The 257,981-nt window shown below is 44.1% G+C and overlaps 7 protein-coding genes across 13 annotated transcripts; 2 read left to right on the top strand and 5 right to left on the bottom strand.

Moving 5' to 3' along the window:
* Positions 1-13,423: 13,423 nt before the first annotated feature.
* On the bottom strand, positions 13,424-53,349 carry LOC142571673 (ubiquitin-conjugating enzyme E2 Q2). Its single transcript, XM_075680203.1, has 8 exons — positions 53,055-53,349; positions 51,809-51,913; positions 37,440-37,532; positions 35,963-36,078; positions 33,440-33,590; positions 32,726-33,109; positions 23,016-23,082; positions 13,424-14,704 (listed from the first exon to the last, which is right to left on the bottom strand). Exons 1-8 carry the CDS (start codon positions 53,214-53,216, stop codon positions 14,673-14,675), a joined length of 1,110 nt encoding a protein of 369 aa, XP_075536318.1. The 5' UTR covers positions 53,217-53,349; the 3' UTR covers positions 13,424-14,672.
* A 6,755-nt stretch (positions 53,350-60,104) lies between these two features.
* On the bottom strand, positions 60,105-71,040 carry Fem-1 (protein fem-1 homolog B). Its single transcript, XM_075680202.1, has 4 exons — positions 69,510-71,040; positions 66,782-66,902; positions 65,067-65,293; positions 60,105-61,813 (listed from the first exon to the last, which is right to left on the bottom strand). The coding sequence occupies exons 1-4, from the start codon at positions 70,571-70,573 to the stop codon at positions 61,324-61,326; spliced, it is 1,902 nt and encodes a 633-aa protein (XP_075536317.1). The 5' UTR covers positions 70,574-71,040; the 3' UTR covers positions 60,105-61,323.
* A 9,834-nt stretch (positions 71,041-80,874) lies between these two features.
* Snx1 (sorting nexin 1) lies at positions 80,875-124,598 on the bottom strand. The gene is made up of 9 exons (XM_075680201.1): positions 124,454-124,598; positions 123,772-123,793; positions 122,255-122,463; positions 115,942-116,191; positions 110,085-110,359; positions 99,597-99,690; positions 86,331-86,560; positions 82,948-83,220; positions 80,875-81,397 (listed from the first exon to the last, which is right to left on the bottom strand). Exons 1-9 carry the CDS (start codon positions 124,541-124,543, stop codon positions 81,347-81,349), a joined length of 1,494 nt encoding a protein of 497 aa, XP_075536316.1. The 5' UTR covers positions 124,544-124,598; the 3' UTR covers positions 80,875-81,346.
* Positions 124,599-126,034: 1,436 nt separating this feature from the next.
* IntS3 (integrator complex subunit 3) lies at positions 126,035-207,504 on the bottom strand. 2 transcript variants are annotated; one of them, XM_075680198.1, is made up of 29 exons: positions 207,357-207,504; positions 205,460-205,543; positions 205,276-205,359; positions 203,181-203,294; positions 201,536-201,620; positions 199,073-199,139; positions 197,317-197,458; positions 195,171-195,300; positions 194,559-194,704; positions 189,840-190,071; positions 189,118-189,197; positions 188,636-188,727; positions 188,450-188,544; positions 184,205-184,327; positions 174,722-174,857; positions 174,115-174,172; positions 170,852-170,955; positions 170,682-170,726; positions 170,373-170,592; positions 168,016-168,075; positions 167,449-167,517; positions 165,783-165,858; positions 155,652-155,765; positions 144,694-144,742; positions 142,962-143,126; positions 132,831-132,922; positions 131,464-131,536; positions 129,656-129,851; positions 126,035-126,581 (listed from the first exon to the last, which is right to left on the bottom strand). In XM_075680198.1, the coding sequence occupies exons 1-29, from the start codon at positions 207,360-207,362 to the stop codon at positions 126,507-126,509; spliced, it is 3,012 nt and encodes a 1,003-aa protein (XP_075536313.1). In that variant the 5' UTR covers positions 207,363-207,504; the 3' UTR covers positions 126,035-126,506. The 2 variants fall into 2 exon arrangements, with proteins under 2 accessions (XP_075536313.1, XP_075536312.1); XM_075680197.1 differs by lacking the exon at positions 207,357-207,504 and adding an exon at positions 206,341-206,515.
* Positions 206,878-237,222, top strand: LOC142571669 (uncharacterized). Its single transcript, XM_075680200.1, has 6 exons — positions 206,878-207,030; positions 216,568-216,925; positions 218,052-218,912; positions 222,555-222,705; positions 226,780-226,869; positions 235,543-237,222. Exons 2-6 carry the CDS (start codon positions 216,584-216,586, stop codon positions 235,740-235,742), a joined length of 1,644 nt encoding a protein of 547 aa, XP_075536315.1. The 5' UTR covers positions 206,878-207,030; positions 216,568-216,583; the 3' UTR covers positions 235,743-237,222.
* Positions 207,592-212,412, top strand: LOC142571668 (myotubularin-related protein 10-B). Its single transcript, XM_075680199.1, has one exon. It carries the CDS (start codon positions 207,881-207,883, stop codon positions 210,050-210,052), a length of 2,172 nt encoding a protein of 723 aa, XP_075536314.1. The 5' UTR covers positions 207,592-207,880; the 3' UTR covers positions 210,053-212,412.
* A 4,016-nt stretch (positions 237,223-241,238) lies between the features above and the next one.
* Positions 241,239-249,668, bottom strand: LOC142571666 (zinc transporter ZIP1-like). 6 transcript variants are annotated; one of them, XM_075680192.1, is made up of 4 exons: positions 249,171-249,668; positions 248,090-248,167; positions 244,902-245,103; positions 241,239-244,119 (listed from the first exon to the last, which is right to left on the bottom strand). In XM_075680192.1, exons 1-4 carry the CDS (start codon positions 249,197-249,199, stop codon positions 243,451-243,453), a joined length of 978 nt encoding a protein of 325 aa, XP_075536307.1. In that variant the 5' UTR covers positions 249,200-249,668; the 3' UTR covers positions 241,239-243,450. The 6 variants fall into 6 exon arrangements, with proteins under 6 accessions (XP_075536307.1, XP_075536311.1, XP_075536309.1 ...); XM_075680196.1 differs by having other exon boundaries at positions 248,060-248,167; positions 249,171-249,664; XM_075680194.1 differs by having other exon boundaries at positions 248,060-248,162; positions 249,171-249,664.
* Between the last annotated feature and the right edge of the window lie 8,313 nt (positions 249,669-257,981).

Raw genomic sequence — 257,981 nt, 5'->3', positions numbered from 1 at the left:
GAACGACTGAATCGGGATCCTCGGTCAAATTTAAAGTAGTAGTAGTAGTAGTAGTAGTGGTAGTAGTAGTAGTAGTAGTAGTAGTAGTAGTAGTAGTAGTAGTAGTAGTAGTAATTGAAGTAGTAATTGAAGTAGTAATGCAGCAAACAAAAAGGTAAAGTTGCAAAAAAAAGCAAAAGAACATGAATATACTTGAATACAAGAAGAGAATGATTGCTCAAATCAACATACCAACACAATAATGCAATGAAATAGAAGCATGAAATTATGCATTTAGTAGGAGGTCTTTTAGAGAGATGACGCAACCTTTACTTTAATGTCTTCATCACCGAGTTCGAGCGTTCTTTAATCATGTCAAAAGTCTTCACCATGCTGGTCCATGGTCTAATGTTTACGCATTCTGATTTTACTTGGCTCATGGATGCATAGTCCCACTGAGTATCAAGTACAACAGCTAATTAAAATTTCATTATTTGTTTCTCTTTATGTCTAAATTAAAACATACGATATTTTAAAACAATTCCTAGCAATTCTTTCCTTCAAAGGCCAGTCCCGCACGATTCGGATTGTTCAAGTGCAACATGCATACTAAAGTAGATAATTAAAGAGATTCACTAATTTACATTCTATTTATTCAAATAATTGGAGCTGAGCAGCACTACCTGCATAGCAGAAATCTTAAGATTATAGCACCATTTCCGAGATAAATATCCGTCCCCAAAGTCTAAAAATTCATTGAAACTACAGTTGAGATCGTACTGAGCTGCCTGAGGTTCGTTTTTGGGAAACTGTTTACTAGAACGCCAACGTATTTCGTAGCAAATGTATACTGTCCACATTCTCAGAAAGCTATGCTCATTGACCGATCGAAAACGCAAGAGAATTGCCCTCCGTAATGAACATGCTGCGCCTACTCTCCGTATCTCCGTGCTCCTGGAAATCAATGGCTCAGAAACTGCGACAGCGTTGTCGTCACAAAAAATAAAAAAAATAACAGAGAGAGAGAGAGAAGGAGGAAGGCAGAGAGATATAGGAGGCTTGGCGCTGCACAATACCTCAGGAAATTATTAGGATACCGATTATATTTTAAACTCGCACCCGCGAGGAACAAAAGGAACAAACAAAAAAAAACAAGAAGGACCTCACATCACAACGTTGAAGCGAAACGAGTTACATATATGTACTGATATCAGGCTGGCAAAACAACTGACTTAAGAAAAAACGAAAAGAAAGTGAGCACCAATGTGCCTAATCAAGAAAGTATCCATATCCGCTCCCTGCGTTCAACAAAGTATTGATGTCGTCTTAGAATATCATTGCTGATATCAGACGGATATCAGTGCATCTTTATATACTTACCGATTGCGTGAAATTAACAGTTGTCAGTTTGTGCTTCTTTCCTGTTTTTCAGTACTCTTCTGCGCAGACCTTCGACGCTCGAGATGACTAGGTGGGTGTCGACATGAGTAGAGGCATCTATACATATACATTTTTCTCTTATGAATAAAATTGTGTTGCGCTTGCTAGAAGCATCGCGATACAGTTTGTTTCGTTTATATATATATATATATATATATATATATATATATATATATATATATATATATATATATATATATATATATATATATATATATATATATATATATTCGCTTATTCTTTTCCTGTGAGAGTCATAGCCCTGCTGCGTTCTCGAGCTCGACCAAGTATACCCGGTTTTAAAATATCGCTCGAACACAAGCGTTCCCATTGACGGGTTTCTTTCGTTACGTCCGCATCTGCTGGTTTAGCCAATTCACTGGGAAAGTAGTAAACAGATCGAGAGTACACGCAGCAGCATGTGCCGAGCTGCTCGGTCCATCCTGCACACCGGCTGACACAGCGTCTTCGCACGAAGTTCCAGGGCGAGAAAAATGTGCAATCCGTGCATCGTGAACGAGGGCGATGCAACGCACCGTGAATGCGAGCAATGCAATGTACCGTGCCACGACACAACGGATGTCCGTCTCCCGTTTTTGCCCCGTTCGTGTACGCCGATTTACTTTTCAGAGTGAAACTCTTCCGTTGCCTCTTCTCGCCACTGCCGGTGCTGTCTCGCCGCGTAGACAACAGTTTGGGCCACTGGTCGGCTATGCGCCACTGGTCGTGTGCAACTGGGGACGTGCCCGTATTCTAGGTGAACCCCGCAGTATGGGTGCGCGCCACTGTACAGCGGGTATAGAAGCTTTAAATGCATTTACATATACGTGTCGCACTTCACTGTGCACACACCTCTCATCATCATTATGGACTCGGCAAGCATCACACATCGTCTTCGTGACGCAGACAGTTAACAGCCGCGAACGACGAGGCTGTGCACGTGCCATCAGCTATGCAGCATGTATATTGCTGCTACCTCTAACTCAAACAAGCTTCGCGCCATTCAGATTCCTATGCTGCGTCGGTTTTGCGTGCTTTTTTTTTTTTCATAGCCGTTTACCGATTGGCCTAACAGCAAACCATATGTGTGATTGGACTTATTACTTAAAAGCAAACAGCCCTTCGCCAGTGGTGCTCGGAGTTTCACCACCGAAACACAGGCGCCGCTGCAAAGGCCGCGTGCGCTCGCGCAAGTGAACGCGTTCGTTGCCGAACGAGCCCCGTGCGCTGTTTTTGGGGCGTTACCATCGGATGGATGGATGTTATGAGCGTCTCCTTTGGAACGGGGCGGTGGGTTGCGCCACCAAGCTCTTGCTATTATACTGCCTAATTTCCTACCTAGGTTAAACAATAAAAAAAAGAAAAAAACCCTATGAACTACCACACCCAAATTTTCTGATCCCCTATTGCGAACTGTGCTTTTGTACGTCTCTGTCTTTTGCCGTTTCCCTACTTTTCTTCCACTGATCTTCCAATCGCCTCTTACTAATGCCTATTGCGGACATATTTACTTTGCCACTGCTCCCGCTGAACCCAAGGGCTTCAAGGAGGCCATTGGAGCCTAAATCGACCGCTGGGTAGACGTCTTCATATTCTAATAAAACATGCTCCATAGTTTCCCTAGCTTTACCGCAGCAAGCACATGCTTCTTCTTCCTTCTTATATCTCGCTTTATAGGTACGTGTTCTGAGGCACAATATCTCTATCCCACAATATGTTGCGGTCTACGTTGTCGTAGGCTCCTGTAAGTCTAAAAAGGCCACATACAACGGTCTGTTTTCTACTTTTCATGTTTCAATACACTGAGTAAGAACAAACAAGTTATCATCCAAACGCATATCTATTCTGAAGCCATTCTGAAGCTCTCCCAAAATGCCATTATTCTCTGCCCATGCTTGAAGCTTTGATTGCTTGCATTGCTAGCCTGTATATTACCGTTGTAATGGTCAACGGTCTATACGAGTGAATTCTATGTTTCTCGCCCTTACCTTTATAAATTAAATTCATTCTACTTTGTCGCCAACTGTCTGGTATTCGTCTATCTTTTAAAGTTTTTTTCCGCTGCTTTCACCAGAGCTTCCTTACTTTTTGGTCCTAGTTCATTAATCAGCCTAACGGGAACCTCGTCTAGCCCTGTGGCTGTGCGCTTAGGAATTTTCTCTTCCGCTTTCTTCCAGTTGAAATTTGTCTGCACCAGCTCCTTCGCCATTTGGGTCTCTTTCATGCTCTTTTTTTCTTCAAATACAACCTCGTCATTGCCTTGGAAAGATTCGGCTGTTACTTTTCGGATGTAATTTATTGCCGCTTCTCCTTCCAGTCTGTTTTCATCTTCGTCCAGGATATGTTGTATTGTTGTTGACTTCCTGCCTAATAATGTTATGTGGTTAGAAAATAGTCTAGGTGCGGCCTTCTTTTTCTCACATATTTCTGACAACCAACGTTCACTTTCACCTTTTAATTTTGCTTGCACCAGTATTTGAACCATAGACCTTTTTCTCCCGGTATATTTCCCATTTACTGGTTCCTTCATCCGGCGGCAACTGCGCCTTCTTTGCCTGCCTGTGCTCTCGAGATGCTTTCTGTCGTTCGGCGATCGCTTCTCGTATCTCCCTGTTCCACCATGCAGCTTTTCGGTTTCTTTTTTTTCTTTCCACCGAACATGTTGTTTCTCTTTCCGTATTTCTGTCGTTATCACACTTATAAGCTCACCATATTCCCACTCTTGGCCATTTGCCAAGTTCTTCCTCGACTCTATAGTGACTATATTTGCTATTTGTTCAGCGTTCAAACTTGGACTGGTCATTTTGCGCTCCTTGCTCTCTTTCCCAACTACATATCCCATTTTCAAAATGATGTGTTTATGGTTACTCTCTATGCTGCTAAACCCTTCCTCATCGATGACCATTTCTCTCAACTTATCATGAATTCCTTCTGTCATCAGACAGTAATCAATGGTCGATTGCCGGTTTCCCACTTCCCACCTGATCTGCCCTTCACACTTATGCCCTGTATTCACGATAGTGAGGTTATGTTGCTCACAAACGTCTAGCATTGACGCTCCTTGACGCCGCACGCCACCTGCCAGGCGAGTCGCACACGTTCCGTATGTTCTGCGCGCTGCGCGTACATGTTTCGAATGGTCGCGACAGATGGTACGGCTGATATATCAAGTATGCCGGAAATGAAACGCCTTCATAGTTAATACAACTGGAAGACACATCTGCTGCATCAATAAACAGTATCCAACAATACCGACAGCGGAAAACAATTTTTTTTTTTTTTCGAGATTCATCGAGGTTATAGGGGGAAGTCCAGCTCCTTGAGCGACAGCGTGCTCAGGTACTTTACGTCCGCTGTGCAAGGGTTAAAAGTTATCGTATTTTTGCTTCTATTTCATGTTCGATCGTGCACAGTTTAGGACGTGAAATGAATGAAAACTATTCAGAAAAAAAAATCGAGTTTACCAATAGCGGCTACGTATTCGATTCGAGTACCGAGTCGAACAGGGGAGCATCCGATTCGTTGATTGAAAGTTTCGAGTATTCGCACACCTCTACAAAACTGCATCGCGTACAACATACATGTTTGTTTGCCTGCATCATTATTGGATAATAGCGAAAACAGCGTGTTCTAAGTGCAAGCAGAACACACGCAGGCAAATGTAGCATCTCTTTCTTTGTGTTAGCACCACCTTCTTGCCTGTGCCAATGACCTGCAACGTTACACGCTGAATGTGACAGGCACCGTGTACAATTTTTCTAGGGTTTACACGCTGTCCATGAAGACTGACAAAAAAAAAAAAGAATTATAAAAGCTCCCAGAAAGTTGCGACGGCATAATCGATGTCACTATCGCAAAAGAAGTAATGAATTATAGAAACGCTTATATGACTGGCGCCTATCAATGGACATTGCGTCGGGCAGCTCTTATCGTACAGTATTGCCATGATAATGGGACAACTTCTGCATTTGGTAGCTTTACGGCGGTTTTCGTAAGTGGTTTGCTGTACGCGTAGCCGGCAACAGCGCAGAGAAGCGGCTTTCTAGGCCGCGCACTCGGCCTTTCGCTTCCAGGCGCCAAGCTATACTCCGTTCCATACGTAGCAGTCAACGCTGTGGTGGTGGTGGTGGTGAAAAGCATTTATTGGGCTATATATACAGAGAGGTGCTCGGGGAGAGACCTCTAGTTGGTCGCGCGCCTTGCAATACTGGGCGGAGTCTCTCATTCCGGGACCCCTTGGTCTTGACCGCTACGCAGGTCAGCCGAACTAGGGTTTGTTGGGCCGATGGTTCCTGGCAGCGGAGTAGGGCCGCCTCCCAGTCCTCTCGGGCAGGGGAAGGGGTGATGGGGGGGGGGGGGGTGTTGGAGAGAAGGATTTTGCCTGCATGCCGAAACCATGTGGAAGGTGTCGGCCACCTCCCCACAGAAAGAGCGGCGGCCGAGCTACGCAAGAAGTTCGGTCAAGAAACGTTTTACTTCACGCGTTCCGCCCACGCTAGGCCGGGCGCCAACAGCGTTCGCTCCGCGAGCATCCACGGGAGGCTCCTCGCGACTGGTTGCAAATAAAAAAAAAAGCCCGAAAAGAAAAACAAAAACAAAATGATTTAGAACAACGCATTAGCGACCGTATACCACAGTGTGTTTGTTTCTAAGGATTCAAACTTGCTTCATTCAATAGTGAGCCTACATTTAAAAAAAAATACAGTTACGGTCAAAAAAACATCGAACTATATCCAAGTGCGAACAAAGCCACTGAAAGAAGTCTCTAGCCACAGCGTTGACTGCTTTGTGTGGAACGAAGTACCGACACTGCGCGATCGCACGCCGACAACATACGGTTTTCGAAGCTGCTTGTCGTAGATGGCGCCACGTGTCCGGTTCGAAAGAGCAGCGGACGATATCGAGACGCACCCGCTGTCGTGCAAGATCGTCTCGGGCCGTCTGAAGGTTTAGATGCTGTGGCGGAGCACTCGGGGAAAAGCAGCCCTCATTTTCTCTCGCCGCCCTCTCTCCCTATGGCATGTTTTTGAGCCCTTCAGTGATAGAACCAACATAAATGACTATGAAGGCATACCGCGCACGGCCCGCAAAACCACAGGTGGTGCGGTTTTAAAGCTAATAAAAAAAAACAGATATTAATAGGGGTATCAGGCCCAAGATGAAATTTATTCAAAATCCAATTATAAAAAATGAATGATAATGAAATGGATAGGGCCGAGTGGCAAGGAAGGAGGATGGCGGTCGCCTTTCACGTCGGGACTCCCGCCGGTGGAGACTAGTGCCCCTGGAGACAACACAAATGTGCCGAATTAGCCTATATATTTATAGACAGCCTCTAAATATGTGCCATAAGACACTAATAAGACGCTTGGATTCTTGCGTCGTCATCTCCGCCATGCCTCTCGACACGTACAATTACTAGCATATTACAAAACTATTGTCATATCAAAGTTAGAATATGCATCACCCATGTGGAAACCGCATCACGCCTACCTTACTAATGCACTTGAATCACTCCAAAACATAGCAGCCCAATTTATTCATATTCATACGACATCAGTGTATCATCCTTGAAAACGGAATCGGGTTTATTTCAACTTTCACTCCATCGCCATATTGTCAGTCTTTGCTTATTTCGCAAGTTTTTCTGCAGTTCACTATGGGCTGTGCACCCTACATTGTCCCGCCAGCCCGCACATCTCACTACACGCATCATTCATTTCAAGTTTCCCAGCCATGTACCCGCACTGTTACATTGCCGCCTCATTTTCTCCCCGTGTTGCAGCAGACTGGAATGACCTATCTAACGACATCGCTGTCATTACGTCCTCATCCACTTTCGCGGAAATTATCACAAATTACTTTTTATTGTATTGAACACTATAAGTCATCTCCATGTTTGTTCCCACCCCTCATGTAACACCCTTCGCGGGTCTCTGATGTAATAAAATGAAAAAAAAAAAATGAAATCATATGTTACAGTAAGTGCTACCAGAGCCACGTCATGCCTTCGGCTTGGCTAAGTTTCATTACAAGCATACAATATGACAACGTAAGCTTGGTAAGCTTAGTTGACGAAAATTGCTCAAGTAGGAAGGGGTTGATAAGACCCCTGCACTAAGGCATTCTGTATGTGGCTACTTCCTTCAGGATATTCGAATAGTGCACAACGGAGGCCATCACAGGAGATGTGTGTCATTTCTCCAGACCAAACATAAAATCAACCCGCAGTGTTTTGTTCTTGCATCTGCAAACGTAAGCTTCCTAAGCTTAATACATGACAATCCGCGCGCGAACTTGTTACATGGTTTTGTGTTCAGTTTCTGGTGTGGAGTCGAGACAACATTTAGGGTCTGGACTGTCCACTAAAGGAGACGGTAATAAAGGAGCTTAGGTCATGTTTTGCGTGAAGCCATTAGTTGTTACTATACCCATAGAATAAAGAAGCAACTTTGCTATACATATAGAGCACACGTACTACATCATCCTTCATATATATCTATGAAATGAAACACAACTGCACTGAATTTCGGTGTGGGCAAAGTGACTTGATTCGAGTTTTTGCCTGAAGCTTTACAGCGGTTAACACCAGCATTGCCGAATTGGCCATCCACCTTCCCGGTCTACATTTTATAGACTTGAGCTCCACACATGCATATATCATATATTAAAATTCGTTTTAGTGTTCCTCTAAACCGAACTCACCCCACACAAGAACACCAAACTTTCCACACAAGCAGTGGCGTAGCAACTAAGTATACTTCGGGAGGGGGATGGAGCTCCCGTCCCTCTCTCGATATATATATATATATATATATATATATATATATATATATATATCGGCTGATGACGCACATATCTCGCACTGACGCGTTTTTCAAACATTATCTTAATGCAGTTATAATCCGAAAAATATTTTATATATGTATGCATATTATTAAGTGAATGTTTCACTGGGTTATCTAGTTATTTTAAATGTATACAAAAGGAACGCACGAATGTGCGAAACGGGTAAATTTTTCTTGACGCTTCAGCTAGGGTCCGGCCTTCGTCAAAGCAATCTCTCTAGGCCCAAGCAGGCCTAGAGATAGATTGGGCCTAGATAGATAGAGCTTAGAGAGAAAGTCTGCTCGCAATGCCATCGTCGTTATCATCCCATCGTTCAGTCATTCCAGCTTCGTCATCTTACTCTCGTCATACCTCGTCACGAATTCTACGCCAACCCAGTTCTACGCCAATGCATTAAGACAGAGAGAGGCAGAGATAATTTAATTGAAAGAAGGCAGAGAGGTCGGCCTGAGCCAAGGTGCTCTATCCTGCTACTCCACCTTAGCATTAAGTATGTGCTCGTGATGCCTAGTGGTCGTTGCATTATATATTTACAGGGGTAGGCAGCGCAACCCAGACGTAGGAGGACAAAAGGAAGTGGACGATACGAGCGCAGACTATGAACTGGCTTATTTTTTCCAAACAAGTGATTAAATATACAGAGAATTGGATCATGTGAAGTGACGCGTACAAGCGGTGAAAGGGTGTCAGCCTATCTTGCCATGGCTGACACATGCGCCTGAGTTGACATGCATGAAGTAAGCTTCTAAGATCTCGCGATTGATTTGATTTCCATTTTTATACAATTTTCTTTTTTTTTAAACAAAGGTTTGCATGGGCAATTTCGACAATGCGCGGCCAGATTCGAGCCTTTTGAATTCCTGATAGCACCTTGGTGCTCCCCAAGGTGGACGAAGGCAGCGTCTCGTCTGCCCAAAGTACTTTTTGCCGCACAAAAGTGGATTAGTTAACGTACACCACACCCACCAACATGCCACGAGCTGCCCGTGTTTGATGCGGCAAATGGCCTTGGACGCTTGCTTAGGTCTATTGATGTGATTGCAAATCTTGTTTAAAAAGTTTTAAGCTGAAAAGACGACTTGAACAAGTCTCACGGTTGACTCTTTTAAACCGTGCCCCATCTGATGTACATGAGATATGACAGCAAGCTTTTTTATTGTTTCAATCTGTTTCTGGGATGACTCCCTACCCACTTTTTTTTTTCTTCACTAGCCCTTTAAAAATTGATACGCCAATGTATTTTGGAAAACCGGCCTTCTCTAGACGGTTAAGCTGTTGCGAAAAGCTGAAATGGACGAGATGGTGGCATGACTTTGTAAGTGCGGAACCTAAACATGTCATAGCAATTATTTTCCCTAGTTTTGAGTGTGTCGAAGCGTACTTTCAAGATTGGCTTGCTTGACCTGGGGTTATATTGCCAACAAATATGTTGTGCTGTTAATCTTAACTGTAAATTCAAAAATTGAATTTCGTTATTAGTTGGCAGCTCATGAGCAAATCCGAGACCCATTGCTTCTTTATCAAAGGCTGCAAGGTTAACGCCAATATCTCTGGAATTTGTTTGCGAGCAGATAACTATCAAGTAGTTATCAACAAACCTAAAGCACTTCATCACTGTTGCCACCAAAACACTCTCGAGCGCCCACTCAACAGTGACAAGAAAGAGCTCGCCAAGAATTGGTGCGACCCGAGAGCCCCCCCCAATGCAGACCCCCTGCTTCTGAATCACAACTTCATTATCCCAGATCACGAACGTGGAATATAAATAAAAATCCGGGAGTTCGAGAAATGACTGAACCGGGACGCCACTCTCATTCCTAAACTTTAATTCGTTATCTATAACGCAATCTTTGATTGTCTTCATCAGCTGATTGCTAGGAAGGGAATATTATAAATATGTGACATCAACAGTGAAGGCTGTGCTTGCTGGATACACCCCTTCTTGTAAACAACCTAACGTCTTGAGAGTTTATTTTTTACTTTGAATGCCTCTTCTACCCGGATACCTGTCAAGTTCTGAAGACAACCAGAGACTGCTTGTTGCCAAATGTTTCTCTCAGACACAATTGTGCGCAAAGGTTGCTCAGGTTTATGGGTTTTTATCATCTGGGTTGCACTGCCCACCTGTAGGAATATGTTCAGTCACCACTCACCCAGCTTGCTGTGTTAATTCGTTGCATTATAACCATTGCAGCTTCACAAGCCAATCCTCGTCACGCCATCGTCACACCATTGTGGTCATACTGCAATTATGCATTCGCTGCCAAACCATAGTTGTGAAGCCATCGAGGTAGTTCCATCGTCGTCACTACAGCTTCACCATTCCACTCTCGTTATTCCATCGGTGTTAAGCAGTCTTTAAGATACAGTCGTCACGCCACTGTCATCATACACTCGTCGTCACATCGTTGTTCTACCATCGTCATCGTCACACATTCATTGGCATACCATCGTGGCTATTAATCTTCGTCATCCAACCCTTGTCATGCAGTTATCACACCATCATTATTGTACCATCTCTGCCATGTGGTCGTCTTAAAATGTCATTTTACTATCGTCATACCCCCTTCGTCGTTCCGTTGACGTTATTCATTGATCATTCTGTTGTCATTCAATTGATCATGTCTTCATTATAATTGCTTCATCGTCATGCATGCGTTATCATATCAACATCATGCCGTTGTGCCACTGTCGTCACTCCAGCTCCGTCATACTGTCGCCATCAGGCCATGCGCAGTCGTCCCAGTCCTCCTGTCACCGTCGTTATACCAGAATTTCACATTCATCTTACTGTCATGTGTCACCTTCATTTCATCACCATCATACAGTCGCTGCCACGCCGTAGTGCTCACGGGCGACCTTTTCAAGCCAGTGCCATACAAAGTGAGCCGATACACGAGCCGGTGTATGTCACATACAGCCAAAGAAACGGCAATATCAGAATGCCTACTACAGATTGAAATTCAGCATTTGGTGTCACTACAATGCTTGAATGCTAATCACACTGCTGTCGACAGTCATCGCGTGATGGATTCTGCGATGTTTTCAGCGATGGAAGTGGCCAAGGAAGTTTTGGAGCAGCTCTGGGGGCAGCAAATTTGTCACTTTAGAGCAGGTTTGGAGCAGGAATTGTTTGTTTTGAAGTAGTAAATATACGTTTTGGAGCAGCTTAGCAATGGTAGTCAAATACTGGCATATAAAGAAAAGGTATTTCTTATTCCTCTTTGCAGAACACTATTAGATTACGGCAGATCAGTCGTGCGGTAGCACGCAAGGTGAGCAAAATTCATGACAAGGAAAAATTGTAGTCCACCCGATTATAGCATGAAGCTATGATAGAATACAGGTTTGTCAAAACCCAGCATCAAGTTACACACAGAATGTGCTGACTAAATGTGGGCAAGAAAAAAGAAAAACGGGGTTTTTCGTGAACAGCGCCCACTCTATGTTGGGCATTTAATGCGCTTTTCTCATTCTTTTTTTTTTTGTGCTAACGAATTCAGCTCTTCGAATTGGCGGTGTCTGTCTAAAGTTGTGAAGCAAGCAAACGAGGACGGCGCCTGGAGGTGAAGGAAATCACAGACCGGGAAAAGTATGAAAGAGCGCGACCGTGCTGAAGTCACTGGAGCATTAGAGCGCGCTACAGTGGCTGTATTTTAGGGAGCATATACAGTAACTCTAGAGGATGGATGGATGGATGCTACGAGTGTCCCCTTTGCAACGGGGCGGTAGGTTGTGCCACCAAGCTTTAATTATATCGCCTATGTCCTACCAATGTTAAAATACAAAAGAGCACGGATGGATGGATGGATGTTATGAGCGTCCCGTATGCAATGGAGTGGTGGGTTGCGCCACCAAGCTCTTGCTATTACGCTGCTTAATGTCCTACCTCAGTTAAAGGGAAAAAAAAAGGTAAAAGAAAAAAACCCCACTATGAATTCAAATAACCAAATTTTCTGAACCCCTATTGTGAACTTTTGTTTTCGTATGTCTCCACTTTTTATCGTTTCCCTACTTTTCTTCCACCAATCTTCTCATCACCTCTTACTAATGTCTATTGCAGACACGTTTACTTTCCCCCTGCTCTCGCCGAACCAAAGGGCTTCAAGCAGGCCAGTGGTGCCTAAATTGACAGCTGGGCAGATATCTTCACCTTCTAATAAAACATGTTCCATCGTTTCCCTAGCTTTACCGCAGCAAGCACATGCTTCTTCCTTCTTATATCTTGCTTTATATGCGCGTGTTCTAAGGCATCGATCTTCAGTTAAGATAGCAGAATACAGCAGAAGAAATGTGATGTGGCGTAATGGTTATTGCATATTTGCCAGTATTTCACATCGCTTGCCGAGAAGAAGCTCAAAGCTATTTTTGAAAACAATAAAGGGATAAAACTGTTCCCCGACTTTCCAGTCTACGTTATCGACCAATATTTTGAGTAAGCTCAATTATTCAGGCTTATTCACGGTTCAGGGCACAAAGTCGTTTGCTAAAACGTATACCGAAACTGCTACATGCTGAGCAGAATACGATCTTATTCAGTGCAACTTTCCTTCTCAACAGCCCCATGAAATGAGTGCCAGTTCAACTCGCCTTTAGCTGGTCTGTACACGCGCACACGCATAACACTTTATAGTACGTTCATAATGCTTTGTATAGCGCAAAACAGTTTTCGTTTTCATGTGGCCTAGTTACAATTGTGCCAACAAACACATCCACACTCCAAATATGCCGACAATGAAACGGATTGCTTGGGCACATCCTGCTAAATTTGGCAACTTAATTCGAAATCAGTGTTTTGGCGCAGCTCGATGGCATGGCGCAAGATGGCACAGCACTTCCATCCGTTTGATTCTATTAGACCGATTCAGGGTGCTATCACAAAACCAAACATTGCCTCGGTTTTTTTTTTAATTTATTTATTTACCAGTGTGCTGGTGACAGTATCAGCTTTCAAAAGCGGGGAGGCGGATGACCTATTTTGCCTCCCTAGTTCTGACAGTGGGCGGAGGGTAGGGATACCTATGCCTATCCACCCTTAATGCCATGAAAAACTGCAGACGACACATGCATGGTCAACTTCCGTTAATTCGACCCTCACGGGACTCACGGAATCGACCTAATTATAAGGCGGGTCAAATTAAACAAGATGCAGAAAAAAGGCCAAAACACACCAGATTTATTTGGCAGTACTTGCGCGATTCTAACACTCATTCAAAGCAAGTGCACGCCAACTTCGTGTGTGCCCAAAATAGAAAATGAATGTAGAAATGGCATTAAACCTTCTAAACTAAGTACATATTTAATGTGCACCTGATTTTTCTTTTTTGCAAGGAAAATGGGCAAGGGTCTAATATGCGTTGCACGATGGCTGCCGGTTTTAAGTGAGCTTCTCTGCACAGTTTTTAGTTTTTGAAGCCTGCTTCGACGCGATACATCTGTGCAATGCAATAAAGCCTATGAACATTGCAAAGACGGTTTTGGTTTCGTGTCCGAGTGCACCGCACAGGCAATTTTCGGCCCAATTTTTCCAAAAAAGTAAGGTACGCATTAGAATCGGCTAAATGTCCTAATCAGATATTGTGGGCTGCGGCAATTGCTTGAAAATGTTTGTAACCGCTGTTTTCGACTGGAAATGGCCATTGTTTAACATATTCACTGTCCTCAAGCTCCGCCATGACAGACACTGCCATTGAAGGGCTCGCTATTCGGGTCACCACACGGTTCAGGTGCGAGCATCCCAGCTGGTCAAGTTTGAATTACCTGGCAAGGGCCAATTTCAGGATCAAAATAATGAAAGTACGGGCCCATAGAATTGCACGGGCACTGGCCAATACCTTCAGTCTAGATCAAATTAACAAAAAAATCTAAAAGCCCAAGTCAAATTTACGGAAGTCTGCTATATAAGAAATTCCACACAACAATGCTGGAGTTTGGTTCTCCCTTCTCTTTTTCATTTTATTATCACACTAAAAAAAAAAAAAAACTGCAGAGGAAAACCAATGAATAAAGAACATTACATTCGGCAGGGGAAGAAGTCCATTGTGTGGTGTGGGGCGTGTGACAAAGCAGTCCCTGGGATGGGCACAGGAAGGGGAGTGATGCAACTGTGTGTGTGTGTCTCTCTCGTGTATGTGTGTGTGCAACAAACAGGAACTTTCATCAACTCTACACAAAACAATTTAAAACAAAAGGAGGGCTTGCGGCAGTCTTGGTCGCAATACGTGCTTCTGTCACGACTGTACGAAGCGGGCACTATCTTAACGACCCAGCAGTTGTGGACAGGCTCTTCTGTTCACCCTCTTTACACATCCAAATAATGAGACTGACAAGGGGGGGAAAAGAAAGGAACAGCGACCACGGAGACGCCATTACTTCTTTATGTACATCCGGCAGCTCCAATGCACTCATCCGTCTTCCTTCGGAGGAGTGAACCATCCTGAAAGCACAGACAGAAAGAACAGGGACCTTTGGCAAGAGTAGGATGTCATTTTGTAGTAGACAAATCGAACACTACAGGACAGTAACAATCACTGTTAACAAATCTGTCTGGGCAAGCAGCGCGAGGGTGATTCCAGAAGAGATCAAGCATGCATCACCACTTTATATTTTTTTTTGTCCGTTCTTTTTTTTTGTCAGGTAGGAATATTTAAACTACACGGAACCCAAAATTTTATTCCCAATAAGTGTTCCCAGCAAGCCAAAAAATATTTGAAGGTGGTGGCACAAGCATCCTCCTACTGCTTAACACAATATTTTCCAATTTCACAGCATAGTTAAATACAAACTAAAAACGGTGTGTCGAAAAACGTTTCTGCCATTTTAATACGCTTCACAGTAAATTGGTTTCATACAATTTTTTACTGTCCGCAGATGAAAGAAATTCCAAACATGGCCCAAATCAGAAAAATTTTGTAACTTTCATGTGTCTTGAGGCGTTCACCTGCAGCACCGCAGCCGACTTCTGCAGGAGTTCCACCCCCTGGGGCTCCCATGTTCACAACAGGAAGATATCCTCTTCCCCTAGCGTAATCAGCTACCAGCCTTCCTAAGTGTCGTCAAGTACCTCGACTTGTCAGGGCTCTCGGCGAGACTATAGAAAATTTCTACAAAGACGGATGGCCTAACGGCCATCCCACCACCTCCTATATGGTCCAGCCTCCAGCCTACTCCTCCGGTCGAACCCACGGCCCTCTGATGCTGCTGGGACGAATGCTGCCCTCCTGCCCTCTCTCTCTTTTAATCCCATCTCCCCCACCCTGCTGGCGCTGAGCCGTGCTCTCGCATGGGTTGTAGAAGATAGTGCTAGCCTTTCCTCCTTCCCCACAAGAACCACCTCTCTCTCTCTCTCTCTCTCTGTCTGTCTGTCTTGGGGCGTTTTCCATTTCACACAGAAACTTGAAAAAAAGTGTCACACATAGAATGTTCTCTTTGCAACATTTATGCAAAATATTGTCTTCCTACATGAAACACAAGAGAAGAAAAAAATAGTTAAATAAACAAGTTTTTATGTTACAGTAAAACCTCATTGAACCGTACCCACTTAAACAGTAGTTTCGTTTTAAAAGCAGTAAAGTCAAATCCCCGACTAGACAACCATTGAACATAATGCATTTTGTATCAGCATAAACCGTACCAACTTACTGCCTACGTTTCGGTTAACACACAGCGCCTCCACTTTTTGTCGCGCAATCACGGCGGTGCGTCATCCCATAGAGTTACTATACTGACTCTATGTGTTGTCCACATCGGGTGGCCCAGCCAAACAACAAGCCTCAGAGATCTGAACGGCCTCGAAGCATCCTGTTCTCTATGCGCGCTGTGCGTTTGCACATGTTTGCACGTCAAGCCACATCAACATTACCATCATTCCGGTGCCGTGCCAGAGAGCGTTGTGGCGTCGTGCAAGCTACGACTCGCATCTCACCAAAGCAAAAAAACATTGCGTGCTGAGCACAGAAGAGAAATTGGACATTGTTCGTGCTATCGAACATGGCACGAAGTCTGCGCTGGCACGCGATGTGACATTAAGCTCAGCGTTACTGCTGCTGCGACTGCAAAAAGATGTCTGCTATGAGGTTCGAGTGTTTGCCATCGTTGCCTCTGTTGCTGCCTTGTCGCCTAACCACAGTGATGAGGATGACATGGAAAGCGTCAGCATGGGCGTTTCAGGCCCGCCAGTAGCAGAAACTGCGCGTTACGTCAGCTTCATGAATGCAATCGTTGCGACGAGAACAGCACTCCACAACTTCTGTAGCACTACCACGCCCGTGCACAGATAATATGCAATGCCAATGAGGAACTTGCCATGCGAATGTTTGCCGAGAAGAGGGGTCTGGCTGAAAAGCTGGCTTGCAGCTTCAGCAAGTTTGAGGCCATTGTCGCTGCTAGGCCACCACAGCATCAAACAAAAATAACGCTTCGTCACGTGAAGTGAATAAATACTGCCATGTGTTTGTCCTTTCATCGCACTCTCTCAGAGTCCCGTTTTTGACAGGTCAGTGGGCGATATCATGCTGTTTTGGTTAAGCAGTACTACCGTTTAGTACTACTTTTTCCAAGCTCCAGCCAACTACGGTTTAATGACATTTTACTGTATTGTCAGATTTTTATTTGTGTCAAGCTATGCGGGAGTGACAGGCTGCCACCCTCTAAAAGGGCTAATGCATACAGAGTTTGCAGCCTAAAACCTCTATGGGCATCGCACTTACGCATCCATTATTCGCTTGTCAACTGCATGCAAGACACCACGAGTGCATGTTGTGGCTGACTGCCAAAACCCGCCTGGTGTACACAGTAAATCACCTGTAAGCGGCATCAAGGCAGGCTTATCTGTAAGCAATGATGCGCTTCCATAATCAGCAGGTGCACCATTATGGAGGTGCTACTTCACTGCCTGCTCCCCATCCCCCCTGTGCAATGGATACTGGAACTTTCTTCGGCACCACCACAAGCAACTCGCACTGCCTTTCTAAAAACTTATCCGAGTATTTCCCGAATCATTTATTTCGTTTCCCGTTATCAGATTTTCTGCGTCGCTCCAAAGGTAACATCATCCTGTCTTACCTCAACCTTCAGCTGTTCGAAAAAGTGCAGTGCGGCATGACTGAGCCAAAGGCTACCGAAGTTGCCTAATTTATAATGTTCTGTCGGCACCTTGCTGATGCGCTTTCTCATACTGCAGAGGTCACTGGTGGCGCAAGATGGACACTGTCCTTCAATAATGAGCATGGCCCACACGTCTTCACAGTAAAACCTTTAGATGGCTTTGTTCACAAAACATGAAACCGTGAGGCATTCTGGAGGCTCAGTTTACGACAGCAGCGCAGAGAAAGCAACAGAAAGAGTGCAGTGCTGTTTAGCATAACATTTCGACTTGGTCCAGCTGTTCACTACACGCAATGCACGCGGCTCATAGTTCAGTCCGAGTATTCTGTGCCGATTATTTATGCATTCACAAGAAGAAGATTGCTAAGAAAAAAAAAAAATTCATTGTGTAAGTGTTTTGGATGTTTCCTCGCAGAAGCTACTGCCAGAGGCTGAGGATGTTCATGACATCGACGAGGTCTGCCAGCCCTGCTTTACGCGCCTCAAGGAAATCCTGTCTTCATATATGTGACACCCGCGATGAAAAAGATAAGGCATTGCTTCAGGAAGAAGCGATTGACGACTTTAACAGGTGCATCCATCCTCCTCCTGATGTTTCACCACTGAAGCCACCATCTCCCATTCACAAACGCAGCAGACGGCCTTGCGGAAAGAAAAAAAAACGGGCCGAGACTGAAAGTGCCATAGTGACGAAGATACGTTCAACTTTAAGCACTGCATACGGAAGCATCAGTACAGCTGAACAGTCTGTGACAATGTCGTGCATGCAATGGCTGGTTAAATAGCTCAAATCAAGCATACAAGGCTTCAAGGTCTCATCAAGAGCTTCTCAATCTCTTAATCATCGTGCCACCAAAAGTTGAAAACAGATGTATTCAAGAGGCAATCCCAGCTGTTGTAACGTACATGCTCAGAAAGGCCCGAAATTGGCACGAGGAGCATGGAATGTGATCAGATTTTGATCCGTACAAGAGGTCAAGATTAAGCCCATCGGATGTACAAGCTGCACACAACTACGTCACCAAGGACGAACTTGGGTGCTCTCGGCAGAGCCCGAACAAGAAAGACATTGTGTCAGTCATGGCGAGAGAGAGTATGTCTCAAAGCAGTTTATGGCACATTTTATCCGCGAGAGGAGGAGGAGGAGGAAAGAAAGAGAGCAGGCAGGGATGTTAACCAGAAGTGCATCTGGTTGACTACCCTATTCTGGGGGCCAGGAAAGAGGGAATATAAAGATAAGATAGAGAGAAGGGGAGTACCAAGGATGCAGTGAGCTCACACACAAACACGCAGAGGACCTGAGCGAGTCAAAGGCGTTCACATAGGCCAGTCTATCGCGAGACATTCCAGATGTTCAAAGCAGCTCACCCGAAAGTGCCATCGCCCTGTCAAAGTTTTACAGCCTGCATCCAAAATGGGTGCTGCTAGCCCCACAAGAAGTTTGCATTTGCATTTATTGCGACGCTAATGCCAACCTTTGTGTCTGCACGCTTGGGAAAGTAACCGGCATGGAAATTGCGTTGGAAGGCATGAAAGCAATGTGCCTTTGCTGCCCCCAATCCCGCACTATAATTTAGGTGAATGCGGGTGCTGCCCATGGAGTGAAAGCCTCACTTTGGCCACTCTGGAAATGGTCGACGAGTACGAGGTCACATTTGCCGTTTGGGAAAGGAGTGACTTGATCAAGAAGACGTCACCTCCAACCCTTTTTGTTAAAAAGCTCAGCAAATGGGTGACAAATGGGTTCCTCACAAATACATACGCTGCACTCAAGCCATGGCTATTCATGAGGCAAAGAATTGCGAGCAGCGTGGAAGCACTGTTCTGCATTTTAATGTTGCGGAAAACTGGACTGTCCTCTCAAATGAAACACAATCATACCATCGGCACAAGAAACAAATCTCCACTTTCACCTGTGTCACCATGACAAGGAAAGCAGCACACAGCTTTGCTGTCATAAGCGACGACAAGCCTCACGACGCAGCACACACCTGCTATGCCCTGCATTCAGTCAGCACATCAAGAATGTGGCCCTGCTTCGTGCGCCTGCTGCAGCCATCGAGGAGCATCGTCAGAAGTCGATGAAGTGGAAGTCAGTGCCGTGTGTGCCGCAAATTCAGTCATGGCATGTGTGGATGTGTGCCCGCGATCAGTCAAGCGGACATGCGCTGTTTGTTGCGAGAACTGCCGCCAGCCAGCTAACAGTGATTTAACACTTAGATACTAACTGCAAAGGACGCGCAATAAATTTGTTTGAGCGCCACAAATAGTGTCGAGTTTGTTCTCTCTTGTGTCCCAGAAAACAAATAAGCAGAAAACATTCTCCGTTCTTGCCACAATAAGAAACTTAGGTAAACCTTCCTTCATTTGTGGCAACCGTTGCCTTTTCTTTTAGGAGATTAAATGTTAACAAACCGGAACGAGTCATCATGGCACTAAAGCCAGCATGCTCAACATGGGCCACATTGGCCTGTTATATTTTGTGAATAAAGCAAAATGAGAAAACATATTACCGCACACACGTTTTGCACGACATAAGCGGACTTCCGTCCAAGATTTTTTTTTTACTGGAACTGGAGTTTCTTATATTATATTTAAAATCAGTCTTTTTAAAAAAGCTTGTTTATTTAACTACATATTTCTTTTGTGTTTCATGTAAGCAGGTAATGCTTTGCATAAATGTTGCAAAGAGAACATTCTATGTTTGACACTTTTTCAAGTTTCTGTGTGAAATAGAAAATAGGAATAGAAATAGAAAATAGAAATCGAAAGTTGGGAAAATTTTTCTGATGTCGGCCATGACTGGAATTTGTTTACCATTTTCTTTTCGTTTGTGAACCGCATAAAGAAAACGGATGGAACTAATTAACTATGAAGTATTAAGTATGCAGAAAGCTTGTTCAACAAAATTCTTTAGTTTGCATTTATTTCAGTCGTGAAATCGGAAAATACGGTGGCAAGCAACAGGACGACGCTCGCGACGCCACCTTCAAGCGGTTTTTTTTTTTTTTTTGCTAATTGGCAACACTTTTCGGGAATAAAATTTACAGTTCCAAGCAGTTTGAATATTCCTACATTACATACAAAAGCCAGAAAAAACCAAGATATCCAGCGGACATATACATGCATGTTTAACCTCTTGCGGAACCATGCGCGAGTGAACTCTTTCGCAGGCCAGTGTGCTTACGCAAGTACAGCAAATAATTCATTTGCCTCTCACTTTAAAGTGTCTCAGAAACTCAAGATTATGCAACCTCCAGCACCAAAGCACAGGAGGACAGCGTACATAAAGCCAAAGCCTGGTCTTTGCACCCGCTGCATATTACCTTCAAAATAGGGCACATGAAATCAGCCGGGCTAGGAGAGCATCGAGTGTTTGACCATTTGCCATATTTTTTGATCACGTTTGACCATCTGATGACATTTGACTATGTGTGTCCACCAGCTTCCATCTATTGCCTCGGTACTCGTTTGTGGCGGCAGTGAAATTTAGTTATACAGTACTGAAGTGGTATATAAGCACACTTCATTATATTGGGGTTCAAAATACGTGGTGTTCTAAGAACAGGTTGAGAATTTCGCTATTTGAAGTTTGTTATATCAAGGTTTAGCTGTATAAGTGTTTTATCACGAACTGCAGTGGGATCGCAAGCACTATGATATGGATCTAACAGCAAGCTAGGCCTTCTAGGCCTACTAGGCCCCCAGTGACCGTCAACCAATTGGCAGCTGTCAGCAAAGGCGACGCTGCAGACAGAGTACCGTTGTGCAAAGTTTGGTGCAACATGCTTTTATTGACGTTGGTGGTATAAAAAGAAAGCATTACGCCAAGTATTCGAAGCGTGCATGCAGGCTCGCCGTTTGTAGCGGAAGCTTGCACGCTGCTTGTTCATCTGTTTCGAATGTGATCCGAGTTACTGTATGCAGCAAGCTGGACTCCCGACGCGTTGTATAATTGATCGCGAGCAAATGTGCACCATGCGTCTCCTGGCAGCTGACTGTTGTAATTATTAACTTACTTTGACAAAAAAGCTGTTAGCCTCTAGTTGGACAGGATTTCTTGCAGCAGCGTCCACACACACACACACACACACACAAACACACACACACACACGCACACAAAACCTTCAGCAACAGAAGCGAAAAGTGCACACATCCTTTGGTATCACACATACAACATACAGTACAGCATTCGTTTCTATAAAGAACAAGCATGAAACAAGCATCCAAACCACATTATTGATGATACGTTTATTGGTACGCATACGTTTCCGCATACTTTTCCGCTAAAGATTACTGTTTAGCAAAGCTGCCACAAAGATGGCACCTTGCAATGTGGGGAGTGACATCACTAAGCTTTCATATATTAAAGAATCATCATAGTAGCTGATTTCATTGTTGTTGCAGCACTGCTATGGGTAGGCAACGCAGAGCCAGGACTCCCGAGGAGCAGCGTGAATACAAGGAGCAGCAAAGGGAAAAGAAACGGTAATACAACCAGCTGCGGCATGCTGCTGCCAGTCATATTGCCATGGAATTCTAGTACAAGGGACGTCCACACATCCACATTCTCATGTGGCTGAATAATGTGCCAGAGGAAATGAACAATAAAGCATTGCATACCGCCCTCAAAAGTTGTGGTGGTTTTCAAACAGCTTCACTGGACATCCACTTTCACAGGGCCAGGATGGCAAGTCAATTTTTCATCTGGGGCTCATCGTAATTTAGAAGGCGTGCTCATATATTCAAGTAGATCTGCTATGGCAAAACTGCTCCAAAACAAAACAAAATGAATAGATCAGTGCAAGAAAAAGAAAAGGAGAGAGAAATAAATGGGTTCCTGCCATAGCTACAGCTAATGGACGCCCTTTCAAAGATTCCGGCACACCTGGCAGCCCAGCGCTGTTTTAAGCTAAGGCTGGAGTTTCAAGACCCAAAAAAGACTGGTGTCGTGCAGATTGCACCTTCGAACATCACATGTTCGGTATGAGTAAAGCAAATATTATCGCTGACAAGAACTGAGAAGTTCTCAGCCATGAAAACCAATTTTAGACAACTGTAGGCAGAGGGACCATTTCTAGCAGATGGCGTATGTCTGACATTGGGCAACTGTGTTCCAAGGGTTATGGAACTCGGAGGTATGTGCAACAGCCCTAATTTGACAAGTGACTTCTTACACAGCTGGATAAAAGAGCTAGTTAATTAAATATGTGGCAAACCTTGGGTCACTTGAAGGTACAAAAGCAAAATTTCACTTGGAATGTTTCTCTGCAGGTTCTAGTAACATTCGACACATGCTACACCTAAACATCTGCATTAGCTGCAGACAATGTTGGGACTTCCCTCTAACTTTAAGATGGTACAAAAACTGCTTCCCAAAGTCACGAAAGCTAAGTTCAACATGAACAAACTTCTGGAGATTAAACTGAAATTGAAGTAACACTGCCTCTCTGAAGATGGTGCACAACAAATATATTGCCATGTTTTCTTTCTTGCTTATATTCATTTGATCAATATGCAGTGTCCATCATACAAGTGACAACAAACATGACCAAGAAACTGGAAAAGTTGGTAAGCAGAGAAATACTGTGCAAAGAACACTTGAAAAGTCACTATGTCTCACGCACAGAAATCAGTCATACCATTTTTCTCGTGGATCTGAACCAGTGACTTAAAGGATGCCTGGGCCCGTGACAGGCTGTACTGTGCCTGCAAAGAAAAGGCAACATTGTAGGTCAGACCACAACCAGCTTAGCAGCACACTGGTTTAGGCTAAAACAAGTGAAATATTTCACGGCAAGGTATAAAACATATGAAGAACCTAGCCCAGAGTGCATATTTTAAGCAATTGGAGGTCCATCACATGTACACCACATATCAGTCTAAAGAAAGTTCAGCAAAACACATGGCAAAACATAAGGGGAAAAAAAAAAACTAGAACATAATGCGTTTCCATGTATACAAACTACATAAATGCTACTGATACTGCACTTCCACAATCCGCAATGCTTTGCTGCTTCAAAGCTGCTAAATTTTGCAATGCTAGAATTTTAAAACACTGAAATGCACCACCATCTAATGTTGACAACTACAACCAGAAGCAAGCTGACAAACAACTTGTCAGTGGTTCACATTGCAAAGCACTTTTCCTTATGATTATACAAGGATTAAAACATATAGAAGGTTCCAAGAGTGCTTTTTTTTTTTCACTGATAAGCCTTCATGAAAGGAACTGTGCCTTATTTCACATTATACAATGAGAAGAAATTGCTGAAATTTTCGGCTAATGCATTGTTGTCAAGCTATAGTGGTACTTTCAGAAACAAAACCAAATTCAATTATAAGTTAATCTGGATTACTTGTCAACATGGATACTGCATCCACTTGATATCCTTTTTCAACCCCTTTGGCCACAAGTGCAAAGTCTGTTTGGTTTGGTTTGACACTTTTTCACCATTTTATAAGTTAGCATAGGTAGCAATGACTATACTGTCTTAAGAAACAGACTTTTGCAGCTGCACCATGTCAATGCGGACGATGTGGCCTGTGTGTAATTCCATAAATATATGCTTGGGTGGTAGTTTAAATTCAGATAAGAATACAAAGTTATAGAAATGTTTAAATTTCCCAGTTTAAGCCAACTGTGGACCTTTTACTGCACACCACCAAGTTGAACACATTTTTCATGGTGAACTGCTTCACTGACGACGAAGGTACAGCCATGACTGCATAACAATGGACGTATTACAACACAATGACGACAAATAATGCATGACTACACACAAATGACTACGACAGAATAAAGACAACAGAATGGCAATCATGAATGACAACCACAATGAATGTATTACAATGACGCGATGATGACAGCCTGATGACAATGATGTGAGGGCGTTAGAATGATGACAATGGAATAGCGATCGTACAATTATCATGGTATGTCAGTATCACACTGGTATGACTCACAAAACAACAATAGACCGACCGCAACAGCATGCCCATGACTGTACGATGACAGCATGATGACAATAGGATGACTAAGCTGAAACAACCATGATGGCATCACAATGACGGCATGACAACAACGGGATGACAACACTGGAATGACTACAACAGTGACAATGATGGAATGACGATGATAGAATGACAATGAGCCAGCACACGTGTAGGGTTACAAAATATGGGAATGCTGCCTTGTGTATGAGCTATTCGGCAAGAGTGCAGCAGCTGTGGCGCGAAAATCGAAGGAAGAGGCAAAGAATGCTTCACTTTAAAAACAAAGCAACGACAAGGCAAACATATTCTGCAATACAGTTAACCACAAAGCAATTTACATTTGGTCAGTTCGCTCACTCGTCATCAGAGACGGAAACCACAGAGCGACTTGTCTGAACTGTTAAGGTTCTCACTCAACGATTACCCCTAGTTGCTTTTCACTTTTCTTGCATCTGGTTGCTCTGCGAATAGGGTCTGCCTGTTGACGCCCTGTCGCATCGCTTGAATATCAGCTGTATGTGGTTGCCACTTGAATAGGTGCCCTTTCGCTGTCAAGTGTCGAAAAGTTTTGAAATCAGGAGGGCCATTGCAAGTTTGCACCTCCTCACCTCCATTCATCGGCCTCACCTCCATTCACATTTACCAGCTGTTTGCTATTGAACGATCAGCACATTAGACCGACATTTTCAGGTTTCTTTTGTAAATCTACAGCGAACTCTTCTGACGAATTGCTTGAAGCTATGAGAAGAAACTGATGCCCATCTACGAATAGTGCCCCGAATGAGAGGCCGGTGCCCAGCATGTTAGAAAGATAGTGGCTGTGAACAACGTTGGGGTCATCTTGTGAACCTTATTTCGATGATAAGACAGTTCATCAGATTTTCCGGTGTTGTGCGGCCACTTATAAGAGATCTGCACTGATTTTGCACATAACCATAACTTTATTCTCTGACACCGGACGAAGCAGCACAGATAAGGTGTACTGGCCTAGGTGGTGTGGCAGTGACAAAAATTCGACGCTCGACAATGTGAGAAATGGGCCACAATCCGTTGTGTAAAGCTTGCCACCAATATGTTTGTACAAGTGGTTCATTGGCGATTGGTCCAAAAATATAGGACATGGTTTACACTGATGGCCGTCAGTCTAATCCACAAGTAAGCGGCGTTTGCGTTAGCATAATTTGTTCCAACTTATCAATCCAGCCTAAGCGATGTTTGTGTCCGTGGGAAACCAGCTGACAACCACACAAAGCGCATGTGCTGTGCGAGAGTGCGTGTGCATATCGCTTCTCTGATATGATGGGCCTGCCTTTGCCTCTCTGCTTCTCTGATATAATGGCCTGCCTTTGGCAACTAATTGTCCTGATCTTCACACATGCTTTTCAACTCTCCATGTGTGCTGCTTTTGTAGCTGTTTCCTCTGTCCACCGCATATATGGGAATCCTCCTTTTTCACAGCATGACGACACATGTGTCCTGCCCTAGTCGAGTAGCGGCAAAACGTTTTGGAAGGGACCCATGCACAGCCACATCTCAAGGAAAAACCCCAGGAAGAAAAAAAACACACACACACACACGAACGCACAGTGCTGCAAACACTAACGCCTTGCTGCAACTACACATGTGGCTCTACATCAGTGCGGTGCAAAAAGAGTGCATAGCATAAGAGTGCAACTCCACTTTAAAACAGCAAGCAGCCAGGACTTCATCCGAACTGCACCGCGAACCACGTAGTTGCTGCCTTTGATCGATGGCTAGTGAATTTATAGAAAAACCTCAGCGTTACACTTTGGTGACACTTCAAAAACACCATGTTGCTGACGAAGTCTTTTGTAGCATTGGCCCTCACTTGCTGGTGATGGCAGCGCATGCCTGACTTCATGTACTTGTTTAAGCTGTGGTAACACTGGGTCGATACGTGATCAACAAAATGCTGACGCCAACGATTGACCGACTATTCAGCACAGTGTGTTGCTGGGACCATTTTATCTAACACCAGGCCCACAACAACACAGCAGACGAACCCGAGTTGTTGTAATGCAACAGGCTTTCTTGATGACAGCACCGACAATATCAACATGCCAACCATCGCTCAACCGAGCCATACACGATCGGCCATTGAACCGACACTGCAATAGCCACAGTGCCTTCGCTTGTACATACTACCATTAATCGCGCTCAAAATGAGTCAACCCTTTAGCCGCCAACCCCGAGCTGTACTTGTCACACGAGTTTGTACCAATATCGCCAACGATGAGTCACACTTGTCCTGCCCGATTTTCCACTCCTTCCTCCGCCACAGACGTATAACTAGAATAGCAGCTTGGGCTTGTTGGTTTTCCATCCTGTGGTGTCATCTTGTCTCGTCTCTCGTCTACTTTTTGCGCTGTTAACAGCAGGAGACATATCACGATCGTCAATTGCTTTGCTTGCAATTTTCAACCCTAGATGGCAGCAGTTGTCTGAAAAAACGTATTTCGGGCCTTTTGCACGTGTTTTAAGCCTGGCAACAGTCATTTCATACTGGCGCTTTGCAAGAACAATGCCGTTGACAGAAATGCTCTAAGAAAAAGAGGTGCTCTTAGAGCAGTACAGAAAGCAGCGTTACTGACATGGAATTTGTGTCCGACGACGACTCGGACGTTGTCTTTACCCTGGATATTGCTTCAGATGACGATGACGGTGATGCACTGAGCAGTGCACGTGTGTGGCAGGGCGTGAAAACCGATAACCCCCCACCTGCGCCTCTGCGCTTTCCCTTCTCTTCAGTGCCCAGAATCTTGCAGCAACCCACTGATGAGAATGACATTCTTGGCTGGTTTCGTGTATTTTTTTACTGGGGCATCATTGTTGTAATTGTCACAGAAGCGAACCCTTATGCGGTAGCGTACTTAGCTGCTCAGTGTTCTACATGGAAACCGGTAGACCGCATGACCTTACGGTCTTCCTTGCATGGATAATATTGCAGGGTACTGTTGGCAAACCTCAAGTTGAGATGTACTGGCCAACAAAAGAAGTTTTGGAGACACCAGTACTCAGGAACAGTCGGGCTTTGTGCGACACCATGCTTCAAAATCTACCACGCAAAGAGCAACTATTCATCATGAAAGCTTTTGTTATGACGAAGCAAATATTTCATGTTTATGTCTAACAGGAAACAAGATACGGAGCATTTGGTACAGTGGCATAAACAAATGCCTCGCTCAGTAACTACCAACGATGTATGCGATGGGATCGCGCTTTCGTGAGAGAACGACGCAGCCTATAAATGAGTGCTTATGCCAAGCACAGTTCTTTCTAATACTTTATGGCATGCGCAAACTGCAAGTATGATAAAGTTAAAGAAAAGCGAGAATCAGCAATAATAGGCAGTAATATATGTACAGTAAAACCTCGTTAAACCGTACCCACTTAAACAGTAGTTTCGTGTTAAAAGTAGTAAAGCCAAATCCCTGACTCAGCAGCCATTGAACATAATATGTTTTGTATCCGCATAAACCGTACCAGCTTATTGCGTACGTATCGGTTAACACGTAGTGTTTCCCCTTTTCGTCGCGCAAACACGGCAGTGCGTCGTCTCCATCAGGCGGCCCAGTAGAACAAGCCTCAGAGATCAGAACAATGGCCTCCAAGCGACCTATGCGTTTCCGCGCAAAGCCACATCAGCATCATTTCAGTGCCATGCCAGAGAGCAAAGAGAGCGTTGTGGCGTCGTGCAAACAAGGACTCACATCATGCCAAAGCTCACATAAAAAAGATGCCGGGTGCTCAGCATAGATGAAAAATTAGACATCATTCGTGCTATCGAACGTGACAGGAAGAAGTCGGCGCTGACACGCGACAGGTATGTACTGTTAACCACGGTGTGTGGCATTTGGAATGTGAAGCAGTTCCTCGGCATTACTGCTGTGACCGTGAAGAGATGTCAGCTACGAGGTTCGCACCATCGTTGCCTTTGTTGTTGCAGAAGTGCCGCCTAGCGACAGTGATGAGGACAACACAGAAAGAGACAGCACGGGCGATTCAGGCCTGGCAGTGGCAGAAGCTGCGCGTTACGTCAGCCTCATGAATGCGGTCATCGCAACGAGAACAGCACCCCGCGACTTCTGCAGCGCTACTGCCCGTGTGCCCAGAGAACATGCAACGCCAACGAGGAATCTGCCATGCGAGTGTTTGCCAAGAAGCGGGGGCTGGCTGAAAAAACTGGCTCGCAGCTTCAGTAAGTTTGAGGCCACTGTTGTCGCTGCCAGGCCACGGCGGCATCACACGAAAATAACAGTTTCTCACGCAAAGTGAATAAATACTGTGTGTCTTTTCCCCCTTTCATCGCACTCTCTCAGAGTTCCGTTTCTGACAGGTAAGCGGGCGATCTCATGCTATTTTGGTTAAGCAGTACTACAGTTTCATCATCATCATCATCATCATCATCATCATCCTGGCTACGCCCACTGCAGGGCGAAGGCCTCTCCCATACTTCTCCAACTACTCCTATATGAATACAACTACTGTTTAGTACGTACTTTTTCCGAGCTCCAGCCAACTACGGTTTAACGAGGTTTCACTGTAACTGGATCACAGTTGCCGTTGTTTAAGTGGCTTGGCCGCTCATATTGACTTATCTCAATGAGGAACAACACGGTTCATATCCGCAGATATGCGTGTTTTTCTACGTTTTGACATTATATCGGCAATGTGCCGTTTGCATAATATTTGAAGCTAACAATGAATGATCTGTGGCTGTAGATGTCAATGTAAACAAATGCACCACTTTCGTAAATTCAATGCAGAATACTGTGCTCCAATACTTTTTGAATATGCGAAATTTCTAAGGAATGTGTAAAAGAAATGCAAAACGTTAGGTGCAAATGCAGAAATCGGCGACAACTATCTCCACAGCAGCCGCATTGGCAGACAGAAGCAACTCAGCATGCCTTTATCGGCTACTCTATTAGCACACCAGCACTTAGGCTTGCTCACCTACCGTATTTACTTGCATAATGATCGCACTCGCGTAATGATCGCACCCGAGTTTTGTCGTCAAAATTCGATTTTTTTTATTTCCCGTGTAATGATCGCACCCCGAACTTGCCGCAGCGATATGTTGTGTGCCAAGTCTAGCTAATACTGATCGTGCTTACCATCTGTCGAATGCTACGCATACGACTTACAAGCCAAGCGGTCTGCGCGCACCAAACATTGTTAAGTAGAAGCCTCATTTCATTACTTTCATCACTTTCCGCACTTCCATGACAAAAAGAGGTACAACCAAACTTGCCTTTATTGTGGGTAGGCTTTATAATGGTTGTAATCAACAAAAACAAAAAAAGGCACCTTTCGATTTTTTTCATCTGCACTTGTGGGCACACAACAAATCGCGCGCGGCAATGACAGTAGCCACATTTACATGGATACGTTAAAAGTGTACCCTAGTCATACGCCGACGCTTGTAACACAGCTAACATATTCACCCACCCTAGCGGAAACGCGCCGTATTAGGATAGTAGTGAAGACAGATGCCGCAGTTTCAGCAGCATGCCGGCCATGCGTTTCTGTCCCCTCAAAGTGGACATGGCTACATTATTGCCGCAAACTTGCCGATATTAACAATATTATTCATCACTGATACGGAAGAAACTGTTTCAATGCACGTAATGTACTCACGACAAGAAAAAAAAAACGTGTTCGGCTTGCTCTGCCAGCCGCCATCTTTGTTTTGGTGTCCCACACCCGCATCCCGCAACAAACGCAGGATGAACAAAAATTTTTTTTTTCGCGGAAAATTTATCCTGCATAATGATTGCACCCCTGAATTTGCATTAAATTTTCTGACAAAAAAAGTGCGATCATTATGCGAGTAAATACGGTAGTAGATGGTGAGTACTACATGGCTTCCAGGCACAACATGCTACCCCAGAGAAGTCATTAATAATTAATTGCGATCCATGAAATGCACAACCAAATCATACTCAACAAAATACAGTGAATCCTTCTTAGTATGTACCTGGCAGGAATGCAGCACAGCTACATACTAACCGCCATGTGCAAATTTCCGTCTCCTCGCATGTGATGCTGCTGTAAATGTTGGCCAACATAAACACTACTGAGCTTTTTTTTTTTTCTATCTTTCAAAGTGCTGAAAAAATTCCAGCGATACTGAAGCAGCATTTCAAAACTGACAGGGAACACAGCGGCAGTCATGATTGCTGTGCTGATGACTTATGCAGCATTCCAAGATGTGCAAAGGCACGTTTATTTGTACAGTGAACTGCTACTCAGCTAAACCATGCCACTTCGTTGAAACACGGTACCTGGTGCTGCATGGTGCTGATTGTCCTGTGTGATTTAAGTGCAGTGCATCACCAAGGTCTGCGACTGTGCCGGGAAACTTGATGTGGTGCGCTATTCTCAGGTGATCACTTTCAGTGACACTTTCACCTTCGCGAGATTTTGCGCAACTCAGCACCTGACTTTTCAACGGATATAGACAATAGCATTTCTGGAGCTGTGCCAAGCTTGCTACAGTCGACGACCGATAATTCAGACTCCACGGGGAACGTAAATAAGTTCGAACTATCGAGTGTCCAAAAAAACAAATGTACCCAAAAAAGATTATTTACGTTTTCAGGCCCCTGTGTAATAAGAAGTGGTCAATTCATTGCTGCACGCACTTCTAGTTACGTGCAACCAAGTTCACCTGTATTTCTGCCGGTTTTGTGTTCTCCGTGCATTGACACAAGAACTGCAAAAGCTTGAGTCAGATCCACATGTGAAGGCTCCGGAGCACACGGCACATCATCATCCAAGTTAGGGTAGCAGTTTGATGGTGGGAAAACTTGCTCAATTGTTTCATCATAGTTTAGCTCAGCACACGACGACACCAAACTGTCGATGTCCGCAGTCTTCAAATGTAATGGCGGCAGTAATCGGCACACCGCAGCCTAGCAGGTCATAAATGATGTCCGCATTTGAGCTCATTTGTGGTAGGTGGCAGTTCAGGCTCTTCAGTTGTGGAGCCGAGCTCAATCGGCCTTCGAGGGGTGCGCACCATTGGTGCCACTTGACATGGCCTGTCGATACGTTTACGAGAAAGGCTTCTTGGAGCCAGCAAAGCACTGCCTGGAACGCAAACTACAGAAACAAGCACAGAATAGTGGAATGCTGTCCAAAAGGCTACAATGACGAGAGCAGGACATGCACGGGGTTGTCGGAATACGATATGATGATCGTGATATTGATGCGACCTATAATTCAGGCAAAGCTTTCAAGATTGGCATTTGCAGTTAAATCTCTGAGGTGTAGTACTGCAGCCGATGCAAGCCTTCAGAGATTACCATATAAATATCAGAGGCCATACTTGATGTCTTGTATCTCTGATGCCATACTTCATGTCACATCGAGGTTGCGAGGAGATAATGGCAGCAGAGTGGGTGTATGCTACGGCCACGGACGGAGTCCAGATAATCGAATGTAGAGCAGGCGGCTGTCCAAAATATAGGTCATCCTTACACATTATGTCTATGGGGCTACTGGTGGTGCCGCAATGCTGTCTGAATTACCAAGCATGTCCGGATTATTGATGTCCGATTTATCGGTCGGCGACTGTACACACAGCAAAAAGGGAACTATCTCCGAAAGCGACCATACGCGTATGTGTTTGCTTCGTGGGAACATCTGTGCAGTTAGCTTTCTTCATGCCTGTGCCACTCCTGGCTGTGCACAAGTGCGGCCCAAGCAGCACGTATTTTGTCGAGCCAATGCATAGATGGCAGGCTGCTTTCGCTTCTGCAAGCGACCGGCATCACCCACTAGCTTGATTTTATTTCGGTTTCCCGTTGCCCTCTTAAAACATCACACAATACGAAAACAACAATATGCGATTCAGGCTACCGGAGCACCACCAGTTCAACGCATGTCAGTGTGTTGTGCCACAATTATCGGTGCGATGCTTCGCATTACGTAGATGTCAACGAAAGTTAAGTCCCCGATTTTTTTCCACTACTTCGGATCGTACATTTTCCCAGTTTTTTCTTTCTCACAGATTTTCCAAAACGTATGAATGAGGTTCTACTGCATACTGCAGTTTATACAACAAATGCATAAGTGTGCAATGCAGCCTTTTTGTAATGCTGCCATTAAGGCAGTCAGAAAATCACATATCTGTAACTATACATATTGGTATCCTGGCGATTTTTGTAAACCTTTGATATATAATGTCTTAGGCAAAGCCCACCACTCCACAGAGCCAGTTAAAGAGTGGCAGAGACTGCAGTGAAAGGGAACATGCTAGAGTGGAGTAGAATGAAGCTAACTGGAAGCAGCCTTAAGTTACAAGTTGCACAACAGCGTGTTAGCTCACCTTGTTGCCGCTGAACTGGATGCGGGCTTTGCCCTTGACCAGTGTGGCAGCTATCTGAAGGATGATTGCCTCGACTGTATAGGCACTGCTCCAGCCTTGCCGCGTCAGCAGCTCCATACAGATGGCACCACCGCCTAGCACGTATCCACCCGAGATCATGGGGTTGACAACACGGATGAAGGGTGGCTCAAAGGGGTAGTTCTCTTTGAAAAGAATGTTGAGCAAGATGTGGTCCTTGCCCTCCTTCTCCTTCAATAAGGTCAAGTCACTGTGCAGTGGCGAATCAGAGTCCACAATGCGAAGCATCACATTCCACTCATACAGGCTGTCATTCACCAGCTCCACACAGAAGACGCCTCGCCGGTAGCTTTCCGATCGGTACACCTGGGTCCCAAAACAGAGACTTCTTAGCAACCTTTCCATTGCCAGGTTTGCAAAAAGCACTGACATGAAGCGCAAAACACATTGTAAACCCGCAAAGAGCAAAATGAGCATGTCTATATGATGATCTTGAAAAGATTTCAAATTTTCTATTTGCTCGGACTGTTTCTTGGCCAGCCATATGTGGAGGCTGATATCCGCAGCTGGAGGAACATGTGCTATAGAACATGAGACCATGAATGTTTATGCCCATACCCTATTAACAACCCCAGACTCCCACAAATATTTGGTAGCACAAGGAGTAGTGGGCCAAAACCTGTCAGCAATGCTCACCTCTCGGAGCTCCTTCATGAGCCTGTCGGTGGCCTGCACCGAGCCTGAGACTGAACCGCGCAGGTAGTCCTGCCGTTGGTTCTGCCGCAGCCGCTCTAGCGTTGCATGGTTCTCCATACTCAGGTCATCCTCCTTGCTTTTCTCCGAGGACCTGAACCAGCAGCACATAATGCACACTTAGCCTGGCAAGCTACTGCGCACACGCATGCAAGCACAAGCTTTGCGACAACTTCAGACACAAGGCTTCAGTAGGAGCCAAACTAGTCTCCAGTCTTTGCTGATGTACTCGGTCACTTCCACAGAACCAACCATTCCATTCAAAGACATAAAAATCGATCCACAAAGCCATCTACATGAAGGTTTTGTATTGATCAATCCATTTGACAGATTCACCTCTTTCAGATTACAGGAGCTCCTTTAGAGGGCCATTTCCACCATGATTGATAAATTCGAAGCATGTGTTACTGTAAGCCTAACAACACTGATGCAGGGACTGTTAGGCAGTTACTTTGGAAGCAGCCACTGTTTAGAAGCATTTCTGAATCTATGTGTAGCCAGTCATTCCACTCTTCTATTGCCATTCACATCCATTTATACCAGTGGCAGCATCCAGACTTAAAATACAGATGTCCAAGAGATGATCTTAAATGAGCTGAAGTTCAATGTGCCAGCTGTATCGGGAATGTGTTTCAAATCTGGAGTTTGTTTTAGACAAAGAGCACAATCTTGGAACACCTTTGGTAGAATGCTAAAGGCGAACGATGGAGAACAGAGCATTCAGATGCAAGGAAGTCACGTCGTAAACAATAAACAGGATTGTCAATGCCACTGTAAAATAAGATATCAGCACCTATGATGTAGTGTGTTTCGCAAGTACAGTAGAACCTCCTTCATACGTGTTGGAGAAAAATGCGAGAGACAAATGTACTAACCGGGAAAACACACGATCCAAAGTAACTAAAGAAACTGACAGACTCAACTATATTGACATCTACATAAAGTGAAGCATTGCGCAAATCGTTGCGGCACGACACGCCAACGGGCGTCGAACTGGTGGTGCACCGGCAGCCCGAGACATGTTCTGTTGTTTTCCTACTGCGTGGTGTTTTAAGAGGGGGATGAGAAACCGAAACGACATCGAGCTGGTGAGCGACACCGTATGCCGCCAAAGCGAAACGCGATGCCCACATCGCGCTACCTGCAGCAGGGAATGGCGCCATGTTTGGATTATTGCCTACTAAAAGCGTGAAGTACGCTACCAATGGCACTACGCACCACGCACTGTAAAACATAGGTGAAGGCGCTTATTGCAGTAGGTTTGGTGGTGATAGCTGTGCATGTCGCGTGCAACGACCCGACCAGAAATTTGCTTGTAACGAAATAAGAAACTGTGCGTGCCGTCGTTTTCACATGAGACGAGCGGCTACGTACTGTTCTCAATCGTGCGTGCCTCGCATCTTTTGTTCATGTGGGACCTAGCGGCTGGAAAAAGAATACGAGCACAGTCTGCAGCACGGAACGGCGCCATGTTCCGATTATTGCCTCTTAAATGGGTGCACTACACTTATGAAGTCACCACACGCTGTGAAACATAGGCAAATGTGCTTATCGCAATAGGATTGGCGATAATAGCTGTGAATGCCGCGTGCGATGACTCCGGAGATTTACTGGTACTGAAATGAGAAACTGAGTACACGCCGGCACTTTCACACAAGATGGGTGGGTGAGTATTGTGGTGAAGCTGCCGCGGCAGGGACCTATATAGTGTTCTCGACTACACCCACCTCGCGCATTTTCTTGTTTACACAGGATCTAGCAGCCGGAAAACGTATCAAACGATCACAGTTTGGTGACGTACTGAACACTGGTGCCGAAAAATTATGTGTTCTTGGGGGACATATGAACTGGTAAAAAATGTGCGCAACTCTATTGGGTGATTTTTGCGTGTTCTCGATTGTGAACAATGGCACTCGGAAAATTGACATAACGGGAACATATCAATGCAGTTCTACTGTAGTTGGTAAATTTCAGTTTGCCGTTACAATTTACATGGCATATTAAAATAAAAGTAAACAGAGTTCGGAAATTTTGCAGGGCTTTCCTATAGAGCTCATCAGCACCAACTCATCACACTGCTTTGTCAGCATTTTCCATGAGAGTGTGGCAACATATGTGCAGGGCTCTGGCTCAAAGCAGGCAGGTGTGCCCAGTAGAATGTGATTTCCTTCTAAGTGTGACTTTTGGAGGTCACAACTGCTCGAGGTCACATTTGCTTTACTAAGAGACCCAAATTCTTCGCTGTGCAGAATATGAATTAAAGAAGAATTGTGAGGCCACAATTTCCACAGCAACCATGGCATCTCTTGGCCAAAAATGAGAAGTGCTGCAATGCTTCTATAATGGAAACATAGCTATCTAACTGATTCACTGTTTAATATCACCACAAACAGCTTGCACACACCTGCACGCATGTGCACAACAAAGGGAAGCAAATTGTTGAATACGGCCAAGAGGTGCACTGACCCCGTGTCATCGTCTATTTCCATTTGCATGTCGTCATCAACATCTGTCTCATCTTCCTCCTCTGAGTGCTGTTGAGGTGCCTGTAGCAGGTCGGGTAAGTTGCCAACGTCCGATTGCTGCGTGCAAAAAACAGAAGTGTGCCATGGATCACATCCCAAGTAGTGGATTTGGTTAAGCCGCCTGCAATTCCATAGCCATTCGTTACATGGCTACGTTTGTAGAGGGGGAAAAAAATTGCTTCACATGCACCCAGGCAGTAGTACAGCCCTAAATTACAATTTTCTACCCAGTGCGAAAAACACACGCTTCTTATGTCTACACGAATAGGCATATGCCCATGTCATCCGGTGTCAATACTCTTGACCAAACATGAGATAAAACTTTATCTTATGCAACAGTTGCAGAAAAAGTATGTATTAGTTTTCTAGTCTTTTGTATGTATATTTACCAGTGTACCTTGCTCCTCCTAGTTAGGCCACAAGGCCTGCAGTATGACGTGATTAATAAACGAAATAAAAACATTTCACAGAATGACTGCAAGCACTTGAGGTCACAACACTGGTGTGATAAGGAGTACTGGCACGGTTATTCAAAAGGTAATGTTTCGAGCTGCTGTTCGCTTCACCATTTTAACCGCTAGACGAACTCTGATCACATGAACTACAACACTAAGTGCGCAGGAAGACAGGGTGTACGAAGCCCCCCAGCGATCTCTGCTCGCCCTCCCATGGTCGCATCTTGCCTTGGCAACCACAGCGGATGACCTCCAATATATAGCATGTGGGTCACCATGTGCATATGTGCTCAGTCATGCGGGCATCCGTGTGCAACTATGGCTGGGTAGATCAAATGAGCTCCAATACAGGGCACACAGGAAGACTGTGCGCATGAAGTCACCTGCCTTCTTGATGTGTGGGCAACTCATTTCGTCCCACTTACAATTTACTCGGGACAGCATGGTGATTACAACAGCAAAAATGTACCTCAAGTGTTTGTATAATTCTCCTCGTAATAAAGCGTGCCTAGCTTTCATAACAGGCACACAAATCTATAGTGTTTCCTACAAAAATTACTATAGAAGGAGCTCTGGTGCTGCAATTATTTACCTACCATGGAAATGATGGGTAGCGTGGTACATGGATTTGTGTTGTCTTCAGACTAGTGGCCTCAGACGTTCTTGAGGCAGTATCGTGTTTAATTTCTTTAATTATCTAGAAGTGCTATTTTTCCTAACGTATAAAGGCAACAAGTTTCTGCACACATGTATAATCATTGTGAACTGTTGCATTTATAACAATATTTGTTATAAAGGAGCAACTTGCAACATCACAATACCATTTGAACCCAGATGGGCAAAGTATTGGCGAATCCAACATACCGTTGTGCCAGAGCTGCCGCTAGTAATTTTTGTAGGAAACTACGCTCACATCTAAATATGCAAGCAGGACTACTTGTAGAAGCACACTGGTTGCCTCACCTGGAAGTAATCTATTGTCTCCAACTCAGCTGGTTCAGGCAAGCTGTGGACTTTGCACAGTTCAGTGACTAAGATCTTCACCTGTTGAAGAAGCTGCAATCAAACAGGAGAAGAAAAAAAAAACAGCAATTAAGATCAAGCCTTTAGGAAGAAACTCCATTTCTTTCAGAAGAAAATGTCCCAAGAAGATATATAAGTGATGGACCATCCACTTGACTATTTAGCATAGCAACAAGCACTTCTGGTGCAGCTATACGCAAATATTGCCTCAGTTTTAACTGAAATAGCCAATACAGCGGAGCTGGCTCTATGACCATCACTGAGGCATTTAGCATAAAAATTACAAACCAGTTTCATAAATTTTCATGGAATTGCATTTTCAGCAAGTATATTGCAATATTAAACCCACTCCCACAGTTTTAACTTGCAAGATCCATTGCAGATTTGGTGCGTTTCAAGTGAGCAAAAAAAAATTTCTAAAAATTTGTATATGACATCTTTACCAACTGTGCTACCACTGTGGAACCAGACATTATTCGACGCTTCTCCATTTGACATCCTCATTGAGTGAGCTGTGCGCAATGCTGGTACGAGGAATACCGTAGTGCTGAACAAATGCCACAGACAACACCGCACAACAGCATCCACAGAACAAAAATGCAACAAGATAGTAAAACAGCGAATGGAAGATCAATGGTTTCAACTATAACCATGGCTATGGCTGCTCAGTTGATTTCCAGGACGATGACAATGATCATGATATAGCATGCTTTAGGTTCTGGTTTTAGTTTCACTAGCTAAGCACCATCCACGACTATCAACGAAACAAAGTTTTCGTTCTTATGACTTCAACGTAGGCTTGGCGCAGTTTTCTGCTAAAATGCTATCAATTTGCACAATTATTTAACAACTAACAATTCCATCACCCACCAAACTAGCAAATAACTAAATAACCAGCAATTATGGAATTTAATTTCAAGGTGTGTCAACAGAGTGTGAACAAGGGATACCTCAGACTACAGGTTTGAGACTACCAGTCTATGATCTGGACTTCCTCTCCCCTTTTCCCTTCCCCCAGTGCAGGGTAGCCAACTTGGCTCAATCCTGGTTAACCCCCCTGCCTTTCATTTATCCTTTTTTCTTCTCTCCCTCTCAGACTGTAGCTAATACCGTATGTTCGCGATTGTAAGCCCCCCCCCCCCCCCAATTCTAAGCACCCCCCTCTATTTTCGCGAAAAAATTGGGAAAAAAAGTTTGCATGCGAATCTAAGCACCCCCCTATTTGTTTGGAAGAGCGCACACCCAAGGCCGCCAAGCGCGCTTGCTCGCTCTGTCATCGAGCCGGAGCCGTCGGAGACCCGAGGTGGAACGGCGTCCGCGGCGCGATCTTGCCGCACAGCCGGACTGAAGAGCCGCGCGGACTCGTGAGCGGCAGTGATAGTGACTGAGCATCCGACACAAGCGATGGGTTCACCGTCTCCACCGATTTTTTTCTTTTGGATGTTTGCAAAATAAAATGTTATTTCTCACACCTATCTCGTCGTCATGACGCAGCGAAAAGAGGGAGGGGGGGGGTCATTCTAGATTTTTTAAAATCTAAGCACCCCCCCTCACTTTGCATCGCGATCATAAAAAAAAGGGGGTGCTCAGAATCGAGTAAATACGGTACTTTGACAAAGGGCCTTGTCTATGTCAAGGCAAGTCAAACAATCACTTCAGCCTGAGACTTGCTTTGTTCACCCAACTGATCATCCCTTCAACGTCTCTACATGCCTATGTGTCTTGTTTGGATTAATTTCAAGGTGTCACATGGAATGTCTCAGACACCTGATAAGGCCGCTGTGAAGCTTTTAATGTATAGTTGCAGCAAACAACTCCCTGTGACAATGAAGAGAATGCTATGGAGGCAAATGAGAATGTTGGACTGAAAAAGAGTGAGAATGCTGGACTCTTTTTGAGTCCAACATTCTCATTTGCTTAAGTTTAAGCTGGGGAAGAGAAAAACATTATATTTAACGCTTTACTTACCATAAGAAAATTGGTCATTTTTTGAAGGTTTTAGTAATGATTTCTTTTTATTAATATTATCATGGTTACAATGATATGCTATATATCAATCGAAAGCTAAATAATTGTACTTTTCAAAGATTTCAATTTAAGAACAGATGTTAGGACGAAGTATGTAATATTTGCCAAAAAATCTTTTTCTACACAGATAAGACATTTATATTGATAACATGAAGAATTTTGGTCCTTAATGAACTTCAAAAGAACTTTAGTTCTCAGACAATAAACTAGATGGCACAGCAAGTCCATAGGAACGCCGGTAGTTTTAAATTTTCACATGGCACATACGGGACATACAAGATTGCCAACACGGAAAGTCAGAATTTCCCTATCAGACACCTGAAATTTCCCTTGCTTTCCCAAATAATAATTTAATAATAGATATTCGTTGTTTTCTTCCCCCTCCCATTTGTACGATTAGAAATAACAAAACTTTTACGCTTAGTGTAAATTTCACAAATTTTAGTTCTGTGGGCCAAAACTGGCTAAAACAAATCTGGCGAGGTGAAGTGTTCCAAGAAGATCCAAACTATCCCAAGCAGAGTCAAGTGATTATTTTGCGTGCCTTTCGCATTGAGCTGTCAGTTAATTTTTCACTCACAGAAAAAGGTGAGTGCTCCAATGTTGCCAGATGATTGCACAATAAACTACCAATGGCTGAAGGGAATAGCCCAAACATAGCCAAAGCCGCTGATATTCTACGTTATCTCGGAGAAAAATATAAATCACCTGTAAAATTCGAGCTATATATAGAGTGCAAAACTTTCTTCAAACTAGAAAGATTCCCCTTATTCCCGCATAGACTTGAAAATTACCTTAATTCGGGAAATTTACCTTGAGCTGGCAGCCCCGGGGACATATATGACCCATGCTTCTAAGGGCGTGATAAGGAAAGGGTTAAAACAGCAAAATAAGACCAAATACAACACTCATTACTAGATTTGATCTACTTTTCTGCTTTTCTGTTCCACGTTTAAGCAAATGTGAAACCGTCACACGCTGGTTCAGTATCCATTCCAAAAAAGAAATCGCCAATCCACTCCTGTGAAGGTGGTTGGCCAGCGACGTTATAGATAAGTTGCACCTTGCATCAGGCAGCTTGTCAAGCACCAACCCCATGATCTGCACCCATTAAGCACATTGTTTTTCAAAGTGACATATGACACAAACACGTTTCAATTCAGTTTATAAAACCTTTATTTTATTCATTACTTGTAAATGACTGCTGTAACTGCTTTGTGGTCACTATGCATGTACAGTAGTTGGTTGTCTCAGATCACTGAAGTAATGAAGACCTAACTCTTCCACGAAGTGGGTGAACCATCGCTTTCCTTCCTATTTTGAGATGTCTAGGTTAAATTCTCCAACAACAACCACCGGCGAGGGTACATCAACATGGAAGTGCGCGCACCTCGTGATCAATCATGTGGTTTGATTACTTTTTTTAATTTGCACATTTCGTACCAAAATGAAAGCTGTGCTGTATGTGCGCTTCACGCCTCTGCCTTATGGTGGTATGAGCCAGTGTTCCTGGCCCTGCACTGCCGCCGGGATCAGACCACCTGGGTTTTCTGTCAACGTGACGGACACGAAAAAAATTTCAGGATTTTAGCCCTAGACAGCTTCGCTGTAAAGTAAGACCAGGGCTAGTGCAATGTAAAACTATTCCAATCTGTTTTTATTCGAAATCCGCCATTAGCCCTCCGGGATAGGTCAGAATGGTTCAAGTCCAGCCCAAATGGGCACAGCCCGAGCCATTCTGACCTGTCATGGAAGGCTAATGGCTGATTTGGAATAAAAAGAGATTGCACTCTTAAAACGGTTGCACCCTTTGGGGTGTATATTTATCCCACAACAATGTTCATTATCTGCCTTGCTTGCGTTTCCCTTGTTGAAAACTCGGCGCTCGCTACTTTCCTGTCGAGAATGCTGTGTCACGCTGATAACTCGCAAGCTGCTCGCGACTTGGAAGTACCGGGCTTGCAAGAAAATGTGGGCAAGACAGATGACAATTATCGCTGTGGGACAAGATAAGCCCCAAAGGTGTAAATTTTTTAAAGAGTGGAATAGTTTTACGTTATACCAGCCCAGTGTTCAACAATGCGTTCTACTTGGTGCTGCAGTACATGTCCAGAAGCTGTCCCTGTAGCCTGCCCTTCATTGCCACAGAAAGTTGCCCAAGAGTTTAGTATTTTCCATTTGCTGTGGGAATGATCAGATTGACTGCCCAGCTAGGGGTGAGAGAAAAGCTCTTTGGTTAGGAATGCTCCACAAGCTTACTTGGCAATAGTTTGCATGTGCTTTGGTTCTCGTGGTGCTTGAACATTGCACTGTTGTTGCACTTGTGATTGCTTTCTTGTATGTCCTAATAGACAAAATGTAAATTCGGTCTCGTATAAACTTACAATGGATTACCGCATCTGTTGACAACTTCTTGTGGGATTGTCAGTATCGCATTAGTAAATAATCAAGGCACTAGATACCTTTTTTATTGCAAGCAAATGAGAGCCGTTTGACCAAATGCAATATTTTAGCAACTGCATGCTAGTGTCTGTTCCTTAATATGCATGTTCCTAATTTCCACAAATATTTGCCCGATGCACCTTGAGGAGTGTTCATAAACAGAGAGCATTAATACTAAGCAGCCTGCATTGCAATGCATGTTCATCAAAGTAGCAAACTACTACATGGTCATTATGTGACCCACACTTATTTTTATGGGGTTGTGCCCGACGCCTTATTCTGCAGAGTTCCAAGCGAGTGCCTCTATTTCAGTGTTACCAAATTAAATTGGCACTTAAAGAATGACTAATTCACACACCCAAATCTAGGTCATCAAACTGTCTGAATATGTAGGTCTCTGTTGCTAGCCGAGCAATGCTTCCCTTTTAGCAATATTCTGAACATGCTGACTGCACTTGGATATTGAGAAATTAAAAAAGTAAAAAAAAAAATATAAGAACCATTGTACAATACCAACATATGTAACGTGGAAATCTGGAACCACATCGTCACAATTCTATATCTTGCAATCTTGTGTAATTGCACTAACACAAAACTAGGGCTATGTCATATCTTGGAGTGTTAGCAGAGTAATGAAAGTTGCCTCTAAGTAGGCCTCATCATTTGGCTACATGCAATATAAAATTCTGCACAGCAAAGTGTGTAGGAAACATTTCACAAACCATTCACGAATTATGGTAAAGGACTGAGAGCATTTTATGTACCGTTGAATCTTTATTAATAAAGTACATGAGGTTCCTAAGTATTGTCACTAACAATATTTATACATTTTTGCGCACTAGCTCTGACAAATGGCAGAGTAATCGGAGGAAATGACGTGATCTACTTTTTACAATGACAACTAGTTAACTATTTCTTTCATAAGGCTGAATGGAGGATTGTGCTGTATTATCTATCACTTTATTTGCTTACATATGTCATTGTTCATGCTACTGTTTGTGCGTACACAACTTGTAAAAAACAGCTGAATGAAAGAAAAGAAAGAAAACAGGAAATTAAAAATAAACAAAAAAGAAGCCTTCAATTTGCGCACTGCCATTAGAATTAAGTAGTGGTCCACGTCAAAGCATGGATGCTTTCATGGACTTTAGTTTCCATTTTAACTGCACATAAAGAAGTAATTTTTATCTTGTTTCTACTTCTTAGTCTATCTAAAAGCAAAACTAAGTTGTATAATTTAGCTCACTGCACCACCCAATCTCGTTTAAAAGTATCAATGCTTCGGTGGGTCGACAAAATATTGCAGTTGCATGTTTTATGTTGAAAAATTAATATATAAATAAAGAAAAAATATACAAGGAAGGATTAAAATTTCACTTGAGGTCGGTGAAAAGATTAACAGAAAATGTAAGTGCCATAATGTGCGACAGAATAAGTTGCACATGAAATGCAAGGCAAGAAAATAATGCAAAGATTTTTTTTTTATATATAGCAACAGATTTTCTTAGTTTTTGTAAGCAAATATTCCACATATCTGAACTGTACAGTACATTGGCTTTTACAACTGTTCATCACAATCACTCTAGACAAGCCACAGCTACAAACATTTCAGAACCTATGGCCACACATTCACCCTACTGAGGTGATAATTATGCAACATTCTTTTTCATTCATATGCACTTTCAAAATAAAAGTCAAAGTTTATATAGACCAATACATCCTAGGAGATTGCAAAATTGTGTGCATGTGGCTTCAAAAAATAAATTTTAGGTAGAACCAAAAATACACTACCAGACAGGTCAGTCAAAATTAACTGGTGACAATGAAAAAAAGCCTTGCATCTGCCCAAATACTGTCCAAGCAACACAGGAAACATGCATAGGTTGCTCGAAAAGAAAGCTTCAGAGGTAAAGGGCCCCAAGCCACCCTGAGCTCAAATATTAGTTACATAGTGGCCTAAGTGTATTTAGTCCACTATCGACTTATAGCCGCAAGAATATTTTGAACTAGTACAGTAACAGCAAAGTTACGGAGATTTAGTTACAGGGCAAAGTTACAGACTTTAGTAAACCAAGGGAACAGGCTGGCTTCAGGAAGGGATACTCTACAATGGATCACATCCATGTAATTAATCAGATTATCGAGAAATCCGCAAAGTACAATAAGCCTCTCTATATGGCTTTCCTTGATCATGAAAAGGCATTTTATTCAGTAGAGATACCAGCAGTGATAGAGGCATTACGTAATCAAGGAGTACAGAATGCTTATGTAAATACCCTGGAAAATATCTACAGATTCTACAGCCACCTTAATTTTACACAAGAAAAGTAGGAAGAGACCTATGAAGAAAGGGGTCAAACAAGGAGACACAATCTCTCTAATGCTATTCGCTGTGTTGGAAGAAGTATTCAAGCTATTAAACTGGGAAGGTTTAGGAGTAAGGATCGACCGCGAATACCTCAGCAACCTTCAGTTTGCCGATGACACTGTTATATTCAGCAACACTGCAGATAAGTTACAACAAATGATTGAGGACCTTAACAGAGAGTGTAAGAGTGGGGTTAATATGCAGAAGACAAAGATAATGATGAATAACCGGGCAAGGGAACAAGATTTCAAGATCGCCAGTCAGCCTCTGGAGTCTGTGAAGGAGTATGTTTACCTAGGTCAATTTATCACAGGGAACCCCGATCATGAGAAGGAAATTCATAGAAGAATAAAAATGCATTGGACCGCATACAGCAGACATCAGCTCCTTACTGGAAGCTTACCAATATCATTGAAAAGGAAGGTGTACAATCAGTGCATTTTACCAGTGCTGACATATGGGGCAGAGACTTGGAGACTGACAAAGAAGCTTGAGAACAAGTTAAGGACCGCGCAAAGAGCGATGGAATGAAGATTGCTCGGCATAATGTTAAGAGACAGAAAGCAGTTTGGATCAGAGATCAAACGGGTATAGACGATATTCTAGTTGACATCAAAGGAAAAAAATGGAGCTGGGCAGGTCATGTAATGAGCCGGTTAGATAACCGTTGGACCATTAGAAATACAAAATAGGTACCAAGAGAAGGGAAACGCAGTCGAGGATGGCAGAAGACTAGGTGTAATGATGAAATTGGGAAATTCAAAGAAAAAAAAAGAATAAAATTATGGGGTTTTAAGTGCCAAGACCACTTTCTGATTATAAGGCATGCTGTAGTGGAGAACTCCGGAAATTTCGACCACCTGGGGTTCTTTAACGTGCACCTAAATCGAAGCACACGGGTGTTTTCGCGTTTTCCCCCATCGAAATGCGGCTACCGTGGCCGGGATTTGATCCCGTGACCTCGTGCTTAGCAGTCCAATACCATAACCACTGAGCAACCTCGGCGGGTCCAATTAGGAAATTCGCAGGCGCTAGTTGGAATTGGTTGGCGCAGGACAGGGGTAATTGGATATCACTGGAAGAGGCCTTCGTCCTGCAGTGGACATAAAATGGGCTGATGATGATGATGACAGGGTTTGATGAACGGAAATGCAGTCACCGCAGTTTCTCTTGCGCTCTGCTACCCTACCCACACACGCTCTCTCTCCTCCTTGCTGCATAGTGTCACCAACTCTACACAGTGCAGCGAAAGCTAGAGGTCGAATCCATGCGCCACAAGAAAGGCTTCCTTAATCACCCTCCGCGTGAAGGTCACTTTATGGAAGCTCCATTACAGTTTCAATGGTGCATAATGGGCGAGTCCCTGTCTATTCTTGGATCACAGCTGGCTCTTGCCATGTTGGCGCAGTCATCCCTCAACAACCAACCAATCGACAACTTTTACCCCTGATGACATCACATGGAGCACTGTTGATATTATGACGCACGCAAGAGGCCCCAACTACACAATGCGCGCATTTGTTAAATTAAATTATGGGGCTTAACTTACCGAAACCACTTTCCGATTATGAGGCATGCCATAGTGGAGGACTCCGGAAATTTCGACCATCTGGGGTTCTTTAATGTGCACCTAAACCTAAGTACACAGGTTTTTTCGCATTTCATCCCCATTTCATCCTCAACAGCCCAACACGATAGCGACTGAGCAACCACAGCGGGTAAACGCGCGCATTTGTTTGAAATGAGTAAACAATGACCGGACATTGTTTAGAGGCCCTTTAAAGGTGTGCCAAGCAACCTGTGCACTATCCAAACCAGATCAGAGGACTATCAACGATGAAAGTATGCTGCTCATTTTGCTCATAACCCAGCCATGCCACAGTTCAGGTTGAAAAGTTAAACGCAGCAGTGCATTAACCACATGTCTGCAGGAACTACTCATACAATTTGGGACAGCACATCCTTGCTTGGCTGCGACTACAGCTACAAGAAAATGTGTAGTTATTTTCATCCACAAACATGCGCCTACCCCAAGTAATTGCATCTTCAACATTACCTGTCACATGCAATGCCACTAGTCAACTACAGTCGATGACAACCAAGAAATGCATAGCTAAAGATTACACTGTTGCCAAACTCGAAAGAGTGTGTGTGAAAAAATTAAACTTTTTCTATAAGGAAGGAGACGAACGAAGAAGTTTCATCTTCGCAGTGCTTCAAAACATAAATTATGTTCAAATTAACCTCTATCTTGTTCTTGTTGTGTATAGATGGGCCAGCCAACTATGTTAGCTCATTTCCGTAACACCGAGGCAGAGCAGAAATTCTTACGATATTCGCATCACCCAAGAACCATGTTACAAAGCACAGAAGCAGTGAGCAGCTGCAGTGTTTTAGCTGACAGAGCTTATGCTGCTGTTCTACAACAATGCTGAAAGATGCATCTTAGTCACAGAATCCCTGCATGACCTTGCAGCATTAAAAAAGTGCAAGATTGTGGTTGTTCATGCAAGCCACAATTTGTGAATTTTGACGTTTAATGATAGACAATAACAGTGATCCAACATACTTAAATATTACAAGTATTTATGTTAGTTAAAAAGAAAAAAGAAGAAGCATGTAAGAGTGGTTTTAGAAACTGCTCTCCCAGATGGTTTTTCTCTTATTTTTTTTTGCTTCCACTTCATATCTGACCATGCCTAACATGTCACTAAAGAAAAAAGAAAGACAATGCAAATGAACAAAACAGTGTTCATGTTCTAACATAATTTTGCATTATTACATGGTCTGATGATTTAATTTCATTATGATGTGGTGCCTAGTGGCACAAGAGCCAGAAATGGCAAAAGAGCACCAAGCAAGTTGTTATAAGCTCGGCCCACTGTATATTTACTTACTAATGGGGAATACGAGCATTATGTATGTGTAAGGATTACTTGCATAGATATAAATATGTGTATTCAAGCAAGCAGAGGATGTATATAATTTACCTTTGCATAGGGTAATGCTAGTTGTCCGTGTTAATCTCTCCCACCAATATTCCATTAACTTAATTTCAGATATCATCATCATCAGCCTGGTTACGCCCACTGCAGGGCAAAGGCCTCTCCCATACTTCAACTACCCCGGTCATGTACGAATTGTGGCCATGTTGTCCCTACAAACTTCTTAATCTCATCCGCCCACCTAACTTTCTGCCGCCCCCTGCCACGCTTCCCTTCCTTTGAAATCCAGTCTGTAACCCTTAATGACCATCGGTTATCTTTTCTCCTCATGTCCTGCCCATGCCCCCCATTTCTTTTTCTTGATTTCAACTAAGATGCCATTAACTCTCGTTTGTTCCCTCACCAAATCTGCTCTTTTCTTATCCCTTAATGTTACACCCATCATTCTTCTTTCCATAGCTCGTTGCATTGTCCTCAATTTAAGTAGTACCCGTTCCGTAAGCCTCCAGGTTTCTGCCCCGCACGTGAGTACTGGCAAGACAAAGCTGTTATACACTTTTCTTTTCAGGGATAATGGCAACCTGCTGCTCATGATCTCGGAATGCCTGCCAAACGCACCCAGCCCATTCTTATTTTTCTGATTATTTCAGTCTCATGATCCGGATCCACGGTCACTACCTGCCCTATGTATTGCCTTACCACTTCCAGTGGTAAGGGATTTTCACATAACACTAATGCAAAATTATGTGCAATTTCAGTTTTTACATTGTTTAAAAAATTTCCTGAAATGACAAGAACCCATACTTTATCTAGGAGAAAGTATGGCTATGTCGGCTAAGTAGCCACTGGTAATTCATGACTGAATGGTACTATATCATGCTAAAAAACGCGACAAATTCAGGGGCCTTCATTCAATCCTTTCACTGCTGCCAATGTGTGTCACTATTTACAACAATGCACTGAATGCATGCAGTGGAAGCTGGTATGGCACTCTTAAAGGGACCCTGAAACGCTTTTGACGATTTTCTACAAACGTACTGAGTCGTTAGAGTAGGTCCTTCTGATCATTAATTGACCCATCTAAGTGCTCTGCGTAAAGCGTGTAATTTATTATAAGGTTTTAAAAATGCACATCGCTGCTGATCGCAGCGCACTGCTCGGCGGAATTTTAAGCCGCCCCTTCCCATATGACCAAAATCGCCCATATGACGTCAGTGGGGCGAGCTATTCGATTGGCTGACCAGGGCGCGTGATCGATAATTTTTCCAACTTTATGGTAAACAAATGATCTTCGTAATAGTTGGAATGTTAGTTAATTTGTTTTTATGATAAGAAAGTAGCATAAAGAGAATGCACAAGAACAATTTTTCAGTACATTAAGCACTTCCGGCACACAGCAAGTGTCGTCTGCTTGTGTTACAATGTACTCCATTTTGACGAGAGCTCCGCGGTCACAGTTGGTCTCAGTCTTTTCGCGAGCACTATGATTCAACTTTGTTGCCTTGTGGACTGCAAACGTAGCGACTGGCAATATGTCAAGCTGCGACATCGTGTCCCTCTGCAAGGCAGCGTACGAGCGAACTTGCTGCTGCGCATCGGACTACCGCTATCCGATCGGCGCCAGGATTTACGCGTTTGTGGCCGTCACTTTACACCGGAAGATTACTAACGCAACAGCATTTCGCGAGTCCCGTATTAGAGCAAACGTAAGCGCAAGGGGACAGGGTCTGGCCGCTTGACTGTGCCGTAACGGGATGAGCCGAGATGAGCAGAAGGGCAAATGTGAATGGTCTGCACGGTGCAGCCACCTGGTGGCATAGAGCGCAACCATACACAGTAGCAGCAACGAAGCGTATTCTTCTTTGCTGCTGGTGCGTATTTTTCGCAGGAGTGTAATCATAGACACGTTGCTTTTATAAATGTTTAAAATGTTTTACACTTGGTTAGAGCAATATTAGCGCTTTGTTTGGCTGGTTAAGCGCTGCGCCAACAAGTGTCTGGACCGTGTAGACCGATCAGGCCGCTCACGTACGTCTACGCCAAAGTTCCTTCATCAGCTTGAGTTTATGCCTCCAGTGATTTGCCGAAATGACCAGCTTGCCTGTGGTTAATGGAATACCAGACACGTTCGGCGCTACGACAGAATGCTCGCAACGCACGCTGCTTCGATAGCTCTCGCTTGGGGTCGACAGCCAAGCGGCTAGCGGAGAGGTCTCGCACGGGCGGGGGCGGGCTCCAAAACAAACGGAAGTGGACGATGTGACGTCGCATCGTGACGCAGGACCAGTGAAGTTGGAGCGTAGCCCCGCTCGCTCGGCGAACGAGTTGAGGAGGAAAAGCGTGGATGGGGAGGAGGGTAACTTCTAACCGCTTGTAGCTCCATTAATACGTAACGCTTCACTCAAATTGTGGTGCGAATGTTCTACTTAAGCTGTACCCTACGCGTCTACAAAATTTGTCCGAACCGTTTCAGGGGCCCTTTAAGACTGAACTTCTGTCTATAATATTCATGGAAAGAAAAGGAGCAAAAAAGTAAACTACAGTCATAAACTCTCTGACCTATAGTAACCTTCATTCTATACCATTTCTGGCTCACAATAAGTGCCCTTATAAATAATATGCATGACAAACGCATGGTATTATTTCTGTCCTGAAAAATCAGGCGAAGCATAAGTTACTCATACTCCCATTCAATAAAGTATAGAAAGTGACATTTTGCAGCTTGGTGCAGATAATCACCACTGCACAAGATTGTTTTAAGAAGTCAAAGCACAGAGCACTGAAATTGCAGCACTACAAATGGTCTCGAAGCAACACACCACTCCATCTTTACTACACAAAATAGATATGTAAAAGCGTGTATGCAGGTTTTCCCACTGAACTAAATTTCCCTACCCAAGATAGCCACTTTCCTACTAGTAGCACTGCTAAAGCCGAGCCACGCATTTTGATAGCTTTGATGCTGCGGGGATTAGACAGTGGCCTGCATTTTGATACTTCAGTTACGATTCTAGCCCGAAGTCGGCCATCTTGGTTGCGTCATAGAAGGTGTGCGAAGAATTGCAAGTTTTGCATATCGTCTATTGAACCTCTATCATGAGAAGTAGGGTAACCACAACGATGGCAGAATACAAGTGGCACATACCCTTATTCTAGATTACTGTACGAACGGATGTCTTCCTCGCACGCTCAGGGATGCCTGTTTGTTGATAATAGTATTGACAGTAACAGTACAGGCCAACAACAGATAATAATGGGGTATGGTAGCACACTGCTTGAACTATGTGTGTTTGCCCTCTGCCAGTTCAATTTCGTGCACTGCACTTTCGCCACGTCTCTGTGCAATGCGAGGAAAACTTTATCCTCCCACAAAGGAATCGCTGCCAGCGCTCCTTATGGACAGGAACAAAAGCCAATTGAGTCCAGCACATTTTGCAGGGATTCTGTAAACCTAGCTATGCAGTGTTTTGCTTTCCAACAAATGTACACGGGCAGTATTACCCTGTGTGTATATAAAAAAATGTTTAAAAGTCACGAAAATTACTACTCTAGAAAAAATTTGTTGAGAATTCAAAGTTAAGTGAACAAGAATGAACAAGTGCACACACACAAGTATGGGTTCCACCTCTTAAACAAGTACTGGTGCGACTATTTTTGTGCGACAGTCTTGTCATAATATAAATCTAAGCCTTTCAAAATAAGTTGGCAATCACCCAGAGCACCCTAATTCACTGTAATACTTGTTCTAACAAACCAGTTTTGTTTGTATAACAAGGAGGTGGCTGTGTGATGACATCACAACACAGTGGTTCCCCCCATCACTGCAGCTACTGCGTAAGCACACCAGGAGAAATGCTCACTTTTTTTTTAATGAGCAGCACCATCCTAGCTAGCCTTATTGCTACACAAAGTCTTGCAAATATTATTTTGTGTCACAATAATGTAGATGATGCCAGATCTGGCAGTTCGACACAACTTCAGGATGAAACTAAAAATATATTAAAAATGTTGCATAATCTTCATACTTGCTATGTGCTTTTACGTGCAAGAATCATGAGGTATATTTTCTATATATTCAAAAATATGTGTTGGTGTGTGTTAAAAGAAATTGCCTTTTCATAAGAAGCTAGTTCTGCTTATGTTGATCTCCTCACGTCAACTAATTAATGTGTAATGTCGTACATGCTCAAAAGCTGGATGGTGTCAATGTTGTCAAACTAATTTGCCCTAGTTATCAGGTCAAGCTTTTAAAGCCGATTACATTTTCTCCATAACAAAAAATCATAAGAGAAGAAAACAATTGCTGCCAATAAGCTTGCCTGAAGTAACCAAATAAAACTAATATGTGCAAGACAGTCTAACGTGGTGCTTAGCTTCCCTGCAGCAAAGAGCCTCGTCAACTCTTTAGTGCAGAAATGCATGGGAAGTCCCTCAATTACAAGCAGAGATGGCAAACACACTGCATAAATTGGATCAAATCCAATAACACAATGCAGCCAGGACTGCTGATACACCGGAACACTCACGTGGTTGTCTCGGCCTGCGGTGTTTGTAAGAAGCTCAACAATGTTCGTAATGCTTGGGTCCTCGGTATCGGAGAACCAGACTGGTGGTGTTGAGGGGTACGTCTCCTGCAATGTTTATGTTGCACACTGGTCAATGAAGAGGCTTGCCGAAAAACATCGGTATATTTCTTTCTTTTTTTTCACAATTCCGGTCGCTTATGCAGTGTTCCCGCGTCACAAATGTAGGCGTGACTGTCGCTTTAAACTACCTGCACTACGCTACGCACACGCCGACAATCACAAATCACACATCGCTTTTTTTTTTTTTTTTTTTTGTACGCCGTTAGAACCACACACGTCTGACACGCTCATCATACGTAACACGCAGGAACACAAGTGCGACCGCTCGAACAAAGCTCCATGCTGTCCATCGGCGATAGGAGCAGGAAACAAAGAAAACCCAAGCGAGTCAACACTCGTACTGCGACGTTCCACGAAAGTCGTCGTTCGGGGCGACGCTCCTCGCACGGAAGCGTCCAGGCATCGGCTGACAGGATTTTTTTTTTTTTTTCTTGGTCACTGCGCGCTCCTTTTTTCAGATTTCCTTTTCCACCTTGAAGCACCAGTTTAAGGTGGAGAACGGCTGATTCAACGGGGCAACGCAGTGCTTGCTAGTCCAACGACATAGTTCCCCTAAATATGGGATACGCCCGCAAGTTCGCGTCTCCAGTGGGCTGCTATGTTGCGGGCGCCGTAGCCATGGTTCGCGTGAAGGCATAGGTTTCCCCGAACCGTGCTTAACGACTGCAGCCCTGGGTGAATTGGACGCTTCACCTAGGCCTGTGTTTGCACAAGCGTGTTCGCTTGCGTCAGAAGCTGCTGTACGAGGCATTAGCGAAGCAGGGCTGCGAGACCAAAAGCGAGAGAGCGTTGTGGCGCGCCAGCCCACGATGGCAACAATACACCGATTTTCAGCGCACTCTGTATATCGAACATATACTTCTGTCTCCACAAAATAGAAGCTGCTGATTATGCTTCGGCGTATACAATGACAATAACACCCTTCTTAAGAACGACGAAAGCGTCAAAGAGTGTGCACTGCTGGTGGTAGGATTTCGCTCGTAAACAATACTCTTGTTCAAGGTCTTGGCCTAGTTAGAAAAAAAAAGCCACTCAGCTGTTGGCGAAAGTGGCCGGTTACGTCACACAGAAACTTCTTAAATTACACGCAACAACCACGGAATACTCCGCTTTCAGTAGTACTCACTGTGATGTTGGCGTGTATTTCAATTTTCTTCCCATTGCGGCCGATAAATCTGCAAGTGAGTTCATCCACTGACGCAGCTACCACTTGGAATCGTTCGTGGTTCTTCGGGAACGATGCTTCCAATGCCCGGATATCTTGCTTGAGACTGTTTAGGCAGGCCATTTTATCACCTCAAGAACATGACAACGTCTGTAGCTTGATCGCGAATTTGAACACGGGAACTTTATGGGACTGACTTTTGACACATTCTACCCCTCACTGACACAATATGGCGGACACTAGTAAAAGAATATGCGCCTGCGCACAGCAGCGCACTGGCGCACTCTCAAACCCAGTTTCCTCACTGACCGTGCAAAGAACGGTGTGAAACGCGATAGAGAGCCGCGGAGATGAGAGCGTGGGGGCCTAAGTAAGCTTGGATTTTGTTTTGTAACTCCTGAGGCCCTTTGTTCCGGCATTCCATCAGTTGTGCGTGCACTTTCGATTTCGCTCTTTTCGTAGCACTCGCCCCGAGTTCTCATCACTGGTTTATGTGTTGTTGCTGCGTTCATTTGCGCCGAAGCAAAGCTGACAAATTGTAGTTTCAGTTGCGAAAACAAGGATGGTTTGTGAAAGGCGCTGGTTGGTGGGAGTACAATTATCAACTAGCGTTCTCAGTGTCATCGCTCACTAGTGCTGTCATCTTGAATGGCTAGCGAATGACAAGTTCTCTCAGCATATTTGGGACTGTTTTTTCGTGTGAAAGAAAGTATGAACATTCTAAGGTGATCTTGATTGCGATATCGATGCAAAGGGTGAGTTGTGGCGTGAATACCAGGCAAATGTAGTGTTTCGTAGCATAATCTCACTATATTTTCCCATAATGCAATACATGTGTGCAGCAAATCTGTCTTGCATGTACAGTATGCCGGAGGCAACTATGCAAAGTAGATGCTGACTAAACTATGAAAGTTATGACGGTTGATGTGGTTCGAAAGGTGCCATAATGCGAGCATAGTGCTAGTGTAAAAACAGCTGGCAAACTTCTTTATTTGCAACAAGGGCAGGAATGCCTGTGGTCAAATGCCAGCTTTGTCTTATGGCTTCAATTCTCCGCTAAAAGCGGATTAATAATCGTGCTTTAATGTATGAGGCGCCTCCACAGTTAAGTAGGCCAAGCAATTAAGGTAATTTTGTTAGCATAATGACAACTTGCAGTTGAATGACATGGTTGTGCTACATTTACATTCTGTCCCAATAATATCAAAAGAAAGTATTCTTTCTGTACAAATGTACCATTTACCTGAAATATTCGAGTGCACATAGCATGATTTAATTAGAACCTAAAGATGTAGTTATAACACGAAAGCACCTAGCAAGAACTGGTTTGTACAAGACCAAGCTTGGTCAAGCTCAAGGCCTTGATATATTGTATGGTGTCCCAAGATATCAGATGGCAGATATCTATACAATCGGCAGCACAGCATCAGCTTAAATATAAGGTGTCACACAAACATAATTTGCCAAATACAATAGATAAGCAAGCTGTTTACATGCACCTTTCTTTGAGACTGTCATAGCTGGTATGCAGTACATTTTCTTTTCAATAATTACATCATGTGAAGATGCACAGATTTTGACCTGCCATGGTGATGTAGTGCCTTAGACATTGCACTACTAAGCCCAAAGGCACGAGATGAAATCCCAGCCGCATTTCGATGAGAGTAAAATGCAAGAACGTCAGTGTACCATGCATTTCGGTGCACGTTAAAGAACCCCAGGTGGCCAAAATAAATCTGGAGTCCCTAACTGTGGTATGCCTCATAATCAACTCATGGTTTTAGCATGTAAAACCCCAGGCTTTAATTTTCTGTCATAAAGATTTTGTTTTACAAGCACTGACTGGGCAAATGTAATTGGCTAGCTTGTCACAGCATTTTTCATTTGTTCCTAGAAACTGTGATTAATACATTGCCTTAAGAACAAGCATCTGTTCTTAGCATTTCACATAATGGGGCAACTTGTAAATGGAGAATGCAGAAGCCTTTAACAACTCTGAATCTGACATGTGCTTCTTAAGTTACACTATTCTCTTAAGCCAAGAATGGCTTTGGCTTGTAACATGAGCAGTTATAATTGACAGCAGAATCTGAGCCAACCTATACTTGCACTCCTCGTGCGAAAACGTGCCTTTGTTTTCTTCTATCAAACAAGTGGAAATTAAATCTGACAAATTATTTACAATGTGTTTCATGCAAATTATACATGCACTTCTGTGCACATATCTGAATTTGTTGCATTAGAAACATTCAGCAGTGAACTCTGCTACTTTACACTGCCCTTCATCTAGACTACTTCTGTCCATAGATGTGCCTGGATATTAACTTCACCACTTTTTCTTATTAACTCTTGTTAAACACCAGTCAGGATTCATGAATGCAGAAGAACAAACACAGACAAGAGAACTGGACTGATACTGGCTAACGATTTGGACACGAGAACCATCTGGAAATAGTGCGCAACGGGACGGCACAGCAAAAAGGAAGACGAACACAGGCGCAAACTACCAACCGATTTTATTGAAGCCCAACCCACAGGTATATGTATCCACAAGCTGCGCAGACACACTGTTACAAAGAGAAATGGAATTCGTCAAACAGGAAGTGATTGAACCAGGTACGAAAGGAATTTCATTTCTGCATTGTACAGTGTAATCATAGTTTCGCTTACACAATCCTGACCTGCTTTTCTGATAAAAAAACTGCCTCTAATGTTTCATGAGTGGTTTTTTGCTTGCTCTTGCCTAGGATTTTCATGCTACGGAAACGTGGTTCACAAGTGAGACATCTTACTGCAATGTTCAGCAAGATGTGTATTCTCCTTATTAGCTATATTTCTTGTGTGCCAGAGTTGGTCATTGATGCATGGCCCTGTCTGGCCGATGTAGACTTTTCCACAAGATAGGGGGATCTCGTACACAACATTGTTGGCACACTCGACAAGACGCTTTCCATGATTCTTTTTACAGCCCACTTTTTTGTCTACATAAGTGATGTGACGGCTCAGCTGAGCAAGCTTCTTGGGGGCTGAAAAAACCATCGGTACGTCAAACCGAGCAGCCACTTTTTCCGACCTCCGAGTGCCCACCAGGGTCTCTGCAGCATTCTTGCAAGCACGCCGCTTCATTTTCTTGAGGAGCATTTCCGCTACCGATAGGACCCAGGGAAGCCAGCTGAAAAAAATCCTTCCCAATTGTAGATCAAAACTAGCTTGCACATTGTGAATACACGGCCTCCAGAGCACAGATTCCAAACAGAGTGTTGCAATGCCTCTCTTAATTATCTTGGAGTGAGCCGATTTGTATGGGAGGAGCTTTTTTTGTGCACGCAGGGAATACACCCAGCACACGTGGCTTTCACTGAACTTCAGGCGTAAATCTAAAAACTGCAGCCTTCCTTCTTCTGGACACTCATATGTAAAGGACAGGCCTTTGCCGAGAGTATTAAAATCGTCGAGAACATACTTTTGCGCATGCTCATATGAGATGGAGCGCTTCTTGTTAAGAAGAATTACGATATCGTCCATATAATGAAAAACTTTAAGGGCAGTGTCATTGTCAGTACGAATAAAACTATCGTGTAAAGAGCGATCAATGGAAGACAAAAACATGTGGCACAACATAGGTGCGATGCAGGAACCAGTGCGAATCCCATGACGAGATGTACCTGTAGAAAAGAAGCATTTGAATTGGTTCCTGCATTGCGCCTGTGGGTCGGGCTTCAGCAAAATAAGTTAGTTTGTGCCTGTGTTTGTCTTCTTTCCTGTTGTGCCATCCCATTGCATGCTATTTCAAGATGTTTCTCATGTCAAAATACCAACAAGCCCAAAATTCTACTCTTTAAGAAAAATAGGGACACCACTGCAGATTCATATTTTATTACTTGTTTCAAAACGTTCCACAGCCTACTAAAAGACTTCAAAACTAGCACACTGAGTGAAACCTCTCCAAGTTAATCTGCAAATAATCTTAATGTCCGGCATCTTTATGCATTTTCCGATAGTCTCAATGTGATGTGCAGTACATAATCAGAACAGTGTACACAGGTTTAAAAAAAAAAAAAAAAAAGGCCTCGTTTATAACTGATTCTTGTGACATTCTGCTCACACCACTAGACTAAAATTAAAAAAGCCATATTAAGCACACAATATCTGTGAAGTGTATAAAAAGTCTGTTTAGGCAACATTATTTTCTTGAATATATAATGTTTCTTCTTCAATATGTAACGTTTCTTCTTGAATGTTAAAAACTATAGCCCTCTCTATTTCTTACAAGTTTGGCAATTCCAGATTGTGCATTCCGTATGCATAGCACCCACCACTGCATCATCTAAAGAAGCCCTTCCACCAAGCAAGTTAAGGCCACCAGAGAGTAATATCCATGCTACACAAGTGAGGTTAATGGCTTAGAGTGTCTTAGGCTCCCAAATTCCTAATGGCAACATTTTCATGCCTTGCAAAATGTTCATGTTTAATATCACCATGCACCAACACAATTAGATGGCCAAGAAGCAACTCACATTCTCACCAGTGTTTTACAAACTCTGTTCATGAGCCTAAAATTCCATTATCATGCAAATGAAATGTTAGTTACTTTATGGAGAATTGTGCGTAGCAGGAGTTGCCATAAGCCCACCATTATTCAACACGCTAGCCACTTAATATTGAGTCCTAAGATCTGACAATATGGTGCCTGTCAGATTGGAGGCGTTTAAACTAGAAATTTGTTTTGACCCAACAAGATGTACGAGTAATTTGTTGCTTGATAAAATGCTATTTAGAAAGAAATTAAGTATACTGTCCTACACAAGCACAGCGTGCACCAGGTGGGCAAGTTTCATCCTACTTATATTACATATGGCATTAAGGTACATGCCACAAAGTGACATGGCACAAGATAAAGGCACAAAAAATTAGAGCAATAAAGTGATTAACGATGTGCACATGTGGAACAGGTATTGGACTGTTAAGTGCATGACCACATAACTTTGGCCAAGCATTCAGTGATGTCAATCTCCAGATTCATTTCTATATGGCTGGAAAGGTTATCTTTTCTTAGCCTTAACTGAAGAATTACACCACCTTAGATTCTGTATGAATAATGCATCAGAGGAATTTGTCATATCAGTCAGCCCATTCTAAATTGGTAAAAAGAAGAATTGCAAAAATGTGTTTCACTAATGTACTTAATAAATCATGCCATCATTGCATTGACGAAGGGTTCACACAACAAGTCATGCGCCTGTATGATGCAGGTTATCCCAGTCAAGTTCTGGTATCAATTGTAGAAGGAATACCAAGGCAAGCGCAGCAATTTGGGACCTCTGAACGTGCGGAAGGAAATAGTAAATTATGGGGTTTTACGTGCCAAAACCACTTTCTGATTATGAGGCACGCCGTAGTGGAGGACTCCGGAAATTTCGACCACCTGGGGTTCTTTAACATGCACCTAAATATAAGAACATGGGTGTTTTCGCATTTCGCCCCCGTCGAAATGCGGCTGCCGTGGGAAGGCAATAGTAACTGCAAAAATAAAAGACCAACAGTTGTACCCTATATCCACCGATTGTCGCAGAGCCTAAAGAAACTTGCCCACCGAGGTAACACTGATGTGGTTTTTTCTGCACCTAACAAACTAATCAGCTTGTGCAGGAAAACAAGACCAGAAAATAAAGTGCTCTTAGCTGCCAAGTTAAAGACAGGAAAAAGTTTACAGATGGTGAGACTTCGATTATATATTGTATACTCTTGTTGTGTGAAAAGTATTATGTTGGGCAGTCAGGCAGATGCATTAATGATAGGTTGTGTGAACACAAAAATAAGGTCAACAAAGTTGCATTGGATGGGTTTCTCTCCCTTCATTGTAAGCAGCATAAGTGCTTCCCTCTCCTCTAATCAACAACCATTACTAGTAGAAGTAAGTGCAAACTGACTGGACTTATAATAGAAGCTGAGCAGATTGCTGCCCTGGGGAAATCCTGTATCAGTAAACTGTCATTGGCTCTGTCTAAAAAAGAATTGAAATTTTTGCACATGGCTTAAGATATCACTTCTAAAGATCTTTCGCTTTGAATGTTCAACTGTTCACGTGGCTGTGACTCATCTTGGCCGAGTGTATAAGCACGACTTTGTTTTCAATAATAAACATTGTTGGAAGTAGTTAGCGCTGTGTGTGTCCCTGTGCATCTTCTTTTGTCCTGTCTTTTAATTGTGCTACCGTACACCTATTCAAGATCAGAGGCAAGACATTAACTAAAGTGCTGTGCGACATGGTGCAAGAACGACTGATATAATGTGAGTCAAAAGAAATATACATAGAGGAAGAATAAGAAACTTAGCTGATCCACGACTTCAAATAAAAAAAGAAATGTGCTTAGACAGCATGTGAGAGTTGGTATAATATGCATTATTTCACTGCAATTAATGTGCCAGCCTAACACAAACACACTTTGGCTCAATTAATGGGTTACAATGTACAGGAAGAACAATCTACTAGTTATAAGGCCGAGATATTGGTCACACTGCAAATTTGACTTCGGATATGAAAAGCCAAAATATAACAAACTACTGATATACCAACCTCTTCTTGTGGGAATTATTGCATTTGTTACAACTTGACTAGACTGTACTGCAAAAAGGAGGAGGAAGGATAAAAAATGCAACTACAGAAAGAAAAAGGAAGGCGAGAACAGTGATGAATATATTTACCGGGTGATGTTTTTCAATGGCCACTTTTGGGAATATATATAGGCAATTCAGTGTGTGTGTGTGTGTGTGCGTGTGTGCGCACGCGCTGGTTGGTTCAAGATAAGTAGTAATGGATGTGATGAACAAAATGGCACGCACCCCATCACCATTTATATTCCTGTTGTGTAACCCTGGAGTACACCTACAGGCTGTCCCATCACTGCCTTGAGGTGTCACGCCTGAAATTGTGTTGCACAAAAGCGAATGTGATGGAACGAGAGTTTGTCCCTCGCTCTTAAACCATAATTGCATAATCACATAAAGCAATGAGATTTCATTGTTTAATTACAGCATAAATATTTTGAAGTCAATGTTAACAGCTGCTAGGCATCCAATATTTAATTACTACACATTACACACTGCAACACAAGCTTGATGAAGCGACAACTTTTTGGGCATCACACCAGCGTAAATGTCGCAATGCATTCAAACCAAATGAACTTCACAATCGGGCTGAGAATCTGATTTGACAGAAACACAAACAGCATCCCAATGCCGTTACAGAAAAAAAATCACAGGGACCCAACAAAAATCCAGCACGTGCCAAAGGACCTCCAAAGAAAGAATGAAGGAAATACAAAGATAGACTACCATTTGATTGGCTGGCAACATGTGGCTTACATTCAGCAATAAAATAGAATAAATAAATAACATACTGAAAAAAATAATCTTTCTGCCTTGTTCAACAGTGAAGAAATAAATACTCTGCATCACTGGTTTAATATGTGAAATGGACAAAAATTACAACAGAAAGCAGCACATGTCAAATACAATAACGTTATACTATTATGCACAGAAAAGAGGCATCACCTTCCTGCCTCGTGCCCATGTCATTTAAGCCACTCAAGTTTCACTTCAAAGAGCGGGTGATACCCTTAACAATTGCAGGAAAATATAACATGTATATTATGAGAATAAACAAGAGCCTATGAAGGGCTGTCTTTTATGTAGGCATCACAGTGTTGTTACTTACATTGTAGTTCGGAGTACTAAAATACATTTGCAGCTCAAGAACATATCTAAAAGGCGATTTAGCTGACTTGAAACACACAAATGTGCTAGTGGCAGTATACCAGTCTGGATAAATATTTGATAAGCCAAGCTAGGTTTAACCAAGCTTCACGCCAGGTAACAGTCTAGCAATTTGATGTTGCATATTTGCACCACTAGCTACATCAGTAAAAGTTGTCACTTCATGTAGCTAGGCTTTTACTAACACAGCTACACCACACAGCTGCTTCTTCAACAAGCCCTGTTCAACACCAGGTATACATGAACAACCTGGACCACTTTGTCATGAAGTGAAATGACTGCCAATGAGAGGAGAGAACAGAATCAAAATTGATAAGTGGAGCAAAATTTAATATGAGGTAAGCAGCAGAAGTTCTGTTTTACGAACAACATGCTTGCCCAACTCAAAGTACAGTGTATAGTATATATTTTTTTTCCCCCAAAACTTTCAAACCATGTATCCACCATCTGGTGCTTAGTCAGCCCCAGGCCGTGGCAGGGGCCGTGTTCGACCACCGTGCATTTCCACAAACTGGACAAGAGACCGCGGGATCTCGCCTGCCCGATAACACAGTCCATACTTGGCCACAGCACGTGCGGCCAAGCAGCGTAGGGTCACTTGGGTCTGAGTGCGGAGGATCACCTCTGCAACACCTGTTGTAGCTGCTTCCGCTGCTGTCTCTCCACGCGCGTTAGTTGCATCGGCATGCACTCCTGCCTCGATGAGGGCCACAATGATGGAGTGCAGTGTAAGAAAGTCACTGATTGGCTTCTGGTACGTGACGATGGCATGTAAGGGCGTGTTGCGCCTGGCATCAACTGCATTCGGATCAGCGCCACAACGAAGCAACAGCCGAGTGGTGTCAGTGCACGGAAAGTGGCAGATGTTCTTAGTGTGGAAATCGTCCACGGGTGTGTCAGCGCTCACGCACAGGTGCAACAGCGTGCATCCATCTCTAGTTACCCTGTCAAAAGATGCAATGGCCAAATTTAGCACGTAGAAAACAAGTCAACTTACGTAATTTTGAAGATGCTATGGAGTATTGCACCAACTAATGGCCACTGCAGGCATAGTCGTCGCTTTTATCACGTGTAATGAACAAGTAGGTTTGCACAACCTTGAAGATATCACGGAGTTTCACGCAACCTAGCTCGTGGGAAATCTAACATCAAAATTGTTGAACCACTGTGGGAATGACTGCACATACTAGCTTTAGAACAACCTTCAGTTGACTTGCAATATGTACCATCAGTTCAATGCTCTAGGTCAGCAAAGTTGGCTTCCTTCTTATTAGTTCACTTGTAATTTTGTAGCTTGGCAGGTGCTTTGAACTTGTGCAGAACAGCATGATTGTTCCAACTTTACAAGCTATTTTACGTCAGGAAGATATAATAATCGAACATTTTGGCGGTACCGTCAGTGATTACCATCAGTACACAATTACAGGAAATGGGTTAATGAGCAAGAACATGCAACCTCGTAACTCCATGGTGCTTTAAAGTGTGTGCAGTAGTTCTGACAACTTCTGAAAAAAAAAAGCAAAGGACATTTATGTAGCTATGGACATGCCGAGCAGTAAGCCATTAATGGAGCCAGTTACAGTGCTTGCACTTCTCACCGTTCTCAAACAGATGGAGCAAGGTTGTCACAAACCACATCATAAGCTACATGCTATATATATGCTAGATAGTACACAGGACTTAACCAAAGGGCCTAACACTCCAATGCACATCATATGAAGCACTGCACAAATACCTTTGGAAAGTCCTCCGTTCCAGGGAGCACACATTCAAAGTAAACGAAGATCCCTGAACTATTCAGCTTATAAAATAATTTAGCTCAACTTAACCATAAGATATAGTATTCGAGAAGGTTAAGATTATAATTAAAAACTGCACGAAAACAAATTTGCTAGCCAGCATGTTTCACTGAAGTGCAAACATTTATTCTATTGGACCACACACACAAGAGAAGCATAACTACTATAACCATGATAACAGAGAGTTCTTAGGAACACTTCTGTCAGAAAAGTGGGCACTATGTTTAGTAATACACTTTCATTAAATGCTCAGTGCCAACTAAGAATGATAAGAAAGTCCATAAAAAAAGATTGAGTTGAAAAAGGAAAGATGCTAAATTTAGCAGATTGTTTGTCTCTAAATATACAAGAGGGTAGTCAACGCTACACTACTTAAAGGGACCCTGAAACAATTTAGAAAATTTTGTACAAATGTATCGAGTCATTAGGTTAGGTCTTTCTGATCAGTAAGTGACGAATTTAAGCGTTCCGTGCGCAGCTTGTAATCTATTATAAGGTGTTTAAAATGTGAATTGTTACCAATCGCAGCGGCGCCGCTCCCCTGAGTTTTCAGCCACCCCCCTGACAACTGCTGTAGTTAGCCCAATTAACGTCAGTTGGGTGAGCTATTATTGTCTATCCAGGTTGCGTCATCGATAATTTAATGGTGAACGCATGCTGTTTGTAATAGTTGGAATGTTGGTTAATCTGTTTCTATAAAAAGAAATTAACAGAAGGAGAATACACAATGACAATTTATCACTACAATTGAGCACTTCTGGCACACAGCAAGTGTCGTCTGCCTGTGTTACAATGTTTTCCGTGTTGATGTGAGCTGCGCAGTCTCGAGCTTTCTTTTCGTGGGCACTGTAGATTGCCCTTGTTACGTTGCGGGCTGCAATTCTAGCTATAAGCAACATGTCAAGCTGCACTATCGTGTCCCTCTGTAAGGCGACAGGCGAGCGAAGTGGGTGCAACGCATCGGGCTGTCGGTATTCTATTGGCACCAGCATCTATGTGTTTGCGACCATCACTTCACCCTGAGGTTTACTACCACAATATAAAGTTTTACCGTGCCTGGTATTCGAGTAAACGCAAGCGGACTGGACGTTTGACCGCATGAGCAAAGGTGCAAATGTGGACAGCCTGCACGTTGCCAGCCACCTGGTGGCACAGAGCTCAACCAGATGAACACATAGCTAGTGTGGCAGTAACCAAGTGTATTCTACTTTGCTACTGGCGTGATTTCTCGGCAGAAGTGTAATTAAAACATGTTGCTTTTTTAAACGTTTAAAATGTTTGCACTAGGTTACAGTCGTAGTATTGTTTCGCTGGTTAAGCTCTGTGGTACCAGGTGGCTGCAACGTGCAGGCCTCTCAGGCCTGCTCACATTTACACTAAAGCCCCTTTATCACAGCAGTAGTAGTAAGGAGGGGCATTAGTGTAGGTCTCCACCCATCCATCAAAACGTCCAGCTCACCTGCGGTTACCGGACATGCTCAGCGCTACGACAGAACACTCCCAATGCATACTGCTTGGGTAGCTCTCGCAAGGGGTTGACGGCCAGGAAGCTAGTGGAGAGGTTGGTGAGATTTCGCACGCTGGCTCCAAGACAACCAGAAGTAGACGACACGATGTCATGTTATAATGCAGATCCAATGAAGGCAGAGCTTAGCCCCGATCACTCGGCCATTTAGTTGAGGATTAAAAGCACAGCCAGGGAGGAGGGTAACTTGTAATCATCTATGGCTCTCTTAATAAGAAACGTTTCACCTAAATTTGGTGCTAATGTTTTACTGTAGCTGTACTGTTTTGCATCTGCAAAATTTGTCCAAACTGTCAAGGGGACCCTTCAAGCACTCTCGCAGGCAATCGCAGGTAAATAACAATACTGAGTGAAAAACATCGAATACCCAAATTATAATATTATGAAATCGGAAGGTGCAGTTGTGGATGTAGTTTTCATTATCATCTTTTGTTTGGTTCGTGTACATACAAGGGCGATGAGGTCCCACCAACACAGTCATCTCCTCTAAATTAATTCTGCATGTCTGTGACATCTCCAGCTCAAATGCAGTCAAACTGGGGAGTAGTCCTTCACTGATACACATGAAGCAATTCCTTTATTTCACATGACGCAACATGTAAAAGAACAACACCCTGTACTAATAGACTTTGCTAAAACTATGATATTTTCATGCTCATAGTGCTAACACACTCACTGGCCCCCAAGATGTGAAAATAATGCTAATAAGGGTGGCACATGGCCCTAAGTTCTTTTTTTTTTATCACATCCACTTCTGCAGTTTTATATCTATGGACTGTATGCCAAGAAAACAGTATCCACATATTTAACCGATTAAGAATATAACTCTTTAACCACAAGTACTTATTTCAAAATATTTTGAAAGGTCCTCACCGGCCCAACTGGACAAGGCGGTAGATGAGCCTCATCAGCTCGTGCTCCTGACTAGCCGACATGAAATGGAGCTTGCTCACCACTACCAACAGGTACAGGGAAGTCAGCATATTGGCATCATTGTCCTCATCTGAACCCGACTCCAGTTCATGAATGGCCGCCGACAAAATCTGGGCGACTGCTCCTGGTGGCACTTCGACTCCGACATGCAGCATCTGGCTGAAAACCTGGACAGGGATTGAACAAATGCTAGCAGGTATTCGAAAGATGGTCTACGACAGTCCATAATAGCTATGGCAGACAGTCCTATAAGTGTGAGCAAAGAGTTTAATGTGGGAGAATAGAAAAGAATACAGATTTAGGAACAAAAATATGTGCTAATGCAAAAATCTCATTTTTTTTCACAGCCAAAAGTACACAACGGTGTGCGCACCCCAGGCTAGCCAAAAAAAACTGAACTTATTCATAATTCTGACTCAGTACCTGAAATTTACGATTGCACTGGAAAGTTGCAATGCTAAATTCAGACATTCCTCAATTTCAAGTTACACTCATAGATGGAGATTAAAATTGGCTTTATATCAAAATCCCTGGTTTGTATAGTTTGGTTCGAGGGAGTAGTACGTCTGTAGTCATTTTATTTTAAACTCCCACAGCCCTTTTCATTAAATTCCCCTCAGATGTTTACAATATGTGTAGCTCACTAAAAATTATTCTGCATTCTCTGTAGTGTCCAAGAACCTAATGCTTCTGATAGCTCAGTTTGCACTCAGGACCACACAAATGCCAAATGTCAGGTAGTGTGCCTATAACTGGATTGGTCACAACAACTGTATATTTTGCCAGAATAAATCAGAATTGCGTTTCACCTGCCATAGTGCTGGGCAAGTAAGTCAATTTTCACCAGTAACAGAGCGGCGGCCGCACCGCCTATCATTCTATGAGTGAAGAATGCTGCGTTTAATACCACTATTAATTTTATTAAGAAATGCTACATTATTCATCCATCACTGCCACAGGTGACACATAATTAGGACTTATTTTGGATAGGACGGGCAAGCACTACTGCATCCAAGCATGTAGATGTTTGCGGATATTCTCAACTTTCAAATAACATCTGATAGTGTATGTGTTTCGGACTTCAAATTAAATATAGCCCCTCACCGTAAATAAGAATATTTATCAAATATTTTTGAAGTATTTGAAAACATCAATTGTGTGCAATCAAACATAAAACTGGAGCCAAAGTAGGATAAATTTCATCACCATGGGCATAATATAGGCATAAAACATGAGAATTCATGTTATTCACACTCTCCAAAGTTTCCTGTGTATGTGAACAAACAGGTTATTTGTTTCTAATCCTACAATTGTGCTTTTAATAACATTTCATGACAGAAACTTACTAACGTAATGAATACTAGGTTGTGAACATCGTTTTATATTAATTGTGAAAACAGCTGTTCATTATTCGAAAACATTTGAAAAGTATCCAACTTGATTTGCTGTTGGCACTATTCAATTCATATTTTATTCATTCTCAAAATTTACTATTCACGCACACCTAAAAACATTATTTTAAGCAAAATGCACTGTGAAATGATACTGTTATGTGAAATTTCAGCGCAAATGAGCAGGTATCTTTAATGGAGGAGCAAGTTATACGTGCCTCTCATATTTAAGCAACATTTGGTACAAAGCATCCAGCCACTTACTTGGGCAAACCGGAGTAGGTCCTTGCGCAAAGGAAGCCTGGCAGCTGATCGCAGCCGAAGAGCATGCAGCCATAGTTGCAAGCAGCGATCAAATGCTGCACTGTCAGCAAACACTGCACCCCTGCACACACCATGGGCAAAGAAAAAGAAGTGAATGACTTAATACTAATAACCACTGGCAACCAGAATGCCCGGAACCAGCAAACAATCACAGACATTGTTAAGTAAGTGTGCGATTTCAAAGTAACTCTTGCACATCAGTCACGGTTTCTCTCTTAAGATAACAAGGTTAACCCTCTGCATATGAAGGTGATCCACTGGAGAAGAAAAACTAGATGCTAGAAGAATGCTAGTGCTATGGCCTCTCTCTCATTCTTTGCTTTATGTGAATTTTAGTAATGATGCTTCATCTTCTTTGTCATTATGTGACACCCTGAAATATGGAAGTGTATAAAAATGCCTCAGAATTTCCATTGAGTGCTACCTCTGTGAAACTTGGAAGATACTAAAGAATATGAACAAAATAGTACACCAAGATCTGCACTTGAAAGCATAGGAATAAAAATGGTAAGCAATTCACAAAATGTTTTTAAGCTCCCTACACAGATCAATAACGAAGGCATGGTGTAAAAGCGATGGTGCCAGCATGAAACGAAATAGTCAATCATACAGAAGGCGCTAACACGATCATAAGCATATAGAGAGTAAAACAGACGAGTAGCTATCATATTATCAATAATAAATCAATAGCAAAGAAAAAAGAAAAAGAATCGTTAGCATGCTTTGTGGAGGTCCTGAATGGATCAACTAAGGCAATTTCCTGCACTCTGCAGCGAAGGAGGTTACGGCTACTTAGCATCCTGTTTGCGCACTCATTCACCAGAAGGGAAGGACACGGCTGGATGAGCAGTTCGCGCTCATCATTCATTTGCATGAACCATTGACGTTTGTTTGCCACTGGAGCAACGGCCATGCATTCGCTGCCACCGGCTTCGATCAGGGAAAAAGCAAGAGACTGCAGTACAGCCCACGTGTCATGGAAATAGCACTTTGTCAGTAGTGTACTAGGAAACATCCTTTGTGCGATATGAGGGTGCATAAAGAGTGACCTGTTAGCTTGAAGGTGGCAGCTACAACGCGAGATAGTTCGGTTCCACTACTCTGACCTGAGATTATGCCAAATAAATATCCAACACAAATTTTACATGCAACTTGCATAATAATTGTTTAAACAGGCAGACATGACCCTTATATAAACATGCTGCACCTGTGGTACATCTTAATGTTTCCTCCCCCCCCCCTCCCTCTGTGTTGTTGAGTAGAGCTCAGATAGTTAGCTCAGTAGAGCCAGATAGTTGGTCTAGTAGTTGGCTTGGTAGTTGGTCTACATGTGAGAGAGACCACAAGTGCACTAATGACACCTACTATTGATTTATAACTGACACAAAAACTAATTTAGACTGAGGCCATTGATTGTTTGTTCTTGACGATTGTTTAATATTCAATAACCAAGCTGCACTAAAATAGCCCATAATGTTCTAGAAGCGACCCAGGGATGACGATCACTTCAGCGATACTGTCGCCTTCACTTGACATAGTGCTCAACCAGCCAATCAGCGCATGCTTGACGGAGATACTATCACCAAAAGTGATCATTGCAGAATACGCCCCCACACGCAACCGGCAACATTTTAGACCAACAAGAATAATGTATGCAAAACTGCTCTTCCTTTGCACATTCACTGGGCTGCCTCTCAAGCCAGCTCCAACATTAAAACATTGGCGCAACATCGATGCAGCACCAAGAGCTGTGAAAAGGCAAACTCCCTCGTTTTCCAGGAAGAAGGGGCCATGGAAATGGTGAAGAATGGCGCACATGGTAGTGGATAGTGGCACATTATTCCGTGCACTTTATTCAATTAAAGAAGCCCAAGTTCACACTTTCGCCACATACTTTTGACCCTCAAGCCTGCTCTCCTTTTCTTCATATTGCAAAAACCGAAGGCACCCACTTTTTCATGTTCCTAGCCCGAGATGTGGAATAGGAACATTTAGAGAATGTAAAATGCTCCACAGGCCACCTCGGTGCTCAACCATGTGCCAGTTTAAGACAACACGCCCGCATGTTGTTTATCAGGAGGCGCTCTGCAACTATCATGATAGTTGGCCTATCAATAGTTGGCTATCATTGTTTCAGCGGTACTCCGACATTGCAGTCACCCATAGTGCATACCTTCTATTGCAACTACTTACACATTTCACCCATCCCGTTGATACTCTACAGCAATGCAAAATTAGGATAAATATGAAGGGAAGTCTGCCCATCTAAAACTTTTGCTGCAGGTGCTGGCTTACACAATCAGTGTATGCTGAACACTATATTACCTAAAGTAACTGTTGAATGTATTTTTTACTGTTAACTTGCACCTATTGCATGGAAGACTAAACCAAGGGAAGATGTAATGTGCTTACTGCATGGGCAAGCAAAAGCAGGCCGTGAGTTGTTACATTAGAACTTGTTGGGCGAGTTGGTGCATATTAGCAAACAGTTTTATAACTGCATGAACAAACGACCACAGAGAGAGAGCACACAAGGAGAGGCGTTACATATTGGGTATGAAACAACATAAACAATGGCTGCTACTTCGATGCTCATCATGTGCATCTGCCGAAGAGGGCTGTTAGCAGCCGATACAACTACGCGGGCCCCTGGCCCATGTATTCGCACCTGTAGACAACGGGATGCGGCAACTCCGGGTTGTGCGGTCCCAGGATGCGCTCGCGGATCACCAGGGACTCCATGTGCAGGGCGTGCGCGTCGTCCCTGATGCTGTACAATTCGTCGAGCGTGGCGCACTCGACGCGAGAGTCGTAAGCTGCCACCACTGGACCTCGCTCTTTAGGCAGCCGGGGCTCGCACTCGCGCTCCCGCATCGCCAGCTCGAGGAAGCGGAAAGCTCGCTCCAGGCTGTAGTTGTCCTTGTCGTTAGCGAACGACGCGCCCAGTAGTTCGAGTGCGTCGATCTTCTCACGGCGCGTGCACCACGGCTGCTTGACGAGATACTCCACCACTTCGGCCTTCGTGCGCTCTGCGGCGGCCAGCAACGGCGTCATGCCGATCCCGTTGGCCAACACGCGGGCGTTCGCATCCAAAAGCTCGCGCACTATGTCCAGGTGCCCGTGTTCGGCAGCAAACTGTAGCGCTGTCGCACCGCAGAGCGCCTGAACGTTGGGGTCGGCGCCCCGCAACAGCAAGTAGCGCACAACGTCCAAGTGGCCCTTGTAGGCGGCGATCATGAGACAAGTATTGTTGTACTTATTGGCTAGGTGGATGTCGGCACCATGCTCCACGAGGAAGCGAACAATGTCCAGCCGCCCATCGAAACTGGCTGCTCGCAACGGCGTCGATACCGTGCGCGTCGGGTGGTTGACGTCGGCACCGCGCAGGACGAGTATGCGGACGATGTCCAGGTGCCCTGCACCAGCCGCGCACCACAGAGGAGTTGCGCCTTCGATGACGTATCCGTCGAATTGGACGGTGCCCTCCTGTTCCAGTCCGACCGAGGAACCGAAGTTTTCTAGCAACGTCTGCACCACCTTCCGATGTCCGTTGCGGGCAGCGATGAGGAGCGGCGTGCATTTTTGTTCCTTGTCTACCATCAGAGCACCTAGATAATCACGGTAGTCGCATTTCGGAACACTGGCCAGCAGGGCAAACAGAGTCACCGGGAGACCCTCGCGAGCCGCACAGTAAATCTTAGAGCGGAGACTCTCCTTCAATGCGTCAGCCATCGTCGTCTGCGGCAACGAGACTGCTGCTACTGCCGGACTGCTCCACAATGTCGAATAGCCATTATTCCTCAGACGGCTTCCTGTGTTTCGACAGAGCAAACCATCTCGTGATCGCTCATGTGACGTGAACAAAAACAAAAAGAAAGCACACTTGCAGCCAAAGCACAGAACACTGACCAAAGCGCGGAATACGACCGACGCGCTGCCACTCGGCGTAACGGCGTAACTGGGCGTAACTATTATGCAAAGTGAATATTTATGTCAGAAACCTAGCAAAGCAAGGTGAACTTACTAGAGTTAATATCAACTGCTTAATCAAATTTGCCTAACCTCTAGTGATTACATTATAGTAATTGTTCGAATACATGCACAATTCCATAACCCAAATATATGCGAGCGCGAGACTGTCAGGAGCGATCAGAAGCGGGTAGACGCACACGTTACCAGTGGCCCGCGAAGAACGTAGAGTTTCCTACAAAAATTACTTTTGTAGGAAACTCTATGGCGAAGAACACTATGCAAACACAATGCCCATTGCCGACAATTAAATATATTTACTATGCCTGCTTAAAGACGGGCAACAATCGGCATCTTTTCTTTTTTTTTTTAATTTGGCCGCATTTTGTGCGCGGGCTTTTTAAAAGTAGCGTAGGTTCAGGAAATAGGACTGTGTGAATATTAGATATTTCAAATATGAATCAAATACTCCTTGCTATTCTATTTGCGAATTCTCTATTCGTTATCGTCGAATATTTGTTTCAGTTCGTATACAAGAGATAACAACACTTATAGGAGCCTACCTTTAATATATTCGGCAGAGATCTGCCTAAAGCATGGAGGGCCTAAAGGCGTTTTTTTTATCCATATTAGGATATTTTCATTTTTAAATGGCATTGACAGTCCTGTCACCGGTAGGATTATTCAATTTGCTTGGAAAATCATCAGTTTTAAATAACCAATAAACGAGATACCGAAACCGAAACGGGTAGCTGATTGCTGATTCGTGAGACGGCACAATGAGTCGATGACGTCAGATCCTACACTACCATAATGTAAAAACGCAGAACGCGTGCTATACAAGCAGTACACTTGGCGCTAACGCCGAAGAAGCGAAGATGATGATGTCTTCCTGACGACACAGGGAGCTTTTACAGAGTTTGCAAGCTAGACAGCGGTGATATAAGCGACGATTTCAGCGGCAACGACGGTGTAGTCTCTGACGTCACAAACACAGGGTGGCCAGTAGAAAGTCTTGAATCGGGAACACAACCAATCTTTAAAATTCATTTTCACGAAAACTAAATGAGTTGGAGCCATATAGATTAGCACAGATAATCAGAGTGTAAAAGATAACGTATATTCAAAACTTTATTAAGCTTAGTGGAAATCGAAAAATCGTCGGAAAAATGGCTGGAGGCGCAGCATGGCTAGTGGCGCAGCTCGACAGGCGCGTGGCGTCTGCGCAATCCTTGCGAGCGCAGTGCTGTTCCAAGAAGGTTAAAGAAAAACTTCTGGAGTGGAAACTGTGTCCTGAAGGTGAATCTGCGTAGGAGGGGCACGATATAACTATAAGTAAACGATAAAAATGATGAAGCAGCGCTTTAGCACACTCCCACGAGTTAATCAACCTCCTTGGTTAATCATGGCTTATTTACCATACAGATCCTTATCTACGTGCATCTCTGTATTGCCGGTTATAGAGTGAAATCTGAATATCCTGGCATATTGTATTGAGGAGAACGTTATCAATGTTCAGAAGAAATTGCTATTTGAGTTGGGAACAACCAACTTTTGTTTTCTAATTAGCCTAGCATACAGTAACAGAACCAAATCACTTAACCTATAAGCGGACATCACCGACAAGGCTCTGTTTCAGGTGAAGGAGGGGCAAGCATTGGCTTCACCTCTCCTGGTAAGAATTAAGCTACGGGAGAATCCACTACAGCAGTTTTTTTAACCTCCTTGTGTTGCCCCGATGACACCGTCATCCTAGAGAAAGAAAAATAAAGGCGGCTCTTTTTGCAGTAGTGGCACATTAAAGGGACACTAAAGCGAAACAATAAATCAGTTGAGACTAATAAAGCATTGTTTGAGAACCCTGCTGGCAGTGATTTCAAAATATAGTTTGATTATTAGATGAGAAAATGAAGGTCGAAGTATCAGTATTTGAATTTCGCGCCGAAACCCCGACACCGGTGCGTCAGTGTGACGTCAGGGATTCCAAAGTATGTTTTCGCATTTGGGCCGCGTTGGCTAAGTAAAGGTTCCTGAAACTTGCCATGTTTAATATTTGGTTCCTTAAGAACACGATGTGGTCAACCTGTACCACTACTTAATTAAGTATGCCCTAGAAGATTCCATTAAAATCCATGACGTCACAGCGACCAGGTGCGGGAACTTCAAGGAGGCATCGTCACCCGCCTTTCGTTCTTGCGCTTTTTCTGGCTTACCAAGCGTCTTATCGGGGGAAGAGTGGTGTTTTTGGTGTCATAGAAAGGTAATTTACTGATGCAGAAGAATCTTTTTTTTAGTGTCCCTTTAAAAAATTGGCAGTGGCTTAGCTCGGCTATGCCAAGATATACGTAGCGAAAGCTAAGGCATAGCATGGTTAGCCCTGGTTAATCTTGATTGCAGTCCGCGTTAGTCTGGTTGTCTAGCTATGTTGCGGCGTTTAGCCAGTCGTTCGGCGCGCCGTTCGTTTGTTTCCTGGGCGATTAATCTCCTCTTCATCGCGTTCTGATGTCGATTCCAGGCCTCCTCCTGCTTATCAGAATTGCCGCCGTCCATACTGCCGCCCCAACTGTGGTTGCGGCGCAAGCGTGCTCTCCTTTTCAATCCTCCGACATGTTATCAGGCATGCGACGCAGCTGGCGAAGCGAGCGGAAGCGAGCGCAACGACGCGGAACGCGGTGTGACGTCATACCAAACGGCGGCGGCGCAAAGGCGCGGCGCTGCGCAGCGGCGGAACACCTGTGGCTCGGTGCTACTAGTGGCGCATGCGCAGTGGTGACTAGGGAGCGAGAGAGAGAGAGAAATATCCGCGGCGAAGCGCGCGTTGTGACGTCATGTGCCTCCTCGGAGCACCGCCACGGCGAAATCACAAGTTCGCGGTTAAAGCTTTCGCTTTAAATGGGAAACATCAATCGCTAATCAGAAGCCCTTCCCGCCGTCTATTTCTAAGGATTGCGCAAGGTCTCCATGCGTACACTCTAAGAAGGGGCATGCCCTTTGGTGTACCCCTTCTGCCACACAACGATAATCGTCATCTGCCTTGATGCGTTTCCTTTCTTGAAAACGCCGCGCACGCTACTTTCCTGTTGGGAATGCTATCATGCTGATAACGCGCATGCCGTTCGTTACTGGAAAGTACCGGGCTCGCAGCGTTAAAGAAAGGAAACGCATCAAGGCAGATGACGATTAACATTGTGTGGCAGAAGGGGCACTCCAAAGGGTGTAAACGCTTCTTAGAGTGTATGTTTATTCACCACAAACGCATAAAAACACTGCAGCACGTCCCGCCGTCTCGCCCATGAACGTAGTGGAAAAGCTAACCATAACACTCATGAACTGAAATCGGCAACCGCAAGGGTGCCGCCATCTTGCTACTATGTGCAAGCACACCGGCGCAGCGACGAAACGCACAATCATGTGCGCAATCAACGCGATCCCGAGCCTTCCTCAGTATGGTGGCGCCATCTAAGTAAGGCACCCGCAAAGCACGTGCCGCAAAGTAAGGCACATGGTGAAATCCGAGGCGACGTACTGGAGCCTAGAATACAACGAACCGGACCAACCAGAGGGACACACAGACTGTGACTGTGACAAAACTGTGTTTTATGTTCTTTCTCTCCTTACTTTCTACGCCTTACTTTATTTCCTTTTCGTACTTTCAACATCTCCTATGGCGTTGACTAACGCCTGCTCTGAGTCAAAAGGGATCAGGACCCCTTACTTACTTATTTTACTTATGCTTACTTAGTTACTAAGGCATCCTTTCACGCACCATAAATTTTACACCAAAGTGTACACTCTACACTCATAGACAAAGGAACACCCTCTGGGGCGTATATTTGCCACGCAGCAGTATATGCCTCGCTTGCGTTTCCTTTCTTGAAAACGCCGCGCCCGCGACTTTCCTGTCGGCTATGCTGTCGGCAATGCTATGCCATGCTGATAACGCGCATGCTGTTCGTTACTGCATGTACTGAACAATAAACGTCATCTGTCTTGCCCGCGTTTCCTTTCTTTAACGCTGCGAGCCTGGTACTTCCCAGTCACGAACGGTTTGCGCGTTATCAGTGTGACACATGAAGATTCTCGACAGGAAAGTAACGAGCGCCGTCTTCAAAAACGGAAACGCAAGCAAGGCAGCTGACGATTACTCTCTTAGAAAAATTTACCCTTTGGAGATTATCTTGTCCCCCAACGATCATCGTCATCTTTCTTGCCCGTGTTTTCTTTCTTTTTTAATTAACGCTGCAAGCCCGGTACTTTCCAGTCATGAACGGCATGCGCATTATCAGTGTGACGCAGTATTCTCAACAGGAAAGTAGCGAGCGCCGAGTTTTCAAGAAAGGAAACGCAAGCAAGGCAGAGATGACGATTATCGTTGTGGGACAAATATGCACCCCAAAGGGTGCAACCGTTTTAAGAGTGTATATATTGTTGTGGGACAAATATACACCCCAAAGGGTGCAGCCGTTTTAAGCGTGTACACCCAAGGGCGTAAACTTTCTCGAGTGTATCGTTGTAGGGCGAGATACAACCCAAAGGGTACAAACTTTTTTAAGAGTGCATATATTGCCCCATGATAATCTAGCAATGTGCTGTTACCGTTTATTATTGCTGGCAGTGTTGTGGTGTACTGGATACTATTGACTTTCAGTTCATTTACAAGCTCCGCGCTGAGGCATGTTTTATTGAAAGTCCAGATGGCGCCACCGTCGCCTTCTTCTGAACACCCCGGCCGCGCACGCCGGAGGCGCCGGCCGGCAGCGTCCGAACGTGCCCAACAGAAACACGGCCGCGTTCGAACGCAGCGTTGCAGTTGCGTTCGAGCATGACCGCAATCAGAAGGACCGCGTTTGTAGCTTGCTTTCCATTTTAAACCTTGTGCACGTTTTCACTGTGTCATGAGGGGATGAAATTCAGTGCTCATATTGCGAAGAAATGGATATATGGTCCAGACGAGGTATAGGAATAAATGATAGCTGTGCGATTTAATTAGGCGTTAAATAAAAATTTGTAAACCGTCGTTTTCCACCATTCTCAAGGCGCTATATTGAATGCTAACAAAATTTCCCCATTCGCTACGTGCCGCACATTTTTTTTTTGTAGGTCAGTTGTATGTTTTGATATTATTTACGGAATAGCCATTTTATTTCCCTAGTTTTATGCGTCATACGCCTGAGACGTAGTTGGTTTTCCAGGTCCCCTGGGTGAACAAAGCAGAACACATCGTTTATATTTGTTTGAATTACGAAGCATATGTTATCGACTGTATATATGTCTTCGAGCTCGCGCAGGTTTCCATCGTCGCAAGCCTCCAATGTCAATGACAGTTCAACCGATAGAAGGGGCATTCTATTTAATGACAAGCCTTCATCTGTTGCATGCGAGGCCGTTATTAAAAAAAAATATACAAAATGCATTTAAGGAGAGGTTGGTGCCTATATGTGTCGCGCCGGCTACTCCTCTTCTCTTACGTGATAGTTATCGTCGGGAAGTTGTCAACAATCACCAAACTGGACAAATAAACACATGAACGAACATTCACGTACTAAGTCTCAGCACTGCAATATGAATAAATGTTTGCGCAACAGAAGAGTTCACATGTCATAAATACTCGCAAAACCGAAGTGTTAATTCAGACGCAGTACATGAGTTCACACAGCATAAATGTTCACAAAACCAAGATGTTCACACAGAAGATGTTAAGCACTTGAATGCCGCACTCTAAATGCAATAAATACAAATGTTACATGAACACGAAGACACAATGAACATGCAATTAAGGGTGCCTGTCAATAATAACAATGCGAGCAATAATACTATTGTATATATGACTTAGTATCTCTGTGATATTTTTGATTCATCCAAAAATTGTACTAAGGCATGCGCAGCAATTGTTTGAAGTTTTTCTGTTCGCCATGGACCTGAAATTTTCCCTATGGCCATCGATCCAAGCCATGTAGTTTTTTAGAGAGGTTCTATTTGCAGGGAGCATCATGATTTTTAGAGTGTAGAAGAAGGTGTTCTATGTCTTCTTTAGCCTCTTCACATGAGTATTTAGTTTCTGTTAGTTTCACTGTAGTTTCCCGGTAGTTTCACAGTTAGTTTTTCTTATCCTGTACAGGAAGCTTTTAGTATAGGCAGTGAAGCCTATGAACTGTTCTTTTGTGTGGGCTGCTCGTGTATGGGTTGCTCGTAGAGGTGCTCCAGAAGATGCGGCAAAAGGTTGTGGGTACCGCATCAGACCGAAGTGCAGGCTTACCACGCTGTGTAGATACTTCCTGACCTTCAATGATATGCACATAATGCCTCATTAATATTCTGTACTTTGCATCAAAATGCAGCTCACAAATGAAGTCAGTGGCTTCTAAAGGGCCGATCGGTGCGGTGAAGATTGAGCTCCCACACCCAGCACCTTTCTTCACATCTTTAGAGTCTCCGAAGAGCGAGAGCTTGGCCTGACCTTTCAATCTGCTGTATACGATTTCACTCCCCACTACACAACAGTAGTTCTTTCACCGATTGAGGTGTGCTCATCCTCTATATCCTTCGAACACTCTGCCAAGTCGCTGAGTTACCAGACAAACTAAAGACATATGCGAGGGTCGCCTGCACGCGTATACATTGTGCAGACGGCATCGTTTGACGGAAGCGAAGAACCTCAATTCATGGCAAAGCAGTCATATTATTGTATTATTTTTTTTCGCACACAGTAGGTACTACTTGGGAGAACTTGCCTACTGGTTGCCTTGGTGCCTTGCCTCCCACTTCAATTTCTGCCTCTGAAGCCAGTCTCATTACGGTTTCATTCATGACCTCTATGCCATCGTCATCTCTCTGTTCTAAGGCTGCATATTTGCAAGTACCAGCCTAAATTTGTCTGCTTTTACCCTTACTGCCTCTAAGTTGACCTGTTCTTTCTTGACCAATTTTACTCTTTCTCCATTCAAATTGAGGTGAATCCAGGCCCCCACCCTATGATCACTACACTTTACCCTACCTATCACTTCTACATCCTGCACTATGCTGAGATCAGCAGAAAGTATGAAATCAATTTCATTTCTTGTTTCACCATTAGGGCTTTTCCACGTCCATTTTCTGTTGTTACGTTTCCTGAAAAAGGTATTCATTATTCTCAGCTTATTCCTTTCTGCGAGTTCTACCAGCATATCTCCTCTAGCGTTTCTAGAATCGATACCGTAGTTACCAATTTATTTATTTATTTATTTATTTAAAAATACCTTACAGGCCTCAAAGTGAGGCATTGAGTAAGGGGGGCAGTACATAGAAAATACATTGAATACAAGACATCTATAAACCGTATCTGTTTACAACCTACAACCAAAGTACAACTGAGATAAAAAAGAATTATTTAGATCACGATTCACTAGGGAAAAGAAGAAACATAAAAAAACATAATATAATAACAAGGAATACATCACACAGATTGTTGTCAGTGAAGTCGTGTAATTAATAAAAACAGTAATGATGAAAAACAATGACAGAAAAGTTACGGACGCGACATTCCAACGAAACGGTAAACATAGCGACATAACAGTAATAATGCGAAAATAAGCTGTAAATATAGTGCAAGTATAGAAAGCATTGTGCGACAAACGTAAAACTTCACTTTTCTTTAGTCATGTATTCAATCAAGGCATCACGGAATGAATCGTAGTTAGATTGGCTTGCAATGCTGTCCGGGAGTGAATTCCATATTCTGATAGCACGAGGAAGAGCAGAGTAATGGAATGCCTTTGTAGACCCGTAAAGGCGGGCATAGCTGAAATGATTATGAAGCCTATGTGACGTGGAGTAGGCTTCATAATCATTTGCCTCTTCATTCGCCTGTTTTTTCCCCCCTTTTGCATTGAAGTCCCCCATTACTACAGTATACCGCGTTTGCACTTTTCTCATCGCTAATTCAACATCTTCATAAAACTGATCTACTTCCTCATCGTCGTGACTGGACGTCGGAGTGCGTTGGTTTGTACTATGTTTAGTCTATGCCTCTTATCGAGTTTGATTACGACTACTGCTACCCTCTCGTTGATGCTGTAGAATTCGTCAATACTGCCCGCTATGTCCTTATGGATTAGGAATCCTACCCCGTATTGCTTCTTATCCGGGAGACCTCTATAGCAGAGGACATGGCCATTATTCAGCAATGTGTAAGCCTCACCAGTTCTAATCTCACTAGCTAAGGCCGATAATATCCCAAACAATGTCTGATAGTTCTTCGAAGAGTCCTGCTAAGCTAGCCTCACTCGAGGGTTCGGTTGTTAAACATACGTTGCAAGGGTCAATTTCCATTGGAGACCTGTTCGGACCCCGAGATTCTTAGCACCTTCTGCTGCGTTGCAAGTCTGACCGCCACCATGGTCAGCTGCTTTGCAGCCGCCGAGGACTAGGGGCCATTGGTTTATTGAGATCATTAGGGAGATGTTGTGGCCGAATACTGCACCAGGGAGGCCAATTCCTGTTCTGGCGAGGACATTGCATTGTCTTTGTTCAAGCTTAGTGGGCCTTTCTAATTTGGTTGTACCTGGATTAGTATAGCCCCACTTGCTCTCGGCATCTTTCGCCAGTGTCAGGCATCACTCCAAGCCTGCAGATGTAGTGCACTGGGGTACAAAAAGTGAAAAAAAAAAAAAAGCACCACCGTGTGTCGAGCAGACGACAGCTTGGCGCCGCCGTAATTACGGTAGTCACTAACTATAGTGCACGATACTGTAACCACCACCAGTACGCGCGGTTCTGCTGCGCCGCTGAGGCACCAGATTGGCCGGAAGTTCAGAAGGCGACAGCAGCGGCGCCGCAAATTTCAACATTTTTTGCTTCCCTCTCGCCACTTGCTGCAGCCTCCATTGGACCCACTCCCCCATTCTAGTACACTACCGGAAGTCTAGCTGTATATCACATTAAATTACCTTAATTATGTGAAGCCTTCATACAGGGCGCTAGGAGAAAATATCTTCCGTTTTGGTTTCATTCCACTTAAAAATGTTCCGTTCCTGCTTTAGAACGGAAAAGAAGAAAAAAATAAAAAGATCCCTAATGGTTCAGAACTGCTTTGGTTCTCATGCAAAAAATTTTCGAAGCAACTTAACGATAAAAACAGTATTTTTCTTATTGAGTTATGAATTCAGAGACCACTCAGTGCCATGAGTCAAGGCGCTGAGTATGATCTCAGAAGCAGCACTACATAGACTACTCACCGAAATACAATATCACTGTTCCAATAAAGCGAATTTAAATGAACATAAACGAGCGATAAACGTTAGTCATAATGCATTCTACCTGTAGCGAACAAAACAAGCTCTACGGCGTGCAAGTCCTGGCTCTTGCTACGATGCTGATCTGCTAAGCACCGAAGCTTCGAGAAACAGGCTTAGATTAGTGGAGTGCTCGACCGGCTATCACTCGGATTGCAGACTTTCCACTTGAACCAAAAACAAAAATATTTCGTTTTCACTCCAAATAAAAATTAAAAAAAAAAACACATTTCGGTTAAGTTTTTGTTCCGGACAAAAATAGTTTTTCACTTTGCTTTTCCTTCCTTTCCAACACACTGCCTTCATCTCCTTTAATGAAATGGACTCCGTGCAACAATTTCATTTCACATCTTATAATTGAAAACTACGGTATTTTATTCGAACACCCATAGAAAAGCAACTCCTTGTGCAGGTTTGTACTGTCACAACTTGTAATCCACTTTTGTTCTTTCCTGGATGCAAAGAGCACTCACGTACGTGAGGCACAAACTGGCTTAAGTGGTTAACAAACCAGCAAAAGGGGACTCAAATGTATGAATCGGTAAAAACAAAATACACGATTGAACTGGCATGGCACAGTTACCTCTAATTTTCTGGCATTAGCCCGCGCTACTATGATACTACCTCACCTGGCAATGAGGGCACCTTATTGGATGGCATGAATGCAAAAGGAATGTTGGTGTGTGTGAGTTCGCATTGCATTGTTTTCAATACACTAGAAAGGTCGCAAACTCTCACGAAGAAAGGCTGAGCGGTTCTTGCTTCGAGGGGGGGAAGAAAAAAAACCAGCACACATATGGCGCATGAATCGTTTTTATTTCAGGGGTAATAAATTACAAAATTTCCAGTAACAAACAAATTGCTTAATGGCTGGTTATATATCTTTAATAAAGCCCATTTCTCTTTTTCTAGAGCAGTGAAAAGCTCGTGCACGTCAAGTACACAATGCAACGTCGAGCAACACTATAATTACCCGCTTGTGCAGCTTACCAAGACTTGTTTTTCAAGCTCTCCTGCTAACGTGTTCACTGTGTCCTGTTTACTGCAACATTCAACATCCATGTAAATGTGGCATACACACATACACCATGTGGGTGCAGAATACAGTATATACAAACAAGTGAACAGTCAAAATTCAGCAGGTTTTCTGTGTTCCTCACAAGAGCAAGAAAAGAAAAAGAATGTACAGCTCCAAGAGGAGTACTGTGCTTTGAGCACCATGAAAAACCACGTATTGGAATGTGATGTCGGCACCCTGTCCTGGCAATCACGCAATGGCCTTTGCTTCAGGCAAGAAGGTCTCCCAATACTTGATCAACTGTAATAATAAGAAAAAGAAAACGACACTCTTATATACGCACTTCTCATGTGCTTAAGAGGGGCACTAAAGAGAACCGACAAATCAATTTAGACTGATAAAGCAGAACTCCATTTTTGCTAATTTCGTGGCAGGCAGTTGATCACTGGAAGAAAAAATCAAGGCTTAACATACAAAAAAAAAAAAAAGAAATTGCGACAAAGCTCTTGTGTCAGTACGTCAGTGAGATGTTGTGGATTTCAAAGTACTATTTATATGTATTTTCTCGTGTTTGGGATGTCATGGCGCAGTAAAATGTTTTCCAAATTTGCCGAGCTAAGTTGTTGGCTCCTTTAGAATAGAATGTATTGTCCATTTTTAGTGATAACTAGGGCTTAGAAGATGGTCATGAAAAGCTGGTGCAGAAACTTTCAAGGTGGTGGCACAGTTTATCGTTTTGCGTATTTCCTGGCTTATCAAGCCTCCTCTGACAGTAACAATGGCTTTTTCTTTTTTTCTGGCATCCTAGAAAGGAAATTCACTAATATAGCTCAAGAAATTAAGTGTTTCAGCCAGCTTCTGTGGCATGGGTCATTATTACAGGTGGGGCAACAAAGCAAAAACACTAAGCACGAGTGAAAAAGTTTTTCAGCCATACCCTTGCCCAACAGGTCACCAGAATGTCACGACAACTTCCTTTACTTTCATCAGAACGATGCATCACTTGGCAAAACAACTCACAGAAGCGTGCTTGCTCTAATCCATCGCTGGCATTTGAAGCACAGATAAGGCCATTTTCCCTATGTAAACATGGTACTTGTTTGCCACGATTAACACCAGCCAGTATTTTAAATTCCAGGGGCCATCTGATGAGTTAAAAAAAAAAAAAAGACACTGAATTGGGCAGACACTTCCTGATACACGACATCTAATGGAGGGATGTCAGCTGGAACCTGTCCACAGCCCACGACATGCAATATTGAATTTCTGGACAAAACATTCAACGCTGAAAGATTTCTGCCAATGTCCCTGGATGAGCAAGTTAACCACCTATAAGTGAATAGCAATCACAAGGTTTTGAGCATTAATAAGCACCGAAGTGAAGCATTTCTATCAAGCAAACTTTTCCATTCCTTCCAAGAGCCGAGAAACGAGTCATATGCAGGGTGAAGAAGTGTTAATGTGAAAGGCTTGCTTCTTGCGACAACAGAACTGACAGCACTGAAACCCACTATTATTCAAGCTGATGCTGGAGTGGAAGTAATGTCTAAGCAGTAGTCTATACTTCATACTATTTACCTTATATTAATTCAACTTGCATTGTGGCAGCCTACCAATGCACCCAAACTGCATGATTAACTGGTGGCGCCACCCATTCAAGTGCTCTAAATGTAATGCATAAAGGGGCAGTCTTCATTCAAGTCCCGAACAAGTTTGTTTGCTTCTTGCTCTCTCCTGAGCTTCGGTAAGCCTACCATGCCATAGAGACACTGTATCCTACATTGCAAACTGAATCACAGTACAGAAGTGCAAAAATTAAGCAGTACTGCTGTAACGATGTGAATGCCCACCTGTTGTTGGGTGTCAAGGAGGAACTCGAAGTAGCGCACAACTGAGTTGCGGAAGTCGGCGATGCGGTTGAGCTCGAAGCGGTCCATCTCAGTGCGAATTACACGTGACACATTGTCAAACTCCTCCTGCCCGCGTTCCACCTTGGCTTCCCACTCGAGCACCTCTTGGCGTGCCTGGGGAACCTTGTCATTCTTGGCTGCCAGCTCAAGTTTGGCCTTGGCCTCCCGTTTGCGAGCCAGCATCTGCTGCGCATGCTGCCATGTCTGGTACACCTGCAAACAACAGATCATGCAATGATTCCAGACACCATCAGCTCGGTGTGGGGCAAGCATTGCCGCCCTTAAGAACCACAAGGATTGCAGCTCTAATGACAAGGGATGAAGTATAAAGGAAGCATACCACATTTGCACATAACGCACAAACTTCTTTTGCTTCTTCACTGGGCTGAAAGCAAGCCTCCTGCTATGCAAAATGTTTTATGCTTGTTGGTAATATGCACACACTTTGATTTTTAACAGAGGATATGACAGATGACAAGGCATTATGGCTTCTTGCTTTGTGTTTCCATCTATCCTATCCTGCAGTAAAAATCTAGTGTTAAGCCTTCTGCTAAGTTCAGAGCTGTGCGACGATTAAATACTACATCACCTATGAATGTAATATTTTTTCTATGCAATGGGATTGGCCAGCAATAAACCAAGTTATGAAAGGAACTAATCTTATATCTTATGCATCATTTCCTAACTGCTCTTCCCACCCAATACATATGAAATCTAGTGAGGTTATCACTTGTTGCTAAAAAATAAAAACAGGAAATGAAAAACTGCTTCCCACAACACCACTTTCTTGTTTGAAATTGATTTTGTTTACATGAAGCCAACAAAACATGAACGTTCACCGGCCGAGCGGTGTTATAGAGAAAGGAAAAAGTGGATAGGGTAGGAGAAATATTAGAGTAAGAAAAGACTACATGTTTATAATGAAACCATTCACAGCCAGCACGAGTGTGAATGTTCTTAGACAAATATCATGAAGATCCAATGCACATGTCGGAATCTATATAATGTAAAGCCTTAGTGAAGCAGTTAATGAAATACCATACTGCACAACTAAATGCAACATGTTCAATTGTGTTTATTTTCTTCCCACACAACAAGTAATCTCATGCCATGTTTATACACTAAATCGCTTACAAGCTATGGCAAATTGCAAACACCAATTTAGGCAGATGCACAGTACGAGGCGCTGATGCAGCAATGTCACGAGGATGAAGGTGAGGTATGATGCTTAAAGGGCCCCTCACCAGGTCTGGCCATTTTGAGGTGACAAACGCAGAGCATACATTGTGCGATAACAATTATGCCTGCAAAGTATTACATCGCTACGCGCCGCGGAAAGATCTGAAATTTCAATCCGAACGCCGTTTCTGTCTTCACTTGTGGCCGCCGCACTCCAAGCCGGACGGTGACGTAATCGTGGCGCTGCGCCTACGTAATCGTGTCCGCAGTGTGATGTCGCTCGTGGTGACACGTGACTTCGAGAATTATTCAATACATCTGTTATCTGTGCGATCTGTTGCTTTAATTGACGAACTGAAGTTTGGAGAAATAATAAAACACACAAACTGAATGCCTGCATGTTTTTTGTTTTACTTCGCACCGAAGCAAAAGAGATGTACTTCCGCTTCGTCTGCTTGTTCCCACGGTCGTGCAGTCACGTGCGCAGGTACCGAAAATGCGATTTTCTACTGTGTTCCAGCGCGTGATCACGCTCTGCAATCTGCTTGTACTGCCTCAGTATTCGTGTAGCAGTGAATTATACCACTAGTCATGTTTCCTTGTGCACAGCGCGCAAACTCGTGCACTCCGTCAACGAGAACAGCTCACGCGCGGCGCGGAAATGCACAGCGTGAGAAAAAAGCGAGGAGAAAAAAAAAAGAAAGAAGGCTGTGACGCATGCGTCACACAATTTTCGAGGTCTGGTATGGGAGAATGCAGAGAAGGAATTTTGCTTGCAAAGGCTAGATGGGGCAAGTGGAGAGAGCATTTTGCTAGGCAGTGGAGCCCGCCTGCTGAAATCATGGGTTCGCAGCACTGAAATATTTCTATCTCGGCTATTAATGAGGCGATTTGAAAAATTTTTGCAGCAGAACGCTCCCTAGAGGACACGTAACAACTTCCAGCATATAACCAAAATTTTCTATGGGGCTTGGCAAGGGGCCCTTTAATGGAGAAACAAGGGTGATGAGAGCTGCATGAATGAATGACAACACAACGCATACCTACGTACATTAAAGATTTCTATACACTATCACAGTGGCACATATCCATTATGGAGGATTAAACAGAAATCAGTGTTGCCCAAGAATGTGGTAGCACACAATATATGAAATTAAATGAAAGAAGCTTTGATTGCCTGCTTTAGAGGTAACTATGAGCCGACATTATATAGTAGGCTTTCGTTAATTCGACTCTGGTCAGATTTTCCAGTTAATTTAATACCAACCAAAGGTCTTGTCAAGCACCCATGCATTTCTACAGGCCCAAACTTTCTTTATTCCGATCTTAAAATTAGCCTTCGCTGTATAATTCGAACTTGACCAGTCAGCGCGCATGTGCCTGAGCCCTATAGTAACCACAATTGCCCTTACAGGGGCAGTGTCTATTTTGACGGAGCTTACGGAGCAGTGAATGCGCTGAACACACATCATCTCCAGACGAAAACACCTATTGTCAGCCCCATGCCAGAAGATTTTCAAGCAATAACAGTAGCTCACAAAGTATCATACCCTATTTAGCAATTCTAAATCATGCTTTTTTTTCCAGGAAAATTGGACCATCAACTGCATTCGCAGTTTGTATGCTGTGCCACATGACATGGTTGTGCCGCGACAAAGCTGACTTTAGAAAATCTGCCTCCATGCTATAAGACCTTTGCTCATTTTTCCTGCTGAAAAAAATCGGGTGCGGGCTAGATTTCTACTTTGCTTAGGAGCTTTAATGTCATTTTTACATTATTTTTCTACTTGGACACATAGAAAGCAGGTGGACATTTGATTCGGGGGCATGTTAGAATCAGGCAAATACTGCTAATCAGCAGTGTGTTTTTACTTTTTCTGTTTTGACAATTCAACCCGGCAGATAATTCGATTGATTCCATCAGTCATGTCAGGGTCGAATTAACGAAATCAACTGTATGTAAAAGCTGTATTTTATGATTTTATGTTTGATTATGCAGACCAGAAGTGTTCTCGTTGGCACTACTGTCAATTTCGAGCTATATACAATGCCTGATCAATGAGACAGTGAAACAACAGACCACATGCGGGAGCTGAGGGAAGAGGCAAAGAAAGCTCTGCTTTAATAGGCGGATGATTGCTTGCCTTTACTCTCTGGTGGAAGACATCCTTGATCGCCCCGACCAGGGCCAGGTAATCCTTGACCAGCTCCGCCAGACAGTAAAAGTCGTGGTTGGCCTGGCGCCCCTGCAGCTGCTCCACCCGCTCACCGACCTCGGCCAGCTTGGACAGAGCCCGCGACAGGCCCGTGTGCTCTTCGCAGTTGCCCAGCATGGCTGCGCTCTTGGCAAATGCACCCGTGCTCTGCGACAGCTCTGCACATCAATGCACAATGAGCCACCAGGAAGTTTGAATGACCTATAAATGGGGTTAAACGTTTTTGGCTTTGAGCTTTTCCAAATTCAGAAAGCTTTCTTTTTTCTTCTGAACTGAAAATACGGAACCTTATCTACAATAGAACAGTTAACTAAATTTTACAAGTGGTTACAATTGCAAACTGCCACATCCTTCAATAGCTCTTGGACAAACTGAAGAATCTCAACAAAATCTACCCAGCTAAACATTTCAGTTTTTCATATTGGGCAGACATTGGGAGACTATGCAGAGTAGAAGAGTTGCATACAGGCAGAATTTCGCATCATCAGGAGCTCACTGTGCAAATGCCAAAAAGTTCAGAACCTTACAAGCAATACATGCCATGAAGACCAAACTGGGAGTCTAAGCTTCATAGGTGTTTACAGAGTCAGGCATGCTATATAGTTGGCACTTCATGCAGTAACTTCCACATACAAATGACAGCGTATGAGTGCACAGACGTAAGAGGCTTGTGAACTGTGAAAGCAGGCAGAATTCAATAGGAAACTACCAAAAAATGAAGAGGAACAACAGCAGATCTACGAGCAAGGAAGGCTCAAGAACTCAATGAAAATGCCAATGCAACATCAAAATTTTCTTGAGCCAAGAGGCAATACTAAACGCAAACAGGATGTTCACTGAAGTACAGAGTCCTTCGGTGCTTAGCAGCATCCTCCGAACATGCCTAGAGCAGCAATTTCTCTTTTTCCTGCAATCTGTTCTTTTTATCATACAGAATACAAGTAGTGGTTTGTGTGAAACGCTTTTCAAGATGCATGTAACATGCACAATCACTTTTGGTTTGGCCAAGACTTGACTAAGGTACCTTTGAGGAGCAATATCGGCAAGGGGCGATGCATTGGTGAGCAACATGAGTTGTGTGTACACGTGAGCACTAGGAAAGGACTACTTTGATGAAAAGTCGGGAAGTTCACGGCAAATTTGTCACCCGTGGCCAAGGCCGCCACTCCTAAACAAGAGAGCACCTTACGGTGTGTCCTTTTGCTAAGGCCTTGCTACTACATGTCCATGCTTCATGATCGGCACAGGATGCTGCAAGGCTCACCTTTTAGTCACCATCTCCAATGGACATCGCAGTCTAATTCAATAGCAGAGCTGTGTCCTTCACTGTACATAGTGAATTTTGATGCTCAGGCATCTACAAGGTCCTTGCTAATCGATTGTAAAGTGTGAGCTGTTACAAAACAGGAAAGCATAATTGTGGTTCTACTGCAAAATTTATTTAAAACTGTGCCAAGTCAATTTACTTTACAGAGTCTTAAGTACTATGTAGTGCAAGGTCCTGCATACTTCTCTACGCCTGTTCGAAAAAAGGTTTTGTGCTAACCACTGCACTGTTCTTGCTCAAATTTTGTTGAAAGATCGCATTTTGGAGGCTACATCATTTAGTATGACTCCACAGCTAATTGCCTGGTTTTTAAGAAACAAAGTTCCAATTTGCATTCACTTATGGGGATGCGAGCTGCTGCAGCAAGGGCGCTAGCATAAACTTGTGTTGCCATCTTCCAGCAGCTGCAGAAAGGGAACATGCGGCAAACCTCCCTGATCGGCTGCTTTCTGCAGCTGCCGGCAGGCAGCAACACAAGTGAAGGAAAATTCAAACTTTCTTCTTAAAAACCAGGCAATTAACTGTGGTAAGTGTTACAGTGAAACTTTGTTAAACCGTAGTTGGTTGGAGCTCGGAAAAAGTACGTACTAAATGGTGATACTGCTTAACCGAAATAGTGCAAGATCGCCCACTTACCCGTCAGTAAACGGAACTCTGAGAAAGTGTGATGAAAGGGCAAAAAACATGCAGTATTTGTTCACTTCGCATGACAAAAGTCCTATTTCCGTTTGATGCCGCGGCAGCCTAGCAGCAACGACAGTGGCCTCAAACTCACTTAAGCTGAGAGCCAGCTTTTCCACCAGCCCCCTCTTCTCGAAAGCATCCGCATGAGGCTGACTTAACGTGCAGCTTCTGCCACTGTCGGGCCTGAATCACCTGTGCTGTTGCTTTCTGTGTCGTCCTTACCACTGTGGTTAGCAGACACATCGGCATTAACAGAGGCAACAATGGTGAAAAGTCGATCCTCAAAATGCCGAACCTCGTAGCCGACATCTTTTTGTGGTCGCAGCAGCATTGCCGAGCAACATCTCCTCCGCATTCCAAATGCCATGTACCATAGTCGACGGTAGATCCCTCTTGCGTGCCAGCGCCGACTTCATTGTGCCACGTTCAATAGCACTAATGAAGTCAAATTTTTCTTCTGCCCTGAGCACCCGGTTTTTGTCCGAGCTTTGGGATGATGCGAGTCCTAGCTTGAACGACGCCACAACCACGACCTACTGAACTCCAGACCTGCACAGATGTGCCTTGCCAAGCACACATGGTCTAGTTCAACTGTTTTGCCACTAGGGACAGAACTTACAAGCAGAGTGGCAATAGTTATAACCTGTTCACTGTCGTCTGCTTCCATGATCTGTTATAATGCTCGTGCTGCTGTTTCAGGCAGGCACAAAGTGCTTGTATTGGAGGTGAATGAATATATTCACAAATATAAAAACAAAACAAAATTTGCAAATGTTTTGTGTTTGAACAGTGAAGTTAGAGGTGGAGAAGCAGTGCAAGAAAGGTAAACAACAAGCATAGGTGGCATAACTCAATTTCTTAGCTTCTGTAAGAGACTGAAATTTTTTTTTTTTCTAGAAGATTCACAGGATAAACTAGCTTTTTTTGAGTTGATTACAGATAGCTTAATGTCAGAGATGACAGGATGTACTGCTGTGTGCTATAATGAAAGGCAGAGGATCTGGTAAAAGTATTCCCAAGTAATGCCTGCGCCTGATGTGTGCAAGAAATTGATCAAGTTTGTTTCAAGGAAAGGTTCGTTGATTGTTTGATGTGTATATTGAAATATTGTTTGATGTCTAGGCGAGTTGAAAGCTTGCAAAAGCGATCCCAGTGCTTTAAAACATGCTGGGATACGTGATGTACTGCTGCAGGCCTAGTGTCGCAGAACATTTTTCAAGCTGCAAAGCTAGCTTTTCCACGTGGTATGGCGGCAGCATAACAGTGGTGTGAAAGATATGTATGCAGTGAAGCTGTAGGCATAATTACCTTTCTGAACTTGCAGCACATTCGCATGCAATTTTTGAGAGTTAAATTGAGAGGTAATCGTTCTGTTGTCGAACGTTACAGTGGTTACCAGTTTCTGTAAAGTGCAGAAGTGGACTTTACAAACTCTACAATAAACAATCTTACCTAATATGAAAAATCTGCGTGGTTTGCTACTACGTGAAAAGGCAATAGGAGCGGCTATTTAACTTTATTTTAGAGGGCAGCATACTACACGCACCAATATTTTTCAGGTTCGGGCAAATCAACTGTTGGTGTTAAGTGACCGATCAAAGCCTTGCGACATCATTGCCACTGCTTTCAAATATCACCAACTATGCAACCAGTTCATCACAACACAACAGCCGCCGTCCTAATTAGAATGCCACCACAGTCAACCATAGAGTACCAGACGAACAGGTCATAAAAGCGACACCAATGGCCAACAGTTGAACGTGAGTGTGTGCAGGCGACTCTCATAGAAGTCAGTTATGAATCTGTGCAGGTCTGGAGTTCCAGTAGGTCGTGGCCACAACACAGGCCACAACGCTCTCAAACTCTGGCAAGATGCCGAAATGATGATGATGATGTGGCTTCACCCTTCCAAGCACCCTCTGCATTTGCGCTTGGAGGCTGTTCTGAACCCTGAGGCTCGTTGTTCTGCCAGGCTGACCGACCGCCATGATTGCAATCCTGACATACCGCTGTGATTGTGCGACGAAAAGTGGAAACACTATGTGTTAACTGATGCATAAACAACAAGCTGGTACATTTTATGTGGATACAGAACGCATTATGTTCAATGGCCACTGAGTCGGGGATTTGACTTTACCACTTTTAAAGTGAAACAATTGTTAAAGCGGGTAAAGTTTAATGAGGTTTTATTGTCTAGTAAGCAATGTAGACTCCGAAATGCATTCTTTCAGCAAAATTTTAGCAAGAACAGTGCAGCAGTGAGCACAAAACCTTTTTCGAACAGGCACAGCGAAATAGAATCAGAACCCTGAATAAAATATCCTGTGACTATGAAATGCTCTTGACAACGCAATATTTTTGTAGCCCCGGCAAACACCCATAGAATTCAATGCATTTCATACCTCTCCACAACGAAATGTTGCTGTACTATAATCCCGCATCAATGAAATTTGCCGGAACATAACCTAGCATATTACCTACTTATGCAAGACTAGCATGCTCCAAATGTGCTCAAATGTGATTGCTTTGCACCAAAATCATATAAAATTCCACCACATTACACTTGCATGGGTGAAGCCATTTTTGTTTGCAAGAACAACCAAGCACGGGAAGTGATCGCGCCGGAAATAAGTCATTGCTGCCATCTAGTTTGTTGGTTGTACGTTTGAAGCGGCAGCATGTTGCTACCGACATGTGACGATGGTTTTTGCATACCTAGAGCAGTGCAAATGTGCGTCTCGGCGAGAAAAATGCACCACAAAACAAAGAAATCCATGTCCCACCGACGTAGAATTGTTTATGGTGCTCGAGATGGCAGCCGCAGCATGGAGTGCCATGCATCGGGTTGTGATTGAGCGATCATGTGCTGAAGAAATGCTGCGGCATGCGTGAAGTGCTGTTGCTCTGCGTCCAGTACAAGTTATGCGAAACCTCGCAAAAAGTGATCGTATCTCCGAAAGCAACCGAACGAGAATAATGCACCACGGCAGTGCTGCCACTGCTAATCAACAGAGGCGGCGCGCTTTGTACTGTAGGCAATGAAGTTTTATATCCTCAAGCGAGCTTGCCAAAGTAGGCTAACGGAATTCTGACAGTAAAGTTTTGTTCTGTGATGCATTACCTATTGGTGCTGTCTCATTTCACAACAAAATTCTAGCGAAAGTGAATTTTTTCATGTTCCCCGCCGATTTCGTTATCACGAGGTTCAACTGTATGCAGGACCCTGTATACAGTAGAACCTCATTCATACATTTTGGAACAAAATAAAGATGAGCAAAACCATATTAACAGAGAAAACACTTAAGGTAATTAACCCATTTGCGTCAAAAGACGATGATTCGCCGTCCGGTGGAGAAAGGGCCAAAGTGGCAAAAGACGGCGAAACGCCGTCCGACTGAAAACCGCTAGTTATCACAATAAATAAGAGATGGCGCCACATGAAAGTGTTTCCTGGTTTTTGCTTACTACTTTTTACAACAGGTGGAGATAGTTGTCTGCAAGATTCTCAAATATTTGCAAGGAGAAAAGTATTTTCCAAGCCCGCGTTTCTGAGTCGAACATGGCGACGCGGCGAGGCAAGCCTCTCACGCAGGCAGAGATTGAATCGGTTCTATTTGCGAGTGATGATGACGACAGCGACGACACTGTAGTTGTAGATGACCTGCAAAGCAGTGATTCTGAAAGTGACTCGTCCGACGAGGATGTAGGCTCTGATGCCGAGTCAAACTCATCAGATGTGGATTGCGCGCTGCCTGCAAAAGCACCGAAGTTAGAAGACTGGAAGTGGAATCCGACTGACAGCGACAAGAAAGTGGAAAAGTGTTCGTTCAATGGGAATTCAGGAATGACGAGAACTGTTCAGATAGCCCTCTCTGCAAATCAGACAGCTTTGACGTCGTTCAACTGCTCGATCGGCGAAGACTTCTGGCAGATGATCGCTGATGAAACGAACGCATTTGCTGTTCTGAAACAGGCTTCAGCGGCCGATCGGTCTTGGTTTCCCACAACACCAGGTGAGATGAAGGTTTTCTTCGCCGTATGTGTGCTTATGGGCCAAGTCAAGAAAAACACAATTCAGTCATATTGGGCACACAGATCGGTAATTAGCACACCGTTCTTCCCATCCCTGATGCCAAGGCAGCGTTACCAAGCCCTTTGTAAATACCTGCATTTCTTGGACAGTAGCGGCCAAGCACAAGGGGATAAGCTGTGGAAGCTGCGCTCAGTGTTAGATATGTCTTGGAAGCTTTCTCCAGTTCCTATTATCCAGAAGAGCAGTTGGCAGTGGATGAGAGTCTCATGAAGTTTCAAGGCAGACTCTGCTTTGTGCAGTTCAACCCGTTGAAGAGAGCACGCTTCGGTATAAAATTTTACAAGATCTGCGAATCAACCAGTGGATACTGCCTCAAATTTGCGATATACACCGGAAAGAGCGACAAGTCGCCTGCGACGGTTGGAATGTTGTGCAGCAAGGCCGTTGTTATTGAACTTGCAAGCGAGTATTGTTGTGCCATTACCACCAGCCCAGATTCCGAATCTACAAGATGCAGAATTTATCCTGCGAACGCCCTTTGGACAGACCCGGGGCTGCGCCGAAAGGCACAGCGCCCTAATTCTCCCTTGACAAGTCAAGATGCTGAGCAGTGAGGCAGCGGCGTCCTCGGAGAAGCATCGGCAAGCGACATGTCCAAACGTGCAACAAAGTGCTAGACAGCCTGGCGCCGTATTTCCTTTTTCCTGGAGGTCACCACTCACGGCAACTTGGAAGCGGGTGGCCAGCGCGGTCGCTGGTTTGACCTCTCGGACGCCCGTCGAGTGCTGGCTTTGTATTGGGCCGTTTGAGTAACAATCGTTTCTCGGGGCTTTATAAGTCCCGCCGCCGCCGCCTGGAAAACCGGATCCACCGACCCACCGGGAGCCGAGTGCCACTCTCGAGTGGAGCGAGATGTGTCACGCGTTGGAGTCTCAACGGACGTCGCCGAGCGGGAACAGTCGCGTTTGCTATTAGCTCTCGGCCCCCGTGCTGATCCGAACTTGTCCTGTATAATGACCTGTATATAGTGTATAAAATCCCTTTCGTTATTCTCACCGACGCCTGACTCTGAGTCTTCGCTACCAACGCTCTGTCACAAAACGGGTGACGAGTGCTACGGGACCACCTCAAAGTCGTAATAGTGGTGGCAGCGGTGCAAAGTCGTAACAGTACCTACCAAATGGCCATACCATTTTTGTGGACAATTGGTATAGTTCTTCGACCCTGTTTCTACGTGTCAGATTCAGGATCCTATGCTGTTGGTACAGCGAGATTGCACCGAAAAAACATGCCGAAAGATTTCAAGACATTGAACTTGCAGTGGGGTGAGTGCTCCACTGTGCTTTCCCATGGCATCATGGCTGCAAAATGGCAGGACAAAAAACCAGTGACAATGCTCTCCACTGTCTACGCTGCTGCAGACTTCACTGACTCGTGCAAGAAAACAAAAGATGGTCAACTGATCGGAAAACCTCGTGTTGTGCTTGACTATAATATAGGCATGGGAGGCGTTGACCGTCATGATCAGCAGCTGGCTTCCTTCCCTATAATGCGCAGATACGCCAAAGGATACAGGAGTTTTTCTGTTTTTATGTTATGGATTTAGCTGTTTATAACAGCTATATCTTGTTCCAAAAAGCAACCGGAAAAAAAAATGTCCTATGCGGATTGGAAGGTGGACCTTGTTGAACAGATCGCCGAAGAAACTGTTTTGCCAGGATATCAGCGCAGAGGGAAACCAGCTGTGGCTCCATCACCGATGCGGCTATAAGTTTCTGAGTGGGCGCATTTTCCTCGCCAGATACTCCCCAATGCTGTGAAGGAAAATCCATCTCGAAGATGTGCAGTCTGCAAAGCACAGGGGAAGAGAAATGAAAGCCGTTGGGAGTGTGAAAAATGTAACGTCGCACTTCACATGCCAGAGTGTTTTAAGATTTATCATACGCGAAAGAATTTCTAATTCCGAAAATGTGTGCGTGCTTTGAGAGCAAAATAAAACAATTTTTTTTACGCTATGACTTTTCTAGCGCAAGTTATCGCGGTTTGTTTGCAGCGACATCGGTCGCGCCGTGCGCTCGAAAAATGTCGCGGATAGCGCGCGCAGAACGCGGATGAAGCGGCGGAAGCTAATGGGTTAAAAACTGACAGACTCAACTGCAGTTGACATTTATGTAATGCGAAGTGTTGTGCGAATCTGTGCAGCACGAGATGGCACAAGATAAGACACTGATTCATGTCGATGGGCCTTCAGCAGTCCGAGACACATTTTGTTGTCTCCAATTGCGAAGTGTTTTGAGACGGCAATGGAAAACCAAAACGAAATCAAGCTGGTGGGTGATGTCAGATGCCGCTCGAGTGAAACATGACGCTCACAGGGAATGGTGGTGTCGAACGGCACTACGCCCTATTCCATGGGCGCCAACTACGGCAAGCTCCGGGGCCCGAGCCCCTCTGAAGTTTTCCGGGAGGAGGGGGGCAGAGCCCCTCCCAATGCCGAAGCCCCCCCACCTAAAAATGGCATTATATTTTTGTCACCCAGATCATTTGAGGATTCTTTTAACTTGCCTCGACATTCTCACTTAAAATTTTATTGTGGCAAATAGCTTACTGCATCGTTGTTGGCGTGGATGTGCACAGATTTTAATTAATACTTTTGATTTCTGCAAATCCTGACAATAGGAGGACACGGGCATTAGAAGTACCAGCGGCGGCTGCCTCATGCATATTTTCTCACTTCAACAGTTTTAAATTTCCACTGTAAACACCATGCACATATACAATATATTTAAATATAACAGAGGACAAAGTTTATTATATTTTTGAAAGAGAAGGAGGTAGCCAATGAACAATTATTTCTAGAGGTATAGATAGCCTATGCCTAGAGAATGAATACGTCGCGTTATGTTCAGCTTGCTTCAAAATGCTTTGCGTGTTTTCTGACCCCGAAAAAAACCTGCAGACTTCAGTGACCCCTTTGGCAGAATCTTATCAATGGCACGTGAATGATATGCATCTCAGCATCGCTTTTTTTTCAGTAAGCAATGCTAACGACTCATGAAAAAAAGGACGCCGAATAATTAACGACATCTATTAGGGATGGAAACATTGCCACATGCATGCAGAGGTCATACATGCAGGTATATACAGGGTGTCCAAATTAACTATCATGCACCAAGATTAAAAAAAAAAAAGCAATGTGTTACTCGAAGAAAACCTAGTGCATATTGTTTTCAGTACAGCAGAGCAGCTGCCAGTAATTTTTTTTGTTACAGAGATTTAACTAAGTGAACTGTAATTATATAACTCGAGACATACTATTCTAATTATCAAAGTGTCAATCAGGCATTTGTAGGCACAGCCAAAGGATATCTAACTGCGGTATTTTCAGCAACGTACTAATTTCATACAAATTTTTTCAGACTGACAAACAAACCCTGCGAAATATGGAGAATACCATGTGACTGCGCTCCCACCAGCATCACAAAGCAACGCTCTCGAACAGGCTCCCCGCAACATGGCCAGAACGAAATGAAGGAAATAAAGAAAAACATTGTGTTCGGGGTAGTGCCTTTACCTGCTGTGCCCCGGCCGAAGTAACACGTCGTGTTTGGTGTTAGTTGGAAACAAGCTGCGATAGCTGTTGTCTTAGTGTAAATAATGTGAAATTTTTTTCTGTTGCCACAAAACCTATCACCACAAAAGCGAATTGACAATGTCAGTGCACACATCTAAAGGTGCATTTTGTTTCATCCCAGTCGCCATGTCTTTTTCCAATGAGCAGAAGGTAAAAATGATCCTTGACTTGGAAGCTGCAAATGGCAACAAGAGGAAGGCCGCAAATATATATTGGTTGTGGAAGTGTTGTGGTAAACCAAACACATCCGCTATCATCCAAAATGATGAAAATCTGAGACAAACCGGCAGCTTCAATAAACAGTGGCAAAGGACTTCATCTTTGAGTCCTAGCCTATGCAAGGATGTTCTAGCATTTATGGCCTCAGACCTTTTCTAGAGTGTGGGACGTGGACACCCAGGTACCAATTTCCAACTCATCAGTTTGGAGGATCCTATATGATGGCCTTTCACCTGTACAACCTTAATCAGCACCCATGCTTGGAAGGTTGGGACCTGCAGAATTGTCTAGGTTTCTTGAATTGGGTCCTCATAAAAGCCAATGAGTCACCGAACCTTTTGAGCAACATGTACACAGAAGAAGTCAATTTTCACAGAAACACTCAGACAAATTAGCATAATGTACACTATTCGAGTAACTACAATCCACACTGGGTAAATAACAATTGGCACCAGTACCAGCGGTCGTTCAATGTGGGGGGTGGAATTTATGCCGGTGCTATAATCAGCCCCATCTTCTTTGGTCACACACTCAGTGGACAACGTTACGTGGACGAAATCCTTGGAGGAGTGGTGGATGAGTTTCTCAGTGAAGTCCGGCTGTCACATCTTCTACTTCTGCGGTATCAGCAAAATCAGCATGGAAGTGGCTGGATACGACTTTTCATGCACAGTAGATTGGAAGCCATGAACCTGTAAATTGGCCGGCTAGGTCACTTGACCTCTCTCCACTTGATTTCTTTCTTTGTGGTTATGTGAAAGAACGTGCTTACATGACCGAGGCGGATGTCAGATTAGCTCAAGACAAGGATAACAGATGTCTGTCGTATAATTCCAGCGTCGGTCACCAAAAAGCCACTGAAGATGCGATCAAGCGGACACAGTACTGCGTAGCTGTAAAAGGAGACCTATTTGTACACGTCCTAGATCTAGGCAGCAGCTGGCGTTCAATGGTACTTACGAATTCACAAAGGCACACTGAAATTTGATTTTTCTTTCTGTTTCTGTGCAGGCATCCCGATCGTCAATTCGGCTCATTTAGAAGTACATAGTATATTTACTTTCTTGAACGCACCTGTTCTGCCTTTTCTCTACACGTGGGTCACTTCCCGCTCAGTTTATTTCACTTTTATTTTTTGCCATGAACCTGTTTTTGCAGCGCATATACATTCTCATGAAAATTAAAAGCGTCCCTTTAATTTGGCTTTGGTCTAAAGCAAGTTTCTTGCGCGAAATATAGCTGCACGGGCACTCTTGATGTGGTGCGAGCAAAGCCAGGATTTTGAATCATTCTATGCCTATTACACATCGCTTTTTGCGTTTTGTGTGCGGTCAGAGCGGCGCTTCGGCCGTGTTATCAAGGGGCTTTTGTTGTCAATGTGATCAGTTGGTCTTGAGCGACTGATAATAAGTATGCTGTAGAAATGAGAGGAAGAAATAGCTACAAAGCCGCGAAACCTGCTGTTGGTGCTCCTTCTGTACCATTAACAAGGTGATGCGCTGTCTCTGTGGATTTGTGATATGCAATGGAGTTGCTTTCAATCAGCTTATTTGAAGGCGCTGCTTTATGATGCGGGTGGGAGCGTAGTCACGTGGTATTTTTCATATTTTGGGATGTTTCTTTGCCAGTCGGAAAAAATTACATGCAATTAGTACGCTGCTGAAAACACAGCACATGGATGTCATTTGGGGGTGCCTGGGGGTGCCTTTAAATGCCTTATTGACACTATGATAACACAGTACTTCTCAAATTACATAATTAACTGCAATTGCCAAATTAAATCATAGTAATGAAAGAATTACTGGTGGCTACTCCTCTGCACTGGAAACCATATGCACTAGGTTTTCTTTGAGTAACGTAACTGCTCTTTCTTTAAGTCTTGGCGCACGATTGTTGGAGCCCTCCGTATAATTCACTCAGTAACCAAAATGAGGCCAAGCTGGGTTCACTCGAAATAAGAATGAACAGCAGTCAAAAAGAAAAAGAGAGAGAGGCTGCAGTTTTGCCAGAAAGGTGAAGTACTATTAGTGATAGCGAAATATACGACAATCACGCGAGACATTAGACCAACCAGAGACGCCAGATTTATGGTGGTGTGAGAGGACTCAGGCTGTGGAATTAAATTGTCTCGTACTATGAGCTCTTGTAAATTCGCATATAAGGCCGTCACTTCAGTGAACAATTCTTCGAAGTCACACCAAGTTTCTTTAAGTGCATGAAATTGTACATATATATATATTGGTTTGGAAAGCTGGTCGGGCCCCAGCTGGTGAAGATGCTTGCTGCCTATAGTGAGTGGGCCGTTCACTATGGCCATAACACTATATTGACAAGCAACAGCAGCTGATGGAGAACCTCTGTATAGCTGAAATTTTTTCTGGTTTTATGGAACCTTGGAAAAGCATCAGGTTTGAGATTGAGGTGTCCCGAGTTAAAAATCCCGTAGTCAAAATTCTTGTTTTTAGCTTGATGCATTATTTTCTTTTCTTGTTTGAATTCTGCCATATTTGTTTTGTCGTATGCTTCACCAACACGCTTGACACGGTGGGTTCCTGCTAAGAGTAGCAAAGTGATTCGTTGTGTAGCCCAGGGTGAGGAGGGTGGGGGCTTTAGGTAGATGCCACTTTAGCAGCCGCAGGCCAATGAATAATGATGCATTGTTACATTGTTAATGTGCACCCTGGTGAGATGTTGCCCCCTTCATCCACTAACTAGCAAAATTGTGTACACATAACATGCGATGGAATAAAAAAGGGCCCCCTCAATTTAGCAACTATACGGTGAGGGGATCTTTCAAAATAGCGTATAGACCATTATGATGGGCCCCCTCATGGTAGTGAGTGCCTATCACAATAGGGTTGGCGGCGATAGCTGTGAATGTGGCCTGCGTCGACTCTGGAGGAGATTTGTTGGTACCAGAATTAAAAAATCGACTGTGAGTTCCCGTTTTAATGTGATGAGTATTGCAGTGAAGAGGCCCTGGCGGGCAGCTACTGTTTTCAGTCACGCATGCCTCGCGCATTTTCTTGTTTGCATACAATCTAGCAGCCAGAAAATGTATCATACGATCGCAGTTTGGCGATGTACTGAACCTTGGTGTCAGAATATTTTTTCCGGGAACGTATGAGCTAGTAAGAAGTAAGCGTAACTCAATTTGGTCATTTTTTGTGTTCTCGATCGTGAACACTGGTGCCGGGAAATTATATGTAATGAGATTGTACCGATGAGGTTCTACTCTACATGAATTCTTACAACTGGTTGTTAAAGGTCCACTAAATGGTAGAAAAAATACACTACCTCTGCGTTGCTGCACCATATTTTCCACACTGGCATGCAACCGCTTCAGTTGAATGTCCAGGTTGTCAATCTGCTGTTGCTTTTCTTCGAACCACTGCACACGAGACACACAAACATTAAACAATCAGTTACTTTGCCTCTAAAATAGGCTGTGCTCATGTAGTGCAATTAAAAAAGAAAAAGGAGAGCCCAAACAAATAAAAAGTGCAGAACAGGTGATACATGCTCATATGTCACACCATAACTAATACGTTCGAAGAAGCACTGTAGCCTCGGGACAAGCGAGGAAGCAGTTGTGCATAAGGATCATCAGAGAGCATATCATCAGAGAGCATTAAGAAAAGTGCAACTATTAATGTGCATTGTCCTGGTTGTGGTCTGCAGCTACAAGGGACAGGAATTTGGAGAACCCAACTGAAAAGCTTGCTACAATGGTGCCTAATTTTTACAAAGACAAAGCCTGGCTTAACTATTACTATGGAAGAATGTACGATCTAAAGGACACATCTCGAGTACCTGTTTTATGCCTTTTCAAGTGCTGCAGTACCTAATGGGACAATATAGAGAAATATTGGGCTGGAATGCTGAATTACACTACGTCTGTAATTCAAGAAGAAATGTCATTCTTACCACGAGCATACATACACATAGTCTGGATAAACCAGGAAAGGTGCAAAATGAAAAACCTTTGAAGTTTCTGTACTACCTCCTCATGGAATCATGAGATTTGGACAGTACGCTTGGGACTAGTTAACATATTTACCAGATTCTAAAAATCTTCTGTTTTCCAAGAAAACGGTAAAAAAAATTGCCTGCGCGATACAATCAGATGTGAAACCAAAACCACATTTATGATTTTGGCAGCAGCCCACTGTTGGAGATGGCATCATCGCTATCACAAGATGGTGACAATGTTTTTGTGAAGGTTACTGTGTGCTTATATTGAGCTAGTATTCTCAGTCAGTCACTTTCGCAAGATATTGCTTGGCACTGGATGCAAGGGCATATACGGCCGCTACCATTTCTGGTGCAGTGCCAAGCTCGCTATGTGCGTACGGCACTAGGAACGCTGTTGGCTGCATACTTTGATAAGTACGGTGCAGAGTAATCTAAAAATTACTGCTACAGAATACTGCCTATGTGTGCTCTGTATCCATGGCCAATGAAGCACAGATGGCGATGACGATGCTCTGTTTTCATTATGAAAGCTCATTAAAAAAATTCTCTTGTGGAAGGTAAATTCTGCACGGCTTGTTTTTCTGATTGCAAACGATGCGGGGAGGGGGAGTGGTATATTTTTCATTTATGAATTGGAAGTGTTACATTAAGGTGCACTTAAATTTTTTCAGTTAAGCCCATAAAAATGGGGCGCACATTAGCTTCAGGTGTACGTTAGAATCAGACAAATACAGTAACATATTTACTACAGCAATTACCTAGCATTTTGAAAGTTGGATAAACAGGGGTAAGGTGCCTCATACACGCTGGCTAAAATTTTAAGAGGTGGACCTAACTTTGTCAAAGGTGGCTTTGTGATCCTTGGCATGTTAGTTTTGACAGGTCAATAGTGTGACGTCACATTGCACTGCAGTTGGTAGAATTAGAATGCAACAGCATTCTAATGCTTACACTTTGGTATATGATGGGCCATACGAATGAATTATGGACCAGGAAAAAGTATCTTTAAGCAGTTTCTCCAGTCACTGCACACGAAGAACATGGCAGCAGTCATGCGTCTTATCTGCTGTGCCATGGTTTGTGCTTCTGGAAGGTTTATCTCTCACAAGGCTCACAGGTCAAAAACTGTTGATCTCTTACTGTAACATATGACACGGTGTCAACTGAGGTGGCTGAGCACATTTCAGAAGCAGCCAATTTCAACCAATATTGCGAAGCCCTAGGACGCTACTCATGTCTTGTACAAGCAAAGTTGTAGTAGGAAAAAAGTAGCTTGTTTCCAGCCAGGGTTAAGTGTTGCAATGCCTAATGGTAGTAGAAACAACACTACAAAACAGCTATTATATGCTTTTCTTGAGCAGCAACATAGCAGCACTTGTGCTTTCAGAACACTACCTATTTGATAGCAAACCAACTCAAGTAAAGCTGGCTGCAGTGCAGCAGTGAGCTACTGCCATTAAACAACTTATTCCCAGTAGCAAGTGACTAACCTCTGTTCTGCTTATTTGTTAAACTTTTATGCCAGTCTGTACAACTGCACCAGTCCACATATATTTTTAGCATGTACTGCACCGTACTGCACACAAACAGTGACTGTAGGCTGTCACCAGTGGTTTCATATACAGTCGAATCTCGTTAATTCGAACACGCTTAATTCGAACATTCAGTTTATTCGAATTGACGCTGTGGTCTTGTCAGTTATGTGTAGCCCAATGGGTGAAAATGCCCGGTAATTTGAATGCGCAAGAATTTGCGACAGTTAATTCGAACATACTGCACTCCTAAAATGCTCTCAGCAGCGCACCAAATCATGCGGCGGTGCCTCCAACCAGCATTCCTCTGACCCCGCCATGGAGGAAGAGCTTAGGATAGACTCCTAAAGCTGCGAAAAAAAAAAAAAAAAGTGGCAGAAATTTGTGCGCAGGCGTGTGCAGGCGCGCATCACCGATTACTCCTGTTAGTGATGGGTTAGTGACTTCTGTGTTGCGGCACCGCCACGTACCCCATAGAGTCAATGTAAAGAATGTCTGAAATTTTGGATGCAAAAAACCTTCGCTGTCTGACTTCCCAGTCTTTTCGCCATGACTGCAGGTACAAAATGGCTTAAATCGAAGCCACCACCACTGACATTTTTATTACCGTGACGCCTCGAGCCAGCGTTCTCTCACGCAGATCTGCTGGCAGCCGGAGCCACACCACGGCAATGCTAGCCCTAGCTACTTCGACATTCGCTACCAAGCTTCTTGCTGGTCAGTGCAGTGTTTTTTATGGAAACAATTCGCTGCTGTTAGCAATGATGCTTACTACGCCTTTGTAATTCTCGCCAATGGCTTTGGAGCGTGGAAAGCATGACGCGTTGCATAATGCCAGGTTCTGAAAGTAAACTTCGCCTCAATACAGAAGTTACACACGGTGAAGCATACCAAAAGTTCGAGGGGGCAGTGGTCACAAGACATGGTATGTTTCCTTTAATTATACACGCGTGCAGCCGCCGTCCCATGTCAAAGTACGAGCACCAGTACGCTTAATAAGTGACTAATTTGTAAATATGCGTGAATATATCTTGTAGAATTTCCTACTCACGTGTTAGCTAATTGCACATGTGCCACTGCAGGTAAGTCCTCCATTACATTAGCTTCCTTTAATTCGAACTTCTTTCAATCTGAACAAATTTTTTGGCCCCTTCGAGTTCGAATTATTGAGATTCGACTGTACAACAATTAAGGAAATCTTCAACAAGTCAAGAAAATGATAGAAAAGCATTCTTCAAAGAAAAACTAATGAAGCAAACAGACCTTGAAACATTCAAATGAGCAGGCGGTAGTGCAAGAACATAGTACAAAAGACAACTAAAACTAGCGTGCTTACATATTTGTGCATTTCAAAAGAGGTTATTTTTTTTACCTGGACAGCAAATGAAGGCTCGGCCAGCAAGACCTGGCAGCATTGAAAGAGGCAACAAGACGCCTGATACAGACAAAAGACTGGACAGAGGCAGGCTGCCCCCAGGAAAGTTTCTAAATGGGCCACAAGCATGCAAAGTTTCAGCTTTCATTTTTCTTGTCAAGATGATGGAGCTGCAGCTACAAAATCATGGAGCCCATTCTTACAAGCCCAAATGTGTGCCAGGTGTTTCTTCACCCGGTTTTACACAGTGGTTTTGGCTTCCAAGCAGCCAATACACCTATGAAATGCAGGTGCGAGAGTGAGCGTGTCCAGTATTCATTATGTGGTCTTAAACTGCTACCATAATACAAATGTTTCTGTCAAGATTGCATCAATGTGGATCAAGGTTCTGCCACGCAAGAAATATTAAGCATGTTTAATTTCAATACTCACACTTCTTACATTGACGTGTGTAAAGTGCAGTGCAAATCAGGTTTTGAAGTAACTTAAACTGTCCACGTGACCAAGGTATAGCCCTAAACTACAGTGCAGACCTCGCTCATCCAAGCTGGGCTGTCCACAAAAGCTAATACAAGCGTGACCAGTCTCGGCATAGCCAGTTTGCAGCTTGAAAATTTGACGAGACAGGCCTGTCACATCTTAAAACATTTTAAGCAAATTTGATGGCTAAGAGATTAATAACGAAGGGCATATCTGCACCCTTCCAATGGCATTGCGAACTGCTGTGTGCGCGTGCATATGTATAATAACCTATATATCTTGTAACATGACAATGCCTTTAAGTAATTCACTAACATGGACAGCCACAGTACCTGAAATCACACGGAAAGACTGCTTGTTGACAGACCCAGCATTGTAATTTGTCATTGAGAGGTTGCATTCTGAGGGCCAATATAATCAAAGTTTTGATGCCCATGATCCTCAATGCCTGAACACACCACAAAAATTAGCCACACACTCCAAAAATCAAGACCGCACTAATTAATTGGGATTTTATTAGTCCAAGGAAATCTTGTTGGAACTGCCGGCATACTTAGAAACAATATGGTCCTCAACAACTGCCTCCCTTTACCCATGCTAATCTTTGCTCACTAAGAAGTTTATGCTAACAATGACTTAGGCAACATAAGCTTAGCAAACAAAGCTGTGACAAAAGAATACGAAGGAATGTGCTAGTTTTGTAAATTTAGTGTCAGCTTTAGCAAAATTTTTTCTATCCTGAAGCAACTAAACATAAGAAATGCTGCATTAGTAAAATGCTAAAGTTGCTTTTAGTAAAGAGTGGGCAATATTACAACATATAAAAAGAAAAAAAATTGGCAGGGACACTTAATATTGCTTACGTGTGGGAATGTGAAAGCATTATAGTCCCTTTAGTGAATTTTCTTTTCTGCGCGTTCCTTGCCCACGCAAGCTCTTGCCTGCATTATAACTGCACCTTGGTAAGGCCGAATCAAAACACACCAAGCGGCTCAATGCTCTTGCTTTCCCATGCGAGACGTGAAATGTGCAATGTTGCACACACTAGGCACATCCTTTGCCAACCAGAACCGTGGAGCCACTGTGGCATCAGGGAAGAGAGCTCGTCTCGCAGCTTGCGACTTGGGTTTTCACTCTTATGAGGCGTCTGTCATTTCTGGTAAAATCTTTTGGTCATGCTGACGGATTTTCTAGTAATGGAACGTATACTGTATTTACTCAAATCTAAGGGGCAATTTTTTACCGATAAAACAGGTCCAAAAAGTATGTGCGTGTTAGAATAGAGTATGACCCTAAATGTGCGTTACCATATCGCCATTGGCATTTCAAAATGGCCACCTCGTACACGCTTCGAGCCTAGCTGCTGTAGCTTTCTCCATGTGCTGTAGTACATGTGCTTAGGTTAGTACACCGTCTGTTTTCCCGTTTTCTGTGTTAGCTCTGTCAGCATGGAAGTGCCGACTGCGAAGACACGCGATGCCGCAATTAAAAGGAAAGTGATCATGTGTGCGGAGACGGAGGAAAATCAGGCCACCCCATCATGGGCGTTCGGAGTTCCCTAAACTTGCGTGCGGTGCTGGTGCAGGCAGACGAGACGTTCTACTCCAGTAGCTGTTGCGTATGGCGCGGCCGCGCGGCCCCTATATTGAAATCGATCTGCAATCGAGACAGTCTACGCATCTAGGCACACCAAGTTGCATTCTCGCCGCTTAGTTTGCGTAAAACGAGAGGCTGCACAAAGGTTAATTTGCTCGCTCCTGCTAGAACACTTCCTCACTACAGCGTTTTGATAAGAGTTTCCCCGTTCACTGAGTGAGACGTGTTTATGTTTGCTTGTGTGCGCGTGACGCTGTGCCTGTTAACTTAGTAAGCAAAAATTTGCAAGTTCGTATGGCCGATAATACTATCCTGACTTTTCATATAGCTGTCTAATACCGTGTTTATTCAAATCTAGGCCGATACTTTTTTCAAATATTCATATATCAAACTCTAGGGTCGGCTTAGATTCGAGGATCTTAAAAAACGCGCCAGTTTCTAATTGAAAATGATAAGTATGGTGCATAGCTAGCGCCATCTAGAAAAAAAAGTATCGTAGCCGCTATTAGCCACACCAGTAGCCAACTGAAGTACATGAGCGATGTAGCTGTTCTGACCACAACCTACACTCTTAAATTTACACCCTTTGGGTCGTATCTTGCCGCACAACAATAGCAGTCATCTGTCTTGCCTGCATTTCCTTCTTTAACACTGCGAGCCTGGTACTTCCAAGTCATGAATGGCATGTGCGTTATCAGCTTGACAGAGCGTTCTTGACAGGAAAGTAGCGAGTGCAGTGTTTTCAAGAACGGAAACGCAAGCAAGAGAGATGATTATTGTTGTGCAGCAAGTTATGACCCAAAGGGTGTGATTTTGTTTAAGAGAGTACTGGAACTCCAGACCTGCAGCGATATCTGGGTTCTATGCGAGTCACTTAATCTGGGTTCTATGCGAGTCACTTGCGCCTACTCTCATTCAACCATCGGTGTCGCTTTTATAACCTGTTCGTCTGCTACTCTGCGGTTGACTGGTGCGGCATTGTAATTAGCATGGTGGCTGTTGTGTTGTGATGAAGTGCTTGCCTAGTTGATTTTTGCGAACACAGTGACAGTGATGTCACAAGGCTTTGATCTGTCACTTGGCTCCAAAAGTTGACTGCCCAAACCTGAAAGCTGTTGGTGCGTGTAGTCCGCTGCTCTTTAAAATAGCGTTAAATAGCCGCTCCTATTGCCTTTTTTAGGTTGTAGCAAACCGCACAGACCTTGCAGATTATTATAAGTCACATTTTTTACAGAGTTCGTAAACTACACAACAGTTTCAATGTATACGTTATAAAGTTCGCTTCTGTGCTCCTTCAAAAGTGGAAACCACCATAACGTTCGACAGAACGATTACCACTCATTTTGACTCTTAAAAGTTGTCTGCAAATGCACTGCAAGTTCAAAAAGAGAATTATGCATACAGCTTTACTGCATACACATCTTTTGCACCACTGTTACGCTACCGCCATACCACGTAGAAAAGCTAGCTTTGCAGTTTGAAAAGAGTTCTGGGACACAAGGCCTGCAGTGCAGCACGTTTTAAAGCACAGGGATCGCTTTTGCAAGCATCCTACTGAGCTAGACATCCAACAACATTAAAAACAAGCTATGTTCACCTTTCCTTGAAACAGACTCGATAAACCTATTGTACTTATTGGGTGCAGGACTTACTTGTGAATACTTTTACCAGATCATCTGCCTTTCACTACCGCACACAGCAGTAAATCCTAAGTCATCTACGCTATTAGGCTATCCAAATGTAACCAAATAAAAAAAGCTAGATTATCCTATGAATCATTTAAAACAATTTTTCCAGTCTCTTACGGAGGTTAGGAAAGGGAAATTTATGCCGTTTAGCATTGCAGCTGCCACATACCTTTCTTGCACCGCTCCTCCTCCTCTAATTTCACTATTCAAACGCAAAGCATTTGCAAATATTTTTCTTTTTATATTTGTGAATTTATTCATTTACCACCAATACAAGCACTTTGTGCCCACCGAAATGGCAGCATGAGCGCTGACCAGATCGTAGAAGCAGATGATAACGAATAGGTTATAACTAGCGCCACTCTGCTCGTACGCTCTGTCCCTAGCGGCAAAAGGGGAGAACTAGACCAGGCGTGCTGGAGCAGGGAAATCTGCAAGTCTGGAGTTCAGTAGGTCATGGTTTTGACTTGTGTCGTATTGGCGTGCAGCGTGGCCCATAGCGTGGTGTTATCATAATGGCCCCAAATAAGCATTACCACTATAGTGCCGCTTTGAACAAAAAGTTGTGCTGGCCTCAGAGGCATCATCAAACTTTCAAGGTGGGTGTGGACTTCAGCATCTATGAGAAAAACGTCTGTCATTGGAGGGGGCAATGGAGGATGCTTCTTGCGTGTGCCACAATGAGGAGATGACAGCAATAAGGAAAATAAGCGTACAATAATATGGAGGAGCTGTTCACAGAGATCGCGTCACGTTTTGAAGCATGTGAGCTGTGCCGCATTGTCTGCACATGCATGGGCGTGCGGACACGAGCTTGCATGCGTCCGCAAGCGTGTGTGTGGTTTGAGCTATAACGATGAGGCCAGGCCCCGCACACACTCAAGTTTCAGCGATCACCAGAGAGGGCGAAAAATCAACCGCTGCACATTCCAGCATGAAGCGCTTAAGTGGAGCTACTGTAATTTGGTTAGACACTTTAATTTGTACTTTTACTGCTAGAGCGCTCAATGCAGCAATACAATAAGCAACAAGCATAGTTAACATGTCATTGTTTTACAAAATAAGCAGAACACTGTTTTATTGGACTTGTGTTATTAAAGTCTGCACTTCATTACTTGAATAAAGGTTTTGATACCTCAAAGACATGTGATAAGCAGCAGCTCACTGGTATCAATTGCAATACGTATTATTTATCAATTCAAATTGTACAACTGTAATGTTTCCTTTGAGCAGCATCATGCAGGTTTGCTTTAATTAGATAACAACATCTCAGCCAGTTTATGCGTCCAACATCCGACAGCCGCCACCAAGTGAACATGTTTAAAGACGAATTTTATCAGCTGCGGAGTTTCGCTGGCATAACGTTATGGCTGCATGCATGGCTTCCGTTGTTAGAGATCTGCCGCGTCTGGCCATGTAATGACGTGTTACTTGAAGAAAAATCTGCTAGCTAGCGTGAAAAGTCACCAGTGGAACTGAGCAGAGTATGCTCGGAAACTACCCACGAAAGCGGATTAACCTTGCAGCCTTTGGGTGTGTGCAGCGGTGAGTAAAAAAGCACTGCTTCATATTTTCCACTATGAATTTCTTTGTGTGCGAGGCAGATAAAACAGATTCCTGTAGTAATTTTTTAAAAGTGGCAAATAATAATAATTAAAAATAATAATAATAAACAAGGCTCTTGCTATTTTGCCATGCTGCTAAATTTTCTAGCACGGAGTACAACACAAATAGTAAATAGTTTTGGTTGTTTCTGCATAAATGATACACTGCAGTAAGTTCACTGCACATTAGTGCAAATGTAATTCCAGTTATACAGTTGGATTAATCGCATTTTATACATAATAAAATTACTGTTTATTACTTAGTATCTGGCAAAAAATTTCATCTAATCGAGGCTTCACTAAGCGCAGCCCACACAAGGACACCATTGAAAGAAATGCACTCTCAAAACAGTGTTCTGTGTGTGTGTGCTTTTTTGTCATGGAGCATTTTGTGCAGTTTTTGGTCATAGATGAATCACAAGCTCACCTACACTCTCACCATAGTAATTGAGGCTCTTTTTTCCTGCTCCAGCCTCCAAGATGTGTTATGAAAACAATAGAAAATTGCAGCTCGAGCTTGTCTTGCTCACAGTACATCTTTGCCAAGCACTTTTTGTGTTTTTTTTTTAATCTAGCTGAAATCGTCAAACACAGCCAATATACAGACAGTATGAAACACGTCAAGCAGCACTGTATGCAAGTTCAAGTACGAGGGTAGCCCAGCATAAATATAATTGAAGTATCACTCTCCCTGCTTTAGCGGCATGCCGAACACGACGAGAAAGCTTCGCTAGACTTCAGCTTTCAATTCCATTAAATAGAAGGCTATCTGTATTTCTTCATGTTGTAAGCTTAGTCACTGATAGCATTCAGTCCACCTGACCTGTAGGAAAACTGAGCACGTACTGCTTCATTCACCATTGACAATAAACAATGTAAGCTTACGTGTTTCATGTGTTCTTTTTTGTTTTTTTTTTCCAGTTGAGGCCTCTCGGCCACCTGGTGACATAATAAAGACATCTGTAGTCATGTTAGAGTAGCATACACATGAATATGGTCCCGATAGCGTCAAAAAAACGTGCAGAACGAGCGAGCGAGCAGGGCGACGAGTCCCACCAGCCACTACTGCAGTGGCCATATTGTTCTCCACATAATGATATTAGTTGATTTTGTCAGTGCCATCTCGGTCGTATACTTTAGTTCACAACACCACTACTACTCTTATTTCCGTTGCACTGTGGAAGGTGCAGTTTCCCTTCTCTAAGTTTATATAGGCGTTCTGTGATGAGGCTAGCAGCGATGATAACAGAGTCAGCTCAGCATGTTGATAATAAATAAATGCTGTTTTCATTTTGTGAATGCCGTCCTTAATTTCTTGTTCGGCCTACATTCTACACTAGAAACTGCATGAATCTCATTCGCCAATGTAGCTAAAGTGCAGAGAACTACCTCCAGCCACATAGTTTGAAAAATAACTAATAACGCTGTAATCAAGCATGCTCAAAACGACAAACAGTTCAAAGCAATACGTTAGTGTTTGTTATGCTACATGTGACAATTACATAACATGTGCACTGCTCTAATAACCTCCTTACCGGGTCTGCCTCGTCCATCTTGGTGGTGATCTTTGAAACAGAGTCTCCCATGCGCGAGATGAGCCGGAACATGCCAGCTCCACTTAGAGATGACGTATTGGTGGCTCGAGGCAGCTCAGCTTCCTGCTCCAGAAACTCTCGGAAATCTGGGTCGACTTTGAGCGAAGGGTGCGCAGCTGTTCGTTGCAAGAAACGCTCCAATGCGGCCCTTCGACGCTCGACAAAGTCTTCCGAAGTCACCTGCTCATCTTTTGACATCTTGATCTTGGTCATACCTGAGAAGCACAGAAGAAAGCACTCAAGTGCACAGCCTAGCTGGGATAACATGATACATAAATGTCAATTACCAGTAGCCTACGATTAGTTATAACAGTAGACTTCCGTTAATTTCACAGCGGTTATTTCAATTATTCAATCAATTATCTTATGTTATTTTGATCATAAAATTGGCCTTTGCTGAATAAGGGACACAGACCTAGTCAAGCCAATTTTATGGCTTTTTGTCTGTACCTCTGTTATCTGTATGTTGTATAGATACGAAATAAAGTTTGAAGTTCAATTCGAACTTGAACAGTCAGCACACACACCTCTGACCACTATGTTCAGGCACTTTGGAGTAGCATATGTTTTGACAAAGCTTAGAGGACGGCGAATGCGTTGAACACGCCCCATCTGTTGAAAACGTCAATTTTCGACCTGCCCCAAGATTTTCTAGCAATAACCATAGCTCACAATATATAATTATGGTATTCACCTTATTTTAACATGTGAGATTTTTTTTCCGTGACAATTGGGCCGGAAATTGTCTGCACGGTGCAAGCAGAAAAATACCAGTTGCTCGCACGGCACTTGTATGCTTACTGCATAACACAAATGTATTGCAGCAAAGCTGACTTTAACCTCTTATAGCCAAAAACATTCGAATTGCAGTTAAAAGCACTTCTATGCAAGGTAAGAACACATGGAAAACGTCACGTCAGGCGCAAATACTACAGTGAACTTTCACTTGAGTGAACTTAAGGCACCTAAGGAAATGGTTAACTGAAAGATCGCTAAACTGCATATTCACTAGAATATGAAACAGCATAGGGCATAGCAGACATCGAGTAAAAAATGTGAAATGCCACTTATTGAGTTATGTACATCAATACCATATATACGAAGTGTATAACAGTTACACTGCTGCCGTTCTCATTCTGAAAAAAACAAATTTTCATTTGCAACTATGGTCTTAAAGCGTAAGAAGTAACAAAGCTGTCCAGAGAGCATGTTTCTAAGCGCTTCCTCTGGCACAGCTTGTTGCTGAGACGCAAAGTCTAGCAACTTTCCAAGGCATTCTACAGCCTCAGCTAGAATTACAGGATTTGAATCTGCCTTGACCATTGCATCTTCCTCGTCGCACTCATCTTTGGGACGAACACTGGCAACAATTCCCGGATCTGATTGTTCAGCACAGCTAACCAGCTCACTGTTACACTGCACATAGCCACCACTGGAGGAGCAATCTGGGAGTGGCAGGCATTGGCTATGCCAGCGCTGCAGAGCACAAAACTTTGTTGAACTGATTTTTGAAAATGCGCTCGGGTCATCTGATCAAGTTCGCTCAACTGAAATATTCGCTATTCAGAAATTCATTTAACTGAGATTTTTGCATTGAATGCATAAAGAAACTACCAGGGATTTTCTAAATGTTTGTTATTCTCAAATGTTCATTAAACCAACATTCGTACAACTGAGAGTTTACTGTAGCAGGTACTGTAACATAGGTGGCATACGTGCATCACAAGCGCTACCAGCACCACCAGGTGTGTCACGCGAGGTTCCTTTGACAATGCCAGTCTGTCTTTAGTCATCAGCAAGGGGGGAGTTTGGAATGCTCAGCCGCCGCTCCCGCTTTCCCGCACATGGTTAGTCAACTGCATTTCTGCCATGTCAGTCGCACGGCCGCCTGTACCCCCAGCTGTTAAGTCAGAAGCCCCTCTTTACCTAGTGTATTACTAAAGCGAAGCTTTTGTTGCCTTTTCCTTCGACTTTCCCACTGTTGCTGCTGCTGCTGCTGCCTGGCACACCACATCAGGGATGGTTCAGAGCGTGTGTATACATGACAGGAGCGCGGCGGAGAGGAAAGGTGACACAATAAACTCGTGTTGGCCTTTGCATCGCGTCGAATGTGCACAATGCCCACTGGAGCCCCCTGGACATCGCCACATCAGCCTCTTGACAGATGTAAATATCCCCACCCCCCCACAAAAGCATTGCAGAAATTGAAGTGCTCATCTTTTTTACTAATGTGCAAGTCCAAAGGGAAGCTAGATAGATTAGCAGAGAGGTGAGGGAAGAGGAGGCAGAGAGTCGGTAGAACCAATACAGTTGCAAAATGAGTGAATAGGAGCCTTACCACATCACTCGCAGTTCCTATACAAGGGGGAGTATAGGGAAAAGGCGAGGTGAAAAGGCAAGAAAATGCTACTACTATAGATACAACAGTGGCTGTGGGCAAACGGGATAAATTTAAGTTCACGGTATGGTACGTTTCTGCTATTTCTGAAAAATAAACAAGCAAATTTGTCAGGTGGACAACTTACATAGGGCGCGCAGAAACAGAGCTACATTAAAGCGCACCGCAGGGTCTAGGCGATGCTACAGAACCAGTCACATGTCAAATCAACACTTCTGTGCCCACCATGGTCGCTTTGCGGCTATGGCATTGCTCGAGGTCACAGGTTTGATCCTGACTGCGGCAGCACCGTTTTGACGGAGGCAAAATATAATAATGCTCGCACAGTTAGATTTAGGGACATGTTAACGAACACCATGGTGTCAAAATTAATCTGGACTACGGTGAGCCTAATAATCTGATTGTGGTTTTGGCACATACAGCCTCATAATTCAATGAAAGTTTACTACTTGTGCCATCTTGTGGTGTGCCATGTGAGGCAATGAATATGCTCAACCCTCTCAGAGGTTAAGAGGTATGGCGCATAACGCCTCAAACAAACACCTCCCCCTGTGTACTACACAAACAGCAGTGGTGCATGCAACATAACGTTTAACATCAACTCACCACTCTCATGTTGGACTAAATGTTGAAGATATTAAACATTCGCCATCAACATCACTGCTACTTATCGTCAAACAAACAGTGCAGAAAACTTCGCTTATATAGATTGCCCCAGTGCGTGGAATCCGCATATTTTTTTCTCTTCGAGGGAACCCTCAGTGATATGTAGCTAGATGGCCTACTCAGAAGTGTTAGGTGAAAGTCTAATAAATGCTATCAAGTTACAAGTGTACATGTCATTGTCACCCATTGTTTCTTTGAGTTTGTATCAGATTGCGGTTGATAGCAGGCATGCGCCAACGATGGGGTGTCGAGGTGTAGCACCAGTGGTACCCCGTTATGCTTGCAACCCATGCCCGTTTTTCTTGCTAAAAATTTTTTTCACATCTTAAAATTTATACTTTGTTTACAAGCTTTAATGCCATTTATAGCTTAGTTTTCCTACTTTGCACACATAGAAAAAGGGTGCGCATTTGATTCAAGGGTGCGTTAGAATCGGGGAAAATGTTACAATGAATCAGCGATGTGTAGTAGCATTTTTGTGCACCTTACTTCATTTGACCGGCCAGATAATTTGATCAATTTCATTGGTGCCGTCGGGGCAGAATTAATTAAAACCAACTGTAGTGGTACGTGAGGCACACATGCACTTAAGCGGTACTTTCAGGCTTTATAAGGGCTAGGATGTGTGATGGCTTGCTTGTTGCAGTTTCTTCACCTAAAAATGCCTGACACTGTGCTTCCATGTAGTAGATGACTGACAAGCAGGATAGCTCATACAAGCGAACAGAATGAGGCTAGCAACAATGATGAGCTTCAAGGAGTACCGACACATCTTCGAAGTTCCAGAAACTTTACGACATACATCGCGCATTTAAAGCAATGACAATTATTAAGTGTGAAGGTTAAGATACACTTATACAATATTCTGATTTAATAGTCACCTTGTAATGCTGGACCGGGCATCATCAATACCATGACACAGAAAAACATGCTGACATTATATAGCAATATGGCTACGTATGATGGTCAAAAGAATCGAAAATTAGTAGCGTTGATGTTTGTTCATAGTAGAGGGCAGCACAATGAGAACAAAGAAACAAACCACACAGGATGGGCACTGAACTTACAACTGCATTGCATTCTCTGAGAGTGCCTGTTTAGATACGAACAAAATATATGCAAGCCCAGCCTATCACACAAGACAACAGAAAAAAAGGAAACAAAACATTACGATGACGGACATAAAATTTTAACTCAGATGCAGAAACCTGGCACGTCAGATCGTGACACCACTAGTTTGAAAGCACTCGTCAAAAACTTTGCACATGCCTAGCCCTTTTCCAATAAGATTATTTCACTTTCTAGAAGCGATACAGGTGACTGGCTGGCAGATGCAATCCCTCTTTTCTTGACGTGGTATGCTTCAACTTGATTTATTTTTCTTCTTGTGCCATAACTGGGCGTAGATAATTTTTCTTCGTATTTAAGCAAGCGTTTTCTGTGTATAAAATGCAGTTGATGCTTGGCACCCATCATGTGCGGTTTAATTTCTTGTCATTTATGCGGCTTGTAACCATTGGTATAATGGTGTTGCTCCAAAAAAATAAACAGACGAGTGCTACGTGTGCTTAGGCTCCATTCATGTGTGGCATTTGCAGCAATAGCAGGAATGAAGCAAGCTAGCATGTCATGAAGCCATGATGATGTCACCTTCCACATACTGAACCCAAAACTTGTTCATAGAGACACGTAACGCAGAAAATTTAGACTACCCTTGCACTTACCAGTATTTTTTCTAAGGTTCTGAGCCTATCGACTGCCATTTAATAATAAATAATTACAAGTAAAAAAATATGTCAGCACTCGCTTTGCATGGACCAACATTTTTGATTTAATTGTGGGGCTTTATGTGCTAAAACCTCGATCTGGTAATGAGGCCCACCGTAGTGGGGGACTCCGGATTAATTTTTACCACCTGGCGTTCTTTGACACGCCGCCAATGCATGGGACAAGGGCGTCTTAGTAGCGCAACAACATAGCCGCTGTGGTGGGTGGGACCGTATTTTAAAGGCTTAGCAGTAATTTTTTTAAATTGGGTTTTAGGGTTTTATGCACGCAAACTATGAATTCATTATGAGACACACTGTAGTAAAGGAATCTAGGTAATTTTGACCACCTAGGGATCTTTAATGTGTACCTAATGTGCAGCACCACAAGCATTTTTGCATTTCGCCACCCCCATCAAAATTTGGCAGCTGTGGCCCAGGTTTGACCCCGCGACTTGAAAAGCAGCTAGAAAGTAGAGAGGCTGTGAGAAGATTAGAGCAGAGCATTGACCTAAAGATGGTGTAAAAGTGGTCATACATGCACACTGTACTTGAATTGCATACGTAACTTGAGCCTTTAGAAATTACCAGCCGAAAAGTATCTAGAAATGAGCACCATGTGAAGCGAGTGCCACCTTTGCTTGAGGATCTTTCATACAGATTCTCTATTTCCATGATGCAGTCTGCATCAAAGGAGAGACCCCATCTGTTTTCGCACCTAGTCACTGAACAATACAAATATACGAGAAATGTCACTTTCTCTGAACCATGCTGAATAACAAGCACACCAACTGTAGATGATTGGATATTACATTTAAAATGCCACACCTAGGCTTCAAGAGGTGGCAAAGTGGGGGGCCAAAGCTAAGTTTCTATCTTCTAGCCTTCTTATATGTCTGCCAGGATCTAAGCACACAGGTTTTAAAACAAGCTCACTCCACTTTTCCACAACTGCGTTTGAGCTCACCCAGGACACTCTTTTCAGGAGCAGGTGGGACGATGCGGCCCATGTGCAGGTGCTTCTCCACTAGCTTTTCGTGCAAACCGAGAAAGTCACTGAAGCGCCGGTTCACTGAAAACTGGGTCTTGCGGTAGTATGGTGCATTGGTCCGTGTCACCACTCGATAGATGACATAGGCTGCCATGCCCTCACCCACTTTCTGTGGCTCCCGCACGCTGATCTCCACAAACTCCTCCCCCTCAGAGGCCTTCTGCGACTGTGGATGCGTGGGAAGAAGAAATGCCAATTTGCAAGAATTTCTGTGTGTGTTATAGTAACAGATGCCCATTATCAGTTTCAAGTTCAAACCAGCAAAGCTGTCATCACTCTGCTTACAGATGGTTGAGGCAAAGAATGGCAAATATGCCTTCAGATGATGCATAAAAACTAAATCCAAAATAGGTAATTGATGTACACCGATTTGCTTGTCACACTGTTTTCTCACCTGAAAATGTCCGACACTCTGCTTGCATGTGGCAGACGATAGACAAGCATGAGAAACTCATACAAGCATAAGAACTTGCCTCAAACATTTGCATGCAGATGTACTAGTCATGTTTAATTTACTACATAATGTACAAAAAGTTTCACTTTGGCTACATTGGTTGAACATCTATATAATGAAGTAGGTAAAATTGGCAATTTGCTTCATTATATTGAAATTAGACCTTTTATGCAGATGAGTACAGTCCCTGATCTATTTTTCTTACACTGAAAGGGGCCACAGCACTGAAAGGGGCCACAGAATTTTCCAAATTACATTGGGCAATCAAAATAAGCAAGTTCGAATGAGAAAATTCATTTTGATGAACTTGGGGGTCGGTGACAAATGATACAATTTCGTGAGACATCGACGATATCTTCACATCAGAAAGAATCCAGCCACGTTTTCGCATGCACTCTGCCCCCACGGCTGATAGCATTGCTCGCACTGGGACTATCATGAAAAGCAACAGCAGCAGGGAGTGAATGCTTCATCTGCCTCTCACTCCAACGAGTCACCAAAACAAGTTTACACAACCTTCAATACTGAATGTGTGGGAAGACAGCTTACACAGCTTACATGATGAACGCCATTCGGCCCGCCCGCTCTTGGCACATGTGGCAGATTACATGTAAAGCAGGGTGTGCGGCTGTGTGTGCACTTAGCCACGCTTACAGCCATGGCCGAGACGCACGCGAGCTTGCTCCACCTTCCCCTCCCTGCCGCACTTGCTTGCGTTAACGCAAGCTTGCTCCCCTCCTCCTTTTCCCCTTTGCTTGTGCGGGAAGGCGGCACTCGAAGCCACCATTTTTCTTGTCTCACCCTCGCACACTTTATCGCACTCGGACTTTATACGGAACACGTTTACAGCTCTGCTTCGCAGTCACTCGTGTCGTGCGGCACATGATTAGGGAAGTGCGTTTGCAAGCAGCCGCTTGTAATTAAATCATTTGACCATTTGCGTCAGCAGAAGTTTCCATTTACTGTCTCGGCATTCCTCTGCAGCAGAAGCGAAATTTCGTTATATTGCTGCCATGTTGTTGCAAACATTGCTACAACGTCCATTTGCAACCAAACCGGAACTTTGGTTGCAGATACGAAAGTTTGTTAACAGTCAACAAAGTGGCTGGTAAGAAGTTGCTGGAAGACTGCGATCAATATGTTCACACCAGTAGGCCTTTAGAACAACCGACAGTGAGATCTACAGGCTAGAATGATGGCCATGGTAACCAAGTTCGGCACTGCTTTTGGCCCCTTCCCGTGTCTGAAGAATCACCTGTTGACTATTCACTAAGAGCAACTTGAAATGGCACATTTTTTATGTGCGTGCTGCCTCATTTTGGCCAGCAGCTTGGCTGGACCACAGCCAGCAAGCCAACATGCTGATCCCGTGTGATCACACAAATTGCCTGGTTTTGCATTAGCAGTGGTGCAAGGCACATGTACATACAGCAGAACCTCGTTGTTACCATCCTGTTACATACAATTTCCCGGTACCAACGTTCGCGATCGATAACACAATGACCCAATGGAGTTATGCTTATGTTTTACTGGTTGATACGTTTGCGAAAAACACGGTTTTTCGGCACCAACATTTGGTACATCACCAAACTGCGATTGTACCATACATCTTCTGTCCACTTGATCCCATTTAAACAACAAGAAAATGCCTTATGTGGGCGCGATCAAGAACTGTATATAGCCACCCACTGCATCAGCTTCCCCACAATACTTGCCCGTCCGTGTGACGTGAGAATGTTGGCACACACTGCTTATTCCGGTGCCAGCCAACCTCCTCCTGGGTTGCTACACACCGCATTCACAGCTATCGCCACGAAACCTATTGCAATAGGCATCTTCACCTATCTGTTTTGCAGTGAATGGGGCATAGTGCTGTTGGTAGCATACTGCACGCTTTTAGTAGACGATTCAAACGAGCCGTTGTCCCCTGCTGCAGGTGGGACAGCTGCAGGTGGCGCAATGCGAGTGCTACGTATTGCTGCAGTGGCATCCGGCATCACTCACCAGCTTGATTTCTCGTTTTCATCTTGAAACAATGCACAACAGGAAAAAAACAAAAGTGTCTTGGGCTGCCCGAAGCCCCACCATCTCAACACGCATTGGCGTCTCGTGCCTCGTGTGCAAGACTTCGCTCAATGCTTCGAGTTCGGTAGACGTCAACTACAGTTGAGTCTGTCCTGTCGAATTGTTTTGCTGCTTCCGATTGTTAATACAGTGCTCCTCAAGCCACCACCCTCCTAAACTCATCCTCACATGCTTTGACTAGCACCCAAAGCACACAAAGCACCGAGCACGATAGAATCTTATTGCCCTTGGACTTGATACGGAACATTACGCCGCTCCACTTCGGCAGCCACTCTTGGTCGCGTAGCACACACTTTGAGAGGGGCATTCTTAAGCAGCTGTTTGTAATTCAACCACTATCTACATCCGCAGATGTTTACACCCATTGTCTTGGTATTGATTTGCAGTGGCAGTGAAATTGTGTTATGAAATCATGCACCAGAAACACACTTCGTTATATTGAGGTTCTAGATACATGGTGTTCTATGGACAAGAAGTTACAAAAACGTAAACAATTCATTATATCGAGAATTTTGTTATGAAGTTCGTTACACCAAATTTTAACACATATCAGACATAACGAAGGTATTTTTGTGTCAGATGCGACTTTGTTATAATTAGATTCGAATGCATATGAGTAGTACATACTAATGAAGCAATCTTGGCAAAGCTGCAGGACTGATAATTGTCAAGTTTTCTTTTTAACGGTTCTAACACAGAACCAGAGCAGACAATGCATGCACTTGGTGGTTAGTGGATATGATGCGAATACCAGACCATGGCGTCCAAAATTTTTTGCATACTTGAGAGTGCCCGGAAGCTGTGCTGGTTCTCAACATGTTTGGCGAACACTAGTGACGGTGCTTTCTTCACTTCTGGCATCAAAGACATCTATTTTTGTGAGCTTTTTGTGAAGTATCTTGTGAGCTTTTCGTGAAGCATTTGATCAGCTTTTCGTGAATCATACACAGTCGACTCTCATTACAACGGACTCTGATAATCCGTCAAAAATTGTCCATTTTATCCGAAGTCCATAATATCTGAAATGCCTCACTTCCGAAACTTTGGTCGCGATTTGCAATGTTATTGCAAGAAGTGGGTGAAAAACGTCCAAAGTAAAAAACAAACAAGTGAAAAAAGTAGCAGTTTCACTTGAAAGGAGAAGCATCGATTGCAAATGTAAATTAGTAGACAGCTATGCGAAGTATAGACAGTAGTATTATTGGCTGTATAAAGTTGTAAACATTAGCTTACTAACTAAATTAACAAGCCCTGTGTCATGCAGGTGGAGGTCAACATGAACACATCTTGCTCGATGACTGCGGAAAGTCACTGTCAAAACGGAGTGAGGAAGTGCAGCAGCTACAGCGAGCGAATTGGCCTTCATGCCATCTCCAACTTCAACGCAAACTAAACATAGAAAGCACAGTGCATACGAAGCTACCGGCACTAGGCGCACTTTTTCCACTTCGCAGATCGCTTTGAAGATGAGGCCCACGCAAGCGCATACTTTGTCCCCCTTGGAGATCGGTTTCAAGATACGGTGCCCGCTTGGCCGCGCTGTTAATAGCAGCCACCGGAGTAGAACCTTTCTCTCCATCGCCTCCACCCTTGCCTCGCGCATGAAAGATGGCGCATTTCCACCCCGCTTCCCTCCCTCCCTCGTGCGTGCACACACATGATATTGAACGGCGATCGTCAGCCGACCCTCACAAATCAGTTGCCAGCCCATCTTGACACACAAGTCCCATTTATACGCCCAATTTTGACAAAATTGCCCTTACTTTCGTCCGCTGTAGTCGATAGTCCATTGTAGCGTTGTCCGTTAAAAGCAAACTTAGTTGCATTAATAAAATAGGCAGACCAAACTAAGGCTAAAATAAGTGGGTGCTAGTTGGGATCGGTTGGTGCAGGACAGCGGTAATTGGAAATCACAGAGAGAGGCCTTGGCCCTGCAGTGGACATAAAATAGGCTGGTGATGATGATTATATGGAAAAGTGTTGTGCACGGGTCCAGTGTAACAAGTGTAGACTATTCATATTTCAAACAAAAAATTTCGCACGAAGGCTGCTCTACATCACAGTATGTGAAGCTAGGCTTCTTATCCAGCCAAAAATTTTGTTGCAGTAGGCCTTTAATTCAGTTGAATCTCATTAATTCGAACTTCCAGTTTACTCGAACTGGCGCCGTGGTCCTGTCAAAGTTATGTGTATTCCAATGGGTGAAAATGGCTGGTAATTTGAACGTGCAAGCATTTGCACCGGTAACTTCGAACATACCACTCTCCGACAATGTTCTCAGCAGTGTGCCCAATCACACAGCGGCACCTCCAACCAGCATTGCTCTGATCCGGCCATAGAGGAAAGGCTAAGGAGAAATCCCTCAGCATCGCGTGCGGGGGAAAAAAAAATATATCGGACGTAGCACTTATTTTGAGTTTTCTTTATGCGAAGAGAAGTTCTTTTACAAGTTATTTAGTAACTGTGCATTTGCATTTTGGCATAATTCCAGGCACTTTCAACACTACAAATGTGGCAAGCAAGATGGCATGAAGACTGTGTGGTCAGTGTGCTTTGGCTTGGAAATGGTTCGTTAGCCAACACATCAAAAAACCCATTGTAAGTGGATTGAGAAAACATACGGTGAGTGGTCGTGCATTCTAGGAGGTTACAATCTTGGACCTGTTTGAAAAGTGAACCATTCGCTTGCCCTCGTGCGATTGATCAGAATGGCACTTTTCTGACCAAAGCACCATTCTGACCAAGCACATTAAATTAAGAGGACGTAACTTTCGAAACCATTATAAAATTGCAGGTGCTGTTGCCTCGTTTCCGAAAGCATTTTGTTTTGTTCACTGCTCCTAGAATCTTCTTGAAGGTGGCAACACCACACTCGAGAACGCGAACAGCCAATTCAGCACCACAAGGCAGGCAATTCGGGTCAGCTCGGAATGCGGAGAGTCCACAAGGGGCAAAACTGTCCCACACATAAACTGCGGCACCAAGAATGCCTAAATCAGGACGTCTGGTCGTCTAACCTTTAATGAGCCAAAGGCCTTAGTGGCTTCATGTCTTAAAAAGGGTTGTTTGTTGTCCTGAGCCCACACAAAACTCTCACCAGTTTGGTGAATAAAAAATATGAGCTGTTCAAGAGCCTGCTCTGAAAGTACTGTTGTACATTTGCACTTTCCTTCATATAGCATGGCAGATAACACATACATACACACTGGTCACAGCAATTTAAAGCACAGAACATTGTAATCTGCTAGGTTAAGAGTGCTGAAAGAAGCCATGCACATTATTCAAGTTCTGCCTCACCTTATCAGTCAGAACAAGATTAGAGCGTTGATGTTAGCTATCTGCTACATGTAAAATGCCACAAATGAATTAATAACATACATTCAACACATTTGAAAATGAGTGAAAAACAATTCAGCAAGTTCTACAGAGTTTTTAAGCATAATGAGTACTTAAAGCATGAAAATATTCTGAAATCTGCAACATCACAGACATTATAGATGCCCTTATGTGTCCATCAATATCCACATTTCTGCTAACAAGCAACAGTTTACTGCTGAAATGCAGAGATAAATCTTGAATTTATAGTTTTACGCTGACTTATTACTTCTGTTTAATGTATCTTTAAGGTATAAAGTTTAAACACACAAGCCAGCATTCTCACAGGTTTTGCTAGGTTAGAAAGGAAGTTACCTCTTTCTCCTTGGCTGGTTTCAGTGTGCTGACATCTGGGGAGAAAAGAGTGGTGGCCTGCCTTGGGGGATTCGGCTCTGGGTTACCTCGCTGCACTTCGTCCTCGGCGGCTCGGAACTCAAGCTTGGCAGAACCTAGTAGAGGAGTCTGGGTTGGTGGCTCGTCGTCGTCCAGATTCACCTCCACTTCTTCGGGCCCCTCCATTATACCTGAAAGACCAACAAAATAGTGTGAACAGCTTTCAATGTTTTTACCACAAGTGACATGTGTTTATAACATGCTCTATATATGTAGTTTGTAGCATGCCTGCCATGAATGCACATGGCTGATAGGGCAAGTCAACCGCAATCCAAAATGACTAACATAGGGTAGCAATAAAAATACTGCAAACAAACAGGTCCTTTATTTGAAGGTATCATGTATCAGTGAGAGTTACATCAATATTGATAGATATTGACAGTTATCAGCTATCAAGCACAGAAGCAACGTTTCAGGAAGAGTTAATCTGCTGAACTAAACCTAGTGTATGAAATTTTGCACATATTTACCTTAAAATTATTGTGCAGCAGAATCGTGTCCTGAGTATGCAGACTTAATACATGTGTTAAATAAATGCAACATTTATTTACTTATTGTGAAGCTCTAACTCCTTTGTAATAACATAAATGCTAATGTGAAGCACAAGTTGGCCTTCTAACTAGACACTTGCTTGAAGCATTACAAAATGTGAAGCATTCGGTAAATCTTGCATTATGTGCATATCAAACTGAAGCAGGCGCAAAAGTGCACAAGTTACAATGGGCAATTAAAAAAAGAAATGACTATGGCTAATAGGTAACAGCGTTAATTTCCAATGGCCCAAAATGAGAAAAACCTAGTACCAAGAAGAATGATGATAATACTGAGTGGCTGCAGCTACTAGCATTATTTATAATTACCTAATATAATAAAGCATATCCCACATCAGTACTGCTTAAAGTGATGGTTAACAACATTGAAGAGCTTTATGGTTAAATTGGCTGGAGTTAGTTCTCTGCTAGTATGCACATCAGTTATGACAGGCGAGTTCCCAGAAATACTAGCTGCGAAATTCAGCTTGAAGCTACTGTTGCCACCAGTTGAAAATTAAACGAGACTGTGTCTGACGACATATGCATGCATTACTTTATGCAAGTTTCTGAACACTGTTGTAGAAGTGTTCGTAAAGCAGAAAACACAAGCAAAAACATAACACAGGAATGCAGGGCGAAGTAATGTTGGCAACTACACAAACACTGGCTTTTACACGATACTTGAACGCCCGTGGTAAAAAAAAAAACAGCTGCTAAACAACCTGAAGCAACAAGTGCGTTTCACTGCCGGCGTTACTACACAGAGTTTGAAAACAGAAAATAACAAGGCCTCTAGTGTACCTAGTCAAATGATTAATTGCCACGTCGTTCCTAAGAAATTACCGGCGCTTCAGAGAGCACGAGACGTGCTTACAAAATAGAAACTAATAATCCTAGGTCACTCACCTTCCCTCAAATTCTTGTGGTGCTGTAAAAGACACAATAAAGAAACGGTTCAAATTATGTACAGGATTGCGTTGGTGTTCAGCTGAAGTAAAACAATCAACTAACAGCGAAAAGCTATGATCCGCAAGCAAACACTCTCGTGTAACACAGCATCGGTTTCAGGCTCACGAAGGGGCGGATCTCGGCGACTCCCACCACTACTATCTCAACCAGTTGCCGGTCAAAATCAACCCGCAATCTAGTGACAAAATATTAGCATGTGGCGCGTAGGTTCGAAGTAATTGAATACAGAGACTGTAAGCGTTGCGGTAGCGTCTGCATTCGTGTCATTCACTGGTAGAGAATTAAAACACCCCTACCGAGGTGCGCATGTCCCGAGCATGGTGGACAAGCCGCAGGCGGTTGCGGCGACGTCACCGCGAAATAAGCGCAATTTTATCCTACTGCCAACATGCACAACACGCGATGAACAGGAAGTGTGGTTCACATACGTCAAGGGCTTATCAATAACGAAGCTACCAAGCTTGGTCAGCAGAGAAAATGAAACTATCCCGTTATTTACCGTGCGCAATCGACACCACCACCCCACCCTAGCGCCCGCTCGGCATGCTTACTATGGGCAACGCGAAATGAACGAATACACGACATCGTGAAGTCAGATGACAGTACGCAACTAACTCACCTCAACGGCAGACATGAACATGTCATCCTCTTCTTTAGAATTTAAGTCGCCTTCGCTGAGTAATGGAGGTGGCTCCTTGAGGTCCGCCATGTCTCACGTCAAGATTCCAATTGCGGCGGCGCTGGCGCTGCACTCGCCGCTCCGTCATTACCATAACTACTAGAGCAACCACTTCTGTTGCGGCGGACCTAAATAGACTCGCCGCGGCGCCACCTACCACCTGAAAACGCGTTTAGTGGAACAGTATAGCCTGTGCTGGCTGTTCCACCACACCTCGTTATTAAAATAGCCATCATCAGCCGAAAACCGTTTCATTCGTGAGCAGAATGCTGAAACGACTATAAGTATTACTCCAACTTCCCAGTGAAAAATAAATTAACATATTCTGCAAACAAGCTAGCCCAAAGGATGGGCTAAACTGCAGTCTACACACGAAACCATACTTATGACATCGAGATTACGTACAATATATATATATATATATATATATATATTACAATGAACTTTCACTTGAGTGAACTTCAAGAGACCCAAGAAAGTAGTTCAGTTAACTGAAAGTTCACTAAGCTGTATGTTAACTTGAATATGGAACAGCATAGGGCACAGTAGACATCGAATCAAAAGTGCAAAATGAAATTTATGGAGTTATGTACATCAATATATACAAAGTGCGTGACAGTTACGTAGCTGCCTATCTCATATTGAAAAAAAGAAAAATTATTCTTTCCTTTTGCAATGGTACTCTTAAAGCACAAGAAGTAGCAAAGCTGTCCAGAGAGTCTATGCTTTTGTGCATTTCCTCTGGCACAGCTTTTTGCTGAGACACGAAGTCTCGCAACTTTCCAAGGCATCCTACAGCCACGACTAGAATTACAGGATTTGAATCTGCCTCTGCCATTGCATTTTCCTTGTTGCACTTTTCTTCTTCAGGACGGACACTGGAAACAATTTCCAAGTCCGATAGTTCAGCACAGGTAACCAGCTCACTGTCACACTGCACATAGCCGCCGCTGGAGGGATTATTTGGGGGCGGCAGGCATTGGCTATGCCAGCGCTGCAGAGCGCAAAATTTTGTTCAACTGAAATATTCGCCATTAAGAAATTCGTTTAACTGAAAGATTTTTGTAATTAATGCCCAGGAAGACTGCCAGGGACTTTTTAGAAGTTTGTTATTCCAAAATATACGTTAAACTGATGTTTGTACAACTGAGAGTTTAGTGTGTGTGTGTGTGTATATATATATATTATATATACACACACACACACACACACACACACACACACACACACACACACACACACACACACACACACACACACGTAACAGCGAGTATACACGGAACTACATGCAGAAGTTACTTCGTTTGTGAAACTCGACATTCAAATGCAAGTTTCTCATTGCAATGTTCTATCAGTTCCAGAATGAACTACATCAAAGAGATGATAAAATAGGAGTCTAATAGTTTCAACTGGTTCGCACCAACAACATGAGTATTCTTTACTGGCTTGAAATGTTTTAAACACAAAACAGAACTTGTCTTTTTTAAATGAACATTTAAAACAAGAAGACATGAGACAACATTATGTTATAAATAGCTTGTAAGATTTATTTCTTTTAAAACAGCTAACGACGGACTGTCCTGCACCTATTAGTGCTCGGTCACGTTGCTGTACACTGTGCTATTTACATTGAATGCTGTGTTTCACCATCACTTCTTTACAAAAAAAAAAAAAAAAAAAAAAAAAGGAAAGTCAGATGTGGTTTGTCCGAAACACCTCATAGCACGATGATAACAGTTCACAGCGTCACATTTATCACCCAGAAACAGTGCAGTGGCACTGAGTGTTGAGCGCATGAGTCCATCAGTCGCGTTAACCAGATCAGTCCAATCACTTCACACTGTACACGGGTCCACTTCAATGAGTTCATCTTCTCTGGCACTTTCTGCCTGGCACTATGGCATAATCCTCTCTTTGCTCAGCTGTCAGGTGCCTGTGATGTGTACATATTTATAAAAGGGAGAAAGGACTTGGACGAAGCTCTTTCAACGTTTCAGTCACTGTCTGACATAACAAGTGCTGTTTTCTTCTTTTTGCGTGGGGGCTTGGGCTTGGCAGCTTCTTCATCCTAGTAAAAGCAATAAACACCACACTTGTGTTAAGTGCACATAAAAGCCACAACAGTGATAAAAATTTAAGTGAGACTGGTTCTAAATGACACAAGATTGGAACAAATTTGCAAAATGCATTCATTACAGGTCGTTCTAACAAATAACACCCTTACAAATATTACTATCCAGTTTACAGTCCTCATATGCAACAAAAACAGACACATTGAATAAAGACAGTTACAGTGCCTGTGGGCAGGAGGTCCACCCACCAGCAACTTCCTTTCACTCAGTCCCATCTTCACAGCTAAACAATGATAAAAATGTCATTTTGCACAATATAAAACATTTTAATGAAAGGCAGTACTGCTTGCTGTTTGTGTACCCAACGAAGAATGGAATGCAGTCACCAGTACTTCTGTATGAAAGCATGAAAGAGATTCGCAAGACAACTTGGAGAGAATATTGTGAGGAGAGCCCTACATTAAAATCAGGGAAAATTACGCCATATATATAATGCATTATGACAACGTGTTGTAACAGTGTTGCCACATCAGTACAGGCAGTAACACAAGAGAACAAGCACATACGGCTTTGAACACAAAGATGTGTTTTCGAGTGGTGGCAGCTAGAAGAAGAAAATATACATAGTGAAACCTCGTTAAACCGTAGTTGGCTGGAACTCGGAAAAAGTATGTACCAAACGATAGTACTGCTTAACCGAAATAGCACGAGTTCGTCCACTTACCTGCCAAAACTGAACTCAGAGAGAGTGCAATGAAAGGGGAAGAAAACATGCAGTATTTATTCACTTCGTGTGACAAAAGTGTTATTTTTGTTTGATGCCATGGCGGGCTAGCAGCGACGACAGCGGCCTCAAACTTACTGAAGCTGCCAGCCAGCTTTTCAGCCCGCACCCTCTTCTCAGCAAACACTCGCATGGTAGATTCCTCGTTGGCGTTACGTATTTTCCGTCCATTCGCGCGGTAGTGCTGCAAAAGTTGTGGGGCGCTTTTTTCATTGAGAGGTGCTGTTCTCGTCGCGACGATTGTGTTCGTCATCTTGGCATTCAAAACTTCTTCGCATTCAAAATGCCACACACCGTAGTCAACAGCAGATCCCTCTCGCATGCCAGCGCCGAATTCTTAGTGTTGCGTTCGATAGCACGAACATGGCACGAACAATGTATAATTTTTCTTCTATGCTGAGCACCCAGCTATCCGAGCTTCGGCATGACGCGAGTCCTTGGTTGCACGACGCCACAATGCTCTCTGGCACGGCGCCGAAACGATTTTGATGTTGATGTCGCTTCACGCGCAAACGCACAGGGCGCTTGGAGGTCGTTGTTCCGATCTCTGAAGCTTGTTGTTCTGCTGGGCCGCTCGATGGAGACGACGCACCGCCGTGTTTGCGCGACTAAAAGTGGAAACACTACGTGTTAACCGATATGTACGCAATAAGCTGGTACGGTTTATGCAGATACAAAACACATTGTGTTCAATGGCCGCCGAGTCGAGGATTTGACTTTATTACTCTTAAAATTATACTACTGTTAAAGCGGGTACGGTTTAATGAGGTTTTACTGTATATACTACCAAGTTGATGCAGAGCATAAGTATTCTTCCTGAGAGCTTGCATTTTGGCATGTCGGACTTCGAGAAGTGCAACAGCAACAAAGGTATGTTCTTCACATACGAAAGACTATACGAACCACAGATTCTACTCACTTCCCTCGTGTATGAACAATGCACGTGCCTAGGTGTGAGCATCATCTGTGCTGTAGACATGTATGCTCCCGAGACTCTCAAGGGGCACTAAAGGCAAATATTAAGTCAATGTGGACAGTTAAAATACCATTCCAGAAACCTCAGAGCTCTTGTCGCGTGCCAAGAAAAGACTTAGTTTAAGAGGGAATAATGTCTGAAGGGTCCGCATACCTTTAGCACAATTCAAATCACCCGTCCCCGAGCGGGGCGCAACGACGTTGCATGCGCCATCATAGCCCTTTGCTGCCTTCATGAGTAAAACGGCTCCCAACAAATAGGACTACATTTCTTTTTTGCAAAACACAAATGCGCTGCGATGGAGAAACCGAGCCAAGACAAAGCGCTGGATTCACCTGTACATTCGCTGCTGCAGCTGCTCTTGCTCCAATGGCGTGGTCCATTTGAACATTCCACAACATCACAGGGACATGAAATTTTCTGCTACTTGCAGTTTGTGAGTTTCGCAAACCAGCACATGATAACAAAAATACAAAGCTAAACTATCGAAACGCAAAAGCACAGGTGGTACAGAGCCGAGCGAAAACTAGACCTCATGACTGCCTGCATCCTTGTCAAGGGTAATGCAAGTGAGTTCTTTTTTCTAAACATTGAATAGAACTGAAAAAGTAGCATTTTCTTCCATCTTATAATGCAATGTAATTATTATTTTATCACGAGTGGTTGAGTACTAGTGAAATATTTAGAATGAGGATTGTCTACGTCATCGCGCTAGAACTTGAATGTTCTGGGGGGAGTCTCTAATAGCGTCCTGCATTTACCTCAATTTCTCGACTAGTAACGCCCTGTTTTCAATAATATTGACGCCTTAGACGTTCTCGAGCATTGATCTATCACTCTCGTTGACCTAATATTTGCCTTCAGTGTCTTTCAATTTTACAGGCCTGCTACCAGCTAGCTTTTTGGGCTAGTTAGTGTACTACCAGACTGGCCCAATCTGCTACAACCAGATATTCATAATTAAAACACTGACGGTCATTCAAACGAGCCGGATATGTGTTCATGAATTAATTGAAACATTACAATTAATGCTAAACCTACCTGAAACATACGGGAGAGGCATTTTATTTATAGAAAAAGGCAGATAGGTTGGCCTGGGCTGCAGTGCCCCAGCCTGCTACTCTGCACTGGGGAAGACGGAAGGGGAGTGAAAGTATGGGGATGAATGATGAAGCTGAGGATAAGAGGAGTAGTGGTAACATACAAATGGTCCTTTGCATAAACCTGGAGATGCTGCCACTGTTTTTGATGGACGATGAGATGAACATTAATTCATTTCACCCTTTGTGTAATGTACAGGTGTACCTCACCTCACTGCTCTCAGTGCTGGAGTCAGAGTCTGCTAGAACGGCTTTCACTCTGGACGCGGCTGCCTTCTGCGAAGAGGAACTAGCATTGCTAGCCTTTCCCCCTCGGCCACCCCTTGATGATGACCCCTTGGGAGGTGTTGAAGGTGGGGCTTTGATCTCTTCCGCATCATCCGCCAAAGCGAAAAGGTCACTGTACCTGAAATTGATGTGGTTCAATGCAAAAAAATTAGATGTTATGTGCAAACACTTGCTTTTCTGCAAAGCAGTGCCAAGGTTTTGTAATGTTTCATAACTGCATTTTGGGCCAAAGTGCTCCGTTTTGTGTGTTTCTCTTCTATGTGTCTCGTCAAAATGTTGCGCAATCCAACCTCTAATGTGCTATACCAACATGCCCAGTCTTCAACCTTTGCATCTTTCCCACCCTTTCATAGACATATATACTCTAGTGTGTAATGAACATACTACACTGAAAAACAAGAGACAGTTATGATTGACAAATGTGTTTATGGCTCAGCTATTTTATTTGTTCCACCAACTTTACCTACTGTTTCTGATTTTACATGATACAGTCAAACCTCGATATATCGGACACGGATATATCAAATTATTGCATATATCGAACACTTTCTATATCACCTGAAAAATTGCATGCATTTTTAATTTTTAATTTCGAACAGGGTCGAATGTAAAATGGATATATTGAACTCCGCCATCCCAGACCACGTGCGCTCTGTGGTCAGGCGGTGAGCATTCCTGCAACACCCTCGAAGTTAACGGTGGTGTGATGAGCGTTCCCGACTGCTGCGCAATATAGCTGCACACATCGATCGCGCCTTGCGATCGTTGTGTGCAACCAAGCCAGGCGGCTTGGCTAGTTCGACAACGTCAATGACACATTGCATTCGCCGCACTGACTGCTCCTCAGTGCCGCACTCTGTGCCATTCCTCGCGAGGTGAGGAATGGCACAGAGGCGAGGTTCGCACAGGTGAGGTTTGCATCCGCAAGGACGTGCGACAGCGCGCGCGCGCTGGGCTCACTCATAGATGCCTTGGCAGACGCCACTTAATACTTTGTTATTGACAGCGTTTCAAAATGCTTTGATTGACAGACGTGGAGATCGCAGCAGAAGTAGCAGCCAAACGAAGATGCTGCCAAGGTTGATCCTGCAAGTGCTGATGTTGCCCTGCTCCCGACTTCAACTGAGGCTGTAGTTGCTTTGGCCCTTCTATGCTGCTACTGTGGCGCAATAGAGGGCACTGGCCTATCACTTGTGGATCGTTTAGACTATGTTGAGGATTCCATGTTTAAGAAATGTGGCTCCCAATAAGAAGCAGGCTACACTACACTACTGCAGTACTTTCAGCCAAATAAATAAATACTTTCTGTGAAGTTTCGAGTATTTACTGCACAACATTTGGGGGGCGACCGGGGATCATTGTTCGGAGCGCACGATTGGCCTAGACCGCGCCGACTTTGTGCGGCTGATGAAGTCGGCTTGCGCTATGCTAACTGCGTGCAGTGCACCCAAACGCGTGCTCCGAACAACAATCCCCGATCGCGCCCTTGGTTCATTGATTGATTTGCAGAAGCTTTTGACACATTTTTTACGTGATTTTATATATAGAATTCTGGCTATATCGAACTATTTTGCGATCCCCACGCTATTCGATATATCTGAGCCGGCAATGCAAGAACATTATATTTTGCTGAGGCTGCCATGTCTGTCAACATGCTCTGCAACTATAGAAACGTGAATCAAAAAGCACAGAAAATTTTTTTGTTATGTTCTTCTGCCAAGTACACTTACTTTGTTTTCTGTGCTTCAGTGGATGTGGCCTGGACTTGAGAAAGAGCCGCTTGAATGGCCCCCTGACCAAAGACTGGGGAAAAGAAAGAGGGATGAGATGGCATCAACTGCAGTGCTCTATCTTATATAAAGGAAAATGAGGTAGACGTGACTGTGCTTTCTACATCCCTCCAATACGGTTATCCATTGCTACAACAAAGTCAACAGTACAGTATGAAACTGTCACACGGGTGGCTTTTCATTAAAAGCGCAGGTTGTGCACAACCCACGTGACCTTCTCCAGCCCTAATGCCCCCATTCCCACTTGTGTTATCGAGGCCTTTCCTGCTACCTACCATCTCACCAGAGCTGTTTAAAAGGCCCGATACCCAGCTTTGATTATGAGTGCTTGTTCTTCATGTTCTCCCATGCGATTCTCCTTTTTTTATGTTACCTTCTGTTACAAGTTTGATTACAACATTAGGATAGAAAATGTAGCAAGCTGGTACTTATTTATGTTGTGGTTCGTGTAGTGCTCACATAAAAATGGGGACAACAGAATTGTGCATTTCCTTTTCTGCTGTCCCTGCTTTTACATGTGCACTGCACAGACAACGAGTTTTGATTATAACCCTACACCATATTGAGTCAGGAAAGAGTTCATAACGACTATCACGAGAAAAATCAGACATGTTATTAAGGATTACAAAGTAGAAATTCAAACAAAATAGCAGAACAATCGCAGGAACTCAAGGCAGCATCACGGCTTCAATGTTTGCAGTTCAGGTGTTGGGTGAAAAATATATGACACTATACACAATGATCACACAAACAATACATATACACATTATATATAATATTATGTATATTGTTACGTGTGGAAAAACACAGATGACAGAGGCTATATACAGGGTATTTACACTGCAGCCAGACCACCAGGCCGACACTCGCCCGCGCCAAGGGCACAGACCCACTTTGTTGTCGTTCTCGTGGCGGCTAGTCCCTTGAGCATTGCTCGATGATATCGTAATAATATATATTATATATAAATATTATATGTTATGTATTCATATATATGCTAAAGCTAACCATGAAGTCTTAGTAAGACTTGTACATCTCAAGAACCCTAGAAAAGCTTTAATTGCATGCTATGCACAGGCGGTGCTTTTCCATAGGTTTAACTTTCCTGCAACTCCAAGCTTTGGTTGTGGTGCAAGTTCAGCACCGCCATTTAGGCCTTACAGTTCAAGCTCAGTCACCCGAGTCTCACGGACCTGCATCTGGGGACACACCTAGCTCAACGCAGAGTTACAGGACTGGTTATGGTTGACCTACTACACACCACCAGCAGTATGACATCTGACTCATTAGCAAAGCCATGTGCTCACATGATGTTTGTTTGCAGTGCTGCCTCAGTTGGTCTAGGTGCGCTAGTGTCTGCTCCGGTGCTGGTCCTTGGTTCTTGCCAGCCAAAGGTTGCCTGCAAGGGACCAAACGGAACAATTAGGTAAAAATGTAGAATTTCAGCCCAGCTATTTGGTTAGACAGGTACAGAATGGGTACGGCGGTAGAGAAACAACAAATTATGTTACCAGGCAGGAACATGCATTGGATGAAAGTGGAAAAGCAAACCGTGGAGAAAACTGAAGGTTAAAGCTTTTGCTAAAGCGAAGCTTTAACCTTCAGTTGAACCTCAGTACTATAGCGTGAAAGAATATAACAAAACAAATCTAATATATGCCTTGCTGATATAAGTGTGTAACAGATATATCCTTACAATGAATATCAGATATAATGAAGGCACATTTGTGTCATGAGACTTCGTTACAACAAGGCTCAACTGAATTGCACAAAGTAAGACTTGTATTTTAATGGACAGTGTAAATTGCAGCAAACATTTCCGTACTAGCTAGAACCGCATTGATACATTTTTAAGGAACCACAGAAAAAGAACTTAACTGTGTGAGGAAGGCTGCAAATCACCACAGCAATGAATTCTGAGGTTTTACGTGCCAAAACCACAATTTTACTAGGAGGCAAGCCGTAGTGGGGGACTCCAGATTAATTTTGACCTCTAGGGGATCTTTAACATGCCCCCAAATGCAGTGCACACAGAAGTCTTTGCATTTCGCTCCCGTCGAAATGCGGTCACCATGGTTGGGATTTGATCCCACAACCTCGTGCGTAGCAGTGCAACACCATAGCCGCTAAGCAACCGCAGTGGCTATCACTACAGCTATGCCTGTAACAGTCCTGAATGGCTGCCAATGACATTAGATGCCTCAGCATTGACACCGTCACTGGGGACGGAGTGGGCGCGTGTGTATAATTAATGGCCACATATGATGTTCCATGACAGCAGCCCCTCTCCACTTTTGTTATGCTTCACCTAACTATTTTGCATATGCTTCACCACATGATACAGCTTTATTGCAACGAAGCTGACTAAAGAGAACTGATGATTATGCAATGCATATAATACCCCTAACACACGGGCACTCTAAAGTCCTTTAGGTAAGGGGACATCTACCGGAAAGGCGTTCAAGCGGAGTGACACACGAGAAAGGAGTATCTCCCTTAACGCAAAGTTCCTTCGCAGGAAAGGAGATCGCACTTTTCGAGCGGAAAAGGAGTTACTCTCGCACACAGCGTGCACAACTCGTCAATAGAAGGGAACCTGCCACACAGCTACGGTGCCCCATAAGTATTTTTTTACCTTGCGAAAATGTTTTAATTTTTAGCGGTAATGTGATTTGTCGAACAGTGAAGATATACTCAAACGTTCGCATCACGTCGACAGTGCCGCCATGTTGAATTCTGACTGTCATTTCCTGCATCGTCTTGGGTGTGTTAGCATTGTGAAACCATCGTTCATTGCGCATGTAGGCCCACCTTCCGCAGTTCGCAGCTCGAGGGTACAGTGCGGAAGCAGTCAACATGAAGCATGCTCATGATGAGTGGACCTTTGATGTTTTCTACTTTCGCCTTGGCTGCATTTATCTCATCTAGAAGAGATCCAAGAGCGACCTCAACTCTTGCTTCATCACTAGCGTTTCGCTGAGCCATGATGCAAATGCGCAGTTCTGTCACGCGAACACAAGTGTGCAAATAACCCACTGAATAAAACGTGCTACGCCTGCACGCATGAAGGAAGGGACAATAAAGACGTGAAAAAATACGACAGAAATGGGGCCAGCACCAGAATAAACAGCATGCACAGCTATTCTAGTGCACTGTAGCATAGAAAAACACCAACTGTACATAGTTGCTGGACTAATTTAGATTGCTGCTAAGAACGCGAATAAAATGAACTAATATGCGCATTATAAGCTATCAACAACAAAAAAAGAAAAAAAGTTTTTGTGTCCTACAGTAGCTAAGTGCAATCTAAATACGCAGCTTTTTAAAAATGTTTTCTCTCTTGCTGCTTTAACAAGCTATTTTTATTGCGGCGTTCAAACCACCTAAAGGAGTTAGAGTGGTGCCGTGTGTCATCGGCGCAACTCCTTTCTGCAAAGGGTCCTTCAGAGTAACAAAAGGGGTTTACTGCAAAGGACTTTAGTTTTGCCTGTGTGTCAGGGGTTTAAGACCCCTGCTGGCCCCAAAATAAATGTAGCCCTGCGCTTGTTGGATCTGGCCCAGTGTGCATGGTTCTTGATAGATTTTAACCAGTGAACCCTTCTTTGGGTGCTTTGCCAACTGCTCTGTGCACGGTGTCTCCCTATATGCTTGTCTGGCTTGTGAAACTTCAGTCGCTTGTTGAAATGTGTACATTTATTGTGCGAGAAGAAATTTTCCTTTGCATCACTACATTTAGGTGACCACCATGCAGGCACATAGCCAGGATTTTTTTTTTTTTGGGGGGGGGGGGTGCAGCCTAAGGCAACTTTTCTATGCAATAGAGGGGGGAGGGGGTGTCCCTTTACTAGTACAACTGTGAATAATGCCCACCATTTGCCATAAAGATGCATAAACCTGCAAAAGAGAAATGAAATAAGGTGTATCTCACAGGCGCGTTTGTGAGATACACCTCTCCAAGGACCCACATCAAATGGACTCACGTAGGAAAGATGCGCAGGAAGAACACTGCCAAGAACAAGTAAACAAGCGAAAGAGTAAAATAAAGATTTCTAGTACTGTTTTTTAAATTAGCTCTGGAAGAATTATAGAGAAATATATATTTGCAGAAGTGACAGTTCTTTTGGATTTATCATTTACTGATTTACCAAGTTATGTGCCAAAACTGACTCATATTGTTAGTTGGGAAGTTGCTCAACGGTGCATGGCTGCCAGCCCCGTACAACCATGTAGAGCATAGGAAGTTGCGGTTCTAGACGTACTGCACCCATCGCGGAAGGTTAGAAAAATACCCACATAAGCACAGCAGAGAAGTGGCTGTGGCTATGTCAGGTGGCTTGACTGATAACTGCAGAAGCATTATTCAAAACATGCGGAATCATTCTCTACTACCGGCGGCGTTTTCTCTAAACTTCTTAAATAAAAAGATGTTGATCCATAAATATTTTTGCACACACACACACAAAAAAAAAAACAGTTCAATTTGTTAACTTTCACTTTTCCTTGCTGTTTGGCTGTTGCCTCGTCTCCCTCCCTGAGTAGATCGCTTAATTTCTCAACTCCTTGTGACTCTTGTTTCCAGTTGCCAATTTTGTATGAAAAGTGCTGTACAATTAGGGAAAAACCAGATGAGGTAACGAGCGACATTCATATTTCTTATGGGTTTAACAGTTATTGCAGGGTTTGATGATGGACGCTGTTTCATGATTTTATTTTATATTTTGCCTAACCCGTATCACTGTATATGGTTCCGAAAACCTGCCAGTATAGCGGCGCACCATCACTCGAGGAAATAATGAAGCAAGAGGAAAAGTTAAATGCAACTGGTGTTTTCTCTGGCAGCAACTTGTTTCACGAGCATACAGACCAGCTGACTAGGAACTGAATCTCTTTCCTCGTCCCTGGATCAGTCTAAACAAAGAATGTTGAACTAACGAAGCAACAGTGATGCATATGACCGTTGCCATATATACTGACAGCTGAACGCACCTTGAGTTAATTGCGGGGGCATTGAATCGATGATAAAACTGGCCTTTACACCTCAGGAGATGCCGATAACTACCACCATCCAAAAGGACTGAAAAAGGCAGCAAAACGTTTACCACCGAATAGCTGTCAAGTCTCAAGATTGACTTGGCAGTGCTTTAGGAATGTGTGTGAGGAGTGGTGGCATGGGCGCAAGGGGGGGCCTAGGTAAGTGCGTGCCACCATGTTCAAATGCAACGCAAGACGTGGGAACACTGCACAATGGTGACATATCAAATCGGAACATAATGCAGTCAAACCTTGATATAACAAAGCTCAGGGTGTCGACCAAGTTAACATTTTCAAATTCTCTGACTTTTGCAGGTTTTCTCTGAGCGACACAGAACTTTATTTTATGTCAAGACAGGCTGACACCACGTCGCCTGACGCTGTCACTCTCAAGTAAGCATTAAAAATAAAATAAAAATAAAACACAACTTCATCCAGTTTGAATAGTAAGGAGTACTGTTTATTTTATTCAAAATAGAAAACTGAAGGGAGGGGATAGTAAAATTGACCGCAAATAAAATATATTCAATAGCGAAAAATGATGAAGCCCATTGTAAATCGAGTCGAACATTTTCAAATACGAATAAAAACATACGCATACAGAAGCAAATATTTTCAAAAATTAGCTCTTTCTATAAAGTTATAGCAAGATCATTGGTATTAGGCCCAAACTTTGTCATAAGTGAGACTTCTTTCTCAGCAGTTGGAAAGTCAACCTCAAATGTCCTCACATGTGTTTGCCCACGCACAATGCCTCCGTTTTGTGTTTCACTGCTTTCAAGAGTTTATATTGATTTAAATGAGGGTCACCTGCATCTTTGTGTCAGCCAACACTTTGCTTTTTCAGCTCAAGCTTTTTCAAAAAAGAGGCGGCACAGTTCCTTTCCCGATCTTTACTCAATGCGACAGTCATTTCTGTTCTTGTCATCGTTCCGCAGTGTGTTCACCCCACGAACCATTTGAAGCATCCACTTGGTCAGTTGTACAGTCAACATTCATTTTTCCTACTCCCTAGGGGCCAAGAAAACGTCAGAAAAATCAAATCGGGCAGTCCAAATATATGAATGCATGTCTTTTACTGCCCTTAAGGGCTCAAATCCTCACAGGCATGTCCGAAAAAGCTCTGAAGGCCTGCCAGTACACTTACTAGGTAGATCGGTGCTCGCCCTGTTACAGGAGACGACGGGCGCACGCGTGTATAATTATGGAATACGTGCTCTGTCCCGTGACAACTGCCCCTTCCCACGCTTCCTAAGCTTCACCGCAATACTTCAAGTACACTTCACCGCGTAGCATTGCTGTGCAGAGGTGAAGCTGCCTTTCGGGAACCGGCATTATGCGACGCGCCATGCTTCCTAAGCTTTGAAGCCAATCGTGAGGATTACAGAGGCGGAGTCGGTGCCATTACTGACAGCGGCGAATTCTTTCAATGAAAAACACGGAACCGAAAGCCAAGAGCCTCAATAGTGACCGTCAAAGCAGCTACGCGTAGCGTTGCCGCGGTGGTGGCTACGGCTGCCAGCGGATCTGCGTGCGAGAGCGCTGGTTCGAGGCGGCGAAATAATCAAAATGGCGGTGGTGGTGGCTTCAATTAATGCCGTTTCGGACCTGCGGTCGCGACAAAAAGTCGGACAGCGAAGGATTCTTGCGTCTGAAATCACAGACGTTCTTATACATTGACTCTATGGGGCATGTGGTGGTGCCGCGAAGCCGTTCGCATTATCGGGCATTTCCCAAAAATCGGGCGCCTGGAAAATTGGTCGTTGACTATACACTGGCAACTCCTCCAGCCAACGACACAGCGTCAAAGTCAATTCGTTACGACTCCTCCATTTTACTCGAGCCAGCAGTAGGGCGACTTTTGTTCCCTTTCAATAAAATGACGGCTAATTTTCCCCAATTGAAGCACAAAATCCTTGAGTTTTCCCTGAGTTATTTTCAGACTCTTCAAGATCCCCGAGAATTCTAGGTTATCCCGGTTTTCCCAGTTGGTAGACACCCTGGAAGTTGTACTTATAGTGAAAAACCCTTAAATCATAAATATCATTAATTCAAGATTTTAACGTTGCAGCAGTAAAAAAAAAAACTTCACAAATCCCAAAAGCATTCCTGGTGAATAGAACTTGTCAATAGGCACTTATAAACAAACATGAGAAGGTCGGGCCACAATAGCGCCATATGTGTGCCAGCACATGTACAGAATGCACTGAGAGCAGTGCATCGGTGTGGCTCACAACATCCGGAATCTGCGTGTGTTGCGTTGTGCAGTGTGATAAATCATGGACTCCATGGTTGACCATGCTTAGCGCCCGCATCCATCATGAAATGGCAGCCATGAATTAAAAAGAATAAATTCGCCCTGTGCAATAAAGTGACAGTTTTGCTAGAGAGGCTGAGTAGGTGTCTTTGAATTCAATAGTCCCCATATGTAAAATGCAAATATTTTCAAATACTTTTTGAATATTTCAAAACGCCAACAGCGCCCAATTAAACATAAGATCGAAGCAACTTAATGTGCAGTAAGTTTTCACCCCCGCGGGCATAGTATAGACATACTACATGAGAACTAGCGTAGTGCAGCAGGCTACTTCGCTTAGGTAGCCATAATTTACAGGCTATAAAGCAATCATTTGCAATTTCTTAAAAGTCCTGTGCATGTGAAAAACACTAATTGTTTCTGAAAATTCCTGTGCATATGAAATAACTACTTATTTGCTCCTAATGCTCCACTTATGTTCTCATAAACAATGCTTCATAACATTCTATGTAATGACAGAAACTTGCTATTAAGGATACTAAGATGTGAACATCGCTTTATATTAACTGTGATAGTGGCTGTTCATTACCATATTTACTTGCATAATGAATGCACTTTTCCTCCCGAAAAATATGTGCAAAGTTGGGCGGAGCGTTCATTATGCGGGGTAACATTTTGAGTGAATTTTTTTTCTGCAGCCACCTTGTTTTAAAAAAGTCAGTTTAGCCTGAAATTCGAACCATCATTTGTGATAGCAAATGTGTAGACAGCTACACTAAGTAAGGACAGTAGTTTTACCGGCCGTATAAACGTGCAAACATTCGCTTCAACACAAATTGTGTGGCGAGAACGCAGCACGCACAAAGGTATGAGCCGCCACCAACTCGGCCCCCGACTCAGCCCCTGACGCAGATCACTTTGAAGATAGGGCATGCCGCGGCCGCGCAATGCATATTTGCTGTCGGAGTAACCCCCCCCCCCAACCCCCCCGCCTCTCAACCCCAGCGCGATGTGTACGACAGAAGACAGCGTGTTTCCTTCCCGCTTTCCTCCTTTGTACTCAGGAGATTGAGCTGCAATCATTGGAGCCGTGACCATTGCGGTTGTGCAATATGCAGTTACAGCCAGAGTACAATGCCACCCCCACCCCCCCTTTCCAAGGGGCCTTTAGTGCGATGAAAGACGGCACCGAAATAGAGCCGCGATCGTCGGCTTCCCTCGCACACCTTCACTCACACCTACATCATGCGGTGCGTGGCCACGATGACGATGGCAAAATTGCGCCTGGAGCGTCCATATAATTGCTATCGCAATAAAAGTAGAAGGCACGGTACGATTCGGCATCCGACACGGCGTCGAACACAATCACACCCGCCGGACGCCATATCAGACGCCGAATCGTATCGTGTGTCTCCTCCTTCACGGCAGCAAGTTCAGGGTGTAATCATTATGCGAGAAAAAGAAAAAAAAACACACTTCTTGTTTGGAAAAGTGGGGCGTTCATTATGTGAGTAAATACGGTATTTGAAAACTATTTGTATTCAATTCGGTCTCAAAAATGACTATTCGCACACCCCTAAGGCTGAGCATTGATGATGATAGCAAAGAGACAATTACATGGAGTAAGGTTCGTAATTTTATGGGTGTCACGTGCCGTAAGGCAAACATAAATCTCACTCAATGACCTCAAACTTGTTGTCTTGTCACAACACAAGCGAACGTTTTACACTGTGTCTCTGTCTTGGAAACTTGAGATTACGAGACTGCTAACACTAAATGCACGGGAACACAATGCGCATCAAAGCACCAACTGCCTCGACCTTTGCATTTGCCGCAGATTACCATCAAGATATGGCGCGTGGACCATGTGTGAGGAGGAGATTGACATGCAAATCGGGAAAAGAGCAGACATTCCCCCTCCCTCCCCCCCCTCAGAAGGTGCTTGATTACGTAAGCGCACATTTACTCCTTCCCCATCCCCCTTGTGCTGAAGGAATAATCAGCTCTAGCGCTTCTCTGAGCACTGCGAGCTGCCGCAGGCTCCGCAGCCAAGTTATTTATCAACATGACAATTGGCAGAGCAATGTTTACTGCCTACAGCGTCCCAGCACATGTGCTTTGATGGCGTTTTTACCGCACAAGCTTCTCACGTGGAATGCGCTTCGAATTACTATTACCTCAGCCGACATTTTTATAGTTCCTCCCTAGATTTACTAGCCATAAAGCCTCCAAGTAGATGCTTTAAATGGCAGAAAGCCTTGTTAAATCGGAAACCTGTCATGAAATTACTTCATGAAATCATGGAAAAATAAAATAGAATGAGAAAAGAAAATGCAGTTTTCAATGGAACTAAGACTGAAAAATTAAAATAGTTTGTTACCTCACGAATTTTGTTAAATTGAGATTCGTTATATAGAGGTATGGTTGTACAAATAAGAGTCAATGGGTTTCAGTTCAGGACCGTAGAAACGCAGCATAGCAGCTGATAAAACACAACAGATAGGAACTTATCAAAGGGGTTCCACAGCATAAATATGCAGCAATTGAAGTCATAGCGCTGGATTGGCATGTACAGGAAAGACAACAGAATGTGCACTACCAACTGAATTTTATTTCAGAAAAGCATGGTGCTTATACCGGCCAAATGAGTGGAAATCATCGCAAGGGCAGCCCAAAATTTTCCAGACAGGCAGTTTCTTTTCTGCTTAGAGTAATCGACGGAGCCCTGATGCATTTAGCGCCTTCTTTTGCAATCAAGCTTGCTTCTACAATTTCCCAAGTATCTTCATCTGCATTTCCAAACATGACTAAGCAATTCTTAAGCAGTGGTTTACACCCGTAATCATCACAATGCATATAGATCTCGATAACAGTTCAATATTTGCTTGCATTCCCTTAGCCCGTCATTGAGGCATCTGCCTGTTTGCCCTATGCACACTTTGCTGCATCAGAAAGGGAAACAATATACAACACCTTGCGCGCCGTGCACAAACAGTGGCCAATGGTTCTTTGCGCCATCCTCGGCGCGTCTTTCTCAACGAATCGGTGGCCTTACATATGCCGGATAGTTTTTGTGGAGCTGAAAATATGACGCTTACTTCCACATTACGGGCCACCTTCTTTAAAACATGTGATATCCCATGCATGTACGGTACAACCACCTTCTTTCTCCTTTCGTGGCTGCACTTGCACCTACCACCCGGCTCCCTTAGTTTTTTCAGCGCATTTTCCGCACTGATAAAAGTATGTGGAAAGGGTAGCCTGCTTCCAGTAGCCACTCTTTTTGTCTCAAAAAACTCCTAGTCATCCGGTGGTGGCAGAATTTGCAGAGCGGATTCACAAAACATAGGTTTGCGATTGCTCGCTTCACCAGCTTTGAATGTGACGAGGCAAGCGGAAGCAGCATCTTTGTTTCCCTGGCGTGATATTCCCAACAGCTATGATTGGTGGTTAAATTTAGTTTGATATCTAAAAACAGGATAGCATTATTGTTAGGTAGCTCATGCGTAATAACCAGATTGTCAAGACATTCACTGAACATGGCAACCACATCATTTACTGTTTCAGTGTTATTTGAACTGAAATCACACATCACAAGGTAGTCGTCCACATATATAAAGGTTTTTAAAATCTTTAGTGTCAGGAGTTCTTCTTTTAGACGTCTGTCGTGATGGGCGAGAAACAGGTTGCTCAAGGCAGGAGCCAGGCATGACCCAATACACACTCCTTCCTCCTGAAGATAGATGTGTCCCTCACATTCAACATAGGTAGACCTTAGCTAAAATGCTAGAAGCTCTAGGAACCTGCTGGATGAAAAGCATGTCCTGTCATCTTTCTTGTCCGTGTCAATCCAATTAGCCCAAAAATCTGCACTCCTAAATATGCATGTTCAAATTAAATTATGGGGTTTTACGTGCCAAAACCACTTTCTGATTATGAGGCACGCCGTAGTGGTGGACTCCATAAATTTAGACCACCTGGGGTTCTTTAACGTGCACTTAAATCTAAGTACACAAGTAAATATGCATGTTGTCATGGTGCATGGGCCATGCATGTGTTGCAACACCCGGGATAGCATCACGGCAGCATGAGCGCACCTCAAGTGTCTATATTTATTGGTATCACAATAAACGAACGGCAAACAACACACCGTTTCCGCTTGGCAGCTGAGCCTGACTTAGCGAAGAGGGATCCAACAAGCTCCGAGAGCTGCACCTCGTGCTCCTGGGTCCAGTACTTCAGTATGGAGACAACAAAGAGGTCGTTGCTCTTGACGTCTCGGCACAGGATGTGTTTGAGCAGCTCCATCGAGGGCCTTTGATAGGACAAGACAAAATCAGTACAAGGAGGCACAGAAGAAGCAAGAGGCATAGAAAATGCCTTCTTGCCACTGAAATGCATAGGACTATTTATTTCAGGATCAATGTAAACAAAGACAGAAGATACACAACCAACAAGAATTTTCTGGACACACCGGGGTGTCAAGTTGACTCAATTCTAGTACACATCAGTTGCTTATTTTTGGTGTACAATATGATTGAAGACATATTACAACGAGTTAATGTTGTACCAGCAGCCAAAAGAGCATGTTGATTGAAATGTGTTACAGTGAACATGCAAGTTGAATAACACATTTTGACGACAAAACAACTTTTACTTATTCACACTGCAGCAACAGCAGAGAAATAGAGATGATGTTTGGAAAGAGCTACTGACAAGTTTTCTTTCCTCAAATAGTTTTGACTTAACTGCCTAAAGCTGTCGCTTAAGTTTCCTTATATTTTGACAGGAAGAAGGAAATAAATCTGAAAGCCTCTAGGCTAAAAAACAAAGAACCTAACAGGGTTTAAGTGAGTGGTACCTAAGCACCAAAAAGCAATACCAGAGACTACAAGCTGCTTTATGTGCAACTGCAATGGTAGAGTGAATGTAAAGTGGCATTGCCATCTGCTGAAAAGCAATAGAGGTTATCCATCTGTGAAGTTTGAACTTGGTTAAAAACAATGCTGATTTCACCCACATAATCCAATAGCCAAGATGCACAAAATTTTTAGCATCAAATTTACAGTCCTAGAACTTTTTAAAGACATCACCAAAAAACAGAGAAAATTGCCATGCTTTTAGCTTAACATGTAGCTTAACAGCACTTTGAAGCTGAGGATGCATTGTTAATACATTTCATGACATAACACAGAAAGAAAACACAATATGCTTCCCTCTTTGGCCCAACTCTCCTGGCACTTATTTCAGTACTGTCACTTTGACAACAATACAATTCTTTACTCTGGCCCACCACACAAAAGCACAATGCATTACATTAAACTTATTCATCCATGTGGAAGTACTGCTTGTCACAACCTATCATGTTACATCTATTTTTATTGAGCAGTCAATGTTTATGATATTAAATACCTGTTCTTTCAGGGACTTAAATGCCTGACCAACTTTAAGCTTTTTTTACCCTTTAACCCCCAATTCTGAGCTGTACTCATCATGGGACCTTGTACCAATATAGTCAATGACAAGTCGCACTTGTTCAGCCCGCTTTTCTGCTGCTCCAACGGCCAAGGACGAGTTAAGGTCAGCACTGATGAAAAGTTACCTCAAGAGTAGCCTTTTCTAAAATAAAAAAAAGAAAAGAAAAAGAAACCTATCAAGACACAATGTATATTTTCAGAATCAGAATGACATAGTAAATAAAAATTATGACTACATAAAACTTCGGAAATTTGATACATTCTTCTGGAATTATTTGGCGGTTAAATGGTTATAATCATCATACTCATAGAATGGCAGAGTAAAACTATTTGCGTGACAAACTTAGCTCATTTTGAATATCAGCAGACTCTGAGCAAAACCGTTTGCAATTAAATGATATTTACCTCTCTTGCTTCAGGAGCAGCAATATGCTTGTCAAGGCTTCGGCATGGGCTGCACATGTTGAACACCAATGAACAAATATAAACAATACCTTATTTATATAATATCATGCAGTATGCACAGTTATATTGAAACTGACAAGCGCTGAAACACGTGCACACCCAAAGAGCACATGCTGAAAAAGAAAGGCACACTACTACCGACTACAAGCACACAAGGTCAGATCGAACAAAATGGCCAGTAGCACCTGAAAGCCTATGCAGTACTACACAGTACATGCCATAATCAGGCATGTACTGCTAGGGAAGATAGTAAGTAACAATGTAGACACCAAGAAAACTAAACTGTAAAGAACTCAACAGAGATGGATAAAGCTGTTCCTCTATTACAGCTCTGTTCTTCTCTTCTTCTCCCCTGGTATTCGTGCCACTTCGTCCTCATCTTGATGGAACTCGACATTCTCTGGGGCCTCTGAATCCATCCTTCCTGGGATGGTACAGGATGATGTTCCCAACGGAGCTAGCTTCGAAGGTGTTCACCTGAGTCTCGTAGTACACCGACCTGAGAATTCTTTGCTGGCTTGCCATCTTAGTGACCAGCTATGAACCACTAAATTGGCACTTGGGTTAGCTTGCTCCTTTCTTTAAGAGTATGAAACTTCCAGGTCCAATCGCTGGCAACTTACTATTAGCCTATTGTCAAAGTTTCTTTTCATTCCAAATTTAATTTCATTTGCTGTTCAGTTGTCTTGGGATCTCTAGAAGAATAACATGGCTGGCGATTTCTAATTGATGATCAACAGGAAGCCAAGGACTTGTTCCATTTGCAGAAAAGTATGGACTACAGCCCAATTCTCCGTGTAGGTGTTATTGTGGTGAGTCACTGCAGCTTCCAAGGTATATTTCCACTCATCAGGGAAGGTAGGGTATAAATCCAAGTACTTGAGGTCGCAAATTAAACATTCTGCAATTGCGTTGGCTTGCAGGTGGTACTACATCGAAAATCTTAGGGAGATGCCTCTCTGTTCTGCCTATTTTCTGAGCTTTTCGCTACAAAAACAGGTCCATTATCGGAGACCAATACTTTAGTTGCCTTGAAGATTACGCATTCCATTAGGGCAATTTCAGAGTTTGCATTCACTTTTCCACATTTGGCTGCTACCATTCTCGTACATTCGTCTATGGTGACAAGGAAAGCCTGCGTCTTTGACATCCCTTCTCCCTTCTTTTCGGTGGACAACTTCAAAGGGTACACTTGAATATGTGGGCATGACCATTTCATTTTCTCTAGGTTTGTATTTGGCTTTCGCCCCTTGACACAGGTGGCAAGTGTAGACATATTCGTGCACATCTTCTTTCATACTTTCCCAACTAACACACTGGTTTATCTTCCTGAACGTCTTTGAGAATCCATCATGCCCTCCCGATTCGGCACTGTTGTGGTAAGGTTGCAAGATTCTTGGCCTATATGTCTCTGGCACGTAAAACTTCTCGCCCTGTGATCAAATTCCCTCTGTGCCCTCCCAGGTGTTGATGGCACATGCTTTTTCCGTATTTGCTACTGATGGAATATGCAACCTTGATAATGCATCAGTTTCTGGCAGCTTGTCCCTTGGTCTGTGGGTCACTTCAAATGTGGACTGCTGTAATTCGTTGATCCACCTCGCAATTCTAACTTTTGACTGCGAGATATTGAGAAGACAGGTAAGTTCGGAAATACCTTACAGCCATTACCATTGCAAGCGCTTCCTCTTCTGTAGTAGCGTAGTTTTCTTGTGCTTTCGTAAATGTGTGAGTAATAACCCACAGCGTTGAGTTGGCACGCTGGTGGCTGTGAGTCATTCCGTTGGTAGAGGACAGCCCCAGTTCCGTAACGTGATGTGTCCGCGCGGAACTTGAAAGGCATTTTCAAGTCCGGAGGTGTCAAGACTGGATCTGAAGGTATGATTCTGACAAATTCTTGATATGTTTGTTCACAATGCTCACTCCAAACAAACGGTACACCTTTCTGTGTTAGAGATATCAAGCACTTCGTAATGGTGGCGTAGTGCGGTATAAAGGCTCGAAAGTGCACAGACAGACCTAGAAAAACTCGCAATGAATGCAAATTGTGTGGCCTAGGCAATGTCTTTATCACCTTCTCGACAGACTCTGCTCTGGTACTTTTCTGTGGCCATCAAACACCCTGCCAAGAGCCAAGAAATACCCCAGACCACACCACATGAACAATTCACTTTTTCTGACATTTATGCTTAACTCGGCCTTACTCAGTGCTTCCAAAACATCTGATAAATGATTTGCATGCTGGCCCTCTGTTTTTAAGTACACAATGACACTGTGTACATAGACGTTGCAAAATTGACTAGTAAAAGCAGATAGATTATTGTTCATCATTTTTTGAAACCAGGCTTGTATTCAAAGAAAGGTTTAATGATACGAAATGCAGAGAGGTCGGCATGAGGTACATTCCTCTAGCCAGCTACTCTGTGTTGGGGGAAGGGGAAGAGGGAAAGAAAGAGGGAAGAAAAAGGCGCATGATGGGTGACGATGATGAGGAAAGATGTAAAGCATATCGTAAGCTGTTTGGACAACTTAATGACTACAGTCCAGGCCCGTGCTTCTCAAAAACCAAGTAAGGCCTGGATAGCCTTAAAGCTCAATTTAACATCTGACCAAGTGCCTAAAATAATGCCCTTTGACAAAGGTGGGCCACCGAGGTGCGTAAGGACATTATAAAAACTTTTGATGCTCTTCTACATACTGAGGGCAGTCACACAGCACATGACCTATAGTCTCTTTCACAGTCTGGTGACTCGGTACGTCACGTGAGGTGCACATACTCGCGTGTAAATGCCACCCCCAGCCTAATTCTGTGCAGGAGGCTGGCACAGCTGCATTGAATTTTGGGTGGTAGCCTAAATTTTATGGTGGGGTCCAATCTTTCGAGTCTTCTGTGGCAATTATCCAGATTGTCCCAGTGCTTTTCTGTCTCTGTTCGGATGACACTTAAGAGAAGGCGGTTGGTGTCTGCTATTGAAAAAGGAATCGCAAGCAGTGGCTCTAGTTCCTCAAGCATCTTCTTTGCTTCGACACTGGCCAGTTCATTGCCATGTACACCACAGTGACTGGGAACCCACTGAAATGTAATGTTGTGGCCGTTCTCTTCTGCTAGAGTGGATAGCTCGGCAGTCTGAAGAGCCAATACTCTGCAAGAGCTTTCTTTCATTACGACTCTAAGTACCTGCAAAGCGGATTTCGCGTCACTAAAGACTGTCCATACTTGAGGAGGCTGTTGCAAAATATAGTGCAGTGCCTCTCTGATTGCCATGAGCTCCGTGGATATTGGTGTTGTCTTGTTTTGCAGGCATGACGAAAGCTGCACCAGACGTACACGACGAGACCGATCCGTCTGTATATACGTTCGCCGATGAGCCATATTCTTTTGACATATATTCAAGTGTTACATCTCTGAGGCCCACGGTAGGTAGAGTATTCACGATGTTCTAGAAATTCCTGGAACATATCCGTATTTTAGACATTACCCGTGGAGGCATACATGGAAGGTCAGCAGGGGCAAAGTATGATGGTATGGCAGATTCTAGGCATTTAATGGCTCTTGAAGAAGTGGAGTCCGGCCGTATGTCGGGAAGTGTCGATAAGAGGTGGTGTCAGTGACGGCACAGCAGCCGCAGGAATAATCGCAGAGGTTCGCATCGCAGAAAAACAGGTATAGGGGTGACGCGAGCTTCCTCAATTGCATCATAAATTGAATTGAAATATGGAACCCCTAGACATGTTCTCAGAATCTGTGCCTGAGTCCTTTCCAGCGTACGCAAAAACATGATGGGCTTATACCCGATAAAACTGGCAGGTTATGCGGAATGTAGCCAATGTAGAGAGCCTGGTACAGCCGGAGTAGCGAATGCTCGGATGGGTCCCACTTCATACCGGCCAGAAAGCGAAAAACTTAAGCAAGTCCAGTTAATTTCTTCTGTAACATTGCTACGTGCTTCAACCATGAAACACTGCGGTCAATGACAACACCCAGGTATCTATGGTGGGTCACATATGGAATGACATTGCCGTTGATAATAATCGGATATCGACACATAAGCTTTCGTGTGAACGCTATAGCACTGCACTTATCTGTGGCCAATCGCAGTCCTTGGCACTGCAGGTACCAAGATGCTAAGAAAACCGCTCGCTACAATCTTGCACGAAGTTGCAGTCCTGTGACTCCATACGCCCATACGCATACGTCGTCAGTGTAAGTACTGATGCATACTCTATCAGGAGTTATTTCTGCAAGGCCAATAAAGGCAACATTGGAAAGGGTCAAGTTGAGCACTCCTCCTTGAAGCACTTCACGGACAGCAATGTGCCTTCTCGTTTCGCCATCATTTGTGGACATGAAGACTATGCGACCATCTAGGTAGCTTACAATTCACATGTAGAGACTGCTGCCGATGCGCAAATTAATGAGGGCATCAAGAATGGCTTCGTAGAGTACATTGTCATAGGCACCTTTGATGTATAGGAAAACTCCAAGCTGGCGCGTCCCCTTTTCGTGTTTGATTGTAGACACAAGACTAATGACCCCATCTATAGCAGACCATCCACATCTAAATCCGGTCAACGTTTAAGGATAAAGCTCGTTTTTTTCCATGAACCACTCTAATCTAGTTAGCACCATCCATTCCATAATTTTACTGACACAGCTAGCTAAAGCCACTGGTCGGTAAGATGAAAGTTCGCAAGCCGCTTTTCCTGGCTTTAGGAGGGCCAACAAAAGGCTGGTTTTCCACTGTTTCGGAACTGTACTGGACAACCACATTATGTTATAGTACGACTGCAGGACTTTCCGTCTTTCCACGCTAAGGTAGCACAGAACAGTATATGAAATACCGTCAGGTCCAGGTGCAGAAGATCGTTTTGCAGCAGCAAGTGCAGCGTCCAATTCCGGCATCGTGAAAAGAAGGTCAAGACGAGCATGTTTAGGAGGTGGTGTGGGTCGATCCAATGTGATAAATATTGACATATCTGTACTCCTAACTCTCTTACAGAAGTCCTCAGCAACCTGAACTTCCGTCACAGATAAGTGAAGTGCTAGAGCATGGAAAGGATGTTTTTGCTGAGGAGGGGCACAAGGACTTCATGCTATCTGTGAAATCCTAGGAAGTGGCTTTCGAGGATCCAGCGGCGAACAGAATGTCCTCCATCGTTGCTTTCCCATTTTTTGAAGGTGACACCATATTTTTCGTTGAGCTCATTGACATAAGACAAGGTCTAATAAAGATTTAGTTCGCCTGCACTTCCTTTCCGTTCGACTATGGATCACACACAGCTATTCATATTCAATGTCAATTGTTGTTCTTGATGTAGGTGCACTAATAAATTTTGTTGTCTTCTGGACTGACAGTACAATAATGTCCTCTATATCAGATGGTGAGGCGATGTCTCCGCAATACTCTTCTACACATGTAGAGAATGTGGGCCAATCAGTGCAGCGTAGAGAAGACGCAGTTGATTGCACAAACCATTTCATCTGCACATATGTTGGTATATGGTTGCTCCCATGCATTTCTACGTCCGAGCACCAACTGACAGAGGACAGGAGGCTCTGAGACACAATAGTGAGGTCTAAGCAACTGTTGTAGGAAGTGCTGCGGATGTAGGTGGCAGACCCATCATTGATGACAGTCAGACCTTCAGTGTCTATGAAATGAATTGAATTGAATTCTTACTACGACGGTTCATTGCGGCACTTCTCCAGTAAGGATGGTGAGCATTGAAGTTTCCAATAACAACATGAGGTCCTAGAGAACCTTGTAACACAGTCGATAGGTAGAGGAGGTCAAGTCATTGTCTAGGACGTATGTAGGCGCCGATGATTGAAAACACCTGTAACTTAAGTTGTAATGTCGCACACACATACTCATTGGTGTCATGTGGAGTGACTGTATGCCTAACAAATGTCATGCTGTTGCGTATACGCATTGATACTTTGCTCTCATGTGCATCTTCACATGACCATTGCTGGACGTATCTGGAAAGGCGAAATGGCGATGTGAGATTTGGCTCGCATATCACGATCACTGGGAAGTGGCATTTGAAAACTCGTTGCCTAAAGTCAAACATGCGCCCACTTAGACCTCGAGCATTCCATTGCATTATAACAGAACGATGCATCTTCTGTTGCAATGTCCACTGTTTTATGACAAGAGCCATAATTGCCACTCTTATTTTAGAGCCGCTAGTAGTGGCTAAATAGTATCAAACCCCTTCACAACAGATACTGCAGTTGGCATTGTCAATCCGGAGAGCAATATTCGCATAGTGATTACTAGCTGTTTAAACATGCCTATCACCTTTTCATTTCCAAGCCTTTCATTACCCTCTTGGCTCTTGGGGAATGCTGAAGAAATATCTCCACCTGATGAGGTAGCAAGGCCACTCAGCAGCTGAAGAGGTTGGACACACGTTGGAGGATGCCTCATTCCTTGGCGGGCGTGAAGTTACTGGGGGAGGCGTACCTTGTGTGTGTGGGCCTTGCTCTCTCTGAGGCATGCTTTGCAGCCAAGGACACAAAGGAAGTACCTCTTTTGACCGGCACTTACCCTGGGAGCGGCGACGCCATTGCTGCAACCAGTGCCTTTTCTTGCTGAAGGAATCGACGCCTCCTTGTGCGTGGAGCTCTCTGACCATCTTTCACAGAATTTGTCTCTCCTCTACCCCTTTGGGGCACTCCTTGGATGCCACTTCATGAGCTCCGGAGCAATTTGCGCATTTCATGGTTTCGGCTGTACAGGATTCCATCTGATGGCTACCACAACACCTTCGGCACGATGCAGGATTCCTACACACAGCACTCATGTGGCCCAGTTTGAAACAATTGTGATACTGTAACGGTCATGGCACATATGGTTGTATTGAGTGCCTCACATACCCTACTTTGATCAATGCTGGCAAAGAGTCTGACTCGAAGACCAACTTGATGCACCAACAGCAGCCGAATCGGTGGGTGTCGAGGATTTGCACTGTTGATGAAAGACCGCAGGTCTTCCTGTACGCTAGAAATGCGCGAACTGGAATGTTGCCAACAGCTTGAATAGCTTTCAAAGCCTCCAATACAGCTTTAGAACTCATGTCCACCATCAGAATGTTCTTCCGAGCATTTATGCGGATCTCTCTTACATGTCCTGAAGCTATTTGATTGAAATATTCGGTCAGCAATTGCCTACTCAATGAATTCATATTTGCTCCTGCTGTAGTTGGCATGTAGCCAATGGAGAAGACCCGTTTGCCACATCTGCTTTTACGAGTGGAATCACTGCCTGTTGACGTCCTTTGAAGCTTGCGCTTCAAGTGGCGTGATTGGACTAGCGTGTAATCACTGTCCGAGTCCATCTCTGCTACTGTTGAGCTGTCAGATGAGTCGGGAAGCCTATAATCTGTGATGTTGTGGTTTCCCCAGGGCTGGGCTATCGCCGCAGGACTCGCCTTGTCAGGAGGGCGCAGAGGTTCTCCGTCCCCCATATCACGGAGGACGACATCTTCGGTGAAGTTCCTGATAGCTAGAAGTCGCACAATGTTGAAGAACCACTAAACAAGGACGTTCGTTCCGCACTTCTCAAATTGTATTCGTACACATCAAAAGGTGTAATGAAAGCTGTAAACTTGTTGTATTCTTCTTGGAGAGAAACTTGCCAATAACCTTTGCATAGATTGATTTGCGAAAACCACTCACATCCTCCTGTTTCATTACCGTATTTACTCGCATAATGATCGCACTTTTTTGTCAGAAAAAATTGACGCAAATTCAGGGGTGCGATCATTATGCGGGTTAAATTTCCCGCGAAAAGAAAAAAAAAATTTTTTTTTTCATCCCGCGTTTGCTGCGGGATGTGGGTGCGGAACACCAAAACAAAAATGGCAGCCAGCAGAGCAAGCCGAACGCGCCGAACGCGATTTATTTTTCTTCTCGTGAGTACATTACATGCATTGAAAGTTTCTTTCGTATCAGTAATGAATAATGTTGTTAACATCGGCAAGTTTGCGGCAATAACGTAGCCATGTTCACTTTGAGGGGGCAGAAACAGATGGGCGCGCTTAGCTGCCAGTGACACAGAAAAACATGGCAGGCATGCTGCGGAAACTGTGGCACCTGTCTTCACTACTATCCTAATACCGCACGTTTGCGCTAAGGGTGGGTGAATATCTTAGCTGTGTTACAAGCGTTGGCGTATGAATAAGGTACACTTTTAACGTATCCGTGAAAACGTGGCTACTATTGTTGCCGCTCGCGATTTGTTTCGGGCCCACAGGTGCAGATGAGAAGAATCGAAAGGTGCCTTTTTTGTTGTTGTTGACCACAACCATTATAAAGCCTACAAATAATAAAGGCAAGTTTGGTTGTACCCCTTTTGTCGTGGAAGTGCGGAAAGTGATGAAAGTAATGAAATGAGGCATCTACTTAAGAGTGTTTGGTGCGTGCAGACCGCTTGGTTTGTCTTGAAGAGTCGTTCGCGTATTATTTGACAGATGGCAAGCGTGATCATTCTTAGCTAGACTTGGCACACGACATATTGCTGCGGCAAGTTCAGGGTGCGATCATTACACGGGAAATAAAAAAATCGAATTTTGACGACAAAATTCAGGGGTGCGACCATTACACGAGTGCGATCATTATGCAAGCAAATACGGTAATTATGTCATCTATCAGTGGCATAGGAAATGGAAACAAGTCTGTCTGTCGGTTTATCAATCGGTAGTATGTGCACAATCTGAAAGAGCCGTCCTCTTTAAGGGCAATTGTTATAGGTGATGCAAACACGGATGTGGAAGGTCTGATGATTTTAGCATTTAGCATTTGTTTCAGTTCGTTTTTGATCCATGCTTTCTTCTCATGAGATAGTGGATAGGGCTTCTTCTGGACTACATTTGTGTCTGGCAGCTTGAATGGAACCTCCAGGAAAGACATGGCAGGAGGGTAGGCTACAATGCAGATGAGGTCAGGATACGTTGCCAGGGAAGATAGTAAACAGTGATGTAGACACCAAGAAAACTCAATAAGCACAAATACACACACAAAACGTGTAGAAATGCCACAGCAGTGATGAGAGCTCACAAGCGGTGCCCTTTGTAGCCAGCCACTAGGATGTATCTTGTCTTTAACTGTATCTGTATTAGTATCTTATCCGCAACTTGTCTATATCTTATCCGCATCTTGTCTATAATAATAAAACCTCATTCATTCAAACCAAATCATAACAGGCACACCCCACCACACCACACCACACCACACCGCACCATGCCATACTGTGTACTGGTCCACATAGAGGGTGCCCAGCTAGAACAAGAAAACCGGCTGAAGGCAACACAACAGGCAGCAAAAGACTCCAGGTAGACTGAGCACACTGCTCAGCCAGAAGAAGAAAAGCACCTGAAGGAGGCACCACCAAATGTCTCAGAAAATCTCGGTTCTTGGTCCGTGATCTCGACGCAAGAGGTCACATGTTGGGCTCCCACTGAGCATAGGGTTGGCTTCACAGAGCATTTCGCTTGCCAAGGCTGGCTGCGCAACGTAATGCTCTCTCCTATCTTTTTCGTTCCTCCATGAAGGCAAAGCAGCACATAAGACGTTTCCGACACCATGCCACGCTGCAGCTTGGCGAGCGTCACATATCGAAGGCAAAGCAGCGCTTCTATTCGCGTCTGGCACTGCCACGCCACACAGCAGCTCGGTGAGCTCAGTTGATTCGCAGCAAATTCTATTTTGCAGAATTGAAGTGTATGGTGCCCTGTATCTGCCTTTTGAATGTCGCTATTGGAAATGACAAATAAAACTTCAGCGTACTAGAAGTTACAGCTCAAGTGACTTGCAAACAAACATTAGGCAGAACTCGGAAGCAATATTTTTTGTAACTTGTTTGGGCAGTAACTAGAGTATGTAATGGAGTCCTATACAAAGGGTTGGAGGTCAGAGACTGCATTTTTTAAAAAGTTTTGGATGGTTGCCTGGATGATCTTGTTTTGTTCCTCCAACTTGCCCGTATTTACTTATTTGAGTGCCCAGGTAATGGCTCTGGCTTTTGGCTCAAGGTCTATTGAAGGCCGCCGACAACAGGAGCTAAAGGCATTTCATGTCTAAAAACATACGCATGCACATAAGCACATACGAGAAAACAAATGAGCTATGGCAACTGACTGGCACGTATAAGGGATATGCATTGATGCCACTGAGGCTGCCATATGTGTAATGCAGCTTGTACAGTGAAAAGCTGAGCATTATTATCTCAATACGCTTATCTCCAGCAGCACTGTCAAATCTGAATAGGATGGCAATCTGGCGTTCATGATGTCACATGAGTACAGGATTGACTCTTGTAAGGTCCGAACTAGTTATTTTTTAATTTCTTTTGAAGATGCGGGCCTCACACGAGGTAGGCTTATGGCTACTCTCTGAAGCATGGAATTGCAATCTGACTGCTATGCAATATAGGGCAACCACTAGCGGTAGATTATGAACACATTTACAGTCGGCAACTAATTTTGGTTCGCAGGACAACCAGGCGACCAGTGGAAATTAATCATCAAGCGCGTAGGTATGCAATCCTCACTAAAACTATCTTTTTCAAGAATTTTCTGACTCCAAAGTAGGGCTGTGGGCCCTACATGAGTAAATATGGTACTCTTTATACTCAAGTTAGCCTTTTTCTGCTATGATCTCAGAATAATTTCACTGAACCAGTCAAAGGCTGAACAGGTACAATAAGTGGTGCCCCTTGTTCTGCTTTACCTTTATTTTTCTCACTGCTGCAACTTGTCACATTCTCAACTTTTTTTTCTTAACTAAATAGCTTTACGTCCAGCTCCCATCGTGTATGCTTTGCATCTGTGTCTCTTTTACTGTTCCAGTAACATGCTTCCTATATCCAGTAAGCACCTTTTCCACTGCTTACCTTGAAACTCCAGCTTCGGCAAGATTGGGAGGACATAGTCAACCGGGATGTTGTGTGCTGCTATCAACTGCCACAGGCAGAACTGCTCAAACGTTTCCCACTCGAGGCTTGCATCTGTCAGGGGTGTAAACAGTGCATGCTTGTGAACGATGCACAGTGCAGTCACCAAGTTGCACAGTGTAGACCACTCATAACTAAAGTCATTAGAAGTGTGAGTGCCCGCACCTGGCACGCTCTCCTTCACAATATCTGAAACACTTTTATAACTAATCATAAAATGGCCTCACTATTAAAGGATTTCATCTCAAGAATCTTGTACCGGAAATTTTTAAAATTCGACGCGACTCGAGGGCTTACAGACCGAGCCACAGTCGCAAGCAACGCCCCGACACCCTCCGGACGTGACGGTGTGGTAAATGAGTGGGAATGGGAGTACAGAATGACCACATATAATGACATCACGAAACACCATAGGCTACAGAGGGGCATATTCCTGTGACCTCAAGCAAAACTGACAAAAGAGCAGTCTGTCACATGGTGGCAGTTACAAACTAGGATGTATACGAATCCTGTGCTCTCGCACATCATATATCCGGATGTATATCCAACGAACAAATGCAACACATGTGAATCCAGAGCCACTCTGGAGCATATATTATGGGAATGCCGAGGGATATATAACAATAAAAAGAATGCGGCCTCTTGCAGCAGCCTTCGCACACGCTGGGAAGCCACGCTGCTCAGCCCCACCCTCGAGGATCAGCTATGGGCCAGCCAGTGGGCCAAGGATGCTGCCAGAAACCACAAACTCCTGGCCGTCACCTAGGCAGGGCCTTTGGCCCTCCCCACCAACTCGCAGGGCACGCAATAAAGTTATTTTCTCCTCCTCCTCCTTCAATTATAAGGGGTGTTATCGCACTGATACCTAGCTTTCTCTCTCTTCGCCTCCGCTAGCAAGCTGGAAGCTACACAGCGGAGAAGCGGAGAGGGCAAAGCCCTGCCAAAAGCTGAGCGTTGTGACGGCGAAAGGGCTCATTGCGGCATCCCGTGGCCGCTGCAGTAGACAACACTATGCAGCAAGCCGCTGCCATCTTGGAGGCTACGCACAGTTGATATAGCTACATGCAGTGCAAACTTTAAATGATTTTTCTGTCTTCCTGAGATCGAAAACATATATATTTCATTTATTTAACTCAAAATTAGCTACTATGCATTGCTGAGAATGCTCTTGCGATCACGAAATCAGCCAATAGTGTTTGTGGGTCAGCTGCTTTCTATGATGCTGCATGACAGGATTGCAGAAGAGGATGGATGGATAAAACTTTATCTGATCTATTTAAATGTGGTTGGGCTCCTAGATGTCTGGGAATCCCTGGCCGACACCTCTATGCAGGCCTGGTCTACCAGCCAGAGCTGGTCATCCGAGCAAGTGGCCCGAAGAGGCCTCCCACGAGGATAAGGAAGGGTTGGAAATAGGCTATCCTGCTACAGGCTTGGGGCAGCTCTACAAACAGTGGAAAAGACCTGCCTGGGGCGCTCGGTAGGTGATACATTGTGAATTACAGAGACCAGGGTTAAATAAATGTGCCAGATAGGGAGATATAAATGCCTTGGTCTGGATCTAGTGCCAGATTGAGCTCTGATGGGCAGTAAGGGAATGGTGAAGGGGAAGTGAATATTGTCTACCTTTCCTGTATTATGTGGTAATCTGGTGGTAGGTGTAGATCCCCTCTCCTGGTTTTTCCATGGGGTTGAGTGAGTGGTCGCCCGGGGTCCAGAGGGATAGACCTTGGACTTGCGCATTAACGCGCTCATTCCCGGGGACACACTCATGCCCAGGCAGCCACGTGATTGTCAGCGGATAGGGAAGTGGAGGGATGTTACGTAACGTGTGTGAGTGTCTTATGTGCTACGCCATGAAGGAAGCCACGGTATACACTTTGGGAATCGGTGCAGATTTCTGATATGACCCCCTCAACCACGTTGGTGCACACTGTTATGATTGAGGCAGAGATGTTCTTGTGTCCATTCTCTGTCATGGCAGAAGACGCAGCCATTCCTTCAAGCGTACCAACCGCGGCGTCGAAATAGAGGACGACTTCGCGATTTTGATAACGTCGGGCGTAGTAATTAGCCCGCACCTTGCATCGGCCCAGGTAGCATTGCGAATTCGTGTTTCGTGGCAATGGTTCGAGTTGCATGTTAGCCACGGGTCTTACGGGAATGGGGAACCACAGCTCTTTATTTGAAATCATGCAGCTTGGCTCACACTACAGAGTTCGGAGCAGGTTTTGCCCAATGGGTGTTTGGGAGAGTATGATGCAGGAGTTGATTACTCCTCTGCTCCTCTGATTTCCTGGACAGTATTATAGAAACTAGTCTTTAGGAGGTGAGTAGTGCTAGTGCACAACAGTAGCCTCAGTGCGGTCTTAACCACCCACCTTATTAGACTATTAGCCTGATCCAGTTGTTTTTGAATGAGGTGGTGATATGAGAGGTGGTAGGTTAGGTGACTGACCACCAAAGCTTCAATTATTTGCACTGTGTCCGTCTGAGACAGACTGTGATGGCGCGATGCAATCCAGCGAACAAGCCCTGAGGTTTGCTTTATTTTCTTATCGAGGAGGTTCAGGGTAAAATGCGCATCTAGGTTAGATTGGATGTGCAGACTCAGGATCCTGATTTTATGTACCTTAGACACTGGTTGATCGTGTGCAAACAGGTCTATGCCTGAGTCACACCTGTGGGGTTTAATTGTGAGCAATTCGGACTTTTCTGGCGAGCGGAAGAGTCCCATTATGCTAATAAGCTGTTCTATGACGTTTTAGCTCTTTGTGGGACATCTTGTGCCTCCCCAATGAAGCCTTGTGACACCCATAAAGTCATATCATCAGTAAAGAGCACATGGCGCAATTTAGGTATACAGTTGAAGCCACTTATAACAATATTCAAGTGCTGCAAAAATTCTATTGTTATAACCGATAATTGTTATAACCGGGTTGCATTAAAAAATCAAAATAGAGGGATGGCAGAGCTGATGCAAGAAAAATATAGTGATGGGGAGGCCAGTGCCTCTCCCCACCACCTTTTTCCATCCGGCTGCTGGTTGTGTTCCCTTATTTAACTGCCTCCTGGGCGTTGCGATCGCGTATAAACAGCTGCGGTTGTCAGCATTAAAGAATGGCACTGCTATAACAACTGCAAAGAGGGGTCACGGGCGGCAAGCGATATTTGAGCACCGCGGGGGCATTGCCTTGGTGGCCCCAAAAGGCCTTTCAAAGGCCCCAACAGGGGCCTTTTAAATACTGCAAGAAGGCTGCCACGGCAGCCTGTCAGCTTGAGAAATCCAGAAGAAACGCCGAGGCGAGATCACCACAAGCATCTCACTTCTCACTGGCTTGCACGAGAAAAACCTATATCCGTCAGCCTTGCATGCTTTACGTGAAGCTTGCCGACATCTTTCTCCAAGGCATCCAGGTGCTCCATGTAGTGCAGCGGAAGGTTTATCGTAAAAACGGAAGCACCGGAGGGACTGAGTCATTTTCTGGGCCTCCTGCGAGGACAGCGTCGACGCAGCCTGCCCTACTGCGTCATCACTGTTGTCGTTGCCATTGCTATCTGATGCAAGCATGTTTGCGATGATCGCCTCATTGATTAGAAGCACTTAGTTTCCAAATCCATAGCCATACATTTTTTTTCACTGGCAACGTCGTGCATTGCCGATGATCAGTGGGCACATCAGCCATCTTATATTTCGGCGGCGAGTCACACCAACTGTTGGTCAAATGACGCTGAGAAACAGTGTGGCCAGGAACGATTTCAACGCAACCAACAAAGACAAACGCAAGCGGTTATGCTGTTTGCAGAATTGTGCTGAATGAGGGGCCAGCGAGCAACATGCTAGCAATCTGCCAGCAGCGCAGTTGGTGTGGTCCATTTGCGTTTCAGAGGGTGGGGCGGCTTAAAGCTATGGGCGCAGCTCATTCATGTTCGGAAGGGTGGAAGAGTGACAGGAGACAGGCACGCGGAGATGGCTGGAAAATGAGCGCTCGGTGGCTGTTGAAGCAGCGGACCATTGTGCAGTGGTTCGAATTTCTTGTTTTCTTTTTTCTTTTCAAGGATTTCGCATTTCACAACCTTTTGGCTCGGACACCCAGCAGCCAGACTTCATCGTTATAACCGATAATGCAACATCAGGGCATTATAGTAAGTGGGTTATTTCATCATGAAACACATAAAAAATTTGATGGTACAGCAGCTTCTCATTGTTATAACCAATATATTGTTAAAACCAGTATCATTATAAGCGGGTTCAACTGTATCTGCAAGCTCTCCGGCAAGTGGAGCCATGGCTACGTTAAATTACAGTGATGATAGGACTGCTCCTTGGGGTGTGCCCCTGTTCGGGAGGCCAAAAGCAGCGAATGTGAGTGGCCCTAATCTAATCTACGCGGTGCGATGTTTCAAAAAAAGTTTTGACATACTGCCAGATCCTACGGCTGCAACCTGTGGCGGCAAGGGTCCTGAGGATACGTTTGTGTCCTATGTTGTCAAAGGCCTTTTGTATGTCTATGCTAGGGTAGCTCTGGTGCGGGCTGTCCGTCGTCTGTGATGGAATAAGGTCTCTTTAAAATGCAGGAGGGCATCCTGCGCTGATAGGTTGGGGTGAAGGCCAAATTGAGTGTCGGACAAGAAATATTTAGTTTCTAAATGCGGTTGCAGTTGCCAGGCAATCACAGGCTCAAAAAGTTTGCGTACACAATTCATGAGTGAGCTAGATTGTAAATTCTGAAGCAGTAAGGATATGCCCTGTTTGCTAAAAAGATTAATCTGGGTATGTTTTGGAGGACTTTGTACGTTATCTGGTTGAGCCCTGGGGCGCTATTCTGGACATTCCGCCATTTTCTTCGATGCGTGATGTAGGCATGACGCAAACAAAATGGTGCTGGTGGCCCCGTTTTGTTTACACACGGAGGAAGGAAACTGAGGAGAGGCCCTACCCCCTCCGCGCGCTAGGAGAAAAGTGTGGAGGAAATGACGTAGTAGGTTCTCCTTTGTTTTGCTGTTTTTTTTATTTGTTTGCTGTAGTGGTCTTGCCTTTCGGGCCACAATAGCAGCTTTGTTATTGTTCTGTGCGCTCACACGTGTAGCTCCGTAGGTTTCGTACCGTGGCAAAGGCGCCGTGCGGGCAGCTTTGCGTTGGTTTCCGTGTTTTGTTGCGCTGTGTTATCTGGACCGTGCTCTACCGGATGTTGCTGTGGCCAGGTGGGACAGGACGAGCTAAAGTTCGTGAAATGAATGTGCATGCAACGCTGTACGCAATGTACCGCGCCACGGCAATGGCTATGGACGAAGGAATATTCGCAGGAAATTTTGCCCTCTTTCGCGGAATCATGCTAACATGCTAACGATTGCTTAGTATTGCTGCGGAGCGCACGGGTCTGAGCAGCATGGTTGCGCACAGCGCGGCGTGGTTTCGCGAGAAATGTAAACAAGAGAGGAGAGTTGGCCCGATAGGCGGAGCAACGCCATGAGCAACGCCAACTTCCGGCTTCACTGTAGCTTCACAAAGATTGACGTCAGGGCCTCTCCTTAGTTTCCTTCCTCCGTGTGTTTACGTAACGTGACGCCAACTTGACGTTTCGCCTAAGAAACTGATATGAAGGCACTGAATGTGGCGTTATCGGTAAAGCAAAACAGTTTTCCTCCGCAGTAAAAATAAAGCAGCTATCTCAAAGCGTATGATTATTCCGTCGAAAACGCTTCTCGCTTCCGTTGTCTGCTGCGTACAAGCCGTCGTCTGCTTCAATAGCTAGGATGCGTGTCCCCGGAACATGGAATGAGTCATCGCATGTTGGCGCCAACGCGCTTGTTTTCTTGCTTGAGACAAAATACGCGACCTACCAGTGGTGATGCACGAACGTTCTAGGTAACGTTGTTGCTATCTTGTGAAACGCAAGTGACTTACCCCGACTCGGCTGGCTGAGAAACGGCCGAATATCACCAATAGCGTTGCGCGCGCCAGATACAGTAAAAGCTCGTTAATTCGAACTTCAGTAATTCGAATTTCGGGATAATTCGAACCGTACTACTTGGTCCGGCCTAGCTCCATAGAAGTCCATGTATAAAAAAGCCCGTTAATTCGAACGTGAGTTGGTTCTGCCACGGTTAATTCGAACTACGCGCCGCCGCGCCTGGGCGGCGTGCCGCCTGGCACATGGCCAGAGCAGGCCTTGTCGCGAGGCTGCAGCGGCTGAGTTGCCTCCAAAATGGGGAGAGAAGGAAAAAGCGGGTAAAACCGGTGCCAGCACCCGGCGCAGAGGCTGGAGGGCAAGGGGTGACAGCTGTGGCAACAGCTACGCCCTCTCTCTACCTCCGAGAACTGCGGTTTCCGGTTCTGAGCCGCCGATCTCAGAGGCCTAAGAATCTTGTCGTATAGCTGCAGTTGTTAACCGATGGATGGCGCAACCAGCACAAAAAATACAGCGAATCCAGTACATCGCAGCGCCGCTAGCGCTCGAGAATTGAACGAATAGGAGGAGCCTTCGTCAACGTCTTTGTCCTGAACTCGCGGTGGTCTCGGCCGCTTTCGGCAGCCTCGAGTTTTCTGGTTTTCGGCGCGCTTACGACCTTTGTTGTGCGGATCGCTTGAAAAGTTAGGCCTCGGTGGTGTGCTTCGCCGTGCTGACGTGCGGTTTCAGAATGGCGTGCGCCCGCGGTAAATACTACTGCGCCAAAACACTGAAGGATAAATGCGACATCTTACGGGAAGTGGACGCCGGAGTCTTGTCGAAACAAGAAATCGCCAAGAAGCATGGGATACCGAAGAGCACGCTGTCCACTTATATAAAAAATAAGAGGGCGATTGAAGACGCCTTAGAGGCAGAAGTTGCCAGGGAAAGGAAGAGGATGCGGCTGGCAAAGTACCCCGACCTCGAAAAAGCGCTTCTCCTCTGGATTAAGGAGATGCGTGCTCAGGACATACCGCTGAGTGGCCCCGTCATATTGGCGAAGGCAGCGGACTTCGCCCTGCGGCTGGGCTACGACGACTTCGCAGCTTCAGATGGGTGGCTGCACCGCTTCCGTGAAAGGTACGACCTTGTGTTTCGTGCGGTGTCAGGGGAGATGAAGGCTGTTAACTTGGAAACATGTGAAAGTTGGCGCTCCGAGGTCCTACAAGGCTACCTACGGAAGTACTCTTCCTTTGCCGACTACGTAGACGTGGATGCGAGCGCAGTTGTCTGTGGTGTGACCACAGACGAGGACATCATTTCCCAAGTTAAAAACATAGAGCTTGTCGCTGCCAGTGACGACGACGAGGAAGACGACGAGGCACCGGTGCGGCCCTCCGCTGCGGAAGTCATGGCCGGACTTAATGCCGCCCGCCTGTTCTTCAGTTTTGAAGAAAGCGAAGAGGAAGCCTTCCGCAACATTCGCTCTTTAGAGCAGAAAGTGCTTGCTGTTGCCTTAAAAAAAAAAAGCAGACCACAATTACGGATTTTTTCAAACATTAAATTCATTTTTCAAACTGGCGCCATGCCCTGCTGCTTCCTGGTCGCGGTGTCCTGTTTTTCTTCATTGCTTTCGTTAGTTCGAACTTCGTTTAATTCGAACTGAGATGGCGTCCCCTTGCGGTTCGAATTAACGAGCTTTTACTGTATATCCACTAGCGCGACGCAAGCGTCTGCGCTACCATCTCTTGTTCGTTTCGCTGGTTACTCGCACCGTGAGAGGAAACTTCAAGGCGCCGTCTTGCGAACATTTCTTTTTATAAATTAGAAAGAGGCCGTTGTCATAACTTCTGATTGTGCGAAAAAGCATTAATCTTGATTACAATAAAAATGCAGCAGTGAAAAGTGGACAACATTGCCGAAAGTTTGCTATGTTCAACCAATATTATTTCGTATAAACACATTCTTTTAAAAAACGATGGCCCCAAACACAAATGCCAACACCACCCGAGAGCGATGTAAATACTATGAGCACGCGCTATGAACAAAAGATTTTCGTGGCGCCAAACGACGGGGAAAATGTGGCGATACGCATTCCTCTTGGCTGCCATTGCATATGGCTGCTCATTAGCATGATTTGCGCGCCTCGTCGCAGCAAAAATTATGGCAGAAAATCTCAGCAATGGCGCCCCAGCACAACGTCACGCATCGTCAAAATGATGTTTACGAAACAGCCCTTCCTGTGACGCTCCTCACAAGATATTCCTTCAGCCAATCAGCCAGCTGGCATGGCGCATATCTTGGATCGCCACCACATATTCGCGCAATTGCAGATGCATTGCACTGGCTTCTGCACGCTACCGCTCACATTTTTTTTGAAGCGCTAACATCACAATATATCTACCAAGGACCAAAAAAATGTATTAGTCCTTAAAATTTGCAGCTCCACGTCACGTTTCGTCATCTTGATGAAAACGCAAAATGACATTTTGCAAAACTTTCGTTTCCCGGCACAAATTTAAAGGCACGTGAGCTCTCCACAGCCAATCAGAGTGTAAACATGGCGGATAATGGCGGCCGTGCAGCCGCCATGCGTGTCGAGAATAGCACCCCTGATGCAGTGTCCCAGGTAATATAGGCAAGGACCTGTCTCATCTCCGAGTGTGTAACATCTGCATCCAGGTTTTCATCCGGATCAGGCAACGTTAAAGGGAGTGCGTTCGGATGTGTAGGTATGGGCTTTTCGGAAGAGAGATCACGTAATTTTTATGCTGTTTTTGACACCAGATTGTAAATACCCTGCTCCATGCAGTGCAGCAACATTTGGCTCTCCTGTTCACAGCAGCCTATATGACAAATCGTCAACATTTTCTTAATATTTTCAAAAAGTGCTTCAGAGTCCTTTTAAAGGGACACTAAAGGCCAATATTGTCATGCTAAAGTTACAGACTAGTGCTCGATAATCTCTAACATGTCAATATTATCGCTAACAGAGCCTTATTAATTGAGAAATTGAGGTAAATGCAGGACATGGCTAGAGACTCCCCTGGAACATTCAAGCACTTGCCCGATGGCGAAAGCACTCCTCAATTAAATTCTGTCACTAGCACTCAACCACTCGTTGCAAAAAACATCCTTGCATTGTATTATAAGACAAAATAAAATGCTATTTGTCCAGTTCCATTTCATCTTTTAGAAAAAATAACTCATTGAAATTACCCTTGACAATGGCGCAGGTGGTCGAACGGTTTCGTTTTCGCTTGACTCCGCACCGCCCACGCTTTCGCGTTTCACTAGTTTCGTAATCGCGTAGTGCTGTGCTGGTTTTGCTGGCTCGCGGAACTCGCACAAACTGCAAGTTGCAGAGAATTCAACTTCCATATGATGTCGCGGGATGCCGGAACAGTCCACACCACTTGACCAAAAAGCAGCTGCAGCAGCGAATCCACCACTCTGTCTTGGCTCAGTACCGCCGTCTGTTGGGCACCGTTTTACTCACTGACGGCAGCAAAGGGTGGTGATGGCATATGCAATGTCACCACTCCCCCAGTTGGGTGGCGGGAGATTTGAATTTCGAAAAAGGCATTTGGACCCTTTAGATGCAATTTTCCCATAAACTAAGTCTTTTCTTGGCGCGAAACAATTGTTGTGAGGTTTCTGGAATGGTACTTAAACAGTCCATGTGGACATAGTATTTTGCCTTTAGTGTCCCTTTAAAGCTCGATGTCTTACACGTGCAACTCGCTCACTCAACTCACTGCAATCTATCCAGTACTATTATGAATTGTGTGGCTCCACTATGAGCCGCATGAGAGTGCAATACAGTGGACTCTCTCTAAATTGAACCTCAAGGGACCAGGAAAAATTGGTTCTGTTTACCAGGAGTTCTATTTACTGAGAGACACTGCAGAGAGCACTGCATGAATACAAAACCAACGAACCATGAGGATGGTTTTCCATTTAAGCAGCAGTTCCATATAAGCGATTTCCATTTATCGAGATTCCATCGTAGTTGTGTTATTATCCAATTCCGAGGTACAAGTGGTCACGTTTTTTAGTAGTCTTTACTACATAGCCATGTGATACTCATAAATGCTCATGACAGAATGAAACTACTAGTACATAAGCCCTGAAAGAAATACAGCACCATGACATGACAATGTGAACAAATCTTTCTTACTCAGTATGGAGATGAATGAGTCCTTTCGGAACATCACCATATTGCCCTGGAGTATGTGACAGACCAGGTCTTGAAGCTGCAATCAGAAGCAATGTCGGCTTCTTAGGAGCGCAGTTTTCACAAGCCCTTTTTCAGCAAGAGAACTTTTCAACCTTCAATAACATCCGCTAGCAGTCATAATACAATTCTGCATTGACCTATATAAGGCCCGAATTTTTTTCTTCAAGAAACTTTACATGGTGCATTAGTTGAGTCAAGCTTATGGCTACTTATTTTTATGCAAGTGATGGTAAAACAATTTTTTCTTTTCTTTTATTCTTTTTTTTTTAATTTTCAGGCTAGAAAGTGGCAGTGCAGGCCTTCCACGACGGTGGGTGTTACATGAGTAAAGATGGTAACAGGCTGTGAAAATGTTAAAAATGTAAACCACTGCTTAATTACAAATAAACTGCACAGATTGTGGCTATGACTGCGGATGCCAGTCTAGCTCAGAAGCACGCCGTTAAAGGCTCAATCACACCAACGACTTGAAGAGGTCGCGCGACCATATCCGACTGGCGGCCAAAAAAGCCACTGAAGGTGACCGATGCTCACACTGGCAAGTCTGGCTGAGTGCGACCTGAAAGTCGCATTCCCGGAGATTATCATTCTCAGCAAGAACTCTAGGGGGCCTACACAGTTCGCGCGCATGTCGCTGGTTTCGCGTTCTGGGACCAACCATTGATTTTAATACAAGCGAAGAGGAAGACATTGTCGCTGTGCTGAATGTGCTCTGCCACGGTGTCAGCTGCGGCAGTGCGGAAGCCTCCAAAGAAAAAAGCGACACTTCTGGGTGCGTACGTGCCTCCATTTGCGATAAGGGATTGGTCACGCAAACCGCCTCCTGCCACAACTCTGCGCGCACAATGAGTATTATCAACAGCAAGCTGTTTCTAGTTTGCATTACGTGGGAATCAATGCATAATTTTTTCATATTCTTTTGCTGCAGCTTAACTTCCTGTGAATGCTACCGTGTACATTCGACATTGCTGGAAGTGCCGTGCCCCGGCATCACGAGGCAAGCTGCCAATTACATTCCTGTAGCCTGCCATGGAGGCGTGGACTTTGTATTTGATGGGACGCAGGAGGGCCCTGGATGAAAAGACATGCTAACATAACTTTCTGCGCGTCGCTGATTGGTTTAGCACTTTTGTGACCACAGTAGCATGACTGAAAACATTGAGCAGCGAGCGACTGGCCTAATATAGTCGCTTTTCAAGAAAAAGTGACTGCTTGTGACCGTTTGCGACTGGTCACTTTGCGACCAACTTGGTCACGCGACCGCTGTCAGTCACCAGTGTAAATGAGCCTTAAGAGGGACCAAAGGCCAAGCTATGCCTTCTTTATTATTACTTTATGGGGAAGTTGTTTATTAACTAAGCAGCAATACTAGGGGGGCTATGCCCAACAAGAACATTGCAGGTAATTAACTTCAATGTTATTACAGCAATGAGATCTAGTTTCACGTGCAGTCAAGTAACAGCAATGTCACATGCTAATGTCGCATGGTAGAGGGATAAATGGTTCTGAAAGCCTGTGTTGTCTATGTGCTTTACACAAACTATGACTTCTGAAAACTTTAGCTTTTTAATTTTTTTATGCCAACCTGCAGGATTTGGCACTTTACCTGCAGTGCGTCGATGCAGGACACAATGAGGTTGAGGATGTCTGCATTACCAATGGCAACATTAGGGAACTGGAAAACAAAATAAGTTAATGATTAAAACACAAAGTATAAACAATCATCAGTTAAAACAGTACTGCAAAAGGATAGACAGCTGGGCGAGTTGGCACGGTAACATGATTTTGGCTTCTAGCGCGAAGTGAAACACGGACACAGAAAGGAGCAGACAGGACGAGCGCTAACTCTCAACTAAATTTTTATTAAAACGAAGAACCTTGTCATGTTCTTATGCTACGGTTTTTGCAATCACCTATATATATGTTCTTCGTTATAATAAAAATTTAGCTGAGAGTTAGCGCTTGTCCTGTCTGCTCCTTTCTGTGTCCGTGTTTCACTTCGAGCTAGAAGCCAAAATCATAAAACAGTACGTCTCTGAACACCACCTGTGTATCTTACAATAACAGATCCTTATCTTGTGCGCCAAAACTTTCATTTAGATAGCAGGAAACACAAGGCATATTTATACGACAAACATATTAAGAAAACTCAAAAGATTGGTACCCAACATACCTGCGTGTATATTTCAGGGACCAAGTAGCAAAAGAGCCGGACATCATCCTCTTGGCAGAGCTGCCACAAGTTGACCAAAGGCAATAAAATATTAATGCTGCAACTATTTCTAGCCCAAGGAACACCGAACTAGCACAAGAAAAGGCACTCTTACAGTTCTACAGGCATGCAGTATACTTCAGAAATGTGCATATAGAAAACATGCAGCGGAAAGGTGTACGGAGCATTGCTTAACACCAAAGTACAGCATTGAATGCCAACTTGAGGCATAACAAAAATGGTACACTTCTTTCTGAAACAATAGAAATGTTGTTGTCCCTTTACTCATCCCACATAACCCTGACTGCAGTTCTTGAGAAAATAGCTGCTGCTGAGTCAGACATGTAAAAGAATACTGCTTTTGGCTTTCATATTTAAGGGGACACTGAATAGAATGACTAAGTCTGAACTGATAACACATTCCTCCAAAACTGTATTTTTTTTATTTTGATGTAATAGGTTGATTACTAAAAGATAAAATGAAGGTCTGGGTTTCATTTCTTGACATTCTCGCTGAAACCGATGCCCCGATACATCAGGTACGTCAGTGTGTCACGACAAATTTAAAAGTGTTTTCTTACATTTGGGGCACTGTTACTCAGTAAAAATCACTGAAACTTGCTAAGTTAAGCCTTTGGCTCTTTAGTCCATCTTTACTGATAAAAAATAAACTAGGCCCAAGCAGACACATTCAAAATGCATGATGTCACATCGGTGGTGCAGAAACTTCAAGGCAGTGCCGCCCCTATCTCTTGCTTCTTGGGTCTTTTCTGGCTTACCCAGTCACTTTTCATGGTAAGTGTGGCTTTTTGATATTGTAGCAGGTAATATAAAGAGGCCCTGAACTACATTTTATCAAAGGGGAGAAATTAATTTGAAATTAAAATAGGCTATTTCAGAAATACTTTGCCACAAAAAGTACTTCAATGCATTCAGCAGAAGTGGCGTTATTGGCAATCAAACACTCTTCACTGTGCTCCCATTCCTTCTTCAATGTCTTGCACTGTGAAGGCTAGGGCAAAGCGGGCGTGCCCACAATGCTCCATCTTCTAAATGTCACTGTGGAGCCACACTTCAAATTTGCTTTTTGGATGTTAACGTAGATGCCACTGGTTCCAACTTTGGCCCCTACAACGCGCCAAACGTAAGCCAAACATGGTTGCCCTCAGCGAGCCACAGTGTGCGTAGCCAGAAGTCTTGTGGCGGCATACTGCGGCGGTCGCAGTATCTACTCTATGTAAAAGAACACAGCTACATGCAACTGTCGTCCATATGCGCAGAGTTTGCTTTGTGCTCGACAAGGCTTGAGTGAGTGCTCACGCTCATATGCTACAGTCCGACCATGCTCTGTGGTGCGGACCAGCTCTGTCCTTCACCAGCTTGACCAATGGATAGCAGCCACATCCAACTTGCACATTATTGGAGTGCTATAAATTAGTCTGCCAAGGCGCCTAACCAGGAGGAGCCTGGCCAGGAGTGAGCATGCACTGGCAAGCGTGCGTTTGGTCTAACCTTAAGTTTTGTGTGGTTCGAGGCTAGTTGAGTGTACAAACCTAGTTGAAATTTAGTGAGACCCAACGGCTGCTACACCGATAAGCAGGGTGATAAAATTCCTATGCCAAGTGGCCGAGCGCACATGAGCAGACGATAGTCAGCTTTTTGTAGAAGTACGTAATTATATTGTAACAATTTGAAAGCACATTTTCGCTTACTTCAGCCTGTTTATTGAACTTTGTCAATAAATATACACAGTAACAATAGGAACAAGCACACTGATCGAGACACCCTTCATGGCTGACGACAGCTATTGGGCAATAGCAGCTGTATAGCGGAATTCGCATTATTACGAACTAAAGCGTCCAGAAGAGAATGAGTAGGCTGCTGTTAAAAACAGAGCGTTTCAGAAAAAGGTGACATTGCGCTCTGCTTTTGAGCTCCACCAGCCGCGTACGACAGCAAAACTTCACTGAGATGTTCACGGCAGCATATGCTATTTGCAGACAATGTTTTTTCACCAAGCCAGAGGGCTGGTTCAGGGCCCCTTTAAAACCCCACATGGTGGTGTAACACTAGAACAAACTGATTAGATTAGTAATACAGTAGTAGGTATAGAATGCAACCTGTTGATACAGGACAGAAATAACTAAAGATCACTGGGAGAGGCCTCCATCCTGAAGTGGACTCAGCATATGATGATGGTAACAGTGCTCAAGATCATGAACATGAGGTCATCAGTTTTTTACACTAGAAGCTCAGCTAGCTGGGCCTCTTAACTTGGCACAGGCTCACATGTAGACAACAAAAGCATAAGGACAAACCTTGAGGTCATGCAAGAGACAAGAGGACAAGGCGTTATGACTTCGGGCGTAGTCCCGATATGATGTGTAGCCTGACACAGTGCCTGAATTGGCACTGCCTGTGGCACGAAGGAAGTACAGCAGCCGGTAGCCAAGGCGAGGTTGGTGCTGCCCTAGTTCCCAGAGCAGCATCAGCTGGGCTTGCCTGCTGGGGTCTTCCTCTGGTGTCTGGCACAGGTTCCTGGTGACACAAAATTTCGGCCTCATAAGCCTTTACTATGACCCTGTAACATGAATAGCTCAATGTTGGAAAATGAAGGGAAATCTCACCTGAATATGACGAACAACGGCGTCCCTAAAGACTCCTCAATGGACCTGTACAAAGTGGAAATTAAGTTAATTCTGGTATCCTCTTGTGGGTACCAATTTTGTTATACATCATTGGCTCAGGTAATTCTTGCACAGTGCATTTTTACAGGACAAATGATTGTAACACCCACTCATCATCCAGTTCTTGGGGAAAGAGCTTTCTTGTAAATTCACTGTCCAATATCTGGGCGAGGCAGGTGCCAAGTGAAGTTGCCGTGTCCTGGTCAAAATCCTCCTATAGAAAACAAGAGAAATTCATTATAAGAACAAAATTACTTTGCTCACGGAGGAACAAAAAGGTTCCTTCTCAAAGTACTGCCTAGGAATTCTCGAACTACTAGTGCAATATCTTACTACTGATATTACAGCACAAAGCTTACTAACTGGCAACACCCATTTTAAAGAGGAAATCCTCCTTCAGAGGTGCCAAAAGGAAACTTCTTCATTTTTTTCTGCTTTCAAAGCTATCAAAACTAAAAGCAAACTGATGGTAAACAGCAGGATGGATGCTTCCATCCTTGTCAAGGCAAAGGATGGAGCTGCACTTTGAAGAGACAGTTATCTCTTCCAACTCTGGCTGCTGCCTCCCTACTTGCAGTTTCATCTGAGACAAACATATGACCACAGAACACTGCGGTGACTGGCTGAGGCACCAAGAGCAGCGCAAGAGATGGGCCAAGCTATGTGTGAGATCTTTATGCCAAGACCAGCTGGTCGTGGCTGTGACTTCTTCAAGTATTAGCATCTGATGGAGTACCAATAAATGTGCTCTGCTTCTGCTACAAGTGGTTCGAAGGGATGAAAAATGGTTGGTTTCCATTTCATGGTGCCCTGGCAATCCCAATGCGGCCGCCACTAATGGCTCATGGATCACCAGTGGCATCATTATTCATTAAAATAAGCATGTTTCTTGAAACTTTATTGCCTGGGAGTCTGATATAGGCTCCCAAGAAATGACATAGCTTGTCTTTACTTTGTGTAGTCAGTGAAGTGCTCAGTTGTCCTGATTTACACTCACGATGGGTGGTTACAGTGTCAACAGTCGCAAGAATGTGTGCATACTACCTATGACACATTATAACAAAGCACATGTGACTGAAATCACAGCACCTCTGTGGAGCCACAATCGTGCTTGCTGTAATTGCAATATGTCAGGACTGTTGGTGCCTTGAAATGTTGAAGATATGACAGTGATGAAGACATCAAATTAGGTGGTTCATCTCTGGCTTAAAGTGACACTAAAGGCAAATACTAACTCAATGTGTAGTGTTTAAATACCATTCCAGATCCTCGCAACGCTTGCTTCGTGCCAAGAAAAGATTTAGTTTACAAGAAAATTGCATTCGAAGGGTCCGAATACCTTTTTTGAAGTTCAAATCGCCCGCCACATAACTAGGGGAGTGGTGACGTATACGCCATCACCACCCTTTGCTGCCATTGGTGAGGAAAACAGTGCCCAACAGACGGCGGTACCAAGCCAAGACAGAGCGGTGGATTCGTCACTGCAACTGCTTTTTGGGTCAAGTGGCGTAAACCATTCGGGCATCCCGTGACATCACATGGAAGTTGATTTCTCTGCTACTTGAAGTTTGTGCGAGTTTCATGAGTCAGCAAAACCAGTGCAGCACTATGTGATAGGGAAACTACTGAAACATGAAAGCGTGGTCGGCGCGGAGTTGAGTGAAAATGAAACCTTTCGACCGCCTGCGTCGTTGCGAAAGGTTTTTCAATGACTTCCTTTTTCCTAAAAATTAAACGGACAAATAGCATTTTATTTTGTCTTACAATATAATACAAGGATGTTTCTTGCAACGAGTGGTTGAGTACTAGTGACAGAATTTAACTCAGGGGTGCTTTCGTCATCGGGCAAGTATTTGAATGTCCTGGGGGAGTCTCCAATCATGCCCTGCATTTACCTCAATTTCTCTATTATTATGGCTCTGTTGGCGATAGTATTGACACGTTGGAGATTCTTGAGCACTAATCTATCACTTTAATTGGACTTAATATTTGCCTTTAGTGTCCCTTTAACGCGGAGCCATCTCAACAATTAATGTCCAGTCCTCAATACAGTTAAACCTCAATATAACGAACTTCAATATAACAAAATTCTCGATATAACAAGGTATTTTACTTTTTCTACCTTCTTGTCCATAGAATGCCATGTATTTAGAACCTCAATATAACAAAGTGTGTTTATACAAATTTCTATAGAATGAAATTTCGCTGCCGCTGTGAAGGAATACGGAGACAATAAATGGAAACTTCATGGGATGTAGATGGTCGAATGGATGAATTACAAGTGGTTGCCTGCGAACGCACCTCTCAAATTGTGTGCCAGGCAACCAAGGGTGACCGCCAAAGCGGCTACGTAAAGTCCAAGTGCCATAAGATACTAGTGTGCCTTGCTCGCTGTATGCTTTGGGTATGGGTGAATGCGTGCGAGGGTTAGCTAAGAAGGATGGTGGCTTGATGAGCACCATCTTCCTGTGCGAGCAAAGGGAAACAGGTGGTGGGGAGTAATCTCATGGTTACGCAATCAAGTGCGCGTGAGGGGAGGAAGTGTGGGGCAAGTTGGCACGCATCTCTTTTTCAAGGGTGGCAGTGGCTGCGCGTAGCTGTCAGCATGGCTGAGATAATCTGCCACATTTGCAAAGCGTACCGAGATGCCCGGGACATCATGTGCGCTGTTTTCCAGTGTGCTTAGTACTGGAGGCTGCATAATCTCGCAGGGGTGTTAAAGCAAGAGGCAGATGAAGCGTTCGCTCCGCACTGCCGGCGCTTTTCATGACAGCGTCGTACCACTGCGGGTGACATTATCAGGTGCAAATGTGGAGTGAATGCGAATGCATGGCTGCCTTCGTTTCCTTCCGCTGATGTGAAGATATCATCCCCACGGCATGAAACCGCATCTTTCGTTGCCAACTCACAAATTGAACAAAACGCATTTTTTTTTCTCATTCAAATTTGCTTTTTCCGATTGCCAGCTAATTCTGAAGATATTGTGGCCCCTTTCATATAAGAAAAATCCACCAGCGACTGTACTTATATGCGTAAAAGTCGAAGCTCAAATTAACGAAATTTCGATACTGTAACGAAGAAAATTACCGATTTGACAGACTTTGTTATACCAAGGTTTAACTGTATTTAAATTTAACTGTTAGTTTTAGAATGCCCTCATAATTTTTTGTGAAAGACAGACATATTGTTAAAAGCAGTGTGCACATTACTGAAGTTCTAGCATAAAATCTAGCTATCTTGAGGACAACTCTAAAAATGTCAGAGGTCCTTAAATGCCAGTGCACCATACTGAACTGCCACTGCTGAACACTGTAAGAGGTACAAATCAAGCATCATGACTGTGGATCATGGTGACAAGAGAGAGATGGCTTACCTCACGCAGGATATCTTGCAGGAGACCTTCAACAATTTCACACTGAATTTCACTGTTCCTGTAGAAAACCAGACAATAAAACTAGCTTAGTTCAGTAATGCTGCACAGACAGTGCAGACATAACAGAAAACAGTGTAAAGAAAATTCTGCCTAGTTATTTACACGTTACAATATAATTTAACTAATTTATTTTTATAACAGAGCCTTCATATAACAAAGTTGTACTTGCAGTGAAAAACTTCATTACATTGGAAATTTTGTTTAGTCAACGCTTCTACATTTATCAGCAGTCATTCTACAGCTTCGGAGAAGTGTTGGTAAGTAGCACCTTGTCAGTAAGATTTCATGAACACAAAGCACTGCAACTTTACTGGTCGATGAGCAGTTCTAAATACACATGGCAAGCATCAAAGATGTCACGGAAATGCCTCTGGTGCTTAAAATATTGCAATAAATCAATGCAACTACACAACAGCCTCACAAAGCGCAACACCTTTTCAATATAGCGTTGTTCGTGGATCAAAACTAGCACGTAACAAGTAGTTCAGTTTGCATCTCAGACTGCAGAAAGTTTAACATGAACCATAAGTAAGTATGCAAAACGCACTTTTCTTTTTGTAGGCCTAGTACTTTTTTCCGAATATCCCCACTGAGCTGGTTAAGGTGTTCCGAGATGTCCATCTGCTCTGCTTTGCTGGGCTCCCGGATGGGCTGGAACTTGATGTCCTTAGAACGTAGCTTACCTGCGTGAAAGTTCACTAAAGTCATCAAACAATGTCTTGCAAAAAAAAAAAAAAAAGCATGCAAAGGAAACTTTTATAAAACAGATGTAGAGTGAAATCTCGTTAATTCAAACTTCTTATTTAGTCGAACTGATACTGTGGTCCTGTGAAAATTATTTGTACTTCAACAGGCAAAAACGCCCAGTAATTTGAATGCATCACTATTTGTGATGGTTAATCTGAAAATACTGTGCTGCTGACTATGCTTTCAGCAGCATATTGGCCGCTGCTCCCATCTCGTTAATAAGTGAATATTGCCTTAAGGTGCAGCTTCACAGCAGCAATAATTTTGCATAGAAATCCATTTATTTCAAACATTTCTGGGCCCCTTCAAGTTCAAATTATCGAGATTCGACTGTACCATGAATAAGCTTCTTCCTGTTTGCTATTGAAAGAATGGAGAGTTTATTTGTAAATGAAGGGCAATACACTCATTTAGTACGTACACTAAGCAAGCAGTGGCCAAACCACAGAAGACAGGCAGCAGCGCTCACTTGCTTATCTCACAATGCATTTGGCATGCCCAACGAGTGTTCAAGCACCACACCTAGCTTTTTACTGTGCTCTCTTTTGTCACCTGCCTGCATTCTTTTCTCTTATTTTATTTGCTAGCTGATAAAATGTTCATACTGCCGCACACAAGGAAGCAAGGAAATGTGACCGGAATGCAAGAACAGTGCCGGTCAGCCAGTTCGACTATGCCAACATTAATTGTGAGCAAGTAATTGTAATGGTGAAATTGGGCAACTGACAGCCCGGACTTTGTGATCTTTCAGCTGTATGTTTTGGTGGTGCGAAAATCTGTTTGCTGCATATTACATTAGTTTCAAGCACTTAAGTTCTCGCGTGTCTCCACTCTGTTTTCAGCACCCCCTTTACCCCCTTAGATGTTTATTATTAGACAAAAAATGACCTTATACTGCTTCTTTCTTTTTTATGACATATTTTCCAGCTTAAAGCTCTTCTGAAGTGTTTTCAACCAATTTAACTTCATACTTTATGTGTGTAAACCTCATTTTCACTAAGCAATACGTATGTAGTTGACACGGCCACAAATGACAAATGGTACAATAAGAAATGAAGAAAATGCTTTATATTGCATTATGTCAAAATTATGTATTCTGCAAGAGACATTTCAAAAATGTAGTTTTAAGTGCTGACATGGTGCTGCCACCTGTGTAGTATAACAGAAGGATCAAATTTTGTTATTAGTATGTTATTATGCACTGTGTTTATTCTCTACCCACTCGCCTCTGTAATGCTTCGGCCCCTGAGGGTAAATAAATAAATAAATAAATAAATAAATAAATGAATAAATATACAAGGCCTTCATACCTTGAAAAAGTCCTGCCACCTATGTAGTAAGACAAAGAGCGCAATAAATGCCAATTTCGATTGGCGACACTGAGCAGCCATCTGTGCAGTAAAAGAAAAACTAAGCTGACGCACTCTGTGCGTCTGAATCCCTTTCAATATGAGAATATCGCTGTAGGCGAGCTTTGCTTTGGACGAGCAGAGCTCGTCTAAAATGCTTAAGGGAATTCTTTGGAATGAGCGTTCTTCTTGAGTGTCCTGGGAAGAAGCCAGTGGTCAGCCTTTCATATCCCACAAGATTACATTTTAACTTTTTTTGCGGTTGTTCAGGTGATGAAGGAGTGCGGACTACCTCCATCGAACATAACTCGCACGTGAGTGTTGGAAGACTCGCTGCCACACAGCACTGTCGCAGTGTGAAGCAAAAATATTCTTTTAAGAGCAGTGGTATTTCCTGTGGTGATAGCTCCGACATTGGTCTGCGTGTTAGTGATGACATGGCTCGCATCTGGTGGCCTCGTCAGGTACAATGGGTTGCACATAGTGGTTCTTCATTTCTATCTACCACTTGTGCAAACACTTCACGAGAATGATCCCTAGTTGGCACACCATCCAGTGAATATTATATGATCGAATTTCAGCAGTTTCCCCTTCAACCTGAGCTGCAACAGTGGGTGGCATTGCCATTGCCTGCTGATACGGTCCTCATTGAGAGAGTGGGACAGGCAACTTGCCACTGCAGACGAGCGAGGCACATCAATATGTGATCTTGGTACACTTATATGTCAGCAGAAACTCGTTTTCTGCATCTTCTTCTGGTACTAGCGGCTCGATCTCGTTGTTGATGGCACTCAGTTTCATTTGCCATTCGTCAGTCAAGCATACAGAATCATCACTTTGTAAACTTTTGGGGATCATTTCCAATTCCCCATATTTCTTGCAGAGTCGCATTACTTGAGCATATAGAACTTCTATGTGCATAGAACATAGAACAGAGCAGCTCTATTTCTTGATGAGATGTTACATGGTTCAAAAAGTCCGTTATATCATTGAGCTCACTGAAATCAATTCACTTCCCAATCATTGCCATGGCTTTCACGACATGGAGTCATTGACATTTCGTTTCACAATAAAAAGTCCATGGCAAAAAAGTCCAGGCTTTTGGTACCCAGCGTTTATGATGTGAAAAGGCAAATAGAACAGCGCCTGGTAACTAGTAGTAACAAAGTGATTTAAGTGAACTATTATGAACAACGACTGGCCAACACGCTTGTCACAAACATTTCCTTTATAACCACAGTCGGCAAATCTTCCCCCACACTATCCACGCGCTGTCCATCTGTGCACACCACATGCAACACATGGACTTTGCGCCACCCGTGTCTTCGTTCCTCTGTCACCGCTGCACTCGTATCACCTGGTTCTTCCCCTGGAAACTACAGTCAACTGCATGCGCGGCTTCCAAGAACCGCGCCTTTCCTTGCCTCACCTGGAGATCTTAGTCTGCTTATGCCGCGCCTCTCTCCTCAAGGAACTAGGAGTGTGCGAATATTCAAAACTATCAAATAATAAATTGAATAGTGTCCTATTCGATTTGGTCTTCGAATCTAATACAGTCTACGCTTGTTACAATGGACCCGCACACAACATACTTTTGGATATAATGGACCTTATTCCAGCGTTAGTTTGTTCTACCTATTTTATGAACGCAACGAAGTTCGCTTTTAATGGACCACACTACAACTGATTTTCAGCTACAGCGGGCCAAATTAGTGGTAATTTTTTTCAAAATCGAGTGCATAAAACATACTTTTGCCATGTCGACATGTACTGACGATTGACTTGCGGGGGTCAGCCAATGATCGCGGCTTAACACTGCGCGCACAAGAAAGGAAGGCGGGGCGGAAACGCGCCGCATTTTTTCGCACGCAAGGCACGGGAGGTGGGGGAGGCGAGAGAGAGAGGGGGATTCTACTCTGACGGCTACTCCTTCTGGTATGGCCACTGTATCTTGGAAGCGATGTGCGAAGTGGACAAAGTGCTCACCCATGCGGGCGCCTATCTTCAAAGCGATCTGCGATGTGGACAAAGTGCGCCCACTGCCGGTAGCTTCGCATGCATGGTGCTTTCGACGTTTAGTTCGCGTTGAAGCGAGAGACAGCACGAAGGTCAATTCATTCGCTGCTGCTGCTGCGCTTATCTTGCTTAATTTGCTATCGCAATCGATGCTTCGCCTTTTGGGCGAAACTGCGACATTTTTGCTCTTTGTCCTTTTTTTTACTTTGGACGTTCGTCATTCACTCTTTGCAATAAATTGTTAGACATTGTGACAAAAGCTTCGGAAGTGAGGCATTTTGTATATTACGTACTTCAGATAAAATGTATTTCTTTTTTTGGATTATCAGGGCCCGTTGTAACGAGAGTCGACTGTAGTCCTATTCGTAAATGTAAATATCTTTTGAACATATTTCGAATATTTCGATATGTCAACTGCGCCCAAATAAACATAAAATTGGATCAGAAGCATGGTATATTTTTGCCCCCATAGGCATAGTATAGACTATACATAAAACATGAGAACTTGCGTAGTGGAGCAGGCTATGTCACTTAGGTAGCCACAGTTTACAGGCTGTACAGTGATCATTTGCACTCTCTGAAGAGCCATGTGCATTCAAAGGAACTACTTGTTTGCTTCTAATGCTTCATTTGTGCATTTAATAAGCAACACTTCAAAATGTACTATGCAATGACACAAACTTGCTAACTTTAATTGTACAGTGGTGGAACAGCCCTTTCACCTTTCTGTGCAAGTCCTGGCACAGGCAAAAAAGCGAATTTGGTGCAGCAGCAAGCCCTTTTGGCTCAGTGTCAAACACAGATATGCTTACCATACACCATGCAAATATTAACTGATATAGTCGATATGTTGTGAAGACAAGTTTTGGCGAGGCTTACGTTGCGAGCGCGAACACGAAAGTATGCAACGCTCCTCACCGCAACACAGAAAGGGCGATGCGGCCGGCTTCATTGACTCTCCGATATGGCGCAGAGAAGGCGCCAAATCCAGATCGTCAGCAAGTGCGGGTTTATGAACCGAGGATGCAACACAGTGCTTGTGGGCAAACGCTCATCGCAAGACCGATCGAGTATGTGCATCTGCACTGAATGTGACATCATGCAATACACTTATATCATGCTGTGCACATTCAGGAGTTTTCAAACAAAGAAATAGCATCAGCACAACTGCGAATGCGCAAGACGCAAAGAGGGTTAGGGTTTGCGTCAGTGACGCTATTTTGCCTACATAGAGAAGCGACTCAAACTAGACCACAATGCGTGAACAATGTGGCAGCTCACATCGAAGTAGCGGTTCCTGCCGGGTAACACATTCGACTCAGTCCTTGTAAATCTATGGCAGTCAAAAGCAATAAACGGTGTCGCAGGTTCTAGCTTTCTCTTACTTGATTCAATAAAGCAAGGTGCAACATAAAAAAGTTGTGCAAAGAAATTTTATTTTTGCACCTTTGCAATTTTTGTGACTGCGGCAGCCACATCAATATGTGGCTGCCGCAGTCGCAAGCAAACCCGCAATCTCGAGCTCAGCAGTGCAATGCCATAGCAATTGTAAAAGCTACCCCGACGGGTCACCAACTTCGGGGCACACTGATAGCTAAGTGGCAAGTGTGAAGTGACGTTGCAAAAATCGGTTGCAATATCTGGTGACTAAAAAATGTGACTGTAGAACACACTTAGACCAGCGACAATACTCACACGGTTCTATTTTGTTTTCTTTCTCAACTATGTATCCACCCGGAGTGCTTATACATAATGCGAAAATTAACATGGCCCATATCACAATGCGAGCAGTAAAACTGGTGGCACTACTATAAATCATAATCTATTCACAAACTCAAAGAAATGCGGAAGCCAACATGTGCTCGCTAATAACATCCTTTAACTATGTACCCCATGCGATTCTGATCACAGCGGCTCTTTTACAAAACACTGCTAGTGCCCATAAACATATAAAAAGCTAAGCTTTAATCCTAGAATGTGACATCGTCCTTCGGCTAACTCTGCAATACCAAGCGGGTTTGATGAACACCGAAATAAAGCACCAGCAAAACGGTACAGCGGCACTACATTGTATGTCCGTCAGAGAAAAATGCGGGAATTTAGAAACGGACCACTCTGACGGGCCTCTGCTTCCTTCTAATGTGATGATGATAGCATGCCGTTGGTTTTGATTTCAGTTTTGCGAGCTGTAAAACATTGATAGATAAAGGGTTTCGCTCGTAAGCTTGTATTGGCGCAGGCATGGAACAAAGATCCACTCTTGGTGCAGTTTGGTGCAATTGGACCAGCTGTTCCACCACTGAAAGCACTACGATGTGAGCATCGCTTCATATTACTTGAGATAATGGCTGTTTATTATTTGAAAGCTATTACAGTGTAATCTCGATGATACGATCACGGCTAATATGAACTTCCGGATGATAAGAATATTTCTGTGGTCCCAGCCGAGCCGCATTACTTTGCAACATGCTGAAGAACGGTTGTTACGAATCAATTTTCGACCCGCGTCGGTTGATACGAAAATTACCGAAGACACTTTGGAAATTCTAAAGTGTGCTTGGCAAAAGCCAGACGCTGCTGCCGTCTGCACTCCAATTCACTCGCTTTGGTGTTCAGCGATATCACCTGTCGCTGCTGCCGCTTTCGTTCTGCCTCCCTTGCTTTTGCATCTGGTGGTATGTTCAGTCGTCGCATGCGCATTCGCTCCTTGTTCTTCTGGCGTTTGGTGTTGGGGGAATCCGGCGTCCACTGTTGCTTCCGCGAACCGCTTGGTGCAGAATCACTGGGCCGCTTCGGAGCCATGCGTCTCACTCACTCGACTGCAACAAGACGTTGGGCAAAGGAGCGGCGGTGCAGCTGCCACTGCCGACACGCGCGCTGGTTCTACAGCTACTGTGTGACGTCACGGTTCCTATGCACAGCAGCGCCCCCCACCGGCGCGCCGCTTGATAAGGAGGGGAGGAGGTTGCGCCGCTGCGCGGAGGAGAGGCTATAGTTGGCACGATTCCAGCGCACGGATGGACGCGACCGCGAGCACGAGCCATTAAAGGCCGCGAAAGATAACAGCGCGCAGTCACGCGATTTGTCCCTTTCTCTTTTGGTGCGGAGACGCGGACGCGGCGCTGTACAGCACGGAGGCCGCGACTGGGCGCGAAGAGTTTGAAGTTTATTTTGAAGCGGTGGCGCTTTTGTGCTTTTCCTCCTTTTCCGCGTGCCACCGGACGGAGTAGCTGCTGTGCTTCGGGATGCGTTCTTTGTGTTAGACGTGGGCGACGGCGAAGGACCACCACCGGCGGCTGAAACGCTGCATGCACTCGAAGTTCTGAGGCACGCTATGGCCGCGGATGAAATCAGCGACGACATGTGCAAGCGTTTTTGTGGATTTGAACAAAGTCTGCTAAGTGACCTGACCAAGAAAAAGAAGCAGAAGGACATTAGATACTTTTTTCTTCAAGAAATAAATGCTTTTTACGTACGTGTGCCTGAGTGAGTTCACCTCTGACTCTTTAATTTAGCTAGTTTTAATTGTTTCGATGATATGAATTTCGGCTAATATGAATATTTTTTGTGACCCCGTGAGATTCGTATCATCGAGATTCCACTGTACAAAAGTATTCAATATTCTATTCAATTTGCTTCTGTCACTATTCGATTCGTATTCAATTCGGTCGCAAAAATCACTATTCCTGGACCCCTACACAAAACCTAAACGGTTTTCCTACAACATGAAAAAGTTTGCCCTGCTGAATTTTCTGTGGACGACTGAATGTTTTTTGTCACATTACTCTAGGTGCTATGTCAACCTTTCCACATGCAGTCACTGCCTCTCGCCTCCAGTGAAAGGCCAGGTACCCATGCTGGCACGGCTTCGCAGCACAACCTGGCTTCGAAAGGGAGTACAATTCTGGGGTGCGCCAAATAAACAGGTGAATATATAACGACCAGGGATGGGGACCACATAGCATATGAGAGGTCCTTCCGGGAAACTTCGCACTGTTTGCCAAGTCTGGGAGCTGTCTGTCCGCAACAGACATAGCCGTAGATCAAGTAAAAGGCAAGTACAGTGGAACCCCGGTTATACGTCCCCCGGTTTTGGGACGACCCGGGCTTTACAACGGATTAGCGCAGTCCCGGCGAAGTCCCCATAGAAGCAATGCATTAAAAACCCCGGTTATCTGTCACAATTTTATGCCTGACCCACGTTATACGACGACCCTCGCGAAGCGCGTTCATTTCTCTCTCCCCCACCAGCAGCCACCCGCAACACTCGTGCTGAAATAGTGCCTTTTCTTCTCCACAATCACTTTCTCCCTCTCTTCTCGGTGGCGTCACCTCTCGTCACGCTGGGGAAGTGTTTCTCTCCTTCCAGTTTCCCAGCAGCAGATCGCCGACAAGGTAGCGCGGAGAGGCCTAGGTTTATCGCACGTGTTCTTCGTCGTAATCTTAGCGACGAGACTTCAGTGGAGGTTCTAAGTTGTGTGAAGATGTCCGATGTCCCGAAAGTGGAGAGTTCTGTCGCTCGGCGATAAGCTGAATATTATCGAGGAAGCGGAAAAGCGGCATGGAGCCACGAAAGCCTACATTGCCCAGGACCTTAAGATACCCGAATCTACGGCATCCTTAAGTGTGTCAAGCAAGGGAACTGGAAGCAGTTAGTGCAGCATTGGCTGGTGGCTATGGAGCATAGTGAGTAGGAAAAAAAGATCACTGTGCTCAACACCATGCATTTTATTGCCAGTTCGTGGAACGCAGTGTCGCAAAGCACAATCGCTAACTAGTTCCAGCACTGAGGCTTTAAGCGAGACTGCCTCCTCTGCTGGGGACGCAACAACCTTGATGCCGCATGAGGTCGATGCAGGCTTCACCGACGACGATTTCGAGGGTTTAAACCTCACCACGACCTTCGCCGAGTACGTGGAGGCCGACGACAATGTTGAAACCTACGGCGACATGTCACTGGATGACGCCATCGAGGAGGCTTTGCCTAGTGCCGACACCGCTGCGACATTGGACGAGGACAATGACGTCGCCACAGATGCCGTGCCTGTGCTTACCACGTTCGCCGAGGTGCTACGGCACATAGACGGCATCCGGAACTTCATCTGTTCACGCGACACTGCAGAGGACCCCCTTTTGGACGTTGCCCAACTCGAGAGAAAGCTCTTGGTTCACGGATCAAAGAAGGTCCAAAAGAAATGTACCAACTTTATTTAAAGTGCGCGCTGGCTGGCGGGAATCGTGGCAGTGGAGTGCCATAAAGGTTTGTTTGAATAAAGCATGGTTGGTACCGGTACTGCAGCATTAATTCTTATCGCATTTACTTTATTCGGTAATTTGGGTTTCCAAGCCCTGCAGAATATGTTAGTAGTTTACATTGAAGTTTCTCGTAAATCCATCGCGCAAAATAAGTAGTATTTTTATCGGCATAATTTATGTTTGGATTTTACGACGTTTTTTCACGGTCCCGAGAAAGTCGTATAATTGGGGTCCCACTGTAACTGAAATGTGCCATCCAAGTATGCGAGAGCTGCTGTGCCAAAAGCTCGCAGTGTTATCGGCGTTTGGGGAGAGACACAGGTGTAGTTCTCCATGCATTTTGCTATGTGTGTACTACAGTCGAGCTCCTTTATAACGAAGTGCTTGGGGACTCCGAATTCATTCGTTGTACAGGTCAAGTCGTTGTATAAGTTACGCACCTCACAGCTTGTAATAGATCCGGGACAGAATTATTCCTTCGCTATACAGGTCATTTCACTGTAGAGTTGTTCATTATAGAAGCACTTGACTGAACTAAGTTTCAATGCTACCCACGTGTTGCCCCATGAAGGTTGAATTGTCTGGATGTTACTCTGACTGCCTTATCTGGCGAATCAGCACACCTGCCTATCGTACTCTGTGTGCCAAACATTCATACTCACCAAGTGGAATGTCATCTTCATCTTCACTAAACTGAGCTTCATTCTCACAGTTCATCACAGAGTTGTGGTTGCCATCCAAGATCATCGCTCCCGGAGGCATGGGCACTGTTTCCTCCACTTTTCCTGAATACAAGGGAGGATCAATGCATGGGTCAATTCAACAATCAACTGTATCCACAAGCCACCTCTTGCACAAACTAACGTTTGTTTTATCAGATGGGAGTCTATGAAAAGGTTTCAGGAGCAAATAATTATATTATCTCGGCACAACAAGGCAAGTTGTACCTATGCAAACTAAATATCTGTTGGTATCACATCTGAACTTTACTTTCTAGGGATGGGCGAATATTCGATGTTGTCGAATATTCGATCGAATAGTTCTCTATTCGTTATTCTCTTTGATTCGAATTACGGTATTCAATATTATCGAATTATTCAGCGGTCTCGAATAGGCAGCCAAAAGCCACAAACGACCGGCACAAATACAAATCTCGGAGGCTATGTTTTATACATCATGGCTGCCATACAGCAGCTGCAGATCTCAAAGGCTATACATTTTTGAATCAAAAAGCTGGAAATACGTCATCGCTGTATAGATCACTACGTGGGCGGCCCCGTATTGGTGTAGACCTCAATTTTTTTTTCCTTGCTCCCCACCACCCCCCCGCCAAAGCCTCGGCATTGCCCTGACCTTCAGTCGCACCACGCCAATCGCACTTATTCACGTGTAGGCCGCTACCGCTATAGGCAAAGATGGCGTCGACCTCGCCTGTGTCTGGGCAGTGCGCGCACATGAACACAATATGGAACTTTTTCCTGAAAGTGCCTGGTGGAGATGAAGCGCAGTGCGAGACCTGCGGAGTTGTTTTGAAGACGCCTACTAGCACTATGACAATGCCTGTCACCCACTTGAAGAAACATCCGGGCAAGTACAAAGAATGCTCGGAAATGCACCAACATTACAGTTTGGTGAAAAAGAAAAGCGAGTAAAATGGGCTATCATTCGTGGACAGTTTGTTTAAGCCTAAACTTCAGTCATCGATAAAAGCACAAGAAATGGCTAAGAAGATAGCAGCATTCACTGCATGTGGCCTGCAGCCATACACCGTGGTCGAAGAAGAAAGCTTCATCGAGATGATGTGCTGTGCAATTTCGGAGTACGCCATTCCGTTGCGGAACACCTTTTCACGAACGGTCATTCCAAACTTGTACGCGACGAAGAAAAATGACCTGAAGAAGCGCGTTAGGGACGTATTTGACAACGGTGGTGCCGAGTGCTTCACTTTGACGACGGATGGGTGGACATCGAGGGACGGCGACAGCTACGTGTGTGTTACGGCCAACATGATGGATCAAGACTTCAAACAGCACGCATATGCCCTGGCCTGCAAACCAATGCCACAGGAGCGTACTGGAGAAGATATAGTTCAGTTTCTCCAAGACGTGATCAAGGAGTGTGGTCTGCCCGATAACACCCTGACTTTTGTCATTACTGACAATGGCAGGAACTTCGTTTCAGCTGTTGCCAAATCACAGTGGTCAGGACTTTTCTGTTTTGTGCAAACCCTACAGCTGTGTATAAATGAGGCTAAAAGGGAAGTGGCAAGTTTTTCCCAGCTTTGTGCGAAGTGTCGAGCGATTGTGGGTCGCTACAAGAGAAGCGCGCTTGCAGATGCACGGCTTATGGAGATACAAAAGGACATGCACATGGTCCAGCATGAAGTGATTAAAGATGTCCCCACATGCTGGAACAGCAAGTACACCATGATGGAGAGACTCGTCACACTCTGTGCCCCTATTTCAGTTGAACTTTGCGAATGTGATGTGGACAACTTGAACTCCAAAGAATGGAAATTAATGGCTGCAGCTGTAAAAGTCTTGCAGCCCCCAGGCCAAGCAACGACCAAGGTGTGCGCAAACTGCTACCCTACAGTCTCCCAAGTGATACCTCTAATGCATTGTACACAAGTGGTGCTGCATTGGCATGTGTCTGAAGCTGAGGAAGCAGCATCATTTGCAAAGAGTCTAGTGCGCAATCTAACAACAAGGTTCCCTGGCTTAAAAATGGCACATGTTCCAGCAAATGCAATGCTAGTCGACCCTCGCTACAGAGACATTTGCTACACTAACGAGAGACAAAAAAAGTGGGCAAAAGCCACACTTTCAACAGCAGCAAATGAGCTCGTGCCAGCCCAAAACAAATGTGCCCGGACATCTGTTTGTCCACACATGGAGAAGCCTCCGGCTAGCACTCTGTGGAGTGTTCTTTCTTCATTAAGCTCCAACTTAGTGCAAAAGAATGCACATGAAAGTGTTCTTTGCCAAGTGGCAGACTACTGGCTACCCCTGTGCTTCCAAGGTCAGAAAACCCTTTGGAGTAGTGGAAGAGTCACGGCAGCCGGTTGTACCCAGTACTGGCCAAGGTTGCACAAAAGTACCTCTCGATTCCTGCCACAAAGGCAAGGAGTGAGAGGCTGTGTTCAACAGCAGGAAATGTTAGCAGCCGGCGGGAACTGCTGCTCCCAGACTACGTGGAGCAGCTGGTATTTTTGCATGAAAACTTGTGAATGCAGTAAAGAAAAGCAGTGTGTGATTTCTGAATAAAATTCAGCTGTTAATAGCAGTCAATTTCACAAAATGCTGTGCCTACATGTGTTCTAATTCTTCCAAAGTTGTGTAAACTAGTCAGGTCATGATAAAAATGCTCTTTTTTTAAATATGTGATATACAGTCGCCGACCATTTATTCAAACCTCACGGGGACTGCGGAAATGTCCAAATAAACAGGCGTCCGAAAAAGCAGATTAAGAAAAAAAAGAAATCCTTTATTTCCATGCACTTATCGGGCTTGGCAGTAAACTTGAAGAAATTGTGAATGCGCCGTTGCATGCTGTTCCGTTTAGGTGCAATCAGATAAGCCTGAATCTCGGAGAGGGTCGTACGGTCACTATAGGCGGCTGAAAGCACAGTCGCTGCTTGTACACGCTCCGTATGCGACGGCAGCGTAGCACATGGTGCGTCATCTTCCGACTCAGAGTCATCGTACAGTGGCGCAGCAGAAACCTGACAAATGATCTCGCCGTCGTCGAGTTTTGCGCATGTCAGTACAGCAGTATCAGCACCTGTGAAACTGTCAAATGAGACGGTGTTCGGAATCGCAATGCAACCACTGCGCAGGTCTGGGCAGAACATTTTCAGCGTCAGTAGGGAGCACATCGGAAGGCGACAAATCCTAGGCCTCCCAGCACCCGCTTGCCGGCATTCCCCAGTGCAGTCTGCATGGGCACTGTCGGTGCCATTAGACAATTGACGCGATGTTTCCGTATGCCGCGCTGCATCACTGCAACCTCGACACAGCACACAAAGCAAACATCACGACGCCGTCACGACGAAACCAGTCGCACAAACGAAAAAGGTGGCCTACTCGCAGCGTCGTGCACGAAGAAAAAAAAAACAAAAAACAAAAAACAAATCAGCTGCTGGATTGTTTGGACATGGCTTACTAAGCTGAGACCTGAACAGCTGTAGCTACGAAACAGGCAGAAACGATGATGGCGGGGATTTGCAGTAGCGCCACTTCGTGAGGCAGCAAGGAGGTTCCATTCAAAACAAGAATGGTATTCAGCAAGTTGAACCGTGCACCGGTCAGAGTCGGTGCATGGTGCTCTCATTCGAGTTGGCTCAAGGAGTGTCCGAAAAATCAGATGAGAGGTTGCAAGGTGTTCGAACTTTCGGCAGTTGTTATACATTATGTTCTATGGGGAGAATGGCAGTGCCGCGAAGCAGACCAAATAATTGAGCATGTCCGAATTTTTGGAGTCAGAAAAATCAGTTGGCGACTGTATACTATTCGAACTATTTGATTCGAAATTATTCGACCACATCACTATTCACTTCGAATTCGCTTCGAGCCTTACATTCACTATTCGCCCATCCCTATTGCTTTCTTCAGAATTTTTAGAAAACCAAGTGTCACTGTACAAAACTGATAAACTTGAACAAACGAAAATGTGAATTCCATGACAAGTAAGCTTTCTCAGACCACTCTAAGGCACATGTAATAACATACATCAGCTGTCATAGTTACGGAGAGCGTCCAACACTATCAGGAATCTGGAAACCCCTTTCTGCAGTTTAGTCCTCCATTCCCTTCAACATCATGCTGAGGCTTTTTGATGCGTTTGTGGTTAAGAACAATGGCACAATCTTATTCTGCAGAAAAAAGGTTATTTACAAAATCACTCACCTTCAACCGGAGAGCAAAACTCTGTGAACTGCTCCCTGATCATTGTTCGAAGCTCCTTGTCAAGCTTAGGGTTGTCGAACAGAGGAGACAATGATCTGCAATATGATATAATGCATGTCAGTAGCTGATGTCAATATTCTGCAGTGGAAAGTGAATGCAGTTTCTACACAAAGAAAACTGACTTACGCGAGGACCCGTTTTTCCAATATTTGTCGCAGTGATGTATAAATGCCCTGTTTCACCTGGGCTGCTAAGCTCTTGCAGAAGTTCGGCATAATCTGTAAAAAAAAAGAATCACCTCACATAAGCGTGTGTAAGTGCATAAAACCACACATTATCAAAAGGCACGTCAAAAATAGCTGTAACATAGTAAGCAGAGATATTAGAGTTACAAGGACTTTTACTACTGCTGCTGCTTTCAAAATTTAATGATTTCACACTGAGCGTTGAATGTGATCGGAGGGCAAAAGAAAGACACAACAGTGCAACGGATTAGGACTAAGAAATGAAGCAGACAATACAAGCAGCACTTATGTTGCCCCCTTCCTTTTTGCCTTCTGCATCTTTTTCCAGTTCCTTTCTCAACCATAATGCAAACAAGAATTAAACAAACTGCTGAATTGCCTTGAAACACTAGGAAATGGAAAAAGAAAGAAGCACATACTCACCCTGCAAAGAAAATCTAATAGCGTGGCTGTAATGGCTGGGTGGGGACGCATAGAATGGTACATGACCAGAATGGCAGGCTCTGTAAAGATGGATAATTTTTTTTTAAAGACTTGCTCAATGCTGCCTCTCATAATTTTGGTTCATTTAGAGCAAAACCTTGTTAATGTTTGTTAAATATGACAACTAATATGGTCTCATCGTACCGACAACATGCACTATACAGTGAAACCTCGTTAAACCGTGGTTGGCCGGAGCTCAGAAAAAGACGTACAAAATGGGAGTAATGCTTAACCGAAATAGCATGAGATCACCCACTTGGCTGTCAAAAATGGAACTCGGAGAGAGTACGATGAAAGGGGAAAGAACATGCAGTATTTATTTACTCTACCTTTTCACCAAGCCCGAGGGGCAGTTCAGGATCTCTTTAATACTAAGCTAAGAGTTTTTTCAAGAAGATGCACGTATGGAGGGCCGTAACCATTTTGCATGCATTCAGGTGAACAGCTGAAACGCTACATTAAGCCTGTTGGACAACTGCACAGAGTCCAAAGAAGTAAGAAATCGATCAAAGGCAGAGTCAATGGCGATCTGCACCTTTGGAACTATACAACTCTGTCCACATGCACAATGTGTTTGCCATAGGCCTGTCGTAGAGGACGCTCTTGCTGCGACTCAGAGATTGCAACAGAACATGCACTCATGCAAGCCAGCATTTCCTCACCTATGTTCATGATGTTGTCCCTGTCAGGGGAAAAGAAGAGCCAGTCATAGAACAGAGCCAGCTTGGCATTGGAAGCAGCCACGTTGGAGGTGCATGTTGTGAGCAGCCAGCCAATCACGGCCCACCGGGGGATGATGTCCGAGCAGAGGAGCTCGTTTGATGGATGAATCACGCCACAGATGAAACGAATGAGGTCGCAGCGAAGGGACTGGCTCTCAGGTGTACTCAGGTACTGCGAGTGACAAACCATGAAATTGTGAGGACACCTGTCCCAACACTAACCAAAGGCAAGACAAACGACAGAGCACAGAGAAAGCAATGACAGCCACGTGTCATAACCCCTACATCTGGTGTCATCTACCTTCTTTCCTCTGTGCTTTGTTGGTAGTTTTAGGTTGTAAACAGCTGTTCCCCAAAAGGCTCAGATGACACCAAAATTTATTTTGCTTAAGTACCTGAGAACACTGCGCTGTCACCATGGAGTGCCAACAAATTCTGGATTCATGCTTGTAAACAACTCAACTTTCAAGTGCACCAGTGCAATGAATCAGACTCCAGCTGCTGCAGCCATTAAGTTACATGCCAGTGGTGACAACTGATACTGACTAAAGCTAAAACAAATGCTTCCCAGTTTACTGCAAATTCTTGCATGCTCATTTTTAAAAGAAGACATACCAGAAAAAATATATGTGTATGCATATACAGGGTGTCCCATCTAACTTGGACCAAGATTTTGAAAAAACCTATGCGTTCTTCAGAACAGAAAGCACGTGGATGTTGTTAGCGTTTATCTAAACTTACAGTACCATTTTTTAATTGTCTTCTTTTTTAGTAATTAGCCGAGATAAATTAACTTTTTAAATATAGCTTGAAACGTTCAGGCGTCAATAGGAAAGTTGTGGAGCTTCACAAATATTGCCCAACCCAGGTACTTTTATTCGGGGAAAACGAAAGACCGCGGAGTTTGAAAAAATACCCCGTGACAGCGCGCTCTGTGCGCTCGAATGTGCCGCGATTACAGCTCTCTCATCAGTGATTTGTAAAAAGATCGCCAGCGCCGCGCCTTCCCTTCACTTACGAGAAAGGGCTTCAACCTTTGCTTGGCTCTGATATTACTGGCAGCGACTGGTGACAGCGCTTCGAAAACGCACTTTGTCAGCAGCCGCTCGCGCCTGTCGCCGAAGAATGTCATCAGCCGTCATTAGCCGTTTATTCTGATATGACGAGAAGAGCAATTTTTTTTCCAGCGTACAAGTCGATGCGGAATAGAAAAAATACACACAAAACATGCATTATACATCTGGAACCTGTGCAAGAGAGAGCATCATTTGTTACAACACCGTTTTTCTTCCGAGCTGTGCCACAGCTAGATGCATGTGAGCTCGACTGTCTATTACTGTCGTGCCGCACAACCGATTTGAAGAATTTGTTTGCAGTGCCTAAAGCGTGCTGTACTCAAGTGAGCAGAAGGCGAACATGGTCTTAGCCTTGGGAGCGGCACGGGACGACACGATGAAAGCTGCCAGGGTATCCCGAAATTGGCAATGTGGGGGAAGACCTAGCGCGAACACAATTATAAGGAGTTACTTGACGCTGAAAAAAACAGGCAGCTTCAAGAAGACATGGCACAGAAAGGGGACCATTAGTGAAGAGGCTGAAGGAGGCATTTTGGCTTTCATGACTGCAAACGCTTCTTCCAGCGTGCATGATGTGAGTGGTGAGGTCGGCATTTCAACGTCTTCAGTGTCAAGAGTTCTTAGGAAGGCTGAAATGCATCCGTATCACCTCCAACTGCATCAAAAGCTGCAAGAGAGAGACTTTCAATGGCGGCTTGATTTCTCAAACTGGATCGTTGTGAACAGTGACGGAATACCGGATTTTGTTGACAAAGTGCTCTGGACAGATGATGGAACCTTCTCCAGAAATTCTCAAGTCAACATCCATAAGGCACATTACTGGAGCAATACGAACCCACATAGGGTGGCGCAGACCAGACACCAGTACCAATAGTCACTCGGTGTGTGGTGCGGTATGTTTAAGGGCAGCATAATTGGCCCCATATTTTTTGACATGCTCCCTGCTCAGCGTTACGTGAATGACATTTTGGAAGGCCCAGTCGAAGATTTTCGCTGTGATCTTCCCCCTGCGTTTTTAAAGCGAACTTGGTATCAGCTCGACGGTACACCAGCTCACAGCAACAGCCTTGCCTTAGCCTGGCTCACGGAGTAAGACATTTAGGAGGTGAAACTTCCTTCAGCGCGAGCGAGCGCGGGTGACCAGATAAGGTCACAATTGTTGTATGCGCCGACAGGGCCGTATACAGTGGCGGCGCCGTGCGGCGCATCGTAGAAGCCGCAGCGAAAAAAAAAGATGCAGCGCCCGGGCAGGCGGCTCCGGCGCGCTCTCAATGGCAATAATTTCTTTCCAGGCCGCCAGCACAATAACGGCTCCGCGGGCTTGTGACCTTTTCTGGTCGCCGCAAACAGTGGAGTTTCCACTCCTAAATGTTCTTGCTCCGTGGCCTGGCTTGACAAAGCCTTCAAATGCCAGTGAGTCGGGCGGCATGCAACAGTGGCATGGCATGCAAGGTCACCGGACTTGACCTCTCTTGACTTCTTCTTGTGGGGACATGTGAAAGACCACGTGTACCGCAAACCTACAACTACACCAGAACCGCTAAAGGCAGAGATTGCTGAGGCCTGCAGCAAGATACCATCTTGCGTCATCAAAAAAGCTACATCGGATGTGATGAAAAGTTGCCAATAATGCATTATGGCAGAGGGCGACTTGTTTGAACACATTCTTTAGACAGACATCACAGCGAATAAATCTCTACAACCGTTATCCATGAAAAGAGCCATCTGTGTGAAACTTTTGTACGACGTGGAAAAGGCACGTAAGTAATATGAAATTGCAAATTCTCTGCTGACAAGGAATGGACAGGAAGCTAAAGAGCAACCTTCCCTGTCAGTTTACAATTCTTCCTTTTGTGACAAAATGTGAAATCATGTGATGTTTGCACCACTCCTTCCTGGGCTTCCAAATGGAAGCAAATGGTGTTGTGAAATAAATAAATAAATAAATAAATAAATAAGTAAATAAATAAATAAATAAATAAATAAATAAATAAATAAAACCAGCGTAATTCACACGATGTTATCAAGGCTGTTATAATGCGTGTTTGCTTGTTGGGGTCTTGCTCTCAAATTCGAACTCATGAGCCTGTCATTTTTCCTCCTCATGCATTCTGCTAGTGTGACAGCGAAATTATCGCCGCAGAAATGAGAGCCGCACTGTATTTCAACTGCTGCCAGAACCCACTGGCGTTTATCTCGGGACCAAACACAACACGAAGCTCTATCGTAGGCAGCACGAAAGACGCGAAGTGAGCGATGTTTTTTACAAAGCACGGTTGAGATCGCTGTAATCGTGGGACATTTGGGTGCTCAGAGCGCACTGTCATGTGGTATTTTTTAAACTTCGCGAGCTTTTGTTTTTCCCGAATAAAAACGGCCATGCTAAGTCAACCTCATTGGATGTGCCTGGGTTGGGCAATATTTGTGGAGCTCCACAACTTTTCTATTGATGCCTGAACGTTTCAAGCTATATTTAAAAAGTTAATTTATCTCGGCTAATTACTCAAAGACGAGCAAAAAAATGGTACCGTAAGTTAAGATAAACGCTAACAACATCCACGCAATTTCTGATCTGAAGAACGCATAGGTTTCTTCAAAATCTTGGTCCAAGTTAGCTGGAACACCCTGTATATATATATGTGCCAGCCTTATCGTGCCAACTTACAGTACGCATGCTTCTTGAGTATGCGTCAGGGACAAGGATACTCGCAGGTTAGCAGTGTTTATTATAGTGTAATGTAATTTTTGCAGGAGGACATGCAGCCAATTGGTGCTATGATGTTTCCAACATATTGTGGCTTGCGGCTCTAAACGAGCTGTTGATAATGACAGCTTTTATTGCTTGCCCCCGGTGTCATTACATACCATCATCATCATCCTTAGCAGCAGCAGCCTGGTTACGCCCACTGAAGGGCAAAGGCCTTTCTCATACTTCTCCAACTACCCAGGTCATGTACTAATTGTGGCCATGTTGTCCCTGCAAACTTCTTAATGTCATCCGCCCACCTAACTTTCTGCCGCCCCCTGCTACGCTTCCCTTCCCCTGGAATCCAGTCCGTAACCCTTAATGACCATCGTTTATCTTGCCTCCTCATTACATGTCCTGCCTATGCCCATTTCTTTTTCTTGATTCCAACTAAGATGCCATTAACTCGCGTTTGTTCCCTCACCCAATCTGCTCTTTTCTTATCCGTTAATGTTACACCCATCATTTTTCTTTCCATAGCTCGTTGCGTCGTCTATACGTATTATAGTATGTATTATGTATTATATTACATATTATAGGAAGACACAAATAAAAAAAGGCTACTATCATTACTATTATAAATATCATTATTGCCCAGATCATAAACCTTCATTTGCCCTCTGATCCATATTGCTGTTTTTTGTACGTCATTACAGTGCACATATCAACTCCTTTTTTCGTTATTTGTTGCATTTTCCCAATAACTCCTGGATAAAAAGGATAAGATTGTTGGTACTAGTAGCAGCCAACGTGATGGAACAGGCTGCCACAAATGCTCGTTCACAGTCACTGGTGTCCTTTCGAAAGCCACAAAGCCCGACAGTGTCTTGTGCTCACCTGCTTCTGAAACCATTCCTGGTAACGCTTTTGGTTCCCAAACTTGACCTGTGATGTAAGAAACGTAATCTTGCGTTCCATATCTGGTGTTAACCGGCACTGAAGAAACCTCCGCGATGTCCTCTGTGTGAGCAGCTGCTGAACTCCTGCAATCAAAGGGCAGCAGCCAGCTCAGGTGCACTGATTCATACATGTGCACTGTTGCTGGTACATACCTCTAGCGGTGCTGCCTATGCTTACTTTTCCAGTGCCCAAGTACAATAACTAATGTGTGCTTGAGCTTCTTAAAAATGAGGGAGCTTCTGACATGGAAGTTGAAGTGTTTCTTTCAATGAACCGAGTTAGACTCAGGTTACCTATCACCGATACAGAAGCAGGCAGCACGTTAAGAGTGCCAAGAAACCCTAGTGCTTCAGCACTGCAGAGCCCAATTTCCAAAACAACAGCTTGACATGAATGGAACGGAGGTGATTTTGAATGTTGTGACAACACATCTTAGGTTCTACTGCTGACTTCAATTGAAACTTTAATTCTGCTCTTTGAAACACAGTATGCTGCCATATAAAGCAGCATACTGCATTTTGCACACAAAACATGAAAAAGATCAGGCACCTGTTAACGTTGGTGAAAGTGAAGCTGGGTTGAAAAGCAGGTCCCGCCACAACTTCTCAAATTCAGGTATCCGAGCCACATTCTGGAGTAGCCGGATCAGGTCCCGCCCGATCATGCCGCACTCTGTAAACTGCACCGAATGATGCGGACAACAGCTCATCACTCAAAATGTCAGCTTGGGGATCGAGAGTTAAAACAACTTGAAAGCTATGGCGAGGTTAAGAAAACTGCTACATAGACAAGAGTATAATGTATTTCAGTGTGCGATGTTTCTGCCACACAAGAGCCTTCCAAGATTAACAAAACAGAACATTTTAGAAAAAGGACAGTGAAACCTAGCATACTTCTACTGCGGCTTCTTTAAGAAATGTCTAATGTGTTTACCGCATTGTTTACACCAGAAGTCATTAACCCTTTGCGATAATTTAACTACAGATAATTGCGCTTTGCAGTGTCTGCATGTGAGGGCAGTACTTTCTTTAGCGGAACACTTGGATGAATTCTTACGTGCTTTTCATGGCGTGAAGCACCGAGCAACTTCTCGGCAAAAGAACGCATTTTCAGTATTGTGCTTCGTGGAAAGAACTCGCGTTAGTTTATTGAATCCGAAGATACGTTTTGTGCAGAGGAGAAGTATGTTCCACCTTCAGATGAGAGCACTGAAGAAGAAGGCGATGATGAGGATGCAATTATTTCTGCGGTGATTGCTTACAATGTGATACTGGTTGGAGATGGCAGACTGTACGAGAGCCTAAGAAACAAACAATATTTTCTGAGATAAATCACTTAATACACTAAAACATTGTTAAACTGTACCCACTTAAACAGTAGTTTCGTTTTAAAAGTAGTAAAGTCAAATCCCCGACTGAACAGCCATTCAACATAATGTGTTTTGTGTCCGCATAAACCGTACCAGCTTATTGTGTACGTATCGGTTAAAACGTAGTGTTTTTACTTGCTGTCGCGCAAACACGGTGGTACATCGTCTCCACCGGGTTGCCCGGTAGAACAAGCCTCAGAGATCGGAACCATCTATCGGAACAATGGCCTCCAAGCGCCCGGTGCGTTTGCGCATGAAGCTACATCAACATCAACATCATTTCGGCGCCGTGCCAGAGAGTGCTGTCTTTATTCTATAATAAAGTTGGTTTTATTCTATGATGGCGTTGTGGCCTCTTGCAAACAAGGACTCGCGTCATGCCAAAGCTCGCACAAAAAAACACGCCGGGTGCTTGGATAAAAAAACATGCCGGGTGCTCAGCATAGAAGAAAAATTAGACATCATTCATGCTGTCGAACGTGACGCGAAGAAGTCGGCGCTGGCACGCGACAGGGATCTACTGTTGACTACAGTGTGTGACATTTGGGATGTGAAGTTGCTTGACGGTGCTGCTGCCACGGCGAAGAGATGTCAGCTACGAGGTTCGACTTTTTGGCATCGTTGCCTCTGTTGCCGAAGTGTCGCCTAGCGACAGTGATGAGGACGACATGGAAAGCAACAGCACGGGCGATTCAGGCCTGACAGTGGCAGAAGCTGCACTTTACGTCTGCCTCATGAATGCAATCATCGCGACAAGAACAGCACCCCCCAATGAAAAAGGCACCCCACAACATCTGCAGTGCTACCGCACCCGTGCACGGAGAATATGCCACGCCAACGAGGAATAAGCCATGTGTGTGTTTGCCGAGAAGAGGGGCTGGCTGAAAAGTTGGCTCGCAGCTTCAGTAAGTTTGAGGCCGCTGCGGCATCACTTGTCGTGCGAAGCGCGAAATAACACTTGTCGCACGAAGTGAATGAATACTGCATGTTTTTCCCCTTTCGTCGCACTCTCTCTGAGTTGAGGTTTTGACAGGCAAGAGGCCATCTCATGCTACTTCGGTTAAGCAGTACTACCATTTAGTACATGCTTTTTCCGAGCTCCAGCCAACTGCGGTTTAACGAGGTATCACTGTACACTTTTGTTTACACATGCGCTCTGTTTGCGTGGTGTCCAAAGTGTACAAAAAAGCTCTTCACTGGAACAGCTGTGAAGTGGATAAATGCTTGTGGCCCCAAAGAGTGAAAACCACAAAGCAAGTGCATGAGAATGATTAAACGAACAAAGTAGGTTTCGCGTGCAGCATAGCAGACCCAAAGTGAGCTCACCTTTTCTCGCAGCATGGAAATGCAAAAATCCACTTCTCGTTGCCGCAGTGTGAGAAATGGTAAGTTTCCATGGTCCACGATGAGCCGCAAGTATGTGTATACAGCCGTTGCGATCAGCACGGGCAAGGAGGCTAACCATGCACTGTAACACAAGAAGCAAGCGCAACACATGTTCACGCATGACCGAGAGCAATGACATCGACCACTTACTGCCTGTACAACCACAGAGGCACATTTGCGAGGCCTTGGTAAAATGGGGGGCTCGTTAAGCAAGACAGTAAAAGAAAGGCTGTGTGTGTGTATATATATATAAAGCAAAACCTCGTTAAACCGTACCCGCTTAAACAGTAGTTTCGTTTTAAAAGTAGTAAAGTCAAATCCCCGACTCAGCGGCCATTGAACATAATGTGTTTTGTATCCGCATCAACCGTACCAGCTTATTGCGTACGCATCGGTTAAAACGTAGGGTTTCGACTTTTTGTCGCAAAAACACGGCGGTACATCGTTTCCATTGAGCAGCCCGGCAGAACAACAAGCCTCAGAGATCGGAACAACAGCCTCCAAGCGCCCTGTGCGTTAGCACGTGAAGCCACATCAACATCAACATTATTTCGGCGCCGTGCCAGAGAGATGCCAGAGAGTGTTGTTGGTTCTTTATTCTATGGTGTTGTAGGGTCGTGCAAGCGAGGACTCGCGTCATGCCGACGCTCGGATAAAAGAAAAGCACTGAGTGCTCAGCATAGAAGAAAAATTAGACATTGTCTGTGCTATCAAACGTGTCACGGAGAAGAAGCGCTGGCACGCGACAGGGATCTGCTGTTGACTACGGTGTGTGGCATTTGGAATGCGAAGAAGTTGCTCGGCAGCGCTGCTGCAACTGCGAAGAGATGTCGGCTGCGAGGTTCGACTTTTCGCCTTCGTTGCCTCTTGTTGCCACAGTGTCGACTAGCAACAGTGATGAGGACGGCACAGAAAGCGACAGCACGGGCGATTTAGGCCCGACAGTGGCAGAAGCTGCGTGTTACGTCAGCCTCATGAATGCAATCGTGGCGACAAGAACAGCACCTGGCAATGAAAAAGGCGCCCCGGGACTTCTGCAGCACTACTGCGCGCGTGCACGGAGAATACGAAATGCCAACGAGGAATCTGCCATGCCAGTGCTTGCCAAGAAGAGGGGACTAGCTCAAAAGCTGGCACGCAGCTTCAGTAAGTTTGAGGTTGCTGTCGTTGGGGGTGCTAGGCCGCCGCGGCATCAAACGAAAATAACAGTTTTCTCGCGCAAAGTGAATAAATACTGCATGCTTTTTTCCCCTCTTATCTCACTCTCTCCGAGTTCCGTTTCTGACAGGTAAGTGGGCGATCCCATGCTAATTCGTTTAAACAGTACGGCAGTTTAGTAGGCACATTTCCGGAGCTCCGGCGAACGCGAACTACGGTTTAACGAGGTTCCACTGTATCACGACGTTTATTCCGCGTCAAAGACTGGGCGAACCGACCACGCCCACAGCACGGATCACACTCGAGAGCCAGCCCCACAAGCGATGATGAAGAACCCCATATGAACCCCACATGATGATGATCATGTACAGATGACAAAAAATAGCTTATAAATTCCCACAATATATATATATATAAACGTAGCAAATGACTGTTTCTTACAGAGAAACATCATGATCAAAAATTTTACTAAATAGTGTGCTCAGAGTGCAGTGACCTTAGCATTGACGGGCAACAAATGAGCGTCAGGTGGCCTCACCTGTTTTCGATGAAGATGTCGAGCATGGCTTCTGCAAGCCATATGTTTTTCGGCGTTACGTCGCCGCCTGCAAAGAAAGAAAAAATTGGTGAAGTAAGAAGGGAGTGGGGGGGGGGGGGGGGAAAGGACATACATTGAAAAAAATTTTCTAAAAGCCAGGGGAACTCATACTTCAGCGTGTTTTCACTGGCTTTACTCAACAATAAAATAACAAAAACATAGACGTTTTGCCGCCTATGCGGGTGATATCGTCAGTACACAAATGGCAACAAATGAGAAATACATCCTATTTATGTATGATACTGCCGTAAACATCTGGCAGGGGGCCACGGTTAGAATTACATGAAGATTGATTGCGACGGATGAACCAAGATTCCACAAATTTTCTTGGGCCCCATCGGTGTTCCCGTGCTAACATTATCAAAATCGGACATGTGTCCCTTTGTTAAATAATGATGCACCAATTCCGTCTTGGCACGTGTGGCATGGGTGGATTTCGTAGCATCCCTTAAGTGTTCCTTGAGTCGAGTGCGACATCGTCGCCCCGTCTCGCCAATGTAGCTGGCACCAAAGTCCGAGCAGTCGACCTTGTAGACGACACTACTTTGCTTGTCCGGAGGTGTGTAGATGAACAAAGTAAGGATAGGAGGATAGGATAGGATGATAGAATAGGACAGGGATAAATAGGATGTATTTCTCATTTGTTGCCATTTGTGTACTGATGATGCTACCCGCATTGGTGGCGAAATGTCTATGTTTTTGTTATTTTATTGTTGAGTAAAGCCAGTGAAAACACGTTGAAGTAGGACATACACTGTAAATGAAACATGCAACAAAACATTTTAAAAAAGAAAAAGGACATTAGCATTTGCAGAATGAGGATCAATTAGGTACAATATTGCAAGAATGGAGATAAATGTGCTGATGTGAGCACTATGATCATAAAGTTGAAGGTGCAAACACGAAGGTGCTGGCTGGAGTTCCATTCAGACTAGCAAATTCAGTGTTTAGAGGCACACCCAGTGCTACTATGTTCAAGGACCTATAAACAGAAAATGCACAATTTTATAGGCATTCCAAGAAACAGCAACTTGCTTATAACTGCAGGTGTCCAACAATAAAACAACACAGGATTCATTCCCCTGATGAAACCTACAGCCTAGGTCTAAATAGAATCGAGGCGTCAAGCTCTATGGTACATAATGGAAACAAAACTTTACCTATGTCTCATATTCGTTTACCCCTTCTGTGATATTTCACAAATGTAGTCAACTTAAAGCACCAGATACAGAAGAACTGGGGCTGTACTCTCGGTCATTTAATTTTGGCGATACTTTTACTTTTGTACGAAGTGCAGTCCAATGCAACAACTCTCGGGAGCAACGGGCACCTGTGTGCTGGCTTACCTAATGAATGCACACCGAAAGTGATTTGCACTAAAGTGACTGACCAAGAAACAGCCACTCAATCATTATAGAAGTTTCTTTAAAAGGCCCCTCACCAGGTCTGGCCATATTGAACTGACAAGTGCAATTCATACAATGTATGCTAACGATAGTGTATGCAAAGTATTACATTGCTCTCAGCCGGAGAGGTAACGTATTTGCACAAGGGTGCCTATGTACATGTATATGCTGTGACATCTCTCATAGTGACACACGAGTTCGAGAATTATTCAAGGCAACATCTGTTATTTGTGTAATCTGTTGCTTCAATTGACTAATTAAAGTTTAGAGAAATAATAAAACAAAAAAATAATGTCTGCATGTTCTTGTTTTACTTCATACTGTAGCAAGAGAGATGTACTTCAGCTTCGTCTGCTTGTTCCCACGTTGTTCAATCGCGAGTGCAAACAACGAAACTATGTACATTTCTAACGTGTTTCACCATGCGATCATGCTCTGTGATCCGCTTGTGTCTGCCTCAGTGTTTGCGTAGTGCTGACTTATACCGCTAGTCGGGTGTTCTCGTGCACAGCACACGAAATTGCGCGCTGTGAGAAACAAGGCAAACGCAACAGCTCGTATTCAACACCGTCAGTGGAAGTGCACTGCACAGAAAGAAAGCGAGGGAAAAAGAAAGGCAGGGCCTGTGATGTAGGCATCCCGTGATCCTCGTGCTCCAGTATGGGAGAATGCGAGGAAGGATTTTCGCTTATAGGGGCTAGACAGGACAAGTGGAGAGAGTATGTTGGCGGTGACGCTCGCCTCCTGAAATCATGGGTTCGTGGCATTGAACTATTTCTGTCTCAGCTATTAATGAAACAATTTGAAAAATTCTTGTGGTAGAATGCTCCCTTGAAGGCATGCAGGAACTTCCAGCATACAACCGCAATTTTTCATGTGGTCTGGTGAGGGACCCTGTAAGCTGTAAGCAGCTGGGATGCAGACAGACACACACTATGTGCAGATTAAGAACAATGGGTTGGTAAATGTTTCATTGTCAGAGGATGGGAGAGTGTACCTGCGATCTGCCTGAGAAGACTTTGACAAAGATTGTCGACTCCAGGCACTGAATTCTTGATGAGCTCCTTTATTAGCCATATTAGCTGATGAAAAAGAAAGAAAGGGCGCAAAACAAATGAGTAGACGAACACAAGCATTGGTTAAGAAACAAAAAGTCAGTCAAGTGGAGTTTGTTGACACAGCAGAATTATTATAACTGTTTTTGAGGCCAACTCTAACTGGGAGGCACAATGAGAGGTCCTCCAAACACTTGTGGCACTGCTAACCTTTACGCAAACCAGCTAGCGCACAGGAACCTTGTGCACATCTAGTCACCCTGTAACGAGATCGCTACTAACAGACACACACTAAGTGGCAGGTTAACTCTGAAAGTAATGATTGAAGCATGAACCAAACAAAATTGAAAAATTTTTTTTTTCTGATTTCTAATCAAAATCTGCTGATCACATGAAAATGTGTGCATTGGTAAAAAAAAAGCAAAGCTTTCTTTTATTTTTACTGAAATGTCCTCCTTTGTCCTTTTTTTCTATGCAGCTCAATGCTACTCTCTCAAGGCACGCTCTAGCCCGATTTTGTTCACTCAACTTCTTTCTCCACGATCCACCCCACTCCATGCCCCATCAAAATAAAGCTGTTTTTTTTACCTCTCTTCTCCACGATCAGCTGCTGCTGTTGCCGACTTCTTCAATTTTCTGCTGCTTACTACTTTACTTCTTGCATCTTGTTCTACTTGTCTGTTCAAGCGCTTACACAGTGGCACAAACTCTTACTGGACTATTGGCTAAGAATGTTCACATACTTAGTTGCCCAAGGCCGCAGCTACCAGCTGCCAGCACTCACAAAGTGGGCAGAAAAGGCAAAGAAAGCTTCACATTAAAAAATGGAGAGCCACTGTTTTTTCCCATTTTCTCAATGCAGGTTGGGGTGTTGTGAAGAAAACTTTAGAACAGTCCCTCCAATACATCTCGGGCACAATCTCCTGATCGTTGCGCTATGGTCCCAGTTGTCCCTTTTCTTTTTTATTTGTTGATGACTGTACAAGAAGATAAGGCCACAAAGTTCACATTATAATATTCACATTAAATTTCAGAATTAACCATCTCACCACAATACAAAAATAACAAACTTCAATAACAGTACCAGAAGGCTTTTGATTATAGTTCTTTAATTTAGGAATCAAAATCTGTCGATCATTCCATATACTGCCATCAACCTGACAGATGATCTTGGCCAAGTTACGCTGTCAAGTTCAAAACATGACAGAAAAAAAAGAGCAACTGAAATATTTCTATGGAACTGAGTCTTGGAATATACAACATCCCACTTTATGTTCAAAGTGGTGTTTAAAAGTTCACTGAGCACAGAGAAGTAGAACTTTGGGACAGAAATGAGGTGATGAGACCAAGTCTATATCTAGTGATCGAGACGAAATGGCTGTCACAGGACTGGCTAGTTCTATTAAAGATTATTAATATGTGACATTTAGTAATGGCTACTATCATTTTATTATAATACTTGTCACTCTCCTATCACACGCTATCATGCACACCAGAGCACAATGTGTTGCCAATATGGACAAGGTTCTCTGGTCAGAATCTACCATTGGTAAAAGTATGCTTGGCTCACTTTTCATACATGCTCACCTGAGATCGGCAGGAGTCTAGGAGCTTTGTGTACTTTTCCAGAATGAGAAGGCTTAAGGTGCTGACAAAATTCTGCAGGCCATCGCGTGTGGTAAATGTCACGTCACGGTAGTACTGCGCAAAGGAGCAGGGGTCGAGTGATATAAACTTCTTCACCAAACTATGCATGCTTAAGCTGACTGATCACATTCAATAAAAAGCCTGACAAAATTCCTCAGATAGAGAATGGAAGGCAGGGATGATTATTACTTGCATATCCTGGTAGGTGCCATTCTTTAGCATAAAGAACTAGAGCAAGGTATGCATGACCACATTGTGTGATATGACCTTCTTGTCTGCTTACGTCTTGCCTATGCGGTGCAAGCCTGATGGTGAAATGTGTTGACTATCACTGCATAGCTAGAAATTTTGGACACTGATGGACATCACGCAACTAAATTGTACTTGCAGTGCTAGATGGCAAGCTAAACACAGCATTTTATAATAAAACCACGCCACTCAACAACAAAAAATAATGTTAACTGCTTTTCTGCCTTAAAGTTTAATGTAATTCATGTGGTGCCACATGAACATGCTTAATAAAGGCATTAAATTTAATGCCATTTGCAGCATAGTGCATTCTTGCAACTCATGCGGCCATTGGACACAAGCGGTGTTTACATGAATACGACAGAGGTGTATCGTATCAACTTTCAAGCATATCACATCTCATGTAAACGAGATGATTCGCTAGAAAGGCGTATAGCATCCAATACGCCAAACAAGGGTAGTTTGAGATGGAGAATGCGCATTTCAGCGGCACATGTAAACAGAAGCGTGTCGCATCAGGAATTATGGGAAAGCATTCACTGCGGCATTACAACCAGCCAACCAACCAGCGGCACGGCCGTATGGCAGCGGAAGCATGTTTACCGGAAGTAGGGGGCTGACTTTGAAATGTGGCACCAGATGGCGCTAGCTTGCCAGCCACAGCGGAATGCGATACAGCGAAATAATATGATACGCTTCTACTGTATTCATGTAAACGCGGCTATACACTTGCTCCCAATGTTGGCAGTTTTGGCTGCACATGAAAAATAAGTTTATGAAGTAAACTGAAATTATTCAACATAAATTATGCCTTGATTCAACATAAATTATGCCTAATAATCTTTTTAGTGGTATTTCTTGTATTTACGTCTGCTAAATAATTTTTTGTTTATGTATTACAATTAGTAAAATAATATTGCATTCATTGCAGCTATCATCACCATGATGTTTAATGTCACTAAAAATGTAAGTGTAGCAGGAACTTCTGACATCATGGATGAAGAATGAGAATGATAGGTCCTCGACTCTGAATGGCACTAACGCCGCCTATGTAGCACAGGTATTAGACCCAACATTAATGTTTACTGAAAAGGAAGGGGGCATAACAATGACAAGTCATTTAGTACTGCATGGAGAATATCAAGGGGAACCTGTAACATGCACGACTAAGCCAAGCTAGCGATAGATTATTAGAAAAAGAATGTGCAAGTTTGCTGAGACAATTTGGAGGCAACAAGCATAATGAGAATAATAAAAACCTCAGGTTCAAAGAAAAAATAAATGCGAACCAGGTTCGCAGGCATGCTAACATTTTGGAAAGCTTGGCTTAAAGATATAAACGAATTGAGATTGCACGCAGAACAGAACTATGCAACACCAAAGTGTCGTAAGCTAAGCACAACGTGTACGACGTCGCACATCTTTGCAGCCACGAACATAAATATGATGAGTTGTGACAATCACACAAAGTAAATTCAAGGATATGCACTAAACTGCTGTAGTTTCAATAGCTATGTTTCTGGTGCATGAAAATTATGCTGAAGTATGGTTTTGAACTAAAGGTCTTTGAATTTTCTCAAGTGTTCAGTGTTTTGTCAATACGATGTCAGATGTTGGGTATATGTGGAGTCCGCAACAGCAAATGGTAAAAGGCAAGCAATATAAACAGTGTTCAAAGAATACAGCAGCGAAGCCATACTTTTGAATAAATTGCAGTAAGGTGGGAGTACTTGAACACAAGTCCTTGCGACTTTAAAAAATGACGTTAATCGGGAGATCCACTTACTCTCGCTGCATTGGTGGGGTCGATAAGGATGCCATAGAGAAATCCACAGCAGATGTCATCATGAACCTGTGCTCCCTTGCACACCTTTATCAGAGGACAGTAGACATTTTAGCAAAACATTCACAATCACGCAGCCTTAAACGTAACATTCAGCGCGAAAAACTAGTGCCAAAACGTTTCTTACTGCTGCATTCAAAGCGTCGTGCGCCTCTTTCTCAGACACACCACTGATGAGAGACTGTAAATACGTGTAGCTCCTCTCGAGTTTCTGGAAGGAATGATTATACAGCGTTAAGACTACTGTACCAACTGGCACCCACAATTCCGCTTTTCCGGTGGGCACCAAAAGTTATCGGTAAACAAGTACAGAAATCGGGTAGTTCTAATGCATACTTCGCTGGCATACGGCTTCAAAAACGATTCAGTGTACCTACAAGAACATTCATATGTGATGCACGCAGGAACTTACGACCTTTGACGCAGGGTTATAACTTTTATTCGAACAGAATTTTATAAGTGTGTAAGCCAAGGATGAGTACGGAAAGCGAAATACGGAAAAACGGCGTGACCAGCACGCGCAGCAAGGCAAGTTGCCGGCTCTGCTATAGCCACGAATTAAATGTCCGTAACTCAAGTGCAATGGCTTTTCACTGGAATGTTATAGGAGTGATGGTGATCTATTTAATAGTATGTTCACACACACTCAACAAAAAATGTCACCGCGGCAACTGCGTAAAATGTAACGAACGTACACTCCCGAGCACATTGCGCGCAAGTGAAAGTTCGAGCCTCAGGCAAACGTTAGTGCGATAAGACCGGCGATCATGCAAGCTCGTTCGCCATCGAGCCCGCTTCCAAAACATTCGTGCAACTAGCGCCGGGAATGATCACGACAAAGTTTAGTTAAATTAAATCCTTGACCAGTGTGCAACGTAAAAAAGTGAAACCCAAATACGACAGTGGCGACACCGTGCGAATAGAACCGAAAATTCGCGCCTTTGTGCACGTATGCAGGGGAAGTGGGAGACATGCTTTTTTAAATTGCGCCTAGTCCAGTCCCGTTACCTCGTCTATTTCTTCTTTAGCTTCTATCGGAGAAAGAGCGAATATCCTCGATGGCGTCCCTTTATTTGAATCCATCCTATACGCGAAATCCTTGGGCTGGAGTCATCCAGCCGACTGCAAAACCCTACCCTCTATAAGGGCAGCGCCATATTCGCGGAATGATACTTTTCTACCGATGAGAGCAGATTGCGAACTACTTTCCAGGCTCGCGTTTTTATTTGCGAGAGCAAAATCTGCGACTTCATCCGCTACAACATATAGGAACACTTTCACTAAGCCCTTCCGCGGCCTTCAGTGCCTTACATTGCAACAGTAGTTATATGTCACAAAAATAATGCATATTAGAGCATTAATAATAACCTACTAGATACTTGCAGTTGCTATTAAATTTACAGCGCACATAGAACTTAACAAGTAAACACCCCAATTTGATCTAATTTGACAATTTATATTGTTTTGCATAATTTGTATTGTAAGGCAAAATTACTCTTTTAAAGAAACTATTCAAATGCTAAAAATACTAATCAGAGTTTATTAAGTCCTGCGTCCAATGGTAGCGATGTCGATGTTGCACCCACAAGGAACTCTTTCGGCGATAACATGGATGCGAAGTGGAGCTGAAAGCAATCAATAGTTTAAATACACGCTGTAAATAAACACCGCAACAGCGCTTGCCAGGGGCCAACACAGGTAAGTCACGAAGAGACCGCCGAGCAAAAGTATAATGATTAACGCCTGTTGATGAGTTCAGCGACGCAACGCCAGCGGAACGCTGTGCCAGAAAGACCTCACGCGTGTACACCACGCTCGTTTCTCGCCACTGGACGTTTAAAACGACGTAATTCAAAGCGTTACTTTAGCGTTTGCAAAGAACTGTATATCCAAAATCTCAGATCGAAGCTCGGTGCCCTGTAAACGCTGTTGCGGTCGTCGCAGGCGTAGCGTGAATCCGATCTGGTGAATGTCGTCGGAATCTCGCTACTATCGTCTGCCTATGTGCCAGACTATCCACTTGCCTTCATCACAACTGAGCTGTCTATTTAGGCTGGTTCGGGTCCGCGCATATACCGGTCAGTATAGAGCTGTGGGCATGTTAGCTGTGCACAGGCGTCTTATTAAGCGCAGGTAAGCACTGTTTGAAATTGGGATCTCGCGCGTCTCGTGCTTTAGGCATCTTTAGGCAGTGATGATGATGATACATTCGCGCTTTGCGGAATGGATTGGACGACGCTGGATTGAAATATGACAAGTAGGTGGCACTGGCGTTCCAGCCGCGCCTTCGCTCATGGGTCACGCGCGTCTGCGAGCCGTTTCTTTGCCCTTTTGGCGGTTCCGGCGAAGTGAGTTGTCACGACCACGGGCTCGGCGGGTTTCAGGCTGGATCATGGATCCAGATGCCCTGTAAGCCCGAGCGGCCTTTCTTATCGCACTGGGAAAAAGGACGCGTGGACTTTCAACACGCAACCACTGACGAGTAGGCTTAGATGTTGCCCCGGTGTAGCGTTGTATATCGCACGCCTCCGGCGACGTTGACAACAGGATGCAGATATCGACAGACTCTTTCCCATTCAAGTTGGGCACCCGGCGCAATGTGCTCCAGGTGAGCGACGCTTCTCCGGAACAAGAAGCCATGGGCTCCGAGTCGAGACTGAAGCGCGCTGGCAGTTCGTTCGTCTCGTATGTCGACCTCGGTGTTGGCGAGCGGTCGTCTGCACGCCCACCCGACGCAGCGCCTCCTCCGCCGGATCTCATACCGCAGGTGACACTGAAACCCGTGTTGTGCGACGGCGAAGTGGTGGTGACTGAGGTGGACAACGTGCTCAAGTTTAACACGTTTAGTGACCTGCGTAACGGCGTATCAGGCGTACTTTTTTGCACTAACTTCAAGTTGAGCTTCGTCACCATGGACACAAGCGGCGAACGCAAGCCCCGAGCGCTCTGCGCAAACCGCGTATTGGGTGAAAACGACATTGGTCTCCTGAACGTGGAAGCCCTGTTTCAACTCTCCGGGGGCCGCCGCAAGCGGCTGTCGCCACAGGCGGCCGCTGCGCAGTCCGTCGAGGTGCTGCAGGTCCACTGCAAGGACATGCGCATTTTCACATTTTCCTTCAAGTTCTGTCAAAGTGACCAATGCAGCGCCAAGGTGCTGCAGTTCCTTTCGCGACACGCATTCGTCTCCAGCTTGGATAAGCTGTTCTGCCCGCGCGGTGGCTCGATCGGCAAGCGCGAGCCGCCTTTCGAGAGCGCCCACGAGTGGGACGCCGAGCTTCGACGTTGCGCCGCCTCGAAGTTGTGGAGAGTGACCGAGCTGAACGAGCGTTTTCGCCTGTCGGGTACGCTTCCCGGCCGGTTTGCGGTTCCGCGCCGTCTCGTCGACTGCAAGCTAGAACGCCTAGCGCAACACTTCTGCGACAAGCGTGTCGTCGCTTGGTGCTGGAGCCACGCAAGTGGCGCGGCGCTTGTGCGTGGTGCCGCCTCCGACACGGGCTCCGAATCGGCGGACGCCGAGCGACTGCAACTGCTCGTCCAGTGTTTGGGCGCAGAGGTCCACTTGGTGAACCTGGATCTTGAGTGCCCAATCGTTCGCGAAGTTGGTTCCAGCTATCACAAGCTTCAGGCGCTCTGCATGCCAGCTGATGAAGCGGAGTTTCTTGAGCAAGAGGCGCGTTTCTACGCGGCACTCGAGTCGACCCGTTGGTTGGAGTGCGTGTCAGGTTGCCTTAAGGTGGCACTCGCGGCCGCCAAGGTGATAGCAGAACGCAGAAAACACGTCCTGGTGCGTGAACAGACAGGCGCTGACATGACTTGTGTGGTTGTCAGCCTGGTGCAGATATTTCTCGACCCTTACTATCGAACACAGGCGGGCTTTCAAACCTTGGTTGACAAAGAGTGGGTAGCTGCAGGTCATCCATTTCCAGAACGCCTGGACCATCTGGGTCAAGGACGTGCATCACCAGAAGCAGCACCGCTGTTTCTGTTCTTCCTCGATTGTGTCTGGCAGCTTCAGGCACAATTTCCTGCAGCGTTCGAGTTTTCAGAGTCATATTTGACTAACCTTTGGGACTGCACTCATGTGGGCATCTATGACACGTTTCTTTTTGGGAACAACCGGCAGCGATGGGAAGTGTTGAAGGTACAGCCCTACTGCAACGTGTGGGATTGGGTTGGTCCACATTCACGCCTCTCTCCACAAGACCTGGAACTCTTCAAGAATCCATTGTATCTGCTTCAACGGTCCAAAGAGTTGCTCAACATGAGATCACAAGAAGGGGCTGGTGACCGAGGTGTACCATCATTTAACGAAGATCTGCTCTGCCTGGACCCCACAGTGAAGTCGCTTTCAGTGTGGACACAGTGCTACTACCGCTGGATTCCGAAAGCAGAGGTGGTGAATGGTGATCCAGCAACTCTCTTCCTCCACAATGTTCGCGTGGCCAGGGACATAAACTTTTTGGCTGCTCAGATTCGACTGCTGAGAGAACACCGTGAAGGTGGGGAGATGGTGCAGCTGCGGCACCGACGTTTGCCCTCAGACGAGTACTTCTTTGCCATCCAACGTAGTTCTGCGCGCCCTGGTGTAGCAATAGACAGTCAGCATCTTGTGACTTCTTCATTTCCATTTGCACCTCCAGGTCCTGTAGATTGGGGAAGCTGCCATGTGCCTTCAGTAGCACCACTTCCAGACAATGACTATGGAGACTTGGATGACTAAAGAGTGACCTTAGCTTTCCTTTGAAGGGGGTCTTTTAAGTTAATGGGCTTGTTTTGCAGAGTGCAGTGTCTGGTTTGGTTTCTTGCAAGGCATAGCAGGCACATAGCTGCTGTAAGGACATCAGCCAAGCCATCTTGGGGCATTTCTTTATCACTTCTTTGGCTGCTCTTGAATGTTTAAATTGAAAATGTTCATCACAGCATAGGGTGCCAGATATTTGTTATATTAGGTACTCATACAGCTGTGGAAAGTTGTTTGACACTTTGTTCTGTGAAAACTTTTTGGTGTAGTGGGTTTTAATAGCAGCTAACCAAACAGCTCAGCAGCCAAATGTTAATGCCTTGTTTCCTTGATTTTGCGTTATTCTTCGTTGGGCAGGGATCTTGTTTTGTTCATTAGTCGTTCCCACTGGAGGCTGTGGTGCTGTATTGTTTGTGAAAGTTTTTTCATTTTTCATGTTTTTAGTGGCTCCTGTCTCCAAGCTTGAACATGTGCTTGGCACAGGGCATTGTTTGGCTTAGAAGGAACATACCGGTAACTTATTGTACAAATTGTTTAAGCTCCTGCTTGTTTACTAGTGGCGGTATATTGTGGCTGTTAATATGTATAGAGAATGTATTTTTTGTTTGAATCCGTTCGTATGCTGTGCAAATTTTATTTGCAAGAAAGCTGAGATGGTGCAACTTTTCTATATATAGGTTTTTTTTTGTCTTGAAGAAGCCACTCTTTTTGTAATTAGTTTTGCCAGTATTGAAAGTGGTGATGCATAGTCCTGCAATATTATGGTAAAATTAAATTTGCAAATTAAACGCTGCTGTGAGAGACAGTATCAAAGTAGGCAATATGTGTTCTGTCCTTGAACCAGCCATGATTTGCTGGTTTTCTATGTTTTTATGGCCCACAAGCAGCATATATCGTTGCTTTTGCTTTTCATTCTTTGATCGCTGGGGCCAAACTAAATTCAGAAACTGTATACATTTTGTATACAGTTTCTTAATGCAATGACATTGTTCCTGGCTTAGAACAATGGAAGATCTTTTACAGAATTGGTGGTACTATGTACCAACCAGTACTTGAAAAGTTGAGAAAGCAAGTTGTACTGTGGTGCCCAAAGAAAGCAGTAAAGATTGGCCGTTCCATGTGCTATTTGGTCCTATCGGTATTAAGCAGGTCTGTGCTGTCAACTTCCTGTTTGTACGAAGGAGGCAGACTTGAGGCCACTATTAGAATGAAAGACGCCTGTGCTGTGATAGTGCGTAAAGACACCATGGTATGAGTTAATAGTTTTGCATCTACAAACGTGTGCAACAGGTATTGATTTTTTTCACAGTAATGCATTTTACTGGTGCAGTAAGCTTGATAATATATTTGGCACAGCACAACTATTCGCTTAATTGAGCAGTCTTGCATGGCATTAAGTCCTATTGTACGTTACCTACAGCTGTATGCTGAGAATTTAGGCATTCACGCTGATCAGTTCTCTTAGGCTTTTGGAAATGTCGATAAAGGTAGAGTGGTAACTCTGTGCAAACAATTCAATATTTTAAACCATGTGCAAAAGCTGCGGCTAGTTTGATAACATATGCTTTGCTTCAATTGCTGTAAGCTGACAGCATTGGTTGTGTGTGGGTGTCCTTGTGCTCTTTGTGACCACATAAGTCTGCAGTAGCAATTTGCTAGGCTACTGTAGAACTATGTCGAGACTGTACTGACCGTCATGCCTTTTTAGGCATGTTCAGAAGTACTGGCAAGCTGTGTATCATTTTGGCATAACTGTTGCTGTTCCATCTTTGACGATCTAATATTGCATCTTTACCGTCTTTTGATACTGACAGGCATTCAGTATGTTGTCTTACATGTTCGTGTAGATTTTGACAAACGGCCTTTGCACTTCAAAAATAGTTGTGATACTAGCTTAGATGATGTATAAGTCAATGTGTGGGTTCCCAAGACAATGGAAGGAAAAATTCCTAAGAGATGAACCTACAAGATATGGCCAAAGCCAAATTCGGTGCCCTACTGATTGGCAGAAAGTATTAAAATTGAGATCAGAAAGACCAAAACTATGGAGGACGACAGCTTTGCTTATTGGAACAACTTGTTATGCATGCAAAAAAAAAAAAAATACTGAGTACATGTACATGAGATAGAATTTAAGCTTGCCCAAAGCAAGCCTTGCATTCTATCTTATCAGGGCGCAATTAATCAGATTTGCAGCCCTGTAAGGATACCTGTAGGGCACAAATTCTTTGTGCTGTTTAAAAGCAGGTCTACAGTACTTGTTGATACAGGCACTTTGATATGGGACCTGTGGGGTGCACCCAAGTGTGGAATGGATTAAAGAGATTATACGATATGCATTCTTGTTTCCTGTTGATTTGCTGCTACACCTGTTTTAGGAAACAGGTTGTCAAAAACAAGGAGCTTGATCACTGAAGTTCGTGTATATTCCTTTGCCATCGCCACTGATTTTTTTGTTTTGTTCAGTTGCTCGGTTGTTGAAAACGAGGAAAAAAAGCATATGCAGAGTGTTCAGATAAGGACAGACTTAAGGGGGTGCCACTGTCTTATATTTTCAGTGAAATTATGTGAAATGAGCAATGTCTCTGTAGAAAGGAATCCAACTTTGTTTTGCAAGATGCAGTGTGGATTTTGAGGGGAAAAGAATTCACTAAAGGTGGAGAACATTTTCCAATAGCCCAGTAATTTTAGTATAAGATTACCAAAGAATTTTGGCGGGCGGTGTACAGTGTTTCAGGTTTGGAGTGATAGGTCTTGAAACATGTAAAATCTGCAAGTTGAAAAAATGCTTTTCTCCACATTTAGTGAATTACAATCTTTTTTTCTCAATCTGCGCTGCTTGTTGCAAAACAACGGTTGATTCCTTTTTAGAGACATTTGCCCACCTCATACAAAAATTGCCATGAAAAGAAATAGCTTGGACTCGCTAAGGCTGTCCTTATCTGAACAGACCTTGCAGTGTTCCTGGGAGTTGTTTCTTTTTTCTCGCAAGAAAGAAGGAATGTTAATGCAATGTAAAGCAGCTTTTGGCCAAGATCTTGAGTTTGTAGATAAGAGCAAAAATACAGGTAGTTCAGTACTGCACACTGCTGGAGGCACACCCAGTGCATTAAATTGTAATCTCGTGCACCTCTTCTAACATTGCCGAGAATTTTAAAACAAATCATCCGTCAACAGTTAAAAGTACTGACTGAAAAATTATTTACATCAAAAATTAAAGCTCTGTTTATGCGAACCATTCTGTGCCAAGTGCACTGGACGGCTTTGGGCGTGAGAAAAAGCTTATTCACGTGACAAAGTGAAGCGAAGGTGGTGATATCGCAATAAATAAGAGCATGCTAGTTGTGGGGTTCTCACCTGTGTTCCTGGGATGAAGGAACGACAACACAGTAGTGTAAACAATCGCAAGGGCATTTTTCACCTTTCATAGACCAATGCCTGCTAGCCGAGTTGCTATCCACAAAACATGCCAATGGGCGTGTGACAAATCGAGGAAGCCCGACTCACCACGACCGGATAGCGAGCGAATATGTTCGCCCCCTGCTGGTATACCAACGCCTGGTCATTCGTGTGTATGGTCACACGAACGGTGGTGCGCTCGAACGATCATATTTGTCCATTCCGGTATAGGCCTCGTGAGACGGTCTTGCAGAAGCATGGATTGGTGCACACATGGAAAGTCTGCGCCGCTTTCCGACCCGGAGCTAAAGAGCCCTCTACTTTTTGCACCCAAGTAACCCCGCCGTTAGGTGGCGTTAGCAGAGCCACACTTGCGCCATCTCTCGTACTACCCTGCAAGCATAGCGACTGCTGCCGTAAAGCCACGTGGCGAAGCCGGATTACAGGAGATGAGCTATGCAGGAAAGCAACATGTCAGGGGACACATGAGTTGCCCATTCCCACACAGTCAGCCCACCGTGGTAGTTAAATGCCTTGCAATGATAGTGTTGCCAAAAGCTATTAAAGTGGCCCTTGCAATTGTGCACTTCTCTTGGAGATTCAGAGGAGACTACAGAAGATAGGTCTTTGCCTTCCTGCAACACTGGCTCAATGACTGATCGTCAATGGCTATGGTATTGTGCTGCTGAGCTTGAGGTCATGGGTTCAATCTCGGCCACAATGGCCTTATTTCGATAGGGTCGAAAGGCAAAGATGCTTGTGTTTTAGATTTAGGTGCACATTAAAGGGCCTCAGTTGGTAAAGACTTATCAGGAGTCCCCCACTATGGGATGCCTTATAAGGAGATCGTAGTTATGGCATGTAACACCCCAGAATGAAAAAATAATGGAAAAGCGACTCAATGGCTGTGGTGTTCTCCCTCTGAACGATACATTGTAGGTATCATTTTCCAACTATGGTGGCTGTATTCCAAAAGAGTGTGGATGCACACACATTTCCCCCAAGATTCCAGAGCAGGTTAGAGGACCCCAAGTTGATAGTTAATCTGGAGACTTGCTGTGGCATCAGGCAGCCAAGATGTGTGTCAGTATGTAATGCCCAGCCAATTAATATAGCTTTTACCCAGAAAGGGGCCAAAGATTGTGAAACAGGTGTAGCGGTGGTGCCATTGGTTTGCAAGCAGCAATTCTGTACTGATGCCAAGTGCTCTAGGGTGGTAGGTGTGGTTTAGAACACAGAAGATAAGTGTGCTGATAACGGGTGGCTTTTTGAGTGAGCACCCACTTCTGTGGATAGGCTGTGCTGTTGTTTTCACTTGGACAGGTGAGGCAGAGCCACCATCCATCAGATCTGCAGTGATGAATGCAGGAACTCTTCTCAATTTGAATGCCAAGCAGGAGGGCAACACTGCAAGAGAAATAAGATGAGTTTGTAGATAAGAGCAAAAATACAGGTAGTTCAGTACTGCACACTGCTGAAGGCACACCCAGTGCATTAAATTGGAACATAGCACATGAGGGAATAGGCATCGAAGAACTAGGAAATGGTGGATGGCGAGATTCATGTGCTAACAAAATGTTGGCATACTCGAGAAGGAACAGGACAAACAGCACTATACATATGTAGAGCCCCGACTCTCTTGTACATAGTGCTGATGGTGTTTGCCAACTTTGAGCTCACTGTGTATGTCAATGTTCCTATTATCCAAAAAACACAAGCTTTCTCCGCACTTCTAACAGCCTTCTAGCATACTGATTATGGCACTGTACACACATTGGTGAAGGTGAGCATCATAGAGTTTCATACAATTACTAGAGGGAACTGTGGTGCTAGTGTCTACAGGAGCTGCAAGCAGGGCAGTTCATCCAGCATGTGAACGATGGGTAGTACATGGACTTGCCTAAACTTCATCCTTCTGGCTTTAAATGGCTTCATGACTTTGCAAAATGATCTTTTTAAGAAAGTATTGCATTATAAATAATTGATGATGTGTGGTATACTATGGCGCAAGGGCCAGGTATGGCCAAAGAGCGCCATGACAAGTGGTAATGTTAACGATGCATTCTGAATAGCATGGACAATGAATTCCTCATGGCAGATGTGACATGGCTGCAAAAGGGCCTACATTATAAATAACTGAAGTAACATATAAATAACTGAAGTAACATTATTAAAATTGCCTGATGGCAGGATTCAAACACAGGACCTCTAGCACAGAAGCCCAATATTGAAACCTTTACACCATGGATGCATCAACATACGGAACCACTACAGTTGGCAGCAATTATGCATGCTTGCCGAGTCGTGTTACTTTCTGCATTAAAAAAGCATAAAGTGCTTTGAAAGTTAAATTTTCGAAGCCCCGAGCACAAAGATCAGACAAATCCACGTACGACCCATCATTCAAATGATGGCTGAACGATTGCTGCGCCAGAGTTCCCTCTAGTGTTTGTAGGAAACTATAGTGAGCATCGCTTTCCCAGGCCTTGGCTCCTTTGCTTTACATACTGGAAATCATTGCCAACCATTTCAGGCTGCTTACTTTGGTGCTGATTGGTGGGATCCTCTTCTTATGCGTACTCCAGTCCAGGCAATCAGAGCTTCAGCAACAGACAAAAGACAACAGACATTTTGTAAGTGTCCACTAGGTGGACACTTACAAAATACTCTCCCTAGTTGGCTGTCCTGAACAGGAGCAAAGGCACAAAAAGAAAGGAGAGAAGTGCAAAGAATGCAAAGTGCACATACACCATAGAGGGGTGTCGTGCAGCAGCACTGTCAAAGTATCACGTAGGCCTGTAAATCTCAAAAACAGGAGTAGTGCAGGTATAACTTGTTACATGAACGCCTGTCTCCTTCTCATGCGTACCCCATCCCAACCAATCAGAACTTAAGCAGTAAATGAAGATGTCCACTAGGTGGGCACTTGCAGTGTACCGCTGAGAGCTACCTCTGATTAACCTTCCTTGCCAACGATATGCCTGTCTGGTTAACTTTCCTTGCCAGTGAGACACCTGTCTGGTCAACTTCCATGCCTTTTGTTGTTTCTCTAGCTCTCAGTGTTCTCATTTGAGTTTTGTTTCTTTGCCTTGCAGAGGCCAGGTAGAGAAGATGACTCGCTGGGCAAGGAGCAAAAGTGTCCTAAAGCATGAGCGGCAGCCAGGAGAGGCTACCACTTGGTCTGAGTTTGTAGCACAGCGACAGGAGGCTGCGAAACCAAGTTGTGCACATGATGGCAGTAGAGCGACAAGATTGTCGAACACTGGCAAGAAGCATCCCATAGGTATTAACTTTGCTATCAAGAGGAAGCTGACAAGCACAGAAAGTGGTGGTGCTGAGGCCAATGTTTACTGTAGAGGTGCAGCTGCTGATGTAGTCCATCTAAAAGGAACAGCAGCAATGTCAAGTAACAGGCCTTCACAACATGTCATCAGAAATAAGAGCAACATACAGGTGAATTCTTTTTGTCATTATCTGATGCAACCTCAGTGCAGCTTTTGCTGGCAGAGAGCTTATGTATTTGAAACATTTTCTCATGCCAACACATTCCTCTTTGCTACAAAGTGACGTAAAAAGCTTTTGTGATTACCACAGTGACAAAAAGGCTGGTTGCATTGTTCATTTCTTTAGTATTGGTCATCATCTGTATTGTGAGTAACCGTTTGCTTTTTGATGAAAGAAACAAGTTCTACGGAAGTCCACACGGGAGAGGAAAATTCCTTTAAAGTGAGAGTTTGAATCCATCTGAAAGCACAAAGCTATAAAGAAGGCCCACGATAGTTCACCAGATAGCTTTGCAATTGAAGAAATACTTGTGCTGATCTGGGGTTCGAATCTAATAGTACCACCGACTCTCCATGGCATATGCTCTGCCAAGTGAGCTAACAAGGAGGCTAACAGGTGACAGAGCAGTAGTGAATAAATCAACAACTCGAAACACCACATCATTGTTTTTAAACAGATGTTGTGTGGTAATCCGCAAGGTGAGAGACGTTCACCTGAGAGTAGCACAAAGCTACAGCATACTAATTTGGTGCTACATTTTAGTTGATGCAGACTTTTTCTTTCATGGTTGGCATTTGTGTCATAATATTCTGTAGAATTGCAAGTAAAATGTTCCAGACTATAACAAAGGAACATTTTGGAACACTAATTCTGTTCTACCACCACCGTCATCAACCCTGCCAGACACATTACAAATGTGCACTACATTATACATAGTGTATGCCCAACTTGCAAGTGACAGTTGCTGAAAAAAAGGCAGTAATTTGCAGGCTAAATCATTCTGGTAATGTGCCAGGGACCAAAAGATTATGAGCTACAGACATATGAACTGAATTTTCTTGTGATCAATGCATCAAGCCTGAAATTGCAATGTGCGGCCTAAATTTCAGTGTGACAATACATTAGTGCACCCATCAATTTAAGGATCTGTGCCTCAGCCCTAGGAAAGTTTGCCTTATTAATGACGCCCAGGGCTGGCAAAGTATAGTTCCTGTGTAAGCATGTAGAAAAAGTGATGTAAATTTTCACTTTCTAAATGTTGTTTTCCTTGTGCTGAATTTTTGCTTCAATGCAGGCTGAAGGCAAAAATGCTGCCAAAAGAAAAGAAGCTGCAGTGCATGATGAAGAAGCAGAAGCACTTGAGAAGTTGTTGCAGAAGCACAGAAAAACTGAACCAGACCTTCCAGTTGCGCAAAAGATAGTGGAGGTAGCTCCTGAAAAGAGACTTGCTGTAGTGGCAGCGCCAAGTTCTAGTACGACAGGTAGCACAAGTAACACATTTCCCAGAGAAGTTGCAAAAAGAAGATCATCACCCAGTGCAAAAAAGAAAGCCTGTTTGCTTAAAACAAAAACTTCTGCTGCCGAGACTGCTGTGCCAGCCTCAAAGAATCGACTCTCACTCTCTGGTGTAACTAAGAAATGTGGTGATAAAAAGGAGGTTCAGTCTTCTGCTGATATGTCAAAAGCAAGGAAGAAGAAAATTATATCTAAGAAGCTTCTCCCATCAGTCAGGAAGAAGCTTCCAGTTCCGGCTGAAAATAAAGGAAAGTTCGGAAGTTCTGACACTGAGAAGTTAGGTAAGGTTAGGAAAACCCTCGGCCATAAAGCTGATGCACCAGTCATGAAGGAAGAGGCCTTGTCCTTTGATGAAAATGAAAAGGACAGCAACAGTGAGGAAGAGCAGCCTGTGTTGAAGAAGCCAAGAACAGGTGTACTCGTAGACGGTAGTGGCAGTGGCAAGGCCAAGCGACTGCAGCGGATGCGCCAGGAGCGGGAGGCCAAGGGCATGCTGCTCCTGCCAGAAAAGGTAGAACGACGCATATACCTGACAAAAAAGGCCATGCGCAAGAAGGGCGTTCCTGGAGAGCAGATCAAGGAGGCTGTGCGCAAGATGCGTCGAAAGGAAGAGCTGCTGTTTCGCAGGCAGCTGGCCAAGGTGAGAATGCTGCTGCCAATGCATTGCTCTCATCTTCATGTGAAGGGACCATTCTGTCAGGAGCCGATCATTCCCTTTTGCGCTGGAAAGCCAAAGTATGTTGCGACTCAAATGACAATTTTGCTGCCATAAAATGGTGGCACCACCTGTCACGGTTACAGTGAACACTTTGTGTTCATTGTAGTAGTGCCAGATGGCACCACTGTTCCGTTCAATGAAATCGAACACTTTTGAATGGCATCCCTGTAGACAATACCCACTTTGATTTAATTGTGAATTTAATTTTGGAATTGTGGAAGTACTAGGTAATGACCACAAGTGTGGTATTAAACTGAACTTGTTGCAAATTGCTGCATATGCGTGAAGCAAAATATGATCACAAATAAGCCAGCAGTTTAGCTGAAAGAGTCGTATTCCTGGCTTTCCTATTTGTGCAACTCTCTGTAGCTTTTGGCAGAATGCTAACACCAGTGCAAGGGCTGCGACACTAGGCTTTCCCCAACAGAAACTGCTTCCAAACTAAATTGCCATCGAAGCAACCAAAAGACACTTGAGAGGGATTGACAACCAATCTTTATGGTACCCGTTTCTTTAGTGCAACGGAAAGCTTACTGGTCTGAGTGTCCAATCATGCAGTGGTAAGGCAGAAAATGCTGTGTAACATTTTAAATATGTAAGTATTTCTGTGCCTACCCAATGAATAAGTGAGTGAGTAAAGACTTTTTTGGAAAACATTCATTGTGTATGCCTACCCTATGAAAAGTTTGTCCGTTCGTCACATAAGGCGAATGCAATGGCTCATACCCATGTAAAGCAGAGGCTGCAAGCGCTCAGCAAAGTGAAGCAAACTGTGGATACATTCCATTGAAATCGCCCATATAACACACAACACAACATACATTTTAATAAAAACAAGCTCAAGACAAATATTCAAACAATCAATAAAGCATTGCATGCCCTCCTTAGCAATGTAGTGGTGGTTTTGCAACAACTTCGCTGGACATCCAAGTTGATAAGGACCGATAAGAGTTGATAAGAGTTCGATCATGTTCTATAAAGATAATAACGACCGATTAGGGTTGATAAGGGTTTATGTTGGTCAAATCAAGTTTCATAACATTGATAATTGCACCGGGCTGTGTGGAGATGAGCAAGTGGCACAGTGCTTACGCATACTTAGATAACTCCCAGAGGAGTTTTTGCATGAATTTTTTAATCGGAATTTTCCAATCTGCATTGAGGGTGTAGTCGGGCTCAAGAAACATGCCGGAAACAGTGATAGGTGAGCACGATAGTGATTGCACACCGGCATTGGTGGTAAGCAGATGACAAGTGCAGCTCTAGCTGGAAAAGAGTAATGTTTGTTTATCAAGCCGATGTTCCTGTGGTTCATGTCTGGTAAAGCGTTTAGTTACTTTTACAGCAATAAGTGGTACCTGAATGTACACCAAAGCAATGGCTACAGCAATAAATAGTGTTGGATGTCAGTGCAGTGTGTTTCGTCTCTCTTCTTAATTAAGAACTTTTTAAGATCCTTAATTAAGCTATTTAAATTAAGTAATTTTCAATTAATGGTTTAATTAAGAACTTATATATGGGCTAGTTGATGACAGAGCACTTTTATAGAAGCAGCACAAGCACAGAGCGAACAAAAGAATGAGACTGTCTTGTCCATTTTTGTGTCCTACTTTTTTGCATATTTTGTGTATGCATTGTCTTTACATTATTTGTGGATGTACATTATTTGTACATATGTACAATGTACATTATTTCTGATGAAATCAGCTTCTATGATTTCTCATGCGTGCTGCAGGCTGTGTCTCCCCAAACTTCAGCACATTCATAGAGAGGCGCACCACTGCAATTACGGCAATGCATGCCCAAATGGCCTTGACTCTCTTTGATCGTGCTGAAGTTTTGGCGGGACACAACTTGCAGCTCACACGAGAAGCTGATCATTGAAAGCAGTGGCTTTCAATTTATTTGTTATTGCGCCATTGTCAGACGTGAGGCATTGTATACCAATTTTATGTTTCCTGTTTTTTTTTTGCAAGCTTCCATATAATATTGTCATTGTTTCGAATCTTTGGACCTAAACTACAGAAAAAATGATGCTTCACTTCACTAATTTTCGACTTACATATTTGCTGAACAGAAAGTAAATTTTCAGAAATAACTGGCATTTTGCTCTTTCTGGGGTTCTGAAAAAGACTGCATGTTCTAAGGAGTTGACTGATTTTGTGGGGGATCCATGGCTTATCTTTCCAACATTTGGCAGTTAGAAATTTTGATGGTACTATGCGTTCTGAAATTAGTGCAAGTATCTTATCTTTCAATACACTCCAAGCAATGTTAACATCTTTTTCTGCACAAGCCTCTGTGAAAGCTGGAAGAAAATTGGTTAGTTCACTATTCACTGCTTGATAGTTTCCCTGATTGTAAAAATATATCAGTTTTGGAGTAAGCCAAGTTCTATTTTGGTGTGGATAAGAAATGCTGGCTAAAACGACAGTGTGGTCGCTGATAACGGGAACACAGACAGCTGGAGACACCAGATCAGCTTCATTTGTGAAGAGGAGATCAAGGATGGTGGACGACAGAGCAGTAACTCTGGTAGGGGATCGCACGGACTGAGTTACGTTGAAGCTACTTGTGAGGTCCAACAATGCAGAATGTAACAATGAGTTTGATAAATTGGTCGGTAGGCCGCGACTCCAGGACACATCTGGTTGATTAAAGTCACCCCCAAGTAGTACTACACCATAAGAAACTGATGGCAGTGCTTCAGACTGTTGAATAATTCTCATTCATAAGAGTGAAAATTACACATCTTTGGCTATGTCCTTCTATTCCATCGTCTGCCATCATATCGCAGGCTGCTATCGTTAGATGTGTAGATGATGCCACTGTTTCACAAACACAGTGCGATAGGAAAATATGGTGACCACCCTGATGAGCATTCAGGGCCGCCAGTGCATGAAGGAATTGTAGTAACTGAAACTGTGTGCTGAAACCATGGCAAATGCGATCATTGTTTAGCTGCATCATCGTCAGTACATTCTAGTTTTTCGTGCCTTCAATTTTCTGTTTATTATTCTTGTTTTGCTCAGTGGCACAACTAGTATTTATGTCATCTTGAATAGAGTAAAGAGGTGTATTTTTAAAATTTTATACATCTGTTTCTTCACTTGCCCCTCTGCACTTTATCAGTGAAAAAATATGTGGACAGTTATGGAAGTTATTGGAAATGGTGTTGCCCTTCACCATTGCTCTTCATTCGCTATAGTATATGCAGGTTCACTATAATGAGGTTCTTCTGTAGCAATAGTGATTTTCTACAGACGCATGTAGTTTCAGTTTTCCTAGCGACCGCGTGCTAGTTCCAGTGGTCAAATTCAGTTGGGTACGCATACTGGGTGGGAAGCAAAAGGTTTGCTATGTAGAGTGTAGGTAGTGGACCTGTTCAGCTTGAATGATTATGAATAGCTTTACTGTTTGAAAAACCCTCTAGCATTGTTTTTCTTAAGGATTGTCTTTTTTATAGTTCCATGATTTCTTAATCATAGAAATCACACTGTTAGTTTCAACAGCTCTTGTCTCGCGTTGGAGTAACTGTGTTTTGATTTTGTTTGCTTGGTGTAGCTATGCTTCAAATGTCGTCAGCCTGGTCACAGGGTGTCCGACTGTCCTCAGATGCTTCAAGATTCTAGTGAAGGCATTGGAATTTGCTTCAAGTGTGGGTCTACAGAGCACTTCTCATCTGCGTGCACAGTTCAGACAAGCAAAGACAATGGTATGTATCCAATCTCTGCTCAGAAGAGAGCAGTTACAGTAGAGTGGAACCAAATGGGACTCTATTTCTCACTGATCACTTTTAGTTATTAGTACTTTTTTTCGTCACATGATGTAACATGTGCAGTGTATCACCACTGCGATAAGCACTTACCGGTATGCGTTGCAGAATGACTATACTAGACTTGCAAGCTACTTTCTGTGGCATTGAAGGGAAAGCTACAGGGTCAAAACTTCTGCAGCTATGTAACTGGGCCAAGTAGTCCTGCAGCGTTTGACAGCACTTTTGGTTTACTGCAGCATGGTGCATGTGGCCATAAAGTTACACCATACGGTGAAAGTAGCACTGCCATGAAGTCACATCTAAGGGTGAAATTCACATATAACTCGCACCAATTATTTGGATTAATCCAAGGGCTTCCGAATATTTGATAGTGCAAGCAGTTCCTGCCGAGTCTGAATAATCTCTCGGCTACTCTATATTGCCTTCTATTAATGTGCATACTTAAAGGGGACACTAAAGGCAAATACTTAGTTGACATTAAATAGTTAAAATACTATTCCAGAAACCTCACAGTGCTTGTCTCATGCCATGACAAAACTTAGTTTAAGAGAAAAGCATATCTGAAGGGTCCGTATATCTCTAGTGCGATTCAAATTGCCTGCCCCTGAGTGAGGAAGCGGTGACATTGCGTACGCCATCACCACCCCTTACTGCCGTCAGTGAGTAAAACAGCCCTTGACAGACGGCGCTACGGTTTTCTGCGCAAAACGGAAATGCGCTGTCATGGAGAAGCTGAGCCAAGACGGAGCATTGGATTTGTCGCTGCAGCTTCTCTTGGTCAAGTGGCATGGACCATTTGGGAATCCCATGACATCATGTGGACATGGTATTCTCTGCTGCTTGGAGTTCGTGGGAGTTTCGCGAGGCAGCAAAACGAATGCAGTACTACACCATAACGAAACTACTGAAACATGAAAGCGCAGGTGGCGCAGAGTGGAGAAAACGAAACCTTTCAACCTCTCACATTGTTGTCAAGCTTAATGTAAGTGAGTTCTTTTTCTGGAAATCAAATAGAACTGGAGAAGTAGCATTTTATTTTATCTTATAATGCAATGATCTTTTTATCACAAGTGGTTGAGTACTAGTGAAAGATTTATATAATGAGGATTTCCTACGTTATCACACTAGTACTTGAATGTCCCAGGGAAGTCTTTAATTGTGCCTTGCATTTACCTCAATTTATCAGTTACTAAAGCTCTGTTCGGGATAATATTGATGCCTTTGACATTATCGAGCACTAATCTGTCACTTTAGCTTGACTTACTATTTGCCTTTATTGTCCCTTTATAGGGTCCCTGAAATGGTTTGGACAAGTTTTGTAGACGTTTAGGGTACAGCTACAGTAAACTGTAAAACATTAGCACCACAATTTAGGTGAAGTGCCTCATATTCAGAGAGCTAGAGATGATTACAAGTTACCCTCCTCCCTATCCATGTTTTTCCTCCTCAACTCGTTGGCCAAGTGATCGGGGCTAAGCTCTGCCTTCACTGGCTCTGCGTCATGATGTGACATTGTTTCGTCTACTTCCTGGAGCCAGTGCGTGAAGACTCTCCAACCTCTCCACTAGCTGCCTGGCCTTCGATCGCCCATGAGAGCTATCCAAGCAGCATGCTTTGCGAGCATTCTGTCGCAGCGCCGAGCTTGTCTGGTATTCCAGTTACCGCAGGCGAGCTGGGCGTTTTGGCGGATGAGCGGAGGCGTAAGCTAAAGCCCTTCCATACTAATATCGCTGTGATGAAAGGGCTTAGCATAAACGTGAGCGGCCTGTGCCGTGTAGCCACCTGGTGGTGCAGAGCTTGATAAGCCAAACACAGAACTACTGTTGCTGTAACCAAGTGTCAAACATTTTAAACATAAAATGATGTGTTCGTTATTGCACTTTTGCAGAATATTTACACCAGCAGCAAAGTAGAAACAATTAGTTACTGCTATGGCTCTGTGTTTGTCTGCTTGAGCTCTGTGCCACCAGGTGGCTGCACCATGCAGGCTGTTCATGTTTGCGTCTCTGTTCATCCGGTAAAATGCCTAGTCCGCTTGCATTTGCATTTACTTAAATACCAGACATGCTGAGACTCTCTATTATGATAGTAATCCTCCGGTGTGAAGTAACAGCTGCAAACGCATAGATCCTGACGCCGATCGTATACCAATAGTCCGATGTGCTGCAGCCACTCCGCTCGTCTGCTGCCTTGCAGAGGGACATGATGTCGCAGCTTGACATACCGCCGATGATTAAGTTTGCAGCCCGCAACGCAACAAGGGAAACCATGGTGCTCGGGAAAAGAAAGCTCAAAACCAACACTGATCGTGCAGTTCGCGTCAACACAGAGCACATTGTAACACAAGCAGATGACACTTGCATGCTGTGTGCTAGAAGTGCTTGAGTGTAGTGATAAATTGTCGTTGTGTATTCTCTTTGTTTTTTATTTTTTATGGAAACAATTTAACCAACAGTCCAACTATTACAAACAACATTTCTTCACCATAAAGTTGGAAAAATTATTGATCACGCGACGTGGGTAGCTATTCGTATAGCTCATTCAACTGATGTCAGTTGGGCAAGCACGCCAATTGGTATTGCGGGGATAAAAACTCGAGGGAGCCGTACCACTGCAGTTGGTGGTGATGCATATTTTTGAAACCTTATAATAAATAACACACTTTATGCAGAGCCCTTAAATGTGTCACTTAATGATCAGAAGAACCTACCATAACAACTCAGTATGTTTGTACAGAATTGTCAGAATCATTTCGGAGGCACTTTAAGTTCTTTCACTCAGGTTCTCCAACTGCACCCTCACCTTGTAATCTGTAAACCCTTATTGTGGCAACAGATCTCTCATGTGACAAGACCACATTACACTGCCTCAAGAGCCACATGTGCACTTGCCTGGGGAAGTTGCCTGTACAACTGAATCTCTGCAGGTGTATATTGCAGTCGTGGACCAGATTGTTGGACATTTTTTTTTTCATTGCCTCAATTTTCTTGTCGTTGCACTCTTGCTAGTTTTATTACACATGATTGTTAGTGCCACAGTAGGGGTGTGTGTGCCTGTGCATAGAAATTGCACACAGAAATTTTGCTTTATATTTGTGTAGGTGTGGCACTAATATTTAAAAATGATAAAGTAGGAATATGGTGCCAGCAGCTTACACAGTAGGAACTGCATTCAAGGTTCCTGCGCTTATGAACTTTTCAAATGATAATGCTGCAGTACCTACCATATTCGTTGCTTGCTGGTAGATGTTCAAAAAGCCTTGATAAGGTTTGGGTGGGCATTCATTCCTGACAGCAATGTGGAAACTTCGTCGCCAACCTATGAAGTTTAGTATTGGGAACATTCTTTATCTGAGTGTACATTTAAAATTTTAATAGCCTTGGCTTAGTTGGATGGGTTCCCCCCCCCCCCATAATGTGAATATATAAATACTATGTGTTAATCCATGGATCATAAACAAAAGTTATGCATTATGGAAACTGTGGTTGCGTTTGCTTATAATCTTTCTGGTATTAGTTTTTTTTTTAATAGAAGATAAATTCTACAGGTTATGTGAACAAGCAGGAGCACTTTATTATGGAAGTATCAGTTTTCGACTGTGCTTGTTTATGCAGCATATGTTCTGCACAGCAGTATGTGTCACTCTGCAACACCTGACAGTGGGCTAGTTGGTGACCTTGACTGAATGTCACGTGATGCATGCAAGGTGGCCCATATAAGCATACGAAATAGTGCACGCTTGCCCTTTCTCTTTCTACATGTCTTGTTTGTACTTGCACTTGCCATGTGTACGCTTGTGCACCATTTATACCAACATTTGTAAAATAGCATTTGCATGCACATTGTGACAGAGTGCATAAATGTTTTCCTAGCTTGGTTGCTGTTGTACATGCACAAGTTCCATAATATTGATGTATTTTTTTATGGCATAGTTACAGTATCTCCAAGTTGGAACTTCAGCCATTTCTGGCATTGCTCTGATGGTCAGTTTTTATCATTCTATCCAAACAGAGTTCCCATATGCGAAGTGTTTCATCTGCAAGCAGCAGGGGCACCTGAGTCGCAAGTGCCCACGTAATGATAAAGGGGTGTACCCAAAAGGTCTGTGGTTCTAACTTTTTTTTTTTTCTTTATGTTCAGTACTGCAAACAGCTGCACAATTCAGTGCACTGTAATGACGTACCATGTGCACAAAGGTCACATTGTGTGCTAGGGGCTGGGGAATTGTCGCCAGGAAATTGTAATTGCGGTAGTTATTACAGACAAGTAAATGGTCTCATGGGAAAGAAGTTAAAAGAAACTTATAAGTGATTACTCTTAGAAAGTATGGTAATTGCTCTGTTTTCGAAGTATGACATTCATTAAGCTATGAAAGAGTTGCAAATGCTGCAAAATGTAGTTTTCTGTAACTTATTTTCTTTAGATTTTTTAGCACACATGCTAAAAAATATGTTGGAACATGCCCCCCTTTTCGCTAATTCATTTTCAACTGTAGCAGGAAACAAGGTGATACAAACTGTAAGCTAGTCCTCAGGCATACACAGAAGTCTGCTTAGCAACTTGACTGAATCTTGTAGGAAGTAACTTTCGAAGATAGAGTAGCTAACTGTACTTTTTTTACCACTTCTTATCATTTACCATGATATTCATCATTCATGCATGAAACGTGTTCAGTGCAGACTGCATGAAAGTATATTCATAATGGCTTCAACTGGTTATCTGACTCTTGGTGTGTTAAGGGTAGGCATCTGCTTTGCCGTCAAGAAAGATCTGTTATTATAGGCCTACAGCTGGTCCTGTTAGCTCATGTAATAGTGTCATGTAATAACTTTCACTGCTCTATTACAAGGTTGGCAAAGAAAATTAAGTACTAATATAATCACTGTCCCTGCAATCGCAGTTGCGCATCCCTATGTTTCCATAAAAAGAGACACATGTCCTGTGTCCATGGTAGATTTGTATAATGCTGATTCATGGTTCTTATTAATTTGGCATCAGTTTGACGCTTCTGTGTTCATTGATGGCAGCATGCATGAAATTTACAGCCTTTTGCAAAAATATAGCCTACTTCGTGCCTTCACAATATAAGTTGTCCGGCTGCTTGGTGCTGTTTCTATGGTGCCCCTGACAGTCTGAACACCTGGATAGCGAGTATGAGAGCTTTTTTCATTTCCCAGGGTGTTGGAACTTGTGGGGTACCAAAGAAACTGCCTTAAAGGGACATAAAAATATGAACACTTAAAATAACTTTAGAACTTTAGACTGACGAAGTATTCTGAAAAGCTATCTTTGTATTAATCTATGAGTAATATGTGCATTATTAGAAGAGGAAATGAAGGTCAGAGTTCCATTTTTTAAAATTTCATGCTGAAATGCCAGCTCCAGTACATCAGTACGATGTCATAGATTTCGAAGTAGTATTTCGTATTTGGACCCTTGTAGCTCATTAAAGTTATTAAAAATTGCTAGGTTCAGTCTTTTACTCCTTTAAAATACAATGCAATCCATCTTAAATGAAAACAATTAGGTAGGCCTAAGTAAACGGCATCAAAATCTACGACATCGGCTCTGGTGTTGGACTGCTAAGCATGAGATCGCGGGATTGAATCCCAGCCACGGCGGCCACATTCCAATGGGGGCAAAATGTGAAAGCAGCCGTGTACTTAACTTAGGTGCGCAATAAAGAACCTCAGGCAGTCCAAATTTTCAGGGTCCCCCACTATGACCTGTCTCATAATCAAATCGTGGTTTTGGCACATAAAACCCCATAATTTAATTAACAGTGAGCTGGTGTGAGAACTCAAGACAGCATCGCCACCTGTCCATCATAATCACACCTTTTCTTGCTTGCCAAGCCCCTTCTTGTGGCAAGAGTGGGTTTTTTGGTATTTCAGAAGGGTAGTTTACTAATACAGCTCAACTTAATTTTCTCTTTAGTGTCTTTTCAAACAGCCTGTAGTCAGCCTGGTCATCGCAGGCAACGCAGCCTGTATACTTTGGCAGAGACTGTACATTTTATTTTCCTGAAAACATATCTCAACACTTGTGGATATATTGTTCCCTAAAAGATGTATATTGTTGTTGTTAAAGGGTCCCTGAAACGGTTTGGACAAAGTTTGTAGATGTGCAGGGTACAGCTACAGATAATCATTTGCACCATTCATATGAAGCGTCATGTATTAAGAGAGCTATGAATGATACAAGTTACCCTCCTCCATAGCCATGCATTTTCTCCTTAAGTCGTTCGCCGAGTGATCAGGGCTAAGCTCCACCTCCACTGCCTCTGCGTCATGATGGTACGTCCTGTCGTCTACTTTCGGTTTACTAGGAGCGAGTGAGCGAAGTCTCTCCAGCCTCTCCACCAGCCGCCTGGCAGTTGGCCCCAAGTAAGAGCTATCGACGCAGTGTGCATTGCGAGCATTTCTGTCGCAGCGCCGAGCGTTTCCGGTATTCCGGTAACCACAGGTGACATGGCCGTTTTGACGGATGGGTGGAGGCATAAACTCGAGCTGATGAGGTTTAGCGTAGACGTACGTGAGCAGCCTGATCGTTCTGCATGATCCAGCCACCTGGTAGCGCAGAGCTTAACCAGTCAGACAAAGAGCTAATGTTGCTCTAACCAAGTGTAAGACATTATAAACATATTATTACGATAGTATCGGGAGATACTCAAGAGACGAGCCGCCACGAGAACGACGATGAAGTTGTTCTGTGCCTTGGCGTGGGTGAGTGTCGGCCTGGCTGTCTGGCTCCAGTGTAAATAGCCTGTAAATAGCCTCTTTCATCTGTGTCTTTCTACACGTAACATTCTGGTGGAGGTTAGCGATCCCCGTTCTCACCACGGAACTCCGAAGTGGTCGGTACATCGAGCTTGTCATCATGCCTCCCGGTGACGAGACCGCCTCTGTAACGGCTTCGGCTTGTCCAACTGCTCCAATTGTCACAGTTGCCCAACATTGCAACCCTGGTGTGTTCTCTGGCCTGGAGGGACAGGACATAGACGACTGGATCAAGCTCTACGAACAACCCAGTGCTAATAACAGGTGGGACCCAACGATTATGCTCGCCAATGTCATCTTTTATCTCGGCGGCACCCCACGCATGTGGCACTAAACGCATGACGACGAGATAACCAGTTGGGACAGTTTCAAAGAAAAGCTATGGGAACTGTTCGGCGATCCCATTGGCCGCAAGGTTGTCACGAGAAAGGCTGTTGCGTCTCGTGTTCAGGCATCTACAGAGCCGTACGTTTCATACATCCTCGACGTCTTGGCTCTATGCCACAAAGCTGACGATGCTATGTCTGAAGCAGATAAAGTGTCACATGTTCTAAAAGGCATCACCGATGACGCTTTCAATTTGCTTGTTTTCGGCAATGTCTCGACTATCGATGCCACCATAAAAGAATGCCGGCGCCTTGAACAAGCTAAGAGCCACCGTATCACACACCACATCACGTGGCTACCCAATACTGCTGCTATGTCGACATGTGAGGGTCGACCGCATCAGACCACCACCTGTGACGACGTAACCCGTATTGTTCATCGCGAGCTCAAGGCTGCCTGTTCACCCGCTTTCTCCACAACGCCTCCCAATCCGCCAACAACCACAATTGCGATAATTCAGGCCGTAGTCAGACAAGAATTTGAGAATATGGGCCTGAACTCCGTGTGTTCAACGTCTCAACCCAGCGTTCCCCAGTTCTCTACCGGCCCTCCTCGTCCCCGGCAGTCCTTTTCTGCCACGTCTCGCCACAACCCGTCTGAATGGCGTACCACTGATGACAGGCCGATCTGCTTCCACTGCTGTCGCATCGGCTACGTCGCTCGTCACTGCCGCAACCGCTGGCCACCACGTTCTCGGACATATGCCGCCACTTATTCATGCACCTTTGGACCTTCTGTTCCCTATGCCACCCGCCATGAACCCACTGCCGCTGATGCCCCTGCTCCGAACCTTCGCTACAGCTGCTCGCCCTCACCTCGACGCCATTAGTCTCGTTCGCCCCAACCCCGCCACTTCTCTTCGCCGCCTATCGCCTCCCGGACCCAGCCAGAAAACTAGGCACTGCAGCTTCTGGAGGTGAAGCTGCGTTGTCGACCCTGCCCTCATATCCTCTGCTCACGTTACTACGACCCAAAACCTTCTTGATGTTGATGTTGACGGCTATCCTGTCACTGCACTCATCGATACAGGCGCACGTCTTTCTATCATGAGTGCTGCCTTCCGACGACGACTCAAAAAGTTCCTCACCCCATCATCGCCACGCGTCGTCCACGTTGCGGATGGCGGTACTGTGCCTATTGTCGGCATGTGTACGGCACGTGTCAGCATCGCCGGCCGCCACACTCCTGTCCTCTTCACCATGATTGCTCATTGCCCCCACGACCTAATTCTCGGCCTCGCCTTTCTCTCCACGCATTCTGCTCTTATTCACTGCTCTGCCAGTACTCTTCGCCTTGAGTTGCCGATTCTCGCAGGACCTTCTGACGCACCCCAGTGCTGCTTACGCCCCACTGGCTTTCTTTGCCTGCCGCCAAGTCAATAGCCTTTATTGAACTGTTGTCTTCCCCACCAGTTCCTGATGGCAAGTACCTCGTCATCCCTCTGCCCGACATTCCCCTACAGTATGACGTTACCGTGCCTCACAGTATACTTACTATTACTGCGAACCGCACTCGCATACCTATCTTTAACTTTGGGTTGGCAAAGCAAATTCTACCGCAAGGTATTTGCCTTGCCAATGTTGACTGTCTTGGCGACCATCACGTGCCAGCATTATCAACCATTGGTTCTTGCGAGCTTAGCAGGCCCCTCGCGCCAGCCTCGGGCGCGAATCCCAACATAAAGAAAATGGTTGCGACGGTCCTGTCTTCTGCACAGGCTGAAGACCTTTGCCAAGTATTATCGTCCTACCAAGACATTTTCGACTTTGACAATCGCCCTTTAGGCCGGATGCTCGCGGTCAAGCATCGGATTCTTACTGACGATGCTACGCCTATTCAGCGATGACCGTATCGAGTTTCTGCATCAGAATGCCGAGTAATTCAAAGTGAAGTGTACAAAATGCTAGATAAAAACATCATTGAGCCTTCTTCGAGTCCCTGGGCGGGTGTTGGTTAAGAAGAACGGCGGCACATGGCGCTTCTGTATAGACTACCCTCATCTGAACAACATTACTAAGAAAGATGTCTACCCATTCCCACGTATAGACGATGCCCTTGACTGCTCCCATGGTTCCAGCTATTTCTCTTCTATTGATCTTCGTTCTGGATACTGGCAGATTGCTGTTGACGATACGGACAGAGAAAAAAACGCGTTCATCACACCTGATGGCCTATACCAATTTAAGGTAATGCCATTTGGATTATGCAACACCCCTGCCACCTTTGAGCGTATGATGGACTCCTTGCTCCAAGGTTTCAAATGGTCCACGTGCCTCTGCTACCTCGACGACGTCGTCTTCTCACCAACGTTCGACACTCACCTTGAGCGTCTAACAACTATACTTGATGTATTTCGAAAGGCGAAGCTGCAACTTAACTCGTCCAAATGTCGTTTTGGCCACCATCAAATTACTTTTTTGGGCCATCTCATTGTCCCTTCCGGAGTACAGCCTGATCCCAACAAAACTCGCGCTGTCCGAAACTTTCTGGTTCCGAAGACAGCCGCAGACGTCCGAAGTTTTGTAGGGCTATGCTCGTACTTTCGTCGTGTTGTTCCAGATTTTGCGACAATTGCTAGACCCCTCACTAATCTATTGAAGAAAGACGTACAATTCTCGTGGGGCACTTCAGAAGCCGCCGCCTTCTCTGGCCTTGTCACACATCTAACCTCACCACCCATTCTCGCCCACTTCGACCCTGATGCCCCTACAGAATTGCGTACAGATGCCGGCGGTCATGGTGTAGGTGCTGTCTTAGCCCAGCGTCAGCGTGGCCAGGATCACGTTATTGCTTATGCGAGCTGCCTCCTAGCACCATCGGAGCGCAACTATTCCATTACGGAACGAGAATGCCTGGCCGTTTGCGAAGTTGCGTCCTTACCTTTACGGTCGCCCCTTTTCTGTAGTCACTGACCATCATGCTCTCTGCTGGCTCCCATCGCTAAACGATCCCACAGGCCGGCTTGGTCAGTGGCCTTTGAGGCTACAAGAATTTTCATATTCCGTGGTCTACAAGTCTGGTCGACTGCACCAAGACGCTGACAGATTGTCGCATTAACTTGTTGATGACTCTGACTCCTCCTATATTGCCAGTGCTACTTGCGTATTATCTGTATCACAGCTGCTTCATTTCGCCGACGAGCAACGTCGTGACGCCTACATCAGAGCACTCATCAACCATTTTGAACACTCTCCGGCTAACGCCACTCTACGCCTCTTCGTCCTCCGCGACGGTACTCTGTACCATCGTAACCTTCATCCGGACGGCTCTGAGTTCCTACCTGTCACACCTAAACACCCCTGCTCAATCGTTCTAGAAGAGCTCCACGATGCACCAACGGCAGGACACCTCGGCGGATCTCGAACCTATGACCATGTACGTCACCGTTTTTTCTGGCCGGGCCTTGCCCGTTCCGTACGACGTTACGTCGCCGCTTGCGAACTTTGTCAACGACGCAAGAAGCCTTCCCAGCCCCCCACCGGTTACCTGCAGCTGCTCAACATCCCTGCCCAGCCCTTCCATCGTGTTGGCTTAGACCTTCTCTGCCCATTTCCGGAATCTACATCAGGAAACAACTGGGTTACAGTCGTGGCTGACTACGCGACCCGCTACGCCGTAACCCGCCCTCTTCCAACCAGTTGCGCAACTGATGTTGCAGACTTCCTTCTACATGATATCATTTTGATGCATGGTGTTCCGCGTCAATTGCTAACAGACTGTGGCCGTATGTTTTTGGCCAAAGTCATTGACATCATGCGTGCCTCCTCAAACGAACGGCCTCACTGAGCATTTGAACCGTACCCTTACAGACGTGCTATTGAAATACATTTCAGATGACCACCGTGACTGGGACCTGGCTCTACCTTACATTACCTTTGCGTACAACTCTTCCCGTCTCGAAACTGCTGGCTTTTCCCCGTTTTACCTCTTGTATGGTCGAGAACCGACGCTACTACTAGACGCTGTGCTTCCGTCCACCACAGCTTCAACTAGTGCTTATGTCCGTGATGCAATCGCCCGTGCTGACCATGCTCGCTAACTTGCGCACGTTCGTGTACAAGTGTCTCAAGACAAACAGAAGCAACGCTACGACCTCCGTCACCGTGATGTCCATTTTGTGCCCGGCACCCTCATGTTGCTTTGGTCATCATCGCGTAAAGTTGGCCTTTGTGAGAAACTGCTTTCCTGTTATACAGGCCCATATCGTGTGCTCTGCTGATGTCACCTATGAAATCGTTCTCACCATGCCCACTACGTCCTCCACTGTGACAACCAGTGACATTGTCCACGTCGCCCGACTCAAGCCCTACAACTCTCCATGCGCCTTGGATATTCAACAGCACCGTGACGGCGCTTTTGCCGTCGGGGGGGTAGTATTACAATATTATCGGGAGATACTCAAGAGACGAGCCGCTGCGAGAACGACGATGAAGTTGGTCTGTGCCTTGGAGCGGGCGAATGTCGGCCTGGCTGTCTGGCTCCAGTGTAAATAGCCTGTAAATAGCCTCTTTCATCTGTGTCTTTCTACACGTAAAAATATACAAAAACAAAGTGTTCATGATTAATGATTGTGCTCCTGCAGAAAAGTTACACCAGCAGCAAAGTAGAACACACTTCATTACTGCTGTGTTTGGTTGAGCTCTGTGCCACCAGGTGGCTGCACCGTGCAGACCCTTCACGTTTGCGCCTTTGCTCATCCCATAAAACGGCATGGTGAAACAGCCAGGACCAGTCCACTTGTGCTTGCGTTTACCCGAATACCGGACACGCGAAACACTGTTGTGGTAGTAATTCTCCGGTGTAAAGTGAGTGACAGCCGCAAACGCGCAAATCCTGGCGCCGATTGGATAGTGACACTCCGATGTGCTGCAGCCACTCCGCTTGTCTGCTGCCTTGCAGAGGGATGCGATGTTGCAGCTTGACATATTGTCACTCGCTATGTTTTCCACCCACAACGTAACAAGGGCGAACCATGGTGCTTGCAAAAAGCAATATCGAGATTAACACTGACTATAGAGCTCTCGTCAACATCGAGCACGTTATAACACAAGCAGGCGACACTTGCTTTGTGCCGGAAGTGCTTAAGTGTAATGAGAAATTGTCCTTGTGCATTCTCTTTCTGTTACTTTATTTCTATAGAAACACATTAACTAACATTCCAACTATTACTATTACTAACATTCCAACTATTAATTATTCCAACAACATTTGTTTACCATAAAGTTGGAAAAGATATTGATGATGCGCCCTGGACAGCCAATCGATAGCTCACCCTACTAGCATCATTAGGGCAATTTACATCAAATAGTTAAGGGCGGCTGAAAATTCAGTCAAGTGCTGTGCTGTGATCAGCAGCGATGTACATTTTTAAAACCTTACAATAAATTACACGCTTTACGCAGAGCACTGAGATGTGTCAATTAATGATCAGGACCTACCCTAATGACTCAGGATGTTTGCACAAAATTGTCAAAATCGTTTCAGGGTCCTTTTAATGTTTCAGGCACCAGAAAATGTGGAGGGACTGCTTATCACTCCTTACTCACTGACAATCCCCCTTTTTTTTTCATTCATATAATGTACATGTTCCCTGTACTGTGGTTTGCAGGAGGTCACTGCAATTTCTGTGGAGGTATTGACCATTTCAAGAAGGAGTGTCCCGAGATGGAGAAGAATAGGAGCAAAACCAGTGAAGAGAGTGAGGTTGCAGCTGACATTGCGAGCATTGGCCTGAGTGCCGACGCCGAGAACATTGTGCCATTACACCAGGACATCCGGGTAAAAAAGAAGAAAGTGATCAGCTTCTGAAGCTGTGTTGCCTGCAAAGTTGGCCACATGCCCTTGTATTGAAACATCGTTTCATAAAGAAGACCCTGAAGGAAAACTGGCATTTCAGTCAACACGAGAATCGTATTATTTGAATGGATGGCTCATCATAGAGCTTACAATACTGAAAATCTTTGTGACTTGCATTACAAAGCAATGATAATTGCACCTGTCTTAATCCTGCCATCTATTTGTTTTTGGAGCTTTCTTCAGAATATGTTATAAACATAGAAAAGAACAATTCACTGTAAAGTACCCATGGTGCTATTTAAGTACTATTACCTAGATTTATTGAGACACACACACATACAGAAGATTGTAATCATTCATATGGTGCTCTGAAAAGTTATGATAGTTAGAACTTGATTTGTATGCATGGAATTGTTTCATGTGACTCTTTTTTGGGTCTTGAATATAAACATCCTTTATTATGGCTGTGATGTATGTAATTACTTATGAAACAGTCCCAAGCTTTGGCTGGGTATACAGCTTGTTTCAACTTTGTGAAGAAGTAGATCACATGCTAAAATGTCACGTCATCCACTAAAGCTCATCTCTGCCACCGTTTCATTTTCCCCCTGAAGATTGGCACTGCAAAGCAGCTAAATAACTTGTTATTAATAGCATCAGATATGTTCCAACACATTCTCATGTTAGTGTCAGAGCACTTTTGATAACATGTTCAATGAGAGGCTACTTCTTCAAAAAGGCTTAAATACAATATCATTCCAAGCAGCTGCAGCCCCTGCTGCGATATGGCTGATGCAGCGAGTGTTATTCAATATTTCAGGCGGTACCATTTGAGCAGTCAGAGTGCATAGTCTATAGAAATGTCTCTGCTGACAGTTGTGTGCTTAGATGACATGGAATCCACTGAGATTTTAGCATGTGGGAACACTTGAGCAAGTGATCACATTGTGAGGTGGCTCCTTCTCCGTCCAATCAAATAATCAGATCAATCAAGTAAGTTATTTTTCCTTTCATTACGAAAAGGATGGGACAGCCACTAAAGCTACTTTTACAAGGGGCTTGGTGAGGCAAGGGTTCCTGTATTAGCAACAACTTATAGCACATCAAGGAACCAAAGTATGTACAAGGTCACCGTTCACTTCATGAGAAGCAAACATACATAAAGGGCGTTTTCTAAGCAAACTGAAATTCAGACAAGATAATTCTAACACTTAAAGGGACACTAAAGGGAAATACTAAGTCAAACTAAAGTCTTACGTTACTGCTTGAGAATCTCCAAGGCATCAATATTATCGCAAACAGGGCCTTAATAATCGAGAAATCAAGGTAAATGCAGGACATTATTAGAGACCCCCCAGGACATTCAAGCACTTGCTCAATGACGAAAGCACTCCTCAGTTGAATTCTGTCACTAGTACTCTACTCGTTGCAAAAAAAATCTCATATTGTATTATAAGATGAAATAAAATGCTACTTGTCCAGTTCCATTTCATATTTAGAAAAAAGAACTCATTGAATTTACTGTTTACAACGACGTGGATGGTTAAAAGGTTTCGTTTTTGCTTGACTATGTGCCACCCATGCTTTGCATTTCAGTACTTTCCTGGTCACGTAGTCCTGCGCTGGTTTTGCTGGCTCGGGAAACTCGCACAAACTGCAAGTAGCAGAGAATTCAACTTCCATGTGATGTTGCGGGATGCCCAAGTGGTCTACGGCACGTGACCAAAAAAAAGCTGCAGCGGCGAATCCACCGCACTGTCTTGGCTCGGTGCTGCCATCTGTTGGGTGCCGCTTTGCTCACCGACGACAGCAAAGGGCGGTGATGGCGTATGCAACGTCACCACTCCCCTGGTTGGGTGGTGGGAGATTTGAATTTCAAAAAAGGCGTTCGGACCCTTCAGATACAATTTTCTCATAAGCTTAGTTTTTTCTTGGCACAAAACAAGCGTTGCGAGGTTTCTGGAATGGTATTTAAACAGTCCACGTCGACTTAGTATTTGCCTTTAGTGTCCATTTAATTCGTATGGGGAATTTTCTTTGTACAACAAGATCACACATTTTAAAAGAAGCAAACACAATGTTTCAGACACTTCAACAAGTACAGTTGACTCTCTTTACAGGGGACCCTGATGGACAGACAAAAAAACGTCCGTTTTATCCGAAGTACGTAATATCTGAAAAGCCTCACTTCCGAAACTTTCCCCGCGATGTCTAACAACTTTATTATTGCAAAGAGCGAGTGACGAACGTCCAGATTTTAAAAAAAAATGAAGTCGCGGTTTCGCACGAAAGGCAAAGCATCGATTGCGATAGCAAATCAACTGAGCACGTCCTGGTGGGCGAGTTGGTTATACATGATTACAACGAAAGCGCCAAATAAAACAACGGACGAAGGAAGGAGACACGGGACAACCACGTAGGCGCCTACGTGGTTGTCCCGTGTCTCCTTCCTTCGTCCCGTTGTTTCATTTGGCGCCTTCGTTATTATCAAATTAAGCAAGATAAATGCGGCAACAGCAGCGAGTGAAGTGACCTCCGTGCTGTCTCTCGCTTCAACGCGAACTAAACGTCTAAAGCACAGCGCATACGAAGCTACCGGCATTGGACGCACTTTGTCCACATCGCAGATTGCTTGAAGATGAGGCCCACACAAGCGCGCATTTTTTTCACATCGCAGATAGCTTTCAAGATACGGCGCCCGTGCGGGTGCGCACTTTGTCCACGTCACAGATCGCTTTCAAGATACGGCGCGAGCACGGCCTCGCACTTTGCCCACATCGCAGATCGCTTTTATGATATGGCAGCCATGCTGGAAGCAGCAGCCGTCGGTGTTGAACCACCCTCTCTCACCTCCCCCCACACTCTGTGCCTCCGTGGTAGCTGGGTGAGGTCAACACTATTCTCTGAAAATTTGTCTAACAGGCAGGGAAGCGTGCGAGTGATTAATTGCAAGTACGTAATAATTGTTCACTAGTGTAGGAATAATCCATGTTTCTGGACAATTCATGTTGTAGGTATACTGCCTTTTCTTTAACATTGACAGGTCGACAGAGAATGAGCTATGAGTATGACTGCACTAGGCGGTACATGTAGAGGCGAGTAATTTTCATTATTCGACGGAAATCAAACATCTCTTGCGTGTGAGAATTAAAAGAAGCATTTGTTCTTGCCCTCATAGATTTCTTCTTTAAAATTAGTAAACAGATTAAGTTTTTCTTCGTCGTCGCACCCCAAACCAAGTCAGCATAATTAAATTGGACTAAGGTTAGGGATTTATACAGCTTTCTTTGTCCCTTGTGTTTGCGCTGAAGTATCGTAACAATGAATCAAACATTCCAACTAGCGCAATTAGCAGTCTTTATTGTACAGCAAAAGCTTTATGCATTCAGCTAAGAGATATTTACATTTATTAGCCCAATAATTTTGCACAGTCTTTTTTTGTGTATTTCAACCATGTGTTCATACAAAGTTTGGGTGCTAGAAAAGTACGTGCCTAAAGCCTTTACACAATCCAGTACTTTTGATCGTATCTGATCCAAGTTTAATGTGAGAAAAAGCAAAAGTTTTTCTCGTAGGTTGAAAGAAGACTGCATTTGTCTTTGCGAGTTGATAGCTAAAAAGATTTGTTTTACCCAGGAAAAAAAAGTGAGGCAGAACACATTCACAAACCTCCTCAATCTCTGTCGTTTCTCTGCCCAGTGAAGCATTATCGTGTGCAAATGGCACTTTAGCAGCTTTGAGAATGAGGGCATAGTACAGGGGTCCTTTTATGCACTTCTATGGCCTAAGCATGGACAGTGATACTTGTTAGACAGGCGAGAGCTACACAGAGCTTGGCAATGCCTGTCTTGATGTGATAGTGTGACCTACATGCAACTCTCTACGAGTACAATTCCACAAAAGTACTATTGACAGCTGTAAATTTGTCGACCTGTGTACCGAGCCAGTAAGTTGGAATTCCTCATTACATAGCAGGTTCTCTACAAGAATTACAGATAAATCATCTTGAAGTCTTTTCTCAAATTATTGAGCATGAGTGTGACCATCGCCATCAAGTTGTCGTGGAGTTGGAAGTGCTGGTCTGTACTGCTTTCCACACTCCTTCATTAACTCGTTAACTTGTGTAGGGAGCACATGCGCCCATTTCTTTCAGGGGGGATTGGTGGGGGGGGGGGAGGTATTCTGTAAGAGTCCACCTATGTCCATTTTGACTGCTGCATAAGTGCTGATTGACTGTAGCTGCACTAGCAAGAAAGTGACAAGCGCCCCCAGCTTGCCTCCTTCTCGCTTGTACAGCTCACCCAATTAGCGCTGGCCAAAATAGACAGTCCACTAGGTGGACTCTTACAGATACCCCCCCAGCATACGATGTCAGCATGTTGAGAGCCAGGACGTACCTTGCGACTTCCAAGTTCAGTGTTGCAGCTGCATGTTGTCCTTGACCATCTGTCGTAACACTAAGCCTAAGCTAAGTCTGCTCGTGTAGCCCAACTGTAGTGCACCTTGCTATGTTTTGCAAGATTTGTGGTTGCGATTTTTGTTTGCTTCTTTTTTTTATAGTTTGTGTGCATGGAAGTTCAAATAAGCATGCCCCATGTTTCGTTTATCCTGCACATCCTTAGACTGCGATCATATTTATGTTGAAGTTGGGCACAAAATCGGTTAAGGAACCGCTAGATTAGCATGTTGCACTGTTCACAAAAGCTCACACCTCTCTCGTTTGCATGTTGCTGTGCATCCCTGTTGTGATGCAGTCTCGGCATGTCCTCCTCCCTGCATACTTTCACCAACTTTGCGCAGTACAGAAAAAGCTACGAGTCACATCAGCTAACTAGAAAGGCTCTAGCAATCATCATATTTTGCAATATTCTGACTGAATGGAATGTTCAGGGAAGGATTAGAGGCTTCTCAAAACACAGTTGGCTCATCACATTGGTGCTCTTGTCCTTCATTGATTGACCAACAAATTTTGGAACTGTTGACGTCATGCACATTACCTCTCTGGCATCATGATAAGCGAAGAGACTGGTAAAGCCCAGAAAGGAGCACAACACAGTTTCTGAATTTGTGGCTTCCCTTTGCACGTGTAGCACTGCCACGTTCGCCAAAGATGATTGCAGTATTTTAGAAACAACACCCGTGTGCTTATGCATATTCAGTGCTATGGAGATGGTTTGGGGGCTTCTTGACACACACAAGCTGGACTTGTGTTGCTTCTGTTCATTCACCAACGTAAGGCATCTATCTAGTTTGTGCTACATATGAAAACTTGACTACTCTGTACAACACATACATAAAAAATAGATGCAGCTAGTTTGATGCTGAATAGAACAGTGTTATTCATGTCCTCTTTCCAGGTTTGTGTCATGAGTGCAGGGTACTTTTAGACCATTTGTCACATGTTTATTTCTGTGTCTGCACGGGACATGTAATGAGAAGTCCATCCACATGGCTGAAACAGCTTTGCACAATTTCAATTCACTTGACTGGCCAAGGAAAAAAATCCAGTAGCACGAAAAGTCAACAGCTCCGTTTATTCACTGGTACAACACTGCCTACACATGTTAAAAGGCACACCCCATGTTCAGTATCAAAACAATTCTGTGCTCAGAGCGGTACAGAAGCAGCAAATAATGTGACTGATTAAAAAGCAGCACTGAAGGTAAGATCACCGTAAGCTATAGGTGTGACCAAAGCTTATAACAACTGTGCCTGTGTGATTAACTTTTCATGGTGGCCATTGCAGGGGCAACACACTAGAGAGCTCTTCAGAACAAGACACAAATGTCCGAACCAACACTGTCTGCTTGTATGCGAAGCAATGCAAGCTTCATGCAATTTCCAACATGGATTTCATTCTGCAACTGTTAAAGTAGTGTGCGGAGAGGTGATGATGGAATGTAAAATAAAGTCAAACTATAATACATATTTTTAAAAATCTGTTCATTTGGTGTAACTCAGTTAACAGTTTTGTTCATAACATGGCAGAAAAATAAAGCACTTTTAGCGCCAAGGTGCCAGATTTTGTCTGTTATACAATTAAGATAACTGCATTGAGTGGCATGTCAATATCATCCTAAATTATATATACCTATACAAGGCATTCAAGCTTGCAAGCAGCATGTACAGACAGCAAGTAAATAGAAAAAGCACAGTTCCATGAATGTTGAATGAAAATTGCACAGTTGCACGAGAGTTGTGGCAACTGCTGCTGTGGCTGTTGTGTAAGGGTTTCTATAACTGGAATGCTGGCATGATGCCTGCAGGCTATGGCATCTGTTGGGCTGACTAGCTGCACCTATCGACTCCCTGCTATACATGAGCCCAAAAGGTATGGTGCTGGGAACCCTTGCCCTGCACAAATGAACTTTGCATGGCTTCTTCAATATGCTCAATTACTTGCAATAGCATCAGAATGAGCAGGGGAGAAAATCCATTCTGAATGCAAACCAAGCTAGCTGCAGCAATACTTTTTTTTAAATGAGAATCAGGATTTATTTATTTTTTATTTAATACCTGCAGGTACGATTCTGTCTGGACTAAAATGGGGGAAAAAAAATAAAGGGATACAATGAAAAGACACACCGGGCACTGCAGATGGTTAGTACAAGCTACAGCAGTTGCGTTACAATAAGCACATTGAATAGGTCACTATCTTCTTATGTATCACAGCCTAAAAAATACACACAATCTTCACATACTGCCAACTCAAGGCACAATTCTTTGTTATTACTCGCTGAAAATTCGGGCTTGCTCTCAGTGAAGTGGCTTGAAAGGCAACATTGCTACGAGTGCCATTTAATTTTGTCGCAAGCTTGGTTGAGACAAAACCACAGTAGCCTTGCAACTCTGTCACCTAACACGAGTTGTACTGGAGAATAGATGGTAAACAAAACACAGTATTGTGACACAGTTGCATTGGCATATAATATAGCTTGAAACTGGACTATGCATGCAAATGAAAAATGTGCACAATTTACTCTTTATTCATATGGAAAGTTCTCTGTTCTGTCCTGGAGAAACAGGCATAATGCAATAATCGGTACATTTCCTACAATACTTAGACATGCGAAGATAGAATGCTCCATTAGGAAAATTTGCCGAGTATGTCACAGAAAAGAAGAAAAACATGAGAAAATCTACAATTTTTTTTTGTCTGAAATGGCTATATTGCACCACTCAGATTACATCTAATGCTTTTGACATAGTTATTCTCATTTGGTAAGAACTATAATGGATATCCCAATATTGTGGATATAAGGTATCCTGGACGGGCACCCTAACTGGCAATGAATGCTTCCCACTACTTACATTCCATATTAGGGTATTATGTTTTTGAAATGGGTGCATGAATTCAAAGCCAATCAGGGTGCTAACTTTCTATAGAGCTGCACTCTATAATGTGCAGATTTTGTTTCTGGTTCGCTTGCTTCATTGTGTTTGCGGTGCACACATTAGCTGCCAGTGTATTGAAACATCTTTCACTTTTTGTACATGCTGATAATATTTCACTTATTCAACTGAGCAGCAGTAGGTCAGGGCCATTCTCTGTGAGCAGTAGCTACAGGGCATGGTGCTTTTAATGGAGCCCCAGAGGCCCATTTAGATAGCATGCCAACTAATGGACCCACACTGTTGCCTGCAATGAGCCATGCAGCGACAGGCAAAGCTTTTAGCAAGCACAAGCATCATCAGTAGCAGGTAATTAAAAGATATGTGATCAGTGAGGAAGAGACAAGAGCAGCATTGTGATGGTGCCAACACCTAAAACCATAGAGAGCACCTTTGGTAGCCTGTTATGCGTGTGGCTCATTTCATGGGGCAGCACCTCAAAAAAAGTCACGTAGAGGAATGTCCCACAAGCCAAGCCCTGAAGAATGCCATTCAACAAAGCTGCTTCCCCGGTGTCCGCTTGCATGAGAAGTATGGCAAACACCATGCCAAGGGGAGCCATGAGTGAAAAAGTGAGTGCACTCGTGAAAATGCTGCAGCGCCCGAGCCGGCTATGTGCCAGGTTGATTCCTAGGGTAACAGCTAGGATGCTCTTGTGTATGGACACCGCCACCAGGATTTGAAGCAGGAGCTGTACATTTGGCTGCAAGCCTATGGCGATTCCTTCAAAGATTGAGTGCAGTGAGAGGGACAGCACAAGCACTATGGACCGGAGGCTGGAGTGAGAGTTGGGGTCTCCGTGGATGGATTCCATGGCATGCTCCTCTGCCTCTGCATCTTCTATGCCGGTGTTGTCGGCCACACCACGCACAAGTCCGTCATCATACGAGTCTGACTGCTGGAGGCTACCATAGTTCGCCACAGGCGTGTCCCGGCCAAATGGAGACGAGGCATTAAAGGTGGCCCTTGAATGAGCTTCCTTCCAGAAAAGCGTCACCTATTAAAAGGAAAAATGTTTGAGCTTCAAAGCAGTCTGATCACTTGCAAGACCTCTGTTGACATACTTCTTCAACATGTTCACTGTGTTGTGTTTAAGTGACGGGTCACATTGGTTACTCATGCTTGCAGCAACACAAGTCTTTGCATTAGCGAAGCAGCAATACCTTCATGAATAATCAAGATAAGTAAGAAATCCTGGCATATGCTCACAGATCTGATGAAAGTCAACCTTAGTGGAAGTTCCCTGACCCCTACACTCCAGCACAGCCAGAGGGGTTGCTCACCGCCGTCCTTCTCGTGGGAGGAAGCAGTGGCATTACGCCAGTTACAAATCGCAACTTTTCCAAATCTTGTCTCTCTCAATAAATTCTACCCACACTGTTATGCAGATCGTTGCCCTGGCTGTGGCAGCTCGCCCACAATCTTCCACGTCACGATTGAGTGCACTGCAAACCTCTTTCCTCCCTTGCCAACTCTCCTTTACCCCCTACGCAACAAAAAGCTGTGGGATGATGCCCTCCGCGACGGACCTCCCGAGGTCCTCCGAGCTGTGATACAACGGGCTCGAAACATCGCAGGAATCATCTTAGGGACCCTGGACTGAGGGTTCCTCCTACACTGCTCTCGCCATTCAAATATTGTTAATAAAGATCTTTTACTCTCTCTCTCTCTCTCTCTCGGTGCAAATAAAAAGAATATTAAGAAAAATTAAGATTACTTCGTTGGCAGGCTGATGCGTGCCTTTGAATGTTAGCAGGTAAACAAGGTTGGGGCACTCACCTGCTCAATTATAAGAATGAGGAGAAGGCCTCCAATGCAGAGGAACTCGACAAATGGGAAGTCTGGTACGTTTTCCCAACGGTCTACGATGCCTTTGTTAAACTGGTTGCGTGCCTCGGGAAGCAGATGAAGTAGGCATGTAGCAAGAAAAACGCCACCACCAAAGCAGCTCACAAGCGAGACTGCTGCCTGATAGACATGTCTGAAAGTAGAGAGAAGCAAAAGCACTGATGGAGTGCATATTTCTGGCACTGCGACTGAATTTGCAGATCTAATGCCTATACACCTACTTGGGTGAAGAAACAGTGCATTAGAACAGGACACGTGGAAATGACACATGAGCACTGTGTCTGTCGTCTCATTTTTTCCTACTCTAGAGTGCTGCTTCTTCACCTAAGTACATGCCAATAGGCCCAAATTAACAGTATTTATGAACACCTGGAATGTGGCATAAATGAACACGCAAGGTGTATGTAAATGTTTTGGCTAGACTGCTCACTCATCTGCTTGCGAATTTCACACAGAGGTGGAATTTTGCAGTGCTTGATATGCAATGCAACGTTAGAATGCATTACCTGCCTCTTGAACTGAGCTGCCAATCTGAGTCACGCGAAACAGTAGACTAGGTCATAGTTCTTGTGTGGCGCTGTGAACAGAGCTATAAGCGGCTACCACTTGATCTGCCAGAAGCAGGCTCATCACTAGTATATCTTTTATGAGCACCTCTGTCTAGCCGTGGCATAAGGAATCAAGCATATTGGTACATTGGCTTAGCTAGTTTCATTCATTACTGGATGACACATAATCTGATCCAGCCGAATATATAGTTCAAGCCGTATTGAAGTTACTTGTAAATATTACAAATATGAGGTCAGTCCGATTGATTTAAAATTTTTATCTATTTCCATAACGACTATTTAGTTTTGTTTAGCAGCAGCAGCGCTTTAATGTGATATAGGAGGCGAGAAGATTCTGTACAAGCTTAGCACAGCAGGCAAGCTGAAAATTCGGCAACTCTCTACACATGCTCATATGTATTTGCATGCCCTCTCCGCATGGCAACAGCAATGCCGATATATATAGGTTGCAAAACTTGGAACTAAAAATGTGCCAAGAACTTGTAGCTAGAGACATCATGCAATACACCGCGACTGAAGCGCGACTAGGTGAGTTGGGGAAAAACACTGAAATAAAATAATGCTATGTACAAAATTTTTTTTAAATGTTAAAAAATGTTTAAGCAGAATACAGTCAAATAAACACTTCACTCAGGTAATACTGGCATCCAAAAAAGGCAATTGTATGTTTTCTCTATATTAAGATATAAAAGTTGGTTCATGGTAACCCCTACAGAATAGTGCTTCTGGCACAAAATTTAGCCAGTCTGTAGAAGCCTTTGTACAGCTTTTAGGTTGTGCAGAATGGTGCTGGTCGACTGAGCGTCGCGGTTTGGTCTAAGTTTCTTTAATTTCTTTGCGTGTTTGCCCAAGGTGTGGCCTGCTCTTCATTTCAAATTTTACTGGAGCTAGCACACGGCATAGGAAGATATGACTGCATATTGTGTGTTATCGTGCATCTTGATGCTGCTGCATCCGATGTGCTCTGTCCTACCATGATGATAAAAGCAGAGCGCTATGCGAGGATACACCGTGCACTTTTTGCTCACTCTTCGTAATAGGAGCCCTGAGTGCACTACAGGCAGCGATATTGGCAGGTTGAAATGCTTTTTAAATGGTAATATGGTGCAATGCTGTCATGTCAGATAACTGTCTCATATGAATACAAGGAGGTGCAAATATTTTTGAGTGCTTTGTGGATTCTGTCAATAGGTTTTTAATGAATTGCAATATTGTGGCAGCGTGTTCGCCATAGTACTTTTCATCTATTAAAACATTTTCTTCGTCATTCATGTATTTTGGCTTTATAGTTCTACGCTAATAAAAGTGAAATGGCTTTTCAAACCACTTTCGTACTGTCATTCATTCCCATCCTAGTCCCTCACGTTCTTAGGGAATGCGAACCAGCTTTATTATGTTCGCCTTCAGATAGAGACCACTCTTGAAGAGACACAATGGTGCATAAGCAGAGGCAACCTGCACGCTAAAAAAATAACAAATTTAAAAAAAAGAGAAAGAAACCTGTTTGAGTAGCGGTCAAAATGCTGGACCTTGTAATTTAAATATTCGCACCAAGGAACATAAATCACGACATAAATCCCACTTCCTAATGTGACGGCATTATTTGTTCTTTTTTCTTTTTCTTGACAGAAGTTGTCAGCTCAACACAGAGATGCCAATGGTCACAACATGCTGCCAATGAAGCTGCACAGGGTGATATGGGCGGGACAAGTTTTGAAGTGAGGGAAGCTAACAGTAAAATTAATTATGAAGAACGACTGAGGAATATGGAAGAAAGTAAATAGGCTGGGAGAGTGCTTAGGTATTTATACAGGAATAACATTGATTCACAGTGGAGGAAAAGAACTAGGAAGCTTATCAGCAAGTGTGCTATGGTGAGCAACACAGCAATAAAGAACGTCAAGCGGAAAGTCAGAGAGGCTAGGATAATCTGATGGGTGGCGGCAATGGAAAAGAAAGCTGCCATAAGTAACTACTTAAGAGGAAAAAAAACGAAATCAGGAAAACAATTTATGATAACTTAAAGAGAAGCTCATTACTTTTCGAAGCGAGATCAGGATGCCTTAGAACATGCACTTATAAAGTTTCGCTACCATTTTACATGCACAGGCGCCCAAATCTTTAACTGGCGTGCGCGAGCGGCGACTTTTCCGTGCGTCAGCGCCGTATGACGGGGCGAGGCTGGAAACAGCCTAGCAGACGATGGGCCCAGCTGAGCGCGCTTTGTCCGCATGCGCTTAGCCTCAGACTGTTTCCAGCCTCGCCCCGTCATACGGCGCTGACGCACGAAAAAGTCGCCGCTCGCGCACGCTAGTTAAAGATTTGGGCGCCTGTACCTTGGTAACAGCGTGCACCTAACACATGATTGCGCGAGTTAGGCAAATGTACACGTAGTGCGCAACCTGTGCTGCGACTCACCTCCGCCTCGGGTCCCTCACGTGACGAATTCTGTGCGAGAGACTGAGAGGCAGGAACACTAGGGTCGCCGAGAAGATAAAAAACACGAAAACTATAATATACTTGAGGGGGCGGAGCTCCATGCTGGCTCACACGAGAGAGTTGCTGCCGCGAGCGAGCACCACGTCCTGCGGGGCCTTAATTTGAACCAGGTGGAGAGATCCACCTGTACTGAGAAGAAGAAGTTTCATGAAACGTCCCGCGCACATGACTAGACTATAAGTATCTGCACACGTAACTCCGGAAGTAAAACTGCGAGTGAATAATGCATATTAGGGAGTTTCGGTTATGATTTGTGTTTTACAAGTCGCGGGGCGCTTTTTTCGTTGCTGGGTGCTTTTCTCGTCGCGACGATATATTGAATTTTTAACAAGTATTGCCACAGGAGGGCACATATAACCAGCAAACGGAGGCCTTAGGAATACCCCTGAGATTATAATAACGCTGTCAAAAGGTACGTCGCACGCACGTGCTTTTTTTGTTTGCTTCTGTTTCGCCAACTCTGCGGCTCACGCCTACCGATTTTGGCGCATGTTTTTGCAGAAGCACGTTTATTTAACTCAAAGCGGACAATCAAAAATTATTTCGCAATGTCACAGAGAGCAGTATACGAAAAGCCTGGCACGAGCGAAGACACCTCAGGAGAGCAGGCCCGGTCTCTACTACGGCCCCTACTGCTCCCCCAGGGAAATCAGTGGTATTATTTTGAAGGTAGAGCGCCGTAAGGCGCGAGAAAGGTACAATTTGGCATGACTGACTCAGCACGAGCGCCGGAGGCGCGAGAAAGTCTGTCTGACGTAGTACACCCAGCAACGAAAAAAGCGCCCCGCGACTTCTACAACAGTCAGAACCTTGCCCGCAAAGTTAGGGGACGCAAACGCCGGGCTGACAAAAGAACGCGTACAAAAGAACCACAAAGATGTACAAAAGAACGTAAACCGAGCGTGGCACTTCGCGTACGCAAATGTCCCTTTGTGTACGCAAAGTCTAGCGCTTCCTATGGTCATACTAGAGTGCGCGACCCATGAAAGTTACTAATACATTCGTGCGCGAGATGACGTCCAGTCCCGCAGTCAAGACGACAAAATCATGCATTCGTGTCAGCGTCGGGCATCACCACAACACACAGCACACATAAAATGCACAGACATTACAAAAGGCCATAACGACTCACTCTGTGCAGTACACTTCAGCAGCTGACATTCACATAAGCTACACAGTGAGGCTGCACGGTCAGCTCCGAGAATGTCCCGACACCTAGAGCAGGAGCATACCGCGGTCCGGCATTTGGTTTTGGGCTGAGCACAAGACAAGTGAACGTTGTATACGCGCTACCAGTCGCAGTAGCAGCCAACCACTAAACTCGGTACAAACTCAAAACAATGATACATAACGTTGGATGACATCGTAAGACGCACTAGCAGCAACGCTGTCACTTCTTCGTCGCAGGCTTGTTTTCTTCGAACCGGTTCATGTCATCACAGCAGGTGATTAGCAGTGAAAAAATAATAATTTTGCAAACGTCGTTGCCTAACCGCTCGCAGCCTCCCGAAAGAGGCGGCTGGCTGACGACGCAGACGATGTTTTCTCACATGCATCGAATTCAACGACGGAGGCGGCATCTGACTGTCTGGCCATTGAACTAGAGCGTACAAATACTACATATCGGGGTCTGAAAGTGAAAATTTGTATGCACAAATATTTTGAACAATAAGACCTCGTATAGCAAAGCATATGTTATTGGTGTTGAGGCAGGAATAAAAATATCGCAATATCGCAATACAGCCAAGAACCAAATACAACTAAGAAATTAAATGCTAGTGCGCTTTACAAAGAAAATCAGCAGATGGAGCCACCATACCGAGCGTTCGTCCACATGGTCCGCGCATGGCTCGCGCTCGAACATTTTGTTAATTTTGTGCAGAGTGGGACAAGCGATTGGGGCGAAGCGTGCGTGGCATACTTTGCAGCCTCGGGAAGGGAAAAAAAGAATTGGCTGGGGCTTAACTAAGGTTAAGCCTGGATATCTCGAAGCGAAAAGGTTCGGTGATGCTTATGGTTTAGCTTATGGTTATGCTTTATGATTTAGCCTATGGTTATGCTTACGGTTTAGCTTATGGTTATGCTTTATGATTTAGCCGATGGTTATGCTTACGGTTTAGCTTATGTTTATGCTTTATGGCCTATGCTATGGATATACTTACGGTTTAACTTATGGTTGTGCTTTATGATTTAGCCTATGGTTATGCTTACGGTTTCACTTATGGATATGCTTTGGTTAGCTTATGTTTATGCTATACGTGCGCCTTGTGTAGTTATGTGTAGACCCAATTCGAGAAATCTAGACGATTCCGCAGTTCCCCTTCTTCCAAGCGTTGGTGCTCGTTAATGTGGTGCGGATGAAAGAACGTCGTTTAGAATACTCCAAACTGATAACTTGGAAATTGGTTCATGGGCGGCCACATTCCGCACTCCAGCATGAGGGTTTGAGACCATAAATGCAAGAACATCTGTGCGTATACGCTAGGACTCAAAGATGGAGTCCTCCGCCGCTGTTTCTTGAAGCTGCCGGTTTGTCTCAGGTTTTCATAATTACTGATGATAGTCGATGCGTTTGCTCTACCGCCACACTTCGATGTTGGATATGTATATTTGCGGCCTTCCTCTTGTTGCCATTTGCAGATTCCAAGGCAAGGATCATGTCTACCTTCTGCTCGTTAGAGATAGACATGGTGACTGGGACGAAACAAAACGCACCTTTAATCCTTTGCACTGACGTTGTCAATTCGCTTCTGTGGTAATATGTTTTGCGAAAAAAAAAAAAAAAACCCGTGCACTTTAACTACGCTAAGATAACAGCTATCACAGCTTGTTTCCAACTAAGGCCAAACGCGACGTGTTACTTCGGCCGCGGTGCGGCAGATATAAGGAACTAGGTCGATCACAATGTTTTCCTTTATTTCCTTTATATCGTTATGGATAACTCAGAGGCAGCCTGTTCGTGGGCGTTGCTTTATATGATGCGGGTGGGAACACAGTCACGTGGTATTTTTCATTTCTCGTGGGGTTTATTTATCAGTCGGAAAAAATTAGCACCCAATTAGTACGTCACTGAAAACACCGCAGTTAGATATCCCTTTGCTCTGCCTTCAAATGCTTGATTGACACTTTGATAATTAGGATACTACGACTCGAGTTATATAATCACAATTACCTAATTAAATCTCAGTAACGAAACATTCTGGCAGATACGCCACTGTACTGTAAACAATATGCGTTAGGTTTTTTTCGAGTAACATATTGCTCTTCTTTAAGCTTGCCATGGTGCATTATAGTTAATTGGGACACCCTGTATATATTTATTACCTTTGCATACAAGTGACGATGTTTCCGTGCCTAATAAATGTTCTAAATTATTAGAAATTATTTTTTTTTTCATGAGTCGTTACCATTGCGTACTGGAAAGAGAAGCAATAACGAGACACACAACAGTCACGTGCATTTCACATGTCATTCATAAATGACCCTGCCGATGAGGTAACTAAGTGTACAGGTTTTTTTCATGGTTAAAAAAAGCACGCAAAGCAATTTGAAGCGTGGTGAACATGCAGCAACATATTCATTCTCTAGTCGTAGGCCATCCATACCTTTAGAAAGAATTTTTAATACGCTAGCTCCATCTCTTTCCAAAGTATAATAAACTTCATTCTGTGTGCATTTAAATATATTGTTTATGTGCATGGTATTTACAGCGGACATTCAAAACAATGTTGCAGTGAGAAAATACGGATGAGGCAGCCGCCACTATTGCTTCTAATGCCCGTGGCCTCCTATTCTCACAACTTGCAGAAATAAAACGAAAGTATGAATTAACAGCCGTGCACGTCCGCGCCAACGATGATGCAGTAAGATATTAGCCTCAGTAAAATTTCAAGTGAAAAGGTCGAGGAAATTCAAAAGAAACCTCAAATTATGTGGGCGACAAAGCTCTCGTGGAGGGCACTTTAGGTGCCCTCACGAGAGCTTTAGGTGCCCTCACGAGAGCGTGTACATGCGTGTGAGGGGAGGGGGTTTCGGAGGGGGAGGGGGGCTTAGTCCCCGCCGGAAAAGTTCAAAGGGGGCTCGGGCCCCGGAGACCCCCCCTCCCGTTCGGCACCGTGCGCCGGCTATCACAAAACTTTGGTTCCGTGAGCCTTCACCTACCGTGGGAAGAAGGAACCTCAGGCCTGTTGCGTACTCCAGGGTAGCGTACCGTACTGCTGCCGAGAAGTAGCGGCGCCTGCCTATCGAAGCTCGACCGACATTACTTATTGGGTAGCGTGGCGCTGTCGGTGGGCTGCAGACATCCGGTAGATCATGGCGACCAAGAAGGGGCGAGACGATTTGCTAGTGCGAAACTTGCACGGTTTATTCAAAGGTAGTTGAAAGAAAATAAGAAAAGCATGAAGTAAGAAGTAAGAAGTCTCAAGTATGAAGTCTCTCAAAAGTACATTTCGGAGCCCCTTAAATAGGCTCTCTACAAGTGTGGGCGGGATCTTGCTTCCGTCGATGACACGTGACAGGCACGGAGAGAGGGCCCCTCCTTCTGCAATACCGAGCACGGGTAGGAGAAGTCGATCCTCTTTTCGACGAATCCGGGGAGAAGGTCGGGTGAATGACCTCTCCGGCGTCGTGGGGTCCGGCCAAGAGAAGGTGAAGGGGATGAGGTAGCACACACTGTGCCACGACCATGAGAGGTGAAGGGGATGAGGTAGCACCCACGGTGCTCCGGCTCAGAGGGTAGGGTGAATGACCTGTCGCCATGTGGTGTCAGACGCCAACCCTAACAGGCCGCAGTCAATACATCTAAACGCGGAGTCAGAAGTGACGTTCTGCCTACTCGCTGGCGCGCTGTGGTGGTAATGCGCCGCCACCCGAAATTTGTTTAATGAAGCAATAAAGCAAGACGATTCCTCAAGCCACAGCGAGAATTCGTGTTTCTGCTCATAAGCTACAGATGGATCACAAATCGGTCGGGTGCGTCGTACTTCTCTCCACTGCATTTTGCAGTGCAGTGAGAATGCTTATATATATTTTTTTTCGTATCGCCAGACGTCTAGCTCGCAAGTCCGTATGAGCCCCAGCAAATCCAAGCAGAGGAAAGCAAGTGGAAGGGATGGATACAGGTGATCTTTAAAAATACGCAAGAACTGGTAGCGGCCGGTACCTGCGGTTTATGAGAACAGTTCAGTTGGCCTTGCCGATAAAGCATGTTTATTTTCATAAAAGCCGGTAAAAGCAGGGGATTCGACCTCACGACCCAATTTGCGAAGTTAATTATGAAGTTTCAACATGGCTTCGGCAACGGAGAAACACTTTTATTTATTTTATTTTATTTATTTATTTATTTTCAATACCCTAAAGGCCCCGAGAGGCATTACATAGGGGGGATACAATTCACACATGATATTTCAACGTAATAAAAATGAATTAAGGCAACAACCAAGCACAGATTTCGGTAAAAGAAACACTTTGTAAAATAAAAAAATAAAAAAGAGAACAAAAAACGAAAAGAAATTGGGGTGAGAGTACATGGTACAATTCACATTTGCTGTGCATGGCACTTTTCAACAAGGCACAAGTGGCAAGTGGGTGCAGGGAAAATGTACAATTAAAAAATTACACACACACACACACACACACACACACACACACACACACACACACACACACACACACACACACACACACACACACACACACACACACATATATATATATATATATATATATATGCACAGGCCACTTAAGTGGCAGCTGAACATTTTATACATTTAAAAATTAGCGCAGGGCTGATTGGAAGGCAGACGGATCAGTGATTGTTACAATATCTTCAGGTAGGGCGTTCCATTCATTCACTGATAACACAAAGGGGAATTTTGGAATTTCTTGGTCCTAGCAAATATGGGAGACACTTTGCATACGTGGTCATTTCGGGTGGACAGATAATGGGCGGGTAAGATGGGAGCAGATGAAAAAGATGAACCGCAATAGTAAAGGGAGTTAAAAAAAGGCAGACGGGAATATTTTCTTCGTGTGTCAAGATCCGGAAGATTAAGGGTCTGCTTTAACGCCGACACACTTTGATATGGAAAGTAGGATCGCAAAATAAAGCGGGCAGCCTTATTTTGAATTGATTCGATGCAATCAGAAAGGTTAGCTGTGTGAGGGTTCTAAATAATTGAGGCGTAATCGAGGGTTGTTCTGATAAGGGAGATGTATTACGAAGTCTTGTGTCACTGTTTGCAAGGTACAGACGGCGCTTTAAAAAGCCAAGTTTTTTTGTCGTCTTGTTAGTAATATGCTCAACATGCATGGCCCAGCTTAAATCAGATGTAAGAATAACGCCCAGATATTTAAAGGAAGAGGTTCGTTCGAGTATGCAATTGCGTAGAGTGTACACGTTAGACGGAAAGCTTAGCTTGGAAGAAAATGTCATGTAGAACTTTTATGTAGAACGTACTGAGCAACAGAAAGCTGCATCCGGAGTTTTTCATGTTCTACAACTTTCTCATTGACGCTTTTCATGGAATTGTAATAATTGAGAAGTTGATTAATTAATCAAGATTAATTATCTAATTAGGCGCGATGCAGAAAGTAATCTGGGTATCTCCAAGCGACAGCAAACAACGTTACCTTGGTTCTGTCCAGCTACGTGGCAGTCACACATCTTAAAATCTTGGCGCATGATAGTTTGGACACTCTGTATATTTGTCGTGAATATGTACATGTAGTACCCCTTGAGTCAACTGCCGGTCAGCAAAACCTGGCACGGTTTTCAAAGAAAGCTGGACTTTAAAAAAAGGATGGAGCCGGCTGCCGTCCTCTACTTTGCCAACTCCGATCTCCCTACTCTTTCTCTCCTCTCACTGTGCATTCATGCTCGTAACGGCGTATACCCGCATTGCATCGTTACATCGAATCTCACTATCATTTCAGTCTATCACGAGCTAAGCCCAGTTGTTTTTTACCCGCCGTGGTTGCTCAGTGGCTATGGTGTAGGGCTGCTGAGCACGACGCCGCGGGATCGAATCCCGACGACGGCGGCCGCATTTCGATGGGGACAAAATGCGAAAACACCCGTGTACTTAGATTTAGGTGTACGTTAAAGAACCGCAGGTGGTCGAAATTTCCGGAGTCCTCCACCGCGGCGTGCCTCATAATCAAAAAGTGGTTTTGGCGCGTAAAACCCCATAATTTCATTTAGCTAAACCTACGTAAGTTCGCTGCGCCGGAGGATAGCCGGTTTATTGTTTTTTCTCGTAGTCGCGTTATGGCTCACTTGAACCGGATGGATAGACTAACTGTTAATGTCGGTGCTCACCGATAGGTGTTCCCTATTCCATAGACACGCACGGCTACCATAGTGGGAATGAGTCTTGACAAACAAACAAACAAACAAACAAACAAACAAACAAACAAACAAACAAACAGTAAGCATGCAAGGCAAGCCACGCAAATCTAAGCTTAAGGGTGTGAAACCGGCTACTCTGGCCATATATGACCATGACGGATCCCGAAAGTCTACAATTTGAGAAAGTAATGGGAGTAGAACCTGCTCCGCAAGGACGAGCCTATCTCACAGGCGTCGATGGTGTGTGACAATTTCGAGCTACACATTTTTTTTTGCGCGATTTAGTGTACGTAATTTATTTATTTATTTCAATACCTTCAAGGCCCGTAGGGCGTTACAGAAGGGAGTGGTTGTTTACGAACATATTACAGAACAAAAAAAGAAATCTGGTAAAAGACATGGAAAATGGACAGTCATGATGACAGCAAAAAGCACAAAATCACTTGTGAAACTAAAACACGTCACACCAAAAATGTTACAATATTATACAAGATTTAAGAAAAGAAGAAACACAGTTTATCAGATACAAAGAAATGCTCGACACCGGTTTCGAAAGCAGCACAATCGGCAAGATTTGCAATGTAGGACGGCAGGTTATTCCATTCTTTAGACGTCTTCCCAAGAGACGAATAATAGAATGAATTGGCAGGACCAATAGGGACATCTACTTTGTGCGCGTGATGAGTACGCGAAGGTGCCGAAAAGAGCTCGCTTTTAACATTCGTGTTGTGATGGTAAGTCTTGTGGAACAAACCGAGGCGAAACAATTTCCTGCGAAAAGAGAGAAGAGGTAAGTTAAGCGATAGTTTTATGAATGATACGCTGGAAGTACGATAGTAGTCTGATAGTGTAAAGCGTGCGCTGCGATTCTGGACTGATTCTAAAGTGTTTGAAAGATAATTGGGGCCTGGAACACATACCGAAGAGGCTTACTTGAGTTTTGAGCGGACAAGGGTCTTATATAGCAAAAGTTTTAGCGATGAAGGTACCGTGTAAAGGTTCCTGCGTAAATAGCCAAGCATTCGGTTAGCGTTGTTACATATATATGTGCTAGATGTGCTTCTCCCAAGATAGGTTAGTGGTTACGTGTACTCCTAGATATTTACGCGACGTCACTTTTTCTAGCACTGAACCTTCAAGATAATAGCTGTAAACATTATTACAATTTGCGTTACGTGAAATTTTCATTATTTTGCGTTTGTTTGTATTTTGGCGCATGTTCCATGAAGCACACCAAGCCGAAATATTGTCAAGGTCAGACTGAAACATCGTATAGTGTCAGAACTATTAGAAATTACCCGGTGGATCACGCAATCATCGGCAAAGAGTTTAATAGAGGAATTAATATAATTAGGCAAGTCATTTATGTAAATGAGGAAAAAGCAACGGGCCGAGCACAGACCTCTGCGGCACACCCTATAGTTAACTGGAGAAATGGATGAGTCGCACTCATTAGCGGTTACAAATTGGGTCCGGTTTGAAAAAAATTTTTCGATCCATGTAAGTATTTGATGATCGGTGTTTAGTCTGCGTAGTTTCAGAAATAGCAGTTGGTGAGACACGAGATCAAATAATGTACAGTCTATTACTGATCTATTATCTAATGCAGGAAACAGGTCACGCGTGAAAGGAAACTAGTTGCGTTTCGCATCAATATGACTTACGAAAACCATGCTGGGATGAAGAAAAAGATGAATTAGCCTCCAGAAAAGTAAATAATTGCGATTAGATGATATGTTCAAGAATTTTACAAGATACGCTAGTTATCGAGATCGGTCTGTAGTTAAGCGGTGATTGTTTGTTGCCTGATTTAAACAATGGTGTCACCTTGCCCAAATTCCGATCGCTTGGTATGCAACCAGATTGGAGGGGCTGAGTAAACCATTTTGAAAGAATAATATATGAATAAACCTCGGTGTTCTTTAAAAACTCCGTGTTAATATCATCTATTCCATATGAAGAAGAAAGTTTTAAACCTTGAATGATACACTTTACACCAACCCATTCAATGTGTACAGGATCCATGGGCGGTAACTGTGAGCCATCAAAGTTAGGGAGACCAACACAACGTAACTGGGGAAATGATTTAGAAAATACTTCATTAAGCACATCGCAGCACTCGGAATCCGAAAAAGCAACACAGATACAGAATTGTCCTTTGAGACATTGACCAAATTCCAAATTTTTTTATTATTTTGTTTTAGAATCGTGGGAAACGTATCACGGTTGTCTTCTTTACTGCATCTTTGTACTTAGCAGTAGTTTGGTGATAAGAAAGCCACCGGTCATGCGCATTCGTACGCGTAGCGATAAATAAATACGAATTCCAAGAGGACCCCTATAGCCCACGTTGGAACCCAGGGAAACGTATCCCTTCGCTGTCTTCTTTACTGCATCTTTGTACTTAGCAGTAGTTTGGTGATAAGAAAGCCACCGGTCATGCGCATTCGTACGCGTAGCGATAAATAAATACGAATTCCAAGAGGACCCCTATAGCCCACGTTGGAACCCAGGGAAACGTATCCCTTCGCTGTCGTACATATGTTGCGACTCGTTGTCTGAGCGGCCATTACGGTTCCGTGGCTGATGATG

This window comes from Dermacentor variabilis, chromosome 2 (assembly GCF_050947875.1).
Source record: "Dermacentor variabilis isolate Ectoservices chromosome 2, ASM5094787v1, whole genome shotgun sequence".
Lineage (NCBI taxonomy): Eukaryota > Metazoa > Arthropoda > Arachnida > Ixodida > Ixodidae > Dermacentor > Dermacentor variabilis.
Note: the sequence above shows the minus strand (reverse complement) of the source record. Positions and strands in the feature narration are given on the sequence as shown.

Bases quoted from the DNA above. Each gene is read 5' to 3' on its own strand.
- LOC142571673 (XM_075680203.1), bottom strand. From the start codon at position 53,216: ATGGCCTGCCTAAACAGTCTCAAGCAAGATATCCGGGCATTGGAAGCA. The intron at 51,914-53,054 runs GTGAGTACTACT...TAAACATTGCAG, and splicing joins AAATACACGCCAACATCACA to GAGACGTACCCCTCAACACC. The intron at 33,110-33,439 runs GTGAGCATTGCT...TTTGGGACCCAG, and splicing joins TCATGAAGGAGCTCCGAGAG to GTGTACCGATCGGAAAGCTA.
- Fem-1 (XM_075680202.1), bottom strand. From the start codon at position 70,573: ATGGCTGACGCATTGAAGGAGAGTCTCCGCTCTAAGATTTACTGTGCG. The intron at 65,294-66,781 runs GTAAGTGGCTGG...ATCCCTGTCCAG, and splicing joins ACCTACTCCGGTTTGCCCAA to GTTTTCAGCCAGATGCTGCA. The intron at 61,814-65,066 runs GTGAGGACCTTT...ATCTTTTGACAG, and splicing joins CGCCTTGTCCAGTTGGGCCG to GGTAACTAGAGATGGATGCA.
- Snx1 (XM_075680201.1), bottom strand. From the start codon at position 124,543: ATGGCGGACCTCAAGGAGCCACCTCCATTACTCAGCGAAGGCGACTTA. The intron at 123,794-124,453 runs GTGAGTTAGTTG...TGTCTTTTACAG, and splicing joins TGTTCATGTCTGCCGTTGAG to CACCACAAGAATTTGAGGGA. The intron at 122,464-123,771 runs GTGAGTGACCTA...TTGGTCTTTCAG, and splicing joins CCACAAGAATTTGAGGGAAG to GTATAATGGAGGGGCCCGAA.
- IntS3 (XM_075680197.1), bottom strand. From the start codon at position 206,415: ATGGATTCAAATAAAGGGACGCCATCGAGGATATTCGCTCTTTCTCCG. The intron at 195,301-197,316 runs GTGAGCTCACTT...CATTCGGTGCAG, and splicing joins TTTCCATGCTGCGAGAAAAG to TTTACAGAGTGCGGCATGAT. The intron at 129,852-131,463 runs GTAAGTGTACTT...CATCAATTTCAG, and splicing joins ACTGAAGCACAGAAAACAAA to GTACAGTGACCTTTTCGCTT.
- LOC142571668 (XM_075680199.1), top strand. From the start codon at position 207,881: ATGCAGATATCGACAGACTCTTTCCCATTCAAGTTGGGCACCCGGCGC.
- LOC142571669 (XM_075680200.1), top strand. From the start codon at position 216,584: ATGACTCGCTGGGCAAGGAGCAAAAGTGTCCTAAAGCATGAGCGGCAG. The intron at 216,926-218,051 runs GTGAATTCTTTT...GCTTCAATGCAG, and splicing joins GAAATAAGAGCAACATACAG to GCTGAAGGCAAAAATGCTGC. The intron at 218,913-222,554 runs GTGAGAATGCTG...TGCTTGGTGTAG, and splicing joins TTCGCAGGCAGCTGGCCAAG to CTATGCTTCAAATGTCGTCA.
- LOC142571666 (XM_075680191.1), bottom strand. From the start codon at position 248,079: ATGGAGCTCCGCCCCCTCAAGTATATTATAGTTTTCGTGTTTTTTATC. The intron at 245,104-247,957 runs GTGAGTCGCAGC...CTCTACTTTCAG, and splicing joins GTGAGGGACCCGAGGCGGAG to ACATGTCTATCAGGCAGCAG. The intron at 244,120-244,901 runs GTGAGTGCCCCA...TCCTTTTAATAG, and splicing joins TCATTCTTATAATTGAGCAG to GTGACGCTTTTCTGGAAGGA.